Consider the following 288,358-nt stretch of genomic DNA (forward strand, 5'->3'; position numbering starts at 1 on the left):
CCCAATGCACGGGGGAACCCTGGAGGCAGTCACGTTGTTCTCTGAGGGGCCGGGACTGGGCAGTGAGTGTTTTACCAGGAGCAGGAGTGGGCAGGAGCCTCTTCTCAAGCAGCAGGGTGCTGAGCCACCATGCCTTTCCTTGCTCTGCCAGGTGCAGACCTGGCAGCTGCCTTCCGTTCCCTCTGGTACAGCCCCCCCATATTGTTGTTTCGGGGTCGGTGGAGGAGTACAGAGCAGCAGAATGCCCAAAAGCGACACAGTCATTCTGGTGGGCTGGACTTACTCAGACATTGGACCCCCGAGAAGCACCAGCAAGCCAAGAACAGGGTAAGCTATGGAGCCAGGATTTATGCTCGCTTGTGCGGGAGAAGCCAGCGAGTGGCATCGACATTGCTAAGAGGTTTGAATGTAGTATATTTTCCACTAAAATACCACCAAGAATTTCTAAAAGACAAACTGAGAATGTACCAGTAACAAAAGATACAATGTCTGCTTATTTTTCGAGGTCGCGGTCTCATCAGGTTATATGAATCAATCCTTTGTTTCCAAACGACTACAAAATATTTTATGGAAAGAAGTAATTTGTCACTCCCATACAATAAATAGTGTCTTAGGGGCTGATGCATCAAGGTAGGCAATTGCGATTCCTTAATTGCAATTGTTAAGGAATTGCAATTATGGAATCGCAATTGCCTATGCATGTAGGAATCGCTAAAAAAATTGTGATTCCTACACATTTCTTAATTGCGAGTCGTAAATTGCAAGTCAAGATTAAAGAAAGGCTTCCCATTCATTTCCATGGGCCTAGAGGCCCATAGGAATGAATGGGAATTGCATGCGCAATTTGCGAGTACCCAATAGGTACTCGCAAATTGTGCAAGCAATTTCAAGGGTGCCAAAAGGACACCTTGTTGCACCCCTGAAATATGCATGGGTGCACATGTTGCTCACGCTCAAGTCCAAGAGCATGTGTGTGTGTGTGTGTGTAACATGGAACTTTGAAAAATGCACTTTAGTGCATTTTCAAACTTTTCGCAAATTACCATCAAGTTTAAATTGATGGTAATTTGCGATCCCTAATTGCAAAATCGCTATTTGCACGATTGCATCATGAATTGTATTTAGGGAATCGCAATTTGCGATTCCCTAAATGCAATCGCAATTTAAATAATCGCACATTTTGCGATTACTAAATTGCGATTTTCACATTTGGGATGATGCATCCCAAATGCAAAAATACCAGTCGCAAAGGGGCAGATTTGTTTGCATGTGGACCTAAACTTTCTTAAAATAATAAATATCTGTCCTGCCTCGTGTATTTCTCGGGTTTGGCCGTTCCACCCCGACCCCACCCATCCCCCAAAGTATTTGTGATCAGCTTATCGAAAGGTAACTTACTCGGGCAACTGGAGAGGCCTGATGTGGTGCGGTACAATCCTCTGCAAGGATCCCATAACGGGACAAACGCAAGAAGAAGTCATCCACTCCCTCCTCAGGTTGTCAAGAAGAAACTTACCTGTAAAATGTCCTTTAAAAATACATTAAGGCCCAATCCACATTTCCTTTGCTGACTTTACAGTTAAAGTCTGTCATTATTAATAATGCACTCTTAATTTCCTCCTGCTTTTTGGCGTAGCAGTGGTATTCAGTATTCATAAAAGCAGGAGGCATGCACATGTACAGGATCAACAGTCAGCTATTAAGGAGTGACCCTGTGAATTCAGTTCTAATCTCATAGTATGAAGGCTGGCTTGGTATTACCCCAGTGTAACATACCATTCGTGGCATCTCAATAATATATTATGTGCCTAAGGCAACATGTGAGATACGTTTTAAACATCATATTCCATACTATGCACTCTTCCTAACGAGAAATCTACACTATGGTTACACACACTACCCCTATTAATGGATAATACATTTAAATAAAAAATCACAATAGGACTATAAACGAGCTTCCCTGGGACATAGTGGGTGTTCCTGTCACTGTACACTATTTGGTAGTTTGGTTATTTTGATGTAATATGAAATAAATTGTTGCTTTGTGGTTTTATGAAGAGCTGTGCTGGCCCAGCTCAATGCAGAGTGCCTATTTTAGGCACCTGACGTGCCCAAAGCAACTTCATACAACCTGATATTTCCAGGTTCGGCGGTGAGCCATCAATTGTGTTGATAATATGGCTCTTGAAGTGCAAATATGTGACCTACTATGTTTGACATTATTCCGTACATGCTATAATTCTTCCATAAGCGGGAATGGGAGAGCTGAAAAGTTCTTCACTAGTGCTTAATTGTTGCAACTCCAAATTGGAAGGACTTGCCTTAAAACCTTGTTGAAAAAACATTTCTTAGGCAGGCTGCCTTGCTGGGTCGGGTGGGAGCCGCGTAGATGCTTTGTGGGGTGGAGACAGTTTGGGCGAGGAGCTGTGTCAAGTTAGCCCTGGGGGTTGGGATGAATTTATTAGGTTTCACTCGGGGGTGTTTGCTGTGTCCATTGAGATGGAGGTAACATGCTTTGTGGAGTTGCTGTGTCTCTCCCTGTCTCCGGTGTGTTGTATTTTGGGGTAGTAACCTATGTGAAGGCATATTTCTCTAAGTGAGGCGCAGTGTCGCTTCATTCATCTAGTGTACTGTACTTTGGTAGTATCTTATCTTCTAGGAGGTAGAGGACCTCTATCAAGACTGGGTGTCACCCATCTTGAGGCATGACTTGTTTCACTGAGGCAGGATTTTGTGATGTACTGGACCTGCTAGCAAGTGGTAATGCACACTGGTAAGATGTTGACAGTTCTGTGAGAAAACTGGTGTCCCTTTGCCTCATATATGGTTCATGGAAACCAGGTTGTGGATCCATTCCCTGGGTGATATGGGGTACCGCTGTACCCACATTGAAAACACACACACTATGAAGGTCACAACTCACAAAGACCTTGAATGGTTAATTGAAATCGCTTTATTGATACCATAACTACAATTTCTTTATCAACCTTCTTACTTACTCATATTTGCTTGAAAATGCACCATTTGACCACTCTTTTTTCAAAGTTTTAGTGGGGGGAGAAACCACCCGACCCCAACCCTCCTCTTGACACTCAGGCTCACTCACTACGCTCGCTCACCACAGGGTACTCATCACAAACTTTACTTTTACACCCCACCACTTTCTAATGTCACCAGCCACCACTGATATATACAATAAATTGCCTAACACCAGTGTATTATTGCTGTACGTATATAAACAGTTCAAATAAATTGTTACCATAGGCGCAAAAGAGTGATCGAATGCTTGTGAAAAATGTACTGAATATCTATGCATGTTATTTAATTAAGTCTTTAGACAGTTACAATTTTAGGAACAGTCATTTTATTTTTGTCGAATACTGAGAAGCCCTGTGCCCACTATACAAAGTAAGTCTGTTCAGTACCGCCTGAAATATTCAGTTAATAATAAAGTAGATCCATGAGAAAATTGTGCGTAATGTCACCATAGAACAATGGATTCGAACAGATAACACTTGAAGTTCAATCTTCCTTTCTTGTTGGAATATGTCTTGTCTCTTTTTTAATTGAGTCTGATGCTGAGGAAAAACTGCTAAACTTATAAATGACCCAAAAATCGAGAAACCATGAGAAATATGCACAAATAAAATATTATACAAATATTAGTTACTGCATCGGAAAAGCATGCAGAAGAGTGTAGACTAGACAAAAACATATTTATTTGAATAACGATTTTATTAATCAGCATTGATACATCATTTGATCATGCATTAGAATGTTAAAGTGAATGTACTAGTGTGTTATAGAATCTCTTAACCATCCCTATGAAATGTTATTATGCATAAAGAATTAATGAAACTAAAGTAAATTAGATGATATTATGAATGTTTATTGAAGGGTTTCTTTCAGAACTTATGCTTTGCTGTTGTGAAAATGTGCACCAAGTGAGAAAAGAGAAAATGGTGCTGCACCTCTGTACTAAAAGCTAATGCTCTGAAACTTTCAGAGAATAATCTTCACATATCTACTAATGCAAAGTCTTTGAAACGAGAAAAACATTTTGTGTTTTGAAATCATTTTACATGTTGGTACTTTCAAAATGCAGTAATATGTCACAGCTATACTAGTTATTTGAAATGAAACTAAATTGATTACCGAGTGAAACTAAACTGAAAAGAATGTTTATATCTACTTTTCCCTTATGAAATGTATAATTCGATTAGTTTATTTTCTTCACTTAAATTAGCCTAAATCCATGTAGGCCTGCCCACATTCATGTATTTTCCTAACTTTGCTTGATCCTATTCACATGGTAAAGTTTTATAAGCTTTCAATAAGAAGTGAAACTATGTCTTATTTCCAGAGTTCCCACTTGCATACTAGGACTTTCAGCTACAAAAATTGTTACATTGGGAAAATCTGTATGAGAAACTTGAGCTCTCTGATGTGCCTTGACTAAAGACTCATTGTTTGAAAGTTTCCCATACGTACGGGATGATCTGACAAATCACGTAAAGAGACCCATCTCTTCCTACAATATGTGTCTTTTTTATTGCGCATGACAGTCACCATATTCAAATTGACCAGTGTACTTAGTGGTATGAGCCAGTGAGGTGACTAAGGAGGTGTTACCCTGGAACTTGAGGATTATATTATACAATGATTGATGGAAGCTGTATTCTTATTACTAAATACAGAGAAAGAGCATACAGAGACACTCGTCCTTTGCGGACTTCCTTGATTAACTATTCCTTGGATCCAGACTTGCCTTTTGCGGACTCCAGACTAATGCATACGCTGTTTGCACCTTGGTGGTCTCTTTCCCTCAGGGGAGACTCCTTTGAGCTTGCATAGCTCATGTCCCTTCCTGAACTTTCCAGAGCTTTGGTCACTTTGTGGCAAACCCGACCTAATTTGGTTGTTCTGCACTTTTAAATCAAAAGCTTAAATACTTAATGTGCTTACCTTTTAAATCTTGATAAAGCTAACTAAATCAAACTGCCTCTGTCCCACCATGGTTCATTTCCATTAGACTGTGCATTTCAGTTTATTTATTGATGACTGGAAGGCTCAACTAGGGAGATCTCTGAATATTGAGTACTAATATAGCTTTAACTGAAGTATTGGTTTGTATGATTTTGGCTCGATTGAATTTCTTCAGGAGATTTGGTCTACCAGTCCTAATTCTTTACTTGTATAGTGAAGTCCTGAGAGTTATATATATGAATTTGATTATCAGTTTGTAGAACATTTATGCAATTTCTGGGCCTCATTGGATGCCTGATTGAACCACCCCTATGCAACCTCTCTCGGCACAAAGCAAGGTCCATCAGATGACCAATAGAGTGTTTGATAACCAGATGATACAAATGGCCCATAAACGCTACAACAAGTCTTTTTTCACTGAAGCAGCATGTGATGTTCCAACCAGATGTCCTTCAATGCCCAGGTTAGGCATGTCTAGCATTCAAGAAAAGGAAGATCAGTCTCAACTGGATAGTAAATATACTAAAAAAATACTGTTGATGGGAGGCGATTTACAGATCGAATCAGACTAGAAGCAAAGAATGGAATATGAGTCACTGTAAATATTATTTTATAACTTGAGATTGAAAAGGGTGCTTTAGGCAAACCTACACAAACTTTTACCCGAAAGCAATTGAAAGCCTGCAGTCATGCTCTTTTCGTAATGTCTTTGGATTGTGGAAGGCCAGTAAAGACAAGAGGGATAGCGCTATCACTGTATATAAGGGACTGTAAAGTGATGGTCTGTATATAAGTTGTTGTCTTACCTGTAAGTAGGACTTTTTCAGAATGTTCCTGTTTTTGTTAATGAGCCCTTGTACAACACACAGTTACAGGATTGCAGCTAAGTTTGTCATTGTTATTTACATACCTTACCTCCCTAACTACCACAATTTGTAGCACTTGAAAGTATTATTTTTTAACACCAAATAAGATATTTATTTTGTGCATCGGTGAAATTTATAATATTGTTTGCATACCAAAACAAAAAAAAAATGAAACAACAACAAAAACAAGTACCCTACGTATTTGTTCTCCAGAATAAAAATCAACACAGGAGTGTATGGGGGTAGAAGCAATTTGGGACAGGAAACAAGTCAACTAAGCCCCCCTGAGAGTAAAAGAATAGTAGAGTAGTCTACAAGGAAAAACTCTAGGTCTCATTTAGACTATGGCACACTTCCCGTCATCCTCTGCCGACCGTGCAGAATAGTGCTCGCCATACTGACCGATCTCTGCCAGAGAGGTGAAGATGTCTGTGACTTCAGCTGAGCCTCCACTGAAGGTACTGACATTTTGCTGACAGGCTATTATGCGCAAGTCGCCTTCTTAACAAAGGTTTTTGTGTTCTATTTTTAAATTTCGATAGTGGGAGTTTTTTTATACAAAACAAAAACAAAATGCCCTTGATACGCTGGGAGTAATCCCTTAGCATTTGGGTGACAGCCTTTCCCTAGGTGTCCAAAACAGGAAAAGTGTACGATGGAACAACTGCCCTAAACAGGATGCACGTTCTGTCTTACATTGTCCGACCATCTTACAGTAGCAGATACGCCATGGAAGAAAGGTCTAAATGAGGCCTATGGGCCCGATTCACAGAATGAACTTAAGACTCAATCCTAAACTTACACCTATTTTGGTATTCACAGAATGAATTTACTACTTTTGGTATTCACAGAAGTTAGGATTTTGTCTTAAGTTTGTCTTAAGACAGACTTTAGACAGACTTAAGACAAAATTCCTAACTTCTGTGAATACCAAAAGTAGTAAGTTCATTCTGTGAACGCCAAAAGTAGTAAGTGCATTCTGTGAATACCAAAATAGTAGTAAGTTTAGGATTGAGTCTTAAATTCATTCTGTGAATCGGGCCCTATGACACCTGACTGTATGATATCACAACTGAGAAAGAATGTACATCAGCCAAGGTAACTGAGTTCACCGTTGGCAGGGTGGATCCACAATATTATAGATGGGATATCGAATGGTCACAATATCGTGACTGGAATATCAATGATTCAAATATCGACATTTAAGTATGTTTAGATTTTCTATACCTAACTCCATATCTGCGTACCTTGATGATACATATATATCTTCAAGGTAAGTAGATGTGCATCTCATGCCAGAATCACCTCCCCTGGCAGCTCCGTACAACACACAGTGAAGGCTAATTTCCAGTCGAGGCCGGCACAGTTAAGAGCAGTGGGGCAGGGTGGGAGCCGGGCAGGGTGGGGGGGGGGGATCGGGGTAACAACATACAACGGGATGAGTTAAATTACATTTTGAAAAAAATACAACCATTTACCTTGTGCTTGCCGCATCGCCGAGCGCAAGGTAAGTGGTTTTAATTTTTTTAAATGTAATTGAACTTATCCTGTCGTATGTCGACTTCCCCAACCCGCCCCACCCCGCCCCACGCTCCACCCCACGCCCCGCCCCGCCCTACGACCCATCCCACCCCGCCCCACCGCTCTTAACTGTGCCGGCAGCACTGTTAATTTCGGAATTCTTTAAAAACCTGGATGTTCGGGATCACTTATTAGGGCTGGTTGCTTGTGGTAGTTTCCTAATGAGGCTACCTATCTCTTAGCAAGCAACCTGCCTTAATCACATAGAACAATGCTCAAGAGACTCATGACACAGGTCACCAGCACCAGAAAAGATACCAGTTTTGTCAGAATGGTTAAAAAGAGGAGCAAATTGTTATGTTGACACTGTGCCCGGGAAGTTCGGCCCAATAGACTTTGTGCCTAATATTCAGATTTTTATTTATAGCAAGAGAATAGAAGGCAACATGTTTGGCATTAAGGAAGACTCCTGAATCAAGTAAAATACATAACTAAAAATTGACGTGAATCATGAATTCATGAAAGGGCCTTCAATGTTTTTGTGCAAGGTACTAAAGCAATTGACACGTTGAATAAAAATATCTCTATGTAAATCCATGCATTTGCAGTGAAATATAATGTTTTAAATCGCAGCTGTGCTATTGCAATAAGCTGTCTAAACTGTTTTTTTCGTAGGCAAAGAACGGTGATCATGAAAAATGAACTTAATTACTGTCTATTCTATGATAGAATGTAATCCTAAAAGGCTTTGGAAAACAAGCATTTGCAATGCAATAGGTCTCGCATTTGCGAAAGTTTAGGCTATTGGCAATGCCTTTTATTTATCTATTTTGCTAATTAACATTAAAAAAAGCATTGCCATTTACTTTTTTTTTTTTTAAACAATTTTTATTCATATTTTTACAACACAGTTTTTAACCCCCAACCCTCCCGCCCCCCCAACCCCATGAGGACATGTACACTTATTGTTACATACATAGGTATTAAAGTACACGAAAATGAACTTCTTAAAGAGGGAATAAAGGAAAAAAAAACACAAAAACCTCAAAGCTTAATGCACTCTTAATCATACATTTCCTCCTATAATATTTCAGTGAAACCACAATACTGTGTTGTCAAAAAGCTGGATTGCGTTATTTAATCATTTAAGATTTTAGCATTTATCATTTATCAATGGCTCTTCCAATTACTCCGTTCAATGCACCTGAATCCAGTCTAGCAGAGGTGCCCAGATTTTCATGCCTCTCTTCCGAATATTGCGCCCCTTTTGTTTATAGATGGCAACCTCGAGACTGCATGTCGCAAGTAATCTAGCCTTCCATTGTGGAAAGGATGGTGGAGTAGGATCTAACCAGGCTGATGCAACGCACAGCCGAAAAATAGCCATTGCAACGAAAATCAGCCCTTCTACCTGTCTAGGACGATCGTTACTAGAAATGCCCAACATAACCTCTTCGGTTGTAATGTTAACCCTAGCATGGGTAATGTCCGAAAGAAAACCAGATATTTCATTTATTACATTTGTTAGGATATTACATGTGGTGAACATATGGATAATGTCTGCAGCGGGAAGCGCACATCGTGGCCATGTAGTGCCTTTACCAGTCCCCCCACTTAGCAATTTTATACGGGTGTAGTATAATGAAAAATATGTCTTGTAAAATTGCGCCTGTAGTTTTATGGACATTACGCAAGTGAGTGACAAATCATATGCAATGAGGGGGATACTGGATGGAACTTCAAGTTTAATCTGCCATGCCGCCCCATGTTTGTCCATATCATCTGGGAGTAAGGCGTTAAAGTTTTCATAGATCTCACCAATTCTAGGGGGCATGTTACTGCATAGATTTTCTATAACGTGGCATGTTTGGAATTTAATACGGACACCCCCCTTCTTTAGTAGGAAATCTCTCACCTGAAGGTATTTAAAAAAGTCCCTATTGTAGATATTAAAGTCTTTTTTTAATTCATCAAAATATTTAATTCCCTGGGCAGTGAAAAAACAACCGAGTTGCCCAATCCCTAATGCACACCATCTCCGTATACAGGAGTCATTAAATATTTCTGGGAGATGCGTATTCTGTGACACCGGTGTGTAATGTGAAAATCGGCCTAGACCAAGTAGCTTTTTAACCTTCCCCCAAACTTTGACGACACTAGAGATGGTTTTGAATTTCACTTTTTTAAGGTGATCATCATTAACATGTCGCCAGAGACATTCCCCACGATGAGTTCTTGAGGTGTGGGAATATTCAAATCATCTGGGTTAGTAATTGGTAGTCTTATGCTATAGTTCATTACCGGGGTCCAGTAGTAAAGCATGAAGTTAGGTAAAGCCCACCCCCCACGCTCTCTTGGTAATGTTATCCATTTGAGTGCTCTCCGTGGCCTGCTATGACCCCATATAAACCGTGAGAACAATGTGTCTATATTCTTGAATACAAGTGGTGGGAATTCTAAACATATCGCCCTAAAAAATTTCAAAAACTTAGGAAAAAAAACCATCATCACTAGATTAGTTCTACCTCCAATAGATAGATGCAAGTTGTCTAAACGTGACAGTTCTCTCTTAGTGTGCGACAAGAGTGGCTCCAAATTATTATTAACAATGTTACCAACATCAGCACTGATACTAACACCCAGATAGGTCGCCTTATCAGTTATTCTCGGATCTCTCATCACAATCTTAGTGTTGAGCACAATCTGTGTCTTACTGGAGTTTAGCTTATACCCCGAGACTCTACCGAAAACTTGTGCTTCGTTTTCTATCCGATTCATAGCTTTTATAGGATCCCGTGTGACAATGGCGATATCGTCAGCGTACGCTAAGCATATTGTTTCTAAGCCACGCACGCATATAGGGGAAATTAGCACATTCTTTTCGAGGCTGTGTATAAACCCGTCAATATAGATGGCAAAAAGGAGGGGCGAACAGGGGCACCCCTGCCGTGTCCCCCTGTTGATGTTAAAATTGTCGGATAAATCCCCATTGATCAGTACCCTGGCACTGGGATTGACATAGAGCTTTTGGATTGCTGTAATATATTTCATTCCGATGCCACAGTTCAGCATGGCGGCCCACAGGAACTTCCAGGAGACCCTATCAAACGCCTTCTCTGCGTCAAGCAGTATAAGCGCCATAGGGTCTCCTGTGTAATCAAAAAGGTATATAGCTCTTTGCACATGGTCAGTCGTCGATCTACCTGGTACAAACCCATGTTGTCTTTCAGAGATATTTTATGGATCTGAGGGGCCAGCCGTGTTGCTAATAATTTAGAGTATACTTTGGAATCCCCATTAATCAGTGTAATTGGTCGGTACGACCCCATTTCCTGGGGTCTTTGTTTCTTAGGGAAAACTATTATTTTGGCAAGTGACCAACATTTTGGTGGATTCCCACCATGAAAGATGTATTGAAAAAGTTCTGTCATGATAGACCTGAGCTGTGGTGCAAATTTGATATAAAACTCAGTCGGGATCCCGTCCAGGCCTGCCGCTTTCCCAGTAGCTAGGGAGTTCATAGATAGTAGAATTTCCTCCCAACAGAGTGCGCTATCTAAGATTTCCTGATTTTCTCTTCCCAAACCCTCTGTAACGAATGGATCTATATAGCTCATGGGATCCTCACATTCATTCTCATCCTCATGATACAGCTTCTGATAAAATACTTGAAACGTCTTTCTAATATCGGCCGGATCCGATTTCAAACCAAGCACCAGATCCTTAATTGCTTTAATTAGAGTACTGGATGTCTCTTCCCGGGTTCTAACCGCCAAGTGGTGTCCCACTTTCTTGCTCAGTTCATATGTACTTTCCTTGCGGGTAGTTGCTCTGACAACTGCTTTCTCAAGTAAAATTTCAGAAATATAGTTTTTAGCAATTGCCACCTTGTTCACCTCCCTGTCTGTTACCTCACCATCCTGTACTGCCCTGATCAGATCTTCTTCTGCTCTCCGCAGATTTTGTTCTAAGGACATCATTTTTTGTCTTTCTACATTGTTGCGTCGGAATGAAAACCGCATAGTTTCACCCCTGACACAGGCCTTCAGGGTATCCCATACTGTTTCTATTGTGGTGGACCCCAGATTATCCTCCAAAAAGGCCGGAATCCAGTTTCTCATATACAAGCAATATTCTTCGTTATTCAATAGCGCCCTTTAAAACGTCCAACTAACAACTGTGGGTCTATCAACCCCCCCTGTAATGGTAAGATCAAGTGGGATGTGATCCGAAAGGATTCTCGGGTGTTTATTTATTTGGCAGATTGATTTTAGAGTACTGGACACAAGCATGTAGTCCAGTCTTACATGCCTAGAGTGAGGATGCGAATAATAAGTGTATCAGGATCTCCCGGGTATTTCTCTGACCACCCATCTATTAAGCCATGGAGCACACACATATCTTTCAGAGAGTGTTATACCTTTCGTTTCCTACCTTGATATCTAAAGCTTGGGTCGGATGACCAATCGGTAGGTAAATGAATGTTAAGATCTCCACAAACAATCACAGGGAGGGGCCAGTGTACCAGTTCGTTGGAGATCCTATTCAACACTTCTGGGTCATCACTAATACTGCCATACACAAAGCATAATGTCAATTTGTTTTTCCCTTTATTATAACAACACTCAGTTATCACATAACGCCCAAATTTCTCCGCAATTGAGCGCGAGAACTGGATCCCCCCTCCTTTTGCCAAAATGGCCACCCCCCTTGTACGTGACCCCTGAGATGTAGCTGAGATAAGTCTATATCCGAGTGTTTTCAATAGGTATTGCTGTGACCCCTCAATGTGAGTCTCCTGGAGACATATAATGTCTGCAGCAGATAGCTTAAGTCCTTCTGCCACTTTCTGTCTTTTCTTTATATCATTCGGGCCGCATATGTTCAGAGAAAATATTTTTAATTTAGCCATCCAAATCTTGCAGGATCACCGGATGAATAAAATGCGAGCCCTGAACACAGCCTTTCCTCCTTAGTCTCCATTCCTTTTTCCCCCTGTATACACCCTGTGTTCCTTGTGAAAATCCCGGTCCCTGTCCCCCTCCAGCCCTCCCCCTCCCTCCCCCCCCCACCTTTATTGAAGCTGCCAGGCTCAACTTGAGCCTGTGTGATGACGTCCGACTAACCTCCCCCACACACCATCACCCTCTCCTATATTCTGTTCTGCACCCTGCCTCACCTCAAGAATCAATGACATTCCTGTATTATAAGCCCATCTTTAACACCATTTGAAGCTATCTCACAAAAACTAGGTAGTAGTGTTCTCAAAGGAAACGACCTCACTATTCAATAAAGCATATGTAAATACTGCAAGAAATATTTAAATGCGTTATTCAAGAGCTATTAATATCAGTTTCAATTAGGGTGCTAAAGAGCCTCAAAGCACCTACTACCTCGAGGTGTTGTAGGGTCACACTGCTGTGAAACCAAAATGAGGAAAAAGAGATGAGGTTCTAATTACAGCACACCTTACAATCAGAATGTTTGAGTCATGGCTAAAGTAGTACACCCTCAGTAGACAAATGTCTCTACTGTACATAACATAAGAAGAATGTAATAGGGATAAAAAGTAAACAGGGGTCAAAGGCAGTCCGCAATAATTATAGAGAGAATCCTCTTCAGATTTCGTCAGATCATTCTTTATTAGTGTTCATTATTTCTTAAAAAAGATCTCCCAGCACGTAAATCGCAAACACGTGTTTTGTCTCCCACAGAGACTTCATCAAGGCAAAAATTGTGTAGTTCCTGTTGCTCTGCTAATCAGTGAAGTGGAAAAAAAGGAGTCTAAACATGGAAAATTTGATCACGTGGAAGTTGAAAATGGACACCTCCAATTTTAAAGATCCTCCATAAATGCGAGGAGTGAGTGCGAACTAGAGGTCTATTGCCAAAGCGATGATTCTTTAGATTGTCCAAAATATACAAGACATAGCCACACCAAATTCGTGTGTTGGAATCAGTAAGTAAATCGCAGCCCTAAACTCATTCGTAGTCCGAATCAGATAGGTTAGCCACAAACAAATTCTTATAAGTAGACATACAAAAGCGGCTAAAGTGTTTTCAAGATCCAGTACTATGGCTTCCGTTTCAAACAGCAAAACTTATCCTCAATTTAGGACCTATCGGGAGTTGCAACCTTGATATGTTGCAAACTTGAGAAACATCGGACGAGCTCAGTCACTTGCTCGGACCCGCGGTGTCCATTTTCAACTTCCACGTGATCAAATTTTCCATGTTTAGACGTCCGTTTTTCCACTTCACTGATTAGCAGAGCAACATGAACTACACAAATTTTGCCTTGTTGAAGTCTCTGTGGGAGACGAAACACGTGTTGGCGATTTACGTGCTGGGAGATCTTTTTTAAGAAATAATGAAGACTAATAAAGAACCAGGATGCAGGAGTGGCTTGAAGAAAAAGATATTTTATCTACAATGCAATATGGCTTTACTAGAGGAAAGGGAACAATTGAACAAGGCCTAAACCTTGCCCTTATTATGTCAAAATATATTCATGCCAAAAAGGTTAATCTGTACGTAACATATGTAGACCTCAGTTCTGCCTTCGATTGTGTGAGGCATGACATCCTGTGGCAAATTTTAGAAGATATGGGTTAGATATTAGGATTAGAACTTTTATTAAAGAACTTTACTCGGGGGCTGGTGCGCGGGTGAGGTTCGGCAAGGGAGGGGAATGTTCCAACTTTTTCCCAATACGTAGAGGAGTAAGGCAGGGGTGCATTCATGCACCCCTGCTTTTTAATTTGTATATAAATGATGTGGGAACCTTGTTAACAGAAAAGTACAATCACTACCCAGTGATCAAAGGAAAACCCATACCCATACTCCTCTACGCCGATGACGCGGCTATTATGTCACAGACTAAGAGAGGCCTACAAAATGCAGTAAATACATTTTCCGAGTATATGCATAATAGGGGACTATCTATAAACGTCTGTAAGACTTTTACCATGTCGTGTGGCCCAAGGAAAACCAGAGCTCCATGTAATATAAAATTGGACAACAAGTGTGTCGAATTAGCAGACATTTTCTGTTACCTTGGGGTACATATGGACAGACAAGGTAATTGGAAACCGGCAGTGAAAGCAAGAGCTTTGGCATTTACCAAAGCAACAGGAGCTTTACTAAATTTTGCAAAGAAGATTGGATCAAGGCCACCAAGGGAGCTTCTACAAATTTATAAATCTAAATGTGTCTCCACTGGTACTTATGGGGCAGGGTTATGGGAGACACAGTCTGTAGAAATTATCCAACGAATAGAGAACAAATTCTTAAGGTACGTCTTGGCAGTCCCGCCCAGCACATCAATATATGTGCTTCATGCGGAATTGGCCATGCAACATATCTCCGATACTATTAAGATGGCACCAATTTTATTGTGGCATAACATCTGGACTAATCCCGCCACAAATCTCAACAGAGCGATAGCAGAGAATTGTCTGCAATGTAGTGGGGTAAAAAACATCACGTGGCTCACCTACGTTAAGAACTTTTGCACTGATATTGGTTGCCCAGAATATTTCTCTAATCCAGCTACTATGGACTTTGTTTCCAGATCCGCGTTAAAGAAAACCCTGACTGAACATTGTGAATCAATCAGATGGAAAAGTCAAAGGGCTAAGACATCAGTTAGAAATCACGATGAAGTAACACTGCATAGAAAAATCCAGCTGTATCTTACTGTTGACCAACCCTTTTTTTATCGCAGAATCTTAACATCCTTCCGATTCGAAACATTTTTTAGATTTATAACCCTCCCAAGGTGTAATGAATGGTCCAAAGATAAACTAATTTGCCCCTGTGATAAACTGTCAATTCAATCCAACATTCACTGCTCTTTATATTGCACTCTATACGTACATCCAAGGCGACAAATATTAAGGCCCCTTCTGTTAAAATGGGACGTAAGAAAATCGAGAGAAGCCTATAATAAATTGCGATCCTTGGAAGAATACTATACGATTAATACTGTAATGATGTACTTAAGAGCAATAATGAAACTTAGACGGGACATTACGCTAGAATAAGCCACATTATACTGTTGATCCAATGGCTCTGATCGAGCTTAGGCTCAATTCATCATTGAACACCTAATTCCCACATGTTGTTCTAATATCACCGTATACATGGATTTTTAATAGTGGCTTTTCCCTTTTTCTTTTTTATTGTAATTGAATGATTTTTCTGTTTTACTTTTATGATTGTATGTATGCTTTTATGAATTGTTCTTAACATTTCGAATAAAGCTTTTTGAACTTGAACTTGAAATAAAGAATGATCTGACGAAATCTGAAGAGGATTCTCTCTATAATTATTGCGGACTGCCTTTGATCCCTGTTTACTTTTTATCCCTATTACATTCTTCTTATGTTATGTACAGTAGAGAAATTTGTCTACTGAGGGTGTACTACTTTAGCCATGACTCAAACATTCTGAATGTAAGGTGTGCTGTAATTAGAACCTCATCTCTTTTTTACCATTTGAAGCTAGTAATACCTCATATTGATTCCTTCATCGAGTCGCAGGGCATAATAATACATACGAATACATAGTAATACATAGTAATACAACACGAGAGAAAAAAAAAAGAGAAATTATTTTCTTTTTAAATATCAGCGTAGCCACACTGTATCTGCTCCATTAGTCAAAAAGTTCATCATTATTATCTCCCCCCTGCCGCACTGTTCTTCTCCAGGGTAATATCTTTTAGGGCCTGCTCCGCCTGAATTTCTGAAGTAAAAAACATAGTCTTGCCCTGTGAAATTACCTTTAGTTTAGCAGGGTTTTGTAGAAAGGCTAATGCCCCAGCTTTTTTGAAGGGTGTTATCAGCTGCCGTAAGCGCCACCGCCTCTCTACAGTCGCATGAACGAAGTCAGGTTTATCAAAAAAAGAGAGCTTCCCCAGTTTAGTTTCTTGTTGAGCCTTGCCAGATCATAGACCGCTTGTCTAAGCAAAAAGTTGCCGAAAAAAAACAGGATAACTCTGAAAAACGCTGGGTCTCCTCTCGAGTGTTTAGGCAGTGAGAAAGGGAATCTATGCACCCGCTGAATCTCTGTGTCCCAATCCCAGTGTGTAAGCTCGGGAAACAAATTTTTAAAGAGATCAATTGTGAATGCCCTGATGTCATTCCCCTCACTCTTTTCCGGAATACCAAGGATCCTAAGGTTGTTTCTCCGTTGGCGATTCTCTGCCTCTTCCATTTTCCACATTATATCCTTGACGGTACTATCCTGAGAGGTCATCTGAGTTTTGAGGTTTTCTACTGTATTCTCACGAATTTCCGTGCGGGTTTCCACCATACACAGTCTCTCAGCGATGTTCGTACAAGTTTTCCCAACCTTACGCACTGCACCTTGGATTTTTTTACCAGCGGCTCAGGCAATCCGACTTTCCACTTTGACTTATTTTTGAAAAGAGCTCAGGGATTGAAATATCATTGCCAGTGTTGGTTCCGAATTTCCATCGTAAGTATTGCTTTGATCCTGAATTTTTAGCAACTTTGCGCTCCATGTGATTGAGTCTTTCCCCTCTGCTGTGCAAAGTGGTGCGTATCCGAGTAATCCCATCTGAGGTCTTGCTCTTCTTCTGTATCTTCTTGTGGTTTTGATCTGTGCCCTCCTGACATCCTTTTTGATCTTATTATTTTTTTTGGCTGTCTTGTTGTATTCCGTTACTTGTTGAGGACTCCTCACCCCCCCTCTCTACTACTAGCACTAGAAAGGTGAGTATCTTCAGACCCCCCAGATTCCTCATTCACCGAGTAAAAGTTCTCAACCGGGTCTGGGGATGCATAACCTGTTTCTGTCTCAGTTTCAGTTTCCGATATTTCGACGTTACTAACACTGCCACCGTTAATTGCGTCGATCTCCTTGATCATTTGTTTTGTTGCCATTGGATTATTTACTCCATCTGTTGCCTCCAATGGGGTATCAACCAATTTATCCCCCTTGTCAATTACATTACCAGATCTATTGCTTTCCGAGCTTGAGCCCCAGGATTTTTGTACAGAACTACTGGTCACAATACTCGTATCTAAAGAGTCTGTAATGTTTCTTTGGGGGTTGTTAGCTTTACATGGCATCAATTCATCCTGCATGCGTGTGTTTGGTGTGTGTGTGTGTATGTGTGGTGTGTGGGTGTGTGTGTGTGTTTTTGTGTGTGTGTGTGTGCTTACAAGGGAGGATGTACACTAATGGTGAGCCATTTACAATGCCAATAGATCAAACTCTTGTAAATGCGAGACCTATTTCATTACAAAGAAGTGGGCAGACAAATTCAATAACAGTCTCAGGTCAGCATCAGAAAAGTTGTCTGTAATACATGACAGAAGACAGAAGTTATTGCCCAAGAGAACTCAACAGCTGTATTAAATTTCTTCTTTGAAACATAATAGGTTGAAACAGCTATGCTACCCAACATGCAATTACAGTGGAGCGAACTGATAGGTCAGTGGGGCTGTTGGCATAGATCTAGGTCTAGGCGAGTCAGTGGGGCTGTTGGCATAGATTCTGCTGTGGGATCTATTCAGTTGTTATTGTTGTACTACCTTAGAATTTCCACCGGACACTGGAATCTGTGCTGCAATTTTTATAATAAATTGTCATCTTTAATACGGTATTGGCGCTCTCTTTTTCCTGCATCTTATAGTTTACGAACATGTTTTTCTGCTATGCACTCCTCAGTCTAACTTATTACTTGTAACCTTCACAAGATTATTTAATAAAAAAACATTCACCACCAGAAAAAATTAAAAGACTGGCCAACCATTTTTTTCAAATGTAGAAACACAATTTAATACCATTATTACTCAACTAATTTTGTATTATAAAACTAAATATATAGAAATGTGACGGAATAGGGCTCTGTAATTACAATCTTTCAAGTAAAAACAAATGCCCTTTTGTTACAGAAATTCCATAAGTTTAATATGTACTGTTTAACAGTGCAGGCATACCCTTTCTGAACATTAACATCAAAGCACCTCAGAGGTATTGGTGTCATGAAGAATGAGACCTGTGTATGAGTGCTGTACAGAATGCAACCTATTTGAAGGGGTCGTCAACCTCACAACCTGTGAATGACTGCCATGCAGAATACAACATTTGTACGGGTAGCACGCAGAAAGTTACTCATGTATCGGTGCCATGCAAAATGCAACATATGTGCGAGTGTCATGCAGAATGTCACATGTACTGTTGGCACGAGGAAGTTTGATGTGCAGTCTGACATTCCTGTAAGTAGTCAATGCAGCAGCACGGTGCAAATCGAGATAGTAGCACATATGCACAATTCAGGCATCAGAACAAATACAGAGTGTTGTGTTTTTAACAATACTCAGCTCAGTCGTCTCCTCCTCCTGTCACTGGGAGCCTGGTGGAGAGGCCGCGAAGGCTGTGCCTGCGCACTGCAGAGTTCACGGAAACGCCAAAGTTGTAGGGCTCACAGCCTGGCCGGAGACAGTGGGCTACAGGCCACACTGCCAGGGCACCACAGGGCAATTTGAAGACACTGGGGAGGGTGGGGCGCAGCAGGGAGGGGGACATCTCCCACCCCACAAGCAGCAGTCCGCCAGAGGGGGAGGGCAGCCCTGCCGGGTGCTCAGATGAGAGTGTCATACAAAGAGGAGGAGGAGGTGGAAACGACAATGAAAAGGAAACTGACGGACGGAGAAATTACACCCAAAAGAGACAACAGACATGCGGAGCGGCACAGACACCCAGAAGGTGACTGACAATCATTGAGTAAACTGACATCTAAGGGTTGCTGACATACAAAGAGCAACCTGAATACTAATGGAGTCATTATGATGACGGGCGGACTTAGTCCGTCCGCCATCATACCGGGACCCGGGACCACCCGCCATAAGGGTGGAGTTTCCGATCAGGGCATTAGGATGCGCCCGCCACACAGGCGGGCGCATCCTGTATATGTACCATTGCGGTGGGCGGAGCAGAAATCCCTGTCCGCCACAATGGTAAAAGTGCAAGTTGTGCTTTTCTAAGCGTGACATGACAGGCACCGCGTGGTGCCTGCCATGTTGCACTTAGCAATGCGGGGGGGACGCCACGGACTCCCAGGAGGCCCACAAGGGCCCCCCGCAGGGAGTCTCCACATGCAAACAAGCAAACCAGAAAGCAGCTCCACATCTGGGCTGGGGAGGAGACCTAGGAGGGCGAGGGCTGCCCGCGCATGCGCGGTACCTGTAACTTTCGCGTGCCCTGAGGCTCGTGCCCAGTGGTGGTGCGTGCAGCCGGTGCAGGTAGCGCCTGTCCCCTTCCGGGGCTCCCGTTGTGAAGAGGGAGCCCCGGCGCCAGAGAGGAAGTGCGGGAGCTGAAGTCCCGGGAGAGCGGCAGATAGCAGTGCGGGCTCCCATGCCTAAGGAGAGAACCCCACGTTGTGATGGTAGAAGTATAGAGTTGCTGGAGTGCTCCGGAAGCGCGCCACAGCCAGCCGCCGTTCACGAGGATTCCCCCCCGCAGACCGGGTGAGTGGGGGATTCTTCATTTGTGCCGATAAAGGCACAGTGTCAATGATTATTTCCTGAGCAGGCCCGCAAAGCCCGCTCCAACGATGGGGCGAGTATTTTAAAAAGAATAAAGTGAAAGTGAAACTGCATGCTGCATGCTGGCTTGCGAGGATGGAAGGGGGACAGGAGATGTGCGCACTGCGTGGCTACAAGCGCGTACACCTGCTCAAATCGCCAAAAGCTATGCGCGTGCCCATCTCCTGTCCCACTTCCAAGGCAAGTCCACAACAATAGATCTCACTGGCGACAGCGCTTCGCGCTGCGTTCGCCAGGTGAGACCTAAAAAAAAAACTGGGGCAAGACATGTTGGGTCATATCACATAAAGGGACCACTCGAAGAGCTAATTTAAGATGGAGCTGGCCCAATTTGTTGAGCTCGAACAGCAGTATTTTGCCATTTAGACAAGATAAATGGTTCTAGCACTTAAACTTTGCACTGCAAGTGCTAATATAAGACACAGTGTGGGCCACATTTTTGGGATGACTGGTGTCTTAAATAGCTGAAGAGCTGGAGCAGCGCTATTCAAATACCTTAGACAGTGTTAAATGAATTTTAAAGGCAGGTGCTGGTTTTGGCTAAATATCTTGCAGCATTTGTTGATATAGTCAAGATATAGACCATACCACAATAATATAATAGGATACACAAGGCAGCAAAATACATCTAATACATAACAGGGCGGCAGAACACAGAAAAACAGTCAAAACAGAATGCAACACAGCTACCACATTCCAACACAACCCCACATTGCAATTGTACAGCACAATGATGCCCCAACACAAAAAAGCAACATCACTCATCACCATCACAACAAAATGACACACAATAAAGATGCACAAATCTTTGCGCCACACATGACTACTTCTAGAAACCTGGCTTCCTAATAAAGGTAAACGGTGTTTGTACCAAACGCTGCATTCACTTGGCCACACACATCAAATAGTGCCTGTCAAAATGGTTTTTGTGAACCAGCCTCTTGACTTTAAAGAAATGTTCTGCTTTCTCCAAAAATGCAGTAGCATTTATTGGCATCTCAAAAGTGAGTTGCACAACATAATAGCATTATGCAAGACAAAAGAGCAACCAACAACAATAAAACAGTGCAATACAACAACACAGTCAAAACACAACAATCACAGCAAAAAACACAATATACAAAAAGCATACCACAACAAAACAACAAAAGACATATGCACAAATATTCTTGTCACACATTATCACCGCCACAGATCTGCTTACATAATATCATGGTAAAAGGTGTTTCCACTAATCACTGGCTTAATGAACACCAAGGACACGTAAAAGCACAAGCCAAGAATGTTTTGTGATCTGGCTCAACATGTTGTGTAATATAACCCACAAAATTCTGTTTCACATTAAATCCAATGACTAGCACTGAAAATTGTGAACACTTTTGTTGAACACCAAAGACTAAGATACTCTTGAGAGATTCTATCTGATTGCACCTTAGATTCTGCAAAACTGTGGGGCATATTATCAAGGGGGTTTATCTCCGCTTTTTTGGCTTTAAAAGCCAAGATAGCGGAGATAAAATTATCTCCCTATTACCTAGCTGTCGCTAACACCAGTTAAGGACAGCTAGTAGGAGATAGCGACCATCTTGGGTCCCACTTTGCATGGCAGCGATATTTATCACTAATGACATGCAAAGTGGGCGTGCCAAGATGTTAGCGACTGGAAACAGTCGCTAACATCGCTATCTCCTATTACCAACTTTTGGAGATATTCGCGCTAACCGCGAATATCTCCAAAAGCTAACACCTGCCCTGAGCAGTTCTTAGCCATGTTATCCAATGGGAGGTGGATAACATGGCTAAGAGCATTAGCTCGGTAATGCATGAATATCGCTGACTTTTCAGCGATATTCATGCATTGCGGCCGATTTTTATCGCATTTGCGATAAACCTTGATAATAGCAAGGTTTATCTGCGATAAAAATCGCAGCAGCTCAGCTGTAAATTTTTGTCTCTAACCAAGCAATAGCGATATGCTATTGCTTGGTAATATGCCCCTGTGTTTTTTCGCAAATAAATGTTATCTTCTGTGGGATTCCTGTTTTATCTATGTATGATCATTTGTTTCAATGCAGGTTTTCCTCTGTGCAGTAGCATTTGCTGTTCCAAAGAAGAGGTCATTAAATCCCCAGGGAGAGCATGTAAGTGACTGAAGGATAGCCGCAACTGGATAATGACTACACTAAAAGTATTGTTAATGGAAGCCAATGGTCAGAATGAATCAGCATCAACATGTCAGAGGCAAAGAATGGATTATGAGTCACCAGGACAAATCAAATTATATCTTGAGAATGAAGAGGGCACATCTGGCAACTTTTGCTGAACTTTTAACAACTCTTATTTCAGATGCTGGAGACAAAGGGATGCCTTGTTTCTTAACAACGGGGCAAATGAATGACATAAAATCTACAGTTAACAAAATCACAGCCTTCTGACCGCCAGCCCCCAAGATGCAAAGAACAAAAATGACTTTTTAAAGCTGCTGTTCACAATGTGTGCTTAGCGAGTCTTGAGTTGGAAGGAGGAGAGGTCGTGAAAGTGACATCTCCCTCTTCCCTTTAATTTGTATTGCCAGATGTTTGGCATCCATTGTGGTCACAAACCATTTATCAGATTTCGACTCGAAAAAGGGGTGGTGACCATTCGCAAGATGGAAAAAGGGGAGTAGCTTCATAAGGTGGTATTTGGGATGTTACACCCACCTAATAATTGCATTTTCTGGTAAATAGTTGGGTACAGGTACTTTCCGTCGTTTATGGTAAAGTGTCTGTCAGATTTCACACTGAATTTTTACATAAATACAGACAAAAATGCACCTGCACTCTCTCCCTCTCTGTTTTTACAGTCTTTAAAAATGTTAGCTATTTTAGAAAATATTTTGTTTTCTCTTAGTACTCCTACTAATCCACATTCTTCCCCCTTTCCAGTGGCTCTTAGGCCCATCTCATGCACTGTGTATGTCACATCCTACTATTTAACATTATATGCCAGCATGATTGTTGGAAAATCTAAAGCTCACACCTCCCAATCCTATTGACCAAGCTACGCCCCCCGATGGAAGATGTACAGTATAGCACCTTGTGGACTATCGCGTTAAAGGGAACAGACAAAGGTCCAGGGAACTGCTGCTTGCTTCTCATATGTGAACTTGGGTGCCCTGCAGATGGCCACTTTCTGAGCTGCTCCACGCATGGCCGCTTCTGCAAACTCACCAAACTATTATTTTAGTGCCTTGAACTCTTTTAAATCACATTGGATGGCTGAGCACCTTTCAAAGGGAACTAGTATTAAGATTTACAATAATGATTCAGCCACTCTTGACGGCCTTCCTCCCCCAGGGACCTACAGCACTACCGTTGTTCTTGCTGGTGTCAATTCACGTGCCTTGACCATTTGCATATTCCCCACCTCCCAATCTTAAAAAACGCAGAGACTCTGGTTCCCAAAGAGTGCTATTGCTGCCACATAATAATTTCTGTAAAATGGCAGGCTGCCTCCAGAATATCTAATTGGGGGTCACTTCACCCAGATAGGAAGCCCGATATTCCTTTCAGTCTATTCCAGATTGCAACAGTCCATAATCCCTCTTGTTGACAGCCCGCAGGAGAGCCATCCAGACCCTATGGAATGTACTCACGAAAGTAGATATCCTTTGCTGCCATTGGGAGCCCACTTCCATTTTGGACTGGCTGGATACCCCCAATGACATCACGCAAGGCTTAGGCTGCTGAAATATTTGTGTACAATGCAATCTTTGAACTGTATGAAAAAAATGAGCCCCCCAGAAGGCCTTCTAAGCTTACTACCCCCAATTTTGGCAATTTTCGCAGTCCCAGTATAGTGTTATCATGCATTGCATTTACCATGATGCATTGGGGCAAATTGAGTGCTGGGATGCGAGGCAGTGTGCTCCCACCCTCCTCTTGTTTGAAAAGGCTCCCTTGAGCTACTGAGCCAATGAGCTTGTGTTGATGCACCTGCACCCAGTGGGTAATACAGAGACCTGACAACACTTTGGGCAGCATTTTCAGCACCCCGTAATAACTTGTTGCTCTCTACTGATGAAGGAATTAATCCAGAAACATGTGTCTAGTGTTACACAGCACAGGCTGCCCCAACAAGGGTTAACAATGAAAGACTGCTACTTAAGTGGGTGTTATCATGCACTTAAGGGAGTAGCTTCAGGGGGATGTTTGGAGTGTTACATCTCATTAATAAATGTATTTTCTAATAAATAGTTGGGTACAGGCGCTTAAAATCGGATAGGTGAGGTGTTTGTCAGACTTCACTTGGGAGTTTTACATGCACACACTTACTGACAAAAACACACATAATTTTTCTGTTTTGAGTTTAAAGAACCCCTAACAATTCACACTCTTCTCCATGTCCACTGCGCTTTAGTCTCCCCCATGCCCTGCTTCTCATATGCTGTATTTTAACAAGATTTGACAGTGCTATTGTTGGAAAATCTACAGCTCACCCCCAATCTTACTGACCAAGCTACACCCATGCATGCACTGCATTTACCATGATGCATTGGAACAAATTGAGTGCTGGGATGTGATGCAGTGTGCTCCCACCCTCTTTCTGTTATAAATAATCATGGCAACCCATGGTACTTTAACCTCTTCGAGGCTCATGACGAGCAGAGCTCGTCATGAGCCACAGCGCTCCAGTGCTCATGACGAGCTCAGCTCGTCATGAGCCGTGGAACGCTTGCATGGGGGGATAATTCCCCCGCTGTGCTGAGCGTTCCACTGGAACGGGAGTGGCCGTGACGAGCTGAGCTCGTCATGAGCACAGGAGCGCCGTGCCTCATGACGAGCTCAGCTCGTCATGAGCATGGTGGCGCAGTGCGTGCCCCCCTCCCCCCAGCACAGCGGGGGATTAACCCCCGCAGCGAAGGGGTTAACGTAGGCTGTAATTCTGCGGACCTGCGCTCTAATTTCAGTGACTCTCCTGGACACAGCAGTTTAGCCCTATAAATGGCTATTAATTATGAGATCAATTAGTAGAAAAATACTATTTCCTGTGATTTTGGAACGGGAAGCAACACATTTATTTCCTTTTACCTCACAAGAACACAAAAAAATGAAACGAGGGAGCACCACAATCCACTCCCAGAAAATTTCAAATGTCAGGGTCTAAAGCCTCACAACAGCTTTTGTTCTCTGAAGAAATACAAAACACTAAGAGAATTGTTAAAAAGTTCAACAACAGATACCTGAGCTATTCATGGACCACGGCAATACTTGAAGCTCTTCAAAAATGTCTGTGGAACTTGCCTCAACCGAGCGTGTGGAAATGTTGGCATTTAAGCTACAGATAGACACCTCTGAAAAGAGACTGATGGATCTAGAGAAGAAAATATTAAAGGGACCAGATTAGGGCTCAGAGCTATGGAACATTCAGAGAAAAGTTGCTGAATTGGAGGACAGGGGTAGGAGGGACAATGTATGTGTATTTGCCCTGCCAGAAAGAAAAGAAGGGGAAGATATAGGGCCTGATTTAGATCTTGGCGAAATCTGTCCTGCTGTGGCTTTTTCAGTGGACTTCCTGCCCACCGACTTGATGGTCGTCCTGCCCTGCTTAGAATTTGGCTATTGCAATGACGAAACACCGCAAAAGTGGCTGTCGGAGGGAGGACAGGCATGTTTCACCACTGGGCCAATCACGATATGCCTTCCCATTGACACAATTGTGGCGGGGAAACCTCCACACCTGAGTTGGTGGAAGGGGAAGCATATAAGGCACAAACCCACCTTTAGTCACCTTCTAACTTCCTATTCCACCACTGACCAGATCCTTCACACCCTGGCTCTTCTGCTGCTGACTGATCACAATGCAAATCAACCCTGTCATCGCCGGAACCAAAGATAATCTTCCTCATTACCTGTTACCTGTTTTCACTTGGCTGTTCACATATTCTCTGGACTCGTGCAATATTAAATTTCTCCCCAAAAAATAGTACACCAATGTGCAATGCATATGTCCCTAATATTAACGTTTAAGAAATTTAAAGTAGCACACCTGTATAACCACATTGTGTTCATAAATCAGGTCACAGCTGCAGTGCAAAAAAAAGGACACTTGCACAAAAAAGGATATGAAATCAAAATTCAGAAACTCGCCATGCAGGTGTGTGGAAAGCTGTGCTTAATTTGAGTCTGTGTATTTTGGTGCTCAGCACCGGCACTTAACCATCAACACTGGCGCTTTTCATGGGCACTAGTTAAGGACACATTCACATTCATTTATGGTAGGCAGGGGGAGATTAAGTGATTTTCCCAGAGTCACAAGATAAACTGTAAACTTCACCTCATAGATTACCTGGAATATCGATGGCAGTACCAAATCTGAAGCACTCTACATATTCATCCATGTAACATTTCCCCTTGTCTAGTGCAAGTCCTGTATTGTATACATTATCTTTCTTCACATCATAGTACAAGGTGAAATGCATATTTGTACATAGTTATCAGTAGTCAAGGTGAAACAAACACACCTTGTAGTAAAATATCCTTAAATAATGTCTCAACATCTATTTGAAGGTGCTAGTGTCCACTACTATGTTGACTGGCTTCACCTCATGTCAAATCACCATCATATCTCATGTGAACCAGTGTATGCACTTTACATAGTAGACATTTAAAAAGCATTTTAAGCAGTAATTCCTGTCTTAATGCTAAAGAAAAATAGGTGTTACACATTTTACACAGAAACATTGCTAGGTAAAGCTTGGTGAAAAGAAAAATTGTGATTTATTCAAAGTGAAAAAGGTTGCAGCTACTATGAAACTAGGCAAAGGCCAGTCCATAAGTGTGCACACAGTCTTGCGCACAACAGGAGACCCTCCCCGGGAAGAGGTACTTTGTGGACAGAACAGGCACTTCAAAGATGTTACTTGGGAAGCGGGTGTATGGGATTGAGTTGGGAGGGGTGCCCTTGGGTTTGGGAGGGGGTGTTTGGGAGGAGTGGTTGTGGGTTTTGGGGGTGGTTTTGGGAGGGGTGGTCTTGGGTTTGGGAGGAGGGTGTGGTTTTGGCAGTGGTGGCATTGATTTTGGGATGGGGCCTTACCCTTTTTAGGGGTACCTTGGGGTGAGTAAGGTATTTTGAGTGGTGGTTTGAGAGGTTAAAGGGGTTGGGTTGGGGTGGAAAGAGTAGGTGTGTGTTTGAGAGGGTAGGGTGTAGCTGAGCTCAGGGTAAGGGCAGACATAAGATTTTTAGGGAGATAATGGGTAGAATGGTCGGGAGGAGAGTTGGGATTGGGAGGTAGACGTAGTGGAAGTGTCTGTTGTGCATATGTCTGTTGATGTTGTAGGTGTCTGTGGGTGTGGTGTATTTTGTGAAGATTTGGGTGTGTCTTGCTTTCTTGGTGTGTGTTGTATGGGTGAGTGTGGGTGTTCCTGTTTTTTGGGTGTGTGTGTTGTGGGGGTGAATGGTGCGGTCATGGTGAATGTGTCTGTGATGGTGGGGGTGGTGTCTGGGGCTGTGTTGGTGGTGGTGGATGTGTCAGTGGAGGTGAGCACAGTGTATGTGGGTGTCCCGAGGTGGTGAATGTGTCTGTGATGGTGGGTGCAGTGTATGTGGTTGTGCTGGGGGTGATGGATGTGTCTGTGGTGGTGGGTGCAGTGTATGTAGTAGTGCTGGGGGTGGTGGATGTATCTGTGGTGTGGGTGCTATGTATATGGTAGTGCTGTGGTGTTGGATATGTCTGTGAATGTGTCTGTGGTGGAGGAAGCAGTGTCTTTGGTTATGTTGAGGGTTGGGGTGGTGTTTGTGTTCAGATTCATGGCTCTGTTTTTGTATTGTTTGCATTTGTGTGTGGACGTGCTGCTTGTGTCTGTGTGAGTGGGTGTGTGCAAAGTTGAGAGCGTGCCTGGGAATGGCCTGGGAATAGGGAATTTGGATGGGGTGAGAGGTGGGGCACAAGTTTAAGATGGTTGGAAGTCTGCAGTCCGTGATTAAGCTAGACCTCTGTGGGTCAGACATAGTGCAGTTAATTCCTTCTAAGTAGGCTACCATGTGTTGCAATTGGCTGCCAAGCACCTGGATGGCATTCAGTAGTGCAATCTGGACTGTGGAGATATTCCTCAGGAGGTCAGTAGCCACCTCACTCAACGCAGCCTGGGGTACAGGGGGTGAGGGGCCTGGAGCGAAGGAGATCCCAGGCCTTCTAGCGGGCCTGGGTAGCCCAACTGGGGGGGGGGGGCAAGAGGGAGGGTGGAGATGTTACTCTGGGTGGCAGCAAGGATGCAGGAGTAACTGTAGCTGTTTGGTCCACCACCACTAGGGGAGTGCTTGATGGAGGAGGCCTCCTAAGAAGATATGGAGTCACGGGTGGCCTCTGTTGCACGCTCCTCATCCTCCAGGCCACTGCGTCCCTCGGTATCGGTACTAGAACCACTTTGGCCAGCTGCTTCCACCCAACGTTGGCAACTTCTCCTACTCCTAACCTGGATGATGCTGAAATGACATATGCAATATTATGATTGGATCTGTGTAAACAGAACAGAACATGAACTTTGACCACAAAACAGTTGCCAGGTTTTCAGATTTTACCTGCTTCAAACCTCTCAACTTTAGTTCTACATTACGAAAAAAGCATGCGTGTAGGCAACATTTTCACAAGACACTTGGTCACAGTTATGTCATTCCCCATAAGAGCTCCCATATTATGTATGATGTTGTCTCTTATCCATTATTATGTCTCTCCTGGAACAGTTCCACACCTCAGAATAGTGGCCTATGTTGTTCAGAATAGTGAACTGATGTCACCAAAAACAATATACATAAACAATACCTTTGTGCTGTGTATTAGGCAGGCCCTAATATCTAGATCATTATCATTATCAATAAGTAAAGTATGAATCAATGTCTTTCAACATATACTGCAATGTTGTGCCAATATTATCTAAAACTGAAAACAGGTTAGCTTTGTTTGGACATTTACCAATGGAAACACTCACTTCAAGTCACTAAAGTATATGTAAAGTGTCAGAAATTATACATGAATTCTGTGCTGACGGAGCTTAGCAATGTATCACATACTATGACTTATGCCTTGAGTAGCGCGCTTCACAAACCCCTGATTGATTGATTGATTGATTGATTGATTGATTGATACTGTCAACATTCCTATGCTGTTTAAGACAGTCTGAAACTAATATCTGTGTGGATTGACAAATGACGTCTACAACATAAGTAAATACATATCCCTTGAAACATTTTTAATACACTTCAATACAGAGCAAAAGCATCTTCACATTTAAGTCCTAAATATCTCTAGTTATTTGAACTTTGTTGTATCTTTGTACAATGGTTTCACTGAATATGCTGGTTTTCAATATACTCAAAACATTATAGAACATCACACTAATTAGTACATACAAAGATTCATATATGATATCTACTTCAAGAATTGAAATGTGAACCACAATATGCAACACATTACACTTTTATACATTTCAACATCTGTCTAAGGAGCCATGATTTTGGCCTGATTCTGAATTCTCCTGATGGGATACTCATTCATATATGTGATGGCACATTCCATCTTCCAAAATACCTTTAAGTCTCCCATTTTACCACATCATTAATAGTTCATCTGGACATGACAAAGGACATTGATTAATGGTTTGGGATATTTGTAACTTTACACCTGGGCGGAGGTGTACGCCCAAAAAAGAAGAAGTCGCCCCTACACTCAAAATACAGAAACATCATCCTCGGAGAGTGACACCACAAACCGCCCGAGAAAACCAGGACCAACACGACCAGGAATAACAAGTGAACAAACGCCAAGCACATCTACCAGTTCACTGAATACGGATTTTTTAGAACAGGTCGTAGAACCCGACGATCCCGGAGGAGCAAAACAAAAAATAGCCCCGCCTCAAACAAGGAGTGTAACTCAACCAAAAAAAGACAACAAGAAAAAAACGAATGCCAACTAGTCATAAACATATCTGATCACTCTTTCATTGAACAAGAGATGAGATTACTGCAAAAAGGCACTTCTTTTGTACCAACAACACAAACAGATTTACTTGAACTGGAAGTCAGCACATTTAAATTGACCAGGAAGTTGAAATTACGCCACTTCTTTACAAACATAATGCCAACAGTAGGAGAAAAAGAACAGATCCTTTAATGGGCCTTAAAACATCCAGTTCTTTCCAGGCTCTCCAGAGCCATAAAACAATTGATCTATTTGAACAAATGGTTAAAAAAGACCTGTTATCGATTAACTTCATGAAAAACAAATACAAGAAAATCACACAAAAAGATCGTGACACACTTAGGAAAATAGCCAATAACCAGGATATAACTTGCATAAAGGCAGACAAGGGTGGCGCCCTAGTCATTATGAATTCAACCATGTATCACCAGAAACTCAATGACCATCTATCGGACGATACTACTTATTTACAACTACCAGGCAACCCCACCATTGAATATACGAGGATCCTAACAGAAATAATCAACAAAGCAGTAACACTGGGCGTGATAAACCAAAAAACAAAGAACTTTCTGTTAAAATCTTACCCAAGAAGCCCAAACATATATGCTGTACCCAAGATTCATAAAAATCTCATGGATCCTCCAATCCGACCAATAGTATCAACCCGCAAAAGTATACATCAACCAATAGGTCAATTCTTGGACCATCACCTGCAAACTATTGTTCAATCTCTGCCAAGTTACATCCGTGACACTACAGATTTTCTGAAAAAACTTGAAGATATCCAAATGGATCCAAATGAAGAACTATGGTTATGTACCGCTGATGTAAACTCATTATATACAACCATCCCACATCAAGAAGGTATAGAATCTATGGAACAGGCTATTTTGAAACTTGAAGTGGACGAATCAATGAAAATATTTTTGATGGAATTAGTTATGTTTACTTTATATCATAGCTAGTTCACATATAAAGACAACTGGTTTCTGCAGCTAGTGGGTACTAGCATGGGAAACAGCGCTGCCCCAGTATACGCTAACATCTTTATGGGGGAATTCGAACAGGCCAACATTTGGTCAAACACCAAGTTAAAAATCATCTAAAAATGTATGTACGGTTTATTGATGACCTATTCATACTTTGGAAAGACACACGAGAGAATTTGGAACAAGCTTTAACAATGCTGAACTCAGCCAATCCCCGCATTCAATTCACATGGACCATAGACTCCAGAACAATTACATTTTTGGATGTTCAAGTCACTCTTCAAAACAATCAAATAATAACGGATATTTTCCGCAAACCAACTGACCGTAACAACATGTTACATTATAGTAGTTTCCATCAGAACTCGTTGAAAAAACATTTACCAAAATCCCAGTTACTAAGAGTCAAACGAATTACTTCAGATCCCAAACAGACAAAAATAAGAATGGATGAAATGATTGACCGCTTCAGAGAGAGGAAGTATCCGGAGGAATTACTAACACAAGCCAAAAATGAAGTAGACACATTGGAACGACATACCTTGTTACAACAATCCAACAAGAAAAAGGATAGTGATCGGATGGTCATAGTCTCCAAATATTCCAACGTCAGCACAACTTACAAAAACATCATACTCAAACATTGGCCAATGTTAGAGTTAGAAACAGACTTTAAAAACATGTTTAAAGCGAGACCAATATTTGCCTACACGAGGAGTAAAAACTTGGGCGAAATCCTTAAACAACCTACGGAATCATCTTTCATGTCAAAAGGAACCAGACCTTGCAACAATTGCAATAATTGTCATAATATCATTCTGGGAAACACGATGACACATCCAATGAAAGGAAATAATATTAACCTTAAAGTCACAGCCACATGTGACTCTAACAATCTCATTTACCTTCTCAAATATCCGTGTGGAAAGGTTTATGTTGGAAAAACAGAGCGCAAACTAAAGACCCGCATAAATGTACATAAATCCAACATTCGCACCAAGAATTTAAAATCATCAGTGGCAACACACTTTCTGGATATGAAACACAACATATCCCAACTAAAATACATGGCATTGGAAATCATTCAAAAAGTAGAAGGAAGAGACAATAACAGGATGCTGTTACAACGAGAAAACTATTGGATTTATAAACTGAATTCGACCAAGCCATTTGGTCTAAATGAACGAGTGGAATTTTCCTGTTATCTATAGCACCGATGTTCATAGCATTATATATGCCATTATAGTTCTGATCCAAAACCTGCATGAGGATCTCATATGTGATTCAAAAATTGTAAATCGAATTCTTTGCAACGTGTTTTTTTTAAAGCAATGCCTAGAACGCACTTTATTATGTAGTTTGCCTTCCCTCACAATAGTCCTTTTTTTATCTCACGATTCCCACACTCCCTAGTCCGCTTTTTAGCTCTCTTACCCCTGACCACGTGACACATACTCTTCCCGGCTTCGATTTTAGAACGCCGAGGATACATTTCCGGTAACACTCAGCCGTCACCGGCGTCCGGAATTTTGCCGAAATACCAAGTGATGTAAGTAAATTTGAAGCCCAGGCATCGCTTTTAGCGCGCAGTTACATGTATTTAACTGGTATGCTACCGAGACGCGAGGTCTCTAGTCGGATTGTTATTAACTTTCCCAGCGCCACATATACTTTCACTCACATTTACCGCGCACAATGAGATATTTCCAAGTCTGATTTATACTTGTGTTATATGTTATGCCACTTTTGAATTATATGTCACTTGAACAGGTCATGTTTACATGTGCATATCGGGATTTCTTAGGGATTAAGGAACCTTTATTCATGTGATATTGTTTACTTATACTTATGCGTGTATAAAGAATGAGGGTTCCAATGTAATGTTGTCTTTATTCTAGATGCTCCCCGATGAAGGGCGAAAGCCCGAAATGCATTGGAGTGGGATCCAATTATTTGTATCTCTGAACTTGGAATGTTTTTGAAATACTCCCAAACAAATGAATATGAAATGAATACCATTTTTTGAGAAGCAATTAAAAACAAATCAAAATGATGCTACTACTTTTCTTGTGAATCATTTGGAAGAATACACCAGAGTGAGTGCCTTAGGGATGTTATCAATGACCCATTGATCACACTTATTTAGTATTTGTAACTCTGTCACCATTGTGTACACATTTCTGTCTGTGTTTCGTCAAACAATTGTAGGCCTATCTCAATTATTTGACAAAAAGCAGACTGCCGTACACACACATTTGTGTAGCAGTAAGACATCATGCAAATCTGTCACTGTTTAACATGTATGAAACAGTAGAACTGACGCAGAACGCAATTTGGATATATTTTGATACCAATATGTAGCCATCAATTCTACGGTCACTAGCCATTTTGGGTTACATACTCACTCTGGTTTGTGTAGAATCCCAACTTACCAATGCAACGGTTGGTATATACACTTTATTATAAGTGCCTAGTATGCTATGTCACCTGTAAAAGGACTAGCATGACATAATCCACATCAGTGAAGGAGCATCACACCTGACACAATAACGGCTATTTGGATGTGCCTGATGACATCAAACTTCATGATGTGTATGTAGAGTTTAGGCATCCGTGTGTCTGCTCAGAACAGTCTGTTGGTTGTGAGCAGGAATCAGTTGGGGTCATTACTCAAAATCCCCAGACAAAGCATATCATCATACACCTTGTACAAAACTTACACCTCCAAGAACTCTTCTTGAGTATTGGACATGGGTCACCCGGAATGTTGATGGGAAACATCCAGGCTGTAAAAAAAAAAGGGTCATGTAACATGTGTAACTCTGATAAGAACTTACCCCCTTGTTGCTGCTGTTTGATCCTCAACTGCCCATCAAGCTCCGGATAGGCCACCACAAGAATGCGGGCAATTTGGGGAGTCAGTGTGCAGCGGCGCACCCCTCACACATTAGGAGGATTTCCCAAGCTGGACTTCAGTGATCATACTGGTCCAGCATCTTAGGTCTTCCCACCTCTTACAGCAATGGATGCTGCACCTCTTGTAGACCACCAGGGTCGGCACCTTCCTGGCAATGGACTTCCACATGTCACGCTTCTGATGGTTGTGGACCTGTCTGGATACATCAAAGGAAAGCACAAACAATGGTATTGTGACTTTTTGGTTTGTCTGTATTGCTGTTACAAAAATTGTCTACAGCTATCAGTAGCATAACTCATAAGTTAGTATACATGTGTATTGCCATAAACACTTCAATAGTGACCTGTTGCCCATCCTCATCCCATGTCATGGTCTAAACACACACATGTGTGCATGTGACATCATATAGCCCAGGGAACACTACATAATCTGTGTTGTGACCTAATTCTGATCAGTGCAAAAGAATACGAACTACTGAAGGTTAAACATTAATAATTATGGCACAGTGAATAGTGGCCACTGAGGATAAGGGTCCTGTAGGTTAGACATGGCATTCTTTGAAAGGCAAGTCAATTGAAAAGAAGTGTTAGCTCCAGAAGTCAGGAAACTCTCCATTTCAATTGTTGTCCATTTAACAGCATTCAGGGGCATATTTCAAACACACCCAGAGGAGAGAAACAGCAGCAAAAGTGGAGGAGATTGTGATAGCAGCAATGTTAGGAGGCAAGTGAGCTTTTTTTCCAACCGCCGCGTACATTTACATGACATATCCGATCTTCAGCAGAGACGGACACAGCCATTGGCTTTCTACCATTACGTTCACCAATGTTAGCCTATAGCTGTGTCCGTAAGAGAATTTATTGCCCACTGTGCTATTGACTTCCGCCTCCACTGTCTGATTCTAAATGTCCTATTGGTGAGGTCAGGCAGCCATCATTTTAGGAGTTTAAACTAGTGTGTTAGTGACTTTTAGGTGCGTCACCACCACTCCGAATGGGGTCTAGTCTGGTTATCTAATCACACTTCGATAGACATTTATTTTTTGAAAATAAATATTTATGTGTAGTGTGTTACTGTGCTTAACTGCAATATTAGGGTGGTGTTGTGTACATCTCCATTGACAGTATTTTTGGAGGGTAAAAATGTGTAAATAATACATTTGAAATGTATTATTTACACATTTAGGGGCCTATTACGATTGCGGATTTCCCGCATCCTCCGGGCCGGCGGAAGCCACCGCCGGCCCAGAGGATGCGGGAAAACCGCCGCGGATGCTTGAAAGACCCACCGCCAAATTAGGATGGCTGGTGGATCTTGGAATCTGTCTGCCGCGCCTCGGTTGCCTTCCGACCGCAGCGGAAAAGCATTAACATGGCTGGCGGTGTCTATCAGACACCGCCAGCCATATTATGATGGAGTAGAAAGTATGCTGTTCCACGGCGGCTTTTCTGCCGTGGAAAAGCATACGGACCTTCACTTCGGGGGCCTGTTGCGGGCCCCCTGGGTGAAGGGGTGTGGGGGGTGCACATGGGGGGTACCTATGGTACCCCCCTGCATTTGCGTGTACAAAGCGGCAGGCACCGCGCGGTGCCTGCCGCTTTGTGCACGCAAATGCCGTGCATGCATTTTTAACATTGTGGCGGGTGCAGCTTGAAGCTGCACCCGCCCCAATGTTAAAAATAGAGGATGTGACTGCCACCCTGGCGGTCACATCCTAGTCTGCATGCTGCCCCTGCGGACGGTCCCTCCTACTCTATGGTGGCGGACGGACTCAGGTCCGTTCGCCATCATAATCAGCCCCATAGTTTTAAGATTAATATCAAGGCCATAAATGATACTTGAACTGGATAAAGGACAATAAGCAAATATTGGTTCAAAATATGTAGTTAACCATATACATTTTGTCAAAATACATGACTTATGTGTTACTCATCAAATATGTTGCTGTAGATGATGTAAAAAAATGTGAACCCTGGGAGAGTGTGGAGACGACAGCCACCATTGTACTGCCCATTTCCGGACCTTGCCACATGGAAGAAAGGGATATAATCAAGAAGTTCAGGTTGAATAGGCAAACTATACTGGTAGTGTTATGTCATCACCTGAAGCCAGATCTTTAGCCTCACAACAGAAATCCCACGTCTATTACACTAATTGTGAAACTCATGTCAGTACTAAATTTTGTGGCCACAGGATCCTTCCAATACACTGTGGCAGTATCCGGTTGTATGTCACAACCAACTTTCACTGATGAGCTACAGAAAGTCCTCCCTTCAATGATGAGGCACATCAACAGCTTCAGCCAGTTTCCAAGGCAGCTGGATTTAGCCAATATAAAGGGTGTATTCTACGGTTTGGGCTGCCTTGCCACATGTGGTTGGAGCAATTAATGGCACACATATTGCCTTAGTCTCACCACACAACAGAGAACAGGGCTAACGATATTGAAAGGGGAGAGGATGCAGCCTTATGCCTAGAGCAGTCGACCTCGAAGCTGGGGAACCGGGTTCGAGTCTCAGCAACTACTCTCACCATCCTGTGATTCTGGGCATATCACTTAATCTTCCCGTGCCTAACAAAAAAAATATGAATGTGTCCATCTGTATTGAAACTGGTTCTCTTGTAAAGCGCTCTGATACCCGATTCCTTGGGTTTAGTTCGGGCTATATAAAACCCTTAAAAAAAAAAAGAACTTCCATTCAATCAAGGGACAAGTTGTCTGCTTACCATATTTGTACATCATAAGCCACTGTGCCCGTTTCCCCGGCTCTGCCCATGATAACTTTGTACGACTGGACTACGGGGCAGCCCCTTGCCCCTGCAAATGTCACAACTTGAACCTGAGAGGTCTTGGCTTGGTGGTCAGTACAATATTTTTTATATTGTTTGTGGTATTTCTAGTTACATAATCTGGAACTGTGTTACTTTATTTTGGCCCTTTATTTGTCTTTTAGCTAGGAGACTCAGCGAATCCCATCAGACCATGGTTATTGGCATTACTGAGGAATCCAACAACGCCTACGGAAGTACACTTCAATGAGATCCAAGTAAGAACACGAGGGCCAGTAGAACAGGCTTTTGGGCTCCTAAAGGCCTGTTTTTTTGTCTGGACAAAACTCTTACAGCCCTCCTCTACTCACCCGCTGAGGTGTGCCAAATCACCATGGCTACTGCATGCTCCGCAAGATTGCCCTGCAATGGCCCATCCCTTACATCCCAGAGGATGGAGTCCATGAAGAGGCTCCGGGTGAGGATCCTGATATGCCAAATAAAGATGGCAGTGGTAAAGAGGAAGGAGTTTATGTCTAGATATCATTGACAACTTCTTCTCATGAGTGTAAGTATACCCTGAGATGTAATGTCTTTCACCGTTACACCTTTCTTCGAGCTCTCCCTAGCGAGAGACACTAGGGCTGCGAGCGTTTTTTATCAGAATTTACTTGCTAGAATTTGTACTTGTAAATCTGCATTTTAAAAGCTAAAAAAGATTGTTTTTATGAATTTTACTGGGGGGCTTCTAAATAGAGAATCTTAATTGGGAATTTACTAAGGTACACTGACACTTCTTCCCACGCCTATGCTCTCTTTCCCTGCCTCGCCCAGCCGTGTTGTTTGATTAGGTGCTGGCGGCGGCGGGCGCCATCTTAGGTGTGGCTGGGGGCTGCGCTCTAGTCGCACCGGACTCCCGCCCTCCCAGGCTATTTAGGGCTGCTCTGTAAAGCCCTCGCTGCCTTTCTTCGAGCTCTCCCTAGCGAGAGACACTAGGGCTGCAAGCGTTTTTTATCAGAATTTACTTGCTAGAATTTGTACTTGTGAATCTGCATTTTAAAAGCTAAAAAGATCGTTTTTATGAATTTTACTGGGGGGCTTCTAAATAGAGAATCTTAATTGGGAATTTACTAAGGCACACTGACATTTCTTCCCACGCCTATGCTCTCTTTCCCTGCCTCGCCCAGCCGTGTTGTTTGATTAGGTGCTGGCGGCGGCGGGCGCCATCTTTGGTGTGGCTGGGGGCTGCGCTCTAGTCGCGCCGGACTCCCACCCTCCTCACACCCTATATAATGTGTCACACGGCCAGACGGCGCAGCGGGCTGGCACAGCGGACGCGCCGGATGCGCGCCGAAGCCGCGCCAAAGCCAAGCCCGTCTGCGCCCGTCCGCGACCGGACACGGCCCAGGGCCACACCCTCTGTCCCTGATGGCAGAATTACCTGGAGCAGGAGCGACTTAGTAAGTTTCACCTCGTATACTTGTACCCCAGGCCTTCATAGTATAAGGGTTGGGGAGATCGAAGGATGCAAACATTGCCAATTCCATTTTAGTACCACGCTTACTGACTCCAGGGCTAGCGCCTCCTTGTTGTCCTGCGGCCTGATCAATGTCAGATCGCTTAGCTGCCATAAACACGATGTATATGACCTTCTCACTGATAAACATCCCGATCTGCTGTTCATCACTGAAACTTGGCTAGAGGCCAATTCTGATCCTGATGTTGTCCAAGCCTTACCAGACGACTATCAATTGGTGCGCCTGGACAGACCCGTAGGCAGAGGAGGGGGAATTGCGATCGCCTTTAAACAGCAATGGGTCTGTAAACTCGAACGAGTTAATTTGGCAGGTTGCGAGGCAGGTGTCTTTAGCATAAACATTGATGGGAGCACGACGATTAAGGGTCTGCTAGTTTACCGCCCTCCAGGACCTATGTCCAGATTCAAAGGCAACCTTTTAGAGTGTGTTACTGAATCAGCGATCAGGAGGGATAAGTTCCTACTGTTAGGAGACTTAAACACACACCTTGACGACTCCTCCGATAAAGGAGCGGTGGAGTTCCGGGATGAACTTCACACCCTACAGCTGGAACTAAAGGGGCTGCTTCCTACACACAACCGCGGGCACTTGCTTGACCCAATATTTGCTAACTGGGAGGATGTCTCAGTTGATGCCCCAGTGCCCCTGCCTTGGAAGACCATTTCTTGGTCCCATTTGCCATCTTCCTGCCTAAATATAAAGCCAACGCCTCCACCCCACTCAATTATCCTCGGCGCAGGTGGGCAAGATTCTCCCTGCGAAAGTTTAATACGGCCCTCACTGCGGAAGGTCCCCCAGGAGGCAATGATGTGAATACAGCGAATAGGTTGTTCAATGACCGTATTATTGCTGCTCTGGACTGCTCAGCCCCGCTGGGACGACCTACCAAAGGGGCTCAGAGACAAAGAACGGCTCCCTGGTTTGGCGAGGCGTTGCGTTGCGCCAAAAGGGACTGCAAACGTGCAGAAAGGCAGTGGAGAGTGGCATACGACGACCGGATGAAAGCGGCCTATCTCGCGAAGAGACGCGCCTATCACAACAAGATCAGGATAGAGAAGGCCACATACTATGCTGACAGAATCCACGAGGCAGAGAACTCGTCTAGGGAACTGTTCAGCATATATAAAACTCTGGCTACCCCAAAAACCTCTACTTTAGAGGAAGATCACTCAGTAGCAGCATGCAATCGCATTGCGAACTACTTTGCAGATAAAGTGTCTAAGATCTACTCTGCTTTTCCCCACACACCTCCTGTAGCGGAAATGTCAGCAGACTTATTGAGTGATGAAGCCGATCAAAATCTGCTACTTGATTTCACCACCCCTTCACCGGTGGATTTAGTTAAAATTTGCAGATCTGTCAAATCTGGCTCCCCTCGGGATCCCGCCTCCCCAAAAAGGCTGGGAGACAGTCTGGAAACACTAGAACCCTATATCAGACACTTGCTAGATATCTCCTTCCTATCCAGCTCCATACCAGAGGACTGGAAACAGGCTGTGGTGCTCCCCCTACGTAAGAAGCCCAACATTAGCTTTGAGAAGTTAGATAATCTTCGCCCCATCTCCTTGCTGCCTTACTTTTCTAAGGTAGCGGAGAAGGTGGTAAATAAGCAGCTAATGAAATTTGTGGAAGAAAGCAACCTCCTTCACCCTACGCAATTCGGGTTTCGGCCGCGTCACTCTACGGAGTCTGCCCTCCTTAGGGCTACCGAAACCCTCAGGCAAGGTGCAGATGAGGGACAAACCATGGCCTTAATCCTTCTGGACCTCAGTGCGGCGTTCGACACTGTAGCACACTCCATCTTGCTACAGTGTCTGAGCAAAGGCGGGGTGAGAGGGGCAGCACTGAAATGGATTTACTCATTTCTTGCAGGCCGAGGCTTCCAAGTAAGGCAGGGCGACCATTACTCTGAGCGCATCTCTTTGGATCAAGGGGTGCCGCAGGGCTCGTCCCTGAGCCCAACTCTTTTTAATCTTTATGTTGCCCCGATTGCTTCCTTGGTTGAGAGTTACGGCTTCCAAATGGTGTCATATGCCGACGACACGCAGTTGGTCATCTCCCTATCACGCGCGCCCGGTCCCTCGGCGGACATCTTCAGAGCTTGCATGCAAGACCTCGCGGCCTGGATGTCCGCCAATTGCCTCAAGCTCAACGGAGGCAAGACCGAGGTACTGGTGGTGGGGGGAGGCCAATCGGCGTGGACGTCGGCGTGGTGGCCGTCGTGCTTGGGTCCAGCACCCACCCCTTGCCAGAAAGCAAAGAACTTGGGCATTTGGTTTGATTCTGACCTTACCTTTGGTCCCCAGATCAATCAGGTGGTTGGATCTTGCTTTGGGACCCTAAAAAGTCTCAGGAAGGTATTAAAATTCTTACCTATCAGAGCCCGCCAAACCCTGGTGCATGCACTAGTCACGTCTAAGATGGATTACGGCAATCTTCTCTACTTGGGAACTCTGGAGAAGAATTTGAGCCGTCTTCAGGTTCTCCAGAATGCCGCTGCCAGACTAGTGCTTAGACTACCCAGAAGAGCAGGCTCCACAGCGGCCCTCCGGTCTCTGCACTGGCTCCCGATCCGTAGCAGGGTGGAATTCAAAGACCTGTGCACGTGCCACCGGATCATCAACGGGAGAGCTCCGCTCCCTTTGAAAGGATTGCTGACACCCTATGAGCCGTCTCGCTCTCTGAGATCTTCCGGCTCAGGACTCCTGGCAATTCCTAAGGTGTCCAGAGCCCGGATGGGTGGAAGATCTTTTAGGCACCTCGCAGCATCCAGATGGAATAAGCTATCTATGGTGCTGCGATTAGAACCTTCAGAAACAATCTTTAGAGCCAAGCTGAAGACTGCTTTATTCACACAGTAGTTTTTCTGCATTTGTAAGTTCTGGCAGGTATCAGCTCCTTAGCGCGGGGACACGCCGCTATGCGTCACCAAGCGCTCTATAAAACCCCCTAAATAGAAATAGAAAATGTGGTTATGAGAGAAGTATCTGGTGGTACTTTGTTGGGAAGGACAAGATCAGGGAAAATCAGGCCAAAGCTGTTTGTTGATCAAAGTGTGGACACATTGACTACTGTATTCAGTTTCATTGGTTATTACTGATTGTTTTGTGAAACTGTCCTCCAAAAGTTGACTTTGTAAAGTGGCCATCAGCTTCTGTGTGATTGGTAATGTTTATTTATGATCTGTTTTAGGTTCCTTCACCATGCCATCTTCATTTGGACATTTCCGAGTTGTAACATTTGCACATTTGCTGGTATATTGTGCTGTTTCCAAGAACAAAGGCACCTGGGTTGATCCTGGGAAATGTGCAAAAATGTAAGGTATGAGCGCACTGTCGTTTAGTTAGAAGTTTATATTTTCAGAAAGTTAGTTTCGTCAATTTTGCAGCGTGCAGAAACAGAGTGGCGCCTCTTGTCGTAGGCGTCTTAACTGAAAGTCACAATGTCGTGCTCCCCATCCAACTGTGAGAGCATCCCCTGTTGCACAGCTTGTAAATCCTTCTGGCTATCCCAGAGTTCCTCCAAATATTAAACCAAAAAATATGTTTTACTTCTTTCGAATTTATTTCATTCTTAAGCTTTTCAAAAGTTCATTTTTCTTTCATGAATCATTGTTTTTTTGGATTATAATCACTTTCAATACATTCGTCCAATGCATTTCGGTCATAGCTGACCTTCATCAGGGACAATCAGCTGAAACAAGGTATAAAAATGCCAATCAATGAATAGTTAAATTACCGTTTACAAGCATCTAATCAAACAAACATTGTGATAAAAATAGTGTTCAAACGTGATAAACCTAGTGCATAGGTGCTATGTAACGTGCATATCAAAAATAATGCCAACTTGGCACTCACTTGTGCTCATGTTCATCAATCCTTCAATAACGCATGTACTGAAAAGTACGACATGACTGTAAAGTAAAATAACATTGAGCAACTCACTTTAACTCTTAAAACAGTTTGCTGTTTTCAAAAACCACTTTATCGCAATGTTTCTAAACTTACATTTCTGACGAAGAAACGCCTTTAGCTGTCTTCCTTAGCTTAATCCAAATTATGCCAGAATTAGCGGGGCATCTGTCCTATAGCGTTACATTTGATAACAACGAAGTGGCCTCAAATAGAATGATGAGTTCTGATTGGCCTGAACTCCGATCACATGATTGGAAAACCGGCCAATGAGGAGGTTAATATACCCACTGTTTAATCTGACACTCCGCTTTGTGGACAATAAAGTTTACGCGTATCCAAATAATTGAAAAATAATAATAAAGATTTAACAAAAATTTAGCAAAAATCATAACGTAATGAGGACATGTCTCATGAGCTACTGGGTAAATGTACAGACGTCCATACGCATAGGCTAGGCTGAAGCACCAGAGTGCCTAGTTCTAGTTACAACTAAAAAGAGTAAACCATTATGCAATGTCATAAGTGTAAAGGTAACAAGTGAATTCAGTACGATCATTGAGTCCAAATGGCTTATGGGAGTTCAGAAGATATATCCAAGTGTTTTCCCTTTGGAGGAGAAAACGATTGTTATCCCGTCCTTCTATTTTATTAATTGTTTTCAAAATCAAAAATTTCAGTTGGGACACATTGTGTTTCTCTTCTTTGAAATGTGTGGCCACCGTTGATTTCACATTTCCAGTTCTAATGTTCGACTTATACACATTAAGTCTTATTTTTATTTTGCGCGTGGTCTTCCCCACGTACACTTTCCCATAGGGACATTTTAACATATATATTGCATTTGCTGTATCACAGGTAGCGTTTACATGCAACTTGATAGTGTGTCCTTTCATCGGATGCGTCACTGTGTTCCCCCTGATGATGTTATTGCAGTGCCCACATTGTAGGCAAGGTCTCGTTCCTCGGAAACACGTTTCTTTTGGACTTTTTTGTTTCAATATTTCCCCTAAATTTTTTCGCCTAGTAAAGGCAAAAATCGGTTGTTGTTCAAAGGCTTGTTCAAAATCAGGTTCCGCTCGTAGAATGTTCCAATGGTTTCTGATGATCTTTTTGAATTTATAACTCATAGTAGAGTATTTAAAAACGATTGTCATCCTTTCTTCTTTCGCCTTAGGTCTTGTTTTCAGTAGATCCTTCCTAGGTATGCGACTCACTTTCTCTATGGATTGTTTTATTAAATTGTTTGGATATTCACTGTTGCGAAATCTTTCTCCCATAGTCTCCAATGCGTTCTTTACCTTGTCTTCATTTGAGATAATTCTTTTTGCTCTCATCATCTGTGATATAGGTAGATTTGCTTTTAATGGTTCCTGATGAAAGCTATGGAAATGGAGAGTATTATTCCTGTCCGTTTCTTTGCGATACATTTCTGTTTCTATTTTCCCTTGATGTAAGTTAACTCGAACATCCAGAAAAGTGATGGAGGTTTTTGATATCTCCCAGGTCAATTGTATTCTCTCATTTTTGGCATTTAATTCAAACAGTGCCTTCTGTAAAGTTTCTTCTGTGTTATTCCATAAGATAAAAATGTCGTCAATGTAGCGTACTATCATTTTTAAATTGTCTGTCCATATTGGGTTGCTCAAAATTAGTTGTTCTTAATATGCTTTCATATATATGTTGGCATACACTGGGGCGGCACAGTTGCCCATCGAAGTACCTACCAATTGTTGATACCATGTGTCATCCATTTTGAAATAGCTATGATAAAGTATGAAGACTATAAGTTCCATAAGGAACACTTGCATGGATTGGTCATAATCCGTAGATAGAATAGCTTCTTTTATAGCTTCGATACCTTCTCCATGAGGTATAGCAGTATACAAAGATTTAACATCGGCAGTACACAGTAGCAATTGTTCGTTGGTTGTTATCTTTAACATATCCAATCTGATCAAGAAATCTGTGGAATCTTTAATGTAGGTGACCATTTTCTGTACTGTGGGTTGCATGTATTTATCTATTAGTTGTCCTGTGGGTTCATGTATACTGTTTTTTGTCGAGACAATAGGACGTAACGGTGGGTTGAACAGATCCTTATGCACTTTTGGCATCATATAGTATGTTGGACTTTTAGGGTTAGTTTTGACTAGAAAATTTCTGTTTTTCTCTGTTATTACTCCGTTTTCTTTTGCTCTCCCAACGATTTCTGCCAATTTGTTTGCAAATTCTTGGGTAGGATTGTGATTTAAGACAGCATAGGTGTTAGTGTCTGCTAAATGCTCTTTGACTTTATTTTGGTAAATAGCCGTGTACATCACCACAAGGCCTCCTCCTTCATCTGCTTTTGTGCAAATGATGTCCTCATTATTGGCAACTCTCTTTAATATGCTCATTTCCTTGTTAGTCAAGTTTCTTTTGATCTTTTTTTCAAATTTGATCTTATTCAAATCTTGTTTGACCATTGTCTCAAACAGGTCTAATGTTTTATGACTTGTTGGAGCCATAAAGGTACTCTTGGTTCGCAATCCCTTTAATTGATCAGATGCTGCAGTGGATGGTTTGTCTGCCACGTGGTCAAAAAAGTAGCGTAATCTAAGCTTAAGCATAAGTTTGAAAAAACTGATTTCAAGTTCCAATGAATTTGTCTGGGTAGTAGGGACGAAAGAGGTGCCTTTTTGTAGCACCATAAGTTCTTGATCTGTCAATTTGTGCTTGGAGATATTAATGACTAGGTGTTCTTGCCGACTGTCTTCTTCTTTTCTTTCTCTTTGGTCTTGGTTGTGACACTTCTTGTGTTTGGTGGTTCTTTTTCTCCCCTGGATCGTCTGGTTGGGCTGTGCCTACCTCTAAAAAAGGCCCCTCCACAGTATCTGAGACTATAGAAGTGGTCGGTTTCTCTGCTTAATTCCTCCCATCCTGAGTGTTTAGTTGATTCCTTTGCTTGTGTGGATGGTGTTGTTTTTTTAGATGGATAGCTCTTATTGAATGGTGGTTTATTGGATGCATCACTTCCAGACGAGGAAGTATCAGTATAAGGGGTATATGGGCGATTCCTTCTCCTTTGGGCGTACACATCCGCCCATGTGTACACCTCCCCTAGTTTGTAGTCCAAAGTGTCGTGTTTGAACTTTCTAATCTTGCGTTCATTGACTTCTAGCATTTTTACAGAGGGAAGGCTACAGGGCTATGCGACGCCCTCTTGGTATGCGTTGAGCTTTATGGTAGCGTATCAGCGTGCTAGCGTGAAGTTTCTGGTTCACGTGGCGTTTGGATATATAAATTAGTTGTTTGATGTTTTGAGCCTTGGTCCTACTAGACGACGTCTGAGTCATCTCTTCCTGTATTAAAGAATACATTCTAGAAGCTTCTCCTTCTTGAAAAGCAAATGTATCTGCCCTTGCTTCTGTGCTTTTGCTGATTTCCTCAAACTGCATTGTTGCGGAAATGTTTAATCAGTCACTCTTGTTTGAAGTCTATTGTTCGTGCTGCTCACCTTTGGGACAAGTGGAATACGTACATTTGCAAAAATGTAAGGTATGAGCGCACTGTCGTTTAGTTAGAAGTTTATATTTTCAGAAAGTTCGTTTCGTCAATTTTGCAGCGTGCAGAAAAGCTTAAGAATGAAATAAATTCGAAAGAAGTAAAACATATTTTTTGGTTTAATATTTGGAGGAACTCTGGGATAGCCAGAAGGATTTACAAGCTGTGCAACAGGGGATGCTCTCACAGTTGGATGGAGAGCACGACATTGATCCTGGGAAAGACAGACACAGACATTGGATGTACAAATCTTGTACCAAGGTAACTTGAACTGTGATTGAATAGGAGATTTGATGATTGCATTGGACTTGTTCTCTGTTACGTATTGCCCCTAAAGCAATGTGTGTTCCATCATTTGCTCAAAACACATGAGATAGTAGAGCCAAATCATGATAATCTCCCTTCACATTGGTAACATTCTCATTGTGTACAAAGTGTATATAGGTGTTGATGTGTCAGATCATTGTGGTACATAGGTTCTTGTGGCACACCACTGAAACTTGGTTGTGACATTCCATCAGATACTGAAACTGTGGTTTGTAATGATCCTGTGTCTACAAAATGTAGTGCTGCCATGGTTTTGTCTCTTGGTGTTATTGATATGGGATTCCTTATGTGAGCCAGAAGATCTGGCTTCACCTGATGGCATGAATCAATAAAAATTTGCCTACGCTATCTCATTGTTTTGGACATATCTCCTTTTTTCCATGTTGGCAAGGTCTTGAACTGGAAATGTGAAAACGTTTGGCCAAATGGGATAAACATAGTAGTTGATGATTGGATGGTATGACATTTTTGGCAGTCATGTTTGGGAACTTGAAATAAACATTACCTACTTACAAATCATTTATATTTACACATTCAGTTGATGTTTTGCCATTGTCAAGTTATGATGGAATTAAACAAATGCATTGATAAAGTTGAGATCTACAACACCAGTCTATGACTTTTTGACTTGTGAATTTATTGTAATAAATGTGATGAAATTAAAGTGGATGATAAAAAGGGTGAACAAAACAAATGCAAAGCAAAAATTGAAGAAGTCACTCATGGTGAATGAAGCACGGTTGGAGAGCCAAAATTGTTTGAAGTCCAATGTCCAAAATACTACTGGCATCAGAAAGTCAAATAGTCCACAGAGTGAATGGTAGGCACACACTGGAGAAAATGATCAACCAGGTTCCTTGCTGGCGGTGGCAGAGGTCTTGCCATCCTCACCTCCTGGTGATGTGGGTGGATGCCCCTGACACGGGAAGACGAGGATCCACAGGTGCAGGGGCTAGGGGATGCAGATGGTTCTTCCGGTGGCAGGGCCTCCCTTCCTGTGGCTTTTGCCAATGTAGATGGCTCAAATGTTGTAGGAAGATGATGTCCTAGAGAATAGGAAGGAAAGCCAATGTGACTTTTACTTGTTGCCCTCACACACCCCATGGGGTGTAATGCTTTATCATAGGGCAATTGCTCCTCGTCGGGCCGGTGATGCAATGCCCTATGGGTCCCCTGAAGGGTTGCTTTTACGGAGACCTTTTGATTATTCACTGTATGATGAGTGCGAGGTAGTGCTCATGAGGTGGTGAGTGAGTCTAAAAATGACTAGAGGATATCAGTGCTACATCAATTTAATGAATGGATTCCTCTGTCATGAGTCAAAAACTAAACTGTGTGACTGCTGAAGGGTTATAATGGCCCTAGGTAGCTATGACTTAAATGTGTGTAAATAAAGTTTTATATTAATTAGGTCAACATGTTTTGCACCCTTGATGATCTCAAGAGGAGATCCCCGGTGCTTCTTCAGGACCAAAGAAAGAAAAACGGTAGAAAGTAATTTGTTTATGATGGCCTCCTAAAGATGAAGTAGTGCCACCAATTAGATCCTTGTAATGATCCCATCTCAATGAACTTAGAGGTAGTCCCGTTGGGTCATGAGAGAGGGTGCGTATTGTCAATATGGTTTAGGCCAAAGCCACATGGAGCCGCACCTACCCATCCTCTAATACGCCCGTAGAATTGTTGCTGTAATGTAAGCTGTATTCTATTGAGGTAGGTCTGTGGGTTTTTTAGATGGTTGTGCAAGATTCTTTATTTCTTGAGCCAAGGCCTGTGCTTGAAAATAGTTCTTAAAGTCAGAATCACATGTTTTCTGAACACAGGTTGATATGATCAGATGCTTATGGTCAGAGTTACAAGTTAAGTGAAAACATCCAACCAGCAACCAGGGGTTATCAAATGGTTGCGGGCTTGAGCTGTTAGGAGGACTCTATACGAATCACTTTGGAAATTGGACCGCTTAAAATATTTGAAGCTCCGAGCGAGCACTTGACGTGGCACCAGGCACCTATAAGACCCTCCTGAGTACTTCAGACCTAACAGCTCAAGCCCTCAACCAGCCAAGAACCACGGGTTGCTGGTTCACACCTAGAGAAAGCCCCACACATGCGCACCAAGAAGGGGGTGAAACACATGTTAGCTGTCCTCACTTAACTTGTAACTTTGACCATTAGAATCTGATCACATCAACCTGTGTTCAAAAAATGTGTGATTCTGACTTAAGAACTGCTTTCAAGCACAGGCCGTGCCTCAGGAAATAAAGAATCTTGCGCAACCATCTAAAAGATGACGTTTTTTTAAATCACCTGCTAGTAACTATACCACTGGCATGTAACACTGAGTGCTCTAAGGTCACCCATCATATGTCAGGTTAATTTTATTCTGTGTGAAATGCCTTCTTTTGTCTCCCCATCCAGGAACACAAAAGCACAACACAGGTATACATTTCCTTTCCATCCTGCCTTGCGAATGCAACATAGAGGAATAGGTATCATGTAGATAGTTTTCTGTAAACCTATATAACTTGACACTGGTCCTGAAGAATCGCCAGTCAATCTGACACCCAGGCGAGAAACATGTCGACCCAGTCACACATTAGGTTAGCCTTGTACTAGGGTACATTACTTCCCTACAAGCCTAGTCCTGATTCAAATTTTTAATTGGAGTTAAGGGACCCCTAGAATCAATTTGATCCTGGCACCCTTGACCCCATTTTAATCACCGTCACGTCTACACTATCCTGGCCCCACACCCACACTTCACCCATACGGCAGTTGGAAAAAGATCTCCGCCAAAGAGCCTCTCTTTGAGGTGTTGCCCGTTGGGTATTGCACCGCCGACCTTACAAGGAGCACTGCCAATGATGAAGGATGACACTCGCAAGGGTGTGTGAGGCCACTATATCCAACCAAATGGATGCCCATCTGTAGGTACTCTATTGTGCCCTACAGCATACTCAACCTGACACCGACCGCACTCGCACTCTTTTAGGAACGGCCTGGTACTCCTTCTTGTACCTGATACCCCTGGCGAACTCCAGGTCCGGACCTACTACTCTAACCAGCGAGTGGTGATTTCGCCTCACCTTGCACATAGAGAGATCTCTCTGTATGCTCCCCCTCTCTTTCCCCTTGTTGTATACATTGACTTTGGTGTACCTATTGAATTTCAAAGAATGCACAGGATGCGTAGCAAGAAAGTAAACACCTACCTATCACACCAGATCAATATTAATGTGTTATTTCCACCATCAGAATATTAAAATAACTCGTCAAATGTAGTATCCTTTAGGAAGAATACTATGTGTTTGGGCAGTGGTCAAGCCCACACCTCAGTTGACACATTTCACAGATAACTTCCATGTCCACCACTTTCACTGTGACCCCTTACTGTTAATGGCCTCACTAGGTTTGTCTATAGAATAAAGTGCTATGTTACTTAGGATGGAAAAACCTGGATGTAGCCATGCTACAAGTATCTTATCTATCTCTCACAGAAGCAGACAAACTCTACTGTGATTAGATTGGAAACAGCCATAGCAGCATCAAGCTTAACATCCCTCTAGTTGAATCATTGTCATCATCATTACCACGAAAGAAGGGGTTGCCATCTTCTTCCATAAAACTCTAACATTAAAACTGCATAAGACCTGGTATGCCAAGTTCACATGACAATGATACACTTATATAGTGGGTTCTATTTGAGCGTCGAAATTGGACAAAACAGGTGTCTTCGTTAAACAATAGAACAGTGACAGAAACTGGGCATGGGAAAACAATAATTGTGGGAGACTGGAATCTTTCCATTAATCCAGTTCTGGATAGCTTTGGCTGCCCATAATTGCAGCATTAAAGAAAGGGGTAACCTACAAGATAGTATGACTCATTACTGAACTTGATCTCCAATGACAGGTCCCAAAAACAATGGACACAAAGCTACCAAAAGGAAAGAAAAAACGAATTTTCAAATGTTATTTACCCCTGAAGGGAAACAGCCATTACAACGCGGGCTTTAGACCGCGCTACCATTACGACGCAGCAATCACAATGCGAGTCGTTACAACGACTTGCGCTGGATGGTGCTATATACGAAGGAATAGCATGATTTACTATTCCAACACCTTCCCTACTGTTACGTGGGCTGGAGTTGGAATAGTAAATTATAATATTCCTAAATCCAGCACCTCCAACGCAAGTCGTTGTAACGACTTGCGTGGTGATGGAAGCGTCGTAATGGTAGCGTGGTGTTAAAGCCTGCGTTGTAATGACATACATCCCGTCTGAACAAAAATTCATTGAGTTCCTTTCAAGTATTCTTGGCTGCAGTAAAATCCTACCTTATGTGCCTAATGATGAGAGTGCAAAACTGCCACTTCACGAAAACCTGTCTTGTAATCGGAATTCGATACACTCACCTGGAACTACTGTGCTAGTTCCATGACTGCTATCCTTCAATCCATTACAAAGAAAGCTATGAACTCTATACTATTCTTACAACGCAAACAGAGAAAGCTCTGCAACGCATTATATGCACCGTTATACACATGGTGAAAAGGCTGGTCATCTTTTGGCTTTCCAACTTAAACAGTGTGCAGTTAAGTCCAATATTTCTGATATCTATAGTAATGTCAATGTGCTATTAACCAATCCCAACGACATAAAGGAATCATTCCCTACCTTCTATTCAACACTGTAAGCATTGGTGGCTGTAGCAAATGTTACAGATGAGCAACAATTACTTTATGGTCTACAACGTCTTTAACTATCACAGGAGGTTAAGAAAACCCTTGGAAAAGAAATCTCTGATGAGACACTTATGGAAACAATAAAAAAGATGCAGATGGGAAAAACCCAAGAATAGGTTGGATTACAGGGAAGATTTTATAAGATCACAGTGCCACAGTTAATTCCTCTTTTGGGGAAAATGTTCAGAGAATCCACACCACTGGAAGGGTCTCCAGCTGAAATCAACAGGGACTTCATCTCATTGATTACCAAACCAGATAGTGACCCTACAAATTATGGAAATTACGAACCACTTTCAATAAACAATAAGGATATCAAAATATTGGCTACGATCCTGGCAACAAGACCTCAAAAAATATAATGTCACCAGTACACAAGAACCAAATCTGATTTGCTATGGGGATGCTTCTCTCACAACAATATGCACACATCATCTAATTTAATTTTGTTGTCCAGACATGCTGCAGACAAGAGAGTAGCCATCTGTCTCGATACTGAAAAATTATTTGATCGAGTAAAGTGGAGCTACCTCCTTCGAGTGCTTGCCAGAATGAACACTAGGCTGACCTTTCTGAACATGATGAAATAGTTTTATCAAAACCCATCCGCCATTGTCAACTGCAATGGATATCCATCAGCATAAATCAGTACACATGGAGGGACAAGACAAGGCTACCCTCTGTCTACTTTACTGTTCGTTCTCGCTCTAGATCCCTACCTACTGACATGACACCACTCAAATGACATTGCAAGCGTCAACATGCCAATCAGTAATATGAAATCCATGCTCTATGCAGATGATATTTTACTGATATTGACCTCTCCCTGTACTTTAGTTCCAGCACTTATGGATTTCATCTCTCAATTTTTTTAATTCTCCACTTACTAAATCAATTGGGCTAACAGCGAGGACCTACCAATGACATTACATAAAGCAGCACATTCTCTGCAGGGCCTGACAATCAAATGGGTTCAAAGTGAAATAATGTACTTGGGCATCCTAACCAGCAAATGATCTCCATCTCATAGCCAGAAACAATTTGGCAGTACTATTGACACACTGTCTGGAATGTACCTATATCCAGCTAGGGAAAGTGACAGATTGCACCATCCAATGTGGACATTTACCACATGGCCCAACACCTAGTGCAATGTACTTATCATCTCCACCTGGATCTAGAAATACCAGACTGGATGCTACTCAAGAAACACCTACAAGGCTGACTCAAAGGGCCTGTAATTGTCCACAAGAAATCTCTTTCTCAAGAGGCCAAACATGACCCTACCCTGGTGGATACTGTTAGGATGTGGACACCAGGGCATAAAGCACTTAAACAACATCTGCTCTTGCATCTACAAGCACCCCTGTGGTGCAACCCAGGAATTCAAAAGTTCCTCCTCTGGACACAATCGTTGCGACAAGAGAGACCCACTTTGGAACACAACACTTCAGGCAAGATTCTTAAATGTTTTCTAGACCTCTGTGCAGAAATTAAACTTGACTCTAACCATTTTCTACAATATATACTGTTGAAGACATGCCTTAATAATAAGCTGCCTAATTGTCCAGATACGCCAGCTAACCCCACTTTATTCGACTACCTGAAAAAATGGGGCACCTATAGGAAACTTGCCATTGACATAGATGACATTTTGGTTGATGGCCTGTATTCCAAACCAACACTGAACTACCTCTGTACCAGATGGCAACCTCTCTTGCAGAAATCATATAGTGAGGAAAATTGGTCTGAATTACTCTACTACCATGATAGGACCACTAGAAAGCCAGATTGAAGTTCAGTATCTTCATAATTCTTCACCACTGGCATTGGTTCATAATTGGACATGATGCAAATTCCATGGTCAATCCTCACACTGTAATCTTAAAATACGAGCGACCCACACATTCCACCCGCACAAGATGTGGGCATCACAAATCACAAAAAAACATGATTAGACTCTGCACTGGTAGTGGAAAAATGTTGTATACTATGCCACTGGAGAACGAATCTACCTCCCCTGATAACCGAATGGTTTGAAGCTATGTCAACAGTGACATTCCACCAACGTATGATTTATAAGCTTTGTGACCAATTCCAGGTGTTTGCGGGAACCTGGGGACATATTTGAAATGGACTCAATGGCATGGGCGTCTGCAGGGGGGGCAAGGGGGTGCACTTGCCCCCCCCCCCCGCCCCCTGGATGGCCAGTGCGTCCGGTGTGGACCCAGTCAGGGCCGGCCCTAGTCCATCATGCTTTTGAAATGGTGCCATTGTTCCAGGTGGCAGCCCCTCCATTGGTTGTAAAGGGTGTAAGGGGATGACCGAGAAGGGTGTAAGGCATTGTGGAGAAGGGTGCAAGGCAGAGAGGAGAAGGGTGCAAGGCAGAGAGGAGAAGGGTGCAAGGCAAGTGGGGATAAGGGTGCAAAGGCAGTGGGGTGAAGGGTTCAAGGCAGAGAGGGGAAGGGTGCAAGGCAGCGGGGAGGAGAGTGAAAGGCAGAGAGGAGAAGGGTGCAAGGCAGAGAGGAGAAGGGTGCAAGGGGGATGGTGATGAAGTTAAAAATGTGCCCCGCCCCCTGGAAAAATTTCTGTGGACGCCCATGCTCAATGGTGATGCATACTATCTGCCTGTGGAATATGCATCACAGAGCTATGAACTGTTACGGAGACTCATGAGACTGGTATATCATGTCTTTGTCCCTTTTCCTAGACTATAATTTTAGTTGTATATCGACCATTATAAATGTTCGCCTTCTCTAAGCACCTGTAGCTGTTAATGGATAGGTAACGCTATTTATTATATTGTCTCTTTAGCAAATACACTATATGTACACTAGTGCCAGAATTTCAATGTTTTTCTACTGCACTCCAAATGGAGTTTGTTGTTTTGGAAACCCAATAAACAAATTTAAACTGAGAAATAAAGATATCTTATGATTAATAATGAGTGGTTTGGTATTGCTGTCTATGCTGCATTAAAAGGCAGTCATTCTGTGAATCTGAAACCTCCTTCAGTGCATTCATAGCCAATTCAACGGAATTTGCAAAAAGAAGCCTGCCTCGGTAATATTACTGTTAATTAATGGTGAATTGATGGCAAAAGATTCTGCAAATGCGACAAAGGCTCATTTTGTGGTACAATGGGTTTGCAACCTTTCGAGCACCAAATTAAGGGGCAGATTAGGATTGCGGTTTTTCCGCATCCTCCGGGCCGGCGGAAGCCACCGCCGGCCCGGAGGATGCGGAAAAACCGCAGCGGACGCACAAAGAACCACCGCCACATTAGGATGGCTGGTGGGTCCTGGTTTCTGTCTGCAGTTTTTCCGACGCGGTTGGCTTACAATCGCGGCCGAAAAGCCCTAATATGGTGGCGGTGTCTCTCAGACACCGCCAGCCATATTAGGATGCCCAAAAAGAAATGCTTTTCCACTGCGGATTTTCCGTCGTGGAAAAGCATACGAAGCTTCACTGCGTGGGCCCGTTGCGGGCCCCCTGGGTGAAGGGGGGTGGGGGGTGAACATGGGGGGTACCTATGGTACCCCCCTGCATTTGAATGCATTTTTAATATTGCGGCGGGTGCGGCTCGCCGCAATGTTAAAAATAGAGGATGTGACCGCCAGGGTGGCGGTCACATCCTAATTGGACAGGACGGAACTCCGCAGGCCATGCGGAGGTTCCCTCCTACTCGATGGTCACGGACGGACTCAAGTCCGTCCGCGATCATAATGAGCCCCTATGTTTGGGTTGCAAAGCAGTCGGTTTGATTCCAGAGGCCCAATGTCCCTCATTTGTGGAGTATAGAGATGGTCAAGAGGGGGAGGGAACAATGGATATATGTGATGCCACAGTGAGGCGTGCTACCATAGAATTTACCTCATGTGTTCTTATATTCTTTTATAGTTTCCTCATCAGTCTTGTTTTCCTGCCATTGACTTATAATGCTCATCATTTGCAGCACTTGAAACTGTTGACACATGGCACCACATTAGATAGTTCACCGGTAAATAAGAAACAAGAAATGATAAAAAGGCATAGACCATGTATTGATTAATTCATGTTCACCCAGTCACTCATCCACATAATCAAAGTCACAAACGTAGAAAAATAAGAGAGGCATCTTAGCTTTTTTTATATCCTATTTTTTTTCTATATTAATCTCTACCGAATTTCTGCGTAACGCATTGGCATCAGAGGCACAGACAACTAACACATTGATGCAAATGCTGCACTTGCAAGACAAGTGGAGATGAATTACCTAATGGAATTCGGCTAGGCCTGACTGCAAGTGGGTCGGGTTTACTACACCTGTTTTTTAGGTCGAGTATTCGAGCCTTCTTGTATATACTTTAGTATATACTTATATGTGTATGTACTTTGTGGGCTCTAGAGATAAGCCCTAGAACTTGTCTGCTTCCGCTTAGGGGCTTTTTTTCTGTTCAACTGCCTCTACTTAATTGTCTTGATAGAAAATGACCAGTCGAGGTCTGTAAAATACCAGAATTGCTTTCTGCTTGTTCAACTGCCTCTATTTAACTGTAGTCATAGAAAACGACCAGTAGAGGTCAGTAAAATACCAGAATGGCTTTCTGCTAAGGGACTTCCTTTTTTAAATTTTTCTAGCAACTGCCTCTATTTAACTTTCTTGATAGAAAACGACCAGCAGAGTTCAGTAAAATCCCAGAATCACTTTAGCATTCTCTAGCTTCCAGTCCATAGAAACTGTCTTCCACGAGCACCCATAGACAATAATATTTTTTTCAAATCTTTTTTTTTAGTGATATGGCCACCGAAGGCCCTGATTTTATATTAGAAAGAGAGATTTGGACTATACCATTTCCGGCTGAAAATCAATATTCCTCTCCATGTGTTCCCATACGTGGCGTGTCACAAGTTTGGTGCTTACTTTCCCTCCATGGTAAAGAACAGTAGATGTTTCAGCACCCAGGCTAATGAGCTGCATAGCTAAATACATATACGGTCCCAAAGGCGAGAACAATTGCATTGCAAATTCTTGTTTCAGGTGTAGGAGAACCTGACTGGATTTTGCCATGTGTAATTTCACACAGCGGCTGCATCAGCAGCTAAGCCTCATTTCTCCGTTTCCCGTGACTGAAAACACATTCACGTTCCCTCCATTGCTTTCCCAAGCTTCTATCTCAGCCTCCACCACACCTAGTGCTAATAGCAAGTGCTAAATGAATGTGATAAGCCCTAAGAAACCGGGAATTCCCTGCGGTATCATTGAGCAGAAGAAATTGACCCATATGGTAATTCCTCATTCCATGGTGTTTAACTTGTAATTGTATGGTGCTTGATTGGATTCACCACATAGTAGCAGTAAATTTGCATGCAGATTTTGAGTGCGGTAAATCCGCCCCAGTACCATACAACTCGCAGTAAAGCCCTTAGTATTTTAAAATAACAGAGGGAAAATCTTTATGAAGTTGGCTTCTTAAAATATGAGCCTGGAACTGCTCCTAAGAAAAGGTGTCTCGTAAACGGATGACTTACAACTAGACATTTAATTAATTCAAGTTCATCTGGAATATCCAATTAGCTGACACTTTCTAAAGACAAATTACAGGAAATAATAGAAATGTTGTGCGTGTAATGTCAAGCAGTCCTTCAGAGCCTGGTAATTGGCTATTAATTGCAGTGTATTGAGAGGAGTACACGAAGTACAACTCTCTCTATTACAAGTAAATGAAGGCATGTGACCTCAGAGCTCTCCATTAACATGCAGGTTGGCAGTTTGAAGGATACCAAGGAACATTGATTGCCTTTTTAATGGGCCTTTCGTCATTTCAGAACGACATACATGAGACAGCTGAAATCCAGCAGTATGACAGAAGAGAGGAATGACGGGGCATCAAAAGGCTTGAAGCTAGTTCTTAGTTGTTAAACAGGTGCTAGGCCACAGTTTAACCCGTTAACCGCGGCGGTAATTCCGCCGCGGTGCGGGCGTTTCCGTGCACGGGTGGGGCCGCGTCGGCCATTGGCCAACGGCAGCACTGGGGAGGTAGTGCTGCCGTCGACGAAAGGCCGACGGCAGCAAGGAAAGGGTTAAATCCGGAGCACCACGTAGGCCCACATACTTAGTAAAAGAAGACACTGACACACGTTAGTGAGGGTACTAAACTGGCCCTGAGCACGTGCCTTCAGGCCCTGTTAGCAGACTCATGTCATTTGTGATGCCTGTATTGGATGGGTGTGGGGTGTGTGTGAAGGCCAGCCCACAAAGGAGTGGCTGGTAAACAAGTCCATACTGGGACACTAGAACGTGTCCAGCAGAACACTACATTCATCCCACACAAGTCCAACCTGTGGGAGAAAACAACTGTAAAATGAACACCACAGGGTACTTCCGTAAGACATGGGGCTGATGGCACAGACTGCAACAGGGCATCTTCACCTGCATCCATAATTTAACCCGAGGGGCATGAATGCTGACTTGGATACATCAGAAGGACTTTGGCAGCATACCAGTGTAAATGTGTCCATGTTCTGAAGCTGTTGCACTCCGCTGATGCTGAGAACGACCTGTTGGTCTCAAAAGTTCATCAGGAGTGTGGTTGGAGTCCATTGCGAAGGCCCACAATGGTGTTGCTTGATCCTCTGAAGAGAGTCTTAGCATGCTGCGAATAGCTGGAGTCTCCATTAGATCGCTCTGCCATCTTCCTGGAATCCACTGGTGGAGCAACATCAAGTCCATCTCTCATGCTTGAGGGAGTCCCCTTGGTTGGGTTGCCACAGGACTGCTTGTGGGCAGCGCTGGGGCTGCATGTTTGCTATGTTGAGGCAGTTGCAAGACCACCAAGAAGCCGCTGCTTAGTCACTCACACACCTCGGAGGTAGATGGGTTCTGGTCAAGATGTGCTCTCGCAACCGGGATCCGGATGTTATGTTATGTTATGTTATGTTATAAAAACGCTTATATAGCGCATGGCTACCCCAGCAACGAGGCGTCCCAGCGCTTGCAGACAAGCCCAATTACATAACATCCAGAGGGATAAGATAGAGTACCTGCTCAAAAGGAGCCCTAGATAGAAGAAAACAGCCAAGTTTTAGCATGTTTTCGAAACTGAAGGTGATTAGTGATGGAGCGCACATCCAGAGGAATAGAGTTCCAGAGTTTTGGAGCCAGGAACTTAAAAGATCGGCCTCCAGCTCTGCACTTCCGGATCTTGATGGTACAGGCAAGGGAAAGATCTGCAGAGCGGAGGGCACGTGGCGGGACATAAAAGGAACAAATTCCTTGCAAGATTTGGGGACCTAAACAATGCAACATTCTGTGACTAATACACAAGGCTTTAAATTGAATGCGCTGTTTAACGGGCAGCCAATGGAGTCTACGTAAGACCTGAGAAATATGGCAGCGTTTAGGCAGACCGAACAAAGTACGGGCTGCAGCGTTCTGGGCTCTTTGTAGTCTATTAACGACTGTCAGATTGGACCCAAGCATAAGAACATTACAATAGTCTTGATGGGATAAGACCAAAGCTTGGACAATTGTCTGACGGATGGAAGGTTCAAAGAAGCCGAGGATAGGTTTCAGAGAGCGCAGGCGACCATAACAAGTACCAGCGACTCTTTTTGCGTGGGAATCCAGGGTGAGTGCGTCATCTAGAATCACGCCCAGATTTTTAACTTCTCTCTTGGGCGTGGGAGGGGGGGCCCAATGTAGGGGGCCACCACTGCTCATCCCACTTTTGAGTATCAGTGCCAATAAGGAGGACTTCAGTCTTAGATGAATTTAGCTGAAGGCAGTTCTCTGTTAGCCAGCTGGAAATGGCCAAAATGTCCTCTTGAAATTTGGCTTGATCTCCCACGGTGTTATTAGAAAAGGTAAAAATCAGTTGCGTATCATCCGCATAGGATATTAATTTGATGTTACGTTCCCTGGCCATTATGGCCAAGGGGCGGACATACACATTAAACAGCGTGGGGCTGAGGGCAGAGCCCTGTGGGACACCGCAGCCTAATGGATAACTGCTGGATGAGTATGGGGGAGCGTGAACCTGGAAGGAACGGTCAGATAGAAATGACACGAACCAATCCAGAGCTTCATCTCTGACACACCTATCTCCCACAGTCTCCTAAGCAGGATCCCATGGGAAACGGTGTCAAACGCCGCGCTCAAATCCAGCAGCACCACAGCTGAGGTGCTGCCCATGTCCTGTGCCACCCTTAGATGTTCCATAACTGCTAATAAAGCTGACTCCGTGCTATGTTTAGCACGGAATCCATTCTGAGACTCCTCCAAGATCCCGTTAGTCTCCAAGAAACCCGTCAAGATGGAATTTACATGAGCCTCCGTAACTTTGGCCAAGTACGGAAGCAAGGAGATAGGCCGGAAGCTTTCTGGCTTGGAAGAGTCCAGGGTGGGTTTTTTTAGCAAGGGGATCACCTTGGCGTGCTTCCACGATTGCCAGGTGAGCAGGTAGTGACTGATTCATCAGATTGTCATTGATGCTTCTTGTCAATTGGTATGGCAAAGGTGTAGGACTCTAGTCCGATTGTTCGATACTTCAGGGGTGGTAGTGTGAACGCACTTGAAATGGGCTGGCATGATGGGGTTGCCACCTCTGAGGTGTACCTGAAAGACAGGTGGTGATGACTTGCCCGGATGGTTGCGAGTCTTCTTTCTTGAGTCGTCGACCACCGGGAGTGATGGTGGCCAGGTGTTTCCATTACCTTTGGGGAAGCATCTGCATCCTTGTTCCTGTAAAAATGTTGTGAGCTGCTGAGCCATCGGTGACTGTGTCTGGAAAGACACGCTAAGACGAGTGAGGCTGAGACTCTGTTTGCACATGCTTGCGGCGAACTCTTGGATCTCCCGCCATATGGTCGCCAGGTTGTGGGATGGTGGCAGGCAGCTCCTTGTTTGTCTTGTGGTGCGAAGCAGTGCCAGTCTTCCTCCTCCACTCATTCATTAGTTTGCATCCATCTCCCCCTATTGCTCCAACTTTGATGGCTTCTCAGTGTCAGTGTTCGTTTAGGTTTCCCTTCATTGTATACATGCTATGCTGTGTCTCTTGTCTTTACTCACTCTACAGGAATAGTGGACGCTCTCACTAAATCAAGCTCTGTGCCTTCCCTTAGAGCAGTAAACAGGCATAGGTAAGTGCAATATCAATAACCTTACTATTGTGGATCTATGACAGAATTTCGACAGACAGAATTTCGACCTACACATATATCGACGCAATTATATATCGATGGCAAGAATATCGACGCCCTATCTACAACATAGTAAGTACCAAAATATCGAAAAAATAATATCGATGTTAAAAATATCGTTGTTAAATATATCGTTTTTTTTCTGTTTAAAAAAACATGTAAAATAATGTAAATAATACTTATAAATTAATTAAACATATTTAAACATATTTAATAATGTTAAAAATAAATAAATAATACATATTTAATAAAAAAATAAATACAAATTAACAGAACATATATAATATATACTTAACAATATTTTTTGTTAATTATTTCAATTATTTATAATCTTTAAAAAAAATTAAATTACTAATGCATTTACATACATAAATTAATATAATATATAAATAAATATATATTTAAAACATAATAATTAAATAATTCTATATTTTTTAAGTTAATTAAATACAACATTATCTAAATTACTACAAAATATATAAAATACATAAATAAATAAAACTACTATTTAAAGTATAAAAATAACTACAGTAATAAAAACATTGGATAGCGTAGATTGTAACATTTCTATTCCCAATTAAGAAAATTAAATAATAGTGAAAATGTTAAATAGTGTAAGGGTCAAAATTACTATTCCAACTCCAGAGAGTGCAACAGTAGGGAAAGCGTTGGATAGCGGGTGGGTAAAAATTACTATTCTCACTCCAGAGGGTGCAACAGTAGGGAAAGTGTTGGATAGCGTAGGGGTAAAAATTACTATTCCCACTCCAGAGGGTGCAACAGTAGGGAAAGCGTAGGATAGCGGGTGAGTAAAAATTACTATTCCCACTCCAGAGGGTACAACAGTAGGGAAAGCGTTGGATAGCGGGTGGGTAAAAATTACTATTCTCACTCCAGAGGGTGCAACAGTAGGGAAAGTATTGGATAGCGTAGGGGTAAAAATTACTATTCCCACTCCAGAGGGTGCAACAGTAGGGAAAGTGTTGGATAGCGTAAGGGTAAAAATTACTATTCCCACTCCAGAGGGTGCAACAGTAGGGAAAGCGTTGGATAGCGGGTGGGTAAAAATTACTATTCTCACTCCAGAGGGTGCAACAGTAGGGAAAGTGTTGGATAGCGTAGGGGTATAAATTACTATTCCCACTCCAGAGGGTGCAACAGTAGGGAAAGCAAAGGATAGCGGGTGGGTAAAAATTACTATTCTCACTCCAGAGGGTGCAACAGTAGGGAAAGTGTTGGATAGCGTAGGGGTAAAAATTACTATTCCCACTCCAGAGGGTGCAACAGTAGGGAAAGCGTTGGATAGCGGGTGGGTAAAAATTACTATTCTCACTCCAAAGGGTGCAACAGTAGGGAAAGTGTTGGATAGCGTAGGGGTAAAAATTACTATTCCCACTCCAGAGGGTGCAACAGTAGGGAAAGTGTTGGATAGCGTAAGGGTAAAAATTACTATTCCCACCCCACCCTATTCCCCTATAAACACACAACACGCTCCAGTACTAACACATAACATTTAATTGAAAATTAATTATCAATTAAATAATTACTTAATCAATTGAAATAATTAATTGCAAATAATTTTTTAATTAAAAATTAATATATACATAAAAATATAATAAATTATTTGTAATTAAATCAGTTCCCACCCTATTCCCCTATAAACCCACAACCCGCTCCAGTAGTAACACATAACATTTATTTAAAAATTACATTAATTACCAATTAAAGAATTCATTTATCAATTAAACAAATTAATTACCAATTAATATTTAATTACAAAATAAAATATGCTTAAAAATGATTTAATCAATTACAATTAAATTACTTCCCACCCTATTCCCCTATAAACCCACAACCCACTCCAGTAGTAAAACATATAATTTACTTATAAATATACATAAATTATCAATTAAATAATTAATTAATCAATTAAAATAATTCATTGCCAATTAATATTTAATTACAAAATAAATTAATCATTAAAACATATTTAATTAATTACAATTAAATTACTTCCCACCCTATTCCCCTAAAAACCCACAACCCGCTCTGGTAGTAAAACATATAGTTTACTTTTATATATATTTATTTATATAAAAAAATTAAACACATATTATAACAATTAATTTAAATACTTAACTAAAATTTATAACACATATTAGTAAATCGAAATTACTTACATCGATATATATGCTATCGATATAAGTAATTTTGATATTACTTACATCGATATATATGCTATCGATATAAGTAATTTCGATATTACTTACCTTGTTATGTTATGTTATGTCATAAATGTATTTCTATAGCGCACGGCTACTCCGAGGAGTGTCCCGGTGCTTTATCGAGGCGGCTCAGAATAAAACAACATAACACCAACACAGACAACAATCTGAAAAAAAGGAAGAAATAGGAATCCTAAAGATTAAAAAGCCACGTCTTCAGGCCTTTCCTGAACAGGAGCAAATTCGGAGAAGATCGCAGCGCCAAAGGCAGGGTATTCCACAACTGAGGGGCCCTCAGGCTAAAGGAACGACCCCCGTGCGTGCCTTCCTAATTCGAGGCACCATGGCCAGAAACAAAGACTCTGACCTCAGTGATCTAGTCGGACGGTAGAAGGCCATCCTGCGTTGTAGATACTTTGCTCCCGCACCGAATAGCGCTTTATATGCCAAGGTCAAAACCTTGAACAGAACCCGCTTTCGGATGGGCAGCCAGTGGAGCGACTGCACCAGTCCGGAGGCTCTCGCTCGCCTATGAAGGCCGAAAATCGCGCGGGCCGCAGACTTCTGCACAACCTGCAGCCGCTGAGCAAGATAGTCCGGGAGACCTATAAAAAGGACGTTCGCATAATCCAATCTTGAGCCCACTAAGGCTTGCACGGTGATCTTCCTATGCTCTTCTGTGAGCAAGGGTAGGAACTTCCGGAGCATCTTGAGTATCCCATAGCAGGTGCCCGTCAGACCCTGAATATGTGGAGCCAACGTCAGACTATTGTCCAACTTTACTCCCAGATTTTTAGCCACTCGCGATGCCTGGGCAGGGGGGCACATATCCATGGGCCACCACGCCCGCCAGTCAGGGTCAAGGGAGCAGCCGAAGAACAGCACCTCCGATTTGCTGGAGTTGGCCTTAAGGCCGTTCCGCTGAAACCAGCTAAAGACCAGCTCCAGACAACCCCGGATGTTCTCTCCATCGAAGGCCTGATCCTTCCCACATGCAAAAAGCAGTTGCGTGTCATCCGCGTAGGACACGATCCGGGCCCCAAAAGACTCCACAAGTGCCGCCAAAGGTGTCATAAGGATGTTAAAGAGGGTCGGGCTCAACACAGAGCCCTGGGGGACCCCAACTCCCAATGGCGGCATCTCGGCGGAGCTCGGAGAGACCCAGACCGTTTGTCGGCGACCCTCAAGAAAAGATGTAAACCAGTTGAACACCGTCCCCCTCAGACCGATGTCATGTAGTCTGGCGAGGAGCACCTCATGGGGGACGGTGTCAAAGGCCGCCGACAGGTCAAGCATGACCAGCATGGCCCTACCACCAGCATCCAGAGTCTCCCTGATGATCTCCGACACCTCCAACAGTGCCGTCTCCGTGCTTAATTTAGGTCGGAAACCGGACTGTGAAGGGTGAAGCAGATCATTGGACTCTAGATAGCTGGAGAGGACGCCATGGACATGCTTCTCCGTGATCTTAGCCAACGCTGGGAGAAGGGAGATCGGCCTGTAATTGGCCAAAACCTCTGGGTCCGAACCGGCCTTCTTGAGGAGGGGAATCACCATGGCCCTTTTCCAGGGCACCGGGACCTTCCCCACACTAAGAGACAGATTCACAAGTGGATTGACCAGTGGGTTAACCACGGTAGCCATCTTCGCAAAAAATTTGGCCGGACCGGGGTCTAAAGGCGAACCCGATTTCAGGTTGGCCAAGAGCGCTAGGGAGGCATCAATGGAAATAGCAGGAAACTCTGCGAGAACCGCAGCCGGCGCGGACAACCGTGCCGGTCCTGTCCCCACACTTGCACCCTCGCCTGCAGACTCCATTGTGAACGAGTCCTGGATAGATTTAATCTTATCCGTGAAGAATTTGGCCAAGTCACAGACCCACAGTTCCGATGGAGCACCTTGGGGGAGGTTAGATCTGGGGGCCATAAACTCCCTGACCACCGTGAAAATCTCTTTAGAAGAGTTGGAGGCGGCATCAATCCTCCTCGCCAGATAGTCTCTTTTCTCCCGGAGAATATCCTGATGGTATGATTTCACCATAGACTTATAGGCCAATCTAGCCCCAGATCATAATTGAGGCGCCATGCCCTCTCCGCAACCTTACACTGGCTGCGGGTAGCCCGCAATGCCTCAGTGAACCACGGAGCGGAAACCCTCTTAACCGTCTCCCGCAGGGCCATTGGGGGGGCCAGGTCATTCAGCCTCTCCACCAACCATCCCTGCAGGGACTCGACGTCCTGTTCTAAATCGCCTATAAGGGGGCACGGGTGATCCACCGCGGCCTGGGCTAGCAAATCTGGCGTGACCTTAGGGTCGATATTCTGTCCATCGATATTCTGGACATCGATATTCTGTCCCTTCGATATTAGCAGCTCGATATAAGTGTAGGTCAAAATTAAAGATTCAATATTTTGACTGAGTACCTACTATTGTATATTAATTACTAATGACTAACTCACACATTTCCCAGGGACAGTAAACAATGTTTACCGCAAATTTTTTTCCCCGCAGGGAATCACAACGCGGTCGTTACAACGACTGCGTTGTGATTCCGCATACCATTACTCCGCAAGTGGGAACAACGACTTGCGGAGGGAGGGTAAGGTGTTAGATTTAAAATCCAACACCTTCCCTAGTGTCCGCACTGACTGGAGTTGGAATAGTAAATTATACTATTCCAACATCCAGCGCCCCCCTCCGCAAGTCGTTCTCCGACTTGCGAAGTAATGGTATGCGGAATCACAACGCGGTTGTTGTAACGACCGAGTTGTCATTCCTTGCGGGGAGAAATACCGCGGCATTACGACACACATTCCCAGGGACTGATGTGTTTAGCTGTGAGTGTATCTCAATGTCTTACCTAGGCCTTGCTTTGTTCTCATGCCTCCCAAGGCCTTTCCACTGGATCACTATATGCTCCCTAGTGCTCCTGAGGTTTTGAATTCAGGGAAACCTGAGTTTGTGGTTGCAAGTCCTTATCAATACTGGTGGTGAACGCAATTATTGTGAAGAAAGATGTAACAAGATGATGTAATATGCTACAAAATGGCCTTGAAGAAAAGATGGGTAATGTTGAGAAAATGTGGCTGGATGCTTGCCAACAATAAATTCAAGTATTAATGAGTTTACTTTAGAAAATCGTCAGGTCCACCATGTATGGAGCATCAAAGCTTTAAGCCCCACAATTTTTGGTGGCTGCACGAAAAACTGTGCTTTTAGCCCTAGAAATACCCAATGCATACTCTAAGGCAGTGGGTGGTGCAAGGAGTTGCCATGAGGTAGAAAGATGATAGCCAGCGGTAGTACATGCTATCCTTGGATGCCACTAACCCCCAGATGCATCAAGAACCCATTTTGCTATTCCTTAATAGCAAAAAATAACGATTCGCGATTAAGGAATAGCAAAATGCAATGCATGAAGAAATCCCTAAAAAAATAGCGATTTCTTAAAATTCCTTAATTGTGACTCGCAAATTGCGAGTCTCAATTAAGGAATACCTCCCCATTCATTCCTAAAGGCCTAGAGGCCCATAGGAATGAATGGGAAGACATTCTCAATTTGCGATTCGCAATTAGCGAATCGCAAATTGAGAATGGGATTTCAAGGGTGCAGGGGTGTCCAAAGGACACGCTGTTGCACCCCTGAAATTGATCTGTGCACATATGTTGCGAACACACATGCCCTTAGGGCATGTGTGTGCGCAACATGAAACTTTGAAAAATGCACTTTAGTGCATTTTTCAAAGTTTTTGCAAATTACCATGAAGTTCAACTTCATGGTATTTTGCGAGCCCTATTAGCGAAATCGCTATTTTTTTAAACTTTAATGCAATGCATTTAAGGAATCTCAATTTGAGATTCCTTAAATGCAAGTAATCGCAATTTTGCGATTTCTTAATTTGCGATTTTTGCATTTGGGATGATGCATCCCAAATGCAAAAATACCGGTTGCAAAGGGGTAGATTCTGAGAATCTGCCCCTTTGCGAGCGGATTTTACCTTGATGCATCTATGCCTTAATCATGTTGCTGAAACTCAATAAACCTTTTCGCCTGTCAGTTAAACTTGTATTTCGAACCAATGTTCATAGTTGTTTTAATGAGCAACAGCTGCTATCAATATGCATTGTGACACAGAATTTTATGTGTAAAAATTAACATGATAAACACTTAATGAGTACTGAGCATCAACAATGGCCTGCATCAGGTCAATATTAGGTGTGTGTGCAGCTTTCATTACTTGAGACAATGCTCAGATCGGTCAGGTCTGGCCTCGACGGAGGTTACAGAGTTTTCTGATTTCCCTATATTTAGGCCTTGGGACGTTTTTCCTCGCCTAATGACAGCATTTCCACACAAGTGTTACTTGGTGCTGACAATTGATGAGTCCATTTCTTGCAAGTTAAGTTTAAAATTATTTTCCTTGTGATTTTGAAATGGGATGTACCTTTTGTTTGTCGAAGTAACTTACATTTTTGACCTCACCTCAGAGTTGTAGAAAACTGAAAACCACAGGTAGTATCGTGGTATTCAGGAGAAAGGCAGCAATCTCACAAAAGAAAAGCTTTGAAACCTTGCATCCCCAGCTCATTAGATGGGAGCCGCCCTTGTAAGTCTCCAATTTCACAGCTAGGCTCATCTCTGATTCCTGCAAAATAAAAAATAACAGTGTCAGTGAATTATTATTTTTTTTATTTCTTCAAGAAAAGTCATAATCTTCTATAATTTCCAGTTACCAAACCTATGTAGTAGGGCAGTATGAATGTTGGGAGCTAAGAGTGGTTGAGGAGAGGACTCTTCCATTCCCTCCTGATAAATGGACGCAAATTAGGCACATATTCCTAATGATTTTAATGTATAGTGTTGGCAGTATGTCCATAACACAACAAATCCTAATTAAAGCTTTACTAAGATAAACACTCGGTTAGTTATTTGTTTAAAAACTATAAGAAGGTGAGCCCACCTTTCACAAGCTACCTTCGATTCTATAATCCACCTCTTGATTTCCTTGTAGATCTTGTGGCATGACATCTTTAGTCAGCCAAAATGTCTAAATAATTTCTCCTTTTTTGAAATTTATACCACAAAGAAATTACATTGTGTACTTTAGGGCCATAATCAGAAATCAACCAGCAGAAAACAAACAAATGTAAAATAACTTGTATATATCTGGGAAACACTAGCTTGGCTTTCATCCATTTCATAGCTGCCCTTGCCATTAATATACATCATGGTTTATTTTCAGCAGTGAAGCCCCTCTCATCAAGCATGTTGGTGATATTCTGCGTCCTGCTAATTCATAGTTAACCTTGACAAAGATGGCCAATGATCAGGATGTTGCAGCACTTTGCAGTGCACAAATATCTGGTGCAAATTTAAGTCCAGGCTGCACTTAAAGCGGATGGACCTTTAGTTCTGACTAACGCTGGCACCGAAATCAGTACATTTGAATTACGTGAAACACATTAGCCTCACAAAGACAGCAGCCAATATTAGATTTGTAAACCATAAAGGTTTAAGAAAAGATTAGAAGTCACAAGTTCGAATCATCAAATAGTTGTAATTCGGTAGTCAATACATGAATGTATTAGTCAATATACTTCTAAGCAATTTAAAATCAGAAATGCAACGGCAAATGCCTATAAATTTGCCTCAAAATAAATCAAAGACGACTGAACTTTCCATAAAGAGAAACCCTACCCAACTACACATTAGGAAAAGTTAGTAAAGTCAGGAGAACCAGGCAGAATAAGTCAACATGGAAAAACTCTGAAAGGAAGTGTCTATGGAGCAAAGACTTGTCCAGCAAGTGGGGAAGGCATCTGCCCAAGAGTCAAGCTAAACTTATTTGGGCAAGGGGAAATTCATCACATCTAAAGGGAGCTGGAAAGGCATCTGTGTGCGAGTCTGTGTTGCATTAGTTTAAAAACACATTTTCATCATGTTGCTACACTTACACATGATTGCTATTAAGGGCTCATGTTAAAGGTTAAAGCAAATTCTGGTAAAGCGGGCTCATTACTTTCACAAGATAAAGTACAAGGAAATCTCGGCTAAGCGCCCTTTAGCTTCAGAATCTGCAACATAAGAAAATACTCTCATCCAAGTTGTTCTCTTCACATCAGCTTGTTAGTGGCTACTTCGAGAGTGCATAAAACTAAACATTCACATGCGAAAATATCAGTAAATTAATACAAATTCTTCTAAGGCAAAGCTCATTGTCAAGCTTTTTTATTCACAAAGGTGACCCTTACAGATATCAAACCCATAAAAAGAACCGAGGTGACGAGCGGCAGCCATTAAACAGAAAAAAAAACATTGATTTGCTTAAGCACAAAACATTAATCAAAATAATGTGAGAGCAGGTACAAATCCGTTGACATGATTTCTACCCCCATCCCATAAAGATATTCAAGACAGACTGGAAAGTGACTGAACCTGTGCTGCTTTAAAAAACATAATGCCACAAGGCCAACATATTTTAAACATTTATTACTCCATGGATCTAAATTTAGAGATTGAGAGATAGGTTCTATGACTTACTGCAGTGGTTCAGAAATGCACCAGAGCAATGGCAAACAAACATACTTGTTCAAGATGGATGCCACGGCATAGAAATAAATATGTGCTTAGTTGAGGCTGGAATGAATTGGAGAAGGAGCAAAACAAGAATGAAATGAACATATGAGAGAGAGGGTGAACATAAATGTGCTCCTTTTTGTGAAAATCTTTCATTCGGCATCTGTTAAGCTTATTAAAGCCAATGCCTACCACTGTATCCCGATCACTGGCATAATATCGATCCAACAAATATTGATATACACAAATATTGGAAACTTAATATCTATATACACAAATATTAGAAATGTAATATTGCTAACAAAAATATCGACTCTGTGTACTTCACTATTAAAATCACTAATATCGAACACGCAAATATCATTTACTAAAATCAAAATTACATATATCGTTAAAAAAATATCGGAAATATGAATTCCTAATGAAAAGTGTCAAAAAAATTGATTAACACTATATTGATCTCAATATTATCGCCAACTTAACTAATAAACCCTTAAAAACATACTAAAAAACTATTTTAACTTAAAACAATTATTTCAAATAAACCCAAAACGTATAAAAAACAACTATAATAAAACAAAAATATATATATATTACATTAACCTAAAATTAAACAAACGTCCCCCTAAAATCGTACTCCTCAAACACATTTATCAAAAATACCAAAATAATTATTAATAACTATAACCAGATTAACACATTTATTAATATAAATTAATGTAAAAAGACAATATAACTCATATATACATAAAACAAATGATATATTATACTACAAAAATAAAACATCCATTTGTGTTCACCAAACATGAACTCAACTGATAAAAAGATCAAAATATACTAAACCAACCATTAAACTGACACTATGAACAACTTTACCCAATAAAATCAAATAAACAACTAAGCCAACAATATAAAAGGCACACTAATTAAAACAACTAAATACTCTAAAGGTAATAAACACTGCAAGAGAAGGAAACTCTGCCAGATTCGCACAAGAAAGTTTTAAAGCAAAATAAATCATGTCAACAACTACAAATTCAAATAAGTAATGCATATATTTAAACTAAAAGTTACTGTTATTAAACTAAAATATGTATTCTAAAAATCAGTATTAACACAATCTGTAGCTTTTAATTGGTCACATAGACTAACTAAAAAAAACTAAAAAAACGTTCAAACCAACAAATTGGCAGAATATATAAACTATAACAAAGCACCAAGAATATATAGTATGATAAGTATGCTTAGTTATTAATTTAAAACCCTCTCGACCAACTCCCTAAAACTAAACTTAACTCCCTGACAAACTTGCAACAAAATACCATATTTAATGAATATAACTTTTGATTCTCTTTTAACTGAAAAATCAACACCTGCTCCATGTCAAAACGAGGTAAAAAACAGAGCTTCAAAACCATGCAAAACATCTCAACAAAACATGCAAGTAAGTTAATAAAGAAAAAGTAATCATATTTAAAAAAATATTAATAATAAAGAAGCAAAAGTCAATTAATAATATATATATATATATATATATATATATATATATATATATATATATATATATATATATATATATATATATATATATATATATATATATATATATATATACATATATATAGTCACTTGAAAAACCATAGGTTTCAGGCCTTATATAGTTAGGAATTAGCATTTAAAAAAACATTGAAATTGCTCCTATATAGTTAGTTGTACTAACTATATTTCGCGCACCCGCAATCCACTGCTGATGATGTCACATATTACATCATTCATGACATGGTCAGTGACATCACTGATGACATCTCAAATGACATCACTGATGACATCACTGATGACATCTCATTTGACATTTTCAAAAAATTTCAAAGGTTTTGTAAATGCTAATTCTGTTAGCGGATAAAGTTTACATATGTTATTATCCTTCTGGGACCACCTGAGCAGCCATCTTGTTTCTCAGGAGAAGTGAGGCACAAGAGAGCACAAAACAAGAGTGGAAAACGCAAAAAGGGGGCAGGGTTGAGACCCCCTGACCCCCTAGCCCTTCTCAGGGGGTCCCAGAAGGACCATCAAGTGCGAAAAAATTATTTATTTATTTTTTAATCGCGGGGTACGCGCACGGTACGCGTACTGTACGCATACTGTGCGCGTACCCCGCGATTTTTTCGAATTTATTTTTTTCTTTTTTTTGCCCTTGGGGGTCCTTTTGGGACCCCCTGAGAAGGGCTAGAGGGTTGGGGGGTCTCTACCCTGCCCTCTTTTCGTGTTTTCCACTCTTGTTATGGGCTTTCGTGTGCCTCTTTTCTCCTGAAAAACAAGATGGTGGCCAACACTTCCTGGTTTGGACAGTTTGGAATGTTGACAGTCGACTGCCAGCCAATCAGAAACTCGCTCACGCACGTAAGGGTATGCGCACGTACGCGTACGGTACGCGTACGGTGCGCGTACGGTGAGCGCATATAGATATATCATTTGCTCAAATTAAATTTTCTCAACAACTACCGTAGGGATTTTCACCAAATATAGAAACGGCACTACTTCATACCATTCCCTACCGATTTGCCAAGTTTGGTGTAATTCCGTTCAGCCGTTCGGGCTGTAGCCGTGTCTAAAGGTCCCATAGAAAATGCCATTTGAAAAATTTCAATTTAAATTTTCTCAAGAACTACTGTAGGGATTTTCACCAAAAGTGGCAAATGCACATCTGCATACCAGGCCCTACCATTTTGCCAAGTTTGGTGTAATTCCATTCAGCCGTTCGGGCTGAAGCCGTGTCTAAAGGTCCATATGGAAATTAACATGGGAAAAACACGTTTTGGGACCCCCCTTTCGGCCCCCGCTTGACGAATCCCCCTGAAACTTTCAGGGAAGGAGCGGAGCGGAGATGGCCAAAATTCTGGAAAAATTACAGGCAGATCCCTCAATCGGCGCCAAAGTTATTCCCAATAGAATGTTCGGAATTTCCTATTGTAACTAGGTCCTAACTATATATACCGACCGCCAGTAGGTAATATATATATATATATATATATATATATATATATATATATACTGTTAAAATGACAGAAGAGTCTAAATATATCACTTGATTATTAAACCATATGGGCTACTCCTACAGCCATGAAAATGCATCAACAGAAACCATAATGTGGAAATACACTAAATATTATTCTACGGGAGGGCGACCACAAAAGATAATTGTTTAATAAATATAAAATAGCACAACCACCCCCGAAATATTAGAGAAATATAAGTCAGAGAAATCTTACAAGATATAAGCGAGGCAAACACTAGCTTCCAGGAACCTACATGCGAAATCCTGAAAGACGTACTGCCCAAAGTCCCCATATATGTAACAAGCCAACTACCACCTATCCCCACTTTAAAACACTTAGGGGTATATTCACAAGAACGTGTGATAACTACTGCAAGAGTAGCGTAACGCAACTTTCAACATCGCAGCCTATCGCGGGAAAATAACCCCGTGTCAACGTGGAATTCACAACAAGGTGGTAGCATGCGAAAGACACCAGATAACGGGGCAAATGTCTGCGTGGAAATCAACGCCACGCCACAAAAATGCTGTACGCGAAAAAACATGTGATGAGGCCAACTGCACGACATAAAGTAGCGAAATCCAGTCACAGGCCTGCTAATCCTACACGTCTGGCGGGACAATGCACCATAAAAACCACAGAAAAAATACACCACAAACAAGCCAAAGCATGTAGCAACATGGAGGCACCCTGACCCAGCGCAGGGGCCTACTCAAACCCCACATCCCTCACAGACCACCAGCAAGGAACAACGGGGTCGGTGAAAGCCAAGGAGAAGAGGAAGAGGAAGAAGGGGTGCAGACCGCAGGAAAACAAGACCAGCGTCACAGAGGTGACAGAACACTACCACCAACTGACCCACAAGCAGAGGAATCCAGCACCCCCTAACAGTCACAATGTACACTGCCAAACATTCTGCATTCAAACTAGCACAATGCACCAACTTATATGCCAACACAAGGGCAACATGTACCTCCCCTTCACATCGCAGAGGGGCACACAACAACTGCAGCAGAGCACATAATGCAACGCTTCAGTGATGCCGGAGAGCACCACCACACCGTTGACACCGACGCCCTACAACAGCCCGTGGATATCCCATGCAACCCCCCACCAGGACCCGGACAGCCAAGATACTCAGAGGAGAACACCAAGGCTGCAACAGACCACACAGCAGGAAGCACCCGCAGGCACAGTTGGCTCACGACACTTCACCCACCCACACATAGCACCCCAATGGCATGTGTCAGCACACCAAAAGGAGGGGGCCCAACATGTGTGGGAGGAGGCTGAATCTATGGAATGCGAACCAGGACACATAGGTAGGAGTCTATCACCCTACAGGGCCCACCCACACCCCACTAAGGAGACTCATGCTGCCATAGAGCGCATGCAGATGCCCATGCACATGCACAGAACCACGTTCAGGGGCGCGCAATTAGCAGTCACACACCCATGTTGGCTGTGCGTACGACGGCCCTGGCCACTCCCCTCACGAATGACGTGGATGACGACAAAGCTACACATCCAAGCCCCAACCCGCTGACTCCGGTGGCATGTCTGCATCTGTGGTACACCGCACCATGTAAAGTCGTAGGGCCCAGGGCCCACATGCATACTACAAGACCACAGGGACACATGCAGAGATCATGTTGAACTGGCTACGGACACATGTGCCCGGCCACTTTATTGACAGGGCCACATGTACAGTGATGCCTGTGTGTGGTGTGAGTGTAAGCCAACCCGCACGGAATGTCTGGTGTTGGCAACCACTTGGACATTGGACACCAGTGCAATGCAAACAGAAAATGAATGCAATACAGAGTCAACTGATGAGCAACATGGTGTGATCCAGATAAAGTCCAGAGGACAGCCAACATGCAAACAGAAGTGTCCGTGAGTCACAGTGCACTGGGCTGTAGACACTAGAGATGAGCGTGCTCATGTGCAGAAAAAGTCTCGGATTGTGTCCCTTCGATATATTCCTGATGCAGATGCAGTGGGATTTGTCAGACCTGCATCATATTAACCATCAACGTCTCAGGGCCCCCCACTGTTTGAGGTGATATAGCTGCGCAACCGCTCCACAGCACAAAACAAAATCAGCTACAGACAATGACCTGCGGTGCACTGAGTCACTGGCACCTGGAGTGCTGAGCAGGGTAACAGGTCAATGATGGCATCCACGACCAGCTTGAGCAACCACGAAGTCTGTCTGGACCACCGCTTTAACTCTGGCAGATGGCGTTTGGAGGTGGTCCTTGCGGTGGTGGCGTGTGCCTCCTGCGGTGATGCGTCGCCCGAGCTGGTCTGGACTTGCTTTGGTGTGTGAGCCCTGGTGGGATGCACTTGGGCCCGGAGGCTGCGTACAGTGCAAGGCCACAAAGTCCTGGCATTGATGAGCCTATGTCTCCGGAGAAGGGGTCCCGATTTGACCAGCACTGAGTTAGTGGCCCCCGATACACTGCGGTCGGAACAGGCACCCAGCCACGGGACGGTGACTTGCGGTCCAGTCAGATGGGCCATGCGACCTGAGCGGGTAATCATCATTGTTCGAGGTGTATGTTTCGGAGTGTTTCGTGGGACAGTGGAAGGTGTCCTCCAGGGCAAGAGGCCAAAAGGTTTGATTTTATCAGTAAGCAGCAAATGGAGGAGTGAAATGTGACAGCCCGTTGCCACCACCAATTCCGTATCAGCTACATGGGGGTGAAAACTTCCCCCTAGGCCAAAGGGTCAGACGCCACCACTGTTCGACCTGAGAGTGTCCATGAATGTCGGGGAAAAGACTTAGTGGCACTGGGGCTGAGTGGGGATGCAGCCTGCGATGATGCCGGTACACTGATATGGACTCTGCCATTGCTGAATCATGACTCTGTGACCTACTGGACTGCAGTGTAGGCCATAGGCAGCGGTCAGCAGTGGCCCACAGCCATGTGTCTTTGGCTCACAATGCACAGCGCTAGTGACACCAGGGCAGTTGTCGGTAGTGTACGAACACCTCCGTAACAATGATCCTTTTATCTCCGCCAAGTTGCAAGGTGATATCCTCTTAGGCCTCTCCTTGCGTGCAATGATGTGTAATCTGCCTTTGCATACTCGATGTTCAGTTCCAAATCAGTGGCCTACTTGAGCACAGCCTAGGCCAAAAGCAGTGTAGGCCGGAGGCAGCGGACAGCACTGGCCATTCACCGAGTGTCGCTGGCATGGGTTGGTGGCCCCACCGGCCTGCGTAGTTGAGGTTTAGTTGCACCACATGTTCGGTCACCGCCATGACTGTGAACCGGCTTTCATCCAGACTGAGCCGCATCTTCCTCTTACTCCTCTCCGTGCGTCCACTGGTGTGGACTCAGCCAGTCGTTTCGCAACTAGGTGCTGGATGTGAGACCTACTTGTCCGCAAGGTTGTCCTTGTCCCTCATCCACGGTTCGCCGGATGGTGTTGGACAGGGTTTGTGACAGCACGGCTCACCGGATGGCGTTGGACAGGGTTTGTGGCAGCATGGCTCGCCAATGGCGTTGGACAGGGTTTGTGGCAGGATGTGTCGCAAGATGTACATATGGAACTATGCCTCACTGATCAAAGGGAGTCTGGTGCTGTGGCCGCTGTCCCGGATTTGGGGTCAGTGCCATTCAGGAGCCAGGACACAGTCTCACATAGGGGACCCACTGGGCCGCAGAGGTCGGCATTAGAATATGTAAATGAGAAAGGAGTAATGTGGGCCAGCGTCTGGGGGACAGCGGTGGTCTGAAAGACTGGCCGAGTCATGGGCCTCGGGCCTGGAGCTTACATTGGCACGTGGTGGGCACATGGTGACACACGCAGGTGTAGGATGCTGATTAGTGTGGCCTTGCTGCATAGGGTCGCCCTGACGGGTTTGTGGTCCAGCGGGCTGGGGTATGGCAGGCGCACTGGATCTCAGGCAACTTCGCTAATGAGGATGGCGTCGGCCTCAAGGCAGGGTGAGTGGCGCCGCCCTGGCTGAGACGTTGGGCTTTCCAGAAGAGGACAATGACCAGGGCTACATGCTTTTCATTCACACCCCTTCGCTGGCCTGGTGTACGCCGGTCCATCCCACTCTGCTCATGCTTATGGGTGGGGCGTGACAGGCAACATTTCCGCAAGGACCCCCACTGGCTGGGGTGACATAGTTACGTCCACTGTCCACTACACTGCAGTCACCATAGGTGTATGTCGCCGTGGATATGGGTGTGTTCTGCATACTGCGGTTTGTTCAGCTCTTTGCCGCCACTCTTGGCATTGTGTACTTTCCCAATCATGGTTCTACGGCATCCTCTCCCAACATTCGTCTATTGTGTGGCTGAGGTGCCATGCAGTAGATGGGTCATGTTCACGGCTTGCCCAGGTTACCATTTTGGGTTGTTCTATCGTGTCTGGTCGGTTGGCATGTTGTTGTGCATCTTGGTTGTGGACTTGTGGCATTTGCATTGACAGAGATGTGGATTGCATAGTTGTGGAGTTGAGGTGAGTGGGGTGTTAATTTGGAAGTAACCAAGGGGCTGTGCATTTCCCTTTGTGCCATCCTGGGACGGCTGGTTGCCGTTGGACTGTCGGAGGGAGAAGGGATCATCCACACTGACTGTGTATTTAGAGGCGACATTGGTGAAGGTCCCACAGTGAGACCCTCTGGGTATGTAGCGCGCTATATAAATTACTTGACTTGATTTGACTTGACTTGACATTGATGTGTGACATGTGCTTCCTGTTGTGCTGTGTGTGTGTCTAGAGGTGGCACAGGTGGGACATGTGTGCCGTGGATTGCCCCTACACGTGCGTGCATCTGGCTATGGCGTATGGTCCTTGCTTGGTCTCCTGTGGTTCCTGCGCATTGTGTTGGCCGTACGGGGCCTGGGGTGCCAGGGTGATGATGATGTGCAGGACAGGCGTGGGGGTCTTGGATGCGGATGGCTGTGAGACTCCGCCGACTCTGGCAGGTGTTGTTTGGGGTATGCCAGGGGCCAACAGGTGGTGCAGAGCCAGCAGCTTGGTGTGGGGTGGGATGTTGGTTGTCCGCTGTGTTGGTGCTGTAGGCCTGTTAGGCGATGATGCCAGGCTGCGTAGGATGGTTGTCCCTTTCAGCCTGTAGTGGACAAAATCCTCAGATGTTGGGCCTGTGAGGCAGGTGCATTCCCTGGTGGGCCCTGTCTTTGTCTGCACTGCCTCTGTGGTGGCCCAGGGGGGTGTGCCGGGTGGGTGTTGTGGCCCTCTTGGGTGTCTGTGCTGCATGATGAGTGGCTCCATGGCATCTGTTGTCCTTCCAATGACGCCCTGGGCAGGACTCCCTATTGTGGTGCAGGCTGCCGTCTGACTTTACGCCAGGTCAAAGCAGGTGTAAAATTCCTGCTGCTAACACGCCTTATCGCATGTTTTGTGTTCTTATCGCCGATCTGTCTGGTCGTTGTGAATGTTGAGGTTTGTTGTTATTGCGGCTTTTGTCACGGGAACACCTACTCTGCATCTCATTAGCGATCGTTGCGGGGGTCCTCTGTGGTGATGTTGTTTGCAGCTGCCATCACAGGAAAAGTGGTCCTGTGGGCTGTTAGCACCTGCTTGTGAATGGTGGAGTAAATTTCTCATGACTTTGGCTGTGATAAAGTGCAGTTATTTCCGCGATAGCTCCTTGTGAATATGCCCCTTAGTAGCACTCACTAAAATTTCCACCAGCACCTAGAACGTATCAGACATAGATATACCTGGCCATGTAAAGATATCACATATTGAGGAAACCTTTGTTTTAATTGACAAATTAAATAATGAAGAACGAATCCTAATTTTTTCACAGCGAACAATTAAATAAAACATAGCCAATGCCAAACCTGGATGATGGATGGGACCTTAAAAATGAGTCCCAAACCATTCAGACAGATATACACCATAAATGGAGAATATGAAAACACCAATATCCTTTTTGTATATACTTTACTACCAAACAAACCAAGTACACCTACTATGAACTCCTAAATTATATAAAACAAACAAATAACTACTACCCCCAAAATATAATCATAGACTTTTAACAAGCTACAATTCAAACAACTCTAAAAATATAGTCCCAAACAGCAATACAAGGCTGTTACTATCATTTTGATCAAAGTCTATGACAACACCTACAAAAACGTACGCTAACAGCCCAATTATAATTTTGGCGGTGCAGCACCGGGTCTGCCCACTGCTGCACCACCAAAGCTGCAGTCAGACCGGCGACCAGATTAGGAGTTTCCTCCTGTCTGACGGGCTTTGTTTTTGATGTTCCCAAGGCGGTGCTTGGAAAATGGGAACCACAATGGGAACACCAAAAACAGTTCCAGTGAAACCGCCATGAAAACCGAGGGGGAGAGAAAGCTTGTGATGGGCTTGGTGGGACCATGGCAGCCCTGTCAAGCATTTTACTGCCTCCTGACTGCTGCAACACCACCAGGAAATAGCAGTTCCTTGGTGCCTGTGGCTGGGGTGTGGCGGTCCCACCATCCATATCTAAATAGAGCAACAGGCACCGCCCCGCTCAGGAAGTCTGGCAGTTCATGAACCGCCAGACTCGTAATCAGAGCTTTACTATTCCCCCTCCAATCTAAACCAATTTGAGAAAGGTGTTGGACACTAAAGGGGGGATATTTGCTATTCCTACTCCAATCTAAACTAATTTGGGGAAAGTAATAGACACAAAAGGAGTAATTCTTACTATTCCCACTACAATCTATATTAATTTGAGAAAAGGGGTTGAACACTAAAAAACTTCAAATATTATGAATCCAATTTACATTAATACGTATGTATTTTATTATTAAAAAATTTACATTTTAAAAATACAAAATTACTACTAGACATTCTAACATTTCAGAAAATAACAAAATGATAAAACACACCTTTTTAAACCACTAACCTTTATATAAAATAAATTGACTGAAAATAAAATCTGTAAATTATAAATTTGATTTAAAATCTCAATATTTATTGACATTTTATACTATTTACACACGTTAAAAATCCAATTACATGAATTTCAAAAACCAAAATTATCAATATAAATGTTATAAACGTGTTATATTTTAATATTTAAAAAATCTTAAATTTAAAGTCTTTAAATTATCCAAATATTTTGAAGGTTACTACAATTAAAATGTTATACAATTATATTACTAGTGTTTATTTGAACATTTAAAAAAAACAAATATTCAACTTAATGCAAATGTTTTCTTTTTAAATATGTATATATATATTCAGAAAATATCAATTAAATTAAATTAATTCCATTAAAAAATATATTATTTAATATATCTTTTTTTTATAAAATACTATTATAATAAAAAATATTTTAAAATTTTAAAGAGTTTACATATCTTTCAAATAATTAGCTTAAACATTTAAATTTAAATACATATTTTTTTTAAAAACTCCCCACCCTTATTCCTTAGTAACCAAATATCCTGCTGCCAAAAAAAGCTTCAATACTTATTGAGAAACATTAACACAGTTAAAAAAATACTTTTTTTTTAAACAAGTCAAAAATAAAAACAAATTAACAAAATCATAAACACATATAATAAAAATAAATACAATACATTACATACTAATTAACACTAAAGAATGATATTATATTCAACAATATTTCCTAAAACAATATTTTTCACAACAATATTAAAACAACACAAAAAATGATAATTTTACCTTTGATTTTCCTGTCCACAATATATTTGAAGTCCCCATATTCTTGATATTTCAGTATCTTGATATGTTACATCCGATATTTTGTCCAAACAGCACTGTATCCATGAGAAGATGAGCAACAATATTTCCCTCACCATGTTGCTAGTTTGATTCTTAAACAAAAAAAACAACAACAAAAAAGTGTTATTGTGCCCGTGACCAAAACACTGTTCCATGAAACACATTTGAGTAGGGGAACCGCTCTTCCCATGTAAAGCTCTTCACCTTAGTGACTGAGCTGTTGCATCACCGTCAATGAATGAATGAATCGATGATTACCTAGATTCAGCAAGGATTACATTGCACCTAAGCATTATCAGGATATTCCCTAGTAACCTGGAAAAAGGCATATGTCAAAATATTATGGGGGCAGATTTAAGCTTTCACTGAAAATGTCATTCATTTCTTCAACAAAGGTACAGAGAGTTGGCCTGGAGCCAGGGTGTGGCTACCCAGATGGACTGACTTCCTTTAGCTAGAGGGCTAAATTCTGGCATTGTCCTTGCAGTAGTTGTGATTAAATGCATCAGATTTTCACGTATGTACACTATAACCACCGCACTTTGGGTCAGGTTACAAAGTTTTTTCCACATATCAGCATTGTTAATATTGTTTTAACATTTTAAGCAAGGAAAGGTTACCCTGATGATTAACAAAGATTTTGCCTGACTAAAAAAGGCCATTTCAAAAACACAGAGCTCTCAAGTTTCCCAAAACCCCCAAGTCGATGTATGAGGAGCTCAACCAGTTTTACGTCCTTGCTTTGCATTTTGGGATTTGGCATCCTGATTTTGCAGTTGAATTCCGCTTTGTATTCTTGGGCAAAAAGTTCCAGAATGCAAAATAAAAAACCTGGACTGGATGAGCTACTTAGGCATGACCGGAGACAAGTGAGAACTCTGAACTTGGAAAGAAATGCTTGAGAGGTGCTTAAGCCAGGGCGAAACCATAACAAAACATGTCCATAGGACCTGGTTGAACACATATGAGTAAATCGGGGCCTATTAGCCTGGTGTGTATAGCAGCACTCATACCTAAGTATTTGTCCAATCTATTTCAGAGCTCTCAGAAAATCCCAGGGCCATACACGAGTAGCTTGTCCAATCCAGTTTTGTTAGCTTTACATTCTGGGACTTAGTCATGATTTTAAAATGAGATGAACACAAGTCCAACTCCCACGTTGAAAGCTCAGTTCTTAGCTGGATGATCTACTTGCACATGGGCCTGAGAAACTTGAAAGCTCTACTATCTAGTTCCCAAATGCAAAGGGTGAAACATCATGCTGGCTTTGCTGTACCCCAATCTATTTATTCTAAAAATAAATTCCCTCTCAGTTTCTCTCTTCCGTGCCTGGTTTCTTACCCAAGGTTGTAATATACATGTATCATATTTGGATGTATGATGTTACAACACATGCTTTTACCACGCATGCTGTTACAACGCAAGTATTACAACGAAAACCTTTACAACGCATTACACTTGGGGGTGCTGGATAGTGAATAGTTTAATTTACTATTCCAACTCCAGTCCCCGTGGACACTAGGGAAGGTGTTGGATAGTAAATTAAAACTATTCCTTATCCTAGAGCGCCTCCCAGTGTAATGCGTTGTAATGGTTTTCGTTGTAATACATGCGTTGTAACAGCACTGCGTAGTAAAAGTTGCGTTGTAAAGGTTGCATACCATCATATTTACTGTCCCTGTTTGCATCTGGGACACCAGGTCTAAAGTGCATCATGATGCAAACAGGGACATTAAATATAATACATGTATAATACAGCCTTGGGTGTAAAAGCAGGCCCTGGAAGAGCAAAACTGAGGGGGCATTTGGTATTTAGAATACATAGATTGGAGTATAGTGCACCCTATTACAGATAATGTGTTACCCCCAGGGCAGCCCGCAAACTCCCTCCTGCCCTGAGGGTATCACATTATTGAAAGGTGAACCAGCTGCTGGTCTGTCTTTCAGGATGCAGAGAGCACAGGCCTGTTTTTGAAAAAGGAGCAGTGATCCTTATGGCGGTAGATGCAGTGAGTGACTGCACTCACCTGCAGAGGTATACCAGGCAGTCCTTTCCTGCCTTGCAATGGTCACCCTCGAGGGGGTGCACTGATATGTGTCACCTCATTGTGGAGCTCAGTCAGTGGGCTGCCTTGCGACCTCTTTGGATGTTCAACTGCGTCAACTGCGTCCATAATATGTCACTGTACAGAGGTAGATTCAGGGCCGGACTGGCCATAGCGGGCACCAGGCGTTTCCCCAGTGGGCAGCTAGGGTGGGGGACGATTTTGGGCCCCTGGGGGCCGTCTTTGTTATAGGGCCATTTTCGCAGCATAGTTGCAGAATCGGTCCCTGTAACAAAATCGTCCGAAACCGGCCTTGGCTCGGCCGCTCCCAAGGGGGTCTGAGCTCCTAGTCAGGGCCAGTTTTGGTTCCCCGTCCGGCCCTGAGTGGAGTGTTTCCGTCTTGTATGGGGCCAGGCCCCCTTACAGATGATGGAACGCACGCCCCTTAGAATCCTGCAGCTGTTCTATGTGCGCCAGCGTGATGTGTATTCCAGAATGCATCACACAAGCATGTCCGGCCACTTCTGTAATACCAAAGTGCCAGGAGGTGCAGAAAGCGGGTGCACACACGCTGTTTCCACCCCTGCGCCATATGTAAATCAGCCCGTAATTGTCCTGTGGCTGCTCTGACCTCATGTGGTGCTGCGCAGACCCTCAAATGAAACTATTAGGAGAGAGACCAGCAGTGTTTGTTTACATTGAGTAGGTGTCAGCCCGGCCTCAGCTCATCCGAAGTTAACTCGGCGCCACTGACTGACGTGCAGGTACGTTTTTTTGGCAAACTGAAATCAAATGACTTTCACAGGTACTTTAAAAACTGTAATGAAGTTCTGTTCTGTCTGGTTATCTGCAGCGTCCAATTATTTAACTGCGATAAGCTCCGGAGCTCTTTAATATCCAATATAAACACAATAAATCTTCCACTAATTGAGTCAGCCACAGGGGAAGGGAACAGGAATCAAACTTTGCAGTAACGTCTTTCGAAAGCTAATGTTAGGGACCTTGGTGGTTTGACAGACTACGACACATCATTCTCTGCAGCTGCGGGTTGAAGCCTGCTTGTTTGGCAGCCTGTGTCTGCTTTTTGCCAGTAGGGACCGCATCTAACAACCGAGCAGCCTTTCAGACTGTGTTATGTGTACTCTTTCCTGCTTCAATGTGCCAAACTTTAGCAGGCCCCACCGCACAAACCATTACGCGTGTGCCAATGATTTGGCTTCGCATTAACAATAAATTGATTCACCAGGTTTGTTTCCCTGACAGCGAAAAATGGGAGTGAATGAGTACATGAGTGATGGAGCACGAGTGGGTGAGTGAGCGAAGCCAGCCAGCCAGTAAGTCACTGAACTTCTATAGCACGCTTTGCGCCAACCATGATCTGTAGCATATGTTTGTATCAAGAAGCAAAGTCTTGGAGCCTTATTTAGAGGAAGGTTGTAGAAAGGAATCCAACACAAATATGATAAGTTCTCTAAGCACACCAATTGTGACGTAATCACCGTAGTTGATGTCACTAAGAAGCTGACATGCTTCAATTGGAGTCACCTCTGGCTCCTCCATCAGCTCTGCCAAGGTCTGAAGTTCACTTCATTAAACATTTTGGTGGAAAGAGTCTAGGATGGTTGGTCCAGCTCCGTGTTTGGTGGAGTTAACTCATAAAGATCTCCACAGCAATGGTGGCAGAATTTCAAGAAAATGTAAGTGTAGTGTCCCTGGTATGATGGTAAATATAGCAAACACAAAGAGATGATGGACGGAGCGCTGAAACTTTTCAAAAACTCACCCCAAGTCACAGATCTGGGTTGAATCCATCATCATTCTTTAGCTCACTTTGCCAACGCAGTTCAGACACAGCTATATGCAAATCAGTCTTGACCCTGTGCCTCCTGGGAACAGTCCAGCCCGAACTGCCAAGCCATGTCTTCACTGGACTGAAACAAGCATCCTGGGACCGGTTTCAGGCTAACAGCCCTCTTCAGCCAGGCTAGCTTGAATCCAGTGGCAAAGTGAGCAAGGAACTCACGTCTGGGCATACCCTGCCAACTTAGGGCAAACAAAGCAAACACAAGGAGATGATGGACTGAGCGCTGAAACGTTTCAAACACTCACCCCCAGTCACAGATCTCGGTTGAATCCATCCTCATTCTTTAGCTCACTTTGCCACCCCAGTTCAGACACCGCTATATGGAAATCAGTCTTGACCCTGAGCCTCATGGAAACAGTCCAGCCCGCACTGCCAAGCCATGTGTTTCCTGGACTGGAAACAAGCATCCTGGTACCGTTTTCGGGCTAACAGCCCTCTTCAGCCAACCTAGCTTGAATCCGGTGGCAAAGTGAGCAAAGGACCCACGTCTGGGCATACCCTGCCAATTTACGCAGATCTGTGACTGGGGGTGAGTGTCTGAAAAGTTTCAGTGCTCCGTCCATCATCTCCTTGTGTTTGCTTTGTTCGCCCTAAGTTAGCAGGATATGCCCAGACGTGGGTCCCTTGCTCACTTTGCCACTGGATTCAAGCTAGCCTGGCTGATGAAGGGTGTTACACAGAAACTGGTCCCAGTATGCTTGTTTCCAGTTCAGGGAAGACCTGGCTTGGCAGTTCGGGCTGTACTGTTCCCATGAGGCACAGGGTCAAGACTGATTTACATATAGCTGGGTCTAAACTCAGGTGATAAAATGAGCTAATACATGAAGATGGATTCAACCCATTTCTGTGACTGGGGGTCAGTGTCTGAAAAGTTTCAGTGCTCCATCCATCATCTCCTTCTGTTTGCTTTGTTCTCCCTAAGTTGGCTGGGCATTCCCAGACGTGGGTCCCTTGCTCACTTTGCTACTGGATTCAAGCTAGCCTGGCTGATGAAGGGTGTTACCCATAAACCGGTCCCAGTATGCTTGTCTCCGGTTCAGGGAAGACCTGGCTTGGCAGTTCGGGCTGGACTGTTACCATGAGGAACAGGGTCAAAACTGATTTGCATATAGCTGGGTCTGAACTGAGGTGGCAAGGTAAGCTAAAGAATGATGACGGATTCAACCCAGATCTGTGACTGGTGGTGAGTGTCTGAAAAGTTTTAGTGCTCCGTCCATCATCTCCTTGTGTTTGCTATGATGGTAAATACCCCTGCATGTTAGGGAAGCTACAAGTAGGAACTCAATTTGGACTATTCTCAGAGCCTCAATTTGATGGCACAAATTCTATTAGCACTGACACATTTGTGGATTTTCTGCTGAAATGTTTCTCACTCTAAAGGGCATATGTACAAGGAGTTAACGCCGCCTTAACGTCAGTTTTTTAACGTCATGGCAGCTTTTTTTTAAATCGCTGTATTTACAAGTTGCCGCTAAACGCAGTTAGCGGCAGTTTTCCGGCATAAGCGTAAAATTTTAGGATCGCCACTTCTGTTAGCAGGATTTAATGGAAATGGGATGCAAGGTAGGCGTTCCCGTGCAAAAACTGTAGCTAACCCCACTTTGCAATAGTTACAAGGAATTCCTTGTATGGTGCAATATCAAAAAAACTGCCTCTAACTCCAGTTAGAGGCAGTTTTTAAAGACCAGAAAATAACTGGTCTTAAAAATGGTGCAAACACTTGGGACCTCATTTCAGAATGTTTTGGTGCTGGATAGCACTGCAAGGAATGTTGTTGCACTGCCCTGCAACAAAACTACAGGGCAGGAAAGCGCACCATCAATAAGATAGGACACATACCTGGGCCTCAGTCATGAAAAGTGTTTCAATGCTGCGACCAAACAGCATTGTAACACTTTTCACTACGCCCTTCTTGTGACACCATGGATGTGCTGTATTCACTGTACAGCGCTCAGGTCACAATTAATGACAGATACGTCTGGAATCCTGAAGTCACGCATTGCTGCAGTTGTGTCACAAGCATGACGCAACTCCAGCAATGAATGGGTCCAGCCTATCCCTGTGGCACTGCGTCACCCTTACGCCTGCCATGAGGCAGAATTATGATACTGACATAGTGGCGTCCTACAATTGTTGCAGTGAAATCTGATGGATTTCACTGTGCCACTCCTATAAGGCTTTGTTGGGTGGGAACGCCCACCCTGCATACATCAGATCTGATGCAGGTATAATGTGGCACAGGACTTCACAAGGTCCCACATATGCCTAGATGCATCCCTTTGCAAATACAGTGCAACGTGGTGCAAGAATCACGCTGCAAGTACATCAAGAAAATTATGCACCAGCGCGGTGAAACTATAAAACGTGGCTCATGAATAAGCACCCCGTCTTTTTTCCCTACATTGGCGCATAATGCTTGCCATACGCCAACGCAGGCACCTTTGGGCCATGGTGCAAGGGTGACTGGGTTGCAGAGTTGATTGATGTTGTGGCTCCATCTCTTCTTGAGACGTCTGCAGGTGGGGCTGGACCAGTGGAGGGCCAGAGTGAACCAATTGGCCGTCTTGGAGTGTTGTTTGCATGGTCTTTTCTTGCGGGGTGCCAGGGTGTCGGCGCAGTTGGAGATCCATCAGTGGAGGTTGAACGCTGTGGTGTTGGCATCTGTAAGCGAAGGCAGAGTGGTGGTGCTGCGGGAGTTGCCCGTAACTTCTTCAGTGGCCTTGATCCAACTGTGACAGGGGCAATGATGGTGATGGTGTACAGTGGGCATGGTAAAGGTATATGTAAACACTGATGGTTGGTACAGGAGAGTTCCTGCTGGTGGTAAAGATGGGCCTCAGCGTGTGTCCGGCTATGTGGGTTTGTGTGGTGACTAGCTGCTTGAGTCTGATGTTGGCGAGGTTCCCCAGGAGGGGGTTGTGTTCTGGTCACTGGGGATGTCCAGGTGGATCTTGATGTCCGTGAGTAGGATGTAGTTGGTGGATGGGAGAGCCTGGGGTGGGATGAGGCCTACAATTGCTTGGTGAATGGGGGTTCGTGGCACGGAGGGCAAGTAGATGAGGGTGCCGAGGAGGGTGGTGTTGGGGTTGGTCCTGATCTGGAAGTGGAGGTGTTCCATGGTCACCGTCGGGTCATAAGAGTCCGTGGTCAGCTGGAATGTGCTTTTTCAGACAATGGCAATGCCTCCTCGGGCCGCATGGGGTGGTCAGTGCAGGTGAATTTGTAGCTGTCGTGGATAGTGATGGTGATGTCCGGTTCGGAGCAGAGGTTGGGCCAGGTTTCCATGAAGAAGGCGATGTCTGAAGAGGTGGTGTTGAGGATGTCCCAGATTTCTGTTGTGTGTTTGTGGAGGGACCTCACTTTGAGAAGGATGCAGTTGAGCCGGTCCGCTGCACTGTTGGTCGGCTGGGCGGCAGGAGGTCCTGGTGTGCTGATGTGGCAGAAGGTGCGTTTGCAGTTTCGGCAGGCATAAGGTGCAAGAGAATTCTACAGTTTTGTTTGATGGCAGGAGGTGTGGCGTCCAGGGTTGATGGCGATGAGGGTGCTGGCATCACAGCTTTGATGTGTCCAGGAGAAAGGGTCCTTGGTGCTGGGCGTGGTCCAGGGGCGGACGTTGCAGATGGGCCTGCCTTTGGCACACCAGTGGTACGCTGACTCAACATGGCCGCACTGCAGCTACCATTATGTAGTGCTGCAGGGGGGACTGGACAGTTGGTAGGTGGGAAATTGGGGAAAGGACACCAGAGAGGGCGGGGGCGCAGGAGGAGCTGGAGTTGCAAATATATTTTTAACAAATTCTTAGCTTGAGGCCGGGTCCTGTGTCTTCTGTGCTCCTGCTCTCCTGCGCCTGCTTCCAGGAACAGGAAGCAGGCAGCCAGGCTCCCTCCCCTAAGCCAATCACAATGATGCAATGCGGTGTTGTGATTGTTCTTGAGCGCTGTGACAAGGCGTTCAGCCAGAGGCTGGAGGGGGGCATGTTCTCCATGCAGGCTGTAAAGCAACCTGCAATGCAAACAGGGATGTGCGCCTGGCTGCTTTGGGTGGACTGAGAAAGCCGACCAAATAGTTATTGCGCACTTGGGTATGCATACCACTCTGCCCCTGCCCTACTTCATGAGTAAAGCAGCCCCACCCACCCTCACACCAGCAAAGGAAACTTAGCATGAGTAGAGTACATCAAAAAGTTATCATCATGTTATGTTTCCTCTTCTTGCACTGCTTGAAATCAGTGGGGGCGACACTCTTCCGCCATAGCGGATGAGCTGCCACTGGGGGAGCCTCACGCACAGGTGCTAGGCCTGAGCCCGACTCGACCCCCAGGCCTCCTCCACTATGCGTACCACCTTCTCCACACCTGGACATTGACACTCTGGTGCAATCCGCTGCACTCTCTCCAAATCTGTAACTCAGCCAGCAGGAGCCTCAGCCAGGTGGGATTTCACAAGCCTGGGTACAGCAGTCGCCGGCAAGTTCGCTGGGGAACCTCCCGATGCAGGTAATGCAACAGGGCCCCCTTAAGCGTGAAGTTACAGCGCTCCCGCTACACAAGTTTGGCACAGCTCAGGGGCCTCACTCTCCACAGTATCTGACCAGCGCACCATAAGGGCGATCACCGCTGCAATGTCTACTGCCATGGCCCAGCACCTCCACAGCACCTCTGCATCCCACTCCAGGTCCCAGGCACAGGCCCAGCGAGGCCTCCAGGCCCTGGGGACTGTCTGTGCTTTTAAGGTTTTGGATGCCATGGTGTTGCAATGAGTGCACAGTGATAGCTGATGCATCACTGGTGTTGCCCATCAATGTTCCTCTTTTCATGATTGTAGCCCTGAATTTCCTCTTCCCCAGGGACTCTGGCAGTTGGGGGCTTGGGGGGGGTTGTTAATCTGTGCTGAACTTGGCCCTGGCTGCTCCTTTATGCATTCTGTTGGTTTTGTTTCCTATTTTTCATTGGAGGTGGACTTATAGGCTATTTTGCCTCTAGAGGCAAAAAAGGCACGTTGGGCTGACTAATGTGAGTTTGTTTGCCGCTAATAGGCCTTTGGTCAGTTTTCGCCCACTAACCTCAGAATGTGTATTGCCTTCACGCTAGTGTTTGCAGCAGTTTTCACCACGGCTACCTGAAACTATCGCCATGTGGTGATGTATTGTAAATACATAGCTAACCATGCGATTGTTTTTGGTGATTGAAGCGTTAAGAAAACTGCTGCTAACTAGCGTTAGTGTTAGTTAGCAGCAATTCGTGTAAGTATACCTCTAAGTATCATCTTCCATGGTGCACACATCCACTGTTGCTGAGAAACATCCTCCTCTCTTGTGGACTGATAGATTTTTTATAACTTCCTTGGTGGAGGTTGACTGCCCACTAACATGCCCACTAACATGCACGATAAACCCAAAAACATCTGCCAAAAATGACTGATGTTCCATCCTCCATCTTTTTTTTCCCCTTTTCATGTAGAGTTCAGAGATCCTGACAGGGAAGCGACTACTGGGTCAGCCATTGGGGAACAATTACAGCAGACATGAAAGGAGTGGAAATGGCATCAAGAACCCACCCATATTCAGAGCCATTTCCAGTGGCAGGGTTTCTGTCGTGTCCTGCCATGTAAACCAGAGTGGGCTGAAGAACGGTGATGGATTAAACCCAGATCTTTTGACTGGGTGTGAGTGTTTGGTTGATTCAGATGCTCCGTCTATCACCACCCCCTTTTGTACCGCTTTTGGCCACCATAAGTGTGGCAGGGTATGCTCAGACGTGAGTACCTTGCTCACTTTGCCACTGGATTCAAGCAAGCCGGGCTGAAGACGGCTGGAATGCCAGAAACCGGTCCTCGGATGCTTGTTTCCGGTCCAGGGAAGATATGGCTTGGCAGTTCGGGCTGGACTGTTCCCATGAGGCACAGGGTCAGACTGATTTGCATATAGGCATGCCTGAACTGGGGTGGCAGAGTGGGCTAAAGAACGGTGATGGATTAAACCCAGATCTTTTGACTGGGTGTGAGTGTTTGATTGATTCAGATGCTCCGTCTATCACCACCCCCTTTTGTACCGCTTTTGGCCACCATAAGTGTGGCAGGGTATGCTCAGACGTGAGTACCTTGCTCACTTTGCCACTGGATTCAAGCAAGCCGGGCTGAAGACGGCTGGAATGCCAGAAACCGGTCCTCGGATGCTTTTTTCCGGTCCAGGCAAGATATGGCTTGGCAGTTCGGGCTGGACTGTTCCCATGAGGCACAGGGTCAGACTGATTTGCATATAGCCATGTCTGAACTGGGGTGGCAGAGTGGGCTAAAGAACGGTGATGGATTAAACCCAGATCTTTTGACTGGGTGTGAGTGTTTGATTGATTCAGATGCTCTGTCTATCACCACCCGCTTTTATACTGCCATGTAAACCAAGGCATTCCCAAATTGAAAAGTCTTGAAATTCCTAGCATGTCGGGGACATAAGTTATGGTATTTTGGAAATGGACTCCAGTTTGAGGGTTCTGTCAACTTAGATTGTCAAACCAGTGTCATGGGTAATTCCCCTGAAACCATTTCCAGCAAGATACACAGGAGCCACTTCAGCAGAATATTGTCTTCATTGACAAAAGACAAATTTAAATTTGACAGCCCAGCCATAGTCCACAGTACCAATCAATGCCAAGATACCTGAACATTCACGGCAGGCATACCACATGGACCAAAAACTGCTTACACATTTTTTACCCAGGATTCCTGCTTTGGAACCCTAAAGAGTATTAGGACATACAGTCTAAGGTGAAAGAGGAATGGGAAGAGACACAATGTAGATGTGTCAGCAGAAGGTTTGCTCGTCAGCAGTCTGGGTGATCTGCTGAATCTGCCTGAGTGAATGGTTAGTTGTTTCAATATAGCCATCCTGTAAAAGAGCACAAACTGTCAGACAACTCTAAACACTTTCTATCCCAACAACTCTATCCCACTTTTCTCTGTAGACTGATTCTTCCTATCTGCGCCTCTCACAACATCTGTTTCTCTATTGCACCTGCTGAAGCTCTGTGGCATCTGCTTGTAATTCAAATCTGGAGAGAACAGCACTATGGGCCCGATTTATAATTTGGCGAGCCGCTGGTTCTTCCACCAGGGGGACAGAGTAGATTACTACATCCCCCTGGTGGAGGGACTGCTCGCCGAATTTATAAATGGCCATTCACCTGGTGATCATTTATAAAGCGTTGGCAGGAAACACTGTCACTGCTGTTTCTGTCAATGCTTTTTGCTGTTTGGTGCACGGCTCAGTCAACATTCACCAAAGAGTTTACTTTTTTATTTTCTGAAAGAGAATCCTAAAACAGAATTTTATTTTTGAAATAAAATGCCCCTCTTGCCATGGAAGTCATCTCCCATAGTTAGGAGGGCATTGTTTCTATTTTAATGTCTCATGATGGACATTGAAAAAACAGCTATATGTCCGCCCATCCTAACTGGGTGGTCGGACATATAGCCATTTCTCTGATGGCACTTACTCCGCTGGGCAGTCAGAGACGTTTGGCTATGGCGCTGATGGAGTAGTCACCACTGTAACCAAACCTATGGTCCCTCGCATCTAAATCAGGAGTATGGACCATTGTGTTGCAGCAGAGTATTCTTACCGCCAAGATATAAATTGGGCCCTATTTCACAATCTGACTTTCCACAATCCCACTTGTATGTGGTCATCTAACCTTTGAATGTCTTAGTCAAAGATGATCTGTCATTGATGCGCTCATTTGTTTTGTGTTAACTTCACACACAGCTTCACAAGTGATTCATCAGTCCAGCACACAATCTGCAGCCTAGCTTCAGAGGAGTGTTTAGGATGTTACACCTTGTAATATATGTATTCTCTATTAAGTGGCTGGGCCTAGTCGAGTTGTGCATGGTGAGATCGCTGTGTTGGATTTCACTGTGGATTTTTGTTCTCACACACATGCATGCACACACTCACATACATATACTCTCTCTCTCTCCCTTTATCTATCCCTATTTCTCATGATGTCAGTCTATTTTTTTGTTAGTAATTTTACAGAATATTATCTACTAAGTACCCCTAATAATCCACTCTCATCCCTCTTTCAACTGCACCGTAAGTACCCCATACAATGCTTGAGAGATAATGTATTTTATTAGAATATACCACCTGATAGAGTGGAAAAGCTGAAGCTCAAACCCCTACAACCTTAGGCCAGATTGATAAACTGTTGTGCAGCACAGCAAGTTCACACAACACAATGCAGCAAGACATCTTGTTGAACGGTGCTGTGTGAAAGGGTTAGGTAAGGAATGCACCATATATACCAATATGTGGCGCATTCCTGCTCTCTACCTGTGCTTGTGCACAATCTGCTGCCAAGTGCCAACGCAGGCACCCTTACACTATAGTGCAAGGAAGCCTGTGTTGCTGGCAGGATTCTTTATGTGCAGGAGGGACACCTTCCTGCACAAAAACAGCCTTCTGAGGCATTTTCCTCTTTCTAAGAATGCTGCAGAAGGCAATACAACTAGAAGGAGGAAACAAGTGGAAACAAAGATATTTCTCCTTGTTGCATCTCCCCTGGGAAGGCATAGAAGACATCAAGGGCCCTATTAGGATGGCGGGCAGATTGATCCCGCCAGGCTGACGGTAGTCACCGCCGGCCCGGAGGGGGGCAATCCACCCGCCATCCCTATACAAAAGACCCCCCGCCATATTATCATGGCTGGGGGGTCCGCGGCAGACGGAAAGACCGTCTGCTGCTTTTCCGCCCGGTCGACATGTCGACCAGGCAGAAAAGGGTTCTATATGGTGGCGGTGTCTTTCAGACACCGCCAGCCATATTAGAATGTGTCTTAACAGATGCCTTTCCGTGGCAGCATTCCCGCCACGGAAAGGCATGTAGAGTCTGCTTGGGGGGGCCCATTGCGGCCCCCAGTGACTCTGGGGGGGTGGGGGGTGCACATGGGGGGTACCTATGGTACCCCCTGCAGTTCCATGCACAACAAGGCAGGCACCACGCGATGCCCTAATGTTGTGCATGGAAGTGCACAACATGCCTCCCTGACATTGTGGCGGGCGGTGCTGAGTGCACCGCCCACCACAATGTTAGGGATGCAGGATGCGCCACTGTGGTGGGTGCATCCTAATGGCACATACGGGACCCCCGCCCTTATGGCTGGCGGTCCCTTGTTACGATAGGATGGTGGGCGGACTTTCCTAATGTTCCCCTCAAATTTGGTAAATCTTGGAAGGCGCCAAATTCTATGGGTGGATGCATGAGATCTCCCAAAAGGGGGGTCAGGCTGAGGAAAAAGAAATTTTACATGGCCAATGTGTCCCCTGCGTGTACCCCAACGTTTAGTGTATGTGCATGTCACACATGCATTTTCCCTCTATGGCCTGCAATAATGATGCCTCTGCATTTACGTCCCACATTAGGATGTCAGTTATCAAGTCTTCCATGAAAGAAACGTTAATTTTGCATTGAGGCCCATGTGGCCCATGTGTTTGCATTGTGCACTTTTAAAATTGAGATGAACCCAGGGAGGCGCTAGGGGGCGCACAGCGGAATGGCTGCCTGAACCGCAGCTCCGCCGGGCGATCACTTACAATGTGATCCATTGCCGCTTCAGCCCCGCTAACACGCATTTCACGGCCATCCGCGTGTGGTGGAAGATGTGGGGCATCAGCGGACCTGGAGAGACGCGGTCACTACCCCTGCTTTTGGGACAATTGCTGTGGCGATTGTGGTGAGGACGGCCTGCCTGACAACATGGCCGACGGCGACTTGCGGACCTCAAGCTAGCACGGCGGACTCAGAGTGGAATAGACCTGCTAGCCCAACGTCCACAGCCCGGGGGTAAGAACCTGCTACCTGGCCCAGAGTGACTGTTGTGTGCCGCTTTCACCCCCCGGGAGCTGCCGGCTGAGTCTGCCATCACCCCGAGTAGCGCGCCTGACAACATGGCGGCGCCTCCTGTTGAGGTAGCGGTAGCTTCGTTCTCGCGCCAGTGAACCCGAGCTCAGCGGTGCCGAGCTCGCTGACCGGCGAATCGGCGCAGGGAGCTGCTGGACATAGCATTGCTGGGCGTGGGAGCTCAGAGACTGCTCGTTACCGGCGCCCCGTCACCACACAATCTGGCGAGCCGGGGAGAGGTTTCCTGATCTAACGGGAAACTCCAGCAGCGGGAGATCGCACTCCCTTGACTGGCTGACCGAGGTGGGGTCCCCCCGGAGGCACAAGCGCGCCCTATCGCCTGAGTTCACACGACTGCTGGCATCCTCTGGTCACGTCCCTCCCATAGCCCGCATAACCTGGCACAGGGCTCCTGGCGGCATCTGAACAGTTGCAGATTTAATCCCACGTGCAGCTGCTTGCTACCATTGCCGGGGAATCACGGCGACAGCGGTAAGAATAACGAGGGCGTCTGGGCCCACATTGCGGAAAGTGAAATCACCGACGGCCACAATGGGGAAGCCGGATAAGCAGCAGCCAAAACTTTCCTTTGATAACAGAAAGGCGACGAAGCCTGCAGAGGACATGACGGAGACCGGCGGATCCTCAGAAACGCCGCCAAATAACAACATAGAAAAGATTCTGTTAGCAATTCAATCGAATCTGCAGGACATAAATGGCAAGCTGGACAATCTGACGTGCAGGGTGGATGGCATGGCCGCTCGACAGGAAAAACATGGCTAACGTCTGGACGAGGCGGAAACGAGGATATCGGCCGTTGAAGACGAAGCGCGAACCTCCACCACTAAATGTGCGGGAATGGAACGGATCCTGGAGGTGATTAAAGCAAAGGAGGAGGATTTGGAAGCGCGCTCGAGACGCAACAACGTGAGGATCACAGGCCTGCCGGAATCGACCAATACAGGGCGAATGGAGCACTACGTCGAGGGTTTATGTAAGGATCTCTTTGGTGCGGAGGCCCTATCGCAGATCTTCATTGTGGAGAGGGCCCACAGGTCGTTGGGCCCCAAGCCACCGCCCGGCGCTACACCCAGGCCTATTGTGGCGCGGATTCTCAATTATCGAGACAGGGACACGATCCTCCGGCTCGCAAGGGAGAAGGGCAAAATCACCCATCAGGGCAACTCTCTGGAGTTTTACCCGGATCACACGGTCGCTGTTCAGCAAGCGCGTAAGGAATACACCGCAGTGAAGGCGAAGCTACGCGAGTTGAACATTGGCTACTATATGCTATATCCTGCCCGACTTCGAGTGGTGTGGAAGGAGAGGACGATCGTGCTGGCGACACCCAAAGCGGCCCAAGATTTTGTTAGGAAGATACAGCGCGAGGCAAGGTCGGAGTCCCAGAATGATCAGCACAGAGACTCGGACTGAAGCTGCTGGTGTTATCCGTCGTTGGACAGCGGTGAGTTTTGCGGTACAGATGGCTACCATAGACTGCTACATGGCCATTCTCAGCCATACTGGGCTGCGCCGAATGGTGCGAGACTCCTGAGGGCGGGGTTTGGACGCTTTTATTCAACCATGGGCATTGGAGGGGTTGTGACCTGATGGGGTGACAAGGGCTGGAATACACTCCTGTCCTGAACTGTGACCTGCACCCGTGGCTGGCCCTTGCTGCCACGCTCTTCCCACTGTGAAGTTGGTGGCAAGGCCACGTTAGATTGTTCATTTTTCTGATGCTAGGGACGTTTGATCAGGCCCTTCTACATAAGTAGACTCGCAGACCCGCCTGTCGGGTGCAAAAGGGCGAAGGAGGCGGGAGAACATTTTACACTACGCTGCAGCCAAGTTGCGGGGTGTAGACTTACAGATGAGAAATCGTGCCTGCCCGCCTCCGTTTACCTAAATACATGGGATCATGTAATTGCTGTCTGTGGAGCGAGCTGACCTCTGGCCAGCACGAGACTAGCTTCAAGCATATTCATCTGTTGACTGTGGGATGTGGATACTTTTCCCTTATGTCTACGCCACTAATTGCACACATATGGGGAGTTGGAGTGGGTACGTGGGGACTGTGGATCAATGGACACATGTATTGCGACTATGTTCAGTTTTCCTAGTATCGCCTGCACCCGTCCACCGGGTGAAGGGTTGTGCTCCTGGTGGTCCTCCATGAGGGTAGTACCCAACACGAGTTCTTAGAATGGGCACTGAATTGCTGGTTGTGTGGTTGTGGGATTTGTGCTCTGAGGGGATATGGCTTCGGCAGGTTGGGGTTGCTGGAGTGGGTGGGTTTTGGGGGGTGTTTAAATGTTTACGAAGACCGACGACATTGCAAATGTACACATTCTTGAGTTCTCCACGGAGTGGGACTGACGTTAATGCGTATGTTCATTGTACTGAGTGTGGACAGGCACCGGGTATGACACTTGAATGTGCAGGGATGAGTTGTATTGCATTATTTACGGATGCCAGGTTCTGAAAGGGAGGGCAGGCTGGGCCTAAACGTTCTTACTTGGAACATACGGGGGTTCTCGCGCCCTCAGAAAATTAGACAGGTTTTTGCTAGCCTTACCAGATGGAACATTGATATAGCATTCCTGCAGGAATCACACCTCGCACCAAACACTCACGCTACATTGGGGTCGAGATGGGCAGGGTCATCATACAGGGCCTCATACTCCTCCTACTCCCGTGGGGTGATTATTTTGATTAAGAAAGGGATCAACTTTGAGGCACAGCACGTGACACAGGATCCCTCTGGTAGGTACGTGCTTGTAACGGGTACACTAAGGGGACAACACGTGACACTCCTTAATGTATATGGACCGAATACTGACGCACCGGAATTCTTTCGGGACGTTTGGGGACATTTGCAGAAGCATACCAACACACACATGTTATGTGGGGGGGACTGGAACGTGACACTGCAGGACGGACTGGACCGCTCCTCACATTCATTGGAGCAACACAAGCAGTCGAGACTGATGGTGGGTCACATGAAGGGAGATCTGGCTTTAGCGGATCTTTGGAGGCTACAGCACACCGACGCGCCAGGCGCCACACACATCACCGCGTCTCACAATAGCTGGTCAAGACTAGACTACTGGTTGGGTTCTAAGGACGTGGCGCTGTGGGTTTGTAAGCTACAGGTGCTGCCATGCACATTATCGGACCACAACCCGGTCCTGCTGCAGTTAGACATTCCTCATTACACACCCCCCCCATTCCAATGGCGATTTAATTCCCAGGCCCTTGCAGACCCGATATATGTTGACACCTTGACAAAGGCGATAAAGGACTACTTCGAGATTAATTCACAAACTACGGAGGACCAATGTCTTCTCTGGGAAGCCTTCAAGGCCACAATCAGAGGTGTCTGCATAGGAACTACCATAGGGGTTCTCAAAACCATCAGGTGCCAACTTCGCCGCTGCGAGAAGCAAATAAGGGACTTAGAACTGCTGTATGAGGCAACGCAGGATATTTCGCTGCTGCCCACGTTACGCGACTTACACACTGAGCATGCAGATTTTGTGGCGTCAGAAATTAAATACTTGGACCGCAAGCATGCGGCCAGAGCTTTCGGGGAGGGGGGTAGACCAGGGAGTGTACTGGCGCGGAAAATATGCGAGGGGCGGGGACAATCGGCGATACTCCGAGTCAAATCTGGGGAGGGTGTATTAAAAACACACTCCACGGACATATTGAACTGCTTTGTGGACTCCTTTAGCATGCTATATCAATCTCAGCCCTCAGCGACAGCGGAGGAAACGTATGACTACTTGCATGATGTGGCGATTGGCTGGCTATCGGACGCACAAAGGGAATACTTGGCTAGGCCCATCACGGTGGAGGAGGTGGCTGAGGTGATCGCTTCGCTGCCAAATGGCAAGGCACCGGGCCCTGACGGGTACACGTCCGAATTTTATAAAAAATTTGTGGATGTCATCGCCCCCTACTTGGTGGACATGTATGGTACCTCCTTTGAGAAATCGTTGCTCCCCCCCACGCTGAGGGAAGCGCTGGTCATTGCACTCCTGAAACCGTCTAAGGACCCGGAGGAATGCGATTCCTACAGACCTCTGTCCCTGATAAACGTAGACTCGAAAATCCTCGCTAAAAGGCTAGCTGTTCGGCTATCCCCTTTGATGACCCGCCTGGTCCTTCCGGATCAATCGGGATTTGTTCCCACCAGGTCCACCTCGCATAATACCAGATCCCTGTTTGCACTCTCGCACTACCTGCGACCCTCGGTTAGAGCGGTGGCTGTCATGCTTGACGCTGCGAAAGCGTTCGATTCCATTGAATGGCGTTATATGCTCACCGTCCTTAACAGAATGGGTTTCCCTAAACGGTTTGTCCAGTGGATCTCCTTGCTATATACGCAACCGTGTGCAAGGGTCCGGATCAATGGCTATGTTTCAGCTCCGTTTGGCATTGAACGGGGCACGCGGCAGGCCCCCTGTCCCCCCTGCTCTTTGCGCTGGCATTGGAGCCCCTAGCGTGCATAGTGCGACAAAACTATAAGGAATCGGCTCTGCAATTTATGGCCAGACCGCTCCAAATATCGCTCTACGCAGACGATATGCTGCTATATGTTTGTGACCCTGAGGTTCATCTAAACCCGCTGCTTAGAGAATACATCCGATTCAGGGGACACTCGGGGTTAACGATCAACTGGTCCAAATCCTCAATCATACCTCTCACCGATGCTACAACGCCCTTTGAAGTTGATTACCCGCTGGAGTGGCAGCAAGATCCGATTCGCTACCTGGGGGTCATGTTTCACAGGGATCCAGAGGAAGTCATGCGAGCAAACTATGGAGTGGTACTCTCTAAACTGGAAGATAGGATCCGTCGTTGGATCCATTTGCCTCTATCGCTAGCGGATAGAATCGCGATCGTCAAAATGAACGTGTTGCCCAAGCTGCTGTACCTTTTTAATAACATACCCATCACGCCAACGCGAGAGGTCTTCCGCCGCATAAAATCCCTGACGCTGACCCTGATATGGGCGGGTAAACAAGCTCGTATTGATCTGCAGACACTGACGCTCCCGTTTGCGCAGGGCGGCTTCGGGGTGCCTGATTTTCTCCTATATTACCTCTGTGCCCAGGCGCAGTATGCGGCGTATTGGTACCATGAGGTCCCCTATCTCACCCACACGGCTTTTGAGGAGGGTGATGCCCATCCTGTCCCCCTATCTGCGATCTTATCACACACCAGACCACCACTACATACAAAGGATATAAACACAGTAGACACCACGATTAAAGCATGGAACAAGCTTGGGCAGTTGGCTCACAAAACCCCATTATATGCACCGGGCATGCCATTACAATATCATCAGGCGCTGTCCGTCACCAACGAAAAGGTGGGGATGTCCTTGCTGACTCGAGCCGGGATAGACAAGTTGGGTGACGTGTTTCAAGGAGGCACGTTCTTAGGCATCGAACAATTGGGTTATATCCAAAACCAGACTCCTATGTTTCGTTTCACGTACTATAGGCTAACCAGGGCGTTGAGGGAAAATTACCCGACATTCCCAGCGGAACCGGAATGCCTAGCACCTCTACAACTGCTGATTACTACACGAGACCTGTCACATTTGGTGTCCAGACTGTACACTGCTGCGCAATCAGAAATAGCAGGGCACACACTTAAGGCTAAGGGGCGGTGGGATGCGCTACTAGATGCTCCATTAACAGATGAGGAATGGCAAAGCTCCTGCGCGTTAACGCAAATACTGACGCCCAACGGAAATCTGAGAATTATTCATTTCAAGTTTATTCACCAGGCCTACTACACACCGACAAAACTGCTTAAATTTGGGTTGCAGGAGGAAGACAGGTGCAAGCGTTGTAACAGGGAGGGTGCGGACTTTGTACATCTGGCCTGGGCTTGTGCGAGGGTAGCGGGGTACTGGGAGGAGGTCACCGCCACACTAACGATCATGTTGGAGGAGGAGGTGCAGTGCACGCCACAGGTCTGTTTGCTGGGTATTGTACCCCAATTCAGAGCGCTGAAACGCAAGTTCTGTACAATCGCCTTGTTGTTAGCAAAAAGACAGGTGGCGCAATGTTGGCACAGCCGTAGGGTACCGACGAAAAAGGTGTGGCTCCATGACATGTCCACATGCAGGGATAAACTGCAAACATATGAAGAGCACTTACCGGTAAAATCAAGACCGAAGGACATGTAGTGTTTCTTAACTGAATTCCTAAGCTCATTGCAGGAAGGTGAGGAGGACTAGCTTGTCTACTGGTTATATTGGCGTGGGTGAGGTTTGGTACGCAAGTTCATGTCTGATGGAGGTTGCCTTAGAGGGGAACCGGTGCCACTGTTACATTCACTGTCTAGGTTGTGTGTAAGGGCAATGTAAGGTCTTAAGTTGGGGGATGTTGAATTGTTTCTTCTCTATAAAAAGACAAAATGTAAGACTCATATCGACTGTCTGCTAGGAGGCCTACGGAGGGCGTGCAGGGCAGCTCTGCCTGAAGTTTCTACACTAATCTTCATGGCAAACTTGTTGTTTATAGGATGTCCATCGTATCGTGGCGAGCCGGCCCTAGGGTTGTAGGCTCATGCTGTGTAATTTGCTTTGTGTTAATAAAGGTCTTACGCAACAAAAAAAAAAAAAAATCGAGATGAACCCATTTTGTGGCTCAGCCTGAGCCAGTCTCCGAATTAGGGTTTCAGGCCTCCAGACACTCTGAGAGCTGCAGCTACGTATCCCTGACCTCGCATACTTTTGGCTCAGCCGAGAGAGGCCCAGCACAGGGTGCCAAGACAGTATTTTGCACAACAGTTATCTGCTTGCTCTACAGAATCATATTCCTGCCTGGTGAAGAAGGTAAACAGAACCCGTCTGCAGAGATAGGGCCTAGCCTTTCTGTCTCCGTTTAAGTGATCTGCAGAGCTCGCAACCATAGAAAGCTCAAGGCCCCCACGCAATGAACGAAGAAATATATGCCCACACTGGCTCTTGGTGATGAGCGACCTTTGCTTCAGATAATACATCCCCGGACTTAAGATATCAGATAATACCAGACGTGCTGGTCGCCCTGACACTGAAGGCCTCCCTACCAGACCGAAAGTCAGCTCCCCCCAGTTACACGTCAATTACACGTCATGATCAAGTTGCGCACACAAGTAGGGCAAAGTTCCAGCTGGCCATGCAACCCCCCTCCATGTATCCACCCACCTATGACTCACCTATGACTCCTCAAGTGAACGCCCTCATGCACGCCTACATGCTCTTATCTCTCTTTCTCTTGCTCTGCCTGGAGCGCTCCTCCCTATGTACGAGACTGAATGTATAAATATTGTACTCTGTGAATAAAGTTTAGAAGACCCTTCCTGAACCTTATTGGTGATGGAACCGATTCTCCCCTAACTCGAGTTATTGAAATAAAGCCCTTTTGAATCGGACACCATGGACTCTGCCTCTCACTTTATGCATGACCTTTTGTTTATTTATAGAAATTATGACAGGGTAATACTTTATTTACCACAAGGCTTTCCACTAGAAGAAGGAGGGGGAAGGGAAAACTAGAAAGGAGTTCTCTCAAGGCCCCAAAAATAACTCACAGGGGAAAGCGACACAGCCCCAATCTGACCAAAAGAAGAAAAATGGGTTTGTGGGAAAGAGGACTGGTAAATTAGCACCTAAGTGATATGAGTGTTACCAGTTTGGGCATACAGAGGGAGATGCCAAGTACCCCAAGAGAGTCCAGCCCCCCACAGGTGGGTGTACTCCTGGGTTGGTCAGTGTAATGTTTAGGTAGCAGATGGTCCCAGTCAGTGTGGGGAAGTCAGCTGAGGTTACCCTAGTGTCCCTGGGTGGCAAAGAGATGGTGCCCAAAGCCCACATGACTTCTAATACTTCCAAGTATAGGTAGTAGGTCAGCATCAATGGGCAGAGGGTGGAGACTCTGAGAGACACAGGAACGAGTATGACTATTGTCAGACGTCATCTGATGTCCTCAGAGCAGGTGATAACGTATACATTCCACCAGGGGGTTGTAGTGGCAGACAATTGTGAGAGCCACTGCCCAGTAACTCTGGTTCCCTATGAACGGGGGGGTCCTCAGGGTATCTTAGAGAAGTCGAGATCCCTGCCATGGTTGTGGATTGCTTGCTAGGAAATTATCTGGAGCACACTACCTGGAAAGATGTGGAGCTCAGGTCACGCCTGGAAATGTTTGGGTTACCTGAGTGGTTCTGCATGACCACACGGTCCATAGCTGCAGGTAGATCCCCAGATGACTGTCTACTGCTGTGGCCTTCTGTATACTTCATGAAAGTCTTATTTGCTGTACTTGGGAGGACTGCTCTGTTGCCCAAAGCAGGCCTTGCACCCTCAGAGGCCGACCCTGCTTCTTGAGCCCTGTTCCACTGCTTGAACTCCAAGGGCTACTTTGCTGACCTCCTAATGAGAGCCTCAGGGACAGGAAAGGCTTCAAACATCTTGAACCGGCACTTGGACCCAGCCTGAGTGAGTCCTGCCTCTCGAGTCCTGGACCCTTGGTGGTGGTGCTAAAGGTGACCAGATAACCAAAATCCCAAACTTTGGGACTTAGAAATTTTTGGGGCTAAAAATGTTTTAAGAACTGAGAGGAGACAGGGACTTACCTGGTTGTCGATCCGTTGAAGGTGCATCTCCCATCCGCCTGACTCTGCAGTTACTCCCACTACATTCTTCTCCGCAGCAGCAAACCCTGTTCAGCTGTCCTTCACAGAAGGGGTATGCGGCCTCATGGATGCCTCGTCAACTACAGCCTGCAGCATCATAACGCTGGAGATTTCCGACTTCCAAAAAAGAGACTAAGCCCAAATGTAGAAATTTTCACCCCAACTCTTTCAGCAGCTCCCTCATGATGATGCCTCTCCACAGACACCGTCTACAGCCTTCCCACACTGAACTTTACCTTCCCAGGCATTTTCTACAAAATTTCTTCAAAGTCCGAAATATAAGCGCTGGCCGGGACCAATCCACTTCTTGAATCCGAACCACATTCCATCGCAGTCCACCATATTTTTCGATTTTGATCAGGTCTCGCGCGACTAGAGAGTGGGTGAGAGGGGCAGAGGCAACCACATGAACAGTACACAGGAGGAGAACACAAGGGAGACAACTGAAAAGCACACACTCTTGTAGAGTGTTTAAATTGAAAAAAGTAGTGCATGATAAAAAGAACCCGTGGAAGTTTGCAAAAAATGCCCAATTCCTGGCTCCATACAACTTGCTCTCAATTATAGTACTTTACTCGGCACAACATGTGATTGTCTCTCTCATAGAGGAACACCTCTTGTGCTTTTCCTGACATGAGCTCTTTTTGGCCCTTGATATGACTTTGTTGTAGAGCTAAAAGAGTGTGTTTTCATAATCGGTGCAGCCCTACTTTAGCGTCCTCCCCAGCCTGGGTACTCTCCTTTACCTACTCCACACACGAAGCTTAGTATAACACGTCTTTATTCTTCTGCGTGTAATTATGAACTCAACATTCTAAACCTGAATGCAGTTCACTATGCTCTAATGCTTACCTCATAGTCCTACTGAGTCAATCAGGAGCCACAAGGGTTCCGTCATTACAAACTCACACAACACTACAGTATTGTTGACTGCTTTGTAAACCAGGCAGCCTGCCTAATGCCAGTAAACTTTTACACTCAATCACTCACTAACCAAACCTTGACAATCTGGGGTCGAGCCATCAATTTTGTTCAAAAAGGATTCAGATTGGTTTCCGACCAATAGAAGATATACCTTATTACTTGCGCCTTAGTCACATATTTTTCAAATTTTATGTTTTTACAAGGTGTGGGTGAAATAGCAAAATATTGAGATTGCAAGATATGTGGCACTTTCCTCCCCTCTCTCCAGCTCTTCAGACAATCAAGCTGCCAAGCCCGGGGAACTATCGTCCAATCAGCTTGATTGACTCTATTAAAAAAAATCGTTGCCAGGATGGTCCTGGCAAAAATTCTGAGTTGGATTGAGCTGGAGGATATATTACCTCCCCTTCAAGCCGGGTTCAGATCCTGCATTAGTACCATCGAACAGGTCCTCAGGTTCCAACTGATTTATTGGAAAATAGTCAGCTTAGGTGGTGGTACTCTGTTCGCCGCCTTTGTAGACCTTAAGTCAGCTTTTGACTTAGTTCCTAGGGTCAAATTGTGGGGGGTGTCAGGAAACTTGGAAATGCCCCTGGCCCTTTTGAATGTCGTGATTAGGCTCCACAAGGCTAACTTTGCACAAGTTCGTTGGGGCAAGCAAGGGCAGGTCACAAATAGATTGACAGTGTCACGGGCTGTCAGGCAAGGGTGCGTCCTAGCGCCAACCCTGTTTTTGTTATTCATCAACAGGGTTGTGCAGTATTTTTATACCTTCCCGACAGACACCCCTTCCCTGGGTGGCACCAAGTTTCAGCTACTCATGTTTGCGGATGACACCCTCTTACTATCGCAGACACAGGTGGGCCTGCAGGAGCACCTGAACAAGTTTGAGGAATTTTGCCACGATCATGATCTACAGGTTAATGTCACCAAAACCAAGTTCATGATTCTTAATAAGGGAAGACCAGTGGTTGGCAAAGTCACGATGAATAATATTAAGTTTTTTTTTTTTTTTGTTTTTTTTTAGAAACCAAGAAGGTTAATTTTCAAAATCAAGGCTACTGTATAAGGTCTAAGATCAATCAAGAGGCATGGTAAATCAATGCAGGGAATTTCCTCAACAGGAGAATGAAGTCAGGGCAAACGTATTTAAAGTCCAAAGTCTGAGACAATTCCACAAGAGTTTAGTCTCCAGAGTTGGGGAGTCAGAAGACTGGCCCACCTCCAGAATGTACTATTTTTATAGAGGAGTTCAAAATAGAAATCAATGGAAATTGCACAGTCAGTATCAGGTGGGCAAAGCTAAACAAATCACATTTCAGAATTAATCAACATCTCCAATTGCCACCATTCTAGCACTATCTTTTAACTGAAGATCAATGTGCCTGTTAGACCGGTCAGCCTTAAGGTAATCTTCCCCCATACATTTTGCCTTCATCCCTCCTATTTTCGCTGATATAATTTTTTTTTTACTAAATTTATACTTTATTACACCTTCAAGTCACATACACAGCCAGCATCGCCTACAACCCGGAGGCCGGCGGCATCAAAAAATCACCCTCCAATCCCTGGGTAAAGGTAAGTTACACAGCCGTAAAGACCAACAGCCCGAGGGCCTGGCGGCGAAACTGCAGGTGTGGAACAAGTGTGCAGAGGCAATAGTTCATAGCAGCTACATTTGGATGATCACAACATATAAGCAGGATGCACACCCCACAACGCCAACAAAATCAGACCCAGGTGCAGCTAGGCGTGCCAGATTGGCAGGATCGAAATAGCCACCCGGGAAGTACTGCGTATATACCCAGAGTCGAGGGCATCACCAACGGGGACCCAGGGAAAGGTGTAGAAAGGGGAGGAGACCCCCCAGACAATAACAAACCCACCCACCCCGAAAGAAGAACAAGCCAGACTACCTAAATCCGTGTCCACCACCCACTTCCCACTCTGCACCACAACCCTGGACCCCTCAGCTGGGCTAAGGGAGGTAAGCAAATGCCCACTAGGGCGGGATAACGCTCTGGGAAGGGGACAGCGGTCGCCACAAGCCAGAACAGCCGTCACAAGCAACCCCCAACACAAAACACCACAAAAATCAGGCACGACTCACCACACTGTCACAACATTAAGGCCTTCAACTGACACACTCCTCATCCATAGCTGACGCAGCCCCCTCCTCCTGTAGCACATCCAGCTCCACACTCTCTGGATCCGACTCACCATCCTCTTTCGAACTTTGAGACTCCCTAAACAAACCCCAAAAGTTTTTGGGTCTACTCATCGGAGGTAGGAGTTCACTATACACCTCCGATTGCGTGCAACAGTAAAGCAAGTCTGTTTCCCATCGTTTTTTAGTAGGGACTGGCCCCCGCATCCAGCACAGAGCTATCAGCCGCTTTGCTGTCAGTAATGCCATGTCCGCAAGTCGCCGCATAGCCACAGGAAGAGGTTTTGAAAAACCGAGTAAGGCGAGCGCCGGGTTAGGCAAGATCACCTCACCAAGGATAGCGCTGAGGTCCGCAAAGACCTCTACCCAGTACTTATGTATGGCAGGACAAGTCCAGGCCATATGGAGAAAGTCTGCTGTGTGAAAGTGGCATCGCTCACACTCCGCCGACTCCCTCAGGCCATACCTGTGCAACCTCTCGGGCGTGTAGTAGACACGCTGTAGGAATTTAAAATGCACCAGGCGGTGCCTACCGTTGAGCGAGATTTTCCTAGTATTAGTCGCACAATAACGCCACATGTCGTCTGAGATGGGAGATTGGAGGTCAGCCTCCCAGGCCAGGCGGGCCTTGGAGGGGGGATATTGCCGTTGTCTATCACCCAGTGACCTAAGAGCTGTGATCAGTTTGCGAGATGAGGGGGTCTTGATGACATAGGTGAGTTCCGGCATTTCCGGCGGTTCAGCTAGGTCCGGGCCTAAAACGGCGAGGGCCGCTCTACGAACCCTGTGGTACTGAAAACTATGAAGCAGCGTTGCCCCGGGACAGGATTGAAGGACCTGCTGCAACGTTTTCAGAGTGCCCTTTGAGAAGAGATCTCCCATGGTAACAATGCCTAGGTCACGTAGCGCCTTCAGGACGCCCTTCTCCGTCAATGGAGCCAACCAGGCCGCCCATTCTACACGGAGCAAAGGTGAATATAGCAGCGTGCACTCACGGGAGCCAATCAGTGCGTGCCAAGCATGATTCGTGGCAGCTATGGAGTCCAGATTGCCGACCCTTCTATCAGGTGGATAACATACTGTCGGCGGAAGCGGGACGGGGTCTGCGAAGAGTCGCTCCAGTTTCACATGAGGGATACCTGGATCCCCATGAATCCACGTATGTAGATGTGCACCCTGAGCAAGCCTATAGTATCGCTCCAGGTCTGGAGCCCCAAGGCCTCCCTGTTCGTACGGAAGGGTGAGCGTCTGCCACTGCACCCGCGGCTGTTTGCCCCCCCACGCCAGGCGGACAAGTGTCTGGGTAAGTTGCCGGAAAAAGGCTTTGGAAAGGACTACTGGTATATTCACGAATAGGAAAAGGAACCTGGGGAGCACCACCATCTTCATGAGTGCAATCCTGCCCATAAGGGAAAGCGGGAGCCTGGACCACACTTCGACATCATCCACCAGTTTGTAATAGGCAACTCCATAATTCTCGCGTATCAGGACCTCCGGGTCCGTATGAATGCGTATCCCTAAGTAGCGGATAGAGTCCGTGGTCCATTGCAGGGGGTACTCCGAGTCGAAAGGGAGCGTCACCGACGTCAGGGGCAACGCCACTGATTTATTCCAGTTGACACGGAGGCCCGAAAGAGCCCCGAACCTCACCACCTCCCGCAGAACCGCAGAGAGGTTAGTCTCCGGGTCCCGGACATATAGCAGAGTGTCATCCGCATATGTTGAGATACCGATCTGGTACGTCGGAAAGTTTATCCCTTCAAACCGATGATACTCTTGTATAGCGCAGGCGAGAGGTTCCGCTACCATGGCATACAGCAACGGAGAGAGGGGGCAACCCTGACGCGTGCCCCTCCCAATCTCGATGGGAGCATTGACCAGGTTACCTATCTTTAGCCTCGCAGTGGGTTTGTAGTATAGGGCTCCCAACATTTGTAGAAACGGTTCCCCTAGGCCGAACTTACGAAGGACCCTCAGCATGAACGACCACTCAACAGAATCGAAGGCCTTCTCCATGTCCAAGAAGATGGCCACAGCTTTGTTTTCGTGTTTGACATGCTGGATTGTGCCTAGGACCGTGCGGATATTATAAGTGAGATTGCGTGAGGGAACAAACCCAGCCTGCTCCGGAGCAACTAGGTCCGGGACCAGCAACGCCAAACGAGTCGCAAGCACCTTAGCATACAGTTTCGCGTCCACATTTATCAGCGATAGCGGTCGGTAGGAGCCACACTGATTAAGGGGTTTGCCAGGTTTCGGGATGGTAATAAGCAACGCCTCTCTCATGGATTTCGACATGCTGCCCTGTTGGCAAATGTCATCGAACAGGAGCATCAAGTACGGGACCAGTTGTTCCTGAAAGGCCTTGTAGAAGGACACCGTGAGACCATCCGCTCCAGGAGCGCTACCAGATCTCATGCCCCCCAGCGCTTCCGTTACCTCCTCTTTCTGAATGGGGGCCATAAGAAACTCCCTCTGCCAGTCGGCCAGGAAGGGCATTTGAATGTAACTCAAATAGTCGTCGATTTCGTCCTCGAGGTGTGCATCCCTCGAGGAGTAGAGGGCAGTGTAGTAGGCATGAAATTCCGCCAAGATATCCTGCTCCTCCGTAACCACCGCCCCAGCAGCTGTCACCAACTCCTCGATAACCAATGGGGGCCTACTGTTGCGCATAAGTTTAGCTAGGAGTGCACCAGGCCGCTCCCGTTCCCCATACACGCGCGCCGTCGCGTATTTGCCCATGTGTTTAATTTCCCTGTCCGCTTCCTCCTGAAATTCATCTAGCAAGAACTTAAGCTTGACCGTATCAGATGCGTCCCCCGAGTTCACCGCCTGACTATCCAGATCAGCGAGCTGCGTCTCGAGCGACTGCAGGCGTCTCCTGATAGCTTTGAGCACCCCAGAATGCTTCGCCATAGTCATTCCTCTTATGTAAACCTTAAATGCGTCCCAGAGAACTTGTACGCTGTCCACGGAGCCCACATTGGTTGCGAAATAGGCCTCTATGTCTTCGGCGAGTTCCCCTCTGAAAACCTCATCCAAGAGGGAGTACGGGGGGAACCTCCACGTAAAGGGGGTATCCTCCTGGGAGGAGCCACCAGCAACAAGAGCAAGGGCGAGTGATCAGACAGCGTGCGCGGGAGAACTGTGCAACCCTTAACCATATCTAGCAAAGAGCGGGAAACAAACCAATAATCTATGCGTGTATGAATGTTGTGATAGGCCGAGTAGTGAGTGTACCCACCCCGCCCGAGTGCCTATGCCGCCACACATCAAGTAAATCAAGTTTCACACATTCCGACAAAAGGAGGGACGCGGAAGCTGCAGGGGGCCTAGGGGGGCCCGCAGATCTGTCAAGGTCCAGGTTCAGCACCAAGTTAAAATCCCCCCCCCCCCACAGCATTCTAGAGCCCACAAACTGCCTGCAGCTGTCAGCAAGCGAAGAATAGAACTCCGGGGAATCCTAGTTGGGGCCATACACATTCACCAGCAGGAGATCATGATCCTTTCCAACACAACGTGCAACCACAAACCTCCCTTCCGGGTCTACCGCCACCCGGGTCAGCGACAGTCGGGATTTGGGATTAGCCCATATGAGCACCCCCCTAGCATGCGTTGTGAACCCCGCAGCGACACAAGCGGGGCCAAGGCCCCTCACTTGCAACATAGGGCTGGAAAGCGGCAGATGTGTTTCCTGCAGTAAAGCAAGGTCAATGTGATGGCGTTGCAAATAGGCTAAGACCTTCCTGAGTTTGCGGAAATCGTTAAGCCCCCTCACGTTCCAGGACAGCAATCGCAGAGAGCCCAGGGAGCTCTCCGCACTCAGTGATTCAGCAGTCGACATGGCAGTTTAGAAAGTAAAATGTCGCAGAGCAGATAGTGTGGCAGACACAGTGCAGTAGTCGGCAAAAACAAACCCCCCACCCGACGAACCCTGAACCCCAAACAGCATGGCAGCAGCAATACACAAACACAACTAACAACCACCCACCCACAGCCGACCAACCCCAACCCGGTCAGACAGAGCATAGCACTACCCACCCTGAGCCCACCCGAAACACCCCACTACAAACCCAGGACCCCCTAGAGGGTCGGAAAGCCGAAAGCTCAGGGGCAGAGGTTCTGGCCAGACCACAATACTCTCCAACAAGGGCCAGATACAGTCGTTGCTCCCAGCCCCACCCCCATTGCGTTCGGCACCCCACGTAAGCCCCAGCAGCAGAACAAGCAGAGTAGTGAATAAACAGTCCCCACGTGCCACCGGGAGCACCCCCCCGATAACAGAAGGAAAGCAACAAAAGTTCGAGCCCCAAGTCGTGGCACCACCACGAGCCAGGCAATTCAAGAGTCACAACCAAAATGTTATGGTGGCAAAGGAGAGACACAGTGAGAACTGGAATGCAATACATACAGTCGCGGTGAAGTAGCCAAGCCAAGCTACACAGCCAGGGACAGTTCAGCCCTGACCCTCCAAAGATACAGCTTCCTCATCCTCCGTACGCTGATCCCTCGGGCTGTTGCGCTGTTCTTTGGCCAATTCCTTAAGCGATTTTTTCAGATCAGCTGGGTCGGTGAAAAAATGCGAATGTCCTTGTTTATTGATCCGGAGTCTCGCCGGGTATAGCATGGCATAGTCGAGCCCCATGTCTCTCATCTGTTTCTTGTAGGGGGCGAATCGCTTCCGCTCCTCTTGCACCCTAGCTGTGAAGTCAGGATAGAGGGAGATGTTCATTCCTCCAAACTGCAATTCCCCCTTCTCCCTCGCCAGACGGAGGGCCAGGTCGCGGTCCCTGTAGTTCAAAAGTTTTGCAATGATTGGTCTCGGAGGGAGGCCAGGCTGCGGTTTGGGACCGAGAGTGCGATGGGCCCTCTCAACAATAAACATGGGGGAGAAGACCAGGGCCGTTTCTAGGTCTTTTGCCACCCTAGGCGAGAATTGAGAAATGCCGCCCCCTCCCTTTTACTACCATCACTCTCTCCCCCTGTCATCCAGGCTAGAAGAAAACCCCATCAAACATTAAATACCACTAAAATTTACAACAAAATGAACACTGAAAACTGGACCGGCTGTTGGATGTCTCAGCTTGTGCTCTGACTCTCAACCAGACTGCACTGCCTATCCTCATTAATTTTCTGACCCCTCTCACCCAAGACTGAATTGCAAATGGCTGGAGTGGCTTAGTGGGTGAAAAAAAGGATGAATTTGGATGATGCACCATTTAGTTACCAGTGGCTGAATTTAATAGAAAGATCCCACCCCTGCCTTTTTTGTTTTTCCCTGTGAGATGTTCGAGTATGATGGGTATTCCCAGACCTAGAACTCATGCTCAGGTTGCAGTATGACTTAAGCTGCTTCTCACTGAGGAAGGAGGCCCTTTAAGGCGACACCAGTGCGGGGTTACTTGTGTTCTCATATAGGTGGGATCTGACCTATTAGTTCAGACTGGACTGCTCCTATTAGAACATGACTATGTATGTTTTGAATACATCCAGCCTCAATCTGTGTGGGGATTTTGGGCTATTTGATCAATTGGTTTCAAACCCAGATTTGTTTCCAGCGGATGAGAATAATTCAAACATTTCATTCATAAACTTTTTCTTTAATGATGTCTTGGCTATGATTAAATAAATATACTCTTGAAAACTGGGTAACGTTTCTGCTGGAAGGAGAACTGCTTTGTTGGATGTCTATATTTTTAAAAGCATTATTAGTACCTGTGGAGAGTGAAAAATTGGCACCCGAGGAAATTGTCTTTATGAAGACTGTGCAGAAAACACGTTCCTTTTAGTACTTGCACCTCGAGGCCTGGGCGTCCACAAAGGTACAACGATTCGGAATACAGATTGTCACTCCCACTCACGCCTTTCAGTCCACCTTAATGAGATTATAAGGGAAAGGTTTCTAAGACATGTTTTTTCTCTTTCACTAGTTGAAAGGGAATCATTGACCCAGTATGGTATTTAAGCGATTTGTGTTCACTTTTATCATACACTTACGAATTTATCAAATGCAATAACTTATAAAAGCAAATTTGTACTCAGAATTATGCCCAAGTCTGAAATGCTTTCACAGGTGTGTGTATTTAATATACTCGATGTTGTTTATTTTCGTTTTCATTTTTAGATTGATATTATATATTTTTTAGAATGTGAATTATGGAAGCATTTTCAACAGAAAATGCCCTGTATACCTTATCTAGATTCAACAAAAGACCAGGAGAACATCACACTCCCTGTGACCCCAATAGCATCACAGGGTTGATCTCTTGTACAACTCTTCGCCCCTCAGCAGTTTCCTATTAGCAATAGAGGGGCTAAGGTAAGTACAATGGCTGGAACCTACAGAAAGTAAACAAGATTCTTGGGGCGGCATTAGGAGTGTTCATTCGAAAGGAGCTTGCAATTCCTGTTACTGTCAAGTCCACTGGGAGGTCCTCTGTTCCTCAGGATTGGTTGGCTACTAGCTGAGTCAGGGGTGCCTGAAGGTACCCCTGACTCGGCTAGCTATTGAAGCTCAGAGTTAGTACCAAGGGCCTGATACAAGGAAGGTGACAGGGAAAGGACAGGTGGAAGGAGACTTGAAATAATTAGTTTGAAAGTTACTACTATTTCCAGCCCATCTCCAGCTCCCAAGAACCTCTGTATATTACGTGCTAAATAGTCCATATTTTCCTCAGCAACTGACATAAACTCATAAATAGCAAGTTCTGCATGTTCAAAAGGCACCCTCGCTTACGAATTAAACAGATATAAAAATAAATGTATGCTGTTTGTCCCTCACAGCAGTTTTTAAGACCTTTACTATTTTAGAACTATATTGCTGCCCTTTTAACACCGTCATCATGAGTTAGCTTTATTGGATTGCATCCAAAGATAAACGTGTATTTAAGCAGTGCACATATATTATAGAGTAGTTGGTGATTTGAGGTTGTCGATCTAGTCCTTCTCATTTCAACATGCAGCCCTGACTCTCCGTTTAAACTCAAACCCACGCTGTATCAACAATGAATGGCCAGTTTCAGCATATCATGATTTCAAGTAAAACAGTTGTGCAATCTGCCGGTTTGAGAGCAATTAGCACGTGCTGAAGGAGGGAAACGTTAATGCCTGCAGGAACACATAGGTGACGGGGTCATGTTTAATATGTGACGGTATTCTGTTGCCAGGGTATCTCGGTTAATTAGCAAAGTCATTTTGACAAGATTGCGTGTTTTTTCTTGAACTGTAGATTAAACCCACTTGCTGAATGTACAGGGGATTCCCAAACTCGAGTTTTTGCCGCCCTCCCCCTTTTGCCACCCTAGGCAGCCGCCTAGTCCTGCCTAATGGTAGAAACGGCCCTGGAGAAGACGTCCTCCCCTAGGAGCTTGTGAAGCAACTTCTCGACGAACAGTTCCATCTTTCCGGTGTTGGTGGATTCCGCAACCCCCGTGATGCGGACGTTGGAGCGCCGTGAACGCGCTTCCAGATCCTCCGTTTTGTCCTGTATGACTTGGAGGAGGCGGCCGAATTGCTTACGGTCCTTATCCCACTCCGTTTGGGCCTCCTCCGCCTCCGTCAGCCTACGCTCCGCCATGTCCAAACGTTCCGCATGTTTGTCCACCCTCTCGGACATCCTGTCCATACGGAATGATAAGGCGTCGATTTTCGAGCCGATCGCTGACATGCTGTCCTGCAGGCCTTTCTCCATGGCGCCGAGCATTTCACGAATGTCCGCACAGAGCGAGCCTTCCGCCGCCTGTGATGATGTTTCCGGAGGAGCACCCTCCGCGCCCTTCGGCCTCCGTTGCTCAAACGTGAGCTTCGGCTGATTTCTGTCCCCTTTCCCCATGGCAGAGCTCACAGAATATGTGCCAAGCAAGGAGCAAGAGGCGGCTCGATGTAGGGGGAGAGCCGGGGGGAGCGAACTCCGCGAAGCAGTCCGGTGCGCAGCAAGGAATGGAGGTCAAAGATGGCGGCCGCGAGCCGCGTGGCACAGACTAGTCCAGGGGGAGAAATCCAAACTCCAGACTCGGTGCAGGTCACACCGCAGGGTGTCGAGAAACGCCAGTACACACCAAAGCACACAGCCCAACACCAGTGTCTCTCCAGTCCTCAGGCCGATCAGAGTAGCGGCGGAGCCCGCCAACCGGCAGCCGTAGGGCGCAACTTCCCGCGGTCCGGTCCGTAGGCCACTCCGGGGAGCCCCAGGTCTCCACCCAGGAGTTGCAGCAAACACACACGAGGCAGAGGGGCAACAGTGAGCCAGCACTGGCGAGGATCGGTCCAGAATCAGCACAGGGTAGAAGGCAGTCCGGCAGATCGGGGCCACACAGCAACCTCACGCCGCACGTAGTGTTACGTAGGGCGGGCAGCCCCCAAGGATAGTCCGCGGATTGCGGCCTGGTCCGCAACTCCAAACTCCGCCGGTCCGTTGATCGATGCCACCACCGATTTCGATCAGGAAAGGTGCCCCCAGCAGCCCTAGGGGTCGTAGAAGCAAAATCCGCCCTCGCTGAGGACAGTGAGGCGCCAAAAAGGATCAATTTGACGAATATTAAAGGGGCTCAGGCGAGGAGCTCAGCTCTCACACGTCTTGCATGGACGCCAGCAAGCTCCGCCCCCTTCAATAATAATATTAAGTTAGAGCAGATAAATGTAATGACTTATTTGGGGATTGTTTTAGAGAGTAAACTGAGTTGGAAGCCCCAAATAGACTCCCTTTCCCTTAAGTTTGCCCAGCTTTCAGGGTGTTTGGTCAAAGAACAGAGAATGTCCCAGACCAAAAGGGTTGGCCCAGCTTTGAAGATCTACAACTCCAGGATAGGTTCAGCGATCCTGTACGGTGCGGACCTCTGGGGTTTTGCGGACCTTTCCCAGTTGGTCAAAGTTCAAAACAAATTTTTGAGGAATCTTACAGGTCTTCCCTGCTCTAGTCCCACGAAACCGTTGTTAATGGATTTAGGCTGCCACTCCATTGATGACATTGCTCGTTTTAAACCAGCTGCTCTATGGTGGAGGATCTGGACCACCCCCGAACTAGTCCCTTACGCTAAGGCAATTATGGATGTTAGATCCATTCTGGGTTCGGGAAATATACTTTGGTTCAAGCAAGTTAGATTGCTTTTGGAGTTTATGGGCCTGGGAAACCTGTGGACTGACCCCACCAATAATCCCTTCCCACCTCAAAAAATTATTTAAAAGCCTATACTGGTCTTCAATAAGCCAGAAACATATCAGACAACTTTTGTCCACCTCTTTGACTGGTATGCTCCTTGAGCTTAAAAGTGAGCCCTCCCTAGAAGGCTACTGGGATACTATCAGCAGGTCCAGCGACAGGAAACTTTACCATCAGTTAAGGGTCGGCTGTCTTCCTATTAGATCATTTACTAAAAACTGGAAGGGTCAGGAGACAGGTTCCTGTTGCTGGTGTACCGACCATAGGGAAACTATCGGACACATATTCTTTGAATGCCCGGCATATGCTGCCCCCCCGGGCCATATGGCTAAAACCCATTTGTCATAATATGGGCACATGGTTGGGATCTGTAGCCTTAAGGATCTTGAGGTATGACACGAGCAAACCCATTGTAATTGCTGTTGTAAAATTCCTAGGCTGGGTGTGGATTATTAGGGCCAGGCCGCAAGCAGTGTAGTGATTCCACTTACCATTTATCCTGACCATATTGATTGTATTTTTATTCTTTTAAATGAGATAACCATCTCTATTTTAAAGGCCTGCATTTCTTTTATAAGGCTCGTATAAATTGTATTTTAACTTCTTTTATGAATTGTTGTATGTCTTTTTTCATGATGTATTTTATACTGTTCACGTCTTTTATGATGAAGCATTCGAAATAAAGGCATTTGAAATTGAAATTGATTCAGATTGGTTTCCAACCAATAGAAGATATACCTTATTACTTGCGCCTTAGTCACATACTTTTCAAATTTTATGTTTTTACAAGGTGTGGGTGAAATAGCAAAATATTGACATTGCAAGATATGTGGCACTCTCCTCCCCTCTCTCCAGCTCTGCAGACAATCAAGCTGCCAAGCATTACAAACACACTTTTATGCCATAGTGCAAGGGTGTCTGTGTGAGTCTAGCATAGGTTTTGTACTGGGAGGATACCCTTCCAGTACAAAAGACTAAGCTTTGATAAACTGTTAAACTTTTATACTTTGTAATATGTTGGACAGTGAAGCACACATGCAAGATGAAAAAGAAAGGAGAAATAAAAGGATCTCTTTTTTTAACGCCTGCTTCAAAATGGCTGTATTTTATGGCACGAAACACTGTCTACTATTGTTAGTAGATAGGGTTTTGTGTCAAAAATCATGGGTGGTAGCATGGGAATGTGCATGTACCACACATGTAACACCCTTCTGACACAGAGTAAAGCAAAGCAGAACTGCATGTTACTTTTAGGCAACTTTACAGTGCAAAACATGTTTAGCACTATAAAGTAAATTCAAACATTTTGCACAGGTTTGCATCACTTTGAAACAAAGTACCTTTTCACAACTAGTCCTGACTCTAATCTTTCCTTGCCCAAATTTAGGAACTCGAAAAAGACAGTGGAAGCCAGAGCAGTGCTGGTGAAATACAACGTTCCTGTAACAAACGGATCCTGCTGAACGCAAACTATTTATTTAATGTATTTAATGTGTCAATATTTAAGTAAATCTTTTTTTTTTACCAAAACATTCTGTTCCTTTCAAGCGAATCTTGGCTTTTATGCATTCTTGCCCTTGTCTAGTCTTTAGTCTTGTCCAGTCTTTTTTTTATTTATTTTTTTTATATCGTTACACCAACACTGCCCCTAATCATCTATTGGTGAATACAAGGGGAGTTTCTCATTATCTTAGTTCTTACCAGTCAATTATCTCCATTACACCCTTATCTTGCCCAATAATTCCTTTGTTTCTGGGGGTATCTAGCCCGTAGGCTGTTTGGCAGATTTACAATCATGCCTGGAATTATTATTCCGCTTTAATCATTGGAATTAAAAAAGAAAAAACAAAAACAAAAAGAAAAAGAAAAACAAAAGAAAACAGAAAAGGAGGAGTTCTAGTATATCATCTAGAGGTGATATATTTTTCCCAGATCTCCCAGTATATCATTCTTTTGGATTGTTTCCCTTTTCTATCTAATCTACTGGTTTTTATTACAGAGTTTAGCCAGTTTTCATGGACTGGTGGTGCCGTTTTTATCCAATTAATACAAATTTCTCTTCGTGCCAACAGGATCAGGACGAACAATAAGCTTTCTTGATGTTTATTTAGCCTAATCAAATTTGGTTGAGTGGTACAGTGGATCCCAAAAATAATTAAAAGTGTACTTACAGTTATAGGTGTTGCCATTACTGCAGTTAGTGTCTTACCAATCTCTTGCCAATAGTGGGTAAGTGCTGCACAGCCACAAAACATGTGAATATCATCCACCTTTTCTTCACCGCATTTGCGACATGATTTTACTGCTGTGCCTTTAAATTTTGATAATCTTTTGGGTGTCCAATATGCTCTATGTATAGAAAAAAGATGGTTTATGTTTAGGGCTGCGGGCTTTACACACAACCAGCATTTCTCTACTGATTTTTTCCAAATTTGATTTAGATCCATAACTTCATTTGGTAGGTCTTTTCTCCATATTTTATCCGGTATAGTTAAATCTTCTTCGCCAGAATCAATTAGAGCCCAATACCATTTTGAAACTTCTTTTTTTATTGCTGTTTCTTTTATCATTTCTACTTCTAGATTGTTCGGATCTATTGCTCCTTTCTGGATAGTAATGGCCCAACTGCTCAGCTGATAATATTTAAACTTTGAAACTTTTCGTTCTGTTATTATTTGCAGATGTTCCCAAGATATTAAGACATTTTCAACCAGAAGTTGTCCCCATTTTTCAATTCCGGATTGTCTGAGTGGGCTAGATAATGAATCCTTTAAGCATTCTGGGGCGCCCGGCGAGTCCCATATTGGGGCCATACTACTGTAGTAAGGTATCTTTATAGCATTTCTTATCTGGCTCCAGAGCTTAACGGCGTTGTTTAAGATCTTCAGTTTTACTTTTTTGAAGAATTTTGGGTGACCAAATTTGAAAAGGAAATAATCTTCTCCTTTTGTTAGATGTTGTAAGAAATTTGGGTAAGCATGATGTTCCTTTAGCATGGCTCTGAAATGTTTAAATTGAAAAGATCTATAATATTCATATATATCAGGGCTTGCTATTCCACCTTGTTCCTTCTTTCTCCTGAGTTTGTTCCATGAGATTCTTGTACTTTTTGCTGACCAGATAAAACTAGATATTTCTCCTTGTATTTTTTTTAGGGCTTCTTTTTTAAACTCTAACGGAATGGTATTGAAGAGATAAGTACATTTGGGAATAATTGACATTTTTATTGCATTGGATTTGCCTAGAAAACTTAACAGCAGACCTGACCAGATTTTAAGGAGTCTTCTCATTTCTTTAACCACTATGTTTAGGTTTAGTTGTGGTATTTTTTCAAGGTCTTTTGTTATAGTGATGCCTAGATATTTTATTTTGTCCTTTAAGAAAGGTGAATTTGGGTTAGTGTTCCAGCTCATTGCCTCTGTTTTATCGTTGTTAATCAGATATCCTGAAACCTTGCCAAATTTATTCATTGCATCCTCGATCGCTGATTTGGAGAGGTTGTAGTTGTCAGTAAACACCATTAGGTCGTCTGCATAAAGTGCAACTTTCTTTGTCCAGTTTTGATATTTATAGGGTGTTATGAGTGGTTGGTTTCTAATAGAGCAGGCCAAGGGTTCGATATACAGATTAAAAAGTAGCGGCGACAAGGGGCAACCTTGTCTAGTGCCCCTCTGAATCTTGATGTTATCAGTGAGGTTCCCGTTTACTGCTATTTTCGCTCTTGGGTTTGTATAGATTTCTTTCACCATATGGCCAAAATTACTCCCTAGTTTGTTTTTTTCTATGATTTTATTTAGGAAGGCCCAATTGACGCGATCAAAGGCTTTGGCTGCATCGTATGTAACGATCGTTAGGGGAAGTTTTTCGCAGACAGCAACATCGATTGCTGCCACAAGTTCATGCGTAATTTCCTGAATTTGTCTGCCCTTTATGAAACCCTTTTGATCCGAGTTAATTAGTTTAGCCATAACTTTTGATAAGCTTTTAGCTATCACATTTATAAACAGCTTGTAGTCACAGTTGAGAAGTGATATCGGCCTATAAGATTCTCAATTCTTTGGTTTTTTTTCTGGTTTTAATATAATACTAATCGCCGCATCATTCCAGGAGTCAGGTATCATATCATGTCCCAGATAAGTCATATTCATTATTTCTGTTAGGTGTTCAATTAATGTTTCTTTTAGTGCTATGTAGAATTCATTAGGCAGCGCATCCGGTCCTGCAGCTTTTCCTCTCTAAGAAAAGTAAAGTTCAAAAAATCAAGATTACACCATCTCTGAGATCATATTTTAAGGTGCAACAAGTGGTACAAGTAAGAGGAGGGGGTCAATTTTTAGCGACTAATACAATCAATACAGCAAACACAGCGGACACAGCGTCTCTGTCAGTATCGGACCCTGACAGGCAGTGTTTTAGCCCAACTTCCGAAGAAGAAGTGGAGGAGATCGCAAGTGAGGAGGCAGTAGAGAGAGTAGATATGCAGTTGACCTCGACTCCGAACGCTACCGCGACCCTATCTCTGACACAATCAATACAGCCAACACAGACAAGCCAGACATCTCAACCAGTACAGCCATTACAAACATGCTCCCTGAGCACCCCGCGAACGCAGGAAACAGAAATAGTTAATGATCAAGAAATTGACCAAGAAACACAAGAAGATGCTTCAGGGCAGGAAAATATGGACCATTTGGGTAAAAATAAGACAGAAGAAATGTTGGAAGTGCACATGGATAAAATGATAGACAAAATATTGGGGGAAATGAGAGAAAAATTCTCAATCTCGGAAGGAAATCAGAATAAAATACAAGAAGTCGTTGAAAACCTAGATCAGAAACTAAACGATTTAGGGGTCAGAGTTACAGCGGTCGAAAATGAACTTGGTTCCTTAAGTAAAAAGATAGACATAAATCAAAGAGAAATAAGACATCTAAAAGACAGCGAGAAAGTCATCAAGGAGAAACTAGAATCTTTGGAAAACCAAGGAAGAAGAAACAACCTTAGAGTGCTGAATGTCCCTGAAAATTCAGAGGGATCTGATATTAAAGCTTATGTTGTATCTCTCCTAGAAGAATTTCTTCCTTGGACGAAAGATTTCGATTTGGCTGAAGATATTCAACGAGTCCATAGAGACCCACTTAGAAAAAGCAAGGAGAGAAAGGCCCCGAGGAAAATCTTGGTAAATTTCAGAACCTACTCTCTGAAAGAAAAAATATTGAGGGAGGGACTGAAATCTGGGAATTTTAACAAATATAATTGGTCATTTCGTATACGATCAGACATCTGCAAAGCTACACAAGACAGGCAATGGGAGCTGGGGCAACATATGCAGGAACTGAAAGCTTTGGGAGCGAACGTACAATTGAAATTTCCAGCTGCCTTAAGAATAATGTGGCGAAATAAAATGCACAACCTAAGGGAGCCAAAAGAGGTAGAAAACCTCATTCACCTAATAAAAGACCAAATCGAAATTGATAAACTAAATAAGGTATAATGCAGTAATGCAGTAACTGAAGGAACAAACTTCAACACAACTTTCTTAAAACTGTAGGACCCAGAAAATCTCGAAAAAAAAAAAAAGGAAAACACATATACATATATATAAATATAAAATTGGGGGAACAGCTGTAGCTGGGACCTTAACATAAAACAATGTACATAGAAATAAGAAAAAAACAAAAATATATACATATAATGGGAAGCGCCTACGTAATAAAGAATAAAGAATAAATTACCTGGTGAATCGGAGCACGAAAACGGGTGTAATAACACCTGAAAGAAGAAAAAGGGAGGCTTCCTCAGGGTGGGAATCTCAAATCACACTGCATCACAAAAATGCAAATCTTAAATATACACGGGTGGGGAGCAAGATAGGGAAAAAAAATTTAATCCTCAAAATTGGAATATAAAAGGAATAGTACGGGAGTTAAATGGCTGCCTCAATCTCAATCCCACAACAAGAAATAACAACATAAGATGACAAAAGAAAAAATTATAAAAATTCTAAATTTTAACATGGAATGTTAACAGGCTTAGAACTCCTACAAGAAGAAGAAGAATTGTGGAATACTTGAAAGAAATAGAAAGTGAAATTATTATTCTCCAAGAAATACATCTCATAATTTCAGAGTGGACTCAATTGGTAAAAAATCTCCATTGGATCGGTTCAAGCATACATACCTCACAAGAATGAAACATAAAGGGGGTAGCAATCATTATAAAAAAATCCCTAAATGCTAAAATAGAATCCAAAGTAGTTGACAGCAAAGGAAGATGGGCGGTTGCAAAAATTAGGATTGAGGACTGTATAATCACAATTGTGGGATATTACGGTCCGAATAGGGATGATACAGCGCCTCTCCAAAAACTATACTCTGAACTCTTAACATTTTCAGCTCCGATTATTATAGGAGGAGATTTCAATATTATAGAGGACCCTAAAACAGATAGAATGCCCCCAACAAAACAAAGGAATCTACCAAAAATGAGGGAATGGCTAGGGATCTACAAAAAAGATCTAAACCTGGAAGACATGTGGAAGCTAAAAGGAGAAATAAATTACCCGTACACCTTTCATAATAAGAAATTAGGTCAGTAAAATCCAGAATAGATTTTTTCTTACTGAATAATTCTCTGCGAGTTAATATAAAAAGCATTGAACACCTACCTACACACTTATCAGATCACTCGGCGGTACAGTTAACTTTATCACTTCCACAATCCCTTCTGCCTACCAGATGGACGGTTGATCGATCAATCCTTAGAGATGAACAAAGTGTGGACCAGCTTATGTCAAGTCAAGTCAAGTCATAAAATTTATATAGCGCACTACATACCCAGAGGGTTTCAAGGCGCTTGGGGAGGGGAGGGGGATTATTTGTCAAATATCCACGTTTTAAGTTGTTTTCTGAACGCTAGGTGATTCTGGGTGAGGCGAAGGTAAGCGGGGAGTGAGTTCCATGTTTTGGCAGCCAGGTATGAGAAGGATCTGCCTCCCATGGTGGTTTTGTTGATGCGAGGGACAGTGGCGAATGCTTGGCTGGAAGATCGAAGATGGCGGGAGGGGGTGTAGAAGGACAGTCGAGAGTTGAGGCAATCTGGTCCGATGTCGTAGAGTGATTTGTGTGCGTGGGTAAGCAGTCGGAAAGTAATCCTCTTATTGACGGGTAGCCAGTGGAGGTCTTTAAGGTGGCCAGAGATGTGTTCGTTGCGTGGGATGTCTAATATGAGCCTGGCTGAGGCGTTTTGGATTCGTTGTAGTTTCTTCTGTAGTTTGGCGGTGGTACCTGCGTAGAGGGTGTTTCCGTAGTCCAGTCGGCTCGTGACCAGAGCATGGGTGACTGTTTTCCTTGTTTCGGTGGGGATCCAGCGAAATGTTTTTCTGAGCATGCGAAGGATGTTGAAGCAGGATGAGGATACGGCGCTGACTTGTCTGTTCATTGAAAGTGAAGAGTCCAGGATGACGCCAAGGTTCCGTGCGTGGTCTGTCGGGATGGGTGCTTTTCCGAGGGCTTCCGGCCACCAGGAGTCGTCCCATGCAGAGGGGGATTTACCTAAGATGAGGACTTCTGTTTTGTCTGAGTTCAGTTTCAGACGGCTTTGTTTCATCCATTCGGCGACTTCTTTCATTCCTTCGTGTAGGTTAGTTTTGGCGGTGCTGGGGTCCTTGGTGAGAGAAAGGATCAGTTGAGTGTCATCCGCGTAGGAGATGATGTTGAGGTTGTGTTGGCGGGCGATGGTCGCGAGGGGGCTCATGTATACGTTGAAGAGGGTGGGGCTGAGTGAGGATCCTTGTGGTACGCCGCAGATGATTTCAGAGGCCTCGGACTTGAATGGTGGGAGGCGGACTCTCTGGGTTCTTCCGGAGAGGAACGAGGTGATCCATTCCAGTGCCTTTCCTTGGATTCCGATGTTTCTGAGGCGCTGTAAAAGGGTGCTGTGGCAGACTGTGTCGAAGGCTGCAGAGAGGTCGAGGAGGATGAGGGCGACTGTGTCTCCATTGTCCAGTAGAGTTCGAATGTCGTCTGTTGCTGCGATGAGGACGGTCTCAGTGCTGTGCTTTGCTCGGAAGCCAGATTGTGAGGAGTCGAGGGATTTGTTGGCCTCGAGGAAGGCGGCAAGCTGGTTGTTGACAGCTTTCTCGATGACTTTGGCCGGGAATGGAAGAAGTGAGATGGGGCGGTAGTTTTTGAGTTCGGTGGGGTCTGCTGTTGGTTTTTTCAGAAGGGCGGTGAGTTCAGCGTGTTTCCAGTCTTCTGGGAAGGTAGCGGAGTTGAAGGAGCAGTTGATGACGTCTCGGAGGTGCGGTGCTATGACGGAGTCTGCTTTGTTGAAGATGTGGTGAGGGCATGGGTCTGTGGGGGATCCAGAGTGGATGGAATTCATCAGGCGGATGGTGTCCTCAGTGGTGATTGGGTTCCAGGCGTTGAGGGTGTTAACGGGGGGAAGATAGTCAGCTGATGGTAGGGTGGGTTGGCTTCCGGGTTGGTTGTCAAAGCTGTTGTGGATGTCAGCAATCTTGTTGTGGAAAAAAGAGGCTAGGGAGTCGCAGAGAGTTTGAGAGGGGGTGATGTCGTTGGAGTTGGCCGGGGGGTTGGAAAATTCCTTGACGATGTTGAAAAGTTCCTTGCTGTTGTGGGCGTTGTTGTCGAGTCGATCCTTGAATGCTGTTTTTTTGGCTTTTCGGATCAGTTGGTGGTGAGTACGGATGGCGTTTTTGAAGGCGTCCTTGTTGCTGGTGGATGAGTCTTTTTTCCAGGCCTTTTCAAGGGAGCGGCATAGTTTCTTGGATTTCTTGAGGTCCTCGTTGAACCATGAGGCCTTCTTGATTTTGTGTTGGCGTTTTTTCAGTGGTGCTAAGGTGTCTGCGGTGTTGGATAACCAAAGGGTGAGGTTGGAGGCGGCTTCGTTGGCGTTAGAAGAGAGGGCTGGGGAGGTTTGAAGGAGCGATGAGGAGATCTGTTCCGTGGTGATTTTGTTCCAGTTTCTTTGTAGAGTCGGTTGGAGGTGGATGATGGGTTTCGGCTTGTTGTAGGTGAAGTGGACGCAGCTGTGGTCAGTCCAGAGGAGCTCCGTAGTGTGGTTGAAAGAGACATGGTTGCTAGAGGTGAAGATGGGGTCGAGTGTGTGACCTGCGATGTGGGTGGGGGAAGTGACCAGTTGTTTAAGTCCGAGGTTGGCGAGGTTGTCTAAGAGGGTGGCGGTGTTGCGGTCGTTGATCTTCTCAAGGTGGAAGTTGAGGTCTCCCAGGAGGATGTAGTCTTTGGAGGGGAGCGCGTGTGGGGTGATGAAGTCAGTGATGTCTTCACTGAATTTTGCGCGGGGTCCTGGTGGTCTGTAGAGGAGGGTGCCTCTGAGTGTGGTCTTGGGGTCGATGTGGATCTGGAAGTGGAGGTGTTCGGAGTTGGCGAGGTTGGCGTCAGAGCTGGTTGAGATGCGGATTGATTTCTTGTGGACGATAGCGATTCCTCCTCCTGTTTGGTCGGTGCGGTCTTTGCGTGTAATCTTATAGTCGTCAGGGATAGCGATGGCGATGTCAGGGGCGGAGGAGGCGTTCATCCATGTTTCCGTTAGGAAGGCGACGTCTGGAGAGATGGTGTCTAGTAGGTTCCAAAGGTCAATGGCGTGCCTGTGGACCGAGCGGGTGTTGAGAAGGATGCATTCTAGGTGGTTGGGGTCGGGAATCTGTGGTGTGGTCGGAGCGGAGATGTTGACGGTGCCGCTGAATTTGCAGGAGAGGCAGGAGAACGGTCCATGGGTGCGTCCTGGAGCGGCTTGGATGCAGTTGGGGGCGCGACCGGGGTTAAGGGCTAGGAGGGTGGCAGCATCGTAGGTAACGCGGGGGGGCTGGGCAGTGCGAGGGGCAGGGGGTCTGGCGCTGGGCGCGGTCCAGGCGCAGACGGGCGTAGACGGGCTTACCTTTGGCGCACCTTCGGCGTGGCCGTAGCGCGTGGACGCTGCGCGTGGGACCATCTGCCATAAATGGACAGTGGAGGGGGCGGAGCGTGGGAGGGTCAGCAGGGAGGCGGGATCAGAGAGGCGGGTCAGGGGAGAGCAAAGCACCAAATGGCGGGATGAAAGTGAAAACAAACAGCGAAGGCACGAAACAATGCTCGCCAACAAGCTATCAGGGGCACTTAAATCCTGCACAATGTGTACACTTCAAGCGCTATCCACAGAGCAACCAACCTTGGAAGCGTTACACAACACAGATGTAAAGAGAAAATACACAGCGCTAATTCAGTGAGCACAGTTGCGATTCCTAAGCGCTACACGCTAATGATATACAAAGTGTAATAAGACTAGTGAAAGAAGCACAGAGCGTGAGGCAGATGATATAAATGCAGTTTCAAAGGCTCTGCAGGAGCGAGAGCTTCAAAGCGCGACTATGCACAGAGCGCGAGGCAGCTGATACAATTAGGTTTCTAAAGCGCTTCCAAAATGAGGGCTTCAAAGCGCTGCTATGCCGTCTGAGGCTACGATACCAGGTGCAGTCGGGAGGTCGAGGGTGAAAGAGGCTTCAGCTGCGGGCTGTAAGGGCTGCAGATAGATCGAGCAGGGAGCGTGGGGGAGCAGCCGATCCGGACAGAATCCAGGCGGTTACAGCTGGGCTTGGGCTGAGGGGAGTCAGCTATTCGTGTGTGGGAGGGTCAGCAGGGAGGCGGGATCAGAGAGGCGGGTCAGGGGAGAGCAAAGCACCAAATGGCGGGATGAAAGTGAAAACAAACAGCGAAGGCACGAAACAATGCTCGCCAACAAGCTATCAGGGGCACTTAAATCCTGCACAATGTGTACACTTCAAGCGCTATCCACAGAGCAACCAACCTTGGAAGCGTTACACAACACAGATGTAAAGAGAAAATACACAGCGCTAATTCAGTGAGCACAGTTGCGATTCCTAAGCGCTACACGCTAATGATATACAAAGTGTAATAAGACTAGTGAAAGAAGCACAGAGCGTGAGGCAGATGATATAAATGCAGTTTCAAAGGCTCTGCAGGAGCGAGAGCTTCAAAGCACGACTATGCACAGAGCGCGAGGCAGCTGATACAATTAGGTTTCTAAAGCGCTTCCAAAATGAGGGCTTCAAAGCGCTGCTATGCCGTCTGAGGCTACGATACCAGGTGCAGTCGGGAGGTCGAGGGTGAAAGAGGCTTCAGCTGCGGGCTGTAAGGGCTGCAGATAGATCGAGCAGGGAGCATGGGGGAGCAGCCGTTCCGGACAGAATCCAGGCGGTTACAGCTGGGCTTGGGCTGAGAGAGTCAGCTATTCGTGTGTGGGAGGGTCAGCATGGAGGCGGGATCAGAGAGGCGGGTCAGGGGAGAGCAAAGCACCAAATGGCGGGATGAAAGTGAAAACAAACAGCGAAGGCACGAAACAATGCTCGCCAACAAGCTATCAGGGGCACTTAAATCCTGCACAATGTGTACACTTCAAGCGCTATCCACAGAGCAACCAACCTTGGAAGCGTTACACAACACAGATGTAAAGAGAAAATACACAGCGCTAATTCAGTGAGCACAGTTGCGATTCCTAAGCGCTACACGCTAATGATATACAAAGTGTAATAAGACTAGTGAAAGAAGCACAGAGCGTGAGGCAGATGATAAAAATGCAGTTTCAAAGGCTCTGCAGGAGCGAGAGCTTCAAAGCGCGACTATGCACAGAGCGCGAGGCAGCTGTACAATTAGGTTTCTAAAGCGCTTCCAAAATGAGGGCTTCAAAGCGCTGCTATGCCGTCTGAGGCTACGATACCAGGTGCAGTCGGGAGGTCGAGGGTGAAAGAGGCTTCAGCTGCGGGCTGTAAGGGCTGCAGATAGATCGAGCAGGGAGCGTGGGGGAGCAGCCGTTCCGGACAGAATCCAGGCGGTTACAGCTGGGCTTGGGCTGAGGGGAGTCAGCTATTCGTGTGTGGGAGGGTCAGCAGGGAGGCGGGATCAGAGAGGCGGGTCAGGGGAGAGCAAAGCACCAAATGGCGGGATGAAAGTGAAAACAAACAGCGAAGGCACGAAACAATGCTCGCCAACAAGCTATCAGGGGCACTTAAATCCTGCACAATGTGTACACTTCAAGCGCTATCCACAGAGCAACCAACCTTGGAAGCGTTACACAACACAGATGTAAAGAGAAAATACACAGCGCTAATTTAGTGAGCACAGTTGCGATTCCTAAGCGCTACACGCTAATGATATACAAAGTGTAATAAGACTAGTGAAAGAAGCACAGAGCGTGAGGCAGATGATATAAATGCAGTTTCAAAGGCTCTGCAGGAGCGAGAGCTTCAAAGCGCGACTATGCACAGAGCGCGAGGCAGCTGATACAATTAGGTTTCTAAAGCGCTTCCAAAATGAGGGCTTCAAAGCGCTGCTATGCCGTCTGAGGCTACGATACCAGGTGCAGTCGGGAGGTCGAGGGTGAAAGAGGCTTCAGCTGCGGGCTGTAAGGGCTGCAGATAGATCGAGCAGGGAGCGTGGGGGAGCAGCCGTTCCGGACAGAATCCAGGCGGTTACAGCTGGGCTTGGGCTGAGGGGAGTCAGCTATTCGTGTGTGGGAGGGTCAGCAGGGAGGCGGGATCAGAGAGGCGGGTCAGGGGAGAGCAAAGCACCAAATGGCGGGATGAAAGTGAAAACAAACAGCGAAGGCACGAAACAATGCTCGCCAACAAGCTATCAGGGGCACTTAAATCCTGCACAATGTGTACACTTCAAGCGCTATCCACAGAGCAACCAACCTTGGAAGCGTTACACAACACAGATGTAAAGAGAAAATACACAGCGCTAATTCAGTGAGCACAGTTGCGATTCCTAAGCGCTACACGCTAATGATATACAAAGTGTAATAAGACTAGTGAAAGAAGCACAGAGCGTGAGGCAGATGATATAAATGCAGTTTCAAAGGCTCTGCAGGAGCGAGAGCTTCAAAGCGCGACTATGCACAGAGCGCGAGGCAGCTGATACAATTAGGTTTCTAAAGCGCTTCCAAAATGAGGGCTTCAAAGCGCTGCTATGCCGTCTGAGGCTACGATACCAGGTGCAGTCGGGAGGTCGAGGGTGAAAGAGGCTTCAGCTGCGGGCTGTAAGGGCTGCAGATAGATCGAGCAGGGAGCGTGGGGGAGCAGCCGTTCCGGACAGAATCCAGGCGGTTACAGCTGGGCTTGGGCTGAGGGGAGTCAGCTATTCGTGTGTGGGAGGGTCAGCAGGGAGGCGGGATCAGAGAGGCGGGTCAGGGGAGAGCAAAGCACCAAATGGCGGGATGAAAGTGAAAACAAACAGCGAAGGCACGAAACAATGCTCGCCAACAAGCTATCAGGGGCACTTAAATCCTGCACAATGTGTACACTTCAAGCGCTATCCACAGAGCAACCAACCTTGGAAGCGTTACACAACACAGATGTAAAGAGAAAATACACAGCGCTAATTCAGTGAACACAGTTGCGATTCCTAAGCGCTACACGCTAATGATATACAAAGTGTAATAAGACTAGTGAAAGAAGCACAGAGCGTGAGGCAGATGATATAAATGCAGTTTCAAAGGCTCTGCAGGAGCGAGAGCTTCAAAGCGCGACTATGCACAGAGCGCGAGGCAGCTGATACAATTAGGTTTCTAAAGCGCTTCCAAAATGAGGGCTTCAAAGCGCTGCTATGCCGTCTGAGGCTACGATACCAGGTGCAGTCGGGAGGTCGAGGGTGAAAGAGGCTTCAGCTGCGGGCTGTAAGGGCTGCAGATAGATCGAGCAGGGAGCGTGGGGGAGCAGCCGTTCCGGACAGAATCCAGGCGGTTACAGCTGGGCTTGGGCTGAGGGGAGTCAGCTATTCGTGTGTGGGAGGGTCAGCAGGGAGGCGGGATCAGAGAGGCGGGTCAGGGGAGAGCAAAGCACCAAATGGCGGGATGAAAGTGAAAACAAACAGCGAAGGCACGAAACAATGCTCGCCAACAAGCTATCAGGGGCACTTAAATCCTGCACAATGTGTACACTTCAAGCGCTATCCACAGAGCAACCAACCTTGGAAGCGTTACACAACACAGATGTAAAGAGAAAATACACAGCGCTAATTCAGTGAGCACAGTTGCGATTCCTAAGCGCTACACGCTAATGATATACAAAGTGTAATAAGACTAGTGAAAGAAGCACAGAGCGTGAGGCAGATGATATAAATGCAGTTTCAAAGGCTCTGCAGGAGCGAGAGCTTCAAAGCGCGACTATGCACAGAGCGCGAGGCAGCTGATACAATTAGGTTTCTAAAGCGCTTCCAAAATGAGGGCTTCAAAGCGCTGCTATGCCGTCTGAGGCCAATACTTTGTAGACAATGCTGTCGGAACATCAAAAAGAATAACGTGGGATGCTTATAAAGCGGTAATAAGAGGTAAGCTGCTTAGCTTGGGAGCACACAAGAATAAAACAAAAAAATTGGATATTAATAAGATGGAATTGGAAATCAAAGAAGTTGAATTACAGCTAGAGTGTGGCATAACTCAAGAATCAAGAGAAAATTTAGAAGAGAAGCGACGTAACTTAAAGGAGAATCTGGTGGACTACTTGGAGAATATAGTTAAAGATAAATGGGAGAACAGCAAACTAGCAACTCATGAATATGGAGAAGGCTGCGGAAAAATGCTAGCCTGGAAAATGAAAACGGATCAGTCTAGAAATAATATATTAAGTATTTATACCCAAGACCAATTATCAATCTGCTCAGATGATGTTTCAATAAGGCAAGAATTCTCAATTTTTTTTACCAAAATATATAGAGAAGACATAAATCCATCAGATGAGGACATTAAGAACTACCTTGAGAACGTTCCCCTTCCAAGCTTGACAGATGAAGAAGTGGATTCCTTGAACGCTGAAATTACACCAGAAGTCTTGTCCAGTCTTTGACGTTTTCTTAGAATGCAGTCTACTAGATCATGAAGGGCTTGATTTAGAGTATAGTGGATGGTCACGCAAAGGATCGGTGTGCCAACATTTTACTTCTCTACATTGACCACTGGCTTCTAAAGTTCGGATTTTGAGTTCACTGCTGCCTGTATAAAGCAGTGCAGCAGACCCTACATTGTGTTTACCAGACCAAGAGAATTTTTATTGTGTGTTAAAGTGTGTTCTAGTCCAACCCTAAATGAAGGACAGCACCCGTACTTTAGTTTCACACAGTGGCACAAAGGGGAGTACAAGGCTGGGACCGTCTAGGGTCCTGTACTTATACTTTGGGTAGCACAGGCCTCTTTTCTACACTGCTGGCATGCTTAAAAAAGCCAATTGGTCTGGAGTCAACTGCTGGCTTTTTGGCTTTATCAGTGCTTATTTTGTTGTAATCTTAGACATTTTGGTTGAGTGAGCTGCTGGACTATCACAAACACAAAAGAAAGAAAGTGTCTAAAAACTAAAATATTTCTTGGCCTCAAAAAGAGCACATTGCCATCATAGTTGCTGGCACTGAAGGGAACAGCTTTGTGTGTGGTTGTGCACCTTGTGAAGTGACAGCATGCTGTCACTAACAGTGAAGTTAGCCAGTCGCTAGAGTGAGCTCGCCCATTACCCACCATGATCTCTCTGGGGCTTCGATGCACTGCACAGGGGCGTAGTTTGGTCAGTAAATTTGGGGGGGGGGAGCTTTGGATTTTTATTAATCATGCTGGCATATACTGTTAAATGCCATGATGCGACACGCAGAGTGCATAAGTGGGGCCTAAGAGGCACTGGTAAGGGAGAAGAATGATGATTGGTAGGAGTACTAAGGGAAAACAAAGGTGCATATTCTCAAGAACGTGTGATAACCATCGCAAAAGTAACTAAACAACACTTCTAACAGCGCAGTGTATTGCTGGAAAATTACGCCGTGTTAACCAAGCATTCTCAACACGACGGTACAATGCGATAGTCTCCAGATAACGCATCAACTGTCACCAATGAAATGAACGCTACACCGCAAAAATGCTGCGATGAGGCCTATCGCGATACTAAAATCAGCGAAAACCAGCTACAGACCTGCAATTCAAATGCGTCATGCAGGAAAATCAACATAAAAGTAGAATAAAAACTGACAAACAAATGCCAAACAACAGCGAAGCACAATGAATGTTGCCAGAGCAAGTATGGAGGAATCCCACAAGCCCCTCGGAGGACCTGCCTGGGACTTCGGGGTCAGGGAAGGCCAAGGAATAGAAGAGTAGGAAGAAGCGCTTCAGTCCGTAGGAAAACCGGATCCTGATAACGGAGGTGGTCGAACACCATCAACAACTGTTTGTCACCTCCACTGTGTCATTGGCAACAAAAACTGGACTATGGCAGTCCATCGTGGATTAGGTGAATTCAGTGGGAGTGCTGAAGAGGACAATGGAAGAGGTCAAGAGGCGCTGGAATGATTTCAAGAGCAAAACCAAGTTGAAACTCGCCAACAACCGGAAAGCAGCATTGCAGACTGGAGGTGGGAGTCCTGCACCACAGGAGGAGCTGGATGACATGGAGGAAATGGTGTCCACAGTCATCAGTGGGGAGACGGTGACTGGATTTGGGGAACCAGACACTGCTCAACATGACCGGACACAACAACAACAGGGTGAGTAACAACCAGAGACTAGGGGGACGGGGGAGATGGCCACAATGTCACACATGCACAATTGAGCTGAGCACATCTGCGGACAAACCATGCCCCAGACCCCAACTCCCACCAAGAGACCAATGTACCCAAGTATGCAACATCTCAGCACTGTACAAGCACAGAAGGCAAAGGCACATCGAAGAAAAGGGATAAGGGACAGCAAAACAGAGCAGCAGCGGCCACACCCCCGAAATGCAGCATACACACATAACATGCAGAGCACAGCAACACTGACAACAATGTGGCACAAACCACAACACGTCCACAACAGAACACAGGACACAACTGGTGCCGACTGGGTGTGGACACTGGCCAATCACAAGTGGCATTGCAGAGAAATGTGAGATGACAGTGTACAAGTACAAACACACACACATCTGTTGTCGAAATGTCCACAGTCCCCCATCAAATAGGCAGCTCCTCCCAAACAGCTATGATGTACACAGTCATGCAGTCTGCGTGTAAACATGTACAATGCGACAACACACATGTGAACACATTGTCAAACTGCATCTCCCCCTCACATTGCAGAGGGACAATTAACACCTCCTGCAGAGCAGCCCGACCCTCTGTTCTCTGATGATGAAGAGGACCACCACAGCTTCGACTCCGACGCCCTCCAAGTGTTCATTGAGAGCCTCCGCAGCCCACCTCCAGGAGCAGGCAGCCTAGCCGCAATGAGGAAACCACAGAGCAGGCAGCATCCACCACCACAGCTGCCTCCCAGGACCCCCACAAAGAACACATGGCCTTCTAACGCCGTATGTTGAGATGCCAGGAGCAGCTGGCTAAACAGTTGCGGGTGGGGTTCGACCGCATGGCATACAAACTGGATGCCATACGTGGGTGTCTATGTCCCATCAGGAACCACTCACAGTCCCTAACGGACACCCACAGTCTGCTCCATGCTCTCCAACGAACCATGGCTGACATCGCCAGAGTCCTAACTCAGAGACAAGAATGACTGACTAGTCAGAGTGGCTCCAGCGAGCTCGCCCGGGAGGTGGGAAACATGCGGAGGTTCATGGAGACCATGGAGCGGGCAAATGCGGAAAGAGAAGCTGCCATGACTGCACACCAGCGAGTGGTAGCTGGGTTCCTCAATGACCTCAAAACCATCCTCATGGCATTGTGGCCACAAGGCCTGGCACTGATGCATGCTGCTGCTACCACTCCATCCACATCTCCACCCCCTGAAGTGTGAGTGCCACACAGTGCGACAGACATTCCCCCTCTGGCCCCTCAGGTGTCACTGCCACGCAGTGCTGGAGAAAGACCAGCACCACCCACACTTGAGGCACATGGATAAGCAGAGGACAAAGATGCAGATGAAAGTGCCATCGTGGTGAGAAGGACGCAGTAGCATTCATCTCCGCCATCTGGCCGATTACAGATTGGTTCTGCCCTCTGCATCATCATCTTTCACTGTCCCCCGATACACTCTGCGACACTCTCCTTGGACCTTGCAATGGACTGTCATATTCTGTTTGATCTGCAATGACACAGCAAACAGACTACAGACTGTACTCTTTGTCAGTTCCACCTGCCAACTACCTGGATTTCAGGTGAGTGGTTCAACAAACCCAACACTCTTCCTCTTCCTTTGGACTTCTCATTCCCTGAAGGACTCCGGCTGGCCCTCCAAGGGCCAACATTATGAAGTGGGGTTTGCATGGCCCTGTACTGCTCCAGATGCACCACTCCACTGAATATGCATTAAACATTCTGAATCACACAGATGTGTCATGTCTATTGTCTTTCATGTGTGGTAGTATTGATGAATGTAGGGTCAGTGAATTTCCGCTACATCTATGTGGCTCATGTACTTGGACTTAGGTCACAGGGTGACACATTGCCGAATGTTGTCCGGGTGGTGCTAAAGCAACAACAGCGACACAAGCATTTGTTTCTTCCTTGTCCAGCCCCATATGGAACCACTCCCAGAGCCCCGGGTTAATTGTTCAAACCCTTATGCTAGTCTGGCATACGCCAGGCCAATCCACTACGCTTACGCTCCAGGGGGGGAAAACAACGCTACATGTGCCAGGACTTCCCTGTAGTGATCTACTGCTCACAGGTCTAGTTGTCAACATGCAACGGCCACTCCCTCATGGCTGGGGTACACCCAGACCACACCCATTCAGCACATGCGTCACAGCACATATGACCCTGCCAATGAAAAGGGGCGGGCGCCCGTGCACGATGCCATTTCCAACCTCTCTCGGGGTGTATCCGTGTGGTGTGCATGTAGGCATGGGGGTCCAGGAGCCTGCACCATCGCATTCCGCAGGCCCGGAGGTGACATGATGGCATCAGCACCACGATACCCAATCATAGAGGGTCCATGGCAAGCGGGGCACAGACTTGGTGGTACCGGATACACTGCGGCCGGCACTGGCACACCGCCACATGACTGTGACTTTCGGTGCACTGAGGTAGAGGCACCTTAAGTGCTGAGCGGGTGTGCAGCCTGCGATGATGCCCCGTTCGGCTCAGGTTTTGTGTACACTGCTGGACCGCAGTTTATGCCTGAGCCAGCGCGCAGCACGGGCCTACTGCCACGTGGCATCGTCTCTTGGATCACAGAGTTAATGGCACCTATAAGGCGGAGCGGGTGTGCAGCCTGCGATGATGCCGGGTGCACTGTTATGTCCTCAGCCATGGTGAAATCAAGACCCAGCACCAACTGTGAGACCTGGTGGCCTGCGGAGCAGGGCTGCATGATGTGGAGGGTGCTATGTCCGCAGGCCCGGGCTTGTGGATTGCATTGGCACGTGGTGGGCCCTCTTTTCTACATGCCGGTGGCGGAAGGTGAGCAGTGAGGCCTGGGTGCACAGGGGTGGGCATGCACCGCTGGGCGGCGGGAGGGGCTGGGGTGCAGCTGCCTAGGTGCGCAGGGCCGGGCATGCACCGCTAGGCAGCAGGAGGGGCTGAGTGCAGCTGCCTGGGTGTGCAGGGGCGGACAGGCAATGATGTTGTGTGCAATTGTATGTACCTTGCCATTCATGTATCTGGAATTTGTTTCAGATGATGGGTCCGTCTCAGATGTGAGACCTGGTGAAGTGCACTACATACCGGCACGTGGTTTGAGACACACCGGTGGCAGCAGGTGAGCAGTGTGGTCTGGGTGCACAGTGTCAACTCTCTCTCTCCCTGTCCCTCTATTCTTTTCTCTGTCTCTCTCTCCCCCACTCTGTACGGATATCTCTCTCTCCCTCTCTCTGTCCATCTATCTCTCTCTCCCCCTCTCTGTCCGTCTATTTTTCTCTCCCCCTCTCTATCTGTCTATCTCTCTCTCCTTCTCTTTCCCTCTCTCTCCTTTGCTCTCTCTCTGTCCCTTAATGTGTGCAGGACACACCTTCTCATCAGGATTTTTGTCTTGCAGGCTGTGACCTACGGATTGTCCTGAGGGGTGCCGCCATGTGTCTTCATTTCTGTTCTGTGTTTGCTTTAATACATTGTCATTTGTTGCTACGAAGGTGAATGTGTGATGCTCATTTTTGTGTCGACACATTCATGTAACCAGATGTGATTGTGCGACATCAGGCGGAATATTTGGTACATGATTCCGTGTAGTTGATTTGGCATGTCTTTGTCTGGGTGGGCGCCGGGAAGGGGGTTCTGGGGGTGGTGGGTGTTGTGGCGCTCTTGGGTGTCTGGGCTGCAAGATCAGTGGCTCCATGGCATCTGTTGTTCTTCAGGTGTGGCTCTGGGCTGGGCTCCTGTTTGTGGTACAGGCTGTGGTCCGACTTTACACCAGGTCAGAGCAGGTGTTAGTTTCCTGCTGCTAATGCGCCTTATCGCATTTTTTGTGATCTTATCGCCGAGCTGGCTGGTCGTTGAGAATGTTGCGGAGTGGTGTTGTCGCTGCTTTTTGCTCGGGAACGCCTACTCTGCATCTCATTAGCGATAGTTGGGGGGGTCATCTGTGGCAATGTTTTTTGCGGCGGGTATCGCAGGTAAACTGGTGCTATGGGCTGTTTGCACCAACTTGTGAATGGGGCGATACATTTATCGCGACTTTGGCTGCGATAAAGTGCTGTTAACTCAGCAATAGCTCCTTGAGAATATGCCCCAAAATATGCTGTAAAATAACAAAAAATGTTGTATTATATCAATGGCACTGTTTGATATCATACTTTCAATAAAAACGATTTAAACATAAAATAACTAAACATTTTTAAGACTTTCAAAGTAGAGAGGGAGAGTGTGAGTGCATTTTTGTCTGTGTTTATTTAAAACTTCCCTGTAAAATGTGACAGACACCTCACCATACGAACTATAAGTACCCGTACCCAACTATTTACCAGAAAATACATTTATTAGGTAGGTGTAACACCCCAAATACCACCCCATGAAGCTACGCCCCTGGCACTGTGCAGCTGAAACGAAGACGCTAAAATACACTGTTCGCTGGAAGTGCTGACACAAAGCTGTGTCTCTCCCCTCCTTCGCAGAGCACAACCTGCATTTCAAATCGGGGCCTTAGTGTGAAGTTTATTGCTTGGCTGTAGAGCTACCCGCTTAGGAGCGACTGGTAAAATCGCCTTTATTAAAATACCAGCTGTCTGCAATTTAACCAGCACAGTCTTTTGAAATGGTTGTAATTTTAAACGTTTTAGATACATCATGTTTATGTACCTGCTTTTAAAATAAAGTAACAAATAAAAAATAAATAAAAAAGGGGTAATTTTCTATGATGAACATCTGCTCATTAAGTGATATTTCCTTTATGCAGAAGCTGAGGTGTAGCTGTTCCCACTTTAAACAGCTGTGCATTTTTTGATGGCTAAATCAATAGTTTATTTTTAACTGGATACCTGACTGTTGCACTGTTTCTTTATTCAAAATATTGTTTCACTCCATAGGTAGAAAGCAGCGAAGGTTATGGGTGGATGAAGATGTGGAACCTAAAGTTTACTCTTTAGAACTTTAATGATTTTAGAAGGCATATTTGTATTTTTGTTGATAATTGTATGGAGCAAATGATACTGGTATTAGTGCTAGCAAAAAACAGAAATTCTTTGCTTGTGCCATCAACCAGATAACATTAGGAGAATAGTCAGTATCATTAGATTTGGTAATGGTAGCTGTTAGAAACAGGATTATTATATTGGAGTGTGACTAACCACCTCACAGAATAATCATAACCCTTGCCAGGGTGAACCCTCAAAGTCATCAAATTGACCTGAATTTAAACCCCTGGTAGCTCTGCTGTACCAAAACATACAGTTGAAATAAAAAACAATAAAAATCCCAAACTGAATTAGAAACAGTGAGTAACATTTAATCAACAAAATGACATAAAAATGAAAAAATACATTAAGGCGAACCAGAGATATGAATCTTTAAAGTACTAAGTAGGACTAGAGCTAAGGTCTATAAAGTAGTAATGATAGTCGATGCTCGTGGTAGACCAGGCTTAGGTGCAATTTGATGCTGAACGCGATGGAGCGCCAGTTAGATAAGCCAACCAGGCTTGTCTTACTGAATGATTTTAACTTCAGATTTTTGTCCTTTTAGTCCAAATCCATCACAGGTGCACACTTCTAAAGCCCCCCCAAGACCTCAGGGGAGATCTTCAAAACTTACAGGATGTGCGCCAGAGGCTAAAGGAGGGTCCAGCCCTGGTCTAGTTGCCATTGATCACCTGGGCAGTTGCATGAAAAGCCTCTCGTAAAATGTATCCTTGTAGCTTGAACAGGAGGTCAGTTATGTGACCCTTGAAGCCCACATCTTTGTCCTGGGCACAAGAGAGAGCAGGTTGAGTCATTCAGCGCACTTCTAAGGGAGTAGATAGCAGGTTCAGTCCTCTTATCTTCCTCAGGTCCATGAGTGTTCTGAATTGGGTGCCTAGAGGTGCCACATTTATCCTGTAATGAGCTAGTAAGTGGGAATGACTACAGGGCACACTCTAACCAGTGTGGAAAAACACGCCATTGCCAACCATACCCACGTCAGTCATTTTCAAGATAACGAAAGAATTCAGCCATACTAAACTTGGGCTCTGATGGCGACAAGGGGTGCAGGGAGTGTAATCCTATTGTCCTCCCACCTCTAACACTAAAATCCAGTTTGTGGTAGTCAATGTATCCACAATAAACCCAGAGACAGACGTTTGGAAGTACACAACTAGGATTTTCAACAACCAGACTGTGGACACACAAGAATTGTTTTAAAATCCAATTTCCTTCCTTTGAAATCCTAGTGTTATATGTAAAAACCCAGAGATTGAAGTCTGGTGGGACAAAAAGCAGACCCTTCAGGAACCAGACAGAGGATACGCAAAAATTGGTGTGCCATCCTTTTTCCCTTCTGTTCAAGTGCCTCCCCGCCGTTATCAGTAAAAACCCAGCAGACCTGTCAAGCAGAATTTGACATGTAAAAAGAATTTGGCACTGTAATGTCAAAAAAGATGCTAGCTGCCCTCATCCTACATATTCTGTCAGGTTTAGAGGTGCAATCCGTGCTCATTCAGGTCAGCCTATAGTTTGTTCCTTGGAAGCATTTTGCACCTTTTTCACACCTATTCAAATGCTAATTACTGTCTGGCAGAAGTGGGAAAGCAAATGCTACTTCAGCCTCCTGGAACTTCAGGCATGGAAAGGTCACTTTCTAAAAGTTGATTTTTCTTAAAATGTATTACAAATCTGACGTCCCAATTAAATTGGATTTTTAATATCTATTAAAATTGTTGCTTATTTTTTAGCTAATCCCATTCCCTAGTTACAGTATTAAGATTATACTATGTACTCTGGTTTTATATATAGGGCAGCTAGGCTTGCCAAACTGTAAACAGCTTTTGGGTGCTACTCACTGCAAGGGCATGTTAACATTACATTTCTACATATCCCACTTTTTAAAACCACGCACCTATCCATGTGGGTGACAAGACCTACTTAGGGGTGCCTTATTAATATTTGAAAAGGAGGCTTTGGTCTGTCAAAAGGGTGAATTTTGAGTGAGCGGATTGCACTGTTTAAACTGCCACAGTAAGGCTACAATGGTAGGCCTGAAACCATATTTTACACTGTTACTGTAGTGGATTGTACAATAGGTGCTGCAATCCACAAGTGGTATACCGGTCCTGGGCATACTTGGTACCATATACTAAGAATGTATAGGTTAGTTAAATATGCCAATTCAATTATGTTTTAAGGAGAATCACATGCACTTTACTACTGGCTAGCAGGGCTAAAGTACACAGAGTTTTAAAGTCAGCAAAACTATAGAGTACAGCACAAGGTGAAAAATCCGGGTTGACTTTTAAAAAAAGTCAGGTTTCATACACAGGTTGCCCCGAGCCAAGAGCTAGGTTAAACGAATGAATCCCTTGATGGCCTTTTCTGATCAGACGATAGAACATGGGTACTTCATAACCTTTCCTGTTTCACCATCTGTTCTATGCCACTCTGAATCTACCTGTACTGCTCTGTCACATGTGTCTCAGCTACTAACTGTGTCCATAGGAAAATCCTTCTACCCACCCTACCTGGGAGGCAACTAAACCTAGCTTCCTCACAGATGCATCCAAGTGGACAGACAGTACCACCATGGCCAAACAAGGTATGCAACCCATTCTTCCCCCTAGGTCATACTTCTGTCTTGAGTCAAGGGAATGTTCTCCACAAAAAGTGAGCAACCAACAGAGGCCACTGACAGCTGTTAGAGTCAGGAAGCAAGGCCCCTGGCCATCCTCTGCCAATCTAAGACTCCAATCTAGGGCCTTGGTAGGCATCACCTCAAGCCGTGGGGCTGGCAAGGAGTCCCCTACTTGCTCCTGAGGTATCTCTGGCCTCTTAGATTTCTCAGAGCGGAGAGCTGCACCCTTAGGTGCTAGACAGCCTCCTTCCACTCTTTCTTCAACCATCTCAGGGGTGTCACCCTTTAGATAGCCTTTCAGTTCAGAGTCTGTACCCTGAGACTGAACAGGCATTTGGCATTCCAGGACTAGCAGTGGGGACATACAGTCCCTCTCAAGGGTGACTCACTCTGTCTGTGTCATGTATTGTTCTGCCTGGCACAGTTTCCTATCCTCTGTCTCTGTGGCAGTGCAGGCAGCACATCCAAGTTAGAAGTGACCTCACCTGGGTCAGTTGTGAGGTACCCTCCTCTCAGATCAGGTAAACCCTGACCTAATGGTGCTCCCACTGTGGACGACATACATCTACTACCCCTTACTCTTTGTCTGGGCCACAATACCCTCTGCTTAGGCAAAGTACCCCAAGAAATCTGTGGGTTTGGGGTGCCTTGGGTGACTTCTCCACTCTACTCTATTCTTGCCAGTAGGAGCTCATTGCCAAGGATTTAGTCAGTGAGCATCTGTGCTCTGATAATGTCTCTCCTATGGGCAAGTATCTCTTCCCATTCTAAGGATACTATGGCCATTAGGTGGAAAAAACCTTATCATGGGCCTGGGTCTCTCAATAGATCTATACTGGCAATTATTGTTCCGGGGGAAACCAGCCATGCTACTGTCATGGTCTGGCTTGCACAAAAATCCCTCAGAGCAGTGACAGGGACCCCATTCACTGTGACCTCGGGGTTGTTGTGGCTACCACCTGCGGGATCACCAGCTTACCTTCTGGGTCCACCTCCCAGCTAAGGGAAACCTTTAGATACTCTACCCTTTCTACCTCAAGATAACCTCCCCCAGGAGCTACTGTGGGGTGTCTTCCTGTGTGTGGCTTCCTGTGGCACACTAAGTCTCCTCTTGTGTCCAGACTGGAGATAGTTATAACACTGGATTGGTTGAAAGAGGGCCCTCGACTTCCACCCATTAAAACTTTCCCTGCTCTGCTTTAAAGGGGAATGAGAACCCTTTCCCTACAAACTCTATTGGGACACTTTTGGGAACTTCTCTGTATTTTACTAGCATTTCCCCTCCCTCTGTGAAGAAGATCCGGAACCACCCTTCTTCTTGTCACTCCCTGGTACCTTCCTGGAGACTCTGGTGCTGATCCAGAGGTCAGTTTCCTACCCAAGTTCTTTGGATGCAGTTAGTTTGGAGTCACTCGGGTGCTGGTGCAGCTTTGTAGAACAATTACACAAAATGTAGTCCTTCATTATCAAATTATAAAGCCTATTTTACTCCTTTACTTTGCTTCCCTTCACTCAACCATTCAGTGCCATACCAGATGAATCCACAAAATCTACCCCTGACAGATTTGACTGCCTCTGTATAACCTGAACTGTTACGCCAAAACCGGTCCCAGGATGCTGGTTTCGGGTTCAGCGAAGACATGGCTTGGCAGTTCGGGCTGAACTGTTCCCATGAGGCACAGGGTCAAGACTGATTTGCATATAGTTGGGTCTGAACTGAGGTGGCAAAGTGAGCTAAAGAATGATGATGGATTCAACCCAGATCTGTGACTGGGGGTGAGTCTCTGAAAAGTTTCAGTGCTCCGTTCATCATCTCCTTGTGTTTGCTTTGTTCTCTCTAAATTGGCAGGGTATGCCCAGATGTGGGTCCCTTGCTCACTTTGTCACTGGATTCAAGCTAGCCTGGCTGATGAGGGATGTTACCCTGAAACCAGTCCCATGATGCTTGTTTCGGGTCCAGGGAGGACCTGGCTTAGAAATTCAGGCTAGGCTGTTCCCATGAGGCACAGGGTCAAGACTGATTTTCATATAGCTGGGTCTGAACTGAGGTGGCGAAGTGAGCTAAAGAACAATGATGTATTCAACCTAGATCTGTGACTGGGGGTGAGTGTATGAGAAGTTTCAGCGCTCCCTCCATTATCTCCTTGTGTTTGCTCTGAACTGTAGGCTATACTTTTATGGGTTAGACCAAACCTAGTGATAAAGATTTCCTTTGTGTGGACATACACAATCTGGGCAGTTACGTGTAGGGCCAATAAGGTATTCTTACTCACAATGTGTGTGTCCTTTCACAGATGTCCCCCAGTCCCTCTCTGGGGCTCTATACATACACAGGGCCACCTCATATGCTACAAACCACTTCTCCAAGCTATCCCATCCACACAGCTATGTACCACAGCTTAGAGGATGCAGATTTCTATTACTTCTAATAGGCATTTCATTGTTGATGCCACTATAGTCATAGGACTCAAAAGTCCTTTGGGACCTCAAATCCAGCTCTCAATGGGGCTGATTCACAGAACTAATCTAAGACAAAATCCTAAACGTACTACTTTTGGTATTCACAGACAGTGGCGGTTTCTGTGAATGGGCGTCAGGGCTCCGCCCCCTTTACATTTACAACAATTAATGAATGCCAAATAAGCAATGCTAAATCTGACCAAAAAAAAGAAAACAAATCTTTTTAATTAAAATTATTCTCGCACTCACTTGTGTAAGGGGCAGTGACATGTACAACAGGTAGTGTCTGAACCACTCAGCGTCACTGCGATGTTGTTTGCTGATAACACACACTGACTAGTGTGCAGCACGCTCACGTGACTCACAAGGCTTTCACTTTGCCGGTGTACCATCGTTTTGATCTCCCCATCTGAATGATCTCCCCTTAGCATCTGGGCATGCGTACTTCACTGCTCTTGCCCATTTGCAACAATACAACTTTCTCCCCATCTGAATGATCTCCCCTTAGCCTCTGGGAATTGTACTTCACTGCTCTTGCCCATTTGCAAAAGTCTAACTTTCCCCTGTCTTTCTGAGCTCCCCCTAAAAAATCTATTTCATTTTTCCTCTCACCCCTCTCAAAACTTTTCCAAGCTGCAGTCATACCGTGCTCACTCATGTCTGCAAAACGATCAGTAAAATGATTATTAGTTTCTTATTTTGCTTTAGTTGCCAGGTGAGTTTTTATTCTTTTATTTGTTTTAATGTTCAAATTGTTAGCCTTTCTGTTGCTTGAAATCATTATCTGTAAAACGAATATTACTTTCTTATTTTGCTTTAGTTGCAAGGTGAGTTTTTAGGTCTCGCCTGTCGATGCGCATGCGCATCGAGCAAGCGAGACTATGGGGGCTTATCCACTCTTTGTCCAACTTGCAAGGAATCGTGGCGATTCCTTGCAGTGCCCGTGACTTTTAAGCTCAATGCGCATGCGCATTGAGCTTAAAAGCGCGTGCACGTGCCCCCAGCCGCCTGCCTTGCCTACTCTCCCGCCCCCTCACTTCTTGATTGCACGGCCGCTAGGCCGTGCCTCCCTACTCTCCTCCCACTCTCCTCCCACTCTCCTTGCACGGCCGCTAGGCCATGCCTCCCCTACTCTCCTCCTCCTACTCTCCTCCCCTCGCCGTCTGTTCCCGCACTCCTCCCACACCCCCGCTCCGCCCCCTCCCCTGCCTGCCATGTCGCGTCACACATTGCACCGGATGCCTCCCTCCTGCTCCTCCCCCGGTACATGCAGCAGCTCCAAGAAGCCCCGTTGTATCGTCACCATGGCCTCCCCGGTGGCCGAGGAGCCCTTCCCGCTCCACGTACTTCTTCCCAAGAAGGAGACGGGTGCCGCCGGCTCCCGCTCCCACATCCCAGAGTACGACGGCTTAGGGACGGTTATTGCTGTGCTCGACACTGGCGTGGACCCTGGGGCGCCGGGTATGCAGGTAACAGAATGTGCATTAAAAAGCAGGGACTAGAGCAGATGTAGCGGGTGCAGCTGCTCCCACCCTTCCTTACATCCGTGATCCTTAAATCATGAACAGAAGAAGCAACACACGGTTCTGGCGACTCTGTGCCCTGCAAGTCCCTCCCCTGTCCCAACTCCTCTGCCTTTTCAGAGAGGGGCCGGCACCGTAGCACCATGCTGATCCCGCACAGCTGACTTCAGGCATGTCACATCTTTTAAGGTGAACACAGCAGTATCAACATTGCAAAGATTAATGGGCGTCATAAAATTAACAAAACAAATGTTTTATTTAATTTAAAAAAAACGCTACTGCGCACATGAAATATTATATGCAAAATAAGCCTCATATTTCTTTCCGCAATTCTTTCAACGTCACTTTTCTCTATCTGTGTACTGGTGCAAAATTGTGTTTATAATTTGCATGGGGCAAATCTATTTTATTCACTTACTACTGCAAGCCGCAAACCACGTTTGTGCACTTGTGCACCAGTGCAGTGCACCAGCTGCAGTTGCTATTCAGTAGCACGCCCTGGCAGTCCATGCTTTCACCTAAGCGGGTAAGCGGCCCAGTTAGGTGGTTAAAGCATGTGTCAATCGAGCAGAAACCCACACAAAGCTCGGTCATTATCAGCACCGCACCAGTCATCTGCTCTGGTTTGAGGTTCCGCACTGCGCCCTCGTCAGTGTCGGGGGTCTGCACATCCAGAGGCTTGACATTTCTCAAATGGAAATTTGCGTTGTTTACGGTCTCCCTGTACCATGTTAGCCAGGATGCGCAGAAGGCAGCTGCCCCCTATCACCGGTGACGTGCCCAGCCCATCAGCTGCAGAGCACTGCTACCAGAGGACTCTCACGGGGTGTCGTGAGCAATGTGTGGCCGCAAAAGTGCGCTTCATAGCACCAAATTCAGCATACAAAGCGGGGGGTGCAGAAAATAAACGCAGGGCCCCAGGCAAACAAAGGAAGATTGAGCAAATAGTAGGCTCACACAGTCACAGGCCTCCCTTATCTGACACAGTGCAGAAAACGATAGATGCAGGCTACCATAGCACACCCTGATGGCATGCAGACGAGAAATTCTGGGGTGTGAAATCCAGGCATTAGACAGCACTCTCCATACACATGGTCAGCAGCATGAAGGTCTCATCAGCTCAGCCACATCTTTCTCCACTGGAAGAGGTGGGCCCCCACATTGGCCGTAGCAAAGCAGGGAACGCAGTGGAGAGCAAACATGGAGCAGGCCGTTTCTTTCCTTCCCCAGTTTGTTTCTTTTTTCCTGTTCCATTTTAAACCTATTTAACAATTCTTCCCTTACTCATCGTTTGTTCGATCCGTGTGACTTTGCCGACTTACACCTCCCCTCCCTACTTTCTGCCCTGGCCCCTCCCCCTCTCCTTGAGGTGAGCTCGGCATCACCCTCGCTCATAGCCTCGAATCCATCACCCTGCTTCCAGTATGCACACCCCGAGCACGTCCTCGAAACACATTTCCATTCTGTCCATTCCTATGCATCATTCATTTATCACGCAGACACCTCTCAGATCCGTTTCAAAGCCAAACTGCAACTTTCTTGCACTCTCACTCCTCCTCACTCACCCTCAAACCCTCACTCACCCTCAACCCCTCACCCTCAACATCAACCCCTCACCCTCACTCACCCTCACCCTCACTCACCCTCACCCTCACTCACCCTCACTCTCACTCACCCTCACTCTCACTCACCCTCAACCCCTCACCCTCACTCACCCTCAACCCCTCACTCACCCTCACTCACCCTCACCCACCCTCACCCTCACTCACCCTCAACCCCTCACCCTCACACAGTGCAATAAGTCTCGGAGCATTTGAGTTAGAGCTTTTAGAAATGTTTATGGCTTTTTTTTTTTTTAATTCTTTAGCATTGGCTACAGGAAACAAAAATGCTAAAGATTTTAAAAAAAAAACCATAAACAATTCTAAAAGCACTAACTCTAATGCTGCGAGACCTATTGCATTTCCAATGCTTGTTATTATTTTATTTGTTTTAATGTTCAAAATGTTAGCCTTTCTGTCGCTTGAATTTCTAGATTATACCTGGCGCTTTTTGTCTGATGTTGCCAGTAATGTGAGCTTATTGATACTTTTTAGTCATGTCGCATTTTAGACAGGTGACTAAGGGGGGTCCCTCTAATTGGACTTTGGCTGCACCATTGATCTTGGCCCGTTGGCCCCCCTTGCGCTACCCCATAACCGCCCCTTTTCTGCAGAGGATATATGATGCCCGGTACGGTTGGGCAGAGCTCAAGTGGAAGGATGGGCATTGTGCTGACTACCCTGGTGTGCTGGTTGGCGGCCCAGGTCAATGTCCATGCACTCTAGTTCGAGTGGCGCCTTATGCTCTGGAGTGACAGAGGTCTACAGAGCCTGTGACTGCTACTACGAGACTTGCCCACACCTTACTGGACTGATGCCTCCGCTGTGTGGACTCTGATTGGGATAGTGCGTGAGAACTTTGTGTGACACCCCTGATGGGTTTTGTGCGGACTGCGCTGCAACAGTGAGGCCTGGGCATTCTTCCTTGTTTGGCCACTTTGCTGCCCTGTAGTGCTTCACATGTTGGTGCCTACCTTCTACACCACGGTCAAATATCGCTGCTTTAAATGGGCCCAGAGAGTATGGGCAGAGGGAGGCCCCCCCTCCCCACTACCACTGGTGCCACTCTGCCTAGTGGACACCCAGGCTGGCTGGTGGGCTTTCCCCTGTGAACAGGTTTGAGGAGCTGCTTGGGGCCATTAAGGACGTTAAGGCTACACTGGTCCAGAAACCGGGTGCCCCAACAATCAAAATGTGTTTTCTTAGGGCTGACTAGACAAAGTTGAGAGGTGGCATTGAATCTAATGCATCTACGTTGGCTGGTCTGCGTCCTTCAATGATGGACATGCAATTTCAGTTGAAGGCACTCCAGGCGGAGCTGGCTGTTTGAAGCTGGGCAAAAGATGTTAAGGGTCGCTAGAGGTGCAATAACTTTCGCATAATTGGCTAGGGGCCCCAACATGGACCTTTTTCTTGAGGACTGGCTGCTTAATAAAGTGCTGGATGAACGGAGGTCCACTTTCTTCTCAGTGGAGCGTGGACAGAGTCCCCGGTCGGTCGCCTTCCCCCATGGCTTTTCCTCAAACAGTGGTGGTGTGCCTCTTCAATAATCTGTACCACATCCTACAGGTTGAGCACATGAAGGTCCCAGGGAGTCTCCAGGGAGTCTCTTAACCTCTCCTAAGCTCCTTTCCACAGTCCTCTATTCATCCCTGCTGCCAATACAGCCCTGCCCTGACAGAGGTTTCCGACCTGACGACCAGCAACTGATCACTTCTCTGCATAGCCCAGGGAGTCTCTTAACCTCTCCTAAGCTCCTTTCCACAGTCCTCTATTCATCCCTGCTGCCAATACAGCCCCGCCCTAACGGGGTTTCCGACCTGACGACCCGGTGTCTCAAACAGCACCCAGCACCAGCCTGCTTCTGTTGCTGCCCAGAGCCCTTCTACCTGAATCTACAGGCCATGAGCACGGGTCACCTAGCAAGCCCCATCGCACAGGTTTTGTGGAGCGATCTAGTCTCTCGCTCCAACTCTGAACCCAGTTTGTCTTCCAGGGTAACTCGAGATATGTCTAAGCTTCCCATGATGGGGTAGTTCTGGGCCCAGACTGGAACAGCTTCCTTATGGGTTGTGGCTGTTATCTTGGTGGTTATGATATACCCCTCTGTATGATTATTTAGTGTACAAAGAATACACTCTCCTGCCCTTAGCAAACGTCTCCGCATCCTGGTGCTTGGGCCCTCTGGGGAGAGGGGGGAGGAGTTGTCCTAACGGCTAGGGCGGTCGACCTGGAATCTGTGGAACTGGGTTCAAGTCTCGGCAATAACGCTGAACATCATGTGATACTGGGCAAATTAGTTAATCTCCCCGTGCCTAACCAAAATAAATGTGTCCTAATGTAACACAACGGGTGCTATGTAAAGCGCTCTGATACCCGATTCGGGTCAAGTTCGCTCAATCTAAAACTCGGTAAAATAACAAATAATAATGTTTAAAAATCTATGTTTTGCATCTTTTTTCATGTCAACCGCACTACTTCACCTATCACGGAATCATGTCTGTAGACCTGGCTGGACCTGAGGAAGGTAGTGAAAAAGAACATGGTTCCCTGGAATAATTCAGTGTTTGCAGAGTGTAGTCAGAGGTCGCATATCAGAGTAGGTAATCAGAGGTTCAATGTCTCCTTAGGATATAATGCTTATCGTTATTATACTTGCTGCAGGCAATCTAGTACAAACACATACTACCTAATTTCTAATTTATGTTAATTGGTGCAGTTCCTGCTTTTTAAAAAGTAAAATCCCCAGTGTCTTCATGTTTACAGCACACTACCAATTGTCAGGCTATTGGTTGTTGGTATGCGGTTACATCCTGGACTAATAAACCTATGCTGTTTACCTTTTGTGAGGCTAATAATTACCTCCCCAATACTTTGTGTTCACTAAATATACCAAAAGCACAAAACATGCTGTCTGCCATCACACTGTCTGCTTTTGGGCTGAGGGTGTTTTAGGGTGGGAGGGGGGGTGAACAGCTGTGAGCAGCTAGTTTGTGATTATTTGAAGTGCAAGGTCTTGAGGTCTTTTTTGAACTGGTGTAGTTTTAGTTTTTTGCTTTGGTGTAGTTGGAGTTCATTCCAACTCTTGGCTGCGAGGTAGGAGAAGGATCTTCCCCTTGCTCTTGTCCTGTAGAAACGAGGGACGGTGGTTACTTCAAGGTCAGTTGAGCTGATGTTTTTTTGGGAGGGGTTGATGGAGGTTAGCTGATTCAGCTATTGTGGTCTGTTGTTATGAAAGGCTTTGTAGGCATGAGTGAGCACCTTGAAGGTTATTATTCTTTCTATGGGTAGCCAGTGGATGTTGTGGAGGAGTTGGTTAATGTGGTTGTGTCGTGAAATGTCGATGATGAGCTGTGGCGTTTTAGAGAGTTTGGAGTTTGCGGAGACCGTTGCTGTTGTCCATTCTGCTTGAGATGAGTGCATGGGTGATATTTTTCAGGAGAAAGCGTTATCCACTTGAATGTTTTGCAAAGTATGCCGAGGTGTTTGAAGCATGCTGAGGATACGGTGTTGATCTGGCTATTCATTGTTAGTGAGGGGTCAAGTATGATGCCAAAGTTGCATGCCTGGTCTGTTGGGGTTTTCTAAAGGCGGATGGCCATCAAGCATCCAGGGTCAGGGCTGATTTGCATATAGCCATTGTCTGACCTAGGGTGGTGTGGAGGGCAAAAAACGATGGATTTAGGCCCAGATCTTTGTACTGGGGTGAATGTAAGACATTGTTCTGCATTCTGTCCATCAACTGTGTTTTTTGCAATTTTCACCCCGAGTGGGCAGGGTATGCTCAGACGTGAGTCCCAGGCTCTCCACATCACTGGAGTCAAGCTATCCAGGCTAAAGAAGGCTGATAGCCAGAAACCGGTCCTTGGATGCTTGATTCCGGTCTAGGAAAGACATGGCTTGGTAGTTCGAGCTGGACTGTTCCCATGAGGCACAGGGTCAGGGCTGATTTGCATATAGCCATTGTCTGACCTAGGGTGGTGTGGAGTGCAAAAAAACGATGGATTTATGCCCAGATCTTTGTACTGGGGTGAATGTAAGACATTGTTCTGCATTCTGTCCATCAACTGTGTTTTTTGCAATACAGGGAAAGGGCAGGCATGGAGCGTCTTCTTTACAATACTGTGCATTCTTGTCCTTTTGCAAGCACCTGAGCACAATGGGCTGCCTAGTGCCAATGCAAAAGCAATCAACGACCTCTGGCAGACCTATATTTAAACCATAGCCTATAGCTGATAAGCACCACACAAGAAAACAGCTAATTAATTCTAAAGAAGAATCATTTAGAAATGGCATATTTTATTGAAAAACATTATTCTTTATTTTTTGTTTTCATTTACGAAAATGCACATTTTTGTATGCTAGGTTGAATTATGGGTATGATAGGAAGTGTGAGTATTGCACACCTTGTATGAGTCTGCTGGTGTATGGTGTTGGTAAAGAAGTCATAAGATTTCAAATGTATGCATTTATGCAAAATTTTTGTTGAACTATTTTCATAATGTACTTCTGTGATCTGCAAATTTAACCATTTTACAAACGAATACTCACTTTTCATAAATGAAAACAAAATAATAAAAAATAATGTTTTTCAATAAAAAGGTGTATCTTCTCGGCACATTCTGAGGTTTACCAATAATGGTAAATCTAGGAATGCATCAAAAACCATAGGAGTTGCTTGAGAACACCCACGCAACTCTCATGGAATGCCTTCCCAGGGCAGAGAAACGCAACGCAGCAATTTGTACAGGTTGTGTTACTCCTGATTTATCATGCCACACAGACACACCCAAAGTGGCCTTGCTTGACTTGATAAATTGCTTTTTAGGGTTTGTGTCATGCTTGCACCACGTTCTTGGTACAAATGCGATGCAAACCCTTCATAAATAGCCGCATTGGTGCATAAATGGGGAGAACATCTACACAAATCACGTACCACTGATAGAGCGCGCGGGTCACCCGGGTCACTTAGATTACCAATTTTCCCACGCACTGGGCCCTGGCGTGCATATGATGACAGTGTTTTGCAAATGAACCGGGTGAAACCTCTATCACGCTACTATCAGTAATCGGGTGGGTGACTCTTACACCACTCACTATTCATGTACCTGACTTACCACAGGCACATTACTCCTGACAGATCAGGAGCTAGCAGTGGACAGGTGATAAGGGTTTTCCTAAAAGGGAGAAAATTCTGATTTACACATTTAATACCTTTAATATTACTTTAATGTATAATGACCACAGACACCTTGATGGTTTTAAGGGTTTTATATAGTATAAGTTTAGAACGAAAATGCCATTACAAGTAGGCAAATGCAAAGCAATACATCAATAATTAAAATCAGAACTAGGATGTAACTATGGAGGAGAGTGAGTATCATAGAGTAAAAGGGAACACTATAGGGCATGAATCATAATGAATATTTATCTAATACAGTTTAATCTAGGGCAAGGACGTGAGGAAAAACCCTAATGTGTGACCTAATAATTTTATACTATTTCCTAAACCTTATGCTATCTTTCTAACTTCACGGCAACCATACTAAGGGAAAGGGAATAAGTGGAACAAGCTAGATAAACAGTCGGGTTTAACAATGTCCTATAGGAAGGGTAAGAGTGGAACATTTACTAATTATCAATTGCATGAAATTACATTCAAAGGAGATATGGAGAATATCACAGGCAAGATTGCTTTAATCAGAGGAGGAAAGTTGAGGGTATAGTATAGACAGACACCTATGTCAATATTTACCTAGGTGAGAATGAGGACTAACCCTGGCCACGGGTCAGTTGGGAAAGAACGGGACAAGGACCCTCAAGGATTCAGGAAATATCAGAAGGTGAGCAGGTACAGCTCATGGACAGTCAGGACAGGATACCCCTCAGGTCTGGGTCAGGACTGGGTTCACCAAGGCACGACCAACCCCTCACAGCATCGGATGCAACGCCAGCGTTACCCCCTCTTCTGCACGGAATCCGCCAATAACCCCGATTGGGTTTTCGAATCTCCCAGCAAAGTGCTTCGCTTAGCACTTAGGACTAATTTCCACCCCTCGGAGTTTGTGGAAAGTTTCAGGCAGAATGCTCCGCAGCACTCTGTATCAGGCACCTATAGAGTTCGTAGGGTCAGTGACAGGTCTGCTACTCGGACAAGTCGGACAATTTCTCTAAGCTAAGCTAGGCTATATATACAGTTTTAAGTCCTCAAGACCACCCATAAATGTTGCAAAATGACAAAGTCCCATCTTCTGATTGGTCAAGGGAGGTGGTTTAAGACATTTGTCACCACCTATATTTCTATTACGTAAGTTCACGTGACATTACCCTCCCCCTAACATCTGGGTTCCCAGGCATACGTGTGGGAAAGTACAATAGTGAAGAAAAGGTTTGCAACATTGTTGCGCATTTCAGAATAAAAATAGCACATCTTCAAGGGCAAAGGTGCGCCTGGAAAGGACAGTCCCCTTTTCAATGGCCAACTGGCCAGGTTCCATTGCTGCACGTCCCAGATCTTTGATCACGTGATGAGGGATACGTCAGCTTCAAAATGGATCCCATCCCCGCTTCAAGGCCCTCATTTACGCGGTACATGAAAAGTAAGCGAAAACAAATTAATAACACAGAATAAAATGAATACACTGTACACCATGACCAACTACTCTTAATCCCTTATTTTATAATACTTATAGCATTAAGAGTTAGTGCAGAAAAGATGCATAGACAAAAGCGGCTTAAGATAGCATGAAGCATGATTAGTGACAAGCGGCCATTTCAACATCACTGCGCATGTGCGAACTTTTCCCTCCAGATTGCGAGTGCGTCACATCACATGGGTATGACCGACGCATGCGCAGACTGGATTTCTGCAAAGCGGCCATTTTATTAATGTGCAAGCTTGATTACGATGAAAAAACACATAGGCAAGCCTCCTAGGGACACCCGTGTGTTGGGGAAATACAAATAAATGACAAACAATCGGAGTTAGTACAGTTATGATTTAGGCGAGGTTCATGAAAGAGAGCAAGTCGCGTTACGTGCGAATCCTTGCTCCATCAATCCCCTCTTTGATGATATTTACTATCATCACTACACATGAAAACAGATGCCAACTTCATTCATCCAATTCATCCATCTCAATCTCAATGAACTTATTGTTGAGCTTTCTCTCCGCCTCTCTGTGTGTATGATTGTTCTTTATTTTCTTATATATCTGGTTTCTTAATTCTTCTAATTCTAATTCTTCAGCCTTTCGCTTTCCTCTTTTATTTACTATATATTTTCTGCATTTCTGGCATTTGCAACAGATAAAGATGATCAGAACAATCAAACCTATTCCAGCTATTGGCATCAGTATTTTCCATAAAAGACTTTTACCTAAGTTAGAGAACCAACTACCTACAGAGGAGAGACCATCAGTCAGTCTCTTCCAGGCACTGTCAACCTCTAATGGTTTGAGTTCTTTTTCCAAATTAGTAATGTTTCTTATATACTTCTTAATTTCGACACTTTTATCAGGAATGTAAGTGCAACAATGTTGTGCCCTCAGCATCCTGCAGACTCCGCCCTCTTTTGCCAATAAGGTATCAAGAGCAAGGCGATTCTGTAAAACCATTGATCTGATCGCAACCATTTCGGTATTGATCATCAGAAATCCAGCAGCAGTGTCAGTTGATAACCGATCCACTACTGTAGATAATTTGCAGATTCTATGAGTATTCAGAGCTACCCCCATTCCAGGTATCAGTGCACTAAAAATGTCACCTATAATTTCTCCTACACTTTCACGTTTTCTACGCACTAAGCCATTAGTAATCTCATTGCTTCCAGCTGCATTGTTCACATGGTATATTTTCGGAAAGACAATGCCAAAGTAGCAGCTTCCATACCAGTGATCCGGCAATTTGAAACAAGCCTTGTTTCCACATATATAATAAATTCCTGGAAACACAGGTTCTGACCCATTTTTGAAACCCCAACCTCCAATTACCTTGTAATTATGTTCACACTCGCTGGAACCAATGAATACATTGTTATAATAACTAGTCTTTTCTCTATGAAGACAGAGTTTCCCTTTCCGTTCAAAATCCAGCAACAGAGCAGGAGTAACTTCGCTTTGTGAGGTGTTATCCATGTTTTCTGCCCATCTAGGGGTTCTGTTCTGTTCGTCATTTGCCTTTTTCTGAAACTTTTCCCTTCTCTTCTCTGCCATTTTCAAGAACATTTTCTCTTGTGCATGTAAGGAACACGTCAAGTTGTCTCTACGAGCTTCATTCAGATCTATGTCACCTATAGTCAGGAAATATTCCCCCATGTAGCGAGTCACTCCACCAAGTGTATGTACAAGGTTCAGATTCCCTCTAATAGGAAGTTCTGAAAAGATAACGTCAGTGTTTGAGTAATAATACTGTAGAGAGCTTCTATAGAACAAGCTAGCTAAAATACTACAGGAAATTCCATAGGTCAGGGGTAAATGGTGGTATGTCACGCCTTCAGCTACTGAAGTAGGTAGCATCATGCAGACATAGCAATCTTCTATTTCCATAGCTTCTACATAGTGCACTAAAAGGTTTGCGAAAACATTTAAGTGTGTCCTGTTCTTCATTTGGGGATAATGTAGTTCTCCCTCATCTGATGCTTCTAAGTCAGGTCGAGTATGTCTCAGACTCATTGCATTGTCACGTCTTTCTACTCTTCGTGGTGTTTCTTCAGTATGTACAACTTCTGCGTCTTGTGTCGTCAAGTCTGTAGGATACATGTTAGGGTCTTTGCTTATCATAAAAGGTATAAACACTGTTAATCCTATCCATATCATTACTAGTACCACTACACTACAGATGCATATTTTACAGCATGTCTTGCAACAGCTAAATCTGGACCTTCCAGTGACATTTGAATCAGACATTTTATCTTACAGGTGGCGTTTTCCAACCCCTCTTCGTTTCTTCTCAGCAGAAGTTTTACTTCGCTTCACCTCAAGGAGGGTCTTCGTCAGAACTCCGATCAGCAATGGACCCTTCGTCGCTTTTGCCACAAGCTTCGGGCTCATCAATTTCTTCCAACACCAAATAGGTCCACTCAGGGCTACGATACAGTCTGTTCTGTTTCTTTACTCTGCTGCCCTTTCGGATGGACTTTCCTCGGGCTTCTTTTCCTTCACTTTCAGCCCTTTTTCGGTCCTTTAGTTTTTCTTCGACTGTTTTTATTCTTATTCTTAGTCTTTTTACATATCGGGGTTCATCCTTCTTTTCGATCCTGTTTGTAGTCGAGGAAACTTGCTCTTCCTCGTGAACTCTTTTGCTTTGTCTTCTTTGTCGCACTATTGCTTCAGCAGTGTCTTTTTCCCTTCCTGTCTGACTAGTTCCAGGTCTTTCATCTATTTCTTCTGCCTGGTCCTTAAGCTGACCTAGTTCAGGTTTAGACTGTATTTGATCTTCGTTTGTTAGTGATTCACTGGACTCTTCTTCCTGAACACGTTCATCTATTACTAACTGGCCTTGTTCATGCTCTTCGATCTCTTGATTTTCTTCCGCATGAACTTCTGCTTTGACTACTATCTGTCCCTTTCCATTCTCCTCTGTCTCAGGAGGAGGAGTGTCGATGACTTGTTCTGTCCCTACTTGGCCTATTCCCTGATCAGATTTTATGATGTCTTTGATGATCTGACCTTCTCCTTCTTGTTCTGACTCACCTGCACTGTCCCACTCACTACCTAGGTAAGAGTATTTTCTGGTTCTTATTGGATCAAGAACCTGATCATCCGCAGGAAACCATTCAACTTCTTGACTTGTGCCTGGTAGTTCGATGTCAGCGGGATCCGGACCCTCTTCTGGAGTCTCCTCAGCTGGACCACCTTCGGCTTCTGTCGCGTTTTCTCCAGTCACCTTCTTCGTGTGACTTGCATGGATCCACTTTGGTACACCAGCACACTTCACAGCAGTTGTGGTGACAAGGATCACTTGTCGAGGCTTGCCCCACTTCGGTTTAAGGCAACTCTTCCGGGTATGTTTCTTCAACACCACCCAATCACCTGGTTTCAGCTTGTGTGCTGGGGTTGTAGGCCATTCGACAGCAGTCTCTCCAATCTGGTGAGAGATAGAACGCACTTGGTCACCCAACTGCCTGCAGTACTCTAGCACCATATCATCAGAAATACTTAGCAGTTTGTGTCCAGGTACCCATGCTTGTCGCATCATTCTTCCCATCAGCACTTCATGGGGGCTCAAGCCTGTCTTTCTGTTTGGTATACTTCTCAAGCTCATCAGCACCATGGGCAAAGCTTCTATCCAGTTCATTTTTGTGGAGTCACACAGTTTTGCCAACCTGGACTTGAGAGTGCCGTTTATCTGCTCGACTATTCCAGAAGCCTCTGGATGATAGGCACAGTGCAGCCTTTGCTCCATTTTGAATGCTTTGCAGAGTTCTTTTAGGACTTTGTTTGAAAAATGTCCACCTTGGTCTGTTTCAATTGTCTCAGGAATTCCAAAGCGGGGGATCAGTTCCCTAAGTAACAATTTAGCTACCGTCAGGGCATCATTCTTCTTTGTTGGATAAGCCTCCACCCACCGGGAAAACAAGCAAACTATGACCAGGACATATTGATATCCTTTGCACAGGGGCAGTTTTATGAAGTCTGCCTGCATCCTTATGAAGGGACCTTCTGCTCTCCCAATGGTACTTTGTTCCACTACTGTCTTCTTTCCTGCATTGAACTGTTGACACACTAAACACCTCTGACAAAGTTTGTCTGCTGTGCTCCTGAATTTTGGACTGTAGAACACCTTTTCAAACATTCGGCACATGGCATCCCTCCCAATATGTGTTGGTTCATGTATTATCCGTGCCATTGCGGTAACCAGTCGTTCAGGTAGTACAGGCATACCAGTCACGTGGACCACAACACCATCTCCTTTCCTGGGTTGACATTCATCCTGCCTCCACATGTCCCTTTCTTTCTTGTCTGTTGTCTGTTGTAATTCTCTCAATTCATCCCACGTTCCCAATCTTTCAAACAACATCAGTTGGCAGCTGCTTTCACCTCCCCATAATTTAATTAGGAGGGACATTTTGTGTTGGGCGCAGTACTGGGCAATTTGGTCAGCATATCTGTTTCCGGCTGTCACCTCGTCATTTCCAGATCGGTGAGCCGCACACTTGACCACAGCCAATTCTTTGGGCAATTGGATGGCTTCTAGTAAGTTTTGTACTGGTTTCCCATTTCGGATGGGAGAACCTGAGGAAGTCATGAATTCTCTTTGCAACCAGAGCTGGCCGAAGTCATGAACAACCCCATAACAGTACTGACTGTCAGTATAAACAGTTACTCTTTTGTTTTTCCCAATTTTACAGGCTCTTGTTAGAGCAATGAGCTCCGCTACTTGAGCAGATTTAACTTCGCAAAGATAGGAAGCTTCTAGGGTCTTTTCCAATGTGACTACAGCATAGGCAGCACTCAAACCTCCATTCTCATGTCTCAAGCATGAACCATCCACAAACATTTTGAGGTCTTCATCAACCAAGGCCACTTCTCTGATATCAGGACGGGGTTTTGTGCTAAATTCAGTCAAGTCTATGCAGCTATGGTCAATTTCATCTCCTGCCTCTACATCAATGGGAAGGGGCAATAGAGTGGCGGGGTTTAGAGTATTACATCGGGAGATTATTACATTTTCTGCACCAATGAGAATCCTCTCATACTTAGTCAGCCGACTAGGGGTGAGATACTGTGTCTTGGTTCGGGTGAGCAAGATCACAACTGAATGTGGAACAAATACAGTGACAGGATGTCCCATCACAATGTTCTCACTCTGCTCTAGGCTTGTACAGGTAGCAGCTACTGCTTTCAGGCACCCAGGTAATCCAGCAGCCACTGGATCTAGGGCGGCTGAAAAGTAGGCCACGGGACGTCTAATCAGACCATGTTCCTGGGTTAGGACCGAGAGCGCACAATTGTCTCTCGTGTCACAGAACAATTCAAAGTTCTTGGAATAGTCAGGCATCCCTAAGGCTGGAGCTGTGCACAGACAGTTCCGCAATGTTACCCAAGCAGTCATGCATTCATCATTCCAACAAACTGGGTCTTCCGCTCCTTTCTTTGTCATGTTAATCAAGGGTTTAGCTATAGCCGCGAAACCCACGATCCATTGTCTGCAGTACCCAACAACTCCTAGGAACATTCTTACTTCTTTCTGGGTTACTGGTAGTGACATTTCTCGAATTATTTTAATTCTTTCTGTAGTGACTTTCCGGATCCCTTTCTCTATCTGGTGCCCCAGATATTTTACTGAGGTTTTGCAGAACTGTAGTTTGTCTGGTGAGACCTTATGTCCTCCTTTTCCTAGGTGATTCAGCAAGGCAATGGTATCAGTGACACAGTCGTCTTGACTTCTAGATGCTACCAGCAGGTCATCTATGTACTGTACCAGGACAGACTCTTTAGGCAGTACTAAGGATTCAAGACATTTCTTTAGAATCTGGTTGAAAATCGATGGACTTTCGGTGTACCCCTGGGGGACACGATTCCAGACATAGACCTGGCTGTTGAATTCAAAACTGAAAAGGAATTTGCTTTCTGGATGCAATGGGATGGAAAAGAACGCATGGCACAAGTCTATGACAGTGAACCATTCCGCATCCCAAGGAATTTGATACAGTATTACTGCGGGGTTTGGCACTATGGGACAGCAAGGTACTACAATTTGGTTTACCTTGCGCAGGTCCTGCACTACCCTATACTTTCCGCTAGGCTTCTTAATTCCGAGTATGGGTGAATTACAGGGACTGCTCATCACTTCCTGAATGATGTTTGCTTTGAGCAATCTGTTTAATTCCTTAGCGACTCCTTCTTTCACTTCTGCACTCATTTTATACTGTTTGGTATTTGGGTATACAGCATTTGCTTTTATAGTTATTTTAACTGGGTCTACATTTGCCATTAAGCCTACATCTTTACCAGTAAAATCCCAAACTTCAGGTATTACGCTTGATTGCAGTTCTTCAGGTAGACTTTCAATGGACGTGGGCTTAATTTCTGTGTCGGGCCTTAGTAACATCAATTTATATAGGCCATCTTCATCTGGGGTCTGGATTTCAACACCATTTGGTGAGCAAAAGATGGTGCAACGCATTTTGCATAGCAAATCTCGTCCTAATAGGTTTACAGGACTGGAATCACAGACCACAAATCTGTGCATTTCCTTGAAATTTCCTATGGAAATTTCCATAGGTTCTGTTACCGGAGTACTGATTATTTGATTAGAAACTCCCACTACTTGGATAGCTTCTCCCGAGAGGGGTAGGTTAGGAACGTCCGCTGTTCTCACAGTGGAACGGGTAGCACCAGTGTCCAACAGAAAGGTGACATCTGTCCCTTCAACCTTTCCTTCAATGTATGGTCCAGTCTGGTCTACCGGTAAGGAGGCGCCAAGCACGCACTCCTTGTCCTCCCCTCTCAGGCCCCGTCAGTATTGATCATCACAGAGAAAAGTATCATTTAACAGGTACTGTGGAATGGGTGCATTTCTTTCATTCTCTCCTTCCCACACTTCGACCCTTTCATTCTGTTGACCCTGATTCCTATAATTCTGTCTAGGTGCGCGTGGCACCGGGGGTTGATTTACCTGCTGTTGGGTCTTTCGGATCCCCTCTTTCTGCACCTGTGGATTTAAACCATTTACGGGGACATTACCAGCCTGCAATTGCGGACATTTATCTCTCCAATGTCCCATGTGACCACATCCGTGACAGGGGAATTTTTCCATAGCCTCTTCCCTACTCATTTTTACCCGGGGCCTGCCTCCACCCCCAGCATTCGGATTTGGAGCATTATTACTGTTAGTCATTTTACTTAACTGTTTTTCTTGTTGTTCAGCTAATTTCACCTGAGCCCACATAACTTTCTCCTTTAGGGCTTTCTTTTTGTTCTCGATCTCATCTTCGCAGTATTTGGCATATTTGAGAACATCATCAATGGGTTTCCCTTGCCAACTGATTTTGTTATCCCTAATCCACTGGGATATTTCAGGTCTCAATCCTAACACGAATCGATAACAGAAATGTGTCATATCCTTCAGGTCCACATTATCGATTCCACTGTAAGTTTTGAAGACCTGCAGTAACCTTTCATAATAAGAGTGGACTGATTCATCACGCTCTTGGGTAGTTCTATCTATACGGGTCCAATCAGTTTCTTTTGCGGGCACCTTTTTCTTGAGGTACTGTATGACTTGCTCATACTTCCTCATTACTTCAGGTGCGGGAGCTCCTGTTATCTCGTCTCTCGCATATTCTTCGCTAGGCCAATCAATTTCAATTTTGCAGTCGGTCCACAAATCTACAGGGACCACAATGTCGAAAAAACCATCCAGGTCTTTCAGAAGACATTTCTGAACTTTTATGAAGCGTTCGACCTGTCGGTACCAATCGACTGGTTTCTCCCGTAATTTTGGAAAGTCATTGGTAAATGATACTATATCTTGTCTGGACCAAGGGACATGGACATATTTTCCCCCTGGGACTTCTCTCATGGGACATAATTTTTCTGGTTTGCCAGCTTCTTGTAGGACGTACTCAGCAGTCCGTGGTCTCTCCTTGCTATCCTCCTTTTTCTTTGCCCACCTGGCTTTCCACTTGTCTAGATCTCCCCATTTCTGTGCTAAGTTTATCAGTTCTTTAATCTGCGTCTTCTTCCCTGCGGTATTCAGGTTTTCTAGATCTTTGTCTGAAAATTCTACTCTGTAGGATTTCTGTAGTACTTTGGATCTGCTGATATCTATTCCCATACATACTGCCGTGTCCATTAATTTGTCATAGTATATTTTTGCGTTCCGAGTAAGGTGTTTGCACATGAACAACAACTCATCTTCCTCCCGGACATTCAATCGTTCTAAACCCACATTCCCTGCGCTCAGTTCCTCTAGCTCTATTCTTAGCTTATAAATATCTAGTGGTTTCGGATGAGGGGTTCCCTTTTCTAATTCTCGGGTCCATCTTTCTATTTCCTCGGGAGTTACCACTGTCGCACTTGAGTTCCTGATGAAGACTCTATTAGTACATCTTTGTTCCCAGTCTGAGTTCTCATTCGAGACATACTAGGTCCCTGCTCCCTATTAGGCAGATCCATCAAGGAAGCCATGGACTCACATTCACTTGCTTGGTCATCAATAATGAGTGGTTCCCTTCTGGGCGGGGGCATCATCGGGGTTATGACTGGAGTTTTAGGAGTATTCATTCTGTCCCCATATAGAGGAAAAACTGGACCAATGGTTACTGGAATTGTCAGGGCTTCAGGATTTGGATTAATCTGAGCTATGGCATGTATGAGATCATTCCGCTGTCCTCTCAGGGCATCCCTTTCCTGCTCGTGTAATACTCGATTCATGGGGGGATCCTGTATCATTTGGGGTACTAGAGAAGGATATAAATTCGGAGCAGATGGAGTGGATAAAACTGATCTTTCCTCACCAAAGGGGTTGTAATTCGGGACCACGGAGTCGGGTCTACCAAATCCCTCTCCTCCCGCTCTTTTCTGTTCTATCCCTGTGGAATCGGCTTCACTAGTGCTTCTTCCTCCTGAAGGTCTCAATGGAGTAGTTAAGTTTTGAGATCTGGTGTCTTCATTATAAGGCGGGGGACCTTTCATAAATAAGTCCTCTAAGAACTCATCTTCCGATTCACCCAGGGGCATCATGTGTCTGGTTTTCTCAGTACATTTCTTCCCTCCCGCCATTTCATTAGCTCCGAACATGGGGAATAACCCTTCTACCATCATATTTTGTCTCCACTGTTTCAATTTCTGCTCCTTGGTTTCTTTTACCATTTTTGGATACCATCGGGTCACTCCTTTGTCCATCCGGGGTCTGTCTCGCTCTAGAGCCTCAATTTCCCATTCCTCTAAAGCTTCATACTGGGTTAATCTAGGTCTGGGATGTAATTCATTCATTCGGGTCCTTAGGTTAAATAGGATTCTCCCGTTAAAAGTACCATCAATGGGAAAGTCTAAAACTCCATCCTCCGCGGTGTACTTTACCCAGTTCTCTAACCATACACAGGTATGATACCCTTTTTCTAACATCATGAAAGAGGCTGGAGTATTTGGCGGAGGAATGATCACGCCCTCCCTAGTTCGTACGGGTTTGTCAGTTTTGAAGAAATTCTTTATTTTGCTGACAAATGACATTTTTCTCTTTCCTCCGTACATGTTGTGAGGTCTGCCTTTGCTCATCAACTCTTTATGACACCCTAGATTTCGTGGATCAGGCAGAAAATCAGGGTACCACATACACCGCTCGTAACAATCTATAAGCTCGGTGCGGAAAATTTTTACTTCATTTGTGCTTCCAATGCTAGCGCGACTCCAATTTCTTAACAACCAATCAGTGCAGAGGTTGCAAAGGTTCTCGACCAATGGGTGTGCGGCCTTTTCGCGAGACGCGTTCTCACGCTCAGGCACTCACCCCTCCCTTACAATTTCGGCTTCACTACACACCCGCTGGTTTAACCAATACCAGCGCGGCACGGAGTGACGTCAGAGCAGCCCTTCGACTGTCTCCCTCCTTTACGAGGTAACGGAAACTTTGTATTTTCTCTAAGGTGCTATTGTTAATTTTAGTCAACAACGTGTAACATTCGCCATTGAGTAGGAGTGTTCTAAAGAGATAGAAAGTTCTTCTTTTACTGCAAGTAAACCACTTCTGTCTACTTTTCATACACTTTGGATAGACTTCTCTTGCCTACCCTCACGCAAGCATTAGAAAACCTGCTATTACCCAGTCTCATCCACTTCTTTCCGGGATATATACTAAGCCTGGGGTTCGTCAGCGTTTCCCTTTGCTATCATACAAGCTCCGATGACTCTATTACTCCCTTAGTGTGACCCTTACTAGGTGATATCAGACCAAGGTTTCTCTCAGCAGTCCCGTTACTGTCATTCATACAGTTTTCCGAAAAAGACCTAATTAGCGCTTCCAGTTCCACTTGAACCATGCACTAACCTTTCCTCCCTACAAATGACCTCAGAACGCGATGGATTCTACTCACCATCCGTTATACAATTCCCCGGGGATTTCGGACAACACTCAACAAGCACACACAATTGGTTAATAAAACATATAATATTTAGCAGCAATACATATATAAAATTATTTAAAACAATTTTGAAATCGATTTCTTTTGCAAAAAAAATATTTAGTAACACAATCAATATTAAAAAAAACAATTTTGGGGGGGCGTGGCTGGCAGCCGAACATGGCGGCAGCATAGAGGACTAGCTCCGGCGGGGAAGCGACCTCTCCATCTATCCGCACGATAATCCGTGACTGTTTGTTACCTCCAACGGCGGCACCGAACGCCCGGGACCGGGCGGGACTGGCGGCAGGTCTCCAGACGATAATCGAACACTGAATGCCGGAGTTATCGTCGAAAGTTGAATCGACCGGAGCCTAGGCCCACCTCCGGGCCCTCAAGTGCTAGCTGTGTCCGACCGGAAGTGCAGCCTGCCTGGCAGCCGCAGACAGGAAGTGGTCGGTGCAGGAGCCCCACGCCCAGTAACGGTCCTGTCCTGTGTCATTCGACTCGCTCTCTCCAGCGACGTCTCATTGGAAGGGTGGCCGCAAACTACCGAAGCCACCGACCACACTTTGCCCGACAGACCGTGTAAGAGTCTAACTTTTAACGACAGAGGTCCTTCCATCCGGCACCGGGAGCAGCGCGGCAACAGCCCGTCTACCTGGCACCCCACCGGACCGACGAACTGTATTCCCTCCGTGACCGAACGATGGCCGGGAAAGGTGTGAAAGGCGGCACAACCCAGACTCGTATTGACCGCTTCACCAGCGACAGGACCGCTTCCCCTCCGGCGGAGGGAAAAACTCCCCCTGTGAAACCAGGCGAGTCCGGGGGGCCGAAGAAGGCGACACTGGACGATATCATGAAGGCTCTCACTCAGGTCCAGGCAACGGTGGGCTGTATCTCGACAGAAATCACCCTAATCCGCGCTGACTTTCATAAAATGGCGGAAAAGGTAGGCTCTCTGGAGCTCGTCACGAAGTCGCTGGTGGAGGATGTCTCGGAACTGCAGACGGCCATGGAAGCGGTCATGGCCGAAAACAAGCACCTTAAGGACAAACTCGACGACCAGGAGGGCCGCTCCAGGCGAAACAATGTGCGCATTCTTGGCGTTCCGGAGTCAGAAGGTGTGAGGGCTACGGATCTCTATGTGGAGGAACTCATTAAGACTCATCTTAAACCCAAGGGCCTGTCGGCCTTCTTTTCTGTGGAGCGAGCCCATAGGGTCCCGGGTGGTCAACCGAAACCAGGGGCCGCACCGCGGCCGATCCTAGCGAGACTTTTTAACTTCCGTGACCGGGACATCATCCTGCAGGCGGCACGTATCTCGCCGCCGGTGAAAATTCTTAACTCAACGGTAGCTTTCTTCCCGGATTACACGGCGGAAGTGGCCAGGCGGCGAAAGACATTCTTGGACATTAAAAGAGAACTTAGGAAACGGGAACTCCCATATTCTATGATCTTCCCAGCCAGGCTTCGGGTGGTGGCGGAAAACAGAACATGGTTTTTTGATGACCCAAGCACTGCGCGAGACTGGCTGGACGGCTGGCGTCCGGCTTCTCACTCTCGTCGCCCTGGACGGACTAAGACCGGCTCGCCTCACTCTGATTCCACCGCTGCAGGTGCCGAGGGTACGAACAGTGGCAGAAGCTCTCCGATACGAGACGAAACTGCTTTGAGTCCGGAGGTGGACCCTTGACCACATGTGTGCACTGTAAAAGTTTGGTACTGTGGCTGGAACCGTCATGGACACTGGGCCGAGGGCCTCCGTGGAGGGAATGAGGGGCCGCTGATTCCGGAGCGCTCCTCACCCCCAACGAGCAAGTAACTGTGTGTTTTCTTTGGGGTGGGATGAAGCACTCTGCTAGATTGGGGTGGCGGGCAGTTTGGAGTCCGTGTAGCAGGGAAGCAGGGAGGGTGGGGTTGTTGGGAATGGGGGGGTTGTGTTGGTTGTTTAATTTGAAATGTTTGGCTCAACTTCTTGTCTTGGAACTGCTAGTGTTCACGCTTGACCGTATTCCTTACACCGGGTATATCGCCTCTGCTCCTCGATCACTGTATCGGTACTCACACACGCTTAGTTACGATGGCCTGGGGTTTTCCCTATTTGTTATGCCTCCGCCCCGCCCTCTGGGGCACTCAACTGTCCGATTGACCACAATATGGCGGATCCCCCGCGGCCTGCTGTAGTAACGCATGACACTGGGGTGGGGGCGGTACCACCGCTTCGGGTAGTGTCCTGGAATGTGCGGGGGTTGGGTGATAAAGTGAAGAGAGGGCTGGTCCTACAATGTATTAAGAGACTGAACTGTGATATCGCCCTCCTCCAAGAGACACATTTAGTGGGGGTTGCCTCCAAAGCCCTGGATAGGAGAGGATACCGCATGCTGATACACTCAGACTTTACTTCGGGATCCCGGGGAACTGGGATATGGGTAAAAAGGACGTCACGTTTCATTCACCACTCCACAAAAACAGATCAACATGGCCGCTTCGCGGCGGTGTGTGGACAATGGGAGGGCGTGCCCGTCAACGTGGTGTCTGCGTACATCCCGCCGGCGCTACATTCATCGGCACTTCCGGCCCTGGGTAAATTTCTTTTGGAACTCCCGGAAGGGGATTTGTTAGTGGGCGGAGATTTCAATGCATTGGCTGATTCTGATATGGACAGGTTCCCGGCTCGCCCCCTCCCTACTGGCCCAACGAAATTCAGGGACTTCTTAGAGGCACAGGGTCTGGTAGACATTTGGAGGCAGCTTCACCCTACTGATCGCCACTACTCATACTATTCCTCCACTCATGCTTGCCTGTCGCGCATAGACTATTTCCTCACACTGGGGGGCGGTAAACTCACTTTTGACAATGTACACATCGCACCACGGGGTATTTCAGATCACTCTCCCCTGCTCGCTACACTGTCCTGCTCTGCCACGGCCCGCACGCGTCTCTTTCCCATCTACCCTAGCTATCTTAAAACTCCCCCGATCCGAAAATCCCTTAGAACTGCCACTAAACTTTACTTCCAGGAGAACTCCGGGTCGGTGTCCTCGCCGACGGTTCTCTGGGAAGCATACAAGACGGTGCTCAGGGGCCAGGCCATTTCGACCATAGCCGACCATAAACGCAAACAGAAACTGGAAATGGTCGAACTGGAACTGCAATTAGAACAAGCAAATGCGACCCACATGGCCACACCGTCAGAGGCCACCAGGCACGCGCTGACTCTCTGCCAGCTAAAACATGACGACTTTCTCCGCCGTAGGGTGTTGGAGCGGATCGAATCAACGGCATGCAGAGTTTATGATGTAGGCGACAAAGCCAACAAGTTGCTGGCTTGGTTGGACAAAAAGCGGGATGGAGGCAGGCATATCCTGCAGTTGCAAGACCACACGGGGACGCTTCACACGCACCCTCCCAAGATAGTTGACCTCCTGGCAGACCACTTTCAATCAGTTTACACCCCAGAAGTGGTGGTCACGCCGAGACAGGCAGAACTGGCGCTCCAAGAGGTTGAGGTGGAGGGGCTAGCGCCGGAGGCGCAAACCGAGCTGGAAGCGGATCTCACGGTGGAGGAACTCCGTATGGCGATAGGCGCACTGCACACGGGCAGAGCGCTGGGCCCGAACGGGATCCCAATCGAATGGTTCCAAACGATGTCCGACACACTGGGCCCACCGCTACTGGCCATGTTCGAGAACTGTCGTGAGTCAGGAACGCTGCCATTGGATCAGCGCCTGGCAACGATAGTAGCTATCCCAAAACCTGAGAAACCTCCAGAATGTTGTGCGTCCTACCGCCCGATCTCGCTACTCAATGCAGAGGCGAAGATCCTGGCGAAGGTGATCGCTAATCGACTGACCCCACACCTTGGCCAGCTGATCCACCCGGACCAATCCGGCTTTATGCCTCACAGGAGTACAGCATTAAATCTCCGTAGAGTACACGGCGCGTTGGCGCGTGCGCACTCCTTGACAGAGCCAGCAGCCATCCTGTCGCTGGACGCCAGGATGGCCTTCGACATGGTGGAGTGGCAGTACCTGTTCGCAGTCCTGCACCGGATGGGCTTCGGTCCGAAGTTCCTATCCTGGATCCGACTACTCTACACAGGCCCAGTAGCTCACGTAGCGGCCAATGGCCATATCTCTCGTGCGATCTCCTTGGCGCGTGGAACCCGCCAGGGCTGCCCCCTCTCCCCATTACTGTTCGCATTGGTCCTTGAACCCCTCGCGATCGTCCTCAGAACGACACCACTGTTGAGGGGCATCAGGTGGACGGAGACCTGGGAAGATAGAATATCACTGTATGCGGATGATATGCTGGTGTACATATCGGCACCCGAACTGAGTGTCCCGATTTTACTGGCGCTTTGCGACAAGCACGGTGCGGCCTCAGGTTACACAATTAACTGGACGAAATCGGTCCTTTATGTACTGAAGGGCCCTCGCCCAGTCCTCCCGGACCATTGTCCGTTGGTGGTGACAGATGTTTCCTTCAAATATTTAGGTATCCATGTCACTAACGATATGACCGTCTTCACCAATCGAAATCTAGCGCCCCCCCTCCTCCGTTTGAAGGCAGACGTGCGGCACTGGTCGTCCCTGCCGCTCACACTTTTAGGCCGCGCTGCGCTGTTCAAAATGATGGCGCTCCCGCGCTTCCTATACGTCTTTGAGAATGCGCCTGTCGTGATTCCGCCCTCCTACTTCCAGAAGATTACCGCGATGGTTACCACTCTACTTTGGGGTGAGCGTCCCCCGAGGATAGCACACCTCAAACTGAACCGCGGCTGGTACGATGGCGGCATTGCGCTACCGAACGTACAGCTTTATTATTGGGCGTCCCAACTTAAGGTACTTAACCAATGGATCCATGCACCACACACTGACCCGGCGTATATGGCGGACAGGGCCCAACTCGGGACACAGAGTCTCCTGGCCCCCCTCTATAACCATAGTCTACTCAAGAACCTGATTGGCCCCACTAAACACACAATCACCCTATGGTACAGGGCACTCACCAAGCTACAGTGGAAGGGAGTCATTACGAAGCTTACCCCGCTTTGGGACACTAAAAAACTGGGCTGCCTGAGGACCAGTAAAGGGTTCACCCAATGGGACAATATAGGCATTTCTACGGTGGGGGACCTCTGGACGTCCACTGGGGTGATACCATTCGAGCAACTCCAACAACAATATGAGCTGAACCCCACGGAAACATATAGGTACGTCCAAATCAGGCACGCTCTCCTGGCGGTGTTGGAGCCGGGAACCACAATCCCGGAATCCTCGCCCCTAGAAGACCGGCTCCTCACGGATTACATGCAAACGAAAGCCACCTCACTCACCTACCGTAAATTGCTGAACAATCTCCCTGACCCCTTACAGACCCTGCGAGAAAAATGGGAGGATGCGCTGGGCGCTATGGATGAGACGGACTGGAACGCTGCTGTAGCATCCCCGAGAGAGGCTGGGGTTTCCGCAAGGTTCAGACTCATACAACTGAAAATACTGCACAGAACGTACTACACGAGGACCACCCTACACAAAATGCACAGGGCTGACTCCCCTCGTTGTCTTAGAGGATGTGGGGAGGATGGCACACTACTGCACACGTTGTGGGGCTGCCCTCTCATTGCCCGGTACTGGCAACAGGTCATGCGCACGATTTCCCAGGCCCTTGACACTTCCCTCACACCCGAACCGCGCCTCTGTCTTCTGAATGTTTGGGAGGGCACTGATCTTAACCTCAGACAACGGCAGTGGGTTACAATTGGAACAATGATGGCTAAGCGTGATATCGCACAGAGATGGGGGGTGGCTGAGTTACCTACCTTGTCGCTATGGTGTCAAAATATGGACAAACTGATGTTAACTGAACGAACTGTCTACAAAGTGAGAGCGAATCCAAGGAAATGGAACGGGGTGTGGGAGGCCTGGAATAGATATAGAGGGGACATGTGTGACCCGCTTCAGGAGGCTGAAGACGAAGACTCGGAAGATGAGGAGGAGGTGATTGGCTAACCTGTGGGCTACCACGGGGCAAGACTACTACTGTACTCATATAGTGGGAACTCCTGCTCACGTCCTGCGGGGGGTGAAGGGGTTAGGCCTGGGTGGGGGGTCGGTGTGTTCTACTAGCGTATTCTGTTCTATATTGCTTCGCATCTAAGCGCTATTATTGAGCCACTTTGTTTGGTTTGTTTCTCAAACGTTTTATACATGGAACAGTTAACGAAAAAGTTATTTAAAAAAGTAAAACTTCATGACTCCGATGTTTTTCTCCTGATGGTCTGCCGTATCATCCTCATCCTCTGCTGCCGGACCGAAGGGTTGTCGGCTAAATAGCTGTGTATTGCTACGGGACATCATGTTCCTTTCTCCTGTCATGATTACTGTGTAATTGTCTTGTTGTTAAATGGATGATGAACATCAATAAAAGTTTTTACACCAAAAAAAAAAAAAAAAAAAAAAAAAAAAAAAACAATTTTAGCAGCACATTTATTTTTCACGGTTTATTTTCTAACTATCTTATCTACCTATCTTACTAGTCCTAACCATTCCTCTGCTTACCAGAAATTACTGATAGAGCGTGCGGGTCACCCGGGTCACTTAGATTACCAATTTTCCCACGCACTGGGCCCTGGCGTGCATATGATGACAGTGTTTTGCAAATGAACCGGGTGAAACCTCTATCACGCTACTATCAGTAATCGGGTGGGTGACTCTTACACCACTCACTATTCATGTACCTGACTTACCACAGGCACATTACTCCTGACAGATCAGGAGCTAGCAGTGGACAGGTGATAAGGGTTTTCCTAAAAGGGAGAAAATTCTGATTTACACATTTAATACCTTTAATATTACTTTAATGTATAATGACCACAGACACCTTGATGGTTTTAAGGGTTTTATATAGTATAAGGTTAGAACGAAAATGCCATTACAAGTAGGCAAATGCAAAGCAATACATCAATAATTAAAATCAGAACTAGGATGTAACTATGGAGGAGAGTGAGTATCATAGAGTAAAAGGGAACACTATAGGGCATGAATCATAATGAATATTTATCTAATACAGTTTAATCTAGGGCAAGGACGTGAGGAAAAACCCTAATGTGTGACCTAATAATTTTATACTATTTCCTAAACCTTATGCTATCTTTCTAACTTCACGGCAACCATACTAAGGGAAAGGGAATAAGTGGAACAAGCTAGATAAACAGTCGGGTTTAACAATGTCCTATAGGAAGGGTAAGAGTGGAACATTTACTAATTATCAATTGCATGAAATTACATTCAAATGAGATATGGAGAATATCACAGGCAAGATTGCTTTAATCAGAGGAGGAAAGTTGAGGGTATAGTATAGACAGACACCTATGTCAATATTTACCTAGGTGAGAATGAGGACTAACCCTGGCCACGGGTCAGTTGGGAAAGAACGGGACAAGGACCCTCAAGGATTCAGGAAATATCAGAAGGTGAGCAGGTACAGCTCATGGACAGTCAGGACAGGATACCCCTCAGGTCTGGGTCAGGACTGGGTTCACCAAGGCACGACCAACCCCTCACAGCATCGGATGCAACGCCAGCGTTACCCCCTCTTCTGCACGGAATCCGCCAATAACCCCGATTGGGTTTTCGAATCTCCCAGCAAAGTGCTTCGCTTAGCACTTAGGACTAATTTCCACCCCTTGGAGTTTGTGGAAAGTTTCAGGCAGAATGCTCCGCAGCACTCTGTATCAGGCACCTATAGAGTTCGTAGGGTCAGTGACAGGTCTGCTACTCGGACAAGTCGGACAATTTCTCTAAGCTAAGCTAGGCTATATATACAGTTTTAAGTCCTCAAGACCACCCATAAATGTTGCAAAATGACAAAGTCCCATCTTCTGATTGGTCAAGGGAGGTGGTTTAAGACATTTGTCACCACCTATATTTCTATTACGTAAGTTCACGTGACATTACCCTCCCCCTAACATCTGGGTTCCCAGGCATACGTGTGGGAAAGTACAATAGTGAAAAAAAGGTTTGCAACATTGTTGCGCATTTCAGAATAAAAATAGCACATCTTCAAGGGCAAAGGTGCGCCTGGAAAGGACAGTCCCCTTTTCAATGGCCAACTGGCCAGGTTCCATTGCTGCACGTCCCAGATCTTTGATCACGTGATGAGGGATACGTCAGCTTCAAAATGGATCCCATCCCCGCTTCAAGGCCCTCATTTACGCGGTACATGAAAAGTAAGCGAAAACAAATTAATAACACAGAATAAAATGAATACACTGTACACCATGACCAACTACTCTTAATCCCTTATTTTATAATACTTATAGCATTAAGAGTTAGTGCAGAAAAGATGCATAGACAAAAGCGGCTTAAGATAGCATGAAGCATGATTAGTGACAAGCGGCCATTTCAACATCACTGCGCATGTGCGAACTTTTCCCTCCAGATTGCGAGTGCGTCACATCACATGGGTATGACCGACGCATGCGCAGACTGGATTTCTGCAAAGCGGCCATTTTATTAATGTGCAAGCTTGATTACGATGAAAAAACACATAGGCAAGCCTCCTAGGGACACCCGTGTGTTGGGGAAATACAAATAAATGACAAACAATCGGAGTTAGTACAGTTATGATTTAGGCGAGGTTCATGAAAGAGAGCAAGTCGCGTTACGTGCGAATCCTTGCTCCATCACCACTACCAAACATACCACTCAGCAAAACTAGGTTTTAAAACAAGTGCAAACAAATTTCAAATGCTCTCCCTTGCTCTCTCCGTTCTTCTTTTCTCACTTTCCTCTCATGAAATCTTATTCACTCACTTCTTCCTTTCCCTCTACTAGCTTTTCCGCTCCAATAATTGGTTTGGCACGTTTCTGTCAAACTGTCCCCTTGAAATGTTTGATTGTTTGAGCAATACTGATTCAAAGCATTTATGAAGCCCTTTCCCTTTCACGACAAATAGTAAGCTGCTGCCCCTGTGGGGAGACTGAACTAATAGAATGCATCAGAGGCCTGAAGTTTACTCACTTCCTGTGGCTGCTGTCTTGCCACAGAATGTCCCAACGGCTGCAGCTGATGGAAAAATATGGTGAAATTACCATTTTACTCCTTTTAAAAATTCTCAATGATTGCTTGAATGAATGTGTTTTACTTGATATATCCCTAAAATAACTGTCTGTTTGGCATAGTTATCACAGAAATAGTGCTGAATATTGCTCAAAAGACACCATTTTTGAAAAATCCCCCCCCCACCATCCCACCATTAAAAGAACGGCAGGCTTCGCTTTTCGCTTGCTCACTTGCCAAAATTCATTGACTGCTTACGTGACACTTATCTTAAATTCCACAAGCCTCCTCTACAAGTGCGCGCTTGGCAGTGGGCTCTGATTTAGCATTCCTTAGGATAGTCGTCCAAGGGTTTTTAGTGAATTTGACATCATCGAGAATGTAGTTTGAATTAAATCTTAGCGTGTTCACCCTGCATATTTAGTCAGATGGAAATATTTTAAGAATGCGGCATGGTTTTGTAAGCCAAAGTCCTACCGTTTCTGACAGCATTTTGTTGTGTTTGGGAAGCAGTAAACATTCCTAAGTTAGTCCAATGTTATTAGGATTAGTCTGGTGCTCTGGAGCAAGCAAAACATTTGATGCATGCACTTCAGTTTCTTTGTGGTAGATTAAGGTAACTGAAGTTAGATGTGATTGTTAGCGGGTTAAGGGGAGACATGTGAGTTCATGCAAATGTTTGGTGGTGTTTATATGGAAGTTAGAGTAGGTAGTTTGGACAGTGGACCACTCTATTCTCAAGCACCAATCCAAATATCACCAAAAAATATTTGAATTTTGAATAAACTAGCGTGCAATTTTCACATGCTCACTGTCCAAAGAGCATATCCAAACACTAGGAAGAAAGTCTATATTTTTGTAGTAGATGAAAAAGCACCGCTGCGAAAGTGAGTCTTTACAGTTCCTAAGAGATTAGTAAATCGTTGAACAATTCTCATTATTCAAAACGCTGATTCGTGATAATTGAAATTCAATCTGCTTTTAATAATCCAATTTTTAAACAGCAGCCAGCGCGTTTCGTTCTGTCACCAGAACTTCTTCAGGGCTGTGAATTATAAAAAAGACATACAAAAACCACAATAAGTGCCATAGGTAAAACCAACACATGCACATAAATATATAGTTAAATTTTTTTAAAAAATGGTGCACATCCATATGAAAATAGCTGTGACTAATATAGCATTTGTTCATATTAAACATAGTATAACCTCAGTGTTGACAAAAAAGAGAATATTTGCATGTTCCAAGTTGCATAACATTAGTTGAACTTTTTAGGTCTTATTACGTTTTTACCATAAAAACATTTCAACTTCATTGGGTTTGGTTAGGTGTAATGTTTCCTAACCATTTCCTGTGAAAGAGATTACATTTTTTGTATCATAATCACATATATCAGCGCTTTTCTTGTCTTTTTGAAAATCAAAATATTGTAAGCTGTGGGGACTCCTTCGCGCAATATATCATATTTCAACATATCTAAAAATTAAGTTGAATAAGATCCAAACTATAAGTTGGCACTAGGGCATAGTGATACTTGAGACATTTAAAAGGAGAGAGCATCACGAATTTTCCATAGAGATATCATTATATATACCCCGCTGCCAGAGGGAGCAATCAAAACCTGCAATTTGCCCAAACCGATGTTCAATCAGTTTAACCCAAATTTTTCTTATTCCTCATAACACATTGTAAACATATGTCAAATCATTTCATAGAACATTTTTTGTATTCTTTTCTTTGTTTAACATTTAACCAATTTGCCCTAACTAGTGCAACATATACTATTTTTGTTTGCATAGAAATATATCTCACTCGTTGTCCAATGGTGAACCGATAGCAGGGGGAAACTACGAGCAGCCAACCCAATATGATGCATTATCTCTGATGAAAGGGGCCTCAAATCGTAAAACAACTATATCTCATGGGAGCTTATACCAGACACCATAGTTGACTTTATAGTCCATCTATTGTAACACAGTAAATTAATTTATATTATATATCGTAAATTTTATCCGCATATCTTCTGTGAGAGGAATCAGAAGTAACATAAATATTGTTCCTACCGCAATCGATATCAAGGCGTAGAGTGTTTCCAGTCCAAATTTCTCACAGAGATGTGTGTTTTTTCTTTCTATGTTGGGTTGTCTGACAGCGACGAACCCGTATCTTTGAAATTTTATTTTTCAACAGTTTTCAAGTTTAGAGAGAACATATTGGTTCCATAAGGACCCAGGTATTAACCCTAAACTGAAAATAGATATAAAAAGGGGAAAATGAGACATAAGGGACAATTTTATCCCAAATCTCACCTATACATGTCCAAAATAATATCTCTTATACATGCAAGACCAAGACATTCTCCAAAGTCAGGGAATGTTTCTACCATCAGGCATAGACATCAAACCGGCATACCTTCTTATATATGGAAAGAAATTTTCTTTTACAGCGTTCAGAGGGTCCCTCTTCTGTTCTCGTTTCGAATCCTGGAAAGGTATCACCTTAAGGCAGTTGCCTAAAAATAGTAAAATGTATATGCCAATTAATAAGTTATTTTGGCATGTGCTATATTATAGTATACGCTGCCTTATGCTTGACAATATCCCTCTGCGGTGTGCTAGACAAGTTATAAATCAGTCATAGCAATGTTTAAAAATAGATATAATGTACCCTGGTTATATACGTGCATGCATTCGCCTTCTAAATGGTGTTGTAAGTCCTATGTCGCTTTTCCGGTGGTCGAGTTCAAAGCAAAGTGTCTTAACAAACGTGAACGCAGATAGAAAGTGAACTTGAATGCCCGACATAGATGTATGTGATAATAATATAAATGGGGGCATACCGCCACTGTTTAGATAAAACACCCATCTTGGTCAGCAGATGTATTCACCCAAGAATGTAAAAAGCCAAACCTATCATTACCTGCCATGTAAAAGCACTATTCCTACGTGTAACAGCTACTTCGATCAAACAACACACGTTGTTCTTGGTCACATCGCATGTTATCGTGTCCAAAGTACACCAAGAATACAGTTAGCGGATAGGAACGCAAAGAAAACATATAATAAAGAACTTTGTGTCCCACGTTGATATGTTTGTTAATAGCCTGCCATCACTAAATCTCAAACCACATGTTAGTACTTCGAAATGGCGTGTAAGTAATTATCCGTTCATGCGGTGGAGGGAAAGTTTTGAAAAGGACCCCCTTTTCCCCAATGGAGGAAGCTATTCTCAGACACATACCTGTTGGGTTAGTACGTAATCCCCCTAGCAGCGTCTCAAAATCCAAACGCGTTAGTCCGATCCAACTATGGAAAAGCGACCCGCCCGCCATGGGATTTAAACAGGAGATCCCGCGAGTCACGTGTGTTCGAAAATGCACCAAGCGTAGTATACCGCGGGCTGCACCACAAAAGGAGCCGCCATCTTAGCCTAGTCATGGCGTAGCGATAATATAAAGAGAAATGTCTAATCGAACTGGATGCGACACGATAACGAAAGATAATTCTAGGTATATATTGTGTTCCTAAGAGATGGCGGCATATTTCAAAAATATAAAGGGCAGTACATGTCCTTAATTTTATTAATGTTCTCTATTCCTTCCCGTGACGCAAAACAAATTTATTTAATTAGGATGGCTGATGGTTAGAAACTCCCGGGCAATTTAATTTGGTGGCTTAATATTTTAATGCCTGAGGATATCAAGCGGTTCGGGCAAAAATGAGTAGTGAAAATCGCAACAATATCAGTTAAATGGAAACAATGTATGTGCTATGTTGGTGTATAGGGTTAAGCCAAATGAACTCACCTCATTTCAATGCAAACGAAGGCACGTATAGCACTTCTATTTTGGGAAAAGGAAGGTCATGTGAGTTCAAATAAGGCGGATGTATTATTTGGGCAGAGAGGGGAAAAAGGTAAAGTATTACAGGGTATGACTACTTGCAGTGACGTTATAAGCGAATATCGTAACAAAATTCCAAATGAGATTTACCCACATCAAATTAATTAGAACAATTTTGCTCATTCTATCACAAGAAAGAATGCCAGTGACAAAAGTATATTGATATCGTCCCAAGAGCATTGTGTACAGCAATACCCTATAAATTGTTCATAAACATGAGACCCATGCCATGAAAGGAGAAGTCGTGAAACTTCTAAACACATATTTACATTACACATATCAATGTATATTGGTTAAACATGTTACATGTAAACATCAAATGCCAAATCATTGCAAATGATAGTGCATTTCATCCTTTACGACCATTAAAAATGAGGATCCAAGAACACGTGCGTGCCATTAAAAACTATGATTTGAGATATCCGATGACATACCACATGAGAGAACACCACAAAGACAACAACACAATATGGGTTCAGGGCATTGATCAAGTACCCCCACATCCTAGAGGTGGAGACCGTGAGCTTACCCTACGCAAAAAGGAGGCATCTTGGATTTGCCGTTTGAGGTGTTTAGAAAAAGGTCACAATACTGAGGATGAAATGCACTATCATTTGCAATGATTTGGCATTTGATGTTTACATGTAACATGTTTAACCAATATACATTGATATGTGTAATGTAAATATGTGTTTAGAAGTTTCACGATTTCTCCTTTCATGGCATGGGTCTCATGTTTATAAACAATTTATAGGGTATTGCTGTACACAATGCTCTTGGGACGATATCAATATACTATTGTCACTGGCATTCTTTCTTGTGATAGAATGAGCAAAATTGTTCTAATTAATTTGATGTGGGTAAATCTCATTTGGAATTTTGTTACGATATTCGCTTATAACGTTGTCACTGCAAGTAGTCATACCCTGTAATACTTTACCTTTTTCCCCTCTCTGCCCAAATAATACATCCGCCTTATTTGAACTCACATGACCTTCCTTTTCCCAAAATAGAAGTGCTATACGTGCCTTCGTTTGCATTGAAATGAGGTGAGTTCATTTGGCTTAACCCTATACACCAACATGGCACATACATTGTTTCCATTTAACTGATATTGTTGCGATTTTCACTACTCATTTTTGCCCGAACCGCTTGATATCCTCAGGCATTAAAATATTAAGCCACCAAATTAAATTGCCCGGGAGTTTCTAACCATCAGCCATCCTAATTAATTAAATTTGTTTTGCGTCACGGGAAGCACATTAATAAAATTAAGGACATGTACTGCCCTTTATATTTTTGTAATACGCCGCCATCTCTTAGGAACACAATATATACCTAGAAATATCTTTCGTTATCGTGTCGCATCCAGTTCGATTAGACATTTCTCTTTATATTATCGCTACGCCATGACTAGGCTAAGATGGCGGCTCCTTTTGTGGTGCAGCCCGCGGTATACTACGCTTGGTGCATTTTCGAACACACGTGACTCGCGGGATCTCCTGTTTAAATCCCATGGCGGGCGGGTCGCTTTTCCATAGTTGGATCGGACTAACGCGTTTGGATTTTGAGACGCTGCTAGGGGGATTACGAACTAACCCAACAGGTATGTGTCTGGGAATAGCTTCCTCCATTGGGGAAAAGGGGGTCCTTTTCAAAACTTTCCCTCCCATGCATAAACGGATAATTACTTACACGCCATTTCGAAGTACTAACATGTGGTTTGAGATTTAGTGATGGCAGGCTATTAACAAACATATCAACGTGGGACACAAAGTTCTTTATTATATGTTTTCTTTGCGTTCCTATCCGCTATTTTCTTGGTGTACTTTGGACACGATAACATGCGATGTGACCAAGAACAACGTGTGTTGTTTGATCGAAGTAGCTGTTACACGTAGGAATAGTGCTTTTACATGGCAGGTAATGATAGGTTTGGCTTTTTACATTCTTGGGTGAATACATCTGCTGACCAAGATGGGTGTTTTATCTAAACAGTGGCGGTATGCCCCCATTTATATTATTATCACATACATCTATGTCGGGCATTCAAGTTCACTTTCTATCTGCGTTCACGTTTGTTAAGACACTTTGCTTTGAACTCGACCACCGGAAAAGCGACATAGGACTTACAACACCATTTAGAAGGCGAATGCATGCACGTCTATAACCAGGGTACATTATATCTATTTTTAAACATTGCTATGACTGATTTATAACTTGTCTAGCACACCGCAGAGGGATATTGTCAAGCATAAGGCAGCGTATACTATAATATAGCACATGCCAAAATAACTTATTAATTGGCATATACATTTTAATATTTTTAGGCAACTGCCTTAAGGTGATACCTTTCCAGGATTCAAAACGAGAACAGAAGAGGGACCCTCTGAACGCTGTAAAAGAAAATTTCTTTCCATATATAAGAAGGTATGCAGGTTTGATGTCTATGCCTGATGGTAGAAACATTCCCTGACTTTGGAGAATGTCTTGGTCTTGCATGTATAAGAGATATTATTTTGGACATGTATAGGTGAGATTTGGGATAAAATTGTCCCTTATGTCTCATTTTCCCCTTTTTATATCTATTTTCATTTTAGGGTTAATACCTGGGTCCTTATGGAACCAATATGTTCTCTCTAAACTTGAAAACTGTTGAAAAATAAAATTTCAAAGATACGGGTTCGTCGCAGTCAGACAACCCAACATAGAAAGAAAAAACACACATCTCTGGTGAGAAATTTGGACTGGAAACACTCTACGCCTTGATATCGATTGCGGTAGGAACAATATTTATGTTACTTCTGATTCCTCTCACAGAAGATATGCGGATAAAATTTACGATATATAATATAAATTAATTTACTGTGTTACAATAGATGGACTATAAAGTCAACTATGGTGTCTGGTATAAGCTCCCATGAGATATAGTTGTTTTACGATTTGAGGCCCCGTTCATCAGAGATAATGCATCATATTGGGTTGGCTGCTCGTAGTTTCCCCCTGCTATCGGTTCACCATTGGACAACGAGTGAGATATATTTCTATGCAAACAAAAATAGTATATGTTGCACTAGCTAGGGCAAATTGGTTAAATGTTAAACAAAGAAAAGAATACAAAAAATGTTCTGTGAAATGATTTGACATATGTTTACAATGTGTTATGAGGAATAAGAAAAATTTGGGTTAAAAAAATTTGGGTTAAACTGATTGAACATCGGTTTGGGCAAATTGCAGGTTTTGATTGCTCCCTCTGGCGGCGGGGTATATATAATGATATCTCTATGGAAAATTTGTGATGCTCTCTCCTTTTAAATGTCTCAAGTATCACTATGCCCTAGTGCCAACTTATAGTTTGGATCTTATTCAACTTAATTTTTAGATATGTTGAAATATGATATATTGCGCGAAGGAGTCCCCACAGCTTACAATATTTTGATTTTCAAAAAGACAAGAAAAGCGCTGATATATGTGATTATGATACAAAAAATGTAATCTGTTTCACAGGAAATGGTTAGGAAACATTACACCTAACCAAACCCAATGAAGTTGAAATGTTTTTATGGTAAAAACGTAATAAGACCTAAAAAGTTCAACTAATGTTATGCAACTTGGAACATGCAAATATTCTCTTTTTTGTCAACACTGAGGTTATACTATGTTTAATATGAACAAATGCTATATTAGTCACAGCTATTTTCATATGGATGTGCACCATTTTAAAAAAAAATTTAACTATATATTTATGTGTATGTGTTAGTTTTACCTATGGCACTTATAGTGGTTTTTGTATGTCTTTTTTATAATTCACAGCCCTGAAGAAGTTCTGGTGACAGAACGAAACGCGTTGGCTGGTGTTTAAAAATTGGATTATTAAAAGCAGATTGAATTTCAATTATCACGAATCAGCGTTTTGAATAATGAGAATTGTTCAACGATTTACTAATCTCTTATGAACTGTAAAGGCTCACTTTCGCAGCGGTGCTTTTTCATCTACTACAAAAAAAAGTTAGAGTAGGTAGTGTTGAGTTGCAGGGTTATCACTTTCCAATAAAGGTGAGATCTTTATCTTAAGTGGACTGTGGGAAATTTTCAGAAAGTCAATGGTGATAAGGGCAAACATAAGCGTGTGTTAGAGGAAGTTGTGCTCAGAGTAAAGATGCACACAGAGGATGGAAAGGAAGGTTAGAGTCATTTGGAAGGAAAAAGAAGAGGAGACCCTCAGAAGTGTTTGTTTATGGCCTGAAAATGGCTTGCAACCTACGTAAAGTGGTTTGATGAAAATAGAGGCTTCCAAATGCATGAAATAAAATGCAAGCCATGCATCAGGACATAAACAAAAACCCCAGGCCTGTTCAGAGATGTTTTAAGGCATTGGCAAAGTGGGCTCAGCTCCTGCCCATGGCCCCAGAATTTCATGGGTCCCCTTATAGAGCCAGCTATGTTCTGCTGGGATTCCTGCCCTGATGACATTGAATAATTCTTAAACAAACTGTTATATATACAATTTTCCTTTAATTTATTTTGCATGTAGGTGGTGTGAGAGGTTATTATAGAAATGTTTCAGAGAAATGCTGTGTTTGTTTCAAGAAACATATATATAAAAAGTTTCTTTTAGATCAAAACAGGACCTCTCATGTGAGAAATGTGAGGTCGTCACAGAAATTTTTTGCAGTAATATTAGTGAGCATTATTCATGTCAAAACTAGAATATAACAACTGCTTTATCAACCTTCTTGCTTTCTTAAATATGCTTGAAATTCACCATTTGCCTACTCTTTTTTCAAAATGTTCTCCGTGGAGAACCCCCCCGAACCCTCCTTGTGGCTGTTAGGCTCACTCGCTGTGCTCGCTCGCCACAAGCCACTAATCACAGACTTTTACTCTCACCACTTTCAAGTCTCACCAGCCGTCACTGTTAACAGAAGGCATTTAGTAGAAGAAAAGTTAGGATTCCTAACATTACTACAACTAAACTGAGACAAAATCCTAACTTTACGACTTTCGGTATTCACAAAAAGGACAACCCCTCAGGCTCCTTCTTGGACTGTTTGTTCGGCTTCCGATCAGTTTCCTTGCACATGCTCCTCAGCTGTGGTTCTCCACGTTAGGCAGATCCACCTCAATGTTTCCAAAAAGATAAGGTGCAAAAACTGAGGGCAAAAATGAGTTCAGGAGAAAATCAAAATGACCCAATTTAGACCAAGAGCCAAAATGTTAATTTCTGCTGTCACTTTAAAAAGGGATTTTTAATTTAAACGTATTGTGCGGCATTCAAAATACAAGTCATGGATTCCACCATTGACAACCAGAGTAAGAAATTGGATTATCATATGGGGGTGGGTGACAACCTACCTCAAAGAATGTATCACACTTTTCTCAGGGCAAACAACCAAAGACATAACCTGAGCTCAACCCACTGACATCTATGGCACAGAGGCGACAGGCTTAACTTAGGGCAGCAGGTAAAATAAGTATGCAGTACTGAAACAGTATTAAAGTTGAAATGCAAAACAAACAAATCCATAGACCTGGCAAACAGCATCTGACATTCAAGTAGGATTTGATATTGTAATGTAAAAAGGGACGCTCACGTAATGTAAAAAGGGACGCTCACAGCCCTCCACCCTACATATTCTTTCAGGCTGAAAGGAGTCATCTCTGTCCATTCAGGTCAGCCTATTATTTCCTCATGGAAAGCATTTCACATCTTTTTCACACCTATTCAAATGTGAATTACTGGCAGGAAAAAGTAGAGGAGCAAATGCAAACTAGACCTTTCAAAACATCATGCAGGGAGAAGGTAACGTTCTAAAAGTCACTTGTCCTTAACATGTGTTTAAAGTCCGACTTCATGACTAAATTGGATTTTTAAGAACTATTTAAATAGTTGTTTCATTATTTTTCTACCAAGTCCCATTTCCAAGCTACAGCTTTAGGATTTTATTCTGTACACTGTTTTTACATAGGCAAGCTCAGCCTGCACATTGAAAAATACATTTTGGGTGCCAGTCATGGTAAGCGTATGGTAACATGACAAGGATATGTAAACATTAAAATACTTTTCACCTACTTTGAACGGTAGAACACAGGCAAAGGTTAGCAGAGGTAAAGTGCACGGAGTTTCAAGGTACCAAAAATACAGATATATGCAAAAGTGAAGAATTGAGGGTGACCACACAAAAGAGGAACATTTCCTACAGGTACAATTGTTTCATACCGGCCTTAGAAGTAACAGAAATGTATTATGAAGTGCTTCATGTCATTATTATTTTTTTAGAAGTTTTTTAATGAAACACTTTGCATTGATGTTACAGTCAGTGCAGGCAAGAGAAGGGAGTCTTTAGAAGGCAGGGATAGAAGAGGTAGAATGCATGCAAATTCGAGGTGAGGCACCCCTCTTCAGTATCACTGCATTGCAGTTCTTGTTGGTGCAAGAGGTCAGGCAAAAGATGAAGTGTTTAGCCTTTAAGAGTTTTCTAAACTGTAGGTTGATCAGCTCTGCTCTTAGGATAAGGTTCCAAGCATTACAGAGTTTAGGTGCCTGGATGCCCAGGGACCTAACTCCATGTTTTGTCATTTGATGGTGTAGTTTGATGATCAAAGGTTCAGTGCTGGAATGTAATGTGGACCAGGAGTTGAAGATACTCAGGACCTTTATTCATTTTAGCTTCATGGATAGTGCTAAGAATATTACCTATTATCCTAGATGCTACAGCAAAGCACAGTGAAGATTTTCAAAGGCAATTTTAAATGGTCATGCTTCTGGGTGCTAAGGCATAGTTTGACTGTATGAATTAGAAGACATTTCAATCTCTCCATGAATTTTCGCAGAGCCAAGTGCAGCCCACGTTACAGTAATCCGATTACGGAGGCTTTCATTAGTGCCACTTACTTCAGCAATAACATGGGCAGCAATGAAAGATCTTTACTCAAGATATTCCTACGTTTCGAACTTTGAGGTATTATGACAGTGGGGGTTCAAGGGCTCGGATATTGTAAAATTAGGCGTGTAGTTATCTGACACTTCTTGCACCAGGATCCCTAGGGGAATTTTCTTTAATCTAGTGAAGGTGTGGTCAAGTCATACCAGAATGTTGGGTTGCATCCTGAGGTTTTTGTCCAGTTGGATATAGAGTTACGCATCGCTAGCAAACATCTGAAAATGTACCTATTGATGCTCTAGGATGTGGTCCATAGGAACATGTAAATATTGAACGGTAAAGGCTGAGAAAGATGTCCCTTGTGGGACAACTCATTACACCATTTGTACTGAAGAGTCCTCTAATCCAACGCACCATCATTGGCTTCTGTAATAAGGAAGGATCCACTGTAAACCTCTGGCAGATCACTCAGCCATTCTTTGGGACTTTGCAAAAGGATCTCATGGTATCTTAATCCGATACTAGTTCAAGAGTATTAATACCCCTTGCTTCCCTTCATCCAGTGTGCTGATGGGCTTTTGCCTCATGTTAGAAATTACATAAATGCTAGTTATTATTATTGTCAATGCACAAATCGTGTAGTTCAGAATTTTCTCGTTTTTATCGATACCAATAACTGCTAAACTTCCGATGTTACAACTTCTCCAGTAATAGACATAATTCAATCAATTGTGGAGTTGTTTGTAAGGACTTGCTTGGCCATGATGAGACTGTTGTCAATGCCCTACCTAATTCAACGATCGCACGTACAATTTTAATGAACTTTGCTGACTATTGAATCAAAGAGAGGATTTTGACTAAGGCCCTACATCAGAAACAATTCCCTGTAAATGAGGTGTCAAAGTGTCAGATTTTTTCGGATATGTCAGTTTGTGAAATTATTGCTTCTTTTTAAAGCCCAAGGGGCGCAGGCCTCAATAGCTCAGCAATCAAAGCTTCGAGTCCTCATAAGAGGGAAATTCCACATGTTCTCCTCAATAGAAGAAGCCCAGGGTGTGCTGAAAGAGATTTCATCTGTGAAATGATAATGTATTTTATTGGATTTCGTGGCTCTCGAGGGTCGGGGGAGGAGAGGGAGTCACCTAGGGTGCGGTTCCAAGGCACTCCATTGTACGAAGGGGAGGGTAAGATTTTGCTGGTGGAGGTTATCCACATTTCCGGGGAGGAGTGTTTGGGGGCTAGGGAAGGGGTTTAAGAGCAGTAAAAAGAGCTGTGGCAAAGGGAACAAGGAAAGGAAAAAGCGGGGTTTTGAATTTGAATGAGTATCATGGCTGTTTAAATCAGAGATATGGCTAGTAAATGTTGTATTATGTCGGTAAATGTGAATGGTATGCTAAACAAACAAAAATATGAGGGCTTATAAGATGGCTGACCTCCTTCATGCCCCAAGTTCAAGAAACACACCTTAAAACAAATTCACCTAAGCTCTTCCTGCCTAGAGCATTCTCAGAAGCTTTTTTGTTTTGGCAGGGTTGGCAATGAGAGGAGTAGCTATCTACTTCCCAGGAAGTATAGCTTGGGAATTTGTCCAAGTTTGGAGAGATCCCCAGGAAAGATGGCTATGGGTTATGGTGATATTAAATGGGAATATCTTGAACTTTGTCAACTACTACGGTCCAATTATGGATGACGTCTCAGCGCTGGCAAAGATCAATGAGCTGCTTAGGGGAGTCCCTGGTCAGATCATCTTCAGTGGGGATTTTAATTATATCCAAGACTTTAAAAAAAGATACTTCTAATAAAAACCAAAAACAACTGAAACCAGGACTAAAAAAATCTTTGATGCCATATTACTTGATAATCAGTTGATAGATCCATGGCGTAAAGCTAACCCGGTCATAAGTAATTACACATGCCATTCTCGCCATTTCAATACGGCATCACGTATCGATTTTTTTCTTAACATCTCGGTCCTTGAATAATATTGAGATCGAAATCGGGCCTAATGCATTTTCAGACCACTCCTTTATTCAGCTTGATCAAGAAATCAAAGAGGGGAGGAGGGAGAGATCCAGGTGGCAGATGGATCGTCTTCTTCTTCAAGATCAACAATGGGTAAAGGGTTTCAGAGAATGGATTTTAGAGTATTTTAGGATCAATGAGGGGACGGCAGAACCGTCCTCAGTATGGGGGGGTTCAAGGTAGCTGTGTGCTGGCATATGATTACCTCCTCAGCCGCCCGGTCAAAAATACGACATACTACAACAGCAGAACTACAGTAGGCAGTCGAAAGTGTTCAAAATTTGCGTAATGCGTCTCAAAGAAGTCCGCTTGAAAAAGCTAAAAAGGCGCTAAGGGAATTTTTTCTATTAGAAGAAATTAGTTGTTCCCAAACCTTTCAACTACGAGTGTATGAAGAAGTCAAATTGTGGGCAAATTGTTAGCTCGGTCCACAAAAGCCAAACAGAGGTGGTAGACTCAAAAAGACCAGAGCTGTATCGACAAGTAGGGATGAGATTGTGCAAGCTTTCATGGAGCATTACCAGCAGCTCTATAAATTGAGGGGCAGATTTACAAGCCCCTTGCGCCGCTTTTACTGTACTGTTGCGTCACTTTTGTGACGCAGCGGCGGTGCAAAAGATGCGCCATGGTGCGGGGTATTTACAACGTGACGCATCTCCCAGATGCGTCACGTTGGGTGGCAGCCCAAATGCATACAAATGTACCAGCAGACACCTGACTAGGACCAACCAGCAAGCCCAACTAGGGAAGCAAGGGGGAGCAGCAGACTATGCCAACTCACTGCCCCGCTACCACCCTGCCCCAACCACCGCTGCCAGAAGTTCCTTCCTCAACTCCAGGCACCAAGCTCCGTGCTGGTAAAGTTGGGAGAGGAGGGAGTGAGGAGGCGGTGTGGAGCTGTGGACTGAGCAGGGGCTTTCCAGACCTCTGCAAGCCATGCAAAAACCTAGCTGGGCTGCTTCTGCAGCTCACACTCTGCAGCAGACTGCTAAAGCTGCCACGCTCAGGTACACGCTCGCTCGTCACTCACCCACTGCCGCCGTCCGTGAGTCTTGATGCTCTGCTCCGCTCAGCAGGGCCGAACTGGGGACTAGAAAACGGCCAAGGCAAAGTTCTCGGCAGCCCCCCCCCCCCCCCAACCACCCTGAGGGGAAGTAGGGGGTGCGACAGAGCTCTTTACCGGGGATGGTTTTCGGCCGGTTTTGTTACAGTGCCGATTTTGCATCAAAAAAAGCCCTGTAACAAAAACGGCCCCCAGAGGCCGAAAACTGGCCCCCACCCTTGCAGCACACGGGGGGTTGCCCGGTGCCCGCAATGGCCAGTCGGGCCCTGCCGCTCAGGCGGCGTGGGCAGGGGTGAAGGCCTCAGAGAAGACTTCCGGGTGTTTCAGTTGTGTTTTTGGCAGCCAACAGCAGCTTGTGTCTTCGGTGTCCTCAGTAAGCAAGTTAAAGAATTCTCACTTTGATATGTGAAATCATTCTGCGAACGCCATTGATGGGCACTTGTTATCTCAACCTTTGTGTGCTATCCAGATTCAGGAGGGAAATAGGTCTTGATTCCCCTCTAATTCTTTTCACTTTCTTTCGGAACTTCTAGAAGGTTTGAGTGCTTTATGTGTACCGCCAGTTGCACGTTCTGAGCTGTTTGGCATTCTTGATACTTAACTTGTTAATTTCAGATAAATATAAGATTGAAAAAGGCAGTGTAACTGCTGAAACGCGTCTCTCTTTGGTGTTCCAGCACCTGGGGCGAACTGACTCAATAAACAGGTTCCAAGGTCCTGACATTGAGTGCCGTTCCCTTTCTTGTAATGAAGGTTGGGAGATAGTGTTTCTAGCCCTGGCGGAGCGCTATATTTCAGGCACCACCAGCAATCAGGAAGCACGCCAGTATACCGCAACTTAAAAAAAAAAATATATATATATATATATATGCGGCAGAAGGACGTCTTGTTGAAAACTGGCATCAAAGACAAGGCAACCCCAGAAACTGGTGCATTATACATTTATTGTGGTTGGTAATGGCCCTAAGGTGCTGGAGTATTCTTTTATACACCTGTGGTCTGGTACTTCCAACGTAACACAGACCACAGGGACATTCCAGCACATACACTGCGTACTCCGTCCTGCACGCCAACTTGTGTTTAATACGCACAGGTCTGCTACTGAAAGGAGTGGTGTATTCAGTTTTACTGATTCCATTCCTGCAGGCCTTACAAGATGAACATTTGAGGAAACCTTTGCTACTGTTTAACCACGAGCCTGTGGTTCTAATTTCTGGGCTGCTCGAAACCAAACAATTATTCATAGTCCTGGCTCTTTTGTAGGCAATACTAGGAGAGCTGTTTACCCAAAACTAGGTCACTGGTGATAAGTGCCCAATTTCTTTTCACAATACTCTGGATTGTTCGATGCTGACTGCTGTACGTAAAAATGAGCCTGGTCTCACTTTGTTCAATACTGACTGTATTTCTCTTACTGCTGATAGTGTTAGCCAATAGCTGTGACCTACCCTGAGAATTGGCTCTACTCATTGCTTTATCTATGATCTCAGTTTTGTAGCCTCTTCTCAGGAACCTAGCCTTACAAGCCATTTGAGCCTCTCTACAATCTGAATCTGTGCTGCATATTCTCCTAATGCAGAGCATTTCTCCATATGGTATTCTGCATATGAAATGGGCAGGGTGATGACTAGCAGCACGCAACACTGCATTTCCAGCTGTAGGCGTACGAAAAAGTTTTGTCTCCAATTTGTATTTACAAATAAATATCTCAACATCCAAAAAACAAATAGATGTGGCACTAATTTGACTGGTGAACCCAAGATTAAAATTATTCTCATTCAAACTTTCTATAAACTGTTGGGCCTCGCATTCCAAACCGTCCCAGATTATTAGAAGGTCATCGATATATCTCATCCATCTTATCACTTTGGAACTCATAATATTCGGGTAGTTGGGTGTGAGGACCTGTTCCTCCCAGTATCCCATATGCAAACAAGCATAGCTGGGAGAGAAGCAGGCCCCCATAGCCACTCCCCTGACCTGCTGGAACAGTTGGTTGGCAAACAAAAAGAAGTTGTTCTCAAGGCAAAGACTGATCAGTGATAAAATCATTTTGCTGTGTTCATTCAGACAAGAGGGTCTCGTGCTAAGATAGTATTGCACGGCTTTTAAACCATCCCTGTGGTAAATACTCGTATACAGGGAAGTAACTTCTAGAAATATTAACAAGTAGCTAGGTTGCCATGTAAAATCAGCTAATTTCCTTAATAAATCTCCTGTGTCTAAAACAAAGGATGGTACATTTCTGACGTATTCTTGAAGGAAAAAGTCTATATATTTGCTGACATTCTCTAAGATGCTATTACAGGCATAAATGATGCGTCGGCCTGGAGGCTTGATACAGTTTTTGTGTATCTTCGGAATAAAGTATATAACAGACATGACTGGATGTTCTTTCTTCATATACTTAAATTCCTTCATTGTGATTACACCCATGCTCCTCCACGCCATCAACTTTGTGTATATACCATTCCAAGCCTGCTGCACTTCACTCAAGTTAGTCCTCTTGTAACAGTCTCTATCATTAAGTTGGCCAAGTGCTTCGTCCAGATACATTTGTCTCGGCCAAAGTACCACATTGCCCCCTTTATGGGACTGGCAAATGATGATATTCTCATTGTTCTGTAATTTCTTGATCAATCTATGATATTCAAAATTTCGATAGTGGTGTTTTTTGGAAATCTTGGTTTGCTTTAGATAAAGTGCCCTGAGTTCAGGAGACACCTTATCATGAAACACATCTATATTGTCTTTAAGCATAAGAGGACAAAAAGTAGATTTAGGTTTAAAAGCAGTAGGAACAGTCATAGTATTTCAACCCCAACCGGGACCTGATGGTGTTGGATCAGATTCATTCTGCATTTCAATCAGCTCCTGCAGCAAATTAGAGTCAGGTACTGACAGTGGAGGTGAATTCAAAACTGGCATGATAGCTGGTATTTGGTTCGCCGTTCTGTGCAGATGGTGGTATTTGCGAAGTTTGAGCTTGCACACATATTTAAAAAAATCAATTTTTTAGTACCAGCATAATCAAAGTTGCTTCTTGTACTGTAAAATAAGCCCAATCACAATATTTTGGTTTCCTTAGATGTCAATGGCAAGTCTGTCAAATTTACAACCGTTTGCGCACCTCCTGCCGGAGACTTACTTGCGTTTCCACGGTCTCTGCAGCTTTTTGGTGAAGGTTTTGTTGGTTGCGTCGTCGTTGCTTGTTGCAGCGCCTCCTTGCGGAGCGTTTGTTATTGGTACTTTGTTTGCATTGACACCTCGAGCACCAGAGCATAGGGTCTGTTTTCGATCTTGTTGGACCACTTCGAGCTCCTGTGCCAAGGTGAATTTTCGAAACCCCAACCTCTGTAATCTCTGTAACTCACTGTCAGATTCACTATCGATGTTGGAACTCAAATCTGAAATAGAAGAGGCTTCAACAGTTACATCACCCGCTGATTGCATTGCAGTAGTGACCTTGGCAGATACTTTGGGAGAGAGGGGTGGGGGGAGAGTGAGCAGACCCAAAAACCATTGAAGTGTGAAAAAGGCCGCTTTATTGGAACAGGTGCACATTTACAAATACACACACTCGGCAACCGCCTCACAATCTAAATCACAACCCAAGTTTTTGTTCGTTTTTATTTCAAACCCCAAACCCCGCCCCCACCCCACACCCTCCATCACACCCACCCCCACCCGTACATACCCAACACAAAACCATACAAACCCCAATAACATTATAACATTATAACATCACCTAACAAATATAAAATATCACATCTCCGACTATAAACCAACTGATCATATCCCCCGACCCATATTCTCCGAACCCCACCTCAATCAGTCTGAAAAATCCCCAAACAAGATCCGATTACAACTAACGGGTCCAAACTTGGCCCAAAAATGACCATCACATAGCAAAACCGCCACGCACCTGTCCCAAGCGACAAAAGAACAACGTAAAACCCCATGAACACATGTTTCAAACAGCAGCCAAACAATTAAATAAATAATAGAAAAAATCCCTTAAAAAGAGGGAGGGAGGGGGGGACAAAAAATTCTAAGCTCAACGGGCCACCAGGTCACCAAGCCTAAAATGGTGCCCGGAGCAAGGAGCCCCGCCCATTTATAGGGGGACGCACAATACAACCAAAACCAGCCCAAAAAACGCCCAATGGAACCTGCTAGAATGAAAACCCCCACCCAGATCTCCCTAACCGCCCGGGGGAGGAGACCTCCCGGGGGTCGGCTGCCCTCCCCCAAGCCCCCCTTGGGAGAGAGGGGTGGGGGGAGAGTGAGCAGACCCAAAAACCATTGAAGTGTGAAAACGGCCGCTTTATTGGAACAGGTGCACATTTACAAATACACACACTCGGCAACCGCCTCACAATCTAAATCACAACCCAAGTTTTTGTTCGTTTTTATTTCAAACCCCAAACCCCGCCCCCACCCCACACCCTCCATCACACCCACCCCCACCCGTACATACCCAACACAAAACCATACAAACCCCAATAACATTATAACATTATAACATCACCTAACAAATATAAAATATCACATCTCCGACTATAAACCAACTGATCATATCCCCCGACCCATATTCTCCGAACCCCACCTCAATCAGTCTGAAAAATCCCCAAACAAGATCCGATTACAACTAACGGGTCCAAACTTGGCCCAAAAATGACCATCACATAGCAAAACCGCCATCCAGAAAGCAGTGGGGTGAAAGACTGATACGGAAAGAGCCCCACCTTTCTGCCCCCCACACCGACCTAAAACAGGGGGGGGGGGGGGGAGGGGGGTCGAGGGAGAGCACATGAGAAAAAAAGGAGGGGGGGAAACCAAAAACCACAACACCGACTACCACTTATTCACCAACAAACTGTTGCACAGCCAAACAGCGGGATAGAACCTCCCGCAACTCCAGCAGATATAGGTCCATACCCATACGGGACAAATGGACACCGTCCCCCCTAAAAAATTCCACCGCATCATATTTAATGTCACTATGAACAATGCGACTGAAACCCAAGTCCCTACAAAAACGGGAAACCTCCAGATTCACTTTCCTCCGGGATTTATCCACCGCCTTCGGTTTCACCGCATACCTCCAAACCCCCGCGGCACCATTTCCGTCCAAATGACATGACAACCCGACCACTGGCCGTGCAATAAGGCCAAATCCTTTTTAATTGCCCGGAGCAGGACAACCCCTTTAACAGAACCCATGTCATTTTCACCCAAATGAAGCACCAGAACATCCGGGCAAACCCCCCCTACCAACCAAGAATTCAAGGCAGGGATAAGTTCCTTTCATAACATACCCCCCCTACCCTTCCAAACCACATTAAACAAACGATCATTGAAACCCAACGATGATCCAAAATAACTCTGACGAGCTTGAACTTGAGCTCTCTTAACGAAGGAATGGCCCACGATCCAAACTGTAATGTAAGCAGCCCGGGGACCAGCCACAGAACCTGTAAAAGAAAACAGAATCAGACAGGCAAAACAGATGAAGACGCCAGCGCTCCAGCAGCCTCATCACGAACATAGCGCCGAAAACAATTAGAAGTCCAGCGCCCCAGACCCATGATGTCCTCCCTCGACCAGCCCCTGTTGAAAGCCTCCGTGGCCGCACCAATCCGAAAGGAGTGAGTCCCATATAAAGACCCATCCAAACCAATATGTCGCAGCGCTTTACGCAGCACCATGCGCAGTTGATAAGTTGTCACACAAGAACCATTAGCATGGCGAAAAACTTGAAGATCCAAAGGCCCACCCGACAATTTCTTCCAACAAATAGCCCATTTTAAAGGGCACGTTTCCGGAGGTGAAACCGACTCCAACCAGACACCCTTACCCATACTCCTCTGATCCGTTTTGGAGTGTGAGAGCCAGATGTGGACCCCCCGCTCCGTTATCTGAACATCCCCCCACATAAGGGCAGGGGAGGACCTGTTGCCAAGCAATTCAGACACACGAAAGGCTCCAAAAAACATCCACACCATCAACGTGGCAAACAAACACGCTTCCACTCGGTCAGTACACACAACCGGGAGAACAGAAATAACTTGAAACAGCCTTTGCCACGACAATGGGGATCGCAAAGTGCGAATAGCACCACTCTCTCTAGACCACCCCTCCAACATTCTCCTACCCAACTCCCCAGCTGACGGGGAGTAACCCCACAAAAGCTTACCCATGAAAGAAACACCAGCCAGTTTACCGGAAATAGTAATTCTAGACAACTTCTTATCCATCAAAACCAAAATGAACTGTACCACATCCTCCGACCGTTGCCAATCCAGTTCCCGCCAACAAGCACCCGACTCCAAAAATTCCTTCCAGGCTAACTCATACGCTGTCCTCGTGGAAGGAGCCAGGGAACCTAAAACCAGGTGAAGGACCCGGTGTTGCCTACCGTCCACAGGTGGTCTGGCATGAGAGTCGGCTCCTCGTCTGCCTCCAAAGCAAGCCCACGGAATCTCTCCCACTGTGAACGAGACAAAGCATCCGCAATGTCATTGTCCACGCCAGGAACGTGCAGGGCCCGAAAACAAATATCATGTTTCAGACAACCTAACACAAACACTCTCAGAAGCTTCAAAATCTGGGGATCTCTGGCCGACTGTTTGTTAATCACCTGAACCACAGCCATATTATCGATCCGAAAGAGGACCTTTTTGTGGGCCAACTCCGCCCCCCACAGTGTGACCGCAACAACCACAGGAAAAAGTTCCAGAAAAGCAATACTTCTACCACCATTCTTCCATTGCATGGGCCACTGATGAGCACACCACTTTCCTTGCCAGTAGAGACCAAAACCCTCACTACCAGCGGCATCAGAGAAGATCTGTACCTCCCAACACCAATCCACCTCCCAACACAAAGGCACACCATTGAAGGAATGTAAGAAGAAGACCCACATACGTAAGTCCTCTTTCACCCCCGCAGACAGTCTCACCCTATGATGTGGAAGGGAATGACCAGACAGAGCTCTGCCCAACCGCCTACAGAAAGTCCTACCCGCCCGAACCACTCTGCAGGCAAAATTCAGGTGTCCCAGCAAAACCTGTATCTCTCTCACAAACACCTTCTCTTTCCCCAACATAGTTCCAACCAGCTCAAGCATTTTCTGTTTCTTGTCCAATGGAAGACGAGCCTGCATCAAATGAGAGTCAAGCTCGATCCCCAAAAAAGACATGGTCGCGCAAGGACCCATGGTCTTCTCCGGGGCCAATGGCACACCCAAGTAACTCATCAATGATTGAAACGATGTGAGAGCCGCTTGGCAAACCAACGAATTGGCAGCACCCACAAAAAAGAAGTCGTCCAAATAGTGAGTGACAAGGTCATGGCCACTCTGTGTAGTAAACCACCATTGAAGAAATGTGCTGAAAGTTTCGAACAACGCACAAGACATGGAACAGCCCATTGGCAACGCCTTGTCCACGTACCATTTTCCAAGGAAATGGATGCCCAGAAGACACCAGTCTTCAGGATGGACTGGAAGGAGCCGAAATGCGGATTTGATGTCGCATTTTGCCATCAGAGCATCAGGGCCCGCAGAGACAACCAGCTGCATGGCTACATCCACCGATGAATAAGATACCGATGCAGCTTCAGTGTCAATGAAATCATTCACCGACCCACCTTCAGGCCACGATAGGTGTTGAATCAGCCGGAACTGACCAGGCTCCTTCTTGGGGACTACACCAATAGGGGATACAATTAGGTCCACCAGAGGCCAATCATCAAACGGGCCAGCCATTCGACCCTCACTTACTTCCTTGTCCAATTTCGACTGTACAATGTCAGGGTGTTTACTCGCTGACCTCAAATTCTTGGACCAACGTCTCAAACGTGGTCCCTCATACCCCAAACGAAACCCAACCTGGAAACCCAACAACAAGACTGACCGCAGCTCGGCAGGCTCGTAGTCCCGTAAAGCAGCGGCCAATCGAGTAACATTAACCGGTGTACGAGCCTTTGGGCCCAGCACCTGATGAAGACTTCCCTCCCCTGGGAGCTGGGGGTTGCTGTGGTGGCACGAAAGTTCCTGAACTCTGTTGGGAACCCTGGGGTCCTGGAGTCCTAGGACCCCAGCAACGGGATAACGGATGACTCTTCCTCCCACATTGTGAGCATTCGTGACGGAATTTACAGAACTGTCTAGTACAGGTCCCGGTATTAAAATCCCAACACGTGCTGGTAGGCGACTGGGAAGTGGAGATGGCCCCCACCCCTCCCCGGGTGGGACGGGACTGAAAGGGACGATATAATATAGGAAGACCGCTGGCTGTAAAAATGATTTTACCAGAGGCAGACGACCCCATCGTTTGCTGCCAACGGTCAGAGTCCAACTCACCCCATTTCGCCTCCGGATCCCAAGCCATACGTGCCCTAAACTCCTCATCATATTGAGCCCAAGCATAATCATTCCTAGTTAGCTGAGCCTTACGGATAACATCCATGTACTTAAATAAGGACACGCAGCGCTCAGGGAACTTCTCACAGTAGACGCTGGCAAAGATTAAAAAGGACGCCGTCCAATTTTCTATAGTCAAAGGCACCTTAGGGCGTTTTGCCAATTCAAACTCCTCCTCCTTGGAACCCTCTTTAGCACGAACCTCCCTGTGGAGCAATTTCAACAGTTCCACATACTCACCATTCCATATCCTTTCCTTCGTACTGAGCATCAAATGAGCCCCCAAAGGCTTCGTAACACCCATGTACGGCAACTTTTTGATTTTAAGTTCTTTACTGTGAAGTACATTTTTCGTAGTGCCCAAACCAACAGTGGACGTGCCACTATCCACCTTTTCACTTGTATTGACATCATCCCCGTTTGTACCTACACCTTGATCTCGTACAACACGTCCCTTATGTAGTTTGCCATCCTTTTCAGTAGACATTAAATCTACACCAACACCAATAGACACCATATTGGGCCGCACGGCCTGAACCACATTCTCACCTGGACGTAAAAGAGGCGGTTGACTGGCTTCCGTCCTCCACGCCGTCTGTGAACCGTCGTCCGCCCTCCGAGGAGCCCTCACCGCGGGGCCGAGCACTCGTGGCCTGGACGATTCCACACGACTCCGAACCACTTGGTCCTGTAACATATCACGAGAAACATTAACATGCCCCCCCCCAGACACCAACTCACGAACCTCGCCCTCTTCAGGGCTATCCTCATCATAATCTAAAATGAGTGATTCCTCCAACTGAGGGGGGGCAGGGACAACAACTGAAGTCTGCCTTGACTCCACCGTGTTTGAACGACCATGGGCCTTACCAGCCCTCACTCTGGACCTAGGCGGGGAGGACGACTGAACTCGTCTATACATCCCCCCACCAGAACTACTGACAACCTGTTGACTGCCAGAAAAAGATAAACCAGTAGTATAACCACCACGTGGCACAAGATAGGTCGTACGTAACCCGCTCCCATGTACAACGCTGGAATCCACCGCTGAGGACGGGAAGGTCGTGCCGGACCCGGAGGCACCGCCTATGTTGAAATCCCTCGTTGGGACCATCGAGGTTGTAGTAAACCTGCGTGTGATGGCCGCGGCGGGATCCCTCGAAGGTATGGGACGTGCCGCGCTAGGCTCCACCCGCACTTCTCCTCGGCGTACCCGGGCTGCCTGCCGCCCTGCCAAGTCTGCTGCCGAAGGTCGAGCTTCTTCCTGTAAAGAAAAAGGCCGGACTGGTGTGCCGGGTCCCTCACAAAAACCAACTCCATGTGCAGAAGACAAACCGCCAACAGTAAAACCGCCACCCCTGCCAGACACCATAAAACTTCCAGAACTAACAGCACTCTTCCTTTTTAAAGCATCGCAAAGCCGAGGAGACGGCGGACAAACCTCTTCATCCGAGCTACCATCCAACACAGCCTGAATAATCCGCGAAGCAGTTCCCTGAGGTTCCCAATCCTGAACCCCCCTAACAGCAACAGCACCCCGAGATGCAGGCCCCGAAACCACCTTCTTACCAGGACACTGAAACTCCCCCGCCAGCCTATAAAAAGACCCTTCTCCATCCGCACATTGCCGAACAACATCCTCTCCACTCACTACCCCCCCGGTAGGAAGGTCTCCCACCACCTCCAACTGACGAAAACCCCCCACCGAGCCGCCCGCGTCACCCAAGTCCCCACCCGGTATAAGCATGTCAGACCGCCCAACACCCTCCCCCAAACCCATCTGGGCCCATTCCCCCTCCCCCAAAGAACTGCAACCCCCGGACACCGCTTCCCCCCCAACAGATCCCGAGGGAGAGAACAATAACGGACTCTGCATATCCCTCCCCACCGAACGAACAAGCACTCCACGGCCCTCAGGCCCTCCAACTCCAGGATCCGATACCAAAGGACGCGCGATGGGCACACCTACTGCACCACCGACAACCGTTAATGGCACCTGAACCACATGGCGGCGTATAACGCTCAAAGGAGCGACCACCTCCTGCATGTCCTGACCCGAAGCACCCCGTAACGGTTGCTGCGCCACAGAAACCACATCCAAAATGGCCTCCGCCCGCCCCACCTGTGTGACGTCAGTCCCCACCCCCGCGGAGGCAGAAGCCGAACGCCGCGTGCAACCACGTTGCCTGGAAGCACGACGGCCCCGCAAAACGGGAGCAGAGGCTGCTCTTTCCCGCAAACCCACCTCGGAAACCACTCCCTCCACAGGCGGAAAACCACCTTCCCCAGCCACTTCCAACAACGAGGAATCCAAAGAAACGGCCGGATCAGAAGAACTAGCATCACTCCCCCGCCGGGCCCTAGAACCCGCCCGCCGAGTCCTGGGACGACCCCGCTCACTTACCCCATCCTGCCTCCGACGTTTCGGGGAGTAACATGCTGCCACCACAGCCGACACCCTCGCAGAGGCCTCCCGCTGGGGGCGCGGGGTCTCCGTCTGACCCCGGTCGCCAATGACCAGGTCCAAACGCCCCGCCTCGCTAAGTAGGCGAATAGCCTCCAACACTCGGTAATCTTCACCAGACATGACCACGAATCAGAAAGCACAAGGAAACAAGACAAAAAATTCTAAGCTCAACCGGCCACCAGGTCACCAAGCCTAAAATGGTGCCCGGAGCAAGGAGCCCCGCCCATTTATAGGGGGACGCACAATACAACCAAAACCAGCCCAAAAAACGCCCAATGGAACCTGCTAGAATGAAAACCCCCACCCAGATCTCCCAAACCGCCCGGGGGAGGAGACCTCCCGGGGGTCGGCTGCCCTCCCCCAAGCCCCCCTTCTGGTTGGCTTTGAGGTTATCGTATTATTTCGAAAATGTAAATATTTGACAGTGTTTATAGTCCAAATGGTCTCGCTGAAATGTATATGCTTTGCGCTTTATTATGACTTCCTCCTCCCGTTTTAGGCGTATGATCATTTCTTCCTGATATTTCACTATTAAGGGGGCACTTGGAAGTTTGTCAATTTCGCTGTTCAATCTGTCTTTCTCCGCAAGAAGTGCAACCCGGTCACTCTCTGCGTATTTAATTCGTATCTCTACTAACCGCCGGGAGGACTCTAGGTTGCACTCAGCCCATTCCAGTAGCATGCGGGGGTCCGGCTTTTCATATGAAGAGCCAGCATAATTCTTAAGCCCCGTGGTACCCTTCCCACCTCAAGATAGCCAGTGAGAGAGCAATGCTCCCACCATTTTGCCTGCTCCGATTTGCTTGTTTTTTCTAATGCTTTGAGTAGCTCTTTTAAATTACAGTGTGTTTCCTGCAAAGTGCCTGGAGTCACAGTTTCTACATATTCCCCAGCCGGGGAATCGGCAAACATGCCTTTAGCTGCTTCTACACGACCCTTTAACATGTCTGCGGACATGGCGTATCAGTGAACAATATTTACTGACAAAGCCAATTTCGTCTTCAATCACTATCTCGTACGGAATTTTGCACACTCCACACGGGACTGTCTGCAGAGCTCCGAATGCGTGCAGGTACTAACGGTGCAACTCCCGTCCTTGGCCAGCCGAACGCCGACCTCCGACCTGGAACCACTCCGTCAAACTTCCCCGCCTCACAGCCAGTGCTTCCGCTCTCCCGGGGCAACCACGGCGTCTCCTGTTCAGAGCATAAAAAGGGGATACCAAAATGGGATCCCTGCTTCTTGCCGCACGGCCCAATTTGTGGAGGGGTTATCGCCAATTTCGAGGAAGCACTCTCGAAAATTATTCGCGGCAGAAGGACGTCTTGTTGAAAACTGGCATCAAAGACGAGGCGAACCCAGGAACTTGTGCGTTATAAATGTATTGTGCTCTACACCATACCGCCATAACGCGTTTCAGCCTAAGGAGGCCTTGATCACATGACAACATTAGAAAGGGCGGAGTGCTCCTTTTAAAGTGATACATGCCAAAATGTAAACATTGAAGACATAGGCCTAGATGTATCAAGCAGTTTGCGATTCGTTAAGGCCGAAATTCTGCGAATTTCGGCCTTAACGAATCGTAAACTGAAATTTTGCATCTTTTGAGATGTATGTGTAATTAGCAAAATAAGGAATCGCAAAAAATTGCGATTCCTTATTTTGCATCAGCATTTAAGGAATCGCAAATGTGCGATTCCTTAAATGCCATGTATGAAGCTTTTTTTTTTTGCGAATTGAGGTTAAGGACTCGCAAATTAACACGAACTTGAGGTTCGTGTTAATTTGTGAAATCCTTTAAAACAACAAAATATCACTATTTTGAAGGTGGCATGTGGCACACATACATGCCCATAGGGCATGTATGTGTGCCATATGCACACACATGTAAGTTTCAGGGGTGCAGCAGGGTGTCCATAAGACACCCCTTGCACCCTTGAAATAATTCTCAAATTGCGAATAGCAAATTGCGAATTCGCAATTTGAGAATTACTGCACATTCATTCCTATGGGCCTCCTGGCCCATAGAAATGAATGGGAAAATTATTCCTTAATTGCGATTAGCAATTTGCTAATCGCAATTAAGGAATATTAAGGAATCGCTAAAATATAGCGAATTTCTACATACATACCATTTTGCACTTCTCTAATAGCGATTCCTTAACAATCGCTATTAGAGAAGTGCAAAATGATTTCTTGATACATCTACCCCCCACTGTCTTAATCCCTGATACATGCAGACATTTGCAAACATATTGTACAGAAAACCACAGGTTTCGGTGAATAATATCACATCTAGCAGCAATTTAGAATAAATATAAAACATATAAATCCATAAATAGATATGTTAAAATATAAATATTCCTCGACATTGCTGATATATATATATATATATATATTTATTTATCAAAAACAATGTGCATGAAACTAGAAACTAACATTAACAAAAGGTTGTCCTGTATATCAGTAAACACAATTAAAGGTAAGTAGGTAGGTGGAAATAAAGTGGAATTCCCTAAAAAGTATATGGAAATGATTATGCAAAATGATCAAGCACCATTTTGTGCTTTTTGTGTAAAATGCATCCTCCGTTTCTATTTGGTGCCAAACATATTTCACAATCACACTTGACACAAACAACAGTCCTCCACTTTCTATTTCTTCATGTTCCTTAGCTCACGCACCCAAAATAGTGCCAGTGCAAGGGAAATAGCAGTAATGTGCCCTATTGACTTAAATGGATCACTGACAGAACATCGACAAAATATCGAGAGGACAAAATATCGAGGTCAAAATATCGACTGCAAAAATATCGACTTCCTATCTTCAAACAGGTAAGTACAAAAATATCGACTCCAAAATATCGAGTGGAAATAATATAGACTGTCAAACTATCGAATTTGTTAAATGTCTTAAAAGTAAATTAAAAGTAATAAAATAATACATTAAATTAATTTAAACATATTTAAAATACCTAAATAAACGTAAAATTGAGAAATAATTAATGTACCTTTTAAAAAATATATATTTTTAATACATATATATATATATATATATATATATATATATATATATATATATATATATATATATATATATATATATATATATATATATATATATATATATATACATAATATTTACAAAACATATGCAATATTTTTACCGTAGGATAGCGAAAGGGTTACATTTACTGTAACTACTCCAGTGAGTGCAACAGTAGGTAAAGCATTGGATAGGGTAGCGGTAAAAAATACTATTCCCACTCCAGAGAGTGCCACAGTAGGGAAAGCATTGGATAGCGTAGGGGTAAAAATTACTATTCCAACTCCAGAGAGTGCGACAGTAGGGAAAGCGTTGGATAGCGTAGGGATAAAAATTACTATTCTCACTCCAGAGAGTCCAACAGTAGGGAAAGCGTTGTATAGCATAGAGGTAAAAATTACTATTCCAACTCCAGAAAGTGCAAAAGTAGGGAAAGCGTTGGATAGCGTAGGGGTAAAAATTACTATTCCCACTCCAGCTAGTGCAATAGAAGGGAAAACATTGGATAGCGTAGAGGTAAAAATTACTATTACCACTCCAGTGAGTGCAACAGTAGGGAAAGCGCTGGATAGCGTAGGGGTAAAAATTACTATTCCCACTCCAGTGAGTGCAATAGTAGGGAAAACGTTGGATAGCGTAGGGGTAAAAATTACTATTCCAACTCCAGGGAGTGCAACAGTAGGGAAAGCGTTGGATAGCGTAGGGGTAAAATTACTATTCCAACTACAGTGGGTGCAATAGTAGGGCAAGTAAATACTTCTTATTTAAATATAAATAATATAAATAGTAACACCAATTTCGAATTAATTAAAATATTTTACAATTGTGTAAAATATATTAAATAATCAATTTAAAAAACAAATACAAATTATTTAATAATAAAAATACCTACTAATAGTAATTCTATGTCAGGGAGCGGAGGCGAGGATTTTGCTAGTCCTTTCTCCATTTTATTGGACAGCAAGTTAGTAGTAAAAGAAAAAACATCACATCCAGGACTACCCAAACCAACATGGCAGCGGTAGCCCTGGTAACCTAACAACCAATCAGAGTCCAACAGTTCGTATATATGGAGTCCCAGCTGTTAGTCCTTCCTCTTTCTCCATTGCTGCCTCGGCAAGATAAGTCACGCTCTTCATATCTTTGTCGTGGCAGTTTTTTGTGTGATTGTTGACAGCTTTATTTGATAGTGATTGTTTGTATTTGACTTTGCCTTATTGTAGGCTGTGTTTTTATAACGCGGTAGGCTTTCAGCCCGAGCGTTCATTCTTCGCGCGTGCGCGATCTTGGTGTCGGCTTCTGACGCCGATCAGCTGTTCTCCTCAGCGCTCTTCGCGCTTGAGTAGAAACGCGCTGAGGCACTGCGCTTCTGTCATTTTTCGGCCTCTTCCCTCACACTGACGCCGTTTTAGACGGCAAGAAGTATTTTTCTGACTGAAATTTTTTGAATTTAATTATAATTCCTGTCAGAATTTTGGTGTTTCAGGTTTTCTATTGTGTTAGCCTGCCTGGTACCTGTGTGAAGGGATTTCCCCTTGTATTTAGTTGGGGTGTTTGTGTATGGGTACCAGTTTTTCTGCTAATATGCAGTCCGGTCCTTCAACTGTTGAGGTGGTGGCTCCTAATGTTCAGCCACAACTGACCCCTTTACACCCTCCTGCAGAGGTTGACAGGCTTCTCTCTTCGGCGATAGCCCAAGCTCTGGCACCTCTGCAGGACAGTGTAAACAGACTGTCAGCCCATGTTTTTAAGAATGATACTGGTGTTTTTGGGGACAGTGGGGCAGGGCCCAGTGGTGTTCCGTGTGCTCTACCACGTACGGCCAGGAAGCGTGACGCGGGGCACCTGGAGGGCTTCAGTAAATTATCTGAAGTGTTTCGTAAGAGTGCGCGCACGCTTAGAAGCGCACCCTACCGGGGGGAAGACTCACCCGGAGAGACTGGTGGTTTTGCCACCCAGGACCTTGACCCGGAGGAAGGGTTCCCCATTGAGGGAGATGATGAGGAGGACGAATACGTAGATGAGGATGAGGATGCTTCCTCAGAGGATTTTTCTGATGTGAGCAGGTCTTGGCGCCCTAAGCCCAGTGCTCCTAGTCTTACGGAGGGTGATCTTGCGCCTCCTAATATGTTTGACCCATCTACTATTGTAAGACCTAGGTCATCGGAGTGGTTTCCTGAGCAGTCTACTGCTGATTATGTCGCAGCTAAGCTTCGACAGCCTTTACCTCAGGATGTCCGACTCCGTCTGCGCTCTGAGTGCCCTCGCCCTTCCCTTCCCTTTAGAGTGGCATGCACCCCTGAGATTGATCCCAAGTTGTGTACCTTCTTTGCCAAATATATCAAGGACCCTAAAAAGGGTATTGATAGGTCATGGAAAGCCTGTCAAGATAAACTCCTAGATGTGGTGGGCCCTCTCACTAAAATTATTGAAACGGCCCAACGTTCTAAGGAGTCGGGCTTACCGATGTCTGTTGATGACGTTGCTGGTTGGTCGCAACGGGCAATGTGCCTTCTTGGCAATGCCAATTGCGCGCTTTCTGCAGAACGGCGACGTTCCTTACTGCTTAAGATTGACCCGAAATTAGGGGAGTTGTCGTCTTCGGAGGCAGGCCCTATTGCACAGGGTGCTTTGTTTGGTGACCCCTTTGTTAAGGAGTTGGGGAAGTTTGTGGCAACCTTTTCGGCTCTGGACAAGGCTCAGGCTTCGATGAAAAAATTCTTCCCCAGAAAGGTTTTTGGCGGGGCCGGCAGAGGCAGGGGTCGCTCTTCCGGCCGTCAGGTCCAGCAAGGCCTCAATAGAGGCCAGTACAAACGAAATAACGGCTGGAATGATGGACGACAGGGTACCTTTTACCCCTCCAGAGGAGGCAGAGGCCAAGGCAAAGGACGTGGTGGATTCCAGTCCAACTCCAGAGGATTTAATGGTAAGATTTCGAATCATCTCTCTGGTTCAAATGGGGGGAAGGTTAGCGTTGTTTCCCCAGGCCTGGGCGTCAATAACTTCAGATCCTTGGGTGCTGGAGACGATTCAGGGGTTTCACATCGAATTCTACGGTTACCCTGTTCAGCTTTCTCGTCCTCGTCCTCTAGTGTTTTCTGTCTCAGACCAAGAACTTGTCGATTTAGAGGTTCGGGCGATGTTACAAAAAGGCGCCATTATCCCCTCGGCGCTTCACCCAAACGGTTTCCTCAGCAACATCTTCCTGGTGGAAAAGAAAGGCAAAGGGTTCAGACCAGTAATCAACCTCCGCTCCTTCAACGAGTGGCTGGTTTACAGACACTTCAAGATGGAGGGCATCCATCTTCTGAGGGACCTTTTGTTACAGAACGATTGGCTGGTTCGCTTGGACCTGAAAGATGCTTATCTTTCGGTTCCAATCTTTCCTCCTCATCGTCGATTCCTGCAGTTTCTGTGGAGGGATCAGGTTTACGAATTTCTTACGCTTCCCTTTGGTCTTTCCTCAGCACCTTGGTGCTTTACCAAACTCCTGCGCCCGGTGGTAGAACATCTCCGGACCCTGGGGATTCGTCTGATTGTTTACCTGGACGACATTCTTTTAATGTGTCAGTCCAAGGACCTCCTTCTTCATCATCTTCAGGTTTCTATAACCCTCCTTCAGTCTCTGGGATTCATCATCAATGCCCAGAAGTCGGACCTCTTTCCCCAACAGGAAATGACTTTCCTTGGCTTTCTGATCATAACTACGGATGCGACTCTTCACCTTCCTTCCGAAAAGATCTCCAAGATCAAGAAGGAGATTCGCAAGGTTCTTCGGCGGGATCGAGTATCCCTCCGCCAACTGGCCAGGATTGTGGGCTTACTCTCTTCATCGATCCAGGCCATTTTTCCAGGCCCTCTCCATTACAGGGCTCTTCAGAGACTGAAGGCATTTCACCTCCGCAAGGGTCTTACTTACTCGGAACTGATTTCCTTGAATCTGGAAGCCCGATCGGAACTCCTCTGGTGGTTAGATCACATGGATGCCTGGAACGGGAAGGCGATTTTCGGTTCCCGCCCGGATCTGGTGATCGAGTCAGACGCCAGTCGCCAGGGTTGGGGCGCCCGTTGCGGCTCCCTCTCGGTGGGCGGCAGATGGACGGAGGAGGAACTTCACCTCCATATCAACTGTCTGGAGCTCCTTGCGGGCTCGTTCGCGATCCGCTCCTTCACCTCGACCAAGGTTTCGTGTTGTGTGCTTCTTCGGATGGACAACACAACTGCGGTCAGGTACATCAATCGGTTGGGAGGCACGCACTCCAAGGTTCTAGCGGACCTTGCGAAAGACTTTTGGAACTATTGCCTTCTTCGCCAGATCTCTGTCACGGCGGAGTATCTCCCAGGCGATCTGAACACTGTTGCGGATTGGCAATCCAGGAATTTCCGGGATGCCAGCGACTGGAGACTGGATCCTTCAGTATTTCAGAGAATTTCGGGCCTTTGGGGTCTTCCAGTAATGGACTTATTTGCGTCCAGATGGAACGCCCAGCTTCCCCGTTTCTACAGCTGGAAACCGATCCGGGGGCGGAAGCAGTGGATGCCTTCCTACAGGACTGGTCCCTGTTTCCAGCTTATGCGTTTCCCCCCTTCCTTTTCCTTCAAAGGGTGGCGGCTCAAGTCCGCAGGCAGAGAGCTTCTCTGATTCTGATCACGCCAATCTGGAGAGCTCAATGCTGGTTCCCTTCTCTTTTGGAACTATCCTGGGACAAACCTCTTCGGCTTCCGTCGTTCGACCACATTCTGACGGATCCATTGGGTCACCCGCATCCGCTGGTTCTCCAGGGCCATCTACGTCTCATGGCATAGGGGATTTCAGGGGACGTTGGTCTTGTGACTCGCTTTCGAGAGACGCTGAGCTCCTCATTCGGGGAGCCTGGGCTCCTAACACCACTAAGTGGTGTAGATCAGCATGGAACAGATGGGTTCGTTGGTGTGTGGGAAAACACCTGGATCCCATGGGCTCCTCTGTCACCGACGTGATTAACTTCCTCGCTGATCTTTTCAAAAAGAAGTTGGCGTATAGCACCATTAATTCTTTCAGGTCGGCAATTTCTGCTGGGCATGCCCTCGTTGATGGCTCTCCGGTTGGTGAGCACCCTTGGGTTTGTAAACTCCTTAAGGGTATTCGCCTTTCGCGCCCCCCAGAACCTCGTTATTCAGGTTTGTGGGATGTTAATGTGGTCTTGAATTTTCTAAAGTCCTGGCAGGATAATCAATACCTTTCCCGCAAGGAGCTTTCGGCCAAATTAGCGATTCTCCTCTGCTTGATATCATGTAAACGTGCTTCAGATGTTCGTGCACTGGACGTGTCAGCCAGGGTTTTTACCCCAGAAGGGGTTACATTTACTGTTTCAAGAAGAACTAAATGTAATACCAGGTCAGTAACTTACCCGGCTTTCCCAGATTCGCCAAAGCTCTGTGTTGTTCGTTGCCTTAAGACATATGAGGATGTTACTCTTGAGCTCCGCCCTCCGGGCGAAAGACAATTACTTATAGCGGTTAAGAAGCCGTTCAAGGCAGTTTCCTCTCCCACCATTGCCAGATGGGTCAGGTGGATAATGTCTGAAGCTGGAATTAGCGTCACTGACTTTGGGGCTCATTCCACTAGAGGTGCAATGGCTTCCAAGGCTATTCAGGTAGGTGGACGCCTGGAGGATATCATGAATGCAGGGGATTGGTCCTCAGATTCGACTTTCAAAAAGTTCTACTTTAAGCCAATCCATGAGGCTGCTTCGCTGGTGGTGAGTAGGCTTTGAACAAGCAAAATCCTCGCCTCCGCTCCCTGACATAGAATGAGAAATTTCCTAGTTACCACAAAGGAAAGTTTCAATTCTATTCAGGAGGCGGAGGCGAGGATTTTCCCACCCAGGCTTTATCGAGCCTGCCCTCCCGTAACTGGACTATGATTTGTTACTTCGTCTAAGGGAGTATACCTTTTTTCTGAGTTTTAATGTTTTCATTGATAAGCTGTGCAATGTTGATTAAGTTCTATCTGCATTTCGTTCTGTTACTCCATTGCAATGTTCTTGAATTCTTCGACATTGTTCTGGACGAGATATTATTATTTTGTTCTCTTCCCTAGGCTCCGATCAAAAGACGGACTAGTGGTTGGATGACTTCTTCCCTGCGGCAGCTCCCACGAAAGAGGAAGGACTAACAGCTGGGACTCCATATATACGAACTGTTGGACTCTGATTGGTTGTTAGGTTACCAGGGCTACCGCTGCCATGTTGGTTTGGGTAGTCCTGGATGTGATGTTTTTTCTTTTACTACTAACTTGCTGTCCAATAAAATGGAGAAAGGACTAGCAAAATCCTCGCCTCCGCCTCCTTAATAGAATTGAAACTTTCCTTTGTGGTAACTAGGAAATTTCTCATTATTTACCTATTAAAAATAAAATAACTAACAATTTAAAAGTATTTTTAAAAATTAACTCAAATTTTTTATTCAAAAATGTAATTACGTACAATTAATACTTCACAAGCTATTCCCCTAAAAACACACAACCCACTACAGACATTAATTTATTAAAAGTAACATAATTATCAATTAATCAATTACAATACATTTCAAAATATATTTTAATTAATTACAAATTAATAATTAATTTACGATCAATTCTAAATAAATACCAATAATTAAAAAAACGTATTAAAAAAATTATAATTAAATTACTTTACACCCTATTCCCCTATAAACCCACAACCTGCTACAGAAAATAATTTACTAAAATTAACATATTTATCAATTATTGAAATAAATTTAATCAATTATATTTTAATTAATTGTCAATAGATAATTAATAAACAATGAGTTCTAAATAAATACCCAAAAATCAAATTACATATTTAATTAATTATAAGAAAATTAATTCCCACCCTATTCCCCTATAAACCCACAACCCACTACATAATAAAAATTCATAAGAATAGCATATTTATCAATTAATCAATTAAAATTAATTACCAATTATATTTTAATTAATTGCCAATTAATAATTAATTAATAATTAATTCTAAATGAATACCCAAAAATTAAATTACATATTTAATTAATTATAATAAAATTACTTCCCACCCTATTCCCCTATAAACCCACAACCCGCTACATAAAAAAATTAATAACATTAACATATTTATCAATTAATCAATTAAAATTAATTACCAATTATATTTGAATTAATTGCCAATTTTCAATTAATTAACAAATAATTCTAAATAAATACCAATAACTAAAATAACATATTTAATGTATTATAATTAAATTACTTCCCAACCTATTCCCCTATAAACCGACAACCCGCTCCAGAAAATAAATTACAAAAAATAAAATATTAATCAATTAATCATTTAAAATTAATTAGCAATTATATTTTAATTACTTACCAATTAATAATAATTTAACAATTAATTCTAACTAAATACCAATAAATAAAATAACATATTTAATTAATTATAATTTAATTACTTCCCACCCTATTCCCCTATAAACCCACAACCCGCTACAGAATTATATTACACAAAAATTAAACATTTATTTATTTTATTTATTTATTTATAGAGTTTTGTATAGCGCGGACAAGACCCGTGGGTATCAGAGCGCTTCACATGTGATATAAATTACAGACATTATGAAGGCAATTGTAACAACATATATATATGACGTATAAGACACTGAGATAAGTTGTAAGGGGTAGATTACAGACATTATGGAGGCAATTGTAACAACAGATATATATGACATATAAAACGCTAGGATAATCTGTAAGGGAGATTATAAGTAAGAGTTCTTTCGCCCATCCAGTTAGTAGTAGGAGGTGGGTGAGGTATGGTTATATAGTTACATTAATATTAACTTACCTTAAATTCAATATTTTTGTTGTCTATATTCTGTCTAGTCGATATTATGTCCATTCTATATTTTTGATTAGATATTATTGCTATTCCAGTCGATATTAAATTTTTCTAGTCGATATTTTTGTAGTCTATATTATGTCTAGTCGATATTATGTCTATTCTATATTTTTGACTCGATATTATGTCTAGTCGAAATTAAAAACTCGATATTTTGACTAGTTACCGACTTAAATAAGGACATTCCTGCCCTTTCTCTGTCACACAGTGCAGCGCTGCCAGGTGACTTGGCGTGCTGCGTGACTTGGCCATAAATATGGCCCTAAGTCAAGTAAGCACCTGTTACTTATCTGAACTTGAAGCACTCACTCCATCACACAGTACCTGGATACTATGTCCAGGTACCAACACCAAGCAGTAATACTGTATCACGATAAGCAGATGGGCCCTAGTGAAAAATAAGATTTAAAAAAGTAACAAAGTGTTACTGGGTTCCCAGTAACTAAAATTAACTTTGTACCAATTAACGTGACTCAAATCTGTTATGTCCTCCGGTTCCATGCAGTATTAGTTTCTCCATTCTTGGTATAAGGGACTATGGCGGTGAAAAGGTATACATTTTCAGTGGCGGCTCGCGCAGGTAATGCTGTGGGACGGGGCTGGGTGGGGGGGTAGTGGAGTGTGACATACGACGGAAAAGTGGAGACTCTGCAATGCTGCAAGCTCAAAGTGCTTTCATTTATTTATTTCCTTACTCTCCACTTTCCTGTCGTATGTCACACTCCACTACACTCGATGCACTCGATGACCATGGACAGTGCGACTCGATGAAAACACAGTGCTGCATCATACAGGGGTTCCTCGAAGCAGGTTCCATTGACGGCGTGTATTGGTGCCAAGGTTCACCACCATCCGTGGTATCAACGATAACGCGCCACCTCCTCGACTCAAGTCCTCGGCATCTTTTCCCCATCCAAATTACTTCAGCGTGACCTGTCTGAGTCCTGTAGCCAGCCTCCCCTCCATCGCAATCAGTCTGAACTTTGGATTTACCCCGGTCTAGCATGACCTCAAGTAACCTTTTAGCTCTATTGACTATTTTTGGTTTATTCTTTAAAAATGTATAACTCCGGTTCTACTTATTGGATTTTTGCCATTTTGGTCTTGATTTTCTCATAAAAATATTCTCTATTCTTCTAAATCTATGTGGAGTCTTTTTGTGGTGTCTTTATTGTGTTACTGTGTGTGTTGCACAAATACTTTACACATTGTCTCCTTAGATAAGCCTGCCTGCTCTGTGCCAAACTATTAGTGGATGAGCACAGGTTATCTTTTAGTGTGTATCTAGCTAGCTTACCCTGACTGGAGAGGTGGTTTCTGCTTGGACAGGGTGCATACCTCTGCCAATCAGAAACCCCATTTCTAACAGCTTGCAATGCAAAATTCCTGAAATTACACCACTGCTTGGGGCATTAGGACAATTGCAACCCCTGTTGACAAACTTCCAAGCAACCCCTGTTCATTCTAGCTAACCATCAAGTGATCTCTGCTTGACTCAACTATGGGCTAGAAAGAATTTATACCCTATCATCTTAAATCAGAGACCTAGGGTCACATGTACAAGGAATTCTGTTTGTGACTTCCTAATTGTAAATCTTTGCGATTCGCCATTAGGAAATCACAAACAGCAATGTACTAATGTGTCCCAGACACGTTTAGGGATTCTCTATGGAACGACCTCATCAATATTGTTGAGGTAGGTTGCATTTTGCAACCCATTGGGCTGTGGGACCCCTGCTTGCTCTAAAAAACATTTAAGCATGCATTCACAAAGGAGAAGGGGTATCTTGGGGACCCCAGTCCCGTTTGGAAATTGGTTACCACCAAATTGAATTTGGTGGTAAAAAGCAAACGTTTTGCAAATGCATTTTGGTCCCAAAACATTTGTGCAGGACACAGCGAGTTGTTATTAGGAATTGACGCCCTTAACACGCTTGTAATACTGAATCTCAAAACCAAAATTGTGATTTGGTAACAAGTTACTGAATCACTATTTGGGCTTTGTACATGCCAAAAAGCCTTTTTGTGTTCGCAAACTGGATGATTCTGTAAATCGGCCCATTTGCGACCAGCTAAAAGGTTTGTACATGTGACCCTTAGTCTAGCATTTAGAAAAAAAAACTCATATCTCTTTCTGAATTCTTCTTTCCTGTGCAGTTGGCAGGAGTATTTAAAAATGCACTCAAAAAGACTGGAGGACTGTCTGTGTGCAAGAGGGTTCTTTAACAGCGTCTTACTTAATACACGGAAAATAGCAAGAAAGCATGTATCTAGTGCCTAGTTTGTCACTTGTGAATTGTTTTAATAAAACATTTTGTTTGGTTTTCAAAGAGGCATAAGAAGAAACAAATGCCAGACATCAGAAAGAATGTTCACAATAGTTTGATAGATCGCCATAGGTGGGAGGCAGGGCCGACTCCCCTTCCTCACCTGACCGTCCTATTCCAGAATTGGAAAGTCAATGAAGAAATGTTTCTTTCTCGGAAACTGGTTTATCATTAACCATATATAATAGTTCCAATTCCCCCCCTTTCCCCCATGGATTGGAGTGCTTTTGTGGGCATCCCTTGTCTGACAGTTTGGCAACTTCAAAGTCATACAGTGCTCCATTCCTCCAAGGAGTGGGGTCCTCCAAACAAATGGCAATATCATGCTTGGCCAAGTCCAAGCCCAACCAGATAAGGGCAGATTTGCATGTGTTGAAGTCAAGGTGTAAATCAATATGTAGCAGTGTGAATTCAGGCTCATCTGGCACTTTCCATCACAACACTACACTTTACTCAGTGTCAGGCTACCCTCCCAGGTAACAGCACTATCAACAAACCTGCATAACAGTGTGTCAAGGACTTCACTCCAAAAGGGCTAGATTTTAGGACAAAACCAGACAGTATGAATGAGGTCCTCCATATGGGGTAGTGCAAGACAAGACAAGACAGGATCTTTTTTTCAGATCCTTTTTATTGACATTTTATATAACCAGTTGCAGAAAAACATGAAACAATAATCGCATTGGTCATGAATGGCTGGGTTGGAGACATGGTGTGAAACAACCAGGAGCAATATCCAGCATGTTTCGGCATAAAAGCATTTAAGATATTAATCAGGCAGTAGAAGTCACCATTGATTGAGGAAAGGTGTTCAATAATCACAGGCTAAAGCGTTATAGCAAGAATAAGACTGTCAGTCCTCAAGATGTGGTAGCCCAAGTAAGAAATAAATGAGAAGCCTAAATGAGCAGCCGGAGAGTGAAGCTAAGAGGAAGGAGACCCTGAACCTATTGCGTGGGAGGGCAGGTGAGAAATGGAATATGTGGGGTATGGCCACTCGATGGGCAATGCGATATGGAGAAGGGAAATGAATTACTGTTCTCATGTGAAGGGACAGGGCTGTCTCAGAAAGGATGGGAGGTATTCAGGGTCTAGAGCCTTCTTCGTCTAGAGCATCAGTTATCATGTCTATCAGACTGTCCCATTCAGTGGTAGTGGTCGGGCATCGATTGAAACCTCTAGCATCCTCTCTGTAAAGTGTCATGTTCGCAGCTGCCACCCATAGTTGTAGCAATCGGCACCATGATGCCTTGGGAGGAGAGTGGGCACTCTTCCAATGTAAGATGATGTTTTATTAACACGCAACAATCCAAAATTAAGAAAGTGGGAAGCTTTCTTGGATTTTTTAGATCACTTATAAATGCCTAGCGTGGCCCAAGAGTCTATCTCAGAAAGTTTGGGAACTGTCCCAAAGTGACTGATCACCTCAGTTCAGTATGTACATAGGCAGTCCCAAAGCCTGAATTTAAATCTAGGTGTTCTGATGTTGAACGGAGCAAAGGAGTCTGAGGCCCTGGGGAATATTCGACCTGTACGTGCTTGTGTGAAGTAAGCTCTGAGTAGTATGTAGAGTTGTATTAGCTTCTAGCATTGCAGGAGACTTTCTGTGGATATTCTAGAGTCCTAGCCCATGATTTGTCATGGAGGGCCCTACCAAAATCAGCCTCCCAAGTGTCCAAGTGGCTTGTAAGCAAATTTGCATATGGGTAATCAGGTTTCATTGAGCCAAGTGATATGTTTACGGCCAGAGCTCGAAGTATGCATGGAGTTCAGCAAATCATGTGTGGGTGGTTCTGTGTCGACTATGGACCATGTCTGTCTGAGGGCACTCCGCATCAGACCATAGGTATGAATTTGGAGACCAAACTGCTCCACAAGATCCAGGAACAGTAGAATTTGGTCATCCTGAAATAAAACGCTCAAGGTATAATGCTGGTCCATTCCCAGAAATGTAACTAGAGGCCCTCTAAATGTCCCACAGGTTTGTGCAGGCCTTGAAGAGTTATCGTTGGAGCATAGGGGACAGTGAGTTTGGTAACCAGTTTACCCAAACCAGGTAGAGTAAATCCACCGAAACAAGAAAGGGAAGATCCGTCCCGGGGCCACTCCAGGAGCTGAGAGCACCAGTAACCCACAAGGGTAAGGGGTGGTCCAGAAGTACATGTCTCATCAAGGGATAGTCCGCTAACCAAGGGGTCATCCACTTGAACTCGGCTGCCAGACAGTAATATTCAAAGTTCAGGGTGTCAAACCATCCCTGCTCACCCAGGAGGCAGGATTGATGCTAGACAAACTCCCTTAGGAGCTTGTCTAAATCCTGGAAAAATGTCTGAGGGAAGAACACCCGGAAGTTAGCAAAGTGGCGAGGCAGCATTACCATTTGGACCACTGCATTGCATCCCATTACAGACAATAAGAGTGTCTGCCAAAAAGTAACCTGTGCCCATTGGAAGGTAACTGCCAAGGTCAGGTGTCCATTCGAGAGGTCCGAGCTAGAATGAAAGATATGTCTGCCTATGTAAAGAAAGGAGACTCTTTTCCAGTAAACTGGCCCTACTTCCAAATTTAACTGCCAAGAGGGAACACAGGGTTGAGTTGGAAAATACATAATTGATTCCAACTAGCACAAGGACCTGACCACCCTAAACCCATGAGAAGGAACACAAAACCAGAACGGTCGCACACAAGATCTTTAAGATATACTTAGACATCATCTGCATAGAGAGAGATTGCATATGTTTTATCTGGGAGGGGAATCCCCCAATCTTTCCCACCCTGGCATGCTGGGTTTGCTAGAGGCCCCATAGCAAGCGCAAACAAGAGGCGTGAGAGAGGAAAACCCTGACTAGTTCCCTTGTGCACTGAAAGGGATGCGGTTATGTGTCCCTGGGAGTGTATTCAAATTGTGGGATCTGTATACAGAATCTGGATCAGCCGTATCATGCAGGCTCCAAAGCCAAAGTGAGCCAAGACAAGAAAAAGTGTCTAGGATTAGTTTTCCAAGTCTAGGACAAGAGCAGCAGCCCTAGGCCAATTGGATTGTACCGCTTACATGATTCTTTACAGCCTGCAAATGCTTAGTGTTCCTACCCAAGACAAGCCCATTTTGATCCTTGTGAACCAATTGTGGAAGCAACTGTTTTAGGCAGGTGGCCTGGTGTTTGCTGAGGTTCTTGTAATCCACATTCCTAAAAGCTAGAAGATGAAAAGAGGCAAGGTCAGTTGGGTCACGCCCAGCTTTAATATAAAGATCAAAGTAGCCTCCTGGAGAGTGGTGGGGAGATGGCCAGCTTCCAAAGCCACATTCTATTTCCCAACTAACTTAGGTGCCAAGGAGCTGGCAAAGGGTTTGTAAAACGTGTCCCAGTGTTTTACCAGCAGACACTTAATGATTGGCCCTTTGATATGTTGAACTGTAATGGGGCATCAATCTCTAAACAATCAATTGTCGCTGGTTGGGGAAAGTGGATCGTGTCAAGGACGGAACTCATCACAGATGGGGTGGTAGCTGATGGTGAGTTATAGAAGACTCAGTAATAATGGAAAAGCGGCTGTGGATAGCTTGTTGGGAGTATTCTAGTATCCTTTCACCGTTTCAGAGTGCCCCCACCGGTCTTTGCTTTGATTCATTATTAAGCATTCATTAAGTAGCCATTCTAGTAGGTGGCCAGATTTATCCCCATCCGAGTGCGGACGAGTTGAGTAAGCCGAGTAATCTAGGCAGAGCATGTGCTTCACGAGGGTCACCTCTGTCTTGTACAACTGGATAAAGGATTACAAAAGAATTGTGTAATCCACTGCTTGTCTCTCCTGAACCGCAAAGCCAGGTCCTTTCTGAATCCAACCCAAGCAACCACAGACTGGGTTTTCCCTGGTTGAGGCTATCCAGATGGGTGTAGCTTGGTTCCAGTGAGCCATTGTGCCACTGGAGCCAAGCTACACCCGAATGAAGAGTCACAGTTGGTGCAAAAATGTTCTTGGATTGCTTGTATTCTGGTTTAGGAAGAACCTGACATAGCAGTTTGGGCTGAACTGTTCTTATTTGAGCAGTGTATAGGCCAAATTGCATCGGGCTGGGTCCAAACTTAACTGACATGGTGGGCAAAAGAACAATGGGTTGGAATGCTACACCAAGCGATTTTCAGGGGTTAAACCTATTGCAAGCATCTTTCCATCACCTGTAGCGTGTTTGATGTACCACCCTAAGTGGCCAAGGGTGCGCCCAGACGTGGGTTCCTTGCTCACTATGCCTGTGGAGCTAAGCTACTCCAGACTGAAGAGCCCCAATTAAGGCAAAACCAGTCTTTAGATGTTAGTGTTCCAGGTCAGGAAGTTCCTGCCTGGCATGTAGCACTGGACTGGTCTTATTGGAACAGGGTCAAGAATGATTTGCATGTGACAGGGTCCAAGCTGGGTAGCATGGTGGGTAAAGGATTAAGGGTTGGAATGCTACCCGAAGCGATTGCCAGTGGTTTGATGCAGGGCAAATATCCTCCTATCAACCTTTGTGTGTTTTATGTACAGCCCTAAGTGGCCAAGGGTGTGCCCATATGTGGGTCCCTTGCTCTCTGTGCCACTAGAGCCAAGCTACACCCGACTGAAGAGCTCCAATTGGGGAAACTGTTCTTGGGTTGCTTGTGTTCCGGTTTGGGGAGAACCTGTCCTGGCAGTTCGGGCTGGCCTGTTCCTATTGGAGCAAAGTCAAGACTTATTTGAATATGGCAGGGCTCAAGCTGAGGTGGCATGGTGGGCAAAAGAATGATGGGTTGGGATACTAGCCAAAGCGATTGCCAGTGGATGGGTTGGGATACTAGCCAGAGCGATTGCCTGTGGTTATACTTATTGCAACCATCCCCCGTCAGCTTTTCTGCATTTGATCTACAGTGATGAGTTAACCAGTGGTTTTGTTTGGGTCTCGCACTTTCATTCACACAAAAAAGTATGAAAGCACTTTCATCAAAAGGGCATGTATAATAAATGGAACCTGCTATTTCCCTTTCTTGAGGAGGAGGATGGGTGGGCATAAACCAAGTGGCGGTAGGTCAAAGTCAGCACCACACCTTGTTCATCCAGCACATCCAGGGCCTTGAGTCAGTCAAGTAATATGACCAGGTTAATGATAGACTAGATGGATCTTTTGCTGAATTTGGGATGCAGACAAAGAGGCCTTTTCATGCCATTTTGGATTGTTTGACACAGCCTTCCCTCCTTGTCATAGATGGTTCCGTGAGGAGTGAACAGCTGCTGGAAAGAATACACCCATGGAGGTCTCATTTCTCACAGTCATTCTACTGATGCCTTTTCCTCTCTAGGGCAGAGGCATGGGTGCCTCTATATAGATATATTATGTCAGCTGCAAGTACACCAACAACAACCATGTGCTCTCCAGACGCGGGAAACGAGGACTATGCTATGAGGCCTTGCCATGAATGCAAGTGCAGGGTCTCCTGGCTGTTCCAGAGGATGGGATTCAAGCAACCTGAGTGGCCAGTTACACCTCTCGATAACAGCAGAGGGTGCCTGGATATTGCTGATCTAGTAAGGCAATTGTCATTGCTGGAGTAGCATTCTATGGCAGCCAGCAGGATTAATGCAGGGAGGGTGTTTTGAGTAGGAAGCAGAGTCACATTCCATACCCACATTTCACTCTACCTGCATTTATGTATGTAGATGCTCATGTAACATATTTGGAGGAACCCACACCAATTGGTATATTACAGAGATGAAAAATAAGGAGAAAAGGGCTTTTGAAGATGCATGTGGGAGATAAAGGACATGCAAGTTCAAAGAGGTATGTGCTAGGAAGAGAGAGATTGATTGAAGGAAATTATCATAAAAAGAGAATATTCACAAGGTTAGGTGATTGACAGAGAAGCATCTAGTACAACAGGGTTTAAAGAAAGTGCCAGTGTAACTTGTAAAACTAAAACACATGAATTTCAAACAAAATTCAAGGTTTAGAAGTCCAGAAAACGTGACAAATAGTGTGGCCGAAACAATTGAAAGCTTGTGCATGCCAGTTGAAAGAAAATGCTACAGGACCTCGACGACCCCCCCACCACCACTACCACCAGCCCCCAACTAACAATTCTGTCAGCAAAAAATAATTTTATTAATCCTGCATAATCGCTTGATGATCAATGCAAATGTCTAATTTTTGCAATCCATGTCAATTGGCAGACACTCACTGACAAATTGAAGATGGACTTCAAGGCGCATGCAAGCAGAGGGGGTCAGCGGGGGATGCTGAGGATCACCATTGGGAGCAGTAAGAAACAACTTGCACTACCTGCTCTGTGAATCAAATGAGCAATTCAAATTCGTTTTATTCTTCACAGCAACTTTGCCAAGCTCTGAATCCATAATACAGCAGAGCATTATGAAAAAGGGCTATTTTATCATAGATAAAGCAATGAAGGTAATTACCAGGCACACATCCACTGCAAACATTCAGCTCTGATGACGTATATCTGGAGCACATTAGGCATCTGTTTTGTCTGGATACTGGCAGCTTAGAAAGAAGGGGTCGTACTTCGGTGTTGATTGGAGGCAGATATCTCCTGTTGTCTGATCAGGTTTAAAGTGCTGTGTCACCATTGAGAAATTGTTCTTTTCAGCCTGATGCACCCTAATGCCAAGACAGACACATTTTCTTCAGTACTTAAGCCAGTTGAAAATGTCAAGTTATTGTGTGTTTTATTAAGCAAAGCACTGTTAGCAGCAAAGCAAATACAGCTGTTGCTATTGTTCTGCACATTGACATTTTCCAGCTTCCACTTTTTTGCAGCCCCATAGGAAATAAATGCACAAACAAATATCCAGCTGGAGAACTTCCTACAGAAAAAAAACACAATACCTTAGAGTTAAAGCAAAGATGGTGTTGCCATCCTTCCAGGAGTGTATGGTGGTAAGGATCAAGTGGTTTGAGGACCCAGGGCATTCATGTACCAAGTACACCCACTTAAATTAGATTAACTAGTAGTAACTTCATCCATGTGTGGGGAAGCTGGGATTTTCATCTAGATTTTCTTACTCATCTCTAGAATCCCAAACCAGGTCGACTGGACCTTTTTCCCTGTTCTAGAAGAATAAAGGGAAGATTTACAACAGCTTTGGACAACTTCACCATCAAATCCAAGTTAAACTCAAGGGGCTACTGACTACGAACTGAAGTTTCAAGGATTTCTTACAAAGCCAAAAATAATTGAACATACAAACATCTCAACAAGAGGTTCAGAAAATAAACTGGCACTAATACAAACATAATTCTATGCAAGATTCTCAGACGACTCAGAACAAAAAGCAAAGTCAATTCGAGTAACATTAAGCAACCAAGAACAGTCCCTGCTTGTAATTTGGACTGCATTTACAAAAAGGAAAAAGAAAGTGATTAGTCTGTCCCTACACTATTCTAAGGTGACATCCCTACATAACATTCCCTTCAGACAAGAGTAAAGGTGTCAGCGGTGAAGATTTCCAAAGAAGTACATTCACTTTCTTCCAGCAAATAGTCTAACTATCAAACTCGTTCTAAGATACTCCTTCTTACACCCCACTCTGCCCTAAGTTTCGCAAGACTCTCTCTCTACAGCTTTCTACATCCTGCTCTGTTCGTTCCCTAACTAAGATCTGCTTTCCACCCTTGGGAGCTGTCCCTAATACAAAATCCCTAAAACAGTCGGCACACTCAGAGGTACACCCCTCTGGCAGGTGAAGATCTTCGGATTTTTCCAGTATGGCACCTTCCCATCCAACGTCCGTTGGTGTGTCTTTGGGTCCCAGGCACCTTCCTTGCTAAATGTTGCACTCCCAAATTCTTTGGCAGCTTTTCTCCATTCGCGCCTACTATCCTAACTCCTAAACAATGGACTCTTCTACCTAACGAGCCTTGTGGCCTTGCACCTGCAAACTGAAATAAATGGGAACATCTCTGCAAACATTCGAAGTTACAATTCAACATTTTGCTGAGGACAGCTTCTTCCCCGAAGAGAGAAAATCTTTCCTTCTCGACTAAAGCTGACAAAAGAAAATACCGTTAGGCCTCTACTGGCTTCAGCATAGCTCAGGCCCTTGCACTTTCAAATGTGTTTCTAACACAACATGAAATTACATTTTACTACTTCAACACGTTAATTCTACTTTCAATGTGAGTACTAGCTTTTGTTCTAAAACCTACGTTAATTTACTCATTGATAAACATATATTTCAAAAGCATTTCATTAGTGATACAACATTTCACAGATGGTTTCATTCCTGTATTAGGCAACACTGCATTTCAATTAAAACTCTACATTAGTCTCTGGTTTATAAGCACATCCACATATTAGGGGCCCGATTCACAGAATGAACTTAAGACTCAATCCTAAACTTACTACTGTTTTGGTATTCACAGATTGCACTTACTACTGTTGGTATTCACAGAATGAACTTACTACTTTTGGCATTCACAGAATGCACTTACTACTTTTGGTATTCACAGAATGAACTTACTAATTTTGGTATTCACAGAAGTTAGAACTCCTAACTTTAGGACTCCTAAATGCCTTCTGTGAATACCGAAAGTCTTAAAATTAGGATTTTTCTCAATTTAGTAGTAGTAAAGTTAGGACTCCTAACTTTAGGACTCCTAAATGCATTCTGTGAATACCGAAAGTCCTAAAATTACGATTTTTCTCAATTTAGTAGTAAAGTTAGTAGTCCTACCTTTACTACTACTAAATTGAGAAAAATTACCATGACTGTACCATCCATCAAACTTTTAAGATGTTTTATTTTCAAAAACAAATTCCCACAGGATTTTGTTTTTGGGAATAAAAAAAAACATAATGACCCCCACTCCATGTGAGTTTGTTGGGGGTAGGTTTTACCTGGTGGTGATGGGCGGCAGTGGCAAAGCTAGGCCTTAGGCCACCCATGGCGGCCCCTGCATTTGCCACCGATGGCAGGTGATCAAAGAACCAAGGGGGGGGGGGGGCTGGCTATTCATGCGGCAGCGACGGCTGCAATTAAGACCTGCGGGTGGATCCGACGGCCGCAGGTGAGAGCAGGGCACAGGGAGGGGCAGCGGCTGCCACCTCCAAAACTCACACCACCTGGGGCAGTCCGCCCCCATAGCTATGCCACTGACGGACGGAAGTTTATGTCAGCGACAGCGACAGAGACAGAGTACTCTCTGTCGCTAAAGTTCCACCCAACTCTCAATGAGGCAGGCGGAACTTTAGCTTGATGGAGAAATTACTCCATCACCATTGCCACGGACTACCCTGTCCACCAAAATCTAAATCAGGCCTTAAAAAGCAGTCAGCAGTGCAAACAAAAAACACATTTTTGTGTTTGCCTTATTCTGACTTCACTCTGACTAAGAAAAGTGAGCATTTTATTTTAGTCATACATTTCCTAGGTCTTTCCCTTGTATGCCCCCTTTCTAGTGACATTGTTACTCACTCACACAATATAAATAGCAAACACAGATATATTAATACTTAAATTTGCAGTGTAACTGAATTTGTTTTTCTTTCCAGATTGATAAAAACATTAGTACAAACATAAATTCTTTAAAACATGCCTTTCATATAACATTACATTTAAGTGTGGATAAGGGCCGACATGTCTATCTAGACTGGTGAGATTCTGCCTAATAATGATGGAAAGGACATACATGGTCTCTAGTTTAACCCTTGCTTGTTGAATGCTGTGGTACATTTTTTCCTGTCCAAGGTCTTGTGTAGTCATTTGCTCAGTGGTGCAGAAAAACAGCCATTAGCCCTAATGCATGCATGTGAAATAGACCTCTGTGCCCCTTGCTTGGTAGCAAAGGACAGCCCTGATTGGATGTTTGAGGCTCACACATACAGGCCTGAGTGCAACTGCACCTGCTGCACTAATGATAGTCACGACCTTGTGCTTGTATACGTGTTTAGTGTCCAGCTGTTTTTTTTTCTCATTTGCATTATAAATCTCTATAAACTTTAATCAACAGTCTCTTTAGTACATTTGACCAATAGATGAGCGAAGCGTATGACTATCAAGCATTCACAGATTTACTTATAACTATTCTCCTCCTGAAATGAAGGTGCCTGATATTCCCTGGTTGTGCTTCATCTGAAATCTTTAATCCTTGCTCTGAGATGTGAAACAATACAGTATTGTAATGTTTGTCAACCTATAGCTGTGCGACTGAGAAAACTACAAAAAAGTGACTACTGTAGAATTCCAAAGGAAATTTATGGGATCATATGGTCATGATCTAGTTTGCTTCATGATGGGGCCGTAATGATTTCATAGCAACTTTAAGAACTTTGGGGGAAGGAAACATGGGTTCTCACAATTGGCAACATTCTGTGACGCTGAGTAAGACATTCACAGTATTTCCTGGTGCTCAGTTTGCATATCTGTCTGATTGTAGTGGGTTTATTGGACTTCTTTGCAATATGCTTAGAATCTTTACTGGGGTGGCGGAGTGAGCTAAAGAATGGTGATGGATTAAACCCAGATCAGTTGACTGGGGGTGAGTGTTTGATTTGCTCAAACGCTCCGTCCATCATCCCCTTTTGTATCGCTTTGTTCGCCCTCAGTTGGCAGGGTATGCTCAGACGTGAGTCCCTTGCTCACTTTGCCACTGGATTCAAGCAAGCCTGGCTGATGACGGCTGTGATGCCAGAAACCGGTCCCAGGATTCTTGTTTCCGGTCCAGGGAAGACATGGCTTTGGCAGTTAGGGCTGGACTGTTCCCATGAGGCACAGGGTCAGACTGATTTGCATATGGCCATGTCTGAACTGGGGTGGCGGAGTGAGCTAAAGAATGGTGATGGATTAAACCCAGATCAGTTGACTGGGGGTGAGTGTTTAATTTGCTCAAACGCTCCGTCCATCATCCCCTTTTGTATCGCTAGAATCCACAATGGGCAGGAAAGTGGAATTAACAAACCCATCAGGATGCTGTGATTGACGTGAAACCAAAGATTCATACTCGGAAAGAATTATACTGTGAGGGACTCTGGCTGCCGAAAGTAGCTTTCATTTCGGGGTGAAAATGGGGGACAGGGATTCGGGACTTACTAGGGGGGAATAAGACATGGACTTAACCATGTCCCTGACAATTCCTAATTTCTTAGGGAATTCTCAAGGTTCATTTCGGAAATGCAATGTAATTCTGCAGGAATCCCTGGTATAGGTAACCCTGGGGTGTGGAATTAATACCCCTGCATCTGAGGCACTTACAATGAGACCCCATGATTAGTCAATACTAATGATATAATACATTACACATTTACATTTTCTCACTAAGATGGTTGCAGGGGTCCAATACTATGCAGTCAATAAAGACTGTATTAGTTAAAAGCTCTTTTCAGAATAAAAGCACTCTATATACATAATTCTCATGTTCCGCTTTTCTCTCCTTCAGGAGGACCGGTTGGGTTGACATTTATAGGGTGTAATGATATTTCAGGTTATTGAATCTTAATAGGTGGGGCATAAACCAATTGAAGCTTGCTCGCGTTGTTTGCAGACTATAAAGAGCGTATAAATAGATCTTACCACATAAACAAGTATCACTTTATGAAAAATACTGTTATGAAGAGTTGGTCTGCTCTCTTTTCTAGTGGCAAGGCTACTCATTTGTAATATAAATTATGTCAACCACACGAAAATCAATAGAGCTCAAATCAACCCACCCTGTGAAGATTTAATTTCATCTAAGCACTTTCAATAAACACATTGCCAAACGCTGGAAATGTGCTAAATGGAAGATTATTCCATGGGGTCTGAGATAGACTTGTAGAGGTGTGTGCAAAGATCTCATCTGGTAATATAGGGCTTACAAAGGTTTGCTGTGCTTGTATTGGGTTACCAATGGTTACCAAGTTACCAAGGTTACATTTCTAGTTTTGCACTGGCCAAACCTACTGTGATAGTATCTGAGATGCCAATATTTTCTCTGTGGTACAAATGTGGTAGGGACTTAGGAGCCAAAGTAGAAACAGATGCATCAGTTGCAAAGTCAATGTGACCAGAAACTCAGGAGCTGCAATGTATTAAGGATACATTGCGAATTGAACAATCACTGCACTGCTGAATCAGTTTCTTCATTGGCTCCTAAATACCAACCACAGAGTGCAATGCATCAATTGTTTGAGACTGCAATTGCGGCCACAAGCAGTGATAAGTAATCACTACCACATTAGACAGCTTCACCTTGATAATCACAGAGGGCAGCCTTGCAGGGAGCAGATTCACACTAATATGATTCCCTTACTGCCATCCTTTCCCCCCTTAAAGACAGTCATGGAATGTAAATGCAGCAACACCTATCAGATGTTCCTTGCTGGGCATCATTGATGCATTTGCAAACAGAAGCAGGGGTAACAAATTGTATTCTGCATCACTCTTTTAATGAGACAGGATGTTTTGTGACCTCTTGCTAATGTGCATTTTGAGGTGCATTTATTAAGTACATCAGTCACATTGTAAAATGTAGCTCAGATTGCAAATCAGTCTGTGTGTAAAAACATTGATCATTTTGCAATATGAGCTTAGTACATCAGTCTCTCCATTATTAAGGGTCTTGTTGCAAGAGTCTTCGAATAGTTAGGGATCCAGTAACTCCAGTCGTGCAGAATTAATTCCAAGTTGTGCCCTGATGCTTGCTTTGGTGTGTCCCTAGTTCCTTTGCGTGGATATGTTTTTGCAAGTTCAAGCTGTGATCCAACAAGCACCCTAGGGATTTAGCACATTCCACAGTGACATTATAGGAGTTCACCTTTTAACATGAGTTAAGTCATGTTTTAACTGGGATAGTACAGGCTGAGGGAGATATTAGAAAGGACTCTAATTTAAATAAAATTAGTTTTAAGTGTTGAGATGTCATCCTAGACAGGAAGTCTGACAGCACTTGAGCATTGTCTTAAATGCCTTTAGATGAGGATACTTTCAAACAGAATTGAGTGTCATCAGTACATGAACTGTGTGTGATGTTTGAGTGTCTGAGGAATGAAAGCAAGAAATTCCATGAAGATATTGAAGATAGTGGGAGAAAGAATGGAATTATGCAGAATTAATTATGCAGGACTGAGCAGTTGGAGAGGAAGTTGGCCATTTTCACATGTTCACCTCCGTTCTCCAGGTAATTTGAGAATCAGTTCAGACTCCCTCCACTTAACCCCCATTCTATCTTTAAGATTTTCCAGTACTGTTGAGTGATTTACTTTTTGAAATGCTGCTAACAAGGTCTGTGAGGATGCAGGAGACGCCTTTGTCTAGCTTCCTCTTTTTAGAATCCCAGTTTTTGTGGGGCATTCTGACCTGAAGCTAGAATCCAGCTCTTTGAGAAGGTCATTTTCAGCTATGAAAAGTTTGAGTTCAGCCTGCACAAAGCCCCTCACAAACAGGTTCTGTAGATTTTCACTGTTATGAAAAGGTTTTTGGTTGATTTTGTTACTTTTTTATTCTGCCTTGTAATAACGGAATACTTGGCCTCATAAATGTGTAGCTGTTTTCTTAAGTACTTTAATTGGCTAGTCATGTGTTAAAGGATTCTATGTAGTTATGAATTCTTTTCTTTGTTCAAAGCTTTTGAAAACCAATGTGCTAGTTGTTTTAGATTATGTTGTTTTTAGTTTTTTGAGACTGGTTTGTCCATGTTTTTTGTCAGTGTCCTAGAGTTTTGGAATGGAAGCCTATTAACTTACTGGTCCAGTATAATGCATCTAGAGACAGGGCAATATTATCAGCTAGAGTGGTAGAATTAATATTACTAAGTGTCTTGCCCACTGTTTAGGCCAGTCTTTTAGTTTGACCTGGAACCTGCACTTTGGAGAAAAGGAGAGAGAAGGGGATAAGGAGAAGATCTGAGCGACCAGTGGTGGCTTAACCTTTTTCTTCCCTTCCATTTCAATCATCAGATCTAGAATGAAATTTATAGAGTGAGTGGGGAAGAGCCCACCTGTAGGAAATTATTACTTAGTAAGAATGAATATCTGTACAATCCAGCCAGGTTTTTGAGATTTAACATGTGTATGCTGATATCTTCTACCAAGATATTGATACACAGTGAGATCGATTTCTCAAATATGAATTTGAAAAAATGTTCCACAAAAGGTATGTTGTCACTTAGAGAGTGTTGGGTGTCGTGTTTTGGGGGGATTGGTTCAATCCCACTGACAGTCAGTGGAATATCCTAAATCAGTTGTTTTTAGATTATTTCATTTGATGGATTCAGTTTTATTTAGAAGCTCCCCTCAGCTAGCTTTCTGTTCCCAATCTAGGTGCATGATGGAGGTCTACTATAGTGCAAGGAGGTCTGTCATTAGTTCAGATGGTTCACTCATTCATTGAGGAACAAGAGGACGGCATTGGTGGAAGTAATCAAATCAACTATTTCTAGAGTCTATGAGTTGTACCTGGTCAACAGTTATGCAGAACACAACTAAGAGAGGACTTTGTATTCTTCTGTAAGGTGGTTTTTAGTTTTTTCTCTAGTTTATGATGGTTAACCACTTTCTTAGTGATAATGTAACTGCTTTCCTTTTGTTTTCCTTGACATGGATGACAGAGGAGAAAACCTGTTTAGGTAAATATTATATCTTGATAACATATTGACACACTGTGTTTGCCAACTTGCCCTGTCAAGCATATCTTAAAAATCTTATGTACAAGGAAGTGGAAGAACATGGCGTAACCCACCTTGGCTTAGCACAGCGCTCCCCCACTTCTGAAACACAAGGATGCACCATATTTACAAGAATGTGGTGCAGCCTTCCGTTTCCCCCTGCAATGGCGCTAAGTTTAGCAACTTAGCGCCAATGCAGGCACCCTTAGTAGTTTAGTAGTTTCTCCGTTTCATGTATTAACTTCATTACAGTTAAAAAGGAGAAATAGACCATTACCAACATTGCCCATTAATCCTTCTATATTTAAGTTAACGCAAGGGTAAAGTAATGTTAGAGTTAGGTTAAAATATCAGGTAAAATGTTCAAAATCAAAAAACACTGGAATACACCAGTTGCAGTTTACTGAGATAAAAATAACTTTGACAACCTTTCTGGAGAGGTTGGGTGGGTATATTATTTTAAAGGAGTTACAGCCAGCTTTGGCCGGGTGATTGGTTGAGAACAGAGTGTGAAAGTCAGCTTATTTAATCATACTTAATTATTAACTCAGTTTCAGTGGACAACACATTTAATCTTGTTTAAAGTTTTAATTCATCATCTATGGAATGATCAGTTTTCATTAAATAAAAAAACAATTCTAAACATTCACAAACAATTAAGTGATCCTTGTGGATATTGCTTTTCAGGTATGATTTTTCTATTTTTCCTGAGGTGTGGTAGGGCTCAGAACACAAATAGCCCTTTCTTGGACTCCTTTAGTTCAGGTATAGAACACATATGGTCCTTTGTTCTAATTTCCATATGTGAGTAAGGCTTAAATATGCCTTCAATATGGCTACTGAGAAATTGCTTAAATATCTTGTTTTGCATTCTGCTTTTTGTAGAGAATGTGGTCTAGCCTTTGGATCTGACATGAGCAACTAACATCACCTCCACGGAGTGATGTATTTCCTTTTGATATGCATTGTGCACCTTAACCACTTCCTGGTTCAAGTGGAGGCGGGGGAGCGAGAGCGTTAGTGTTGTGGTAAAGCCACTGGTTATTGAACAACGCCTGACTGGAAATATGAAATGTCAAAAATAACAAGCAAGTGTATAACTAGTGTATAACTAATATTTGTTTGATACACTGAAATCAAGTGGCAGAAGGAATATGGTAAACAAAATGTAAAATGGATGCTAGAATATGTATAAACAGTGGTGAAATAAAAATAGACCTTAAATATCTTGTCAACCTGCCTAACTGCATGAGCATGATGAGTTGGACAACAGCATGTTCAACAGACTAAGGGGATCAACATTTGAGATAGTGTGGCCTCGCTTAGGCAATTCATAGTTAAGCTTTTCCTTGAAGAACAAGTATATAGTCGATGCAACCCGATGCCAATTCATTTACCACCATTTTGGATCATGTTTGACTATGTTGAATGTAAAGGGGACAAGATTTGGATGCCATTTTAATAGAAATATCCTTTAAAAGCAGGGGCAGTGTGTGTGCGTTTTTGTCTGTATGTATTTAGAAATCCTTGGTGAAATCCGACTGACATCTCACAATACTCGAGTTAAAGGACCCAGACCCAACTATTTTTCAGAAAATAAGGATATTAGGAAGGGTGTAACACCCCAAACAACCCCCTCCCCCCACTAAAGCTACACTTCTGTTTAAAAGAACAACTGCTTTGAACAATACTTTACTCAGCAAGCTCTTCACACACGATGAACAAGATTTTCCGGGACAGGCACTTCAAAAGTGAAAACAACTACATTTTCAAATACAGCTATTACAGCAAAATGTTGCTGTTACAACACTTTGCAGGGCACTTTCAAGATCCAGTAAAAGGCAGTTAATCCATAAAAGATAACTGAGAAATAACAGTTTGTAGAACAGGGTCACACTTTACAGAGCTGTGTCAGATAGGAATGATATTATAATAATCCCATATATGTAGTCTATTGCCTTGTATTGATATTCTTTTTTAAGTTTTAAAAGATAGCTTTATTTAGGGATAAAGAGGTATCAATGTACAACACATATAACTAATCATTAAAGAACAAAATACATCATATTCCAGCACAAATATTTGAATAAAAACAAATGAAACAGTTGCTGCAAAGAGTGAACAAGAAAAATATAAGAAACATGTTACAAAATCAATAAAAGGAATGTGAGAGGAATCAAGGATGTTTGAGAACTTCTTGTTGAGAGGGTGTCAGCAAGGAGTGTGTTTTGGCAGAGGTGTCAAAGAAAATGGTAACTGGTAACCACAACTGAAGTCTCTTTAGAACTATGGGTGTGGGTGAGTTGGAAAAAGTGTCTAGTCTGTGATTGTGACAAACATCATACCACCAGGCCTTAAAATAAATGTTTGTAGAGTCTTTCCAATTCCTTGTGATTTGCTGGAAAGCAACTGCTAACAATACATTAATTATTTTAAAATTAGTCGAAATAATATTCCAATCTGATGAGAGGCTGCCTAGGAAAATGTTTGTGACAGAGAATGGGATATGTGCATTAAAAACTAGGTGGATTTGAAGCCAAACATCTTTGCAGAAACTGTGAACTGATGGGCATGTAAACAACATATGAAAAAGAACCGCGTTTGGAGAGGTGCACGTCCAACAAGTGTCATTTACATTAGGAAATCGTTTGTGCATAGCCTGAGGAGATAACAAGAGCCTATTATAAACATAAAACAGAGTTTGCGTTAGGCTAGCTGATCTTGAAGATTTACCTATTTTAGTCCATAAACCATTCCATAAAGAACAAGGCCATACTATATTAAAATCTGTCTCTCACATTTCCTCAACACTTGATTTCTGTTGTAATAAAGGAAAGGAATGCACAAAAGCATATAAGGTAGATGCCTTGGGTTGAGTGCGTAGAAGATTGGATAATTCCGTAGGTATGGGAGTGAAAGGAGCATCATGAGGTTTGTTCAATAACTGCATGTGCATATCAAGCACAGCTGTACGAAGAATCTGATATTTGGAGACGAATGAGGTAGGCAAAGCATAAAGCTGTTTTAACGAAGAAAACAGAAGAAATTCACAGTTCAAGAATAATTGATGTACCCATATTATGCCATGTTGTCTCCAAGATTTCCAGTAGAAGGGTTTATTACGGATCAATAGAGTTTTAAAAATAAGAAGACTAAAATATTGAATCAACACTAAGAGCACTGAACTACTTTTTTAGTTGTCGTCACATTCTGACGCCTCTTCGGACTCTCCTGTTTCATGGCTGAGACACTCAACTGTATTCTGTCTTGGATGCCATTTAATTTATTGACATTTATTACAACCAAAGGACAGTTCTTGCTTCCAGAAGTTCTGTAGATCACTGAAATCATTACCTCTAGCCCACTTCCGTTTGGCTACTTCCTCACCCAGGAAATAGGGCAAAACATGGACATCATTATTGATGCTAATCTTTCTTTGGAACGGCAAGTTGCTATAAATGTATTGACAAAGTTTACTGCTTTGCAGTAATGAAAACTCATACTCTACCTAACTTAAAGCAAACTAGGCCTCAGACTCCATCTTTACTGTGACATTTTCCTTTACCACATGAATAGATTTGTATTTTCATGTCTCACTAGAATAAAAATTAAATGTGTTTCACAGAGAAGGACGATAACTTTCACAGACAGTTCTGAATAATGAATACACATCCGCGGGTTAAACCTAACTGTCCCAGGGAAAATTACATACTATGTAGCTTTACTGTTCCATGTGCAGATGTTGCTACTGAGAAGCTCAAAATAGTAGAATTATGAGAATCTTGTTGACTGTATTCAGTTAAATGTTTCTCTTTTGCTTTATTCTGATTAGTTTAGAGCCTGTGAATTATGTACTACTGTATTGCATGTATTTGTTTAGACCTATATATAAGAATGAGATTTCTTGATGAATCTATGGCAAAATTATTCTCCATATTACACTCTGTATTTTGCTGATCCGAACTTTACTGAGTTCTTGATTGATTCTGTACCTTAACGGAGCAACTGAGCTTTTCACTCTGATTTATTGACTAAATGGTTTTGACTACATTGAATTAATCCATGTCGAGTAAGATTTGTGAAATTAAACCATTAAGGTTAAGACTTTATTGTCTGTCATTCTTGTAGAGCCCATTGTGTTCTACATTTCTGACATTTAAATTTGCCACCTTTAAGTGAGCTGTTGGAATTTGGCCAGGCACCTACCTGGGGGGTGCTTAAGCTAGGCTGAGTGGCGACCGCAAGGAGATATGGAGAAGGTGATCATGGAATCAAAACACTTGCGGGGCTCCTCCGAAATCCATGGGCCAGTGATCACATCATAGCCCTGATTGATAATCAGGATGCTCCTCAAACAGACTTATATGGTATTGCATGCACTATTACATATTTCTACAATGTTCTATATCACTCTACTACACCCTAAGAACCCGATCTCTTCACAAGGGCACTTTGACTCCCTGCAGCTATTGTTGTTAGGGGACATACACTGACAATACTTAGATGTACCGTAGATAGTTGAAGACAAAGCATAGGTCATTCAAAGCATGTCTGGGGACAAAGCACCAGGGTTGGACGGATTGACCATCACCTTTTATAAGGAGTATGCTCAGCTTCGGGCCCCGCCTTTTGGCAATATATGAGGAGGCTATACAGACTTGGCAGGCCTCCCTCACTATGTGAGACTGTCATCATCACTATCTTTAAAGCCAGTAAGCCATTGAATTGCTGTGATTCCTACAGACACCTCTTGTTTATCAACGTAGATAAGAAAGTTCTCCTAAACTGAATGCTATCTGACTAGAACCATTGCTATCAGACATTGTACATCCAGGTCAATCTCGCTTTTTTCCGGGGCGCTCCACTGCACACAACCAGCACACAATGTTTGCACTTACACATCACATAGATCCTCATCTTAGCGCAACAACAGGTCTCCCCATTACCCTGAAAGCATTTGATTCGATGGAGTGGCCACATCTAAACCAGCTTCTGGCATTACTCTGACTCAGTCTGTGGTTATTTAGCTGCATTAAACTCCTTTATACACTCCCTTGTGTAGGGTCACATATAAATGGTGAGATCATTCCTCTCTACCCCGTTATCAGACGTAAGAGTCAGGGATTTTCACTGTTGTCCCTCTGTTTGCAATTGCCTGGACTTTACAGATAGGAGGATGCTGGTCTAGAAGTATGCAGACGACATCAGAGTCTATATGAGAAGGCCACTCATCTTAATAGGTACTACTAGGCTGCTAAGAGTAAGACCCTCTTCCTAGTAACCTGGAAGCAGACATAAGAACCTTAAGATGATAAACAGGTAGGACAATATTTTTTAATAGAAATGGGTTATTTTATAAAAAAGAGATTCAAGAAAAATTATCACAGTTGTTAGTTCCAAAACCTTTTCAAGACCATGTCCTCTTTTCATCTAATGGGTAGACATTTTCGGAGGAAAAAACAGAAAAAAATATTTTAAGTCAATTCTATTGGCCAGGCATTTTTCCTAGAAGACAGTATTGCAGATGATGTCTTTTTTATCAAAAGAACATCCCCCAAGTTCCCCAAAAAGCCCCTATACAGAGTACACCAATAATCGACCTACCACTTCACAGGATAGATATAATATAGTGGACCCATTAATACCCTTGACTTAAGGTTATAAATATATTATAGTGATTTGACACTATACAACAGAGTACACTGAGGCCGTATCCTTAAGACAAATTGGTGCTACTTAGATAGATAATTCTATGATAGAAATCATATCTACAACCAGACTTCCAAAAGAGATCCTGGCTGATCAGGGTCGATTATTCGATTTCAAATTAGTGACTCAAATCTCTTACAAGCTAGAAATAAAAAATCTCACTTTGAACTGCTACCTGTCACAGACAGACTGATGATTCAGGAGAAAGATATAATACTACTTTAAAATTAACACTGGAGTAGATACTTGGCATGGAGGAAAACTCTAAAAGAGTATGCTTCTCATAGATTTTTTTATTATCCATTGTCAATTCCAAGCAGTCACATGACTCAGCCTTCCAATTACTATATAGGAGTAATATAGGCTTTGCTAAAAATGACTAGGGTAGTAGAGATCGGTCAATCCAAAATGTGTAAACCTCTAACTGAGTATGGGTCCCAACTAAAAGAGCATTTTGGAAATGTGTGAGAGTTAGGGAAAGAAAACATGGAGTAAGACCATCAGTAACAGTATTATAATCAGGGTTCTAGGGTATTAGAAGAGCATTCTAACCACATAATCAGATTTTGCTTTTATTACCATCAACTGAAAACTAAATGCTTGCCAAATGGCAGTGTCCTTTTAAAGTCTTAAAGAAAATTCAAAATGTAACTACATGAGATAAATGTATCTGAAAGAAAAAATAACCACAAATATTTCATTTATAGCTCCTTAAAAATGGGAAGGGCCACACCTTGGCAGACTATTCATTTAAAACAGAATAGTCTCAAGATAGAAGAAGATATTAATGCAGATCTTGAGTTAAAAATGTTTGAAAAAGAAAAATTAAGAGCTATAATGGAACTCTTTCCAGGGCTCTGTATTCAGCTGAGGCAGGAAGAACATAATTAATGCAGCATTACACTATCGCAGAACCTGGAAAATTCATCTAACAAAGATGTTATAAGATTTTCAAGACTTGTAGGTTGGCTATAAAAGGAGAAATTTGAAAAATGCTACAAGTAGAAATGACAGTGCCTTCAAAAAGTTACTGGAATTCACCCATAGCACTAATGCCTAACACTAGTGGCTCCAAAAATGTACATGTTTTGTATATATTTTAGAAGTTAATTAAATCTGATATTTATCCTTTATTATGGATATATAAGATGAGTGTGCAGCTAGGAGATGCACAATACAGAACAACCCTAGACCTAATAAAAGCTTACAAGGAAATCCCTTTGAACGCAGCTGATACAAAAACAGAATGTTCAACTGGTTGGGGTCAGACTACATATTTAGTTTTGGGCTACATTGTGCTCTACCCACCTTCCAAAAGATAATGCATATCTTGCTACAACCTCATCAGGGTACACTTCTGTTTACCTAAATGACCTCATGATATATCATAAAAACCTGGTAAAAACAACCTGAAGATGTAATGGCTTATTTTAATACATTAAGTGAAGAGGGACTATATATATACCAGAAGAAAAGGAAACTAGCAGCTACTCAAGTTAAATTCCTTGGATATTCATTAGCACAAGGACACATAAAACCTCAAGAAGAAAAGATAGTAGCTGTTGAGGAAATAAGTTTATAGAAATAATAAAAGGTTTACCCCTTTTCTGGACTTTATAGGGTACTTTAGGCAATTTATCCCAGCTTCTTCCTCTGTCACTGAGAGGTGGCTATTGATGAGGTCAGTTCAATGAAAGAGTTAAGGAGCCCAATTTTATAATCATAATAGTTGACAAGTTTTGCCCATTTTTATACAGTTGGCTTAAGAGACTGCAGATTTATTTATTTTTGGGTTAGTTGCCTTCTTACCAGTTGGAAGGGAGCTCATGAATGATTGTTGCCTTCAAAACCTGATCTCATAAGACAACTGCTTTCATGCTCCAGAGTCTTTCCCATTTAAGATGTATCTTCTAGTCTGTGTAAGTTTTCAATCAAGAATGGGTTCTTTTGCTTTTGGACATTCGCTGTAAGGATAATGTAACTTTGAAGATGTGGATTCTTAGTATTTTTTTATCACCAATTAGAATTAGTAGTTTGTTTATCATCGAGACTACCAAAGGTGAGTCTTTAAGGAAGGGAGTCTTTATGTGTCAAGTTCTTGAGAGTTGCTTTCCAGAAATTGTTCTGCTTTAATTATGAGTTTTAATAAGAGGGAGAAAATAGGGATTGAGGGTATGATCTGGTAAACCTCCATAGATCACAATCCAAAATTTAAGGGGGCGTTGCTTATGATACTGAAGTCAGCTACTCTGCTGGCTTAATATGTAAGTTGTTTTTTTATACTGGCATACTTTTTAAAGTTGCACACGTACAGTTTGGAGTGCATTAACAAGAGACTGCCCTCTAAGCACATTAGGTATTTGGTAAGTAATTATAAGTCCTATGAAGACAGGTTATTTGCTTGATAGGAGATGGGTGGTGTTTTTTATGCAATGCTTTAGCTAATACAGAACTGCCATGGTTGATAGGGAAGGGGGTCGCTATATGTGATATATGTGATATAGATCATTTCTTTCTTTTCTTTCATTGTCATTGATTATTGGTAGTTTGTTCTTACCAGACGTGCATGATTTCTAATGATAAAACACACAGACTGGATGGATTAGCACAAAATTGAAGAAAAGGATCCTTTTTTTCAAATATTGATAAAAAACAAAAATATTTTGCTTCTACTGGCTAACTTAAGCAAACGTTTAATGTCAATCTATTTTAAGACCGCAGTGGTGGGCTGAACAATATATTACACAGATTGAATTTTATTGCACTCCAAGTTTTACACATTAAAATAACAAACTCGAAATTACTCATTATAAAAGCATTTGATTAGAGTGTGCGGGTTGTCCTTGGCACAAGCACGAACTTTCAATAGCTAATTGTCAAGGTTTTCAGTGCAAAAATGTGTGCTTTTTTATGAAAGGGATAAGGTAACAAAGGCACTGCAGAACAACCAAAAGGAGAAAGCTGTCAAAGGAATACCAGGAAGATGTGGTCGTTTTGGAGAAATGCTCATCCCTGTATGACTGGGATTCTTAGGAACAATATCTTACAATGTCAACAGACTGTTTGAGGTTATTGCACGACATGTGCTTGGATGAAAGCAAAATAAGCATCAAATATTTCTCAATCGATCAGAGGAATCATATATAGAATAACAGTATTTTGCATATTAAAATAACCATAGTGGGCAGATTTACAAATAATGTGTAAGCCCACATAAGCATTTGCTCACAATTTAAATTCATGTTAATGGTTGAAGTGTGTCACACAATTTCACATCTAACGAAATCAGTGTATGTTGTAATTTCCAGTTAGGGTTTTTCAACAGTCATTGTGTAACATATTGCAAATGTTGTTTTCTTTGTTCTCAGGGTTTTATGCATATTTATCATTGCACAATTCTCTTTGGTTATCTGTTCCACGGTTTTATGTTTGCAAATAAATGCTTGCATTGTGTTTCAAGTCTACTATCGGACCATAAATGGATCCCAAAATTATCAAACCAGTTTAAATTAGTTCTAAAAGGAACCACTGTTGTATAATATAATTCCTATCCAGGTTCCTTTTGGTATATTGGGTTTTCCTTGTTGCTTATAACACGCCCATGTATCTAGACATTCATGCATCCATTCATCCTGACCTTTATTTACAGGCTTTTAGCTTGGGAGGGCCAAACCCTATCCAATTGAGGCTCAAACTGTAGAAATATTTGTGTCAAAGAAATCTTTTGGTAATGCTCCCCACTTTCTGGTCTTTCCAAGTTTGAACCAGTACTGAGTCCCAGAAAGCCAGCTTCAAATTTAATAACAATGTATTTCTTCATTGTAGCTGGGGAATACCATGCTTCCTCCATTTTGATGACTGCACATAAGTGTTTTATTTTCCTGAGCCACGGGATGTATACACATTTGTCAATGCTGATTAGTTCCACTATGGCCTCCCTATAGGAGACCAGTTACGGTGTGGTCAAAAGGAGCACCCAGTATGTTAGACGTTGTACTAGAACCAGTATCTCATTATACATTTATTTTCAATTTGTATGAGTTAGGATACTTCTGCACAGCCCAAAGTTCTGCCCCATAAGTGGCTCCTGCCATAGCATTATCCCTATATACTTCTAGATCTCGTGATACAGCGCCTCTAGGAGTGATCTTGCATTTTCTACCTATGGCCGATGCCCTTTGGTGTAGGATGGTTCTGCTTTTTCCTATCCTGGGGGATCCCAAGCATGTTATGGGCAAATCTTACACCCAGATAATCCAAACTTTTCACTTGTTCCAAAAGTTCCCAGTCTACCGACATCCTATTGCTAAAAGACAAGTGGGGATTTAGTGCCATACATTTTGACTTTGTGGGGTTTATCTCTAGGCCCCTTGCTGTGCATAATGCTGAAAATCAACCTAGCAAGGTTTGAAGGCCTATCGGAGTTCCAGAAAATAGGAGTGTGTTGTCTGCAAACATGAAGACGGGAGTATTAGTGTCCGCAGATTTTGGGGCATCATGGTTGCACTTTGCCAGTCACTCTACTACTCCAATAATATAAAGATGGAACAGCATGGGGCAAACACGCATCCTTGCCTAACTCCGTCGTTTATAGTTATCCTTGATGTGAAATCCCAACCCAGATTTGGCCTGACCTGTGCAAATGTTTCATACTATAAAATTCTCAGGATCCTCAGGAGATCGCCAGAGATGCCATAAGATCCTAACACCCTCTACAGGTTTTCTCTCTGCACGAGGTCGAATGCTGTCCTGAAATTTATGAAGGCTACATAAAGATAGTTCCACCTCAGGACAACATACTTCCAGCAGATCGTCCTGTTAGGTTTATTTACAGCTTTTGCCACAGTAGATCACTATATTCTTCTTTCGTTTTCTTCTTATCTTGCTGGTCACTCTTTTTCAGTTCTATTGAAGGCTTCTTTTACTGACTCCATTCCTTTTCAGTTTGATGCTCCTCAATGCTCTACTTTGGGTCCTTTGTTTTTTCGCTACATACTATTCCTTTATTTTCAATTATTTTTACCTACAGTCTTGGCTCCAATTTCTTCGCTGAGGATTCTCAGATTTTCTTCTTTCTTTTCGTCTCTTCCATTAGTGTGTTTCTAATTGCCTTTTCGCCGTAGAGTCCTGGCGGCCATTTTCTGAAATGTAATCCTACTGATAAATAAATAATCTACTGTCTGTAAAAGCACATTGAGCCTCGGTAGACTCTTTTACAACCGATTCTTGCATTAGATCAAACTGACCCAAAGCATTAGGTAACAACACATCCCTTCAGCATCCCTCACTGTCAGGATTCTACAGGGCATACTAATCTGCTAAACAATCTGTGGAATGCATCAATGCAAGTGAAATATATAAACCTTATAGTATCATACATTAAACTAAACCTGCCTTTTGTGAAGCAAGTTGTTACAAAAGAGATTTCTCAGGTTTTTTTAACAGAATAATTATTTTAAGTAATTTGGTTTTGCATGTTAGTAATTACTGGGGGCGCAAAAACCCGTTTCTGGTGACATAGTTAACCTAATGGAGAAAAATGTTTTAAATTAAATGTGCGTCAATTGTAAAAGGCTTCAGGAAGCATACATGACATTACTGTCATTGTTCTTTCACATGGAAATAATAATATAATTGTTATTGCTAACAAATTAGACCCCTGGGCAGAGCATCATGATTACCATCGTGATAAATTGTATTTAACCAATTAGAAAATTGTAATTATTTTAAGTTGTGCCATCAAAACTTCCTTAAATGTGGCTGTATTACTGCACATCGAAATGCCTGGAGTGCGCTTTCTGAATATAGAGCGATAAGGAATTTGTTTAGAGCACTACAATTGCTAGAGGTCTCAATTTAGTACCTTTACTACATACAAAATTACATTTAGCCAAACACTCAACAGTTTTGTAGATGAAACGCAGCTAGTGAATCCATTGATTAACAAAGTAAAAAAGCTTAAAACATATACAAATAATCCTAAGAATATGTGACCAACACAACTGACAATATTCTGAAAGGCTACCAAATACCAACAAAAGGACAAATTGTGGAAATTATGCAGTGTAAATGTATGTATTTATATATTTAAACCAGTTCTAAATCACATCTGTCACCCAACAGGTATCCCGGCGCTATTGGATCTACTAAGGGAGGGAGCAATTGTCCTACAGTGTGGTAATTTTCCAGCAATGCAGATCAGTATCAAATGTTGTTAAGGGAAGAGCCAATTTTTAAGACCCTTCCTGAATTGCAGTAGGTTAGTTGAGAGTCTCATGGTGTCCGGGGTTGATTGCAGATGGCAGCGTCAATAGAAAAGACCCATCCTCCTCGTCTAGTTTTTACTATATCAAGCCGCACATGCCAAATTGGCAGAGGTGGAACATAGGCTTCTCCCCGAAAAATAAAATTTTAATCTCTTTTGCAGAGAGGCCAGACCACAACCATGCAAGGATGTAAAAACAATTCAAAGAGACTTAAACTGCATTCTTTGTTTAAGCGGTAGCCAGTGTAGATCTTTTATTGCCAGTGAGACTGAAGCCCTTCTTGGCCTGTTAAGTTCTAATCTGGCTGCTGCTGCTTGGACCCTCTGAAGCCGACCAATCGAATAGTCTGGAGTCCCGAGCAATAAGGCATTTCAGTAATCCAGACGACTTAAAATCACACTGCGAACTATCAGTACTCTTGAGGAGTTGGGTAGTATAGGGAGAATCTTACGCAATGCTTTGATGAACTACTACTTCATCAAAGCTGCCCAAAGTCTCTCAGCTATACTGCCCTTTGACTTTTGAACATATATTGCCAAAGTGAATAGAACCATGCAGATTGTAGAGATGTCACATAAAGGATATGAATTTGTAATTTGAAAACTTCACAATGTATCTAACCAGAAGGCAGAAGCACCAGCGGACATCTGATTTGAGAGAATTGCATTCAGGGTCATATGGCTACTTCATAAAGAAAAATAAGTTTCACAGTTGATTCATTAAAGAGAAAAATAGTTTTTTGACTGACTTTTTGAGGGCGGTAGGCGAAGTTGTGAATTTTTTTCTTTAACACTTATCAAACTTTGCAAAATTCGCAAATGTTTTGAGCTATCAATGATGAAAACTGTAAAATTAATAAAGTAGGGTTTGCAGTTACAAAAATCTCATAAAACTCTTTTAGTTGGACAGTGCTCCCACTAAGAATTCTTTTTTTTGGGAAAATCTTCCACAACCAAAGTGTTGCAAAGTTTACAAAACTTCATAACAATTGTGACGTTCAAAATGTGTAGACTTCATAAACCTTTGCGCCCCTGAGTCTCGATAACCTTTGGCTGCTATGGCTCCACTATTATTCTGATACTCGGTTATGGCCTCTGTACTGCAATGTCTGCTGCATCAGAGATTGTCCTCAAAACATAATTATCACATGGATGCAAAGTAGGTGTGCTAGTAAAGAAGTGTTTAATTGTGTAGCAAAACTGTCTACTAATCACTGTTGAAGACTATTGAAGCATGTCTTCTGAGTGAACGATCAAATAGGGAAATTGGTCATTGTCAACATCCAGCAGTGAGACTTGAGGACCATGCAGTGACAAAGTTATTCAAGTAATTTCTCATTCAATTCTGTATGCTGAGGACTTGCAACCGTGTCTATCCCGCTTGATCAGAGGCTTTAAAAACTCCCCTAAATTATTTGACACTCCTTTTTAGTGCCATAACCACCACATGCACCTAATGCACCCCATGGAGATTGCTGTTAGATTCTTCCCAGCACAAGTTACAAATTGCTAATAATATTGTTCCAGATGTCTGCAGACCAAACAAGGAGCCAATGGTGTTCACATGAAAAGTCTCAGTGATTCTCTGGTCATTGCATGGCCTAGAAGCATCTCTCATCCTTAGGTGTGGAAGGCTGGACTGCTATTACCCAGTGGGAAGTGTTGCGGTACGTTGCTGCCGGTTGCATTAAGAATATTCTCTGATGAAGCATGCAGAGCACTGAGGCACACAAATATAAAGCACCTATCCTCAAGCAATTCAGCATGTGCCGCTGTGTTTTCAGGCTCCTTCGCTCTTAGGGTGCCAGCACCATTTTACTGGTATGAATTCAGTGAACTTGGGTGTCGATGGAGTACCTTTATTAAAGACTTTGAGTTACACATTGATGCCTTTGGTGTCAATAGCAAAAAGCTCCTGAAGAGACCCTTGACACATTCTTTGGGGACTGGTATGATAGGAATTATTTTGAATTTGCAGAGAGTGATGCTGACATGTACAACAAGGGAAGAATTGCCTCATGACCTTCTTTATAAATTATTATTGACGAAGAACGGTTTCATACTCCAATCAAAATCTCTATCAGTCTTAGAATTGCAGCCTTAACATTCTTTCTTGAATAATTGATCAACTGGATGAGTTCTTTCTCTTTGAAAGGAACTTTTTATCACAAAGAAAACCTATGGGTCTAGTATAGAGGGATATACGAAAAAACCTCAATCCAAGTCACGATGAATGGACATGGCAAACATAGGAGTGGAAAAGCCCAAAATCTGAACATGAGGAAGTGTCTATGGTTGTGAATAGAACCCGCTCGGTTCTTAGGATACCCATCAAACTATTGTATGATCAATTTTATCATATGGTCATCCTACAGTGGTAATATGTCTCTAGATCATTGAGACCAAATCTTACCCTGTTAGAGAGCGGGATCACTGTCCACAAGCATTTAGTGACCAATGAAAGTCCAAAGATGGGTCAAAGTGCAGTGCAAAAAAAGGAGAAGTGGTGAAATATAAAATAGGATAGAGGACAGAGCAATAATTTTATTAGGAATATGCCCTCTCCCTAGTTAAAAACAAGGCGAACAGTGCAAGAACGCAGTATGGAACAAATCACTGCTTCAATGGCCAACATGTTTCAGCCTCAATGGGGAAGACCCGAGGCTTTCATCAGGACCTCTGTTCAAAACATTGCTACTGCCAGGTGAGAATACAAAATAATTCAAAGTTGTGATACAAATAAAGGATACGGTGTATTAATTACAGCTCCTCCATGTAGATAGATCCTTTGAGTGATCTACAAAAACAAACACAAACCACCAATGTTCAAGAAAGGAGGGGGACAGAATAATCAGTCACTCCTTGTTTCCAAAATATAAAGGTAAATAGACCCACTCACCCAGCTCTACCGGGGAGAAGACCTCACCTCGCCTGGACTCAAACTCAGGCAAAAATGAGGCCACGCTCTAGGGGAAATAAGAACAGAACACACTAGAACGCCAGCTATTGAACTACGTTTTCTAAACATACTAGCATTCTTTTAACAGTTACCATGTGATCCTTAGTTCCCTTGTACTTCATAAGCGTGCTACCCCAAACCCAAACAACTCTACCTTAAAGAACAATATACTCTATAGACCCTTAGATTAAGGTCATATTACCGATAATGCGAGCGTATCTTAAAATCTAAGTCTCTCACACAGACTAGCCGAGTGGAGCCATTCCAGTTAGTGGCGAACGTTTAAGAAAAAAACTATGCACAACTATGAGCGTAAGCTAATTAGTTGCTCCCTCTCACCTCTCCGTCGTTGCCTCGAGCAGTACCCGAGAAAGGGGGAGGCAACGACCAGAGAGGATGAGGGATATTTAAACTTAAGCACGCCTATCAGATATATACGTCATTGACCTCTCATAGGTGTGTCAGGCTGAAATCTTAATTGTCTTAATTTAAAGATTACCTTACGGCGTGGATATGCCTCTACTTCGTGAGTGCCAGTCAATGTTGTATCCCAGAATCTGACCAACAGGGAACACGAACATTAACGTGTATCCAACGCGCAATCGGCGCGTCGCTTGAAAGGAACCCCAGCAATAACTCCTACTCCTCTGCTCCATACAAAAGACCGCTTGAAGCAGCCAGGAAAAAAGAGAAATGATCCTGAACTTCAGACCTAATGCTAACCTGGCTGCAAAATTGTGATATAGATCCACGTAGACTGACATAGGCTTTCAAAAGCTGCATTTTGTTAGAGGAATAGAATGGGTAAAGAATATTTTTAAAGTATAGTGTTGAAAGAAGCAGGAACTAATTATAGCATTGAGTTGACTGACCACAAAACGCAGAAAGTTTAATTTAATAACAAGATTGGTTACAGAGGGGAGAGGGACAGTCCTTTTGCCCAGGGATGGAAGCTAGAACTGCAATTCCCCAAAAGGTGGAGGGCTTCACAGGCCATTAATTCAGCTTCTTCTATCCATTCAGCTTCAGTTTATGAACACACATCCTCTTCTTTTCCTTGGCCAAACAGTCATGAAAATGGGAGTCACAGCTAGCAACATTGCTCAAGGTTTTCAGGATAATTTGAGTATCATCGGCATTCATAACAAGCATTTGCAATGCAATATAGCCTTATAGCCCGCCGTAGCGGGCTATACGGGCTATTAAAGGCCCGCTAAATCGTTAAAGGCCCGAGCCGAAGGCGAGGGACTTTAACGAGACAGCGGGACTTTAATTGCCGGTATAACCCTGCTACGAAGGGCTATAAGGCTATTAGAACATTTTGCCACTAGAGGGCAGAATGTTCTAACAAATTAAATAAAGGGTTCTCGAAGTTTGAGGGGATATAAATCCCCTCGAGCTTCGAGAAGTCTTTGTAGAACATTGGAATGTTGCTCTGCGGGCCTTTACCGGCCCGTAGAAGCAGGGAGCACTCCATTGTCTGCAATGGAGCTCCCAACATTCCAATGTTCTAATAGGTCTCGCAGCATTAAAGTTTGAGTTACTGGCATTGTACATGACAATGCTTTGCATTAATTTTTTTTCTTTATTTTGCAATTGGTATATAAACATTGTTTGTGAATGGTTAGCTGTTGCTTATGCTAAGCAACGTTGGCATTCATATAGAGTGCTAGTCTTGCTTGTTATAAGCATGCTGATTTAAAGCAATCAATTCAATCTTTATTTCGATCTATTAGATCATAAAAGATATACAGACAATCAAAGTCATTATAATTTAAAGCACTCTGATACCTGCGGGTAAAGTTTGCGCCATATAAAAGTGAAAACTAATAAATAAATTAAAAAAAGCCTACCTGTACCACGTCCACCAGACCATAAATAACGTGCAAAAAGAAAAGACCATTCACCATCTCCTTTTAGGAATGGGGCTGCCAGGCCATAGACAATAAAATCCATTAACACCCAGGCACAAACGCAATTAACTGTAATTGTTTTACTTGTGGTGTCCCAGAGTGATGTGGTGGTGTCCCCAAGTGATGTGGTGGTGTCCCCGAGTGATGTGGTGGTGTCCCCGACTGATGTGGTGGTGTTCCCGACTGATGTAGTGGTGTCCCCGGGTAATGCGGTGGTGTCCCCGAGTAATGCGGTGGTGTCCCCGAGTGATGTGGTGGTGCCCCTGAGTGATGTGGTGGTGCCCCTGAGTGATGTGGTGGTGCCCCCGAGTGATGAGTGGTGGTGTCCCCGAGTGATGTGGTGGTGTCACCGAGTGATGTGGTGGTGTCCCCGAGTGATGTGGTGGTGTCCCAGAGTGATGTGGTGGTGTCCCCGAGTGATGTGGTGGTGTCCCCGAGTGATGTGGTGGTGTCCCCGACTGATGTGGTGGTGTTCCCGACTGATGTGGTGGTGTCACCGAGTAATGCAGTGGTGTCCCCGAGTAATGCGTTGGTGTCCCCGAGTGATGTGGTGGTGCCCCTGAGTGATGTGGTAGTGCCCCTGAGTGATGTGGTGGTGTCCCCGAGTGATGAGTGGTGGTGTCACCAAGTGATGTGGTGGTGTCCCCGGGTGATGTGGTGGTGTCCCCGAGTGATGTGGTGGTGTCCCCGAGTGATGAGGTGGTGCCCCGGAGTGGTGCCCCTGAGCGCTCTTGATGGCTACAGTGTACCTCTCACACAAGTACACATCGTAGCTTCAAGTCCAAAATCGTTATGAGCGGACGTTCTCTTGATGTGGTAAAGTCATTCACCTACCTGGGGATCCACATAGCGGATAACAATAGGTGGTGTCATCACATTGATATAGCAACTCTACGTCATAAACAATTAATTAGCTGGTGTTACCAATCTGGAACATAGGAAGTCTTTGACTAAACCAGTTAAACCAGCTTTGATGATTTATGAAGCCAAGGCAATCGGGTCTGCGCTCTATGGGGCAGAGATGTGGGGTTACGAAAACTTGAGTGCGCTCCAAAAATCTGAAAATAAATTCTTGAGGTTAATCACTGGTACCCCGAACAGCACTCCATTATTGCCCTTGAGATACGATCTTGGCAGGAAGCAAATTGTGGACTTAGCCAGACTACGGCCAATCTTATACTGGCGTAGGCTCTGGACTACCCCTGAGCTCGCCCACTATGCGGAAGGATTTACTGACGTCATCAAAGCAGACTGTTTCCATAAGATTACTTGGTTTAAAATGCTAAAACTGATGTTGTTTGAGCTCGGGCTAAGTGAGTTGTGGTTTGACCCATCAGGAGCGTTATTTCCGTCTAAGTCAATCTTAAAGAATATGTATTGAGAATATGTTGCTAACGCCAGTTTGCGTAATTCTAATAATGGGTCCATGGCTGTTAGTTTTCTGGAGGCCAAATTGTTTCCTGTATTTGAAATGTACTGGGATTTTATATCTAAACCCTTAGACAGGAAACTTTTGTTCCAAATGAGAGCTGGTTCGCTCCCCCTAAGATCACTAACAGCAAAATGGGGCTCTGGAGGGTCCACTATCTGCCCTGCTTGTGGCTTAGGAAGAGAATCTCTTGGACACTTTTTGTTTTCTTGCAAAGTCTACAGTGTCCCTAGACGAGTCTGGCTGGCACCTATGTGCAGAAACCTTGGTACCACATGTAGTAGAGTTGCGTTGCGCATTTTATGTACAACCTCCCTTACATGGATTATAATTGCCACTGCAAAATACCTTGGGTGGGCTTGGATCAACAGGCAGAGACTGCTAGTAATGTAACTATTCTACGCCGATGATAAGCATAGATTGCTAGTGAATCGACTATTCCCTGCTAATGTATTGTATCAGTGTCTTCATGAAATGTATATTATGGTTTTTAACTTTGGTCATTTAAAATTAAGATTTTAATAATGAACTTTTACACCTTCTTATTCGCTTATTAACATTGTAGTTGTTTTAAATACAATGGTTCTATGGATTTGTAAGTGCTTTGTAATTCCTGAGTAATTATATATTTAATTGTTTTTTTAATATGTTTGTATGTCTTGCTTTTATGAGTAATTACTCGAATAAAGCACTCTTGAATTAGAATTTTGCTTGTTATAAGCATGCTGATTTAAAGCAATCAATTCAATCTTTATTTCGATCTATTAGATCATAAAAGATATACAGACAATCAAAGTCATTATAATTTAAAGCACTCTGATACCTGCGGGTAAAGTTTGCGCCATATAAAAGTGAAAACTAATAAATAAATTAAAAAAAGCCTACCTGTACCACGTCCACCAGACCATAAATAACGTGCAAAAAGAAAAGACCATTCACCATCTCCTTTTAGGAATGGGGCTGCCAGGCCATAGACAATAAAATCCATTAACACCCAGGCACAAACGCAATTAACTGTAATTGTTTTACTTGTGGTGTCCCAGAGTGATGTGGTGGTGTCCCCAAGTGATGTGGTGGTGTCCCCGAGTGATGTGGTGGTGTCCCCGACTGATGTGGTGGTGTTCCCGACTGATGTGGTGGTGTCCCCGATTAATGCGGTGGTGTCCCCGAGTAATGCGGTGGTGTCCCCGAGTGATGTGGTGGTGCCCCTGAGTGATGTGGTGGTGCCCCTGAGTGATGTGGTGGTGCCCCCGAGTGATGAGTGGTGGTGTCCCCGAGTGATGTGGTGGTGTCACCGAGTGATGTGGTGGTGTCCCCGAGTGATGTGGTGGTGTCCCCGAGTGATGTGGTGGTGTCCCCGACTGATGTGGTGGTGTCCCCGAGTGATGTGGTGGTGTCCCCGACTGATGTGGTGGTGTTCCCGACTGATGTGGTGGTGTCACCGAGTAATGCAGTGGTGTCCCCGAGTAATGCGTTGGTGTCCCCGATTGATGTGGTGGTGCCCCTGAGTGATGTGGTAGTGCCCCTGAGTGATGTGGTGGTGTCCCCGAGTGATGAGTGGTGGTGTCACCGAGTGATGTGGTGGTGTCCCCGGGTGATGTGGTGGTGTCCCCGAGTGATGTGGTGGTGTCCCCGAGTGATGTGGTGGTGCCCCGGAGTGGTGCCCCTGAGCGCTCTTGACGGCTACAGTGTACCTCTCACACAAGTACTCTTGGCTCAGGATTAGCATACATTAATTCCTGAATGAGGATAGGCAGACCATATTTGTGTATTCTGCTACAGATTTGTTGGTCTGGGGGATTAGGGGCACGGGGCTGGGATCAAATCCTCTTGTATGCTCGTATTAGGATACAGATTTCACTTTGGGAGCTTGATGCCCTCTGGAGACCACTACCAGCAGGGTTTTTGGCACCAGTCAAAGCTTTAAAAAAAAATAATAATAAGTGTGCGATCTTGCCTGGACATATCAAGAAGCCTTAAGTACAAACGTTCCTGTCCACCGCCGCAGGCTACACACCTCTCCACCCATCTCTTGCCAGCCCGTCTTTCTTCCGTGCCCAGCATGCCCACCCCAAATTGACAACCGCCACCACCAGGCCAGCAGTACCCTCCACCCACTTTGTGTCCTTGCTCCCCGTTATTCCTTTGTCACTCCACCCTGCGTGCTGCAGCTGGTTCCTTCAGGTGCCCCGAGCGCCACCCATCCGCCCCGTGGAAGACACACCTCCACTGTCCTGCCAAGCCACACCCTGTGCTGCCGGCCCCATCCCTGCATCCAAACCCTCAGCTGAGCCCCCAACCATCTGCAACCAGCCAACCCTACCCGTGCGCCCCAAGTCTTCCCGTGTGCCCGCCAACCCCATCCTTCGCCCCTGATCTCCTTTTCATTGCCCCCACCTCCCCTCCGCTGCTATTGATGTTGCGTTGAGCACCGTGGCACCTCTGCCCCCCTTCTGACGCGCGCCACTGTCCCGCCAGACGCCACCTCGTCCCGTACTTATTTTACCGAAACCTTTCTTACCCTTAATTGTGAGCCCCCCTCCCCTCCCGCATCAGGGCAAAGTCGGAAGTGGATCTGCTCCATTGTCAGCTACACAATGTCCTTTTGCCCGAGTGAGCCAAGAGACCTCCAGCCCTCAGCCAGCGCCGCCATACCAGCTACAAGACCCTGCATTCCTCGCATGCCTCCCACCCCCCCTTGCACCTACACCGCCCCAAACACAAACCACTACCAACCCCTGTTCGACCCCACCGTCCCGTGCCAGCAAACCAAGGACCCCCCATCCTCAGAGGCCCCTTGTGCTGTTGCTGCTCAGCTAATATTGCGGTAATTGACTAACACACTCCTTCTCCCTTCCGCTACAGCCCTGCTCGGTCTTTGCTAGGCCCCCTATTCTTCTAACATTTTATCAGCATTACCCACTCTGCGCGCTTCCCGTTCTTCACCTGTTCCTTTGTCCCATCAGAGAGCAGGACCCATGTCTTGATTTATTGACAGCTGTCGTTCTGTCGACTTCACAATACAAAGATTGCCTTCGTGCACTACAACATAGCTTGGGTAGGATGAGGTGGGTGGGGCCCTTGGGTCCATAAGCCAGCTGATAGTTTTCAAATGAGCCCAGCTTCACACTCTGTGGCCCCCGAGTGCCGCTTGGAGACAGTGCCCCACCTTCTATAGACTGGAGGGCCCCCGGTGTGGGCGGCCGTTGAGACCCCTGGGGCCCGGCCTCCTCCCCGGGACCCCGGACCCTGCCTGCGCCTTACCTCGGCTGGTCTCCGTCGCATCTGCCTCTCTCTCTGGGCCGCTGGGGGTGGCTCACATCCCAAACTCTGGCTGCCTGCCCTACGAGGCCTAGCGCTCCTCTTCACACCGGGTCTCCGAGGAGGGGATCTCCGCCGCTCCTTCCTCCTCTCCACTCAGCTCTGTGGTACTCCTTTTATTGATGTAGTAAAGATGAAAGGCTGAGCCAGCCAAGAGATGTCATGTTTTCAACTCGGTGCCTGCAGGTTACGTGCAGACTTTTTAGCGGGGCCCCAAAGGTGGGGCGTAGCCTTCATTTTGGGGTGTCGTTGGTGTCGAGTTTTTTTTTAAATGTAACAGGCAAGGCACAACTCTCTCCCAGTTCCTCTTTGCGTGGACGTTGGCATGTAGAGCGGCCCTCGGGCACTGCCCCTTGGTAAGTGCAGGTGAATGCCCTGCATGGTTGGCCCGGCCCTCCCCACGCCTGCCTCTGCAGGTCTGCCACAGTAATGAGATTTGCATGGAGGGAGGGAGGAGCCAGTCATCCCCTCCCAAGCCCTGGGACTCAAAGCGAGGTAAAGCGCACTGCTTCTAAGTGCAGACAGCGCGTTTGTGGGCTGGGCCTTCCATTCCACGGCTCAGGAATGCCAGCCAGCCACACGCACGAGTAAAACGAAACCGAACCTACGAGCCGCACGACGTGAGCTGTCTCGGTAGAAGCTCACGCGCGCCCGCGGGACCCAATCCCAAGGCGCATGGCAGAGTCGGATTCCGACGCGCGCGGCCCGATCCCAAAGCGCGCGTCGGAATCCGACTCTGACATGCTTCTTAATGTCCGCGTGGCCAGCTCCTGTCTCCCCTCGTTGTCGGCTGAGCCGACAGCTATAGTGCTCTCAGCGAGAGCGCGCTTTCGCGCGCTTTTCGCAGCGAGCCCTAAAAAGGCAAAAGCTGAAAGACTGGATTAGGTAGGCCATAGGAGTCATGGAGAGACTGAGGGGCCAATTAAGAGCTTGGTGGCCCTGGAGAGGGCCGCCATGCCGCCGCCCTGCTCCAGGACCGCCAAACAGGGCTGCTCACCAGATTGCAAATATTTTTGTATTCTTTTTGGCAGTCCTTTGGTGTTCCCACAACGGTGCATTTCAAAAAGGCACCGCAATGGGAACGTCTAAGCCTGTTGCTGCACAGCATGGACTGTAAAGTCCATGCCGTGCAAGAAAAGGAGTGCATGCACCCAGGAATGCATCCCATGGGCCTGAGGCAACATGGGACTTTTTCATGGGGGGCTCTCAGCCATGAAACTACTGGCGGTAAGGAAACTCGTAATATGCTTGGTGGTGCCGCAGTGGCACCACCAAGCATATTGCAGCCTCAAGGCCACCAGGGACTGTGCTTTTCCAGTGGTTGCAGCAGTCTCACAACGGTCCAACTGTTGTAGTTGTAATACACAGGTAAAAAGTGCCTTCAAGGTATTTATTTAGAATACTCTGCTCTATTGCTTTTGATATATATTTTTAACTGCAAGAATTATTGATAAACTCGCCAGGGAGATATTATTCAAATGTCATTTATCTAAGAAATATTTTTGTTCCTTGTGAGGAAATAAGAACCAATGAACCAATCACAAAACAATAAATATTCAAAACACGTGTATATATAGAAAAAAGTTTTATCTTTTGGAATTTATCAAGGGTACTACACAGTTATACAGACAATGTAACAAGAGGAAAATAAAAACAATTGTATAATCCTTCAATGTCACTATTGTAAACACTTCTTGTACATTATTTTCCAGAAGAGAGTGTAAGTGTCGATGTTTCGATCTCTATGCATTTGTCCATGAGACCATTTTCAGGACTATCATAAATTTAACAGTAGCACCCTAGTAAAATATGAAATAACTAATAATTACCATGCATGAATTTAAACTATGCATTCCATTATTTACGGAAACACATTAATACGCTGTACAAACAAATTATCATTTCTCAATTCACAAAATTTCACATCAATGAAGTTAAGAATATCTCAAGATGCATATATTATGTAACATCCTTAGAACTCAGCAAAATATTTCTATCCACAGGAACTAATGTGTCTAATTTTATCAAAACCATCATTTTCATAGATCTTTTCTAATTGGGCACTAAAGTTTAATCTAGAACCAAACATCATGGTATTGCATACAAATTATTTTGTGATTGATTTGTACCTGAAACAAAGAGAATATATTATTAAAACTCATCTTATCTTATAATTCATCAACTACAAATTGCAAACAGCCACATTGTATTTTTCTAAAGTTTTTTATAAAAGAGTTATGTTGTAGAGCCAGAGCAATGGTGAATACCATATCACACTACCATCTAAAAATGCCTTACCATTATTTTGAATTACTTAGAAAACGTATTTCTTGATTCTCCATGAATATACAGATAGCAATCCTTAATAAGTTTCATTATAAGAGTGATATTTTACCCATCCTTACTGATCTGGTATTATAGACTGCCTAAATATTACATGAGAACCACTCATATTAACTATCAGGTTTTTAACCTGTTTACACATGCCCCTAGTTGTGTTGCCAATTTTACTCAATAAAATATGGACCTATACTTTCAGTTTTAGCAAATATGACCTAATCAAAAAGGAAACAAATACCGGAATGGTGTTTCCAAAGATTCAAGAATAATTGAATACAATTGATACGTATATGTCAAATCGATCATCGTTCTGTAACTCTAATAATAAAAAGACAATACATCAGTTTGAGTTTATTTATCTTTGTCCATTAGTCACTTAATCTCCTTACCTACTTTGTTTAAAGTGAATAATCGTCAAAAGATACAGGTAAGTGAACTCTGGTGCTTTTTGGATGGTGTTATTAAATTGCCAGTCCCCCGCGACTTCTCAATTGAAGGAGTTTATTCTAAAAAAAAGTACATGTAATTTGAGTCAATATTAAGTTTAAGTTAATATGGAACCAGGCATTAAATATAAATGGCCCTATCTTTTCTAAGTCATACCTGTTAAGTTTTGTAGCACAGTGAAAATTCGGAAGTCTGCAGTCAGATTAGTATCAACCAGACTGCCGGTTTGAGCTCACATTTATACTTTGTTTGGAGCTCAAAAGAGAACTAGCCTCATGCATCTCCTTAGTAATGAATCTCACTTTGTCGGCCATCTTGAACACCCTTTTTACTATTGATATAATACTGTTTATATGCAGAGTGTCTATTCCTATTAAGTTATAGGGCTATTTGGCTTGAATTATATCCTTCACTTTTATACCTGACTATAGAAATAATTTTAAACTACTATTAGTTTATATTACTTGTGTAAAGTACAAATATGTCTTATTTTTCTCATCTTATAATGTGATTCAAACGTGAGTTAGACAATGATTAAAGCTACTTGAAAAACACATAAAATTTACACATACTTAAATCATTCAAAATATTCATATAGTATTAGCATCTACATTTCAAATTGAATACATTTAAAAATTAATTGTGAATAAATTATATATTTAAATTGATCCATGCAATGTACATCATTTATATCGATACGGATACCCAACATTTTTGATACAGATGCATATTTTTTAAAGAAAATAATCGTCCAAATGACTCATATATTTACATCAATCAGATCGTGTGTACAGCCGCTTATTTATATATACATAATCCGTCAGTTTAAAAATTACTAAATTGTTTCATATAAATCACAACTATGATTATGAGTTTTATTCTACACAAAACTTAGCTTGTGAATTTAAGAATGTACAGCTTTTAAATCATTGGATCAGACAAAGGTACACAATGTTATACATTAAGATAAATATCATAAAGCGTATAATGGACTAAAAATCATTACATTTTCATGACTTTTCTTAACAGTTTGATGTCTTTTCATCAACTTTGCTGACACCAAAATCTATTAACATATAATCCTTTTAAGAATAGCTGTTATCTAAACTGATATATAGTACATAATGAATTATCAGTTTGTTTCACCTCTCATCGTTATTTATCACCAGAAAGAAATAAAGTACTGATTGTATCAAAGGTGTTTTATTTATTTTAGACTGATGTTGTCTCTCGTAATCATACATAAGGAACTCAATTCTCTTTATCTAATGGCATATGTGTGAGCCCACACAATTTATAGCATAAGAAATTTCTGACACATATTTCACTTAAGACATGCTAACGCATGCCATTCAGAAGCGGAGTTGAGTCCTCTCTTAACCAAGTCAGTGCGACAGATCCATCTGCCTACTTTTATTGACAATGTTTGCTCTTTATTGTTTTGTCTCCTTGTGGGTTTCACTACTTCAATTACCTACCAACGCATATCTTTTTCTGAATGTCCGGTTCTTCGGTAATGGTCTACCAGTGGGGCATTATCTACACCACACCTAATACGTGACTGATGTTGAAGGATGCGCTTTTTCACAGCCTATATTGTTTTGTCAATATAATGTAACCCACTTGGGCATTGGATACAATAGATAACATTAGATGTGCTACAATTGGAGAACATCTTTAATGTGATCGAAATATCATGAATCACACATGCTTTAACCGTTTGGGTGGTATTGCATGCCAAACACATATTGCATCTGTGATGACCTATTAAAGGTGTCAGTTGTCTCATATTGTCTACTGTATTCTCTTTGTTCTCACTATATGCATGAACTAGGCAGTCTTGTAAGTTCGTACCTCTTATAAAAGAGAACATGAGTTTTTGCTCAAGTCCTGAGACACCTTTTACTAGGCTCCAATACTTAGTGACAATCTTTTTAATGGAATTGGTATGGGTGACAAATGATGATACACATACCAATTGGTGGTCCTTTGGGCGATCCTTAACAGTTAACAGGGCTTCTCGATCATTATACCACGCTTGTTTCATAGATCTTTTTACTAATTTAGACGGATAGTCCTGTGCTTTGAGTTTATCTTTTAATTTTTTCGCCTCAAAGAAATAGTCATCTTTGAAGGTACGATTCCTACGCAAACGTAAGAACTGTCCAAATGGCAATCCATCTTTTAGTGCCTGTGGATGGTGACTTTTGTAATTTAACAATGTATTTCAGGATGTCGGTTTAGAATATAGCGTGGTATATAGATGGTTAGTCGAATAAGTGGACTTATTGCATTTAGCCACACATGGAAAGTCTGTAGTTGTTCTTTAGAACCTCGCCATATAAAAAAACATTGTCTATATATCTCAGCCTTTGTGTGATAATGGCTGAGTAGGGATTAGACGCTTGGAGAATATATTCATTTTTAAAAGCTGAAACATAAATGTTAGCAATATCGGAGCGTAAACTGCCCCCATATCGACTCCTTTCTGTTGCTGGCAAAAATCACTTTAAAACAAAAAAAAGTTCTCACATAGAGAGATTCGCACACATTCCACGATAAAGTCACTTGGTACCCTGTGTGGTCTAGGTCTCGATTCCAACAGAGTGTTTAGAATAGAAACCTCTTGTCAAGGAATATTAGTGTACAAATGTTCTATGTCCATGGAGACAAGAAATTCAATGGTGGGATCAAAGTCCTGACCTTCTATCCGGTTAATAACCGCCATAGTGTCTCTAATGTATGTGGGTTGGTTAATCGCAAATGGTCGTGTAAATTTATCTGCAAATTGTGCCAGGGGTTTAAGTATAGAAATACAACCTGACACAATAGGTCACCCTGGTGGTTGAATGGGGTCTTTATGTACCTTTAGTAACATATAAATCACTGGTACTGTCGGTGCCTTGTTAATAAGGTATCCTGCCTCTTTCTCATTAAGCCAGTCTCCTTTAAAACCTAGTTTGATCAAAGCAGCAATTTCCTTGGTGAGCCTGGCTGTAGGGTTAGTTGTCAATCTTTTATAATGTGCAGTCATCAATAGTTGTTTTAACGTTTCCTGATTGTATTTTTCCTTTTCCCAAAGAACAATCCCCCCACCTTTATCAGCTGGTTTTATAAGCGCATTGGGGATAGATTGTAAATTCTGCAATGCAGCTTGATGGTCTTTCGAGAAATTAGATTTGAAATGTATTTTTTCTTTAAAGAGATTCTCAATTTCTGTCAATATTACATTTTCAAATGTTATTATTTTCTTTCTTATTATCGTGTTCATAGGATAAAAGGTGGACAGGTTTTTTAAGTCTGTACCTCCATTCATTGCTGGTGAAATGTTATTAGCAAAGTAATTTCTTGGTCTAACCGATCTAAAACACCTGCACATTTCTAATTTGGTTTGAAACAGATTGTTCTTGTAGGTCGGTACAAACATTAATCCTGCTGAGAGGATTGCCACTTCATGTTCAGAGAGAATATGAGAGGACAGGTTAAATATGGGGATAGTTTGATCTGGTTCTACCATTTGTAATACTGATTGCGAGTTTGGCGGAAACCATGGGTGCATTGGTTGTGATACAATCCCCTCTTGCCTCCCCGCTGTCTCCGAGGAGGGCTGGATCCTCTTCGTTCCTGGCCTAAAAAAACCTGAGCGAGCATTCGTTGGCTGAAAAACTGCAACCATTTTTAAACTCTTCGTCATCTATAAAGGTTATCGGAATGTTTCCTATTTGAAGGCCTGTAGGAATAATATTGGTATTCAAACAGTCTGTTAGAAACTTTGCGTGAAGCTCTGTACGCACTAGTTTCTTTTTGAGTCGATCTAATTGGCTCAATTCTGATTCATACGGTAATTGTGTTACAGGCCCCCTGTTCCCAAATAATGAGGACCCACCTGCTTTTTTTAAAATGTATTCATCCATAAAAGATAATGTCTCCGCTTCAGACATCTAAAAAGATTATAAAGCTATACAAATCTATAGAACAAACAACTACTTGAGAAAGTAGGCCACAACAGAAAACTGTCTGAGCTACAAACAATTAAAGTTTTCCCATTACATTTAATGGAGTAGTTGTAATACAGCGGTCGGACCATTGGTGCCGCGGCCCCCAACCACCACTGCGCCTCCACCATGAGTTTAGTAGTTCCATTGACTGCTGAACTCGTAATCAGGTACTGAGACTTTTCATCTGCACCCATAGTTGCACCACATAGCTACACAGTTGTCACTAATTTAATCCAAGGTGCTATGTTGCACCATATTGCATGTGGTAGGCATGTGATATTTTTCTCCATAGCTTTCTGTATAACGTTTTGCAGCTCACAGAGCTGTTTTCCTACAGCCTCGATCAATGTTTGTATGCTTCATAAATTATTTAAATATGAATAGCTGTGTAAAATCACACAGCTATTTGGCTAACACAGAATAAATATAGACAGTCTACGTTCACACATATATGATGTAGTTAATCTTGTAAAAAAGACCAACATTTAAACTGGTGTTTGCTTAATGAGTTTGTACCTTCAACTATTGATTGACATGTGATTTTTCTGCTGCAATAGCAGCCAAACTTTTCAAATAAAAAATGTAATACATGAGCATTGAGTCACTAACACCCTCTCGGAATAAATAACCGAGATGTCAATCAAACAGCAGCAAGCAAGAGAGCCTGCCAGAGGCTGTTAGCCATGAAGCAAAGATTTTATAAAAGTGATGTCAAAATGTTGCCCTTTCAACTTTGCAAACCGTTGGCGGGCCATGCAACTCCTGACTCATTTAGCTTGTCTCAATAAGTCCTTTTAACGCAAAAAATGAAAGGTTTGCATTTTTTTGGTGTAGTGCATGCACACTGAGGCATTTAATATAAAAGTAAACTTACACCTCCAGAAAGAGGTACTGGCATCCAGGCACACACAGACCTGCATGCATACAGACACCCACCCACAGAGAGCGGCAAAGATGGAGGCATCCATACCCACCTACAATTTGACTCACACCTGCAGACAGAGGGACTGACATCCATGCTGATAAATACCAACATGCCTACCCACACTCACATACAGAGGAGTAAGCATGGGCGAATTTTGCGAATCTCGCGTTCGCAAATTTTGCGTATTTGCGAACTCGCAATCCGTAAAATCCGCGAATTCTCGCGAATTTGCGGATTTTTTTTTTTGTTTGTGTTCGCGCGGGTTTTTGCCAGTTCGCGAGGGTTTTGTACAATTTCGCAAACGCGAACTTACCTGTTGGGTCGCAAGTTTTGCGAACTTGTTGTTTCTACGTGTCCAGCCTGTTTGGGACACTCTTCTTCATCACTGCCACTCTCTGTCACCACTGCCACTCTCTGACTACTCATGCCACCCTCTGGCCCACCCATGCCACCCTCTGTTTCATCACAGCACCCTCTGGTTGTCCAGTGTACATTATTGTGGCAAAGCAAAGCACACCTTCCCTGCCTCAAGTGACCTGAATTAATTTGGGGCTGATTAATGTGTCACAGAATATTTTTTTAGCTGGCACCTGCTTCCTTAGTGCTTCCTGATTAGTGATCTTTTGCACTTGCTAAGTGCTTTCATTGTTGCAAAATTAGTTACAACACCTGCCCTGCCCCAACTGACAATAATGAATTAGGGGCTGATTAATGTGTCACTGGATTTGAACTTCCAGCCTGGCTCCTGCTTGTCTGCTTTAGCTGTAATTCAGGACCTTTGTGTAACTATTCTGAGGGTCAGAGCAGGGTCACATAATAGTTGCAAGTAGGCAACTGAACTCTGGAGGGGCCCCTCAGGAAGCCCTACAGGAAATGGCTACTAATGATGAGCTTGAACTTTTGAACCTGGTAAGTAGTTTCAGTTTTGCTAAGATCGTATTTCTGCAATTTAGCGCTTATTCGCGGGGCGCGAAGTTGAACTGGGAAGCCGCGAACTCACGCGAACAGTGCGAGCAAGCCATAAAATCCGCTGCTCGCGAATTTGCGAATTTTGCGGGAAATTCGCGGATCTCGCGGATTGCGAATTTACCGAAAATCCGCAAAATCCGCGAGCGTAACGGATTTTCCGCCCATGCTTACAGAGGAGCAGCATAGAGCAAGGCGCCCATGCACACCTACCAACAGGGCCGGCTATAAGTAAACTCACACCTACAGACAGAGGATCTGACATTCATGCGCACACAGACCTACAGGCATACTAACACCCGCCCGCAGAGACCACCGTAGAGGGAGGCCCCCATGCACACCTACCAACAGGGCTGGCTACAAGTGAACTCAAGCCTGCAGACAGAGGGACTGACATCCATGCACACACAGACCTACATGCATGCAGACACATACCCGCAGAGACCACAGTAGAGAAAGGCACACTTGAACATCTACCAATAGGGCCGGCTACAAGTAAACTCATACCTAAAGACAGAAGGATTGACATCCAGGCACACAGATCAACATGCATACAGACACCCACTCAGAGAGCAGCACAGAGGAAGGCATCCATGCACACCTACCAACAGGATCGGCTACAAGTAAACTTGCGCCTGCAGACAGACAGACTGGCATCTATGCCCACACAGACCAACATGTGTACACTCACCCACAGAGAGCAGCATGGAGGAAGGCACCCATGCACACCTACCAACAGGATCAGCTACGAGTAAACTCACACCTGCAGACAGACAAACTGACATTCATGCACACACAGACCAACATGCATACTGACACCCACCCACAGAGAGCAGCACAGAGGAAGGCACCCATGCACACCTACCAACAGGGTCACCTACAGGTAAACTCACACCTGCAGACAGAGGGACTGACACCCATGCACACATACCAACAGGGCCAGCTACAAGTAAAGTCACACCTGCAGACAGAGGGACTGAATCCATGCACACACAGACCTACATGCAAACAGACATCCACCCGCAGAGACCACTGTAGAGGGAGGCACCCATGCACACCTACCAATAGGGCCGGCTACAAGTGAACTCAAACCTGCAGATAGAGGGACTGATATCTAGGCACACACAGACCAACATGCGTAAAGACACCCAGCCACAGAGAGCAGCACAGAGGAAGGCACCCATCCACACCTACCAACAGGGTCGCCTACAAACAGGGATCTATATACAAACACATATACCTTGGGTTTGGATTAGCAAGGTGGGCAATCAGGCATGGGCCAAAGGGCCTGCGGCCAATTGGTGGGCTAGTTTGTTGCTGGACTAAGCAGTTAACAACCTGCATGGGCAGTCTCTGTCTCCAGTAGAAACCTGCAGCATCAAAGGCTGTTAGTACAGCCTTAGAATGCATATGGCCGCCATCTTGGGGTGGTCTCTACCTCCTTGTGCCATTAGCCTGAGCGCTCTAGCGCTTCCTGTAGCCCAGGTGAGCTGCTACTTAAGGCGAGCTCTCCCGCTGTTCATTCTTGGGAAAGGTGCCTGCATGCGCGCTGTACTGGCTATCATTTAAGCGTGTTGCGCTTATCTCATTATTTTAAAAGCTCGTTTTTACCATTGTATTATTTTTTCTTGTGAGCCATGTCTTATTTGTAATTTTCTATTGCCCAAATACTTGCATTTTAAATTGTGCCCCCCACCGCGTTTTTTCGCGGAGTTTACCGTTTTCTGCAGCTTCCTCGTGGCGCTTGGCCGCCATCTTGGGGTGGTCTCTACCTCCTTGTGCCATTTGCCTGAGCGCTCTAGCGCTTCCTGTAGCCCAGGTGAGCTGCTACTTAAAGCTCACTCTGCTCGCGCAGCGGTGACGCGCAGTGGTAGCGCCTGACTCGCGCCGGAGTCGAGCCAGAGTCTGCCCGTCTGCGCCCGTCCGCGCCTAGCACGCGCAGTACGCCGGGGGTTTATCTTCTTTTTTGTATCACTGTATGTCCTCATCCGTCGGTTTGATAGGATGATTGTTTATTCCAGTGCCACGCTTCATGCCATCAGAGATACTCTCCCACGCTGCTCTGCCACATCTCACCATCCGTTGTGTGGCCCGTGTCAGTGTGCTTGTAATAGATGGTCGCTGGACCGGCCTGTAGGTATTCGGGAGCTCGCCACTTCCCCCGCCCTACGAGCTCTTCCCGGTGTCTTTCCTGTGCCGGGTAGCCTGGGATCTGGTCTGCGATTTTTAAATCTTAACACCAGATCTCTAGTAAAACACCATGTGTCTGTGGCAGATCTTATTTTGGATGAGACACCAGATCTGCTGGCTTTAACTGAAACCTGGCTGCAAGACACTGATGATGCTATAGTCAATCTTGCCTGTCCTCCGGGCTATCTATGTTTTAGATCTAATCGCCATTCTAGAGGTGGAGGTATCGCCCTATTTATCAAATCCGCTTTTACATGTACCTGGACGGTCCTGCAGATTGCTGGATGTGAGAGTGCGCTGTTTAAGGTTACCATCAGCCCCCAGTTCTCGCTGTCAGGGATGGTTGTTTACCGCCCCCCAGGCAGCGATGTAGCTTTTAGAGGTGCTTTTCCGGAGGCTGTGAGCCTATTGGCTAGTGGTTGCGCTAATTTCTCGATCTTAGGCGACCTAAACCTCCACTTCGATAGGTTAGAGTCTCTGGCCATTAGTGTTTTTCTGGCTGACTTAGAGGCCCTGCAGCTGATCCAGCTTGTCTCTCAGCCTACACACGTGGCCGGCCACACTCTTGACCCGTTTTTTACGACTCTCTCGGATGTCCAGATTGTGGCGGTTGCTCCTGTGATATGGTCTGACCACTATCTGGTGTCTGCTTGGCTTCCCCTCCCTGCTAATCCCACTATTCCACCTCCTTTGCGGATACCTCGGCGCCACTGGAACAAACTTAGGCTAGAGGACCTTCACCGCATTATGGGTGCCGAGCCTCTAGGTCCTCTGCTGAATGCCACCTTGGGCTACGACCGGTTCTGTAACTGGATTACCAGGGCGCTTGACGCCCTGGTACCTATCATCTCCAGCAAGTCCAGTCCCCGGCAGGCTAGCCCCTGGTATGACAGTGCGCTGCGTGCCATGAAGTCCTCTTGTAGACGGGCAGAAAGGGAGTGGCGTAAGACGTACGATGCCGATAAGAAATCCATCTACCTGGCCTCAGTTAAGCTCTACCATCGAGCTATATGCAGGGCCCGGGCGGCGTTTTACGCAGCCGAATTCCGAAATAGCCTCAATCCCACCAAAACCATCTTTAAAACCATAAAAGACCTGATGGCAAAGAGAGTTCCCCCGCAGTTGGACAGTTCCATCTCCCACTGCGAAGCTCTAGCCACTTTCTTTCTGGATAAAGTTAAGAAAATCTACCAGGCGTTTCCGAGCACACTGCCACCAGTGATTCCCTGGAGCGGCTCCAGCAGCTGTCCATCGCTGCACTCCCTTCCCACTCTTTCTAATGAGGAGTTTGCTAAGTGGGCCCTGCGAGTCAAGTCTGGCTCGCCTGCAGACCCGGTAAGATCTGCCCTTTTCAGGGATGTTGCCTTTCAGGGACGCACAATAGTGTGTTCTCTGATTAACCTCTCCCTGACTTCCGGCCTGGTCCCTGCCAAGTGGAAGCAAGCGGTGGTTTCCCCGATCCTAAAAAAACCATCCTTGGATCCGCTGAGACCAGAAAACTACCGCCCTATATCTTTGCTCCCTTGGCCGGCCAAGGTCATGGAGGCCCACGTAAATCTGGCCCTCACGGAGCATATGACCCAAGTTAATGTTCTGGATCCCACGCAGAATGGGTTTCGTGCTGGCCACAGCACTGAGACGGCCCTTCTGGCAATGGTTGAGCATTTGCGGATTGTGCTCGATGCAGGTCAAACGGCAGCGCTTATTTTATTAGACCTGAGCGCTGCCTTTGACACTGTTTCCCATCGCATCCTTCTACACCGCTTGCAGGACATTGGCATTTGTGGCTCTGCTCTGTAGTGGTTCCGCTCCTTCCTTAGTGATCGCTCCTTCTGCGTTGCCACCCCTCCTTTCCAGTCCAAGTACCATCCTTTGGACCTGGGGGTCCCTCAGGGCTCCTCGCTGAGTCCCACGCTTTTTAACCTGTACGTGCAGCCGCTGGCTGAGGTCGCCAGGCAATGGGGCCTAACCATGGTCTCTTATGCCGACGACACTCAGTTGGCGGTTACGATCAGCGGGGATGCCAAGCAGGATGCCCTCAGGTTCCGAAGTGGACTGAGAGAGGTGGCCAGCTGGATGAATAACAACTGTCTCCAGCTGAACGCGACAAAAACGGAGGTGATGATCGTTGGAAGGGATGTGGACCACTGGGGGGACGGATGGTGGCCTCCTGAGCTGGGATCAGCGCCGGCCCCCATCCTGGAACTCAGGAATTTGGGAGTATGGCTTGACCACACGTTAAGCTTTGTGACCCACACGAAGAGAGTGGCGGCCTGCTGTTTTGGAGTATTACGCGGGCTAAGACCCCTGCTCAGATTTTTTGATGCTCCTACAAGACAGCTGGTCATTCAAGCAATGATTATCTCTCGGCTGGACTACGCCAGTTCACTCCTTTTAGGAGCGAACCAAGCTGAGATCCTTCGTTTACAGCGAGTCCAGAACGCTGCGGCTAGGGCGGTGGTCGGTTTCCCCGGACCTGCCCCACTTCTAATACTCTGCGGTCCCTGCACTGGCTCCCGATAAACAAGCGAATTCAATTCAAGGCTCTCTGCCTGGTTTTTAAAATTCTTCGAGAGTCGGCACCTGTGATACTTAACAAACTGCTCTCTCCCTACGTTCCTACCCGCTCACTCCGATCCCTTGGACAATTCTTGGTGGTTGTCCCCCGTTTTAGACTTAGTCGGATGGGGGGTCGCTCCTTCCGAGTGAAAGCTGCAACCCTCTGGAATGCGCTCCCCTTGGAAATCCGCCTCTTGGATGATTTAATATCCTTTCGTAGGGCCCTGAAAACCTTCTTGTTTTAATGTTCCCTGTTTTAAGTGTTCTGCTTTTTTGTTGCTGGATTTAGTGTTATGTTGTGTCTACCTTTCCCTGCGCCAGGACGCTCCTTCGCTGGAGCAGCTGTGCGCATTAAAAATGTAACTAACATATACATACATATAAATAGCCTCACCCAATGCACATTAAGTCAATCCGGCTAATTGTCAGATACACTGTCACAGCAACAAGTGTGCCTTCCCCCTAGCTCCCTCTAGGTGTAACAGAGGCCTCAAGGAGCTGCTAATTGTAAGGCATTGGCAGTTGCTTTGTTAAGGATGGACAGGGGACGACTTAAGAGTTGGGGTTGTAGGTGATGGTGAGGGACGGCGAGGAAGCTAACAACAAGCTCCAAGGCTTTTAGAAATTATTAACACATTAGTTGTTGCTATGCCTCTTTTCTATTAGGCCTCTAGTACTATTTATGTTTGTACTTGTTTTTCCAACATTAGAAGTTTTATTTTATTTTTTGCCACGGTGGTTTTGCTTTGTGATTTAAGGTACACTGCTGAGTGCAGACATAGTATATACATGTCAAGGTTTTAATAACCATATTGACATGTTTAGTCTTTTTGTTGAGAACATTGTGAGTTTAGGTGCACTGATTACTCCTGCAAAGTTTGGAGTTTTTGAGGAGGTTACTCAGTTTATTTGTGCCCCCCCCCCCGTCTATTGAACAGGCGGAAATAAACTAGTCTCTTCTGTTCTTTGCCTGCTAGTTATCAATTACTGCAGTGAACAGGGAGAGGATGGGAAGAGGATGCGACTTTAGCTGACTTTTTTCATGTCCTAGCATCAGCTCAACATCCTGTGATTCTAGGCAATTCACTTAATTTCCCTGTGCCTAAAAACATTAATCTGGCCTTATGAAATGTAACCAATGCTCATATAAAGCAGTGGTGGACAGCACAGGTAAGAGCGGTGAGACGGTGGGAGGGGGGGCGGGGCGGGTTGGGGGGGTGGAAGTCAACAGATGACGGGATAGATAATATTAAATAAAAACAATAATACAGCCAATTGCTTTGTCCTCTTTGCACTCGCGTCATTGCTGACTCGGCAAAGCCGTGAGAGCAAGGTAAGTGGTTTTATATATGTTTTTTATTTAATATTACCTACCCCATCGTCTGTCGACATCCACCCCCATCCCGCCCCGCCCTTGCCCTACCACTCACCACTCACCACTCTTACCTGTTCCGGCCACCACTGATATAAAGCACTCCAATGCCTCTGGGCTAAGTTCATGCTAAATAAAACTGCATATATGTGGGGGAAATGACACTTTTATTTTTTTTTACATTTAAACACTAGCATCATTCCCTTTATCTAAAGATACAAGTAATGCTAGCAACAAGTAAAACAAAAAGCAGATGCATCTTTCACCAGTTTCTGAGCATTGGAGAGCTTCTCTCAAGTATAGTAAAATATATGCTGTGAATATATTTAAAGCCCAGGATGAGTGCAAGAGTCCACCTAGGTCTATGCCGTGTTACCCAGCTGACATTAATCAAACCATCCACAGCAAAACTATGGATAAATAAACAAATAACATTGAGTTCCTAATATTTTTTTTAAATTCTAATCTTCCAATGAATAATTTTTTTTCTCCATCGGAATGTTCAATTCCAATTCAACTTCCACACACACTAAGAGGTCGATTATGATGGCGGACGGATTGCCTCCGCAGGGCTGGCGGGGGCAATCCATCCGCCATTCTCACTGCAATTACCCCCCCCGCCACATTAGGATGGCTGGGGGGTCCGCGGCGGACGGCAAGACCGTCCGCTGCTTTTCCGCCGGTCGCCTTCGCGACCGGCGGAAAAAGTGCTCACATATGGTGGCGGTGCCTGCGAGACACCGCCAACCATATTATGATGCTGGCGGTCCAATGCCCTTCCACGGCGGCATTGCCGCCATGGAAAGGCATACAGTCTTTTCTTTGGGGGCCGTTTGTGGGGCCTCAGGGTGAAGGGGGCTTGGTGGTGCACATGGGGGTACCTATGGTACCCCCCTGCAGTTGCATGCCCAATGCGGTAGGCACCGCGCGGTGCCTGACGCTTTGTGCATGCAAATGCACAGCATGCATTTTTTACTTTGGGGCGGGTGCTGCTTAAAGCAGCACCCGCCGCAATGTTAAATATGCGGGATGTGACCGCCAGGGTGGCAGTCACATCCTAATTCCAACGGAGGGAATGCCGCTATCCCTGCGGACGGTGCCTCCACCTCGGGGGTGGCAGACAGATGCAGGCCGTCCGCCATCATAATCGACCCCTAATTTCTTACCAATATTTGGGCATAAAATTGTATTTCTTTTTTGGGAACATTTTCTCTGACTGCGGGTATATATCTAATTCCTTTTTTTGTAAATGAAATTAATAGCATAAATAGCTATACAATGAACCGAAGTGTGAAGTGAAGGGCAAACATTTACTGAAAGAAAGATACCTCTGAAAAGTTACATAAAGATGAGCGACACAGTCATATGTCATCAGGATATACTTTTGCTTCTCCCTGTCAGACCAGTTTTTCATAGACCCCATTTCACCAAATGCACTTTAAATCAATATATATTGGGGCTCAAGGTGGACGAGGACTGGAGCACATATGGCAGTATAGTGCTCTGGCCAGACTCCTCTTTTCCAGGGTCCCACAGTCACTGGATTTCTGAGAGCAGGGGATGCGTTCTCCCTGAAGTCTGTTAGAGGATTTCACGTCATGAGGTATTCTTCCCCCTACCTACAGGAAACAGGAGAAGTGCAACCTCTGCGAACCTGGCAACATCAAGATTGCAGCACCAGTATTTCTAGGGCCTAGCAGTGAGAATACTGGGCCAGAGTGAGTACAAGAGAGAATCTCAAGTGCGGCCCTGCAGACTGAAAAGTGACCCACACCAAGAATCAAGAGGGACAGGAGGTATACTGAACGGCACACCAGCACCTCCCAGTGGCTGCAGAACACTGTGGCGCAGGGCTGGAGGTGTGGGAGAGTCCCCAAGAGTTAGCAGCATCCAAGGAGAAAGCGAATGAATGCCTCTGCATGACAGCTGATTCTGGCGGCCTTAGCTACGCCGGTGATTCAAGGACTGCGCGGTTCCAGTTCTAGGTTGCATGGAGTCAAAAAGTTATTGCCGTGCAGACCAGATCTCTGCAGCTAACATCTGCCTTCTCAGAGTTTTGAAAATGTGGTGAGGAAACCACGAAGACTAGAATTGAGAGGATTTACATTTCGAGGACCTTCCTGAAGAGGATAGCTCTAGAGAAACAGTAAGGAAGGCATACTGTCTCTCCATAAAGAGAATGGGAGGTACTACGGAATCTAATGGAACTGTCATAGCAGAACTTTGAACCACATGAGAAAGAACACTGTTGTAAATAAGTTAAGTAGGTAGCAAGACACGTCTTTGAGTAATTAAGATATATTTATTGAGTTAGACAAGATAAGTCAGCAGAGCAGTAAACCCCACAGCTGACCAGACCAACTGCCAAGGCTGGAATCTTCACACACCAGATAGAGCACACTTAGGTACTATGGGAGATGAAGAAGATAGGAACACTAAGAAAGGACTACAGACACCAAGTAGTCATATTGTACCAAGTAATATACAACAAACACATTTTCAGAAGAGCATAAAGTGGAAGACAGTATTGGTAGTCTGACAAGATAAATCTAACCCTTGAGGTTAAATCCCATGGTTTCACAGAGATTGAACCAGCAAAGACCTTCTCAAAAGCAAAGAAACTGAAGCGCGGATAACTTTGGCGTGATATGAAGTAGGTGCTGGTACAATAGACTAGAACCAAGATGCCACTGGGATTGGCATGACTATATTATGCCCATTGAGCAGAGATTGAGTGAATTCTTTCAGTTTGAAACTGAGTGTGATCACTGGTGGTGATGGGGGTCCACCTTTTTTTTCAACCCTCCCATGCTCTCCCATCAGTCTTCTATTTCAATTGCTATGGGAAGTGGGTCAAAGTGGGAATTCAGTGGGAGAACTCAGAGATAACAAATATTGTAGTTCTTTACTTGGGTTATGTTTGTCTCTCTGAGCATGTTTGGAACCCTTAGATTAAGTGTTTAGGTATACAGGGTTTTACAATAAAAATTATTTTATCCTAAGGTCAATGTTTTTTGTAATTTTTCTTAGACAGTGAAATGCTGTGACAAAAGTGATCCCCCTATCCAGTCACTTCAATCTTGGCATTTTGCCTCGATTATGAGGCACCCAGGTAGAGCTAGCAGGGTTGTGTGCTATATACAAATATTAGGGTACTAAAAACATGTCCTAGAGAGCTGTTCAGAGGTTTTAAAAACATAATAAGTTTTCATTGATGATTTTGAGCAAAGACTCTTTACAAAGTACAGTATTGGAACTACTTCCCCTACATTTATATTGACATGGACTTCCTAAATGGTCCAGATCAGAGTGAGCAAGAGCTACAAGGCCTAAGGATGAAGAGGGCTATCATGGGACCATAGGGTGAGAATTATTCCAAGAGCACTCAAGAAAGCAGAAAGCTCTGGTGACATCTCTGAGGGCAGGGGCCTCACAGATCTGAGTGTGATTAAGAGCCCAATTGGACCCACCAGTAAAAATTAGCTTAATAGTTCTAAGGGTTATTGGGTTTTTTGGGAAGTCACTGATGATGAGCTAGAGCCTTGAAGTGTTAGTGAGTTACAACATTTATATTTCGTCCACTACCCCAAGGGTCTGTTGGTGTAGTGTTGATTTTGTACAAGCATGGGCTGCTAATCCCTGAGGGTGTAGACAAGTCTCAAGACCCAAGAGTGAGTATGAGCCTCTGAAGACCTGCTGGACATGAGGGGGGTAAGGATCCTTAAAGATGAATGAAACGTTAGAGCCTGATGGCAGACAGGACATTCAGGGATCTAAGATTGAGCATGGGCCATGGAATGTAAGGTAAAGATACAAATTCAGGCACCTCAGGGTGAGAACGAGATTCATAGCCCTGAAGAAGAGGAAACCTGTGGGTGTTCTGCAGTGAACTAATGTTGTTTTCAGTCTTGCCAAAAGTTACTGGCCCTATAAGCCTTAAATACTTTTATTGCGGCAAATGTTTGCCAGTGTTAGCTCCATGATCCTAACCAAGCAGTGTTTTGCGAAATGGTGATCTGTAAATGTAGACCACATTCTTTGGACTGCCTGGGCCTAAATGTGATCATAATCCAACTCTGATAAATAGTCACAGAAAAAGCGCACACATTGCACACCGATTTAATCTACAGCAAGTATACAAATCCACAGATTTTTTTTATAAAGGCACCGCTTTATCGGCTTTGCACTCCGCATTGGTTCGAGAGGCATGCATTCTGCCTCATTCAGACACTGCAGTACAGTGTCTTCTGCATCTTTACATAAAACCCATTGAGACCCATTTTATTTGTAGATGAAAAGCATTGTGAAATTAATTTATGATGGAATTACAATGTCCTTTTCCCAGTGCCACTATCTTGTCTCTGAACACAATTTTATCTATAAGGTTTTAGGAGGATTTAGGGTTTTTAGACACGTGTTCCATTCTTAGAAATGTACCAAGGGCACCAATGGATTAACGTTGAGTTGTCACTCTACCATTGATCTAAATACATTTTCTCATTACTGTGGCTTCTTAAATCTCAGCATGCTGCTCAGTTTCCGGTAGCTAGGCTGAGCATAAACCTTCCTTTTATAAGGCTGGAGAGTTCAATATGAAGAGAAGAAGATTCAATGAAAAACAAATGCAAAATCAGACACGCATACGTTCAGAAGGAAAGGGATTTACTGCCTATTTTAACGGTAAAAGTGAAATAACTAACCAGAGATTTTTAGAATTAGTTGATGATGGTGCAAATGATGAATGATCTGTGACAAAATGTACAGGTCAGAAGAGCAAATACCTAATCAAAGTGTTTTGGTACCAATTTTCTATTTTAAACAAAAAATGCTGCAGCATTTTGGTCCCCAGCATAACGCATTAAAGGCCTCCATAGAAAGCTATGAAAAATACTGTGTACTGTTTCCTAACTTGGAGTTGAAAGCTAATGTGGTAATGGCATTCCATGCAACGAGGACAGCATCTTGATTGATGGATAAGGCTGAATTGCCTGCAGATGTTAGAATTTCCACTTTGGCAAATCTTCAGGTGTAGGATATGCTTTTGCCTCATTGTGGTGTGGACTAAAAACTGAGACAGTTACAGGAGCAGAGGACACAAATAGCTCTTTGTGAAATAAACATTTTGTGCACGGTAGCAACATCGTTGTTCTCTGTTGCAGTCACAGCAAAATATGAAGTGAGAGTGGAGGTTAAAATTCCACATAGATCTAAATTGACTCCAGATTTCTCTCGAGAGCCTTTCTTGTCACTCTTATTGCTGCCAGAACAGTTTCCACCTATGACAGTCTTTGCAGCCTGAGCCAAAAAAGTCACACATTCTCAGATGAATGTTCCTCAGGATGGCTCCCAGGGGCTTTTGAGGGGTGCTTCTGCCTGGCATGCCCACTCTCGGAACCAGAAGAAAGAGACACATGCTGCACTCACACATCACTCTGTTCCACCTTCAGCGTTTAGGCCGTCCCACCTATTATCAAGTCAAGGGAGAAAGGAGGGATCTACTCACCACAAACAGGGGACCTGAATCAGAAAAGAGTTGTACTGTGGCACTGCTGCTTTGAACCTGCATGTCTCAGGAGAAAGTCAGTCTATGTTACAGTGCTATCTATCTTAGAACTTGCTGGTGCACCTGGTGTCTTGAAAACAAAATTTGTACTTGAGTATTGGGATGGAAAGGAAGAACTGGTCTTTCACCCTTGCATCTTTTCTACGAACCTTGGAGGGATGTGATGATATCTGGTGTTGTGCTACATGTCACTTACCCCAGATAGGAAACAGTAACACAAAGTAGAAGTTCTTTATGGTTACATTAGAGTCTCAATCTTGCTGCTTAGTTCACAGCCACACTAGAGACCCATTGGAGACCTAATATCAGCTCTGGCCAAAGAGACCTCTGAGATCATTGCTAACCCTGAATATCACAGGCAGGTGGAATAACATTTGGATTGCTCCCATACGATATCAGCAAAATCTGGGGCAACCAATGTGGATACACAGTGTCCCCATTTCATTCACATTTAAATCTAAAGGACGGGTCCACCAACACTTGCTGTGAGAATCCTATCTATACTGGTCATACCAGTTTTCGAAGGGGCCTGACCATTTATAAAAGATCACACATGTGGAACGCTAGAGCAGTGCTTGCTAAACTATTTAGAATCATGACACATTTCTTAGACCGACAAACATTTGTGATCCACGTAGATTTAATGGACATGCGGCAGGAGTGATTTTTCAATATTATAACAGCAATTGTTTGTAAACGTCACAACCTTGACCACGCCCTTTTTTATCATACTGCGGCTAAGATATTGATCTACCCATAAAAGTGGTAGGTGGTGAAGTTCCCCAGAGTCTAAAGCTGGACAACTTTTTCATAGTGGAGTGTTGCCTTGTCCCATCGTTGCTGGTGGGTGATTACAGTTGTGTCCTCAAAGTATGAGATCACACATTGAGAGGTTCTGGCCTGCAGTTAGTGTAAACAGCATCCTGGGGCCCCTCAGACCATATTCTTCCAATATCAGACAACTAGCTATGATTCTAATTTTGAACCACCACCTATTCCATTTCAGTATGTCTAAAAAAATTGGGTCTGGCTGTCTGATAAATCTTAGTGTTAATTACTAAAATGTAGAAGTGTTTCACCTTAACCTGGGTCATTGAAATTATCCAATTCTGCAACTTTTGTCACATATTTATGGATTTGCTGCATTTGCCACATAACCCATCATCTGCCGAATAATCTGCAGATTTTAACAAAAAAACTGTTTTGAACTCAAACTTATCAAAAGTTACTGAAATTGTGGTAACGTGTTCGCACGCATTGGAAGGCCCTTTAAAAAGGTTAACTCGTCATCTCTCAGTTGCTTATTTCTGCATTTGGTTGTTACACTAGTAGTAATGAGATTACATCTTTGCACAGTCAACCATGTGAAAAAATAAAAAAACAGTGAAGTAATACAATCAAAAAGTATGCTGCATTATGACGTTTAATTTACCTTGCTCTCCTGACTCATCATTCTAGTGGCTCTGACCTTACTTTGAGTTTTTAAGCATGAATTAAGGAATATTCCTGTTATCCACTCCTTTATAAAGACAATGCTATTAGTGAACCAAAAGGCAAGCCAGGGATCATGTGGGCCGTATATGTGCCCCAGACTCTAATTAAAGATGGAGTGACTTTATACACACAACAATAATTTGCCAACAGCAGTCACAGAGTTTTTAGTTTCAGTCTTTTCTTCACCATCTCGATCAGAAGACCAATGCATCAAGTGCCGAAAGGGAGAAGAGACTCTGGTAAAGACTTTCCAGGATGCTGGGCAGTTATCCTGTGTCCCTTGGTGGAAAGGTTTAGCATCATTTGCAGCATCAGATTTCCTCCTGCGCATTTATTTGATAATCACACAGTCTCCTCTCTTAAACGTAACGATCTTTGCATGTTGCCTCTTGTCTGCACAGGCATTCATTTTTTTATTGTTAACCAAGTCCTTTGTATGAGTTGTGTCCTCATTTCATTCTCCTTTGTTGGTTCATTGAGGTAACTTGGTTGTCATTGCTCTCCTGAACATAAAAGTTGCAGTACTTTCACCTGTGGTTGAGTGAGGTGTTGAATGACAGGCTGGGGTCCGTGTCTTACGGAGAGCAGAGCGCTAGCGAGCAAGGAGAAGCAGAGTTCGAGGTGCGGCGGCCAGGCAGCTAGTCGGCTGCTAAAGAATTCTCGCTGAATACTCTGCCGCTGTTGAATACCTTGCTGAGCTGACGGGCTGAGACGCTACGCTGTGCTGTAGCTGTCGCCTGGAGCCCGCCCGCCCGCCCGCCAGCCTGCCGAGACCGAAACCACCGCATATCGACCGCAGCTGCAGCCGGTGAGATAGAGGCTGGACTACTGCAGCAGTAAGCAGTAAGCGGTAAGCCCGTGGATTCCTGTGCCGCGGCGGCGGCGGTGAATTTGGGGAGGAGGAGGAGGAGGAGAACGTTAGGATCACGTCCCCTCACCGCAAGCAAGCAGCAAGGAGCGGTGGGGGGAGAGGGCTAAGAGTGGCTGGAAGTGGGCCATTTTTTCTGTAAAGTGAACAGCGGTATTAGCCCGGTATTTCTACTTGCCTGCCTGCACTCCTGGCCTCTCCCAGGCCCCTCCAGTGGCAGCATTCAACCCACTTGCCCCTCCGATCCATTTGCCGGCCACAACCACAACGGGAGCTAATTGTTTGTGATTACTTGCAAGTTCCGTGGCCAGTCACAGGAGGGAGCTCTCGAGCTGAAGTTGGATTAGAAAACGTTATATACGAAAAGAGACGATCACGAGAGGCACATCATTGGATCACTCTCGTGTTTTTACTAATTACCTGGTAAAACTGTCTTTCAGAAGTGTCAGCTAAAGTCAGAAGTCTCTATACCTTGCAAGATACTCGATACAGCCCGCAAAATCGTAATTGCACCTCGCTATCCTCCCTGACGGCAGCTATTCCTATTAGAGGGGTAGATAGGCTTGGGAGGTGGGGGTGTGCAGGTGGAGTGGGACTGGAGGTGTAATGGCACAACGGACACCAGGATACCAGGTACCAAGTCACCAAGGTACCAGTCTGCCAGGCTTACCATTTAATAGACCTAGAGAATGAGATCTGGGAAACTGCGTCTCAATATAAGTGCTAGTACAAGAAAAGACGAAGAAGACCGGAACCAGGGCTCAAATAAGTCAAGTAAAAAAAGGAAGAGGATGGCACAACAAAGAGAGAGACTAGTGTCAGCTCCTGAGCTTTCAACTCCTTGCTCAAAACAACGTAATAAAGGGATTCAAAATTTATTTTCGCCAAAGGACCACATGACGTCAACTTACGGGCGAACGCAGGAACAAGCCCTCCAATCAAGCCCAATCACACCGGCACCATGCGTAAAGGAGAACGTGCAACTCCAACCAAATAGTATAAAGGAGAAGAATAAAGATTCACAGGACACCCACAGTGAGAGCTGTCCAATTAACAATTCACCTGATAAAAAACAAACCCCTCAGTCTCCAGACAAGCAAAAAAGTAACACTGTCTGCGGTAATCTCATTGTGGCAATAGCCCAAATAAACAAGAACGCCTCTCAACCTCAGGAAAGTGACAAGGAAATAAAGTCCATGGACAAGGGCAAGAAGGAAGAAGTAACACCAAGGAATAAATTGGTGGCGGGTCAAATTGCCGCACAGGAAGACTCATGGCCTACTTCCTTCTCCCTACCTGATGACATAAGCTTGGACATTCAAACAGGAATGGAAAAAATCACCGAACCCCAGTTACAAGTACATATAAAGCCCAGCCAAGGTCCACATGACACCTACAGATCACAAGAACATGTGAAAAATGGACCAGGGTGTAATGGAAGACTGGAATCGACACCCTTGCACCCAAGTGTCGACTCCCACGAACGGGACAAAGACCGAAATAAAAATATAGGATGGACTAATAACATTCTAAACCAGGAATCTCCAATTACGATATCTTCAATGAGCAGGTCAGATGAAGATATAAATGTCCAGGAAAAATCGCCCAAAGAAGAAGCCAGGTCTCCATGGAGCAAAACACTATTAAACACCTTAGACCAGGCAATTAAAGCTCTGAATTTCCAGTCGGACAAAATGGACGTTCAAATTGACCTAATAAATCTCATAGCAAGCCATATCTCTGGCATAAACATCAGGCTGGACCACATGGCAACCCTGCTCCAAGGGAGGGCTGATAAGGGTCCCTGTACAGAGACTATCCAACCAAGCTGTGTTTGTGGGAAATTAGTGGATAATATGTCAAACTTACCATTAATACTAAATGACATATTAAGGGCGGTCCAGGCATCAATGGACACAAAACATATCACCAAAACTACGAGCAATATTGAGATAATAAAATCAAATGTGGAACTTGGAAGCCAACACATAGCAATAGATTCTACCCAAAACAGCTATGTAGAGGAAGAAACAAGCAAGCAGTGTAAAGAAAAATCTGACTACGAACAAGGTCAAAAAGAGGAAGCACAACACGCAATAACCCAGTCTAAAATCAAATTAACAAAAAGACAAAGGAAGCGCGCAAGAAAAGGGAGGGTTCAACTTAAATTCCAACCTTCAACAGATACTCACACCTATCCCATCTTTCATCACACCGCTAATAGGAAAATTAAACCAACACCTGAAGTAACTGTCTCAAAACATATCAACACGCCCCCGGTTCAAACAAACCAGTCAAACGCAGTGGAAGGGACCAGCCTGAGTACAGAATCCTCACCCCTTCAAACCTCCCCAAAACCAAGCCAGATACAAGGGATTACACAACTGAAAAATCAGATAAAGAAACAAAAAAAAACTCCAGGAACACAGGAGAAAGACAAGACGCAAGATGAGTCTGATGAAAGGGTCTTAAATAAAGAAGTCAATGTAAATCAGATAGTAATGATCCACCAGACAGACGAAACGCAATCACTTCAGGTCAAATCAACAAACCAGGAACCAATGCACCAAAATGGCCCAATCTTCGTAGATACTGAACAAAACATAACAGATATATATAATCAAAGTCAATCCATAAAAAGAGCAGACGAAATGGTACATAAAAGATCACCAATAAAAATAAACTTAAACGAAGATGGACGAACCTGCAGTATTTATCAAACAAACAAACAAATAAGGTGCCCACACATACCACACAATTCGAACATCGATAAAAATACGGACAGGACTAATGAACCAACCACCTATCTGAAAAGAATGGACGGTACATACGAAGACCTAATAATAAAAACACTAAGCCAAGGGAAAAGAATAATCACAATACAGGAACCAACAAAAAATATAAACCTAGAACAAGAGACACAAGTTAAAATGAGTTCACAATTACAAGCAGAAACAAAAAACAAACTGACATTTATACCGGAATACCAGACATCAGGACCCCAAGATTTTCTTAATAGAGGCAATATAATGAGGCTATTAAGAGAAATCCCAGAATTAAATGACATAGAATCTCAAGATCTTTTGTCAGTAGAATTTAGATGCACCAAAAACATGTCAGAGGTGGAAGAGTCATTAACCACCTGGTCAACCAAAGAAATAGTGGATAGAATATGTGAAAGGAGTTTGTCATTTGAAGCCTGGGGCATTAAACTGAGGCGAGACGATCGGAAAAAATATCCATTTCCACTTTTAAAAAATCTAACTATATGTAAAAAGTCAAAGACAGAGGGGAATAGCCAAAAATCATGTTTAAAAGGAGCATGTGCGGTATCTCCGCAAAAAAATACACCACAAAGTAGACACGAAATTGCAGTGGCTCAAGGAGGCGCCCATGAACAGGCAATTGACTGGACCTGGGTGGCTTCGGTCTTGAGCAAAAAATGCTCCTAACACGACGAGTCACTTAGAAAAAGACACCACGTTAAACCAACGGATAATAGTTGATAATCAAGTGGAATCCATTGCAGCGAAATCGCATACGATCAGCCTCTGTTCCTGGAACGTCCACGGTTTCAACAGCTTGTGTCACGACCATGAAACTGCAAACTTCTTGGATCAACATGACTTAATACTGCTACAAGAAACCTGGAACCTGCTCCAAATCTCCATCCCGGGATATATCGAATTTCACGTCCTCGCCGAAAAACCTTCTAACTTTGGTCACCCTAGAGGAAGCCTATCGACGTACATCACCCAACAACACAGATGGCATACGGAAAAAGTAGACTCTATGGTAAACTGGATACAAGTAGTAAAACTCACGGGAAAGTTGGTCACCGGTTCAGGTTCCTGTAATCTTCTATTGCTTAATGTTTATGTTCATCCGGAAAAGAAGGAGAAAAATGAAAAACTGATTACTTTACTAACTTTGATCAGGGCTTTGCAAATCACTCATGAGGCGTACTCCATGATTATATCAGGTGATTTTAATAGCAATCTAACAAAAGAGGAGAAAACAATGCAAGCTCTTGAAGAACTGGGCCTTTTTATCCTAAATAAGAAAGTCAGTGGGGATAGTGGTATACCTATAACCTTTTTAAGCGGTAACCGAAAGTCATCAATAGACTTCACAATACTGAGTAACAACCTGTTATCAACGGTAAGTGCATTTTCAGTGGAGCAACGTGTGGAAAGTGACCACTTCCCTCTAATTACCAAAATGTTAATGATGGTTACTAAGACGGAAAAACAAAACACCGTCATCCAGTATACTGAAAAATTCAACCTACGTAAACTAAAATGGAGAGGAAAGGATCTAAAACCAACAATGGATAAACTCAAAAATAAACTGCTTAGTTTAACACCGGAAGTAAAAGAAAACCTGGTAAAAACATGGGAACACCTATGTGAAGCAGTAACAAGAAACCCACCACGAACAGATCAAAATTCAATAAGATTTAAAACTGGCAAAAAGCCTTGGTACACAACTACCCTGAGGGAAGAAAAAAGAAAAATTGCACGAGAAGTCCGCAAGCAGGCACTATTGATAAAAAGTGGTAAAAAAACAAACAAATCGGAATTGAAAGCTATGCGGAAGAAATATAAGATCATGCTGAGTAGCGCAAAAACACTGTACCAAGAGAAAATGTGGACTAACCTACTAATCGCTAGCAAACACAAAAATGCCAGAACATTTTGGGGTATTATCAATAAACTGACAAGGGGGAACACCCTAAAACAGGAGGCAGGTATCGGAGAAAGTATATGGACCCAGCATGTCGAAAAGATGTTCAGCGACAGGTCGGGAGGTAAGAAAATATACTGTAAATTGGAGTGCAAAGTATGCATTAGAAACAGCGAACATGCAGAAAACTTGATAGGAAAACGAGTTAATGCACTAGGAGACAAGCTGAAGCAATCGATGGGTAGTGGAAACGAGAACAATCCTGAACACTCACAGCTCAGCAAATCAGAAAAACTACCGAATGCCGTGACGGACACCCTAGTAACAACAGCCCAGCTCAAAGATAAGATAATTCGCCTGAAAAAAGAGGGTGCGGCGGGTCCAAACGGGCTTCCAAATGCTATCTTTAAATATTTACCTGAATTTTGGGCAGAATACTTAACTCCACTCTTTAATGCAATCTACAATCAGAACAAACCACCAAGATCCTGGACCGGGAGCATAATTCACCCCATTTTTAAACAAGGTGACCAAAACGAGCCAGGGAATTACAGGTTGATATCGCTAATGGATGTCGAGGCAAAACTATATGGATCATGCCTATTATCACTCCTTCAGGACTGGATGGAAGATAAGAACATAATACCAATGTTCCAAACTGGTTTCCGGCCAAGGACGGGCACTCTGACAAACTTGACAACCCTGGCGCTCTTGAAAGAAAAAGCTGCAAAAAGGGGAACAAGACTGTATGCTTGCTTTATAGACCTGCGAGCAGCCTTTGATAAAGTGAACAGAGCCCGGCTATGGGAAAAACTAAGATCATGGGGTATCCCGAAGAAGTTATTGGAGGCTATTATAGTCCTGCACAGCAACACCTGGGCTCGAGTAAAACTGGGAGACGGTAGCAGCGTAACGGCCGAAATAAGAACACAACAGGGCCTAAAACAAGGCTGCGTACTGGCCCCAAGTTTATTCAGCCTGTACATGGCAGATATAGTCAACCACATGGAGATCGGGGAATGCCATCCACCCCACATGTCAAAAATCCCTATCCCTTTCCTGCAGTATGCAGATGATATTGTTGTTCTGAGCCAAACACCGATAGGGTTGCAAAGATCGATCAACAACTTGACAACTTATTTGGAGCACGAAAGCCTGGAACTGAATAAAGATAAAACTAATGTTGTTCGCATTGTGGATCCAAAAAAGCAAATATTCAAATGGTATGCAAATAGTTCTCCAATAAAGGAGGAAACATCATACAAATACTTAGGTTTGAAACTGGGGCGAGGTCCGACGAACAAAGAACATAAAACCGAGCTAAAAGCAAAAACACAGTCTTTGATCAATGCATACCGGCAACTACAAAAGAAACTAAGTTGTCCAAATTATACACACCTGCTGAAAGTAATAAAAGCTCAAACCTTACCAACCTTGTCATACGCATTGGCCACCTGGTGTGGCAAAGAAGCAGGGCTGCTAAACAGCCTACAAACAAAAGTATACAAGGCAGTCTTAAACCTACCAAATTCGTCGGCTCCGGCGCAGGTCCGTCTAGAATTTGGCCTTCTAAATCAGAAGTTTCGCAGTATGGGAACCTTTGTGAAACTCTGCCATAAAATACGTCTGTCGGAAGCCAACTCATTGGACAATCTGTGCTGGAAAGAAATCGAAACCCAGCAGAAACAGCAAGTTTCAAACAGTTGGGGAGGTTACCTGTCTCAATCCCTAAATTGCATAGGAATTGAAGAAACTTGGGACATGAAGCCAGATAGATCCACCTTTGATAAAATTGTAAACAATGCGGTAAAATGGGAATCCTACCTCGAAGACAAGATAAATATCGCAAAAAGACGACACGGGTGGACTGTGATTAATTCATTTTCCTGGATAAAACCACAGACCTACTTAGAAAGCCACTTTAACAGTTTGTTAAAACAAAGATATATAAAACACCGACTAGGTCTACAGTTCTCAAAGGACTTGCTACCAGCCTGGAAAAATTGTCATACTGACCCCCATTGTCGTCTATGTGGATACCGAAATGAAACTCTAACGCACTTACTATGTGTGTGTCCCGTACTTAAGGACCTGAGGAGACGTCTTTTAAAGAACATTTTTAACAAACTGAACATTCGGACTTGCAGGCAAGCCGTAATTCGATGGCTAGATGGATCATGTCCTATGTTGGCCTGCAGGGGGGTCAAATTTATGATGAAAGCCGAATCTCTCTTACAGCAAGCTGACCTTGGAATTATACCTCCAAACTGAAATGTTTGACACTTACTTTGCCACTTGACAAACAGTTTTAATTGCCAAGAAAATCTTTAAAAAGTGTTTTATGTTTTATGATGGTCAATATGCATCTTTGTAATGATTTTTAATAATTTTATACAATAAAATTGACTTTGACTTTGACTTTGACAGGCTTGTAGACTGGAATTCAATGTAGTCTTCAAACTAAGCCTCTCAAGAGCTGCATGCTGTGATGCTTTCCTTAGCGTACTTATAAAACGCTCAACAAGTCTGTTGGCTTGTGGTCACATGTGTACTCTTATGAGGCTTTCAGTTCAGATGCTCCAGTAAAACCTTGAATTCTTGACTGTTAATCCGCGGGCCATTATCAGACTTCAAAATGGCTTTAAAGCCCTATGTCACAAAGATGCCATCTAGTCTCTCAATGACTCGCTGCTCATGAGTTGCGGATGAGACATCCTCTATTAATGAAAAACATGTCCCTTATCAAGTGGACCAAAAAAATTGATGGCTTTTTTCTCCAATGCATGCTTAGGGAGTTCTGACATATTAAGAGGATGTTGAGTAATGTTTGTAGAAAGGCAGCTGCATAGATGACAAGCCTTAAGTTTGTTTCAACCCTTTCATCTAAATATATAAACCAAACTTGGTCTTGGACCTCTTTTGGTGGCAACAATATTACGATTTCCTTTGTGAGCCACTTCAATTATTTTCTGCCGCAAACTCTCCTGAATTAGGATTCTTGACAATCGCAGTATTACTCCTTTCTGAATTATAGCCAGTTCATCTTTAACGTTTTTGTATTTTTGGTATTCACCATCACTGTCGAAAAGTCGAAAGTGCCGGTTCCATGACTGATGAGTAATTATATCTTTCAACTTCACCATGTCACTATCATGGCTTGTGTCCGTGATGATTTGGGCTAATGAAAAAGCAGCAGGCGTATTTGATTTTACAATTAAATGAATGAAGGCTTCAGGTGTCTTAGATGGAGTACTCTGACCTAGCATAAGTACTCTGGAAAAGTAGTCAGCAGTGTTTTGATCCTTCCCTGGATGATGCGCAATTGTATAATTGTTCTCTTGTAATTGTAGTCTCCACTGTTCAATGCTAGGAGACATCTTGGCTTTGGATTGCCAAAGATAGTTAGTAAAGTTTGATGATCAGTTACGAGCATAAAAAGCTTCGGATACAGGAATATATGGAAATGTGCACAAGCCCATACCATGGCTAAACGTTCTTTTTCAGGTTGTGAGTAAGCACATTCTGTCTGGGACAAACTTCGACTGGCATATGCCACAATATTCTTTCAGGCAGTTTCCTTACTGCAATAATCACAATGAGTTACTTCATATGATTAGGTAATTTATTTAACCTTTTATTCTAACTAGCCTTTATCTTTTTAAGTTTATATACATTAGGCATAACGTAGGTAAAAAAGACTTCTAATCCTTTCAATCCAACACATATCAAAAAATTCCTGTATTTACAAACATTCACATATCTTTGCAACATTTACCACAATATACCTTACATACATTTATCACAAAATACAACAAAAACATTCATATAATACATCAACCAATGTATCATTTGCAATTGATAAATACAAATGCATTCTTTGCAACTGATAGATACAAATTAATTCTCCAAACTGGGAACAAAATTTCATTCAATGTTCCTCAGTATCTAGCATCCTTTCAGTATTGGTCTTACTGCCTATTACTGCAAATGCCGACACGTTTCAAACCCCAGGGGACTACCAGAGGCTCTCATCAGAGCTTCTGAATTATATACACATTGGTATGATCTACAAGACATAAAACAAATATGTCACTCTTACTTCTTCCTCAACCATACTCAGATCTCTCCAGTCTGCTAGTTTCCTCAATGCACTGTACCTGATGATCGAGAGTTTTTTTCATCAGACTTGCTGCTGTCTGAGTGATGGCGGAAACCAACTGGGCTGGCCCTGTTCAAACAAAAGTCTAGTTAGACTTTCCGTCATTAACATGCCTGATTCACATTTATGTAATCACTGTACCTCCAATTACACCTACCTCGACTGTGCGGGTGGTGCGCCTTTCTCAGCGCTAGATATCTTGCAACACGACTGCTGAATGCCTGACTGAATCTAAAAGTGAAAAGGGAGCATTTCAGAAATCACTCCCTATATTACTCTAATTTTACGCTGTAACTTGTCGGAGTGGCCCTTGTAAGCCTACATACCTGCCTAACTGCATCCAACCGTTTTTATCGCCATTCCTCGCAAAATTAAAAATCACCACATTGTATGCCCCCGTCTATAAAAGAAGAAAGCACTGGTTGTTAGACCGGCATTCATTTCTTAACTGTAGTCAAAACCACTTTATTCGATTTAGTTAAAAATCATAAAAGCATTCTACAATCACATCACAGGAAGGGCAATACAAATTCATAAGCAAATACAAAAGGCATCAAACAGTAATAATTTCATATACATAAAAATACATGATATGAGGAAACGACAGTAATAATTAATTAATATACGTTATAAAAATACGTCATAAAAAGAGTAAATACTCGATAAAATAGACATTTAAAATGAAAACAACATCCATTTCAATCATCTTCACAAAACACTACTATTTACATCTTTGAGTCTTTTCCTCCTGATCCTAACCGCAGCAACAAGGTAATTGGCCACGCTAAACATGGCCAACGCAGAATCCAATAATTGGAGGTACAGGAGAGCAGGTTTTGCCTGATAAAAAGCTTTATCCTTCAATAATGGTACCAGGTATTTCTGTCTGGGCTCAGTAAAGAAATTGCAAAACAACATAAAGTGCATATTATTTTGTGTAGAAAAACTATCACAATTGCAGACAGGGGCATCCTCCTCCTTGAACCAACCTTGACTATCACACAAAACTGTGTAAATCTGGTTAAACCGAAGTTTAACCAGAAGCCACCTATGAAAGGGGATAGTGACGATAGTAAGGTACGGTTGGATGGTAAGACGCGTAATGGTCAGGTAGTGGGCTCTGACCGTGGGCTTGAGTAGTTGGAGTTCCTCCCTCTCCACATTTTTCATTGTTATAAAACTGGCCTTCACCCAAGCTAAATCTGATTTCTTAAGACCCTGAGGGGCCAGAAAAATATCAGGACGACCCAGGTCCAGAGAGCACTTTTGTATATGTGAGAGCCAAATAATGTTTTTATAATTATCTAGTTTTAGACAGTCCACCAGTATTTTATGATTTAGACCCAAGTTTTTATTGGTCCAAAGCCTTATCCATAACAAGATAGGAGCCATAAGAAGGGTGTCCGATATATATCCAAGCCCAACTTCCTGGTGGACTGAGAACGTGGCTATAGATTGGGGAAGCCCTAAGGTGGAACGCAGGAATTTATTTTCTTAACTCATGTGGTATTCAAGCTTTCACTTGATGTTAAGGTGGAAGTACTGTTTGATGATGATTTACATGATCAACTTCATTCAATGTCGATTTGCCTCAATTTATGTCACCGCTTGGCCTTGTGGGTGTGCGTCAAGCGTTGTTTCTGGAATGGTCTGGCGGCCATTTCCTCTGTGCGCCGTGACGCGCTTACTTTTTCCATCACTTTACAATCCATCACAAAATGGTGATTTTTCCCACAGCCTTTACATATCCGTCCAGTGGCGGGACATTTACCATCATGTAGAGAGGAAAGTCCACATCTAAAACATAACTTCTTTTTACATGTAGACATCACTTTGTGTCCTTCCGTCTTTTGCGTTGGCTTACTTTTTACACTCACAGTTGATTCACTCTGGGCACCTCCAGCTTCCATGTCAGCAACTTGTCTTTCAGCATGTTTCTCAGCTCTAGCAGCCATCAACACTCACTCCAGCTAAGAGTTTCTCCCAGCATTTGTCATCTGAATGAATCTGACAAACATTCAATGAATAACTCTAAAATGCATAGCTTCTTCATAATTAAATTAATTGAAATTACAGTGTTTGATGAGTGTATCAAGCCTCTCCACAAATTCAGCAATGGTTTCACCAACTTTCTGACATTCTTGTCTGAAAATAAATTTTTCCTAATCATCGTTTGTACTGGATTGAATTTGAGATTTAGAGCTTCTTTAATCTCACAGTATGTAGTTCTTCGCACCATCACCAGGAAGACTTTTGAGATACTTCAAAATCTTTTTGTTAAGTGCACCAATGAAATCATCAAATGTCTCTAGTCAAGCAATACATCTATCGCCAATAGTTTGTCTTTTGGTGGTATCGAAAGGTGGTGGTGGTTTCAGGAAGACGGCAGCATGGTAACTAGTTATGGGAGTGGCAGACATTAAGGGTGAAGCTCTTTCCGTCCCTGTCAGTTGGCCATTTGAGCCTGTGTCATTCTTTGTATTTCTGAGGTCTTACGATGGACCCGCCTCAGAGTCGTCATGGGCAATCAGGGAAGCAGTGATCTCCTTCTTAGTCTCCATCGGAGCCCTTCACTTATTATTGTTCTTGTTGTTCTGAGCGCCACTCGACAACTTTGTGAATGAACCACTTTGGGTATGGACGGATCCATAAGCACAACTTTGAACACTTTATCTTGAGCCAACTTCACCAAGTGCTGCTGTACGATGACACTCTTTAGAGCATTCAGTAAGTTATTTATTTTTTCTCTTCTAAATGTCAAATTGCATTTTCTGTCATGTGGCTGATCTCTACCTTGCAGCGCTCCTGTTCACAGAGATATTTTGCAAGTTATGATTATCGTCGGCTGCGTTTCATCAACTGGGTTGAATCTGCCTTCAGCATTAACACTCCAAAAAATGTGCAATTTTATTTTGTGTGGCAGTACAGTACCGATATGTATGGCCTGGCCAACAGGCTTTCGACCATCAACAAGTAGAGTATATGCAATGCTACTGTTGTCCTCACCTCCTATACATAAGCTGGAGTTGCTCTTTGACTCAACATGCATGAATCATCGATTCCGTACTTTGGCAGCGTCACACATGGCATGTGCAAGCAGTTTGCTTGGAACCACAGCAAACTCTTCTGGAGAGCACAATTGTTCTTCGAGTCACTTATTTCTTATCTTGTCCCCATTTGTAGCGTCCTACCCAGCCAGGATACGTGCCAATGACTACAGCATACAAGGAGCTTAGTATTACATGCCTTCATCCACAGCATGTAACTGTGAACTCAACATTCTAGATCAAATTCTCATGCTATTGCGCTTTCACTCCTAAGTCACTGCTCCACTGAGTCCATTAGGAGCCAAAAGTGTTTGTCATAAAATATCGCAAGACACTACATTGTGCAAACACATTTGAATAAAAAAATAAAGCTTACCCCTATAGGTCTCAGTATTCTGCAAACTTGTACTTTAAGAGCCTTTGGGAATGAAGAATGAAGATCCATCACACAGGAAAATCACAAAATAAATATCTTGTGACCTTCTGTTCTCAATGCCTGGAGGAAAACGTCATAGAAAATATAATACATGAAAAATCATGATTAACTCAACTCACATCTTTGTCATTTGAAAGAAATCTTCCAATTGGTTGAATGCTGTAATAACCCTCTGCTGCTAAAGCATTTCCAGGTTCCACCTATGAATCCTTGGTATTTATTCCGTTCTTCTCTGGAGAAATGAAGAAATGTAGTATGAAATGTTATTTTCTCTCACTGGACAATTTCAGTTCGGTGTTCTTCCATTGTGGGTCTGTGCCTAATTGGTCCAGTTTCACCAAACTCTAAACTGCTGACTTTCTTCATTTTTTTTGTACAAAGTGAAAATGAAATCTTACTCCAATTATGGCATCCCATGTTATCTTACAAAACAACTCTCTGATACATTCTGCAAGCCTTGGGCTCCTGTCATCTTAACCAATCTATTTCCCCTAACCTCATAGGAGGTCAAATATGGCCTCCTCTCAAAGAACCCTCCCTCAAAAATCAAGCCGTGTGCAATTAGTGCTTAAGCGCATTGAGTCGTATAACCTTCTCTCTATTTGTTTGGTTGATGCTAGTGTAGAAGTCAGAATAACATATTCCTCAGACTTAGCAGCAGCTTTTCTTGCTATTAATCACATTCCTGTTGGTTACAATTTCCTCTCATATTTGTTTCCGAGGCAAAGTTCATAAGTGGCTTTTTCTTTCCTTTCCAGATACATCAGATTTGCTCTGGGAAATCAACAAGATCAAACTCTCTCTCCAAACATACTGAAGTTGTGAAGTCTTTTTTTCTGTAACTTTCTCGTTTCAGTTTCCATGTTGTCCCCCAGTGTTACCTTCATAATGTCCCAATTGTCTCAGTTTAACAAAATACAGATAACTCCAATTATACCTCAAATTTTCACCAGTTAGTGTTGTAATATGCATAACCAATGAGCTTCTTGCCATCCAAAATTGGAAATTCCCCAACTTTCAGAAGATCAAGCCTTCCAAAAGCAAAATCCTAATTTTCTTGTCTGCTGACTTTCACCTTTCCATTCATTTGTGGATTTTACTTCCTTTCTTGATAAGGCATATTCTTTATTTTTTTCCACCAGCTAAGTCTATCGGACTGATGCTGTACTCGTCTCTTTACAGCTTTAAAATATGAATTGACAGAGCTAAAAAATTACGCCCTTTCCAATTTCAATTTCTGCATAAAATCAAGCCATTATTTCTCCCCTCTTACTGCTGTTCTTCAGTGCAGGCACTGACCCAGTTAAGCCTTGAGTATTGTAATTCTCCCAGTCAAGAGGCATGACAGATGTTCTATTGCTCCTTTGAAGACCATCTTGTATTCCTCAGATTATCTCACTGGATGCTTTTACAATAATATGATCCCATTAAACAAATTCTGAAAAACCTCAAATGGCTTTCCACCTACACCAAAATGGTTAAAAGGTTTCTGACTTAACTCATTTTTTTAAACAATGCCCAAAGTCTGGTACCCTGGAGCTAAAATGTTCTTCATCCTGACTTCCCTAATTCAAGGCATCAAAAACTTCTTCCAGATATTATCTGCTGTTGCTCAAGGAGTCTGACACTCTTGCTTTGCACCAGTCCTTCTCTTCAAACACCTCCTGAAAATTCACAGCTTTTTCCAATCTTATTCTCCTGATGCCTTACATGGGCCATTTCTACTTGCTGATTCAGATCATTGCTAGGTAGCCTCTTCACTAAGGTAGGCATCCAAAGATGGCCAAAAAAACCCTGCTGATCCCATTTCCCCAAATATGTCTACCCTTTGCTGCCAATCTCCACCTATTGATACCACTTACCTTGAATTTCCCTGTCACTTCCTCAATCTTACAATCTTACCCTACAACTGCATCCTTGTCAGCTCATAATTCCTCTGGACTTGCTTGTTGCCAGAATGTTCCACCTCCAGGCACCACCAAGTCTGAATTGCCATTATGGCTCCGATTATTGGGGTGACCAGGTGAGGGAAAGGGTGTTGGGAAAGGAACTGCAGGGAGGGAGACCTGCACATTAAAAAACAATAGACTCTTAATTGATCCTTGCACCTTTCCCTTTGCACCTACTATATCTGTATGCCCATATGAAAATCCCCTGAACCCAGCACCACAGGCTCCCATGAAGAAGATGGTGTTTCCCTACAAGATAAAACAATGCAATCAATGAGAACACCCATGTACAATATCTACTATCTGGTATTCAATGCACAAAATTGTTCTTCTGTAACACCTAACAACTGCATGGTCTAACTCTTTCGATGCCTTGAGTTGACCTTGCATGTATTCTGCAAAAATAGGGCAATGTTAATCTTGTAGCTTGATAGTATTCTCTTTCCATTTTGAGTTGTTCATGGATTCCAACGATGTATCCTGAACAAATACGGGATCTGCCTCGCAACAGATATACATTGATTGTCCAGTTGTCCCAAAAATTACACTTAGAAGCGTAATTGTTTGTAGTTAGCACCCGAGATTGGGCCAATCTCGACCCTTGTCTAGGCTCACAAAAACGGAATGCATTGTTCGCAGTCCGACATGCAGAGCCTCCACAGAGATGCACTGATCGCAGTCCCATGCATGAATGCGCCCAAGTCACCGGACATGCACAGATGCACACGGAGCAGAAACTCCGTCAAGACAGCAACTCCAACAAAGAAAAAATAGTGAGCACGCAGACACTTCAGAACACAGTGGTCTGACATCCCTCGCAGGGTGTCCAACTTGAGACCAAGACGGGGTCCTTTGTTCTCTCTCATCAGGTAATGGGGTTGGCTCTTTCCAAGGGGGATACTTGGCTGTACACCTACATACATTCAGGTACATTTAGTTAGTGTTTGCATCTTGGGAGTACTCATGATTACTGCCATGAATCTATATGCCTGCATATATTCACTGTTTTAGCACCATGGTAGGATTCTACCTTTTATTTACTCTATTGGTGCTTATAATCGTATATATCTGTTTCTGTCTAATGGTTGTTGCAGCACACATATTTTATACTAGAATGACGCTAGGTCAATAAATGCTTATTGAAAATAGCCCCCGTTTATTCTGTATATCTCTCTGAGAACAAGTGAGCAAGAGTGACTGAGCAAGAAGTAGTACACTGTTTCCACGATCTCTGAGGGGTCAGGGTTGTCATATTCGATAGTTGGCAGAAACTATTTGCTCCTTGGTAAGGTTGTGGGGCTTATAGTGTCACAGTGAGCCAATCCCATAGTTTATGTTGTCTAAACATGGAGATCCTATATAGATTTGTAGGAACTACATAACACTTCAAGACCTTGTCATGGGTAGTAAGCACTATATAAATACAAATCACAATTACACTTTAAAATTGCAACTTGCGACTTACTATTTAATGTGCACGACACAGAAGAACGGGAACAGTAGCATGCTGTACACTGAATTAAATGATTCTTAAGGCCTGTTTGTTGATGTACTTTGTAAATGTTCCTTGTAAATGTATCTTCCATCAGGAGGATTACCTTGACATGTGCAGCTGCAGACTGAGACTCATGGTGATGTTGTTGATTCGTGAATGTGCTATCTGATGCATCATAATAAGCTAGTCACTCTCAGTCATAGCGAGATGTGCTTATTTCCTCTGAAATGTAAGCTGAAGTCAGTTTCCCATGGTTGCTGTTGTCATTTGTTATTATTTTCACCAATGTGAGGGGTGTCAAAATGGTGATAAGCATTGATAAATGCTACCTGTTGTCATAACAACGCTTTGTGAAAAATTGACGAGGATATGCTGGGAAACAAAGAGCATCATTTACAGACTGATGGAAAATCAGGCACTGAAATACCCTTGAGCAAACTGTACCGCACTATAGAGTGGGTGTACGTTTGCGCGCTGCTTGAAGCATACTATACTGTTTGCTCATTTTTGCAGTATTGTGGTAAATTTTAATTACCTATACGGAATTTATGCGGTAAAGTTCAATAAGAATAACTCAGTCAAAATGAAGAGGCAGAGTCCGTGGCATCTGAGGTTTAAAAGGGGTTTTATTCCTTACAAAGGAATTGGTTCGAACCAGGTTCATTCATGTTCCATCACCACAAAGGTTCAGGAAGGGAATTACAATGCTTTATTAACAGTACATCATATATATAGTCGATTATATTACAGTGGTGATGGGTTCAGAAGGCGTAACAGCTGAGAGAAAAGAGATAAGAACATTCATGCGTAACAGAAGGCGTGCACGGAGGTGTGTGCTAGAAACGTCACATAGAGGTGTCACATGTGGGTGGATCCCTAGAAGAATCCTGCAGAGTCAGCAAAAACATGAGGCAGAGATGCGCGTGCAGCAGCATGACATATGACTGACGTTTCTGGAGGGTGAAGGGGACTTGACATTTAGCCCTACATGTGGAGACAGAAGTCTGGGGTGTCAGAACAACCTAGTCCCAGATCATATCTAATATCTGGTGTTTGAGGAACTGTATTATCTAGAAGGAAAGGTCTCTCGGGCAGAGGCTATTCTATACTGACTGCTAGTGCGTGCATATGCGACTGCGTGTCTACGTGTAAAGCAAGGGAGCCATGGGCCTACCATGGTAACGGAAGCTATGAATTACTTGCATGGAGACAGAAAGGCCGGGCCCTTTGCTCTGCAGCTGGGAAGGATGTTTACCTAAACTACGAGACAGGAATGTATTTTCGAGGAGCGGAGCAGATAACTTGAAGGCTGAATACAGTCTTGGCAGGCGAGCAGGCCGAGCCAGGCACCGCTAGCCACGCAGGGAGTAAGTAAAAGGTCATGGATACAGATGCAGGTCCAGGCTGCAGCTTCCAGCAGCGGAAGGCAGAAAAAGGCTTGAATGGCAGGAATCAGGGCCTAACGTAAAAGTGCACCATGTAAAGACGTTGGCAAGGCACACTTAGGAACTAAATATCCGACCCATTCATGGTGGATCTGAAAGAGGACATGTTAACGTTGGACGCAAATGTATTTGCGTCTTCATAGCTGGTTGTGGAGGGAACTTACTTACATGTACTAGAAGCACGTACATGGAGCCGTTGGGGTCTACGATAGGGGACACAATTGACCATAAAAATTCATATTACCTCATTCCCTCCTTGTCCCCTACGGACCCTTCAGGATATATCAATCCTCATTAATCTATCAATCTGTTCATGTAACATCATTTGCTCTTCTTTCTTCTTATGGCGTTTTGAATGAGGACTTGAATGAGGAATACATGATGTGGCGCACAAGCCGCAAATCGCTGGCCCACATTGCAGACATAGGCAACAACTGAATACTATAAGAAGGGCTATACCTAGGAAGGATAGGACTTTCCATCCCCAGGCTGACAACGTGGTCCAGAACCAACCGGACCAAGTCCAGGTGCCTGGATTCTGATGTATCAGACTTGCAATCTTGTGAAGACGGGTAATGGCTCTATATACTGATGGCGCGTTTTCTGGAATGAAAACACAGCAGCTCGATCCGATGACTCTACAGGCTCCGCCCCTATCGGCCAAGATGACGTCAAGGACGAGACGATTTTGAAGAACAACAATCCGTATAGCAGACTGCTCCTCTGTTAAGTTACCTAGGGCGGCAGTAGCTTCATTCACTACTGCTTCGAGGGTTCTGGTTAATTTTCGTATCAGTTTACTATTGGAGACAGTACCTAAGTAGGGAAAGAAACCTTTGTTGAAGTCTGTGTATTGCTCCCACGCCGTTTCAGTGTAGTCGACAATCGGGAGATCTCTCTGTGGTCTATTGTGTACTAGATGGGTGTCCCTATAATAATCAGGAGGGGCTAGGAAAACAGGTGGCAGAAGGAATGCAATGTAACAGGTGCCATTCCAATCTAGAGGTAAGCGTATATATGCGGTATGACCACAAACGAAGTAGGAATGATGTGAAGCTTTAAATGTAGACTTGCCTTTATCACTGAATTCAATCACAGTAAGGCATTTACTATGACCCAAGTGTACTGAACCATTCTTTCTGACACATAATTCACCTTTGACTGGTAGTACGGACATAGCTGGCAAGACTGGTTCTGTTTCTGATTCAACATTCAAAATCATGAGGTTAAGTGTAAAGTTACCTAATCCATATACTTCGTTTTCTAGATCAGTTCCTGTCCTTTTAGGAAGACCCTCCTTGTCAGGGAAACATACTTTATGCAAAACAGTGTTCAGGTTTCCCCATACCCAGTTGCCATGGTAAACTACGGAATTTGAATCTAAAGAATTAATTAAACTAAACCATGCCCCACAGGAACCATTGTGTGTGAACGGGTACGGGAAAAGAGGCAGAACTCCCTTGTATTTCTGATAGGGAGGGAGTCGGCCACATATCCAACAATTTGTAACGTTGCTGGTCTGATGGGAATGGTGTAACATACTAATGAATGTATTGTTGCGCAGCGCAAGTCTGTAAGATAATTCATGCGGGGGCAGTTCACTGAAAGAATGCTCGGCAGTAACATTGAAGGGAGACTGTGCACGCTTGAAAATAGGATAGTACATATGTAAAAGCACACTTGCAGCAATAATCAGAAGACTTAGAAAAAACATAATCAATAGTGTCACAATGCAGTGGCTGCGAAGAGATTTACAATATTCACGTTTCTTGAGCTGTTTCTGTCTATCTCTCTCTCTGTTGGGGTCTAGGGGATACATGTCAGAAAACATGTCTAACCGATTCACCTAGGGGAGGACTTAAACAATTAAACTGTCTGACTTGCTAGACCTCAATTTTTCTTTATACTCCTGCTGTGGAGTTTTCTCTATCAGGGGAAGTTTAGAGTCACTGGAATCTGGACAGTCCTTAGAGGGGGAGGGGGAGTCAGTCTCTGGCAGCAATGCATGAAATTTCTTCACGTGACTTGAATGAAGCCATCCCTTGCGGCCCTCCACCTTCACTGCGGTCCTGGTTGTAAGAAGTACCAACTTCGGCGCCTGCCAGCGGGGCTCCAGCGGACTTTTCCTGTCGAAGTTCCTCACTAGGACGATATCTCCCGGAACAACGTCATGCGGTTTCACCTCGGTGTTGTCGGGAAAGGCTGCAGCGACCTGTGAACGACATGATTGTAGTGCAGACATCAAGGAGGCAAGGTAATCTGTCAGCATATTACAATCGACATCGGTTATTTTTCTAGGCTAAGGCGTCCCCCACATATTTGGTGGCCTACCAAAGACCACCTCGTACGGGGATAGCCCTGTTCTGGAGTGTGCGACCATTCTCATATAGAAGAGAGCGACTGGCAAAGCTACTATCCAGTCGACACCTTTCTCTCTACAGATTTTAGCAAGACGAATCTTCAGAGTCTGATTGTGTCTCTCTACGAGACCTGCTGCTTCGGGATGTCGGACACAGTGGAACTTCCACTGGTAGCCTAGCAGGAGTGATACCTGCTTCATAAGCTCGGACGAGAATGGCTGACCGTTATCAGAGTATACGATGCGGGGCAAACCATATCTGGGGAAGAATTCACGAACCAGCTGCTTGGCAGTGGTCGGAGCAGTGTAATCTGGAACAGGATATGCTTCTGTCCAACGGGAGAGTGCACATACAACTACGAGGACATATTTGAAACCTCGACAACGTTCCATCTGCATATAATCCATCTGGAGGACTTCAAAAGGGTGATCTGGAGGATGAAATCCACCTTGCTCTACGGGAATGCTTTTACCTGGATTGAACTGACAACAAATCATGCAAGTACACACTTTCTGTTTGGCTGCTGCTCGTAGATGTTTATTGAACCAGAGATGTTGAATACTGTCTAACATGGCTTTTTCTTCTAAATGTGCTGGACTGTGTACTGTGTTAATGATAACTTGAACCATAGAGTCGGGGAGAAACCATGTAGATTTTCCCTTCGTCATCCATCCCTGTTCTGTCTGGACCCCTCCTAGTTCAGCCCATTTCTTTATTTCGTCTGGTGTAGCATGTGTCTGTATGTCAATTACATCTAGGGCGGGATCCTTAACTGTCATGCAATGTGTCGGTGTCGTGACTATGGTCTTTGTCAGATCAGTGGTGTGAGTCTGATTTTGAGCTGTATGCTTTGCGGTTCGGTCTGCCAGGTCGTTACCCTGAGAAATTGTATCAGTAACCTTTGTATGTGCCTTGCACTTCATGATGGATATAGCTGTAGGCAGATGTATTGCATCTAACAGAGCTTGAATGAGGGGACCGTGCTGAATTTTGGCACCGTGAGAAGTCAAAAAACCTCTCTCTCGCCAGAGGACACCGAAGTCGTGTACGACTCCGAATGCATAACGGGAATCTGTGTAGATGTTAACTCTCTTGTTCTTGGCTTGTATACAGGCTTGTGTCAGAGCGATGAGCTCTGCTGCTTGAGCTGACAGGGTGTCAATACAATTCGTTTCTATGACTTCAGTTTCTGTCGTGACTGCGTAAGCGGCCACTAATTCTCCTGTACTTGTTCTCATGCATGAACCATCCACATAAAGTGTCAGGTCTGGATCTGGTAATGGAGTGTCTGTCAAGTCTTGTCTGGGTTTCGTCGTAATAGTAATAACTTCAATGCAATCATGTGTCAATGGGTCTGTCTCATTTAATGGCAAAAGTGTAGCAGGGTTTAATGTGTTGCAACGTCTAATTTCTATGTGTGGCTGAAACAATGTCAATTCATAACCCGTCAGTCGTGCTATAGTCAAGTGTTGAGTCTGTGTTCGGTTTAGAAGAACTTCCACGGAGTGTGGAACCTGTACTGTCAATTGATGTCCTAACACTATGGAATCACTTTGTCTGATTGCTAGGGCTGTTGCTGCAACTGATTTCAAGCACGCAGGCAGAGCCTGGGCTACTGGATCCAATGTACTAGAAAAATAGGCACACGGTTTGTGTGAACCTGCTTGTTCTTGGGTCAGCACTGACAATGCAG

At 44.3% G+C, this 288,358-nt stretch overlaps 1 protein-coding gene across 1 annotated transcript; it reads left to right on the forward strand.

Moving 5' to 3' along the window:
- Window positions 1-199,482: 199,482 nt before the first annotated feature.
- LOC147684969 (uncharacterized) lies at window positions 199,483-204,222 on the forward strand. The gene is made up of 2 exons (XM_086942409.1): window positions 199,483-200,848; window positions 204,005-204,222. Exons 1-2 carry the CDS (start codon window positions 199,483-199,485, stop codon window positions 204,025-204,027), a joined length of 1,389 nt encoding a protein of 462 aa, XP_086798535.1. The 3' UTR covers window positions 204,028-204,222.
- Window positions 204,223-288,358: the final 84,136 nt, after the last annotated feature.

The sequence above is a fragment of the Lissotriton vulgaris genome, chromosome 10 (genome assembly GCF_964263255.1).
Source record: "Lissotriton vulgaris chromosome 10, aLisVul1.2, whole genome shotgun sequence".
NCBI lineage: Eukaryota > Metazoa > Chordata > Amphibia > Caudata > Salamandridae > Lissotriton > Lissotriton vulgaris.

Bases quoted from the DNA above. Each gene is read 5' to 3' on its own strand.
- LOC147684969 (XM_086942409.1), top strand. From the start codon at position 199,483: ATGGGTACCAGTTTTTCTGCTAATATGCAGTCCGGTCCTTCAACTGTT. The intron at 200,849-204,004 runs GTAAGATTTCGA...TCTCTTCCCTAG, and splicing joins CAACTCCAGAGGATTTAATG to GCTCCGATCAAAAGACGGAC.